Source organism: Ornithorhynchus anatinus, chromosome 17, assembly GCF_004115215.2.
Source record: "Ornithorhynchus anatinus isolate Pmale09 chromosome 17, mOrnAna1.pri.v4, whole genome shotgun sequence".
Classification (NCBI taxonomy): domain Eukaryota; kingdom Metazoa; phylum Chordata; class Mammalia; order Monotremata; family Ornithorhynchidae; genus Ornithorhynchus; species Ornithorhynchus anatinus.
In genome coordinates, this window is record NC_041744.1 from 31,105,856 (window position 1) to 31,394,213 (window position 288,358).

The 288,358-nt window shown below is 38.5% G+C and overlaps 3 long non-coding RNA genes and 1 other non-coding gene across 6 annotated transcripts; 2 read left to right on the forward strand and 2 right to left on the reverse strand.

Moving 5' to 3' along the window:
- Positions 1 to 34,195: 34,195 nt before the first annotated feature.
- LOC120638914 lies at positions 34,196 to 45,860 on the reverse strand. Its single transcript, XR_005660957.1, has 3 exons — positions 45,734 to 45,860; positions 42,228 to 42,361; positions 34,196 to 34,466 (listed from the first exon to the last, which is right to left on the reverse strand). It is a non-coding gene; the product is annotated as an uncharacterized LOC120638914 (long non-coding RNA).
- An 11,647-nt stretch (positions 45,861 to 57,507) lies between these two features.
- LOC114817910 lies at positions 57,508 to 170,760 on the reverse strand. Of its 3 annotated transcripts, XR_003765747.2 has the most exons (11): positions 170,620 to 170,760; positions 151,441 to 151,493; positions 127,790 to 127,873; positions 115,353 to 115,454; positions 95,006 to 95,082; positions 88,992 to 89,085; positions 82,913 to 83,114; positions 81,448 to 81,586; positions 76,323 to 76,415; positions 74,491 to 74,631; positions 57,508 to 57,631 (listed from the first exon to the last, which is right to left on the reverse strand). It is a non-coding gene; the product is annotated as an uncharacterized LOC114817910 (long non-coding RNA). The 3 variants fall into 3 exon arrangements; XR_003765748.2 differs by lacking the exon at positions 76,323 to 76,415; XR_003765751.2 differs by lacking the exons at positions 82,913 to 83,114; positions 88,992 to 89,085.
- A 32,820-nt stretch (positions 170,761 to 203,580) lies between these two features.
- Positions 203,581 to 213,601, forward strand: LOC103165563. Its single transcript, XR_484594.2, has 2 exons — positions 203,581 to 203,750; positions 213,458 to 213,601. It is a non-coding gene; the product is annotated as an uncharacterized LOC103165563 (long non-coding RNA).
- Positions 213,602 to 229,103: 15,502 nt separating this feature from the next.
- On the forward strand, positions 229,104 to 229,241 carry LOC114818077. Its single transcript, XR_003765898.1, has one exon. It is a non-coding gene; the product is annotated as a small nucleolar RNA SNORA7 (small nucleolar RNA).
- Positions 229,242 to 288,358: the final 59,117 nt, after the last annotated feature.

The window sequence follows — 288,358 nt, forward strand, 5'->3', positions numbered from 1 at the left end:
TCATTGTTTTATGCCTTAATGCTGATGGAAGGTTGGTGCTAAATATTTTTGATGCTTGGATAATGCATATACTCTGCTGTTTGTTGGCTCCACAAAAACCCCAGATGGAGCACTTTAATTTATGGGTTTTTTTTCCTCTCGTGAAAGAAATATATAGTCTATAGTTGTCATTACCAGTTTTGGGTGAGATGCAAGATGGCAGACTTGAGGAGAACGCAGTCAGTGTTGGGATTTCTTTACCAACACAATCTGCTACCTTTGGCAGGGGCATGGACTTCCACTGATGGTATGGGAAGCATGAATCCACATTTCAGCAAAACTAAGCAAAGCTCAGCAGTTCTTAGATGGCTTAGCCTTAGCAAATTGGCCAAAGAAGAATGAAAACACATGCAAACTCTCCAGTTTTACTTCCCCAAAAGAGATGCCAGCTTATTAGAGTATATGAGTATCTGGTCACTCAGAGTGCAGGAAAGAGGCAGATTGAGTATGTGTGGAGATGTGAGATGAGTTCTTTTTTCACTTAAGCATTTATTATCTTTGTTTTAAATTTCTCTCATATTTCATGCCAAGGAAGCATGGACTATGCCTATGGACTGAATTTGCTCCTTTAATGTTAGCCTTATTACTGTACCTTGATTTCATCTATCTTGCCTCCGACCCCTTGCCCACATCTTGCCTCTGACCTGGAATGCCCTCTCTCCTCAAATCCAACAATCACTTTTCCCCTTTCCAAAGCCTTATTGAAGGCACATCTCCTCCAAGAAGCCTTCCCTGACTAAGCCCACTTTTCCTCTTCTCCCACTCCCTTCTCTGTCACCCTGACTTGCTCCCATTATTCATCCCACCTCCCACCCCAATAGCACTTATGTGCATATCTGTAATGTATATATTTAATCGTCTGTCTCCCTGTTTAGACTGTAAGCTCATTGTGGGCAAGTTGTGTGTCTGTTTATTCCTATATTGTACTCTCCCAAATGCTTAGTACAGTGCTCTGTACATAGTAAGTGCTCAAAAAGTGATTAAATGAATGAATAACCCCCCTCACCTGTTATAGAGGATCACAAATAATCCAATAAGTAACAAGGTTCATAGATTATACTGCTATTATGGGGCAGCATAAAGTCAAAGTGACATGGTGAGGGCAGAGATCAACTTGGGAAAATGAGTTTTGGACCCCACATATTTCCAAGCTGACAGGATTTTGCTTTTCCAGCAGAATGGTTGCTGTGAAAACAACTCAGGACCCTGGCCCTCTTCCACAGGATGTGGCTCCTTTCACATAAAATTGCACCAACTCTTGAACCCCCAATGGTAAAAGATTGGATTACCCCAGAACTTGTAATAAAGTGTATGACATTTGATTTGAGCTTCTTCTTTCAAGTGCAGGACTCATAGGTGATGCTCCATTACTTATCCCTTTAAGTAGACTTGTTGAGGATTAAGTGTGATTATAGAATTTAACCATCTTGAATTCTACTATTAAATGCTCTTAAAGCTCAAGAAATAATGAGAGTGGCAATACATTAGATTAAGTCTCAGTTTAGCTAGGAGCATATTACATTAAATCAAATCAATAAAACATTAATTTAGACCAGGCCTATGTGGGATTTATGTGTAAAATTTACACATCTTGTGGAGATGTGCCAGAGAAAGTTTAAATACCATTTGCAAAGCTCAGAGACTTGCAATATATGGCAATTTCCATTCATGGAATACCATGGGGTAATGAGACAATAGCTCAAAAACTATATTAGTAAACAGAAGTGGTATACTATCAAATAAATCACAGTTAAAACACAATATTTACCAGTTTGTGAATTCCAGATATTGATAGATTTTTTTTTTTTTTACAAGAGAGATGTTATCACTTTAGAGATTAAATATTTCACCGTGCTACATGACTTGGTTTAGGTGCTTAAAACACTAAAAAAAAAGAGATTTTTCTCTTCCTAATGGTACTAATGCTCACTCTTTGTCAAGCACTATTCTAAGCACTGGGGTAGATACAAGATAATCAGGTGGGACCCAATCCTTGCCCCACATATGGCTCAAAGTCTAAATCAGAGGGAGGAAGATTTAATCCCCATTTTACAGATAAGGCAACTGAGGCACAAAAAATTTGTGTGACTTGCCCAAGATCACACAACACACAAGTGGCAGGATTGGGATAACCATCCTGGTCCTCTGACTCCTAGGCCCATGCTCTTTTTTTCTGGGCCTTGCTGCTTCTTCAGATGAATGCATTTTTTCAGATCAGATACATTGTTTCAGTCAAAATCTCATAATTTTGAAAAATCCAATCATTTGCAAAATTGCAGATTTGGAGAGCTGAATTTTCTTTTGTTTGCTACTGAAGGACAATAGTACTATTTGAGGGTATTGTCCCAGCCTCCTGCCCCAATGGCTATTACCTCTCCAACCAAGCAAACTTACTGATCATTGCACTGACACATACAGGTTAGAGAAGCAGCCTGGCCTAGTGCTCGATAGAGCATGGGTCTGAAGTCATAAGGACCTGGGCTATAATCTCACCTCTACCACTTGTTTGCTATGTGACCTTAGGCAAGTCAGTTCACTTTTCTGTGCCTCAGTTACTTCTTCTGTAAAATGGGGAATAAGACTGTAAGCCTCATGTGGGACATGGGCTGTGTCCAGTCTGATTAGCTTGTATCCCAATGCTTAGTACAATGCATGGAACATAGTAAGCATCTAAATATCCTTTTTAAAAAGTATTTATTCTTCCAAGTCTCTCCCTCTAGACATTACTTAAAATTCACTTCATTATGATTTAAAGATTAATACCTCCTGATCTAGCTTTCCCTTTTCAGTTATCCTATCATTTGGTCTATGGTTTCTTTACTTGGTTTTATGTCACAGGCAGCTTTTGGTTCAAGTACAGGTTCAGACCTAGGTTTTGTCCTGTCTTGTTCATTAGGATGGAAGCATCACAGAACAGGGACTATATCAATTTCTGGTGGGGACAGAGCATTTCCCTATAAACATCTTTTTAGAGTGTCTATTCAACTCAACTGGCGCAGCTCCTTGTCATGGTTTCAAATTATTTTCATTAGGTTTTTCAAGACACAGCCTTATTTCACAAGTGGGAGGTGGGACAGACTCTGAAAAATGAGCATTGTCCTGTCATGTGGGGACATTTGGATATCTCATTCAGGGAAAATGTACCTTCGTTTTTCTTGTGAAAGATGGAATCTGGCATTAGAGAAGCAGCGTGGCTCAGTGGAAAGAGCACGGGCCTTGGAGTCAGAGGTCATGGGTTCAAATCCCGGCAAGGCCACTTGTCAGCTGTGTGACTGTGGGCAAGTCACTTCACTTCTCTGGGCCTCAGTAACCTCATCTGTAAAATGGGGATGAAGACTGTGAGCCCCATGTGGGACAACCTCATTCCCCTGTGTCTACCTCAGCGCTTAGAACAGTGCTCGGCACATAGTAAGAGCTTAACAACTACCAACATTATTATTATTATCATAATTGAATGCTAGCAAATGATGTCAGATTCTTTCTACGCCTAAGTTATTGCCTGGCTATATCAATCAATGGTATTTACTCAGTGGGCAGAACATGTATAAAACCCTTGGGAGTACAATAGTTGATAGACCCTATGCTGCTCTTGTGGAGGTTATAGTCTAGCAATTTTAAGTTAGGCAACTGTAGAAGCCACATTACCTTATTCAGAATATTTCTGTGAGGTTTTTTATTGTGCTGGTGCTAGAAGTCAAAAAGAAATGACTAATGAAACCTCTGGTCAGCAGCAGAAACCACGATGACAAGTGGGTCGGCATCAGGGAAGAATGGACTGCATCAGTTGTGGCTTTGCCTCACTGGCTACTGTTCTCATCACTCTGAGTTCATGGTAGCTTGCTCTAACAGGAGCAGGATTATCTAATAAAGGCTCCTCTAGACTGTAAGGTCACTGTGGGCAGGGAATGTGTCTGTTTATTGTTGTACTATCCCAAGTGCTTAGAACAGTGCTCTGCATGCAGTAAGTGCTCAATAAATAATAATTGTGGTATTTGTTAGGCACGCACTTTGTGCTAAGGCACTGTACTAAATGCTGGGGTGGATACGAGCAAATTGGGTTGGACAAAGTCCTTGCACCACACCGGGCTCAAAGACAATCCCCATTTTACAAATGAGGTAACTGAGGCACAGAGAAGTGAAGTGACTTGCCCAAGGTCATTGAGCAGACAAGTGACAGAGTCAGAATTAAAACCCATGACCTTCTGACTCCCAGGCCTGAGTTTTAGCCATCATGCCAGACTGCCTCTCTGACTGACTCAGCCAACACTGCCTTGCAGGCAGAAAGCAGAATCCTAATTTTGGTGGCATGAATGTCCCAACTTCCAAGGGACAGTGGGTCACTTTACTTTTGAAAGTGTCATCATTGATCGAGGAAAAAAATCCCCCAAAACAAGCATACTATGTTGGAACTTTGCCCTATCTCTGAAAAGAAGTCTAAGTCCACCTTTTAAAATAGTTCGAAACTTGGGCTGTCCAATCAAGTGACTGTTAGAGCTATCTTTACTAGGTTCACAACCACTCACAGTGGGATCTGAGTGCCAGAATTTAATTCAGTAAGACATAGAAATGGTCAATAGATTTCTGACTATTCCCCAATAGCAAATAATACACTTTTCTCTGGCTCGCTCTCTCTCGTAATATGCTCGCAATCATTGATTTCGTACTCAGCATGATGGATCTCTCTGTACCTCATGCTATCGCTGGCAGTCAGTACTTAAACAGATGGGACTCAAATCACTCCCTGTTGATGGTGTCCCTAAATAATGACCCTGTCGGCTAAGTGTAACTAGATTTGGAGACCGATGTCTACATTAAGGCACAAAAAGAGCACGTAGTTGCAATCCTGAATTCAATGGCTTTTCCAAGAATAAATTTGGTGACACATTCCAGGGCATTTAAAGTGACTGTTCCTAGATCATTATATTTTACTCACAAAAATTTCCTTCAAAGACCTCTAGAAAAATACAACACCTGTTATATTAACCCAGGAAGGATGTTATTGATCAAACCCTCTAATGCATATGTAAGTAGTGTATGACCAATTAAAATATATCCTTTAGCTTCCCTCAGTAGATAGCCAATGTGTCAGGGGAGAGTTCCAGAAAAGTGAATTCTCTTCAAATGAATCTCTCACACTGGCCCTCTTTGTCTTTACTCATTCATTCATTCCATCATATTTATTGAGCGCTTACTGTGTGCAGAGCACTGTACTAAGCACTTGGAAAATACAATTCAGCAATAAAGAGAGACAATCCCTTCCCATACCAGGCTTATAGTCTAGAAGGGGGCAGACAGACATGAGAAGAAGTAAACAGACATCAATATAAATAGAATTATGGATACGTACATATATACATTAATCCTATGAGAGGCCTAGGATACTTCGTTATCCAATAACTTTACTTCTATCTGTTGCCCAAGGTAAAACTAGACTTCATATTTTTCTCCCTTTCTCCATATATTTCTTACTCAACCATGGAAATAAAATGGCAGATGTTAAAATTATGAAAAACAAGACAAAATTGTACAATAATTTCATTTGCCAAATACCTATATTTTCAAGACTATAAATATATTTGTAAAATTGACTCTAAGGTTAGCATTTCTTCATGACTATTCACAGCTTCTCAAATAAGATTCTAGTTTGAGATTGAAAGCTCCCTGGAGAGAGAAGCACTATCTCATACTTCTTTGTATTCCTAACCACCTAGAACTCATCACTGCACACAGAATATGCTCACTAATGACAAATTTCAAAGTTATGTTGTAGCTGTAAACTATGCACGCTTAGAATATGCCTTATTCTCACTCTCTCAGGATATAACATGATCTAACAGAAAGAGCACAGGACTGGGAATCAGGAGACCTGCATCCTAACTCTGGTTCTGCCATTTGTCTGCTATGAGCAGACATAGCAAGTCACTTTACTTTTCTACACCCCATCCGTAAAATGGGGATTCAAGACTTGTTTTCCTTCCTCTTAGACTGTGAACCCCATGTAAGACAGGGGACTGTATCTGACCTGGTTATCTTACATCTAAGCAAGTGCTTAGTTCAGTTTTTTCAGTTCTTAAATACGATAATCATCACCATTATTAACAATAATAGGATTGGTTGAATCTCCTAATCTGCATGTTTCTTAGTGGAACCCTCCCAATGGATCTTGATCTTCCAGAGCCTGTTGCCACCTCTTGGCCAATTGCCCACGGTCTCACTGTCTCCAGAGCTCATCAGTCTCCCTTGGCTAGGGCCACCTTCACAAACATCTAAATCTGGTTTCTGCTGCATGGACTGCTACCTGTTCAAACTATCATATCTTACGTAATTTCACTTTATAGAAAAAGCTTGAGGCTTTTAATGGATCAGATTATTTCCTTAAAATTCAACGTCTGCCTTCAGGTTTTAGGTATTACTAGAAACAGAGATGTTGGAAAAGTGACCTTTCGCAGTTTTTGCAACTGAGAACTTGAAATGTGTAGAACTCTAATCCTCCAGATATTTCCTGCCCAGTTTTGCGAACACCAGATGGTTAGGATGACTTTGAAAAGCAAACAACTATTTGGCAATTACCTGAACTTCTGTCTTTGGGCAGTTTGAAGGTATATGGAAAGCAAAATACTGGATTTTGGATTTGAGCTGAATTGAAGAAAGGATTTTTGGTGGGACTGGTTGTCTATCACTAACTGATCCAGTTTCATTGAGACAAGCTGCGTCTTAGAGTCACCTGCCAAGTAAGCTTCAGCTAATAACAATTCAATATTATTTAATCACTAGATAATTACAAATTGGGGTGATAGCTAAACCATGTTTCCCAGTCTCTAATTCTTTAGAAAAGAGACACTGATGGCTTTATTAGGGTTTTGATAATAATCAGAACCTTTTTGAAACCTTTTTGGCTTTGCCTCTTACAACCAGATAGCAGTGCAGCATTCTCTGCCAAAAATGGCTCCACAGGGAACAAGTCTCATTACTCCTAGGAACATAAATAAAGCTTTCTCTGTGAATGATGAACAGCTGTCTGAAGCAAACAATTGGACTCCAGTATATCAGCAAAGAAACATTTCTTTCCAGGTCTTAAGCTTTTTAAAGTAATGTGAGAGCTGTAGATATTAGATACACCTGTTACTATTTCTGTAACGCATGTATTCAAACAACCTTCCCCATGAAAAACACCTGGGACAACAATTTTACATCTCATTACTAAGAGGTTGTTTCAAACATCTGCTTAGTGCACTTATTCACTGTCACAAAACAGGTAAAAACCTACTGAATAATATCTCCACTAGAAGACTATCACAATTTCTAGAGATTACTCTGTGTACTATCTGCCCTGTTTCCTCTCTTACTAATTCTTTCTGTATCATTTTCAGTGATGAAAGGAAAGGGTATTCAGTATGATCAACAAGAAACGATTTGTGACCACAATTCAGGTTCCAGTTGGGAAATCAAGGAGGGAATTAGTTCTGGAGAAGGACAAGGCTCAAAGTCCACTGAGAACCCAAGTCAGGTCATTCAGAAGTCATATTAAATAAAACTTACCAAATTCAGCACCCTGTAATTGATATTTGTAATAACTAAGATGGAGACTTTCCCAAACAACACTATCAGTACACCAGGAGCTCAACTTTTCAGACAGAGAAGAAGGCTGCTACCAAGCAAAAGGCAGGAAAAGGATATGGAGGCAGTGAGATAAGGGAAACAGCCAATGGTGAGGAGAATAGAGAAAAAGGCCTTAGCAGCAGGGAAAGAGGAGAGCTCATTGGAGGTTTTAAAATTCAATCAATGCTAAATTCCCCCTGCCCCTTGCTTGGAATCAGGGAATAAAACAGGAAACAGATGATTTGTTCTAGAAAGAGGTCAGATACTGCCCCCATTCTCCACCCCCTCCCAGTCTGCTAGTTCTATTTCACAGTAGGTGTGAGAAATGGCCATTTCTCACTCTCTATAGGCAACCCACCTTTCCCCTGAGGATAAATCTGAATCCATATTTTCAGTATGAGTGAAAGAGGCCTATAATACACAACATCTTTGCTAATCACTTCTACCAATCATCTATTCAGTAAACTGAGACTGAGCTTTCTCCATCTGGTCTATATTGAGTGGACTGATTTTGGGAAGCTGCTTTTTTTTTTGTCTTTTGTTTTCCTTCATATGTAATGAGAAAGCAGCCATATTGGGAGGGATTGCCGGTGTCTAGCCTAACCAAGTGAACCTTATCTTTTCAAACTCATAGATTCTGAATATGGACAACACAAAGCAGAATTTTTAGCCACCTATTTCTCAAACTAAGGTTTTTTCTGTTTCTTTTTTTAGTAAAGCCTGGCTATCATACACCTTAAATCTGTTCATTCTCATGGTTAAGTGTTTCTTTGCAGTGTATTGAATTTTACACACTGTGAATCAAAATTTATGCCAAATACCTATTAAGGAAAGAACCCACAGTCTTGGACTCCCAGACCTGAGCTTTTTCCACTAGGACATGGAACTTCCAATTTACATAATAGACAGATCAATATAATTGACAGAAAATTATGATTTATGACCTTCACCATAATACATATAAAATTCAAGACTTAAATGGAATGCAATATGTACTGTTATAAAATATTATTAAAATTGTAATAAATATACATCATTTAGCATCCTATACCATATGCAGTAAAGTTACCTAGCTATTCTATTAGAGTTCTAGAATAGAGTCAGTTGGTCAAGATTTCTGGTTCACTAATATGATAGACAGACTTCCAGCTCTGGTCTTTCTACAGGTTACACAGGAAACCAGCAGGATCAATCAGCATCACATCAATGTGGAGCATGGTTCTTAAAAGGGGTAATTTTTGTTACTGGGATTAACAGAATTTTTCAATCACTTGTTTATACCTTCAAAATGAACTCTGTTAAGACTTATTCAGGAGAATGTATACAGAACCCCCAAGGTAATTAAAAACAGCAATTTAATACAGGCTTAGGGTGCAGGCACGCTTTATGGGTCTTCCATTCTTGCACAAAGATATTTTGGGCCATCTGATTCCTCCACTCCTGTTGTGATTCACATATAGGCCAATATAAGATGTGATTTGGGGAAGAGGGTAGAGAAACAGGGGAAGAGAGAGAAGCAGAGGTAGGAAACAACATTTACAATTCTAGCTAAAGCAGGAAAAAGGATGGTACAGTACAAGTCAAAACAAGCAGCAGTAAGGGAGCTGATTGAATGGAGGAGAAAAAAATGAATTATAAGGCTTTATCTTCACTGAAATGGGAGGTGAAATAATTGGTAAAATTAAAATCCCAACTATATTGAAAAGCAACTTTTGCTTTATAATTAAAGGTAAGAATCATTCAACACTTGCGAATCAGAAAAAAGCACCTAGGCATAGCAAGGGGGTTTCAGCAGTATAAAAGAGGAAGTGTGATATTTGTTAGTGACTGCAAAGGCAAAAATGGTTAAGGTCTTTATAGGCTATGTTCAAAGCAAAAAATATCCAACAGGAGTGGCTAAAATCATGAAGAACTTGAAATCTGTTTTTAAAAAAATTACAGAAACTCCTAAGGGAAGAGTTTATCACAATAAATTCATAAGGATAATGAGATATTTCAGAGTACAGCTGAATAAATATTCCCTAATTTAAAGCAGTCAGAACAGAAGTTATTTAAAATGCCACAGTTCAAAAAGACAATCTAGAAGTAAGAATGATACTCCAAAAAAAAAGATGAAACTGAACTGTGCCACTGAACCAAATTCCATGTTATCTGAACGTAGCTTAAGGTAAAGCTTACTTTTACCACAAAACTGATCTAGATTGTAGAGGAAAAGCTCAGTTTATTGGCAAGTGCTTTACAAGAGCAGATATGGAATAAATAGAGTTCTACTCATAAATGAGAAAATTTGGATGTTTAATGCACTGATTAGGACTGTCATTTTTGAAAACTAGACAACATGAACTATTTGCCCGAGAAGGAAAAAATAAAACTTATTTGACCTAGGTTGGTTTTGTAACATTGACCACTTGATGGCAGTACTGAGTATTAACAGTTGAATCATAACCAAGAAGTGAGAATCATATGTAATTAGCATATTTTTTTACTTTGAGATTAACTTGAAAATTTCAGAGAAAGTAATGGCCAAACTACTGAAACAAAAAGCACTCTGAATATTTTATGGATTTTTTAGGATTTATCTTTTTTTATAATTATATATTTAGTTAATTATAAGGTTTTAAAAAGGATAGTTCTTTAGAGCACCTAGTTTTACATGAGCAAATATCTGTCACTACAAAGACAACTGAATAGATACCATATATTGTATTCCTCTGTCTATATACCTTTGCACAACTAACAGAGAGCTCTGATATTTCACCACCTCCTAAGCTCCTCAACAGTTATGTATATATCTGTCTGTAACATTTTAATGTCTCCGATGCCAGGGGGGCAGAAATCATGTCTACCTAATCTATGGTATTGTACTTTCCCAAGTGCTTAGTACAGTGCTCTGCACACTAAGCTCTCCATAAGTACCACACACCACTAATTGATTGACTGATTGCACTACAACGATAACCCCTCAAGAAGCATTGCCCACCATACAGCTAGGTTATGTTCCTTGAAAACGTGGTTGTATCATGAATGGTTCCTTATTCCACTATTATCCATTCTCTGCTCATGTCCCCTCTAACAAAGCTGTGCTACTCTGAGCATTTCCTCAATTCAGGTGCTTCCTGTGTCCCTCATAGTTTTGAATCTTGTCCTGTTATAATTATTACTTGTAGATGAATCTGCTGAAACTACTTAATTAGCTGGCTGTAACTTCTATAGTAAAACATGCAGGAAAACTGAAATTCCATTAAAAGAGACCTAGAGATAGGAATATGCAAATTAAAATGAAAAGAATTTTTAACTTGTAGTAATCTTCACCTCAGATACAAAGGTTTCAAGTAATCCAATGTGTTTCTTAAAAGTAAGTTTGATTTGAGAATGTAGCAGGACTAGTTAGCGAGGTTAAGAAAACAGTCTGCAACAACAGTCCTGATGAATCTCCCAATCTGAAAATGACATGGTATTTTTCAATGCTGTAAATGTTGCTGTAGCAAAGTATTTCTAAGACATGGTCTCATCTTAGATTTGAATAAAGGTCAGGACAAACTCATCACACTGCCAGAGATGGGATGGTTATGCAACATGATTAATTGATAATCTTTATATAGGTACTGTAAAATTTGTACAGCTAGTGAAAAGTCCCATTTTAGTGCTTCTATTGTCTCCATGTTATTAATTTCATTCCTCATGATGACAGAAAGGAAGCACCATTTCAAAGTACAAATTGCTAACAGTCATGTTATTGCTTCTGGCAGAAAGTCATATTTTTACCTTTGAGAAAATCAAAGGTGTTGAGGTTTGCAACATTATGTCTCCTAGCTACATTTTCTTCTGTTCCATCTTGTTCCAGTGACAGTTTACTGTCTTCAGCATTCAGTTGAGCATTACATTGCTCAAGGGAAATCTTGTCATGAATGACTTCAAACGCTGAGCTTCTCAGGCAGGAAGACTCGCTGCCTCTGAATTGAGAGGGCAGAAAAATTAAGGTCTGATTAATTTGCAAACATTTAAATGAAGACTCAACTCATTACTTAGGAATTGCATTAGACAGTATGAGTCCTTTACGAATGGAATAGGAAGATAGACTGCTCACATCTGAATCAATTGATTCTGAAACATAATGTGTGAGCATTTTCTCCATGTGCACTAAAATTAACATAGATACTCATCAATTTGTTTTAAAGCAACTGAGTGCTAGATTAGAGCACCCTTGGACATTCAATTCCACTATAAAGTTTCTTGATAGGTAAAAAGTCTCAAGAAGATGGCCACCAACCAAATAAAGGTGAATTCTGGAAAATGGAATATTGTTCCCTCCTCTTTTAAATGCTTTCCAGCATGAAGAAAATAAAGAAACCCTAGTGTTTCCTCCTGATTTCTCTCACCGGAGAAAATATTCTGCAATGGCTTCTTTGAGGAATAATGTGGCCTACTGGAAAGAGTATAGGATGGGGAGGGAGTCAGGAGACCTGAGTTCTAATTTTGGCCTGCCACTTACTGTGATCACATGGACAAGTCACTTAACTTTTCTGAAACTCACTTTCCTAATCTGTAAAATGGGGATCAAATATCTCCTACACCCTAGACTGGGGGCCCCAAATGGGGCAGGGGGTTGTTTCTGACCTGCCCAGTACTTAGCACAGAGCTTGGCACACAGTAAGCATTTAACAGATATCACCTTCATTATTCCTTGAAGGAACTATGTATGGGATCATGGACAGAAAAGCAGATGGATGACGGGCATCGTCACTTCACCTCATTCAATCCTCTTTCCATTATGGATAACCCAGGGTGTGTGGCCTCCAGTCTTCTGTAGGATTATAGGTTCATATTTAAAGAGATATAAGATCCAAAGGCTATATTTTCTAAATTATCAATTTAGATGACTTTAAAAAATGGAAAATCTCTAACAGTGCAAAATTTAAATAGCAGTTCTTCGTAGTGCCGAACTTTAATTATCACAACAGAGGATATACTTAAGAGATCTAAATGGTGGCCCCTAATTCTACATTCAGTTCAAGTACATACTTTAAAAATATGTATATGGTCTGCATTTTCACAGGTTGGATATGTATGCACTTGCAAAACTTATCGTTTTAAAAAAATTTGGGGATTAAATGAGTCTCCTTGGAATGTTATCTAAAATGTCAAACAAAATTTGCTGCAGAATTCGAAACTCAATTTCTATCAATAAAATGGAAATAGAAGCAGATCCTCACTGCTAGTCCATCTTTGGATTTCGGAATCCTTAAGTAACGAGAAGCAGTGTGGCCTATGGAAAGAGCATGTGAGACTGTTTCCAACCTGATTATCTGTATTTATACCAGTGCTTAGAACAGTGCCTGACACATAGTAAGTGCTTAGCAAATATCACAATTATTATTATTATTACTTGTACTTTGACCGTTATTTAGCTAACATATGATATATATATTAAACAAGATATAAAGAATTAGCTAAAATACTAATACAAAAGTTACCATTTCTCAACTTTTTCAGTGGAGAATGAATAAAAATGTCTGAGGTCTCTCTGATGATAAATACTACTGATATGGAAGTATGACTCAGTGGTTTGGCAGTGTTCTGGAAATAGTGAATTCTGCCACTGTCAAATGAACTGTTTACACGCATCACATGAACCCTTTACACTCAGTTGACACTAACTGCGCCAACCTCTGCAGAAATCCCTGAGTACAAGGGCTCATGGGCAGAGTGAAGTTGTGAAACTGTAACTGGGGCAAAAGAAACACTTTAAATACATAATGAAGCAAAACTCAGATGGTGTGGTGGAGCTGTAGAACAATGGGAATAAGCAGCAGTTGGCAGGCCAGCTGAGTGTGTGGTAAATGGAAAGGAGGCAACTCTCTCAGAGCACAGATTTTGAGAAAACTGACTCAAAGTTGAGAAGTAGAAATGCAAATGACACCTGGAACTGAAAGGAACTAATGGAAGATGGCAGCCAGGGGTGATTTTTACATGCACGTGATGTGGAAGAAATTGTTGGCCTCAGACAAAGTAATTCCACTGGATGACTGAATTCAAGATTTCAATTTGTTCAGATGAACTAAATCACATTCATATGAATTTGCATACGTTACTTGTATATCTGGCCTGGCAAAGTGGGTTAGGAAGCAGTTTGTGAACATATGTACAGAACATGACCAGAGCTCTACCAACCCTGAAGAGCCACTCAAGGAAGGGAAGACCCCCTGTTCCTGCCAGCTGCCAGCCCCAAGGAGAAATTCTTCTCACTGCAGTCGGAGAAATTGGGCTTAAGCCTGTCCCACATGGCTTTGGGCTTCCCCAAACTTGTGGGTACACCAAGGGACCAAGGAGACTACTCTTTCTCCCACTCCCATCTCCAGTTCCCTCCCCAGGGTTTAAGGTAAGCAGTGTTGCCTACTGGAAAGAGACCTGGGCTTGGAATTGTTTCCTGATGGCAACACTTGCCTGCTGGGTGATCTTGGGCAAGTCATTTGACTTCTCTGTGTCATCTATGAGGTGGGGATGAAATTCCTGTTCTTTTCCCTGTTTGGACTGTGAGCCCCATGTGGGACAGGATTGTGTCCAACCAACTTATTTTGTAACTACCCCAGGACTTAGCAGAATGCTTGGCACATAGTAAGCGATTGACAAATACCACAATTATTATTATGATAATGTTCATCTCTAAGATCCTCTTCTAGACTCTAAGTTCCTTGTGGGCAGGAATCATGTCTATTCTACTGTGTGTGCATTGCACTTCTCCAAGCACTTACCACAGTGCTCTGCATAGATAAAGTGCTCAATAAATACCACTGATTGACTGATTGATGGTAGTTTTTCCCACCAGTGTGAATTTTCAAAAGACTCTGAAATAAAATAGTGTTACACTTTGTTCAGTTATTATTGACTATTATATTGACTATTATAGTGGCCACATTTTTCTTTTCCCAAACATATGAGGTAACTAACAATGATGATAATATATTTCAAGAATCAATCCATCATACAAATTATGAAGACAAAGAAAGAAGCAATTCCATAGGCTTCTTTATTTGAGCAGAACTGAAACGTGACTATCAGTAGCACTGCTAGCCAATACAAAAATAGTTGTCATCTATCTATAAAATTTTATCCCTGTGCAGGTCAGTTCAGCCAAAATATTATCATTAGAAGGAAACAATCATCTTCTTTAAAATTCCAGTGTGCATTCCCTTCAGAGCACGTTTGTTTTTCATGAGTCCTTTTAAAATGAGGAAAATTTGGAAATACAAACATTTTGCTTTTCCATAGTTGTACATTGCCACATATTTTGCAGAATTTCTGCTCACACTATCATGCACACATTGACATTACATGAGGCAAATAGTTTGGATTAAAGTGAAAATCTTCTTTCATGCTGTGCTGAAAATAACTCAATTGGCTGGAAAACTTCATGGATCAAAACCAGCGGGCCTGGAATGATCCAACATGATACACTGTGCCACCAAAAGTCAGATGAAAAGCTCAGAAAAAAGGATGTAATTCATCAGAAATACTCTTTGATTATTCTGAAAGTCCTTCTGAAAGACATTTCCCAAAATGCTCAATGCCCATGGAGGCAGTTTGGGAACTAATCGTTGGTAATCACACCCACGTCCTTTAATCAGTCACAACATATTCTTGCAACAAGAAGTTCGGAGGGTGTTTTCAGGAAAATTCATGTTGGCAACCCTCAAAAACAATTTGGCTATATTAGAGGAACATTTTATTGTATTTTTCAGGAATAACAAAGACAAGCGAACTTTCTAATGATATAAACATTTCAGCAATAGCTAACCATCTCCCATCCCAGTTAGGTTAGTTATTTAGATGTGGCATTCATTAAGCATTTACCTTCTGCTAAATACTGTGTTAACCACTGGGATAGATGAAAATGTAACAGATTAGACACAGTTCCTGGCTCACAGGTGGCTCACAAGCGAGGTTAAGGTAGTTTCAAACAATAGTAAAAATGGATTAAAATTACAATAATCAGAATCTGCTAACCAAGATAACATCAAGGCAAGTAGGTAATCAATTCTTGGAGAGCTACTTCAGGTAAACAGTGTTCAATGTGTACATTATTGGTCACTGTGGCACCTTCATATATCAATCTTCTTGAACTTTCTGTGTTTTGAATGGTATTTAAGTGCTTACTAATGTGTCAGACATTGTACTAAGCACTGCAGTACCCACAAGGTCAACAGGTTGGACACAGTCTATGTCCCACGTGGGGTTCACAGTCTTTATCCCCATTTTACAGTTGAGGTAACAGAGAAGTTAAGTGACTTGTCCCAAGTCACACAGCAGACAGGTTGGGGAGCCAGGATTAAAAACCACATCTTCTGACTCCCAGACTTGTGCTCTTTTCACTAAGCCAACTTGCTCTAAGGGAATCACTCCAGATCTAAAAGAAGTAGACCAGGAGGCCGCAGGTGCTGTACAATACTACAGAGTTGGTAGACAGGTTCCTGCCCACAGGGAATTCACAGTTTAAAGAGTAAGTCAGACATTTACATAAACAAATTAAGGATATGTGCAGGAGTGCTGTGGCAACAAAGGTCGAGTGAATATCAAGTGCTTACAGGGTGCAGATTCAAGTGCATAAGTGACAGGAAGAGGGAGGGTGTCGGGGAAAGGAGGGCTTATTCAAGGAAGGCCTCTTGGTGGAGATACGGTTTTAATAAGCCTTTGAAGGTAGGGAGAGTTGTGTTCTGTGGTAAATGAACGGGGAGGAAGTCCAGTCTAGACGGAAGATGTTGGCAAAGTGAGGGTAGCAAAGATTCATCTATTTACGCAGCAAACTTGCCATGGTTTTTTAGGCCGGAGGAAAAAAAGCAGAATAGTTTCCCATCCAGCATTCCATTGAGGTAACTTCAATGCAACATAGGGTGAGAAAGGCAGAGACAGAGGGTCAACAACCCCTGTCCCAGATATTGAACTCCTCCTAGTGCAAACTCCCAGAGGTGACAATGACATCAACAACCACTCAGGGGACCCCACTGATAATCCTCCTTGACCTCTCTGCTGCCTTTGACACTGTCGACCATCCCCTCCTCCTCCATACCTTATCTCACCTTGGCTTCACGGACTCCGTCCTCTCCTGGTTCTCCTCTTACCTCTCTGGCCGGTCATTCTTGGTCTCCTTCGCTGCTGCCTCCTCCCCCTCCCATCCTTTAACTGTTGGAGTTCCTCAAGGGTCAGTTCTTGGCCCTCTTCTGTCTCCATTTACACTCACTCCCTCGGTGAACTCATTCGCTCTCACGGCTTTGACTACCATCTCTACGCAGATGACATGCAGATCTACATCTCCGCCCCTGTCCTCTCCCCCTCCCTTCAGGCTCGCATCTCCTCCTGCCTCCAGGACATCTCCACCTGGATGTCGGCCCAGCACCTAAAACTCAACATAAGCAAGACTGAGCTCCTCATCTTCCCTCCCAAACCCGGTCCTCTCCCAGACTTCTCTATCACCGTGGATGGAACGACCATCCTTCCCGTCTCTCAGGCCCGCAATCTCGGTGTCATCCTTGACTCGTCTCTCTCATTCACCCCACACATCCTATCCGTTACCAAGACCTGCCAGTTTCATCTCTACAATATCGCCAAGATCCGCCCTTTCCTCTCCACCCAAACGGCTCCCTTACTGCTACAGGCTCTCGTTATATCCCGGCTAGACTACTGTGTCAGCCTTCTCTCTGACCTCCCTTCCTCCTCTCTCGCCCCGCTCCAGTCTATTCTTCACTCCGCTGCCCGGCTCATCTTCCTGCAGAAACGATCTGGGCATGTCACTCCCCTTCTTAAACACCTCCAGTGGTTGCCTATCAACCTCCACTCCAAACAAAAACTCCTCACTCTAGGCTTCAAGGCTCTACGTCACCTTGCCCCTTCCTACCTCTCCTCCCTTCTCTCTTTCTACCACCCACCCCGCACGCTCTGCTCCTCTGCCGCCCACCTCCTCACCGTCCCTCGGTCTCGCCTATCCCACCATCGACCCCTGGGCCACGTCCTCCCGCGGTCCTGGAACGCCCTCCCTCCTCACCTCCGCCAAACTGATTCTCTTCTCCTCTTTAAAACCCTACTTAAAACTCACCTCCTCCAAGAGGCCTTCCCAGACTGAGCTCCTCTTCTCCCTCTACTCCCTCTGCCACCCCCCCTTTACCTCTCCGCAGCTAAACCCTCTTTTTCCCCTTTTCCCTCTGCTCCTCCACCTCTCCCTTCCCATCCCCACAGCACTGTACTCATACGCTCAACTGTGTATATTTCCATTACCCTATTTATTTTGTTAATGTACATGTAATGTACATGTAATGTACAAGGTGTACATCGCCTTGATTCTATTTAGTTGCCATTGTTTTTACGAGATGTTCTTCCCCTTGACTCTATTTATTGCCATTGTTCTCATCTGTCCGTCTCCCCCAATTAGACTGTAAGCCCGTCAAACGGCAGGGACTGTCTCTATCTGTTGCCGACTTGTTCATCCCAAGCGCTTAGTACAGTGCTCTGCACATAGTAAGTGCTCAATAAATACTATTGAAGTCAGAAAAATTTTTACGGAGGCAATGGTGGCTTCAAAAACGTTGATTATAAAAATGCTGGCATCCACTAGATGACCAGGTGGAAAAGGACATTTGGACACTAGAAAGCCCTTTGAATTTCTGGCCAGGTATAGGTCAAGTGGCTATAACTGTGACCACTTTATAACATGTGTGTCACCTCCAGGTATGAGGTCTATAGGAGGTGGAGACTGAGGAGTAGTAAAGATAGTAGAAATAATATTTATCAAGCATTTATTGTTTGCAAAACACTATCCTAAGCACTTGGGAAAAAAAGTGGAAATTAGACATGGTCTCTGTCCCTCTGGAGGCTCAGGGGGAAAAAAGTGTATGGCCTAGTGGAAAGCGAATCCTCGTTCTGCCCATATATCTGCTGTGTGATGTTGGGCAAGTCACTTAATATCTCTGGGCCTCAATGCCTCATAAAGAAAATGGGGATTAAGACTGTGACCCTCATGTGGATCATGGACTATGTCCAACCTGATTAGCTTTCATCTACCCCAGTGCTTACTTATTATGGCGCCTGCCACATAGAAAGGGGTTAACAAATACCATAAAAAAAAGAAAGGGGTGTGACAGACAGAAAGGGAGGGTGGATGGGAAATGTTAGAGGGAGATGGAGTAAGTAGAAAAGGAATGGGGGAGTGAAAGAAGGGAAAAAGACAGTCAAGGAGGGTAGGATTTAAAGCCAAATTAGCTGACCATATAGAACACACAATAATAATGATAATGTTGGTATTTGTTAAGCATTTACTATGTGCCAAGGACTGTTCTAAGGGCTGGGTTAGATACAAGGTAATCAGGTTGTCCCATGTAGGGCTCACATTCTTCATCCCATTTTTAAAGATGAGGTAAATGAGGCACAGAGAAGTTAAGTGACTTGCCCAAGGTCACAAAGCTGACAAGCGGCGGAGCGAGATTAGAACCCATGACCTCTGACTCCCAAGCCTGTGCTCTTTCCACTAAACCATGCTGCTTCTCTAACTTGGTGACTATAAAAGTGCAATTATAGGGAGCTACCTCAAACTCTAGAGAAATAGTGGCTGTCAGTAGACCTGTAGTGAGGTGAATGGGTACAATCCCCTTCACGTATAGAAGTAAAATTGGTAGGGGTTAATATATCCAGGGCCTATCCAGGGTCATTAGTAACACCTCTCAAATAGCTCTGGCACCTGTAGGCAGAGCCCCAGAAAAATTTGCAGCTCCATCAGTGGAAGGAGTAGGGTTGGGAGAGAACAACTTCCAACCTTAGAACTGTATCTCCCTCTCCTTTCATCCTCCAGGTTTCTCCCATCCCACTTCAACTGAGCGGAAGGAGACAACACGGGAAATACTGTCAACAGTTACAGGCGATGTGCCCTTTTATTACAGGGCAAATTAAATAGAGAAAATTGTGTTAATCCTTGGGGGTTAATCCTTGCTCTAACTGCCAACTGTATACAAAGACCATTGGTTTTAGGGCCACTATACACATACATCAACTTTATAGTGTACAAAAAGTTAAGGCTCAAAAGAACAGTTAGGCCTGTTATGGGAGAAACCCATTTAGCACAAAAAACATCTACGTTACCTTTACACAATCTGGGAGGAATTTGGGGTCCACATGGGTCTTTTCACCTATACTCCCTGAAAAATTAGACTATTAGTAGTATCATTTCCAAAAAATTAACAACTTTCCCTCCAGCGTAAAGTATCATTCTCACAAAAATGAGACCTTTTTCCCAGATTTAATTAATAATAATGTTGGTATTTGTTAAGCGCTTACTATGTGCAGAGCACTGTTCTAAGCGCTGGGGTAGACACAGGGGAATCAGGTTGTCCCACGTGGGGCTCACAGTTAATCCCCATTTTACAGATGAGGGAACTGAGGCACGGAGAAGTGAAGTGACTCGCCCACAGTCACACAGCTGACAAGTGGCAGAGCTGGGATTCGAACCTAATTTTGAAAATGTGATTGTATCAGAGTTACACTGGGTCATCTGTATTTGTTTCATAATTCAAGATGTGGTGATATTTGAAAATTAAAAGTTCTTTGCAATTTCAATAGCAATGATGCTGCAGTTTTCAGTTGAAACAACTGAAGTCTCAATTAGACAATCTTGGAATAACTTTCAGGTAAATTAATTATTTTCTCATTTCTCATTTAAAATCTTCTCGTAGATTCAATGGTAGTTAGATATGAGTCACAATAAGCATTCAATAAACTTACTCTGTGATATCTCATGCAAACAACGTCTTTCAAATGACTATCTTATCCTAGTAAGAGATGGTCTTAATGCTTCTCATAAGATAAATCCACTGCTGATGTAAATCTGCTGATATCCTGCCAGCAAAACACACTCCCAGGTCCAGAATTGTCCTTTCATTAAAAATAGAATAAATAACCTTGGGGAAGTTATTTTCTTCCCCACAAATTAATTTGAATTCTTTCAAGTATACCAAAGCTCACAAACTGCTAGGCTGAAGAAACTGTTTCCCAATATTGTCAAGGTTTGCATAGTTTTGTGGAGGATCTTTTATTTATACAGAACTACGTTCAGCTGAAATGCTGCAACAGATGCATTTGGAAACCTGAATAAGTGCTAAGATTATTCAAATCTACAGCACATTGTGCTAGCCTTTTTTTTCCATTAGTTAACCACAATATCAAAGGCATTCATTTTGCCAAATGTTTAGCTTGAAAACCATTCAAAAAAATTAGGTGTGGGAGCTCATTCAGTTCTGGAAAAGTTCCACTGCTTTTTCTTTTTTTTCAAGAAAAAATTCTGAAAGTAAATTATAACACTGTCTCTGTGTGTCAAGTTCCTCATTGGCAAAATGGGAACTAAATACCTGTTCTTCCTCATACTTAAACTGGGAGTCTCACGGGGGACAGGGATTATGTCCAATGTGATTCTCTTATATATACCCCATTGCTTAATAAAGTGCTTGGCACATAGTAAGCACTTCACAAATACCACGAGAAGCAGCGTGGCGCAGTGGAAAGAGCATGGGCTTTGGAGTCAGGGCTCATGAGTTCGAATCCCAGCTCTGCCACTTGTCAGCTGTGTGACTGTGGGCAAGTCACTTAACTTCTCTGTGCCTCAGTTCCCTCATCTGTAAAATGGGGATTAAGACTGTGAGCCCCACATGGGACAACCTGATTCCCCTGTGCCTACCCCAGCGCTTAGAACAGTGCTCTGCACATAGTAAGCGCTCAACAAATACCAACATTCATTCACCATTATTATCATCATCATCATATCATCACTATCTCAACAGAAACTTTTATTTTGAGACTTTTCAACATCAAATAGGCTTTAAAAAGACATTTTCAACACTTGAGTGTCAATTAACAGGTAAGTGAATGGAAACATGATCAATGAATCATATTTATTGAGCGCTTAATGTGTGCAGAGTAATCTACTAAGTGCTTGGGAGAACCCAATATAACAGAGTTAGTAGACACATTCCCTGCCCACAGTGAGGTAGAGACTGTATTTTAGAGGTAAACCCCAGGTCCAAACACCCTACAGCTCTTCCTTTAACATGCCATAAATTGGTTTTGTACTTTAAATTCTTGTCTGCACTTTTCAATGAACTTCTGTGTGCCTATTTCCTATTTGTACCCATTGGGATGATAATCATTTTTTCATTCAGGTTCTTGGTCTCAAAGACTTGGTGACTGGACTGAAACTCACCAGTCTTTTACTTCAGGAAGTTTCCTGTCATCATTTAGAATAAAAGCTACCAGAGAAGTAGACTGGTTCTGGATTGGGTGGAACCATTAGGGAAGCTGGTTCCAAGAACATATGGATAATCAACTCAAAGACAGCATAAAGTAGCACAGAGAAGAAGTGTTAACTAGTGGATAGATCACAGGCCTGGGAGTCAGAAGGACCTGGATTCTAATCCCAACTCTGCCACTTGTCTGCTGGGTGACCTTGCCCAAGGTCAAGTCACTAACTTCTCTGTGCCTCAGTTATCTCATCTGTAAAATTGTTTTAAGACTGTGAGCCTCATGTGGGACATGGTTTGTGTCCAACCACCCTGATAAGCTTGTAGCTACCCCAGTACTTAGTAGAGGTCCTGGCACAAAGTAAGCGCTTATCAAATACCATTTAAAAAAAAGTAGATGGTGTAGAAATCACCTCTTATACCCTGCCCTGTTCTCTTGAGGAGCAACCTGATTTCCAGTAGGGAACTTGACCAGTGCTCCCCTAAAGATATGCCACCATAGCCAGAAGCAAACCAGGCACATTTTGATGATGCCAAGCCACTAGTGGTCCAAGATTACAGCTTCTGGATTGCTGATGTCCTGCATGGCATTACAACAGGACTTACTAGGGAAAGGAAGGAGTCCTTTTGCTTCCCAACCACTTCGAGGGAGCTCTTTTGATTCCCATCCACTTCCTGACAGGCTCAAAAAGTGCAGCCTATCCAACAACTACAATGAAAGTGTAAAATGCCCTGTAAAAGAGCCACTCACTTTCTTGAGCCTTTCTCAAAAGTCTGAAATGTTTAATCACAGGAAGGAGATAATGGAGCATCACATTCCCCACATTTCTATTTCCAGGCCCTTGGATGTATAATTAGCCTATTACTTTTCCACTTTCTTAAACCCAGTAGACAATGGTGAACAATAGCTGCCACAGAGTTGAAAGTCTCTATTTGAGGGATACTCTTGCTTAGACTAGTCCACTATTGGATTGGAAATAAACATTTTAGGAGGTATTGATTAGAACTGATAGCATCTGTTATTACCCAAACCTTAGCTACAAACAAAATAGCCAGGGGTATGTTACTCATCAGCCTCATTAGATAAAGGGTCTTTTGGTTACCTGTCCCTTAATTCGATTAATAGTGTTTCAATAGATAGAAAGTCATGGTTATCTCACCTAATCATTTCAATTTAATGCATTAGCTCAGAACCTCTACTAGAATTTTAATATTTGTTTTCTAATTAGAACAGTCATTTGCAATTAACCTCCACTTAACAGCTTTGAAATAAATTATAGTTGTTGCTCCCAGAAGACCTATCTTCAAACAGAAAGTTGGAGGCCTTTAAGGTTTCCCTTTATCCTCACCATTTCCCGTCTGCTAGGTTTTCTTCTTCCATAAGAGAGTTTATTCATTCTACCCACATCACCACAACTGTAAGCTCTGAAGTAAAGGGCTTTATCACTTGTTAGGGAGATCCTTTTCCAGTTAAACTGTTTCTCGCAGCCAATCAATTCTTCAGATCAGAGGGCTATCTTTTATGAAAGTCCTTCTGAACCAAAGCTGACAGGGTTAGGCCAGGGTCAGCTGTCTTATAAATCAAAGGCAAAGATGACTTAAGGCACTATAGAGAAGAGGGTTAGGGATTAGCACAGATGGCATTATCTGTTAGTTGACATTGAATAAAAAAAAAATTTGTATCTGTCTTGCTCCATGATTTTCATTTTCTCTGGTCTCCCTCCTCCTCCGTCCCTTCCTTCCTTCTCCACATGACATTCAGATTAATTAGAAAAGCCAGAAAAGAAAGGGGCTTATAAACCATTTATCTAGCAAGCTATGAGGTTGGAAATTTAAATCTTGATGGTCTTCAATAGACAAAAGCTTAAAAAAGATTAAGGGCTATCAATCTTTGCTGTAAGCCATCAAAATTGATTGACCTCAAATTGCATTAAAGACAGCTATAGAATATAAACCAGTATAAAATGGAGGACTGCTTTACACAAGAAATGTGTTCCAATCTTCTGAAAATGTGGATAGATATACTGAAGGCAAGTTTTAAAAACTAATATTTTTTTTAAAATCTAGTGAGATAGAGCTTCCTTAAGCACACTGTTCAAAGATTAAATAGGTGAATCTCACTCAAAAAGGATGAGTTGATACCCAAAGCTGTATGAATAAACTTTCCCATGAGCATTCCCAGAGACCGTTCCGGAGGGAGAAGGAAGTGTATACTCTAACAATGTGCCTGAGATGTAACATGGGCATATGATATCATAAGGCAATAAAAAAGAAAATGGAAATTGCTTATTTGATATTCAGATAGAAGATTACTAATGCTTTAAAGTTATGACTGAGGAAGTAGAGAGCTGAGAAATATTCTCCCAATCCTGGTTCACATTGGTCACCTCTGCTGCTTCACTAGTAGAACTTAAACATCTTGTGAACATCTAGCCCAGTTATTTTCAGTGCTGTTCTCTGGGAACATATACTTCCTTCCATGGAAAAAAGCTTATCCCTAAACTTCCTTCAGTGGTTATGAAATGGACAGTGATGTATTTTGTATAGGACCTAGTACATTGTCCATATGGATTGAGTAGGCACCATCAACAACAAAGTAGAATAGGGCCCCACCCAAAGAAAGGAAGAATCTACCAACTCTTTTGACATGTACTCTCCCAAGTGCTTAGTACAGTGTTCGGCACACAGTAAACACTCAATAAATACTATTGAATGTTTAATGTACAGTCTTATATAAAGGAAAACTCAAGCTGCAAGGTCATGCACAAGAAGCCACACCAACTACTTCTACACCATGTGTTGTTTTGTCCAAACACATTTGCACCATCAGACAAATGTTCCCCAATTACCTAACATTGTTCCATCCAGATGCATACTGAAAACACATGTAAGGACAAAACTGCCATAAATTAAATAGATTATATGTGACTGAATTTGACTCATGGCTAGGGAAAGAGAATTAGGAATTTAATAGTAAACAAAGTTCGCTGACAGAAAAATGCAGTAGACCAATACCCTATTGGTTACTCTTGGTTACTCTGAGAAGCAGAGTGGTGTAGTGGATAGAGCATGGGCCTGGGAGTCAGAAGGTCATGGGTTCTAATCTTGGCTCTGCCACCTGTCTGCTGTGGAACCTTGGGCAAGTCACTTAACTACTCTGTGTCTCAGTTACCCCATCTGTAAAATGAGGATTGAGACTGTGAGCTGCACTTGGGAGAGGGACTACTTCCAACCTGATCTGCTTCTATCCACCCCAGCACTTAGTACAGTGTCTGGCACATAGCAAGCACTTAACAATTTATCACTATCATTATTATTATTTTTGCTAACAACTAGAGTCATGCACTACATGGCATGAGGGTTCCAATGGGATGTGATTCAGTCACATCCAATTAGGGAAGAAGGTTTAGGAATGTCTCTCTTCCAAGGAAAGCATATGAGAACTTTTGGACTCCAATCAGCTCAGATTTTCCAATCAGCTCAGAATTTTTCCTGAAAAATTCCTATATAGTGAATACACCATTGAGGTTGGAAGAAAAGAGACTTTCCGTCAGAAATTATTTCATGAATCTTAAAAAGGTGGAAGGAAACAGTCAATAATCAGGGCACTATAGGTTTCCTCAAAAGAACATATGAAACACTTTCCAAAAAAAAAATATGTAGGCAAACAAAATAGAATGAAGCCAATACTGTCAATTTGAGTTACAAACTATTAATACTCACTCTCTTCAATGTACCAAACTTAAGTTTCAAATTGATCATGTCCAAATATTCTCCATTTTTTCGGTGAATGTGCATAGTAGGAATTTCCTTTTAATTCTAGTTACTACATTTTGGGGAAAAAATGTAGCTAGACAAAATCCCCTATTCCTTATATTTTTATATTTAAAAAGAACTTGTCTTTCACATCTCAAAATTAGTTGCATATCACACTGATTAATTTAGTATACTTGTTATCTTGAGGGTGGAAAAATCTGAATCTGATCTTTTCTGGAGTGCCTGATAAAGTGACTAATGGAACCTAATTTGTTTTGTCAGAGGGTGGATGTGAGGGTCAGAACAAAAAAGGGAACTGGGCCAAAAAAATGGTGATGTTTAAAAAATAGTGAGACAAAAGGAAAGGGGAAAGAAAGGAGAATGGAAGAGAGATGAGTGAGAAAAAGGAAAGAAAGATTAAAGTGGAAAAGAAAAATAGGATAGTGGGATAAAGTTAAAGGGGAATGGAAAGAAGGAGAGGAAGAAGAGAGGGGGACAGGAAAGGTGTCAATGATAAGTACAAATGATAAGTTTGAGGAAGAAGGAAGCAAGGGAGATGCCTTCTCTTTTTCACCTCCTCTTCTTACCTCCTTCAAGGTGAGCTATCATACTGACTCTGTTAGCTAGTACAAATGAAAGACAAAGTAAGACAAAGGAGTCATTGACCACATATAACTTGGTCCTGTGGCTAAAAAGATTTATTTCAAAATACCTTTCAAAGGGCAATTAAATGAGATAGTACTTGGAGAGGAGAAAAGGAGAAGAGATCCAAAGTTACCCTGCATAGAGTTTCTCAGCTTTAGGTGTGATTCTTTTCAAAATGAAATAGCAAAACCAACTATCCTGATTGCACTGCATTGGCAGTGAATGAGGGTTGACAGCCTTCAAAAGACACCAGTCTTCAGGGTCTTCCAGAAAAAGAAGACTAATAGGCCAAAGCAGAAGGGATGAGAAAATGTGGGCCCAGAAACATTCTAAGTTGTCTAGTAACTGAGGCTAAACATGTGTTTATAAGCTCTTTGAAGTCAGGGTGTATGCGCAACTCTACTGTATTCTCTCAAGTATGTAATATATTGTTCTTCACAGAAGGCACTCAACAAATTGACTGGAGAAGTTTGGCTCCATGAGAAACCTCAGAGGCCCTTTTAGAGTCTTAAATAGGGACTTAAAATCATGTCAGGTGAACTATCTCATTTAGAGGACAAAGAAAAAGAGGAAAAATGGACTATCAAATGCAATGAACTCAAATAAAGTGTTTTTCATAAAGGCACATTCGAGGAGTTATCTGATGGAGTGACTGTGAAAGCCACTGAAGATTTTGTGACCTCCTCAAAGGCAGAGACACATAGCTTTGCCTTCCTGGGGCCAGGTGCACAATGGGTGCTCAGTAAATATTTAAGAAGTTCCTTTACTGTCCTGAAGATTTCCTTATGCCACATCATCTTATTTTCTAACTTATCGTAAGAAAAAGATGCAAAGCACAAAAAGGTTACAATACTAAATAAAGAGTAGATTTAAAACACATAGGTAATTTTTTATTTTATTTCCTGTCAGGTCATTTTACTGTGAAAGATTGGATTCACTCCATTAAACTACATCACATGAATTCTGAACACGGGTTACCATTGCAACAAAAAATTAAAATGCAACTATATCCTATCTATTCAGCTTAAATACATTCGGTCATCCTATCTCCACTGAAACATATCAGATATGCTGCAACTCACCCACAAATCGAAAGAATATTTCATATCTATAGGATACGTTTTAGGTGAGAAACTGACTTCCTTTTACAAACATTCTATAACATCTTTTGTGGCTAGGTTGAAAATTCTTAGAGAAAATTAGGGCTAGAATGTTGTGACCTATACAAGTCTACATAATCCCTCTCTCTGCATAGTATGAGTTCCTTTTAAAGGAAAATTTTGGCCTAGAATTTTCAGCGAGGAAGCCCCTTTGGGAAATGACAAGTTAATGTTCACCATTATTGTCTTAGTCAAGCAATGTTTTTGCCACCAGTACTATGAATCTTGCCTCCAAGACCACTCTGGACATCCTTAGATTGGCACAACTGCTGGCTTGTGACATGGACTTTTACTGTAACAGTCCTGTCCTTGACCCCCCTGACAGTATGAGATACCTCAGGAATGATCCTAGAACTCAAACAGGCTGGTCCTAAAACCCAGTCAAGCTGGAAGATATGTAAAGAGAAGGAGGAGCCTTTCTCTCGATTACTCAAATTAGGAAAGATCAGGTAGGAGAGTGGAGTTATTTGAGTTGCTTGATTCTAATTTTCACATGATCCCCATATTGCAGGGCTGGGTTTAGTCATTTAACATTTTCCATCCCCTCCAGGTCCATCCAACATCACTGGGCTATGCTGCAAGCCTACATACTAGTAATCAATCAATGGTATTTATTGAGAGCTTTTTATGTGTAGAGCACTGTACTCTGCACTTGGGAGAATACAATACCATGAATTTAGCAGACATATTTCCTACCCATAAGAGCTAACAGTCTAAAAGATAAGCCATTTAATGGCATCGTGTAGAGTCCACTCAAACTCCCAAACCTGGAAATGTTTCTCTGGGGAATACTAGACCCACCTATTTCTGAGAGACAATCCCAGATGCCTGCTCACATAGCTACTGCTTCCAAATTTTCAAATTTTAAATGCTGCCAACCCACAATTATCCCCTCAATGCTGCACTTCAAGGCAATTGCCTCACTCATCATTTGCCACATGCCATCCATGGTTCCTGAATTTTATCACTTCATAATACCTTCTCTCTTTCTTTCTTAGATTCTCACTTCTAAACTTAAAGGCCAGGAATGGGAGACTGGCTCCCTTCTCTTCTTTTTCAGTATCATTCTCTGAACCTCAGGATGGTTAAAATTATGTCATTCCAGCTGACAGAATGTGGTTTCTGGGTAAAGAGAGTTCCAGGAGAGCCTCCTGACCCCCTTAGAATGTTACAAGATGGATATGGGTCCTCCTGGACTGAGGATTATATAACTAAATTTAAATGCATTTTAAAATTCAAAAAGAGCTACAAGAGACAAACCTCATGCTTGGCTCCTATTCACTGGAAATTAGAAATGAACATCCCGTGGTATACCACAACTACAGAATGAAGGGGAGAAGTAAAGGGAGTAAATGACATTTCTGAAGGGAGTAAGCCTTAGTACAGAGCTCTGCACACAGTAAATGCTCAATAAAAAGCCATTGATTGATTGAGATTTGAAAGCTAGATTGCTCCCAGGACAGGAACTATCACTCAGGAAAACTATTCCCAAAAAGAGGATCAGCACCTAAGGTTTCATTCATTCATTCAATAGTATTTGTTGAGTGCTTACTACGTGCTGAGCACTGTACTAAGCACTTGGAATGTACAATTCGGCAACAGATAGAGACAGTCCTTACCTAGTGATGGGCTCACAGTCTAAACAGATAATAAAATAATATCGATTACAATATTATTATACAGAAGTTAACTGACTTGTCCCAAGGTCACATAGCAGGCAAGTGGTGGAGCTGGGATTAGAACCCAGGTCCCCAGATTCCCAGGCCCATTCTCTACCCACTAGTCCATGCTACTTCTCTGTAGGAACGGGGCAACCTCAATCCCACACTTACAATCTCTTAGGAAAATGAATTTTGTCAGCGCAATTTGGTATAACACCTTTGAGCTATTCAATCATTCTCATTAAAAAAAACAGTCTCTTGATGTGCCTTGGTAAACATGAGATGCCCTATAATAATGTGGCTTTTGAAAGTTTTTTCTACCTATGAACTATGTAGTTACTGTTCTTTTCTCTTGAAGACACACACACAGACACACACACACACATATTTCCAAGTGAAAGGAACTCTTTTAATCAAATTATTTAAGGGAGATATCTAACTTTTGACACCAACCTATCTTAAAGATTGGTGGCACCCTGTAGGCAAGGTTAATATTTTAAAGTTGCTAACCACTAGTTTTAGTTAAGAAAATAGCTCCCAAAATGTGGTGTAAACTCATTAACCACACTGACAGCAGCTTGTAACTAAGACATTCATCTACCCTGGCTACTTGCCTGAATTACTTTTCCTATAAAAGATGCACTGATTAAATAAGTGTTTTATTTTAAAAGCAATTTATAAGTTGTTTTTTAAATAGTGTTTGTTAAACACTATGTGCCAGACACTGCACGAAGCACTGAGGTAGATACAAAATAGTGTGGTTGGACATAGTCTCTACCCCATATGGGGGTCACAGTCTTAATCCCCATTTTACAGATGTGGTAACTGAGGCACAGAGAACTTAAGTGATTAGCCCAAGGTCCTAGTAAATACAAGTGGTGGAGTCAGGATTATAACCCAGGTCCTCTGATTGCCAGGCTCTTGAGCAACCCATTAGGCAGAACTGCTTCTCTATAGTCAGCGTTCACTGTCACCAAGACAATCTGGCTGTGGCCCTACAGTTGTGGTTGTGAAACTCCTCTTTCAAGTGGAGTAGAAGGCTCCTGAAGTGAGTTGATCAGGAACCAAAGGGAAGGAAGCAACCTTTAAGATATTTCTGAGGCTGGATTGTCACCAAGGCAATCTAAAGAACATTTCCATTTGAATCCTTGTTTAGTGTGATTAAACATAGTTTTTCTGCTGAACTCAACTGTTCGTCCAAGGTGATCTCAGTGATTTTTATATTGATTGGTCACACTTTCCCCTTTGAGAAAATCAGACCAGCATTTGTTGTACCACCACCCAAGAGTTCTGTTCTTTAAAAATTCTTCCCACTCCTTTTCAAGAAAGGCAGAGCTAGAATAGGCTTTGGCAGAAAGGCGATTTTAGAATTAGTGCAAGCTCAACTAATATCTTATTGAATACTGTTACTGAATTTTTGCAATTTTAGTAGCCATTACAAAGATAAATCAAGCTTGGAGATCTTTCCTTTTATAAGAGGATGTTGGTTGCATTAGCCTAATAACTGTGAAGAAAACTATCACTGGATTGCCTTAGATTTATAAATACTTTGTTAGGCTTTATTTATAGGAGAATAAGGGCGTATCAAAGTTTGCACAGAAAAATAAACCATAAGCATATGTAACTTATAGTTCTGGAGTATGTGATGGAGCTGGTGTTATGAAGGAGAATTGTAAAAACACTTGTGCAAGTTGATCCTTTTAAAGCTTTTCCTCTATTTTTTCTAGTAAGCTGCCTTTCCTCCTTAGAAAACAAACAAAACCACAGATATGAAAGAAAACTTCAGAAATGGTAAATAATCACATAACAAGGTCTGTTATTTTCTGGAGTCTAACAGGAGTTAAGACAGAAGAGATATTGATTGCAAACATAAAGTAGTCAATAAGCAAGTCATGTGAGTGTTAATGTTTAGCAAAGATAAATTGGTTTGATATACTTTCATATTAATATATTTAAATAGATGTCTGATTTTGTATATATTAATGCATACATATATAGTTGGATAGACATATACCTTAGTAGCTTTATATCATTGAAACAAGTGATTAAAATTATGGCTTGATGGAAATAGTCTTTCCCAGAAACGTTAAGGCTCTTCTTCCCCAACTATTATAGTGTCTTGTCTTTTTGTTTTTTACAGGCACTCTCTTCTTTGAATTCCTTTACAGTGAAACTTTGTCAAAAACTCTTTTTTATTTTCTCTCCCATATTAAAATCTGATTTCATTTTAGCACCTCATTCTCCAGTGTTAGGTTCAAGACTTTTATCAGAGAAGTCTTTAATGAAATGCTGCTCTTTATCTCCATTTCTTCCCTGACCACAAGCTCATAATCCTCTTGTTTCTACCTCATCTTTTTTGTTCTCCTCTGGTGATTATAAAACACCTCTTCGATGTCTTTTCTATAAGCCACACCAGTGTAATAGTTTCTCTGTGAAGGGAATACTTGCTGGTAAAGGAGGTAGAATTTCTCTCTTTCTGTCTGAAGGCAAGTTGAGATCAATATACCTTCCCATTTATAGATGCACCCTGCTTACAGATCTGAGGCAAATGTGAAATTGATTTATCTTTTTTAAAGTGACAGTTTTTAAGGCTGGATTTTCCAGTCAAAGCTAAAGTTAATAGGCATTGTCAGAAATAGAAACAAAGGCTTGAAATCAAATTAAATAAAATCACAAATACGGATATGGGACTAAGGAAGAGAACCAAAACTTTAATCAATATTAGGTTAACTGTCCTGAGTGCACAGGTAGCTGGAATTGTGAGAATTAGAAACCTGCATTTCTCTGAATTTCCAGGGATAATCTCAAGGTTTGAACATGGGAAAAAATATTGAGAACATTATTCCTTCAGTATTCTTTATACTGAAGTTACCTCACCATCTCAGCCTCATGGAATTTTATACACTACCTATGTCCCAAATGCCCTTTCTACTTTAACTATTGTATTTTTTTGTTTTGGCAGCAAAGATTGGATATCAATCAAGGGTAAATAAAGACTTTGATCCTTCTGGAAGCTCTTCTAACTTACTAGTCTACAGGAATCAATCACCCAGTCAATGGCATTGATTGAGAGATTACTGGTGCTCTGAAAATACACACATGGAAGACATGCAGATGATCGTGAAAAATCCATGATGAGGTATGTGTAGTTGAAGTAGTAATGGGATTTTGGTTAAGAACCCACTGTTCTGTAATAAGCTCCTGGGTAAGTAAGCACTTAATACCATGAAAAATACCATGACAAAGTTCAAGATCCTTTAAATTTTGTATATTTGCAGCAGAAATGTTGAGATTATTGTCTTGCTTTAATGTATTCCATTAGTACTTCCCCTGTCAAAAAGTCATGGAATGCTGGATTTTTCTCAAGACCCATAAACTCTAGTGACTAAGAAATGTTTTTGGTATCTGATGGGGCAGTGAAAGGACTTCTACCAAAAAATACACGAAACAGGTCATCTTTCTCCACTATGTCACAAATTTTACAGTTTATTCTGAGACAAAAATCTGCCAATAAAAGATTATATTGAGTTTGTCCCTAGAAAGGTATGTTCAAGATATTCTGATTAAGACCAAAACAAAATTAGACAGTGTATAGTTTTTGATCACTTACTGTGTATAGAGTACTGCACTAAATGCTTGGGAAAGGACAGTACAGTAGAGGTGGTATATTTGGTGGATGTGGGCAGCACAATAATTAAAACATTAAAAAAGAGAGTTTTTTTATGATATTTATTCAGTGCTTATTATGTGCTAAACATGGCAAATAAGCATTGGAGTAGATATAAGCTAATCAGGTTAGAAGCAGTTCGGGTTCCACATGGGACACTCAGTTTTAATGCCCATTTTACAGATAAGGTATTCTTCTGGAAGCCATGAAAACTGGCACCACAGAACTCGTGGTGGCTGCAAAGTAGGAGGAAGCAGTGGGAAAGTTCATGGTTAGGTCCTCAACTTTCTGAAAACCATAATTTGGGCAGGGAACAGAGTTAGTGGTTCAGCAGCAATCAAGTTCCACTTTGTTCATCTGGGACTGAGAACTTTAAAATTTTCTACCCTTCATCAGAAAAATCTCATTTTCTATCCCTTCTTAAAATACCATTAACTCCTTCCCACAAACAGCTTGTTTCTAGCTATGACTGAGCTTGGTGCTGTGGGAAATTGAATACCTCCAGAGACCTTTTGAGCAGAGCATAGCAGAAGTACTGAAAATCACTGTTTTATGATGCAGAACTGGCTGCCATTTCACTCATGTCCCAGTTGGAAAAGGTCACTGTTTATAAAAAACTATAGAGGATCAGTTCAAATGTCTTTCAGTAAATCAAACTGGCTGTGTGCTAGTTGTGGCTGAAGGATATTCAAGCAATATAAGTGTACTCATCTGTAGAGCACAAAAAGACAAATATCTTTTTTTTTAAATAAAATTTTTCTTTGTAGAGTTTATAACATTTTCTGATGGTACAATGAGAAGGTTCAACTGCCATTTCTACTTATCCTATAAAAACTGGAGCAGACTATTTATCAATCCAGCCAAGTAACATGTCTCCAAGAAACAATATTTTAAAAAATAGACTGGATTTTTTTTTATCTTCCATCCACATGATTAGTGATGACATGTTGGATTATAAAATCCTTGAAGTCAGGGATTATATTTTCTACAGCTATAGTACTCTGCCAAGCACTTAGTACATTGCTTTGAACAAAAGTAGGCACTCAATAAGATATTAAAATTCATTTTTTTAAAAAAATCACTAATATTACAAAAATATCACACATCAATTGACCTGAAGCCTTTATGAAGATATTGATATTTTCTGAGTTCTGAATATCTTCCTCATGTATGTATTTGGATGATGGAATCAAAGTTAAAAATTCTAAATAACACTATTTCAGTGGTTTCTACAGAGCATGATTGTTGAATGTTCTGCTTTTAACATAGTGTGAAAATATAGACTAAATCTAATAATGTATTCATTTTTATTTTTCCAAAATATACAAACACATAAAAAACTGCTGATCCCAAATAGATTTGGAAAGCATTAGGGAGAAACATTGAAAGAATCATCAATATGAACTAGAAGATTTTTTTAAATATTTCATCAGGAAATGTGACATAAAAAAGTAGTGGCAATGTTATATAAAACATTCTCAATTATTACTTGAGCATCCTAAATAAGTTACTGGATATCCAGTACCAATTAAGGATTGATATTAACAATTATCTCTTTACCTTCTAAAGTCCTTCTGGCAACACAGGTTTATTTAAAAGATTCATTCTCTGAAATTACTTCATTTTCACAAGGCCCCAGTGGAAGGCAGTCAGAGTTTAATCTTCATGGAATCTAAACCAGTAGGAATGTGACCACAAAAACATAGAGGTCTATTAAAAACTAAATGACTTAAACCAACATTGTGGTAAACTTCCTAACAATCCACAAACTCAGTTCTCTTGTTTGTAGCCCACTGCTCACACCTATTTCCCTCCAAGAACCCTCCCCTTCCTGCCATACCTGCTTCACTAATGTTAAATCAGAAGTCACTTCTTCCATGAAATACTCCCAATTCATCCTATCACCTTAATAATAATTTTTATTATGGTATTTTTAAGCACTTACGGTTTGCCACATTCTTTATGAAGCTTTGTGGTAGATACAAGTTAATCAGGTTGTACATGGTCTCTGTCTCATGTGGGGCTCACAGTCTAGAAGGGAGGTAGATTAGGAATTTAAATCCCCTTCCCAGTTAAATCCTCAACCATTCCAGCAGCCTTTTGACATATACCCACTTGGAAATTTATTTCTCTTTACTCTCTTCCACTTTTAAATATTGTCATATCTATTTAGGTTACCCATTTCTTCCACACTCACATTAAATTTCTCAAAGGCAGAGTTCACAATTTACACTTCTATATGTTCCTCAAGCACATTACACAGTCAATAAATGCTGGTGGTGGTGGTGGTTAATGATACTAGCGGTGACAACAACCAAGCTTGTTCAGCTTGTGTTTCTTCTCTCTTCTTTAAAATAAAAAGGTAATTGTTAAGCATTTATTATGTGCCATGTAATGACCTGATACAAGATAATCAGGTCAGACACAGTCCAACTCACAAGGAACTGAGGCACAGAGAAACTGAGTGACTTGCTCAAGGTGTCAAAGCAGAGATTAGAGCCCAGGTCCTCTGACTCCCAGGCCCATGTTCTTTCCTGTAGGTCACAGTGTTTCATCTTTAAAATACATACATATTGATTTTGAGGGATTCAAAATAGTTTTTCAGGCAAAAGCCTTGTGGTTGACCAACGGTGAATGAGATTAGAGTGATCATCTTCTGACTGAATTTATACAAATTTAATGGCCTACTGGAAAGAGCCTAGGTCTGAGAGTCAGAGGGCCTGGTTTCTTATCCCTGTTCTGCTACCCGTTTGCTGTGACACCTTAACTTTTCTCTACCTCAGGTGAAGAATTCAGATTCAATACCTATTTTCTCTCCTACTTGAGCTATGAACCCCATGTAGAATAGAGACTTTTCAAACATTATCTTGTACCCACCCTTGGGCTTAGTATAGTGTTTAGTACATTTTAAGCATTTAACATATACTACCATTAAACAATTAACTATCCACTTATTATTGATGTGTACACAACAGAGGTACCATCTGCATAAGAGCCATTTGTTTGGATTATGAATGTGGCTGGATATATTTTAACAAATCTACCAATCTGTAGTAGAAGGTGGTTGAATTACAAACCAACGTGAAGCTTCATCCCCTATGATTGAAATCTGTTAGTAATATGATGTCTGTTCCCCATCTGCAATTTGCATGCATCCCTGGTGAAGGAAACTGCTTCCAGAGACTACAGTTTTACTTAAAACCATGAAATTTATCTTTCATATTACAAATATATTTATGTTATTTATAAATATTTATATTTATAAATGGATGAATAAGGCTTTCTTTCCATAAGTATTTCTAATGCAACAATCAGAACATTTCCCTACCTCTTTTTATAACTGTTAACTGGTAGCTGGTAATCAAAATCCAGCTCTCTCTCCTAAGCTCAATTTTTCTCTTTTCTTCCACTCATCAAAAATACATGATTCATCTAAACTACATTTCTCTGCCTGCTGTTGTGTTTTTGATGCCTATTGAAACATTTACGATTCTTAGATTCTCCACTCACAATGGAGGAGCTCTTTCCTTCTCAGCTATTTTTGCCTCCAGTGAAAATTACTATATAGTATATCACTATTGTTCACCCTTAAAACTGAGCAACAGTTTAAGGGATAAAAAAGCAACCATTTACTCACAGTGAATTTGAAAGGTTTATGCCCCTACAATGAGAGAGCTTCCCAAGATTTGGAAACTGGTTTCATATCCTGTCATAAATGCATTATAAGTCTTCAAGAGTGACACATTTCTTTATGCATCTTTGAGTGTAGTCATTCTCAAAAAAATAAAAGCCCTCTTCTTTCTAGTTCTAAACTTACATTACCAATGTGCCATGATCTCCCAAAAAACACCAAGCATTTGGGTTGAGTTAATTTTTCTCAAGCAGGGACAACAAAGCCTTTCACAGACGATTCATTTGAGCCCCAAATCACCACAAGGCCTATTTAGGCAGCAATATAGAAATGCATCTTATACAGCAGGGCAAACAGGTTAAATTTTCATGATCTGGATCTTTTAATTAGAGAGTTCTGAAAATATTATCTGATGATGCTTAGAAGATTATGTTTCTTGTTTTTCAGTCACTAAAACTAAGGTATTTTTTGAGCACCATCCATATGCAGAGAATCAGCATGTTGTAGTGGATAAACCCTGGACCTGGGAGTCAGAAGGTCATGGGTTCTAATCCCATCTATGTCACCTGTCTGCTGTGTGACCTTAGGCAAGTCACTTCACTTCTCTGGGCCTCAGTTACCTCATCTGTAAAATGGAAATTGAGACTGTGACCAACCCAATTTGCTTGCATCCATCCCAGAGTTTAGTACAATGCCTGGAATATGGTAAGCACTGGAAAGAGTACTCTGTTTCCACAACCGGTTTAGATTTTCTTCTGGGTGAGCCATGTAAAAAAGTATGTTACCTAATGAGTAGAGTTTAATGAAATCCAGGAAGGTCGAGTAGGAAGTTGAACATTTTCTTCCTATCTTTTCTCTTTAGTTTACATGTTTCCATTAAAACTTCTATTTTGGGTACATTTTTACATTGGTTCTTTAAACGTGTATAGAATGCCAATGGGAATTATGTTGCCCTTCTCACTGGTGACAGGAACTATGAACTCAATTAGCAAATGCAGTGTTGTTTTCTGAGAGTGGGATAGGGTAGCCTATTGAGCTGAAGGAAATTATTCACCAGGGCATTGTGTGGTCACATTCATTGCATTCATGCACAGACACACACACCCATTATGAAGGATTTTCTTCCAATGCCAATGACAAGCAAAGTCCTTTTATTGAACCCAGGCCTGCTTTTAAAGCCACACATGCAGAATCAGAACATAAAACTTTTATAAAATCAGTCCCAACAATGGCAGAAGAAATAAGCAAGGTTAAATCGCACCACCGTGTGGAATTAGTACTACATTTAATGTGCATTAATGTAAATATTGATGTGTCTTCTAATTGCCAATGCTCTCGAGGAGTATTTTCAGAATCAAAATTCAAATGGCCTAGTAAATATCACACATGATCAAAGATGAGTTAAAATTTAATAGGTCCAAATGCAAGGAAGTGTTCATAAGGATGAAAAATAAACCCAGACCCAGGAGACTGACTGACTGTCCAGTCTCAGCTCTGCAGATATACTGGAGAACAAACTGAATGTGAACCATCAGTGAGTGCTGATTTAAGATACAGAACACCACCAATATAATACTTTCTAGGGCTGTGGCATGAAAGAGTTGGACTGAAGCAACTGAAGCAAGTAAGAGAAGCAGCGTGGCTCTGTGGAAAGAGCACGGGCTTTGGAGTCAGGGCTCATGAGTTCGAATCCCAGCTCTGCCACTTGTCGGCTGTGTGACTGTGGGCAAGTCACTTAACTTCTCTGTGCCTCAGTTCCCTCATCTGTAAAATGGGGGTTAAGACTGTGAGCCCCACGTGGGACAACCTGATTCCCCTATGTCTACCCCAGCGCTTAGAACAGTGCTCGGCACATAGTAAGCGCTTAACAAATACCAACATTATTATTATTATTACTGAAGCCTGTGCTCTTTGCCACTAGAGTAATAGATCCGGTTCTGGGCTTCACAGATGAAAAGGAACATTGAGAATATCCAAAGAAGATAAAATCCAGAGAACAAAACTGTTAATAGAGTGAATGCAACTGGGTGGCTCCAGAGAAAAGAAGGAAAAAGCAAAAATTGTCTTTAAATATATGGAAGGATTTTATGAATTCTCTAATCAGTTTTTCTCCAATTGCACAGAGAACTGAGTTGAAAGAAAAAGCACAAAATGTTGCAAAAGTTATATTCAGTAAAAGAACTTGTGACTATCATGGTGATGCATTATTGGAACAGGCTATGACTAGAGTTGTGGAGCCCTCATTGTCTGAAGATCTTTAATAAACTAATAAACAATCATCTCTCCTGAATGGCTTTGACATTCATAAGCTTGGAATAAAGGAACTGGATCAGCTTGGATCCCTTGAGGATCTTTCCAGCCCTAAGATTCCTGGGAGGTTACTGATCCAATCTGATTTATTCTCTAAGCTTGAACAGAACAACTACAAGATCAAAAAACATCCAAAATGAAATGGGAGAGCATTCTATTGAATGATTTTATTGCCCTAATCCCCCCCCGCTTAATTTTCATTAGAATTTTTTCATCTGAACTTCATATGTGTTCATTAAAGAATTATGTAAATATCATTGCAACCAACTAAGGTCAAAGATCACAAAAAAACAAAAGGAGATTGAAATACTGGCTCTGCCATACTTTGGAAGCAGGGTCAAGGAAGAGGGCTGAGGAGAACTACTCTTTTTAGCTTTGGAGGCATTTCTCTGAATAATTTATGCTGAAGACATTTTAACTTTCCTCACTTAGCTGGAGCTGCAATCTCACCAGAGTGGAGAATTGGAAGTCACTCACTGTTATATTGATGTACCTGCTCTCCAAGGATGTGATGGAAATATAACTCTGCAATTTCCTTTTCTGGGAGGAAAGGAACTTCTCCTGATTGCTGTTGGCCTAGTGGAAGCTGTATCACTATTCAAACTTTCCATGTTTTAAAAACATTGGCAGTGAGATGGAATCAATAATATTACATCTCAATTAAATTTGTCTTGATGGGCATTAGTCATGTCCTTATGCCAGTTACTATCTCAGCATTAATAGCTGCAGTACTGAATGGCCCACAGGGCAAGATTAAGAACTTTAGTTACCTATGGGCATTGCTACCATTTTAAATAAACACTCCTTTACAATTATAAATAATAACAAGAAGAGAAAAGCAAGATAAGAAACTGCATGGCCTAGTAGATAAAGCCCTGGCCTGGGAGTCAAATAGACCTGGGTTCTAATAACGATTCTTCTACTCATCGGCTCTGTGAACTTGGACAAGTCTCTTCAATTCCCTGTGCTTCAGTTACATCATCTATAAAGTGGGGATTTATACTGTGAGTCCCAAGTGGAACATGGACTGTGTCCAACCTAATTAGCTTTATTTACCCCAGCAGTATTTACTATTTACTTAGTACAATGCCTAGTGCATAGTAAGTGCTTAACAAAAACCATAAAAAAGAAGCAATATGTTGAGATTTTCTGATGAAACAGGATGTTTCTTTGGACTGTACACCTCAAATTAAACATATCCCAAACTGAACTCCTTATCTATCCATCCAAACCCTCTCCACTCCCCATCTTCCCAGCACTGTAGACAACACCATTCTCCTCCATATTTTATAAACCCTCAATCTCAGCATTGTCCTCGACTCATCTCTTTCATTCCACCAGCATATTCACTTTGTCACCAAATCCTTTCAGTTCTACCTTCACAACATTGCTAAAATACACCCTTTCCTCTCCTTCCAAACTGCTTCCTTGCTGATCGAAGCACTTACCCTAACCCACTTGGACTACTTCATCTGCATCCTTGCTGACCTCCCTCCCTCCTTACTCTCTCCACTCCTATCCATACTTCACTCTGCTGCATGGATCATTTATTAACAAAAACATAATGCAATCCTTAAATTAATATGTGAGGAACTCTTTTCCTTCTGCCTTAAATTTTGAATTAATCTTCCTCAGTTTGCCACTGTTTCTACCCAGGGTGTTTTTTTCAGGGTTTTTTTTTAAGATGTTTTGCTTGGCCAATCCAAAGGGTCCTGGACTTTCTACAGGGCAAGACTGATGTTAAGGAAGAATGGAACATCAGTGGGAATAACCATGGAATTCACTCTCCAACTGTCTTCATGTCAGCCCTACCTGTAACCAGATGCCAGTTTCTTTTGAGAGGGGACATGTGCACAGTAGGGATTCAATAAACATCAACTCTCAGAGTAAGAAAGCAAACCCTTCTCTAGGAAAGTATGAGTAAAAGGGAAACTTTGATTAAGGAATCCCTCAACTCTGCTTTCTGGAAAAACATTATGAAGAGATCTGTCAAGCTATTACCCAGAAGTCAGCAGTCCTGGGCCATTTTTTTTTATTTTTAGGGCACAAAACCCCACTCTATATGTGGGATAAACAATTGCAGAATATGAAGAGTTCAGCACCTTCCTCTCTGTTTCAGCACCTTTGTCTCACGGATGTTAATTAGTCAGAATCAGAGGTTAGCCAAACCAGATGTTTCTTCACCTTGATAAAATGATGCCCAGAAGGTAATAAATTATGCCATCTGAGAACTCAACAGGGCTTCTAAAGGCAGTACAATTTTTCACAGTAATAGTTAGGGGGGTAGAAAACAAAAAGGTTCAGCATTAAGCATGTACCAGGGTGAGTTTTGCTACTGAACCTCCCATCAGAGTTTCTGAAACTGAGCAGGATAATGACAAGAAAGCAGTATCCTGAATTAGGTCAATGAGAAGGAGTGTGCACATGCATCTTTTTTGTTCAATGTGCAATCTTGTCGGTCAAGACTTCATTAAAAATAAATGCTATGCAGGTGATCTGCCATCCTTTTTTCTTAAATAGCACCATTATAGGGACACATTAAAGATAAGTGCTTACGCACTGGAGGTCTTTTTTTTTCCTCCTCTACCCAAATGTATATCCAATCTCCATTTGGGGACTTAACATTTAAAAGTACCGATGTTGGAGGAACTGCGGAAAACAGATCTCCGAGTTTAACTTAAGATACAAAAAACAATAGTGAAACAGTTCAATATCTCAGATTTATTTGCTCAACCTAAGCTTATTTTGCCATTTTTTTTCTTTTCTTTCTTTTCACATAGTAATATTATTCAGAAGTGCCACAGCTGAGACTCCCCATTGTGACAACATATGTCATATTGCCTGGAAACCGTGAAATTATACTATATGGAAATACTGTGGAGAAACTAAGGGCAATATCAATATTTTAGATGCTCAAATATCTTCTCTTGCATGCAATTTCTCCAATTTGCCATATAGGTATCCTGGAATTCATGGAATCCATCTTAGGTAAAATATGAACATCAAATCCAAAAAGAATTTAGTAGGACCATGCACTAGATAAAATTATTAAAATTTCAAGTTGAACATCCTGTTTCATCAGAGGATCTCAAAATACAGAGCAATTCAGCTTCTCACATGGTAAAGCTTCAGGACTCCTATATGATTTCTTTACTTTTGGGAGGTAGGGTTATCTATTATCTTATTTTCTATTATTAAAGAAGAACACACTAAAATCAAAATTAAATGGTGAATCAGAATCAGATTTAATTGAGTCCAGGCACCCTGCTTCCCATTTGAATGCCTAACAGACTGTCTCAAATAAAAGAACAATTCTTTTAGAATTGAATACTGCTACTGACTTTAGTAGCAGCAATTGATGGTTCATATATTTCTCATGTGAAATCTATTAAGACCTATAGAAATAGTAAACCCAAACCCAAATTTCATTCACTGATAGGCCACTCTTAACACAAATATTTCAATTTTTAAAAAGTCAATAATCAGACTCACCAGAGAAAATCAGGTGGATTGCGCCTGATGGGGATGATGTATATCTCAGCTCCATATACCTTAGGAGCCCTCCAGCTTTTTTTGGATGGGAAATGAATGGATAATCAGGGCTTCCACATCAGAACATGAAGAGGCTAATAATGATGACATAGAAAAGAGAGGGATTAGATTTGTGAGGAGTGAAACATTGATAATGTTGGAGAGCTGAAGCATTGACAATGTTGGAGAGATCAAGAATGGCTAGAGACATAATATAATAATAATAATGAGGGTATTTGTTAAGGGCTTACTATGTGCCAAGCCCTGTTCTAAGCAGTGGTGTAGATACAAGGTAAGCACGTGGTGCTCACAGTATTAATCCCCATTTTACAGATGAGGTAACCAAGGCACAGAGAATTGAAGTGTCTTGCCCAAGGTCACACAGCAGACAAGTGGTGGATCTGGGATTAGAACCCATGACCTTCTGACTCCCAAGCCCGAGCTCTCCCACTACACCATGCTGCTTCATGATTGATATGACTGAATGATTGATTGACACCCCCCTCCTCACCCCCAAGGAAATCTGGGATATAGCATTGTGACATTAATGGGTACTACACCCCCTCCCCAAGTGGAGGGATGCATTTTGTTGCTCGTGAGGGTGTTTTAGGCTCATTGGTAAATTGCCTGAACACCCAACAGCACATCTGTGTCTAACTGTAACACGAGAATAGCAGATGTTTCGAACAAATCAGATCTGCTCTGTAGGAAACAGAGGAGCTCCCATGAGGCTGGTCATAAATTAACCCCTTCAGTTGGGTGGAGGGCAATCAGAAAGGGGTGTCCAGGCACTCATGTAATCTAATCAAATTCATTTTAGGCAATTCACGACCCTGCTGGGTACCCCCGTCCCTTCTCCACTGCAGCTCTCCAGGTTCTGCTCCCAGAGTACCCTGTGCATCACAAGCCACCCACGTGGACTTAAATGACTGCTGATTATACCCCAAACCTCTCCATCAGATGGCTGCATGATTCCTTTGGGTACCTGCTGCCCCACCTACCACAATTCTCAGGTCCTCAGCATCCTCCTCTACCTGCCCACCATGCCTTCTCCCTTGGATCCCACTCTGACTCTCTTCCATTTAACTGAGGAACCTCCATCCCGACCCACGTTCCACCTCTCTGATAGGGACGGAGAAAAACAACCACAGCATGACAGTAGGGTATCACTTCCACAACACCTCAGGAACGTTATTGTAGCTGCTGCTGTAGCGGTCACTGTAGTTTTGGCTGTGATTTTAGACTCTGAGCTGAGGAACCTGAAATTCTGCTCCTCTAGCCACAGTATCTACTTATCATGTTGTCCTGTGTCTTGTTTCATCTATCCTTATAGTATCTGTCGCCAGTCCCTTCTCCTCTTTATTTTTAGATTAAAAGTCTCCCAAGGCACAGGATCCATGGCTCATTCCCACCTGTGTATTCTTTGCCAGAGCTTTAGTACTGTACTCTGCTCATAATATGTGTTTAATAAATACGACTACTGTTATTACCACTACTTCAACATGTTAATGTGTTAGGTTATCTAATTCTTCATTTTTCAAGCCCATCTCATCACCTGTTATGCTCTTCAATTGCCTCTTGGAAAATTTCATTGAAAATTCCGTAATAGTTAAACTACAGTAATTTTAATTATAAATATGAAAAATTTTCCTTTAAAATGTGAACTATTTCATTTTAGATCCATTACTCTAAAAAGGAATGAATATTCTGTAAAATGGGGCAAAATTTTCATTTAAATCTTGTATGACTAATATATATTAGGCAATAAATATTCAGCTTTCAGATTTGTCAAATATTTCAAAATATTTTAGATACATTTTGAGTCAAAAAGCTTCTACTTAATTTTAAAGCCTATTTTAAATTCAAGGTCCATTTAATTCTCATATTCTTAATTTGTACAAATGTTTTACTCTAGGATCCATTCATCATATAAAAAAATTAAAGTAATATAACATTTTTGAGGAAAGAAATTAGCTTAATAACTTGGACCTTAAAATTATCATCTTTCATTTCAAACCCCTTAAGATCTGAATTCTGATTTAATTTTAACAGTAAAATATGACCCTATATATTTTCTATGTAAATATTTTAATGGATCTTCACTTTCATACATGGGTTCATATTTTTAAACTATAAAAATATTTTGTTATGCTGTTTATAAAAGTTCTATTTAGTTTCCTATCTTTGACACTTTCTACTTAACAGGCTTGATTCACCTATTTAAGTAGTAGTAATGGCATTTATTGAGTGTTTGGTAGGATGTTATTAATACAGTGGGAAAGTGAGGCTTCTCTTTGGTGAGAACATCTGAAGCAGCACAAATCATTACATAAAAACAGCTGGCAATACCTGCCTCACACATCTTTATTTTATATGTAAACAGAGCCATAATTTGGAAAGATAGGTACAACAATAAGTATCTGATTAAAAATGTTTACACTTCAAAATTTTTCCTTATTCTTAAAATTCTAAAACTTTAAATTAATAAGAAAAGTAAAATAACAGCATTATACTAAATTATAACTTATTCTGTTCTTTTATATGGGAAACAAGTACAAAGAAAGAAAAAGAATGAACTTTCAAGAGAAAGATTTAGTTTTCACTTTTTAATAGTAGTTAGTATGGCCATACTAAGAATTTGAAAAGGGGGAAAAAAGAAGCAGAAACCATTCAGCTTGCTTTTGTGCCCAAGACTCTACTAGGGCCACACCCATTTTAGATTTTTTCACTTACCATGTTCAGTAACTGTACAACACATTGTTAAAGAAACTAATTGAACTACATCATAACCTTGTAAGGAAATTGTTATGCAATTTACCAAGAAGACAAAGAGTCAGAACTGGAATGAGAACTCACAGCTATTTTCTAATAATGATAATAATGGTATTTGTTGAGTTCTTACTACTTGCCGAGCACTGTTCTAAGTACTGGAATAGATACAAGGTAATCAGGTTGTCTCACGTGGGGCTCACAGCCTTAATTTCCATTTTACAGATAAGGTAATTGTGACACAGAGAAGTTAAATGACTTGCCCATGGGCAGAGAGCTGACAAGTGGTGGAGTCAGGATTAGAGCCCACAACCTCTGACACCCAAGCCTGTGCTCTTGCCCCTAGGCCATGCTGCTTTTCTTTTCTAACACACAAAATATGGGGAGTCTTTTAAAGCAATAATCCAAGAATGACCAATATACATACATTCATTTAATTCCCTAAAGTTCTTTGATGATTTATACAAATCAATCAGTGGTATTCATTGAGCCTTTACTATGTGCAGAGCACTGTACAATACAATAACTCTGAGTGAATAATTGTACTGCATTTAGAATTGTAATGAGTTCGTTTTTTTCATTGTTATTGCAACTGGTCAGACGTAGACATGAAGAAAAAGTTTTTTAATATAGATGTTTTCTTTTTCGAAAGGTCTATTCAAAAGATGACTATGTCAAATTAAAATCCACATGGTTACCTTAGTGGGTAAGTGAAGAGGATGAAAGAAATGCATGGGTTATGTCCTGTAATAGCTGGATCTCTTCATAGAAAATCTATCCTCTCTGATTTCTTTGCAGCAGATAGTCTAGGAATAATCTTATTTTTCAAGCATTAAGGAAGAAAGGAATGGCATCACTGTTAATTAAGGCGATCTAAAGAACATGTTAGGCATTCCATAAAAGCAACATTCAACAGCAGAATAGTCATACAAGTGATCAGTGGACATTTTAATAAACTGACCTCAAAATCACCAAGTAGCTTTTCAAAACCCTCAGGTCTGTCTCTGGATTTTACATTAATGCCTAATAGAATCCACTAGACTGTAAGCTCCTTGTGTGCAGGAAACAGGCCTACCAATTCTGTTGTACTGTACTCTCCCAAATGCTTTAACACGTGCTCTGCACACAGTATGCACTCAATAATTCCCACTGATCAAATGATTGATTGAATATGACTATATGTACTAGCCAGCATCTCAACCAGGTGTAAGCTACAAAGTAACCTAATAAGCTTGAAGCAGCATGGCCTAATGGATAGAGCAAAGACATGAGAATCAGAAGGACCTGGGTTCTATCCTGATCTGACACCTGACTGCTGTGTAACCTTGAGCAAGTCACTTTACTTTTCTGTGACTCATCTTATCTGTAAAATGAGGATTAAGACTCTGAATCCTATATAAGACATAGACTGTGTATAACCTTAGTAGCTTGTATCTACCCAGTGCCTTAGAAATATGCCTGAAAGACAGTAAGTGCTTAACAAATATGATTTAAAAAAAGAGTTCACAGGTTGCTTAGAGAAATATAGCAACAGTTCCTTTCATTGGAGTTTCCCCATACTGTAAAAAATGATACCACCTTGTCCATTAAAATTTGCTATAATTTTATTTTCTCTTTCTTCTATCTCAGGGAAGTCTCATCTGGCACAGATTCTTAGTCAATGACAAAAGTTCAATGAAAAAACTACTTATTCTCTGTGCCTCAGTTACCTCATCTGTAAAATGGAAGTTAAGACTGGGAGTTCTATATGAGACACTGACTGTTTCCAATCTGATTTTCTTGTATCTATTCCAGTACTTAGTATAGTGCCTCACACATTGTAAGTTCTTGCCATATTTTGTCTTGTCATGCCATCAAATCATCTCCAACCCACAGCGGTGCCATGGACACATTTGGACCAGAATGTCCCACCTCCATCGACAATCGTTCTGGAAGTGTATCTATCGACTTTTCTTAGTAAAAATCTGGAAGTGGTTTATTACTGACTTCTTCCATGCAGTCAACTTGAATCTCTGCCCTCGACTCTCCCCCAAACTGCTGCTGCCCAGCACGGGTGAATTTTGACTTGTAGCAGGTTGCCTTCCACTTGTCAGGCACTGCCCAAGATAGGAATGGAATGGGTATGCCTCTGCTTGACTCTCCCTCTCATATTAGAGTCTGGTAGATCACTGGAAACTCTCTAGGTCTGATCCTGAGAAGGGAGTCTTACCAAATACTATTAAAAAACAAAGTAGAGAATCATCTCAAACTCATCTCTTCCCAGATGTCCTGACTCAGGGCTTCCTGCAACTAATTGAGTCAGATCTGGGGAGATGCAAGTGTTCAGCTTGCCAGCCCCACTGTTCAGTAAAGTGCTGTGCACACAACAAAGCACTCAGTAAAATCTATCAGATGATCTGTTAGGAAATAGTAGACCTTGGCTATGGCCTCTTTAGCTGCTGGTGAGTTCAGTTTCAGCTCAGAGATGTCAAAACTTCTATTCCTTAGTGTTTTACAGAGACATTGCAATTCTTAAAATAATCTTAAATTCTTTTTGATTTGGAAACATTGAATTTTGTGTTTTGAAATATCTCTCTTTAAAAGGTACTATACAAATGATTAAGGAGTGGATGTAACATATAACTATGGAAGGTTGGGAAAAGCACTGCTGTTTGAAACATAACCTTGTTGCCAGTATAACAAGTCTGAGAGGCTGTGTCACTATTGCCAATTTGGATTTCTAATACATGAAAATATGAAAATTCTAGATTATAATTACACAGGGTATATTTTGTCATTTGTCTCTTTTGCTTATCTTGCTGAATTAATTTTCTTCCCACTTTTAATTTCTCGAGCGATGTTAATCAAAGTCTTATGCAAGGCAAGTTTTCAATAAAAACAAACTCAAGCACTAGGCAAGATTTCCCAATTTCTCACTGCACTGGTTTTAATAAAATTAACTTCCCTGCCATCCCACAATATATTTAAGTGGAAAAAGTATGTGTAGTTTCTCCACAAATTCATTCCAACTTTTAGTGATCTCAGTGTCCTTTTCATTGTATCAGTGTTAAAGGTCACAGTGTCAAAGAGAAGCAGCATGGTCTAGTGGACAGACATGGGCCTGGATGTCAAAAGGACTTCGGTTTCAATCCCAGTTCTACCATTTATCTGCTGAGTGACCTTGGGCAAGTCACTTAACCTCTCTGTGACTCAGTTACTTCACCTGTAAAATGGAAATTTAGACTGTGGGCCCCATGTGGGACAGGAACTGTGTCCAACCTGATTACCTTGCATCTACCTCAGTGTTTAGAACAGTGTCTGGTACATAGTAAGTGCTTAACAAGTACCTTAAAATTTTTAAAAAGTGGGGTCACTCGTGAATGATGTGTGTGTGTGGATGGGTCTGTGTAAATGGGCTTGGCAGATACAAGACATTTCCCTCTGCTACTCCCCCTCTACCTTCCCATCCCCTCAGCACTGTACTCGTCTGCTCAACTGTATATATTTTCATTACCCTATTTATTTTGTTAATGAAATGTACATCGTCTTGATTCTATTTAGTTGCCACTGTTTTTACGAGATGTTCTTCCCCTTGACTCTATTTATTGCCATTGTTCTTGTCTGTCTCCCCCGATTAGACTGTAAGCCTGTCAAACGGCAGGGACTGTCTCTATCTGTTGCCGACTTGTTAATTCTAAGTGCTTAGTACAGTGCTCTGCACATAGTAAGTGCTCAATAAATACTATTGAATGAATTGAATGAATGAATGAATGAATGAACTCTGAAACGTTGTTTAATCCTGTGCTAAACTGAAACATTTTTCTGCCTTCTCTGTTAGTGCGAAATTTCAATTCACTATGCAATTTGAGTATCCTGCTTACATCCATTCTGCTCATGTGTTCATCCTAGAGAAGCTGTGTTATAGCCATTGTATTAAGGCTGGAGCTACAAAGTGAACTGAAACTGAGCTCTTCCTGCAAAACATGCAGCAATACGCTACATTTTCCAGGAACTAATGCTGCTTAAATAGCTTGCCAGAAGCACCAAGTCACTTCCTTGCCCTGGTGTATGGGACACTTAAGGAAGAATTTTGTTCTTTTCCCATATTAAAGAATTTGTAGTTGTTATTTATTACTCACTTTCTGTTGTTAATGAAATTCAGCTTGTTATTAAGTTTTCTACCAATTTCAGGCCCAGAAATAGTTTTAATCCATTTTCATTTAACTGTATACTTTATAAAAGAGCAGCAGTCATGAAAATGCTCTTTAAGGATTCTCTAGTCAGTTATAAGATTAAGAGGAAGGTAATTTATAGTTTTCATAAACATTATTAATTTAAAATAATGCAGCCATCCAAATGAATCCTCTAAGCACCCTTTTTGACACAGAATTGTACTCTCATAAAACACAATTCCTTTATCACATAGGGAAATGTTGGGCAGGCCCCAAAAGACCCACAGGCATTGATAATAAATGTTTCTACAACCCTTTGGATTTATACCTAATGACCTGTATGCAATTGGAAGAAATTCATGGCATAGTGCAAAGGTGGCTTCAGATGGTAAATGAGTAATGAGGTCACCTCTGGCTGTTCTGTCAGAGAAGGTAGCTGCAGGGCATCTCTATAGGGAAGCCACGAAAGATGGTAGCGGTTGAAAATTTGGAAGTACCCAATCTCCTTCTGCTCAAGTAAGAAGCAGCCCCTGTGTTAACACTGTCCTGAGAGGGGAATGAAATGACTCCAGCGAGGACAGATGTTCCACAATGCTTCAGCAGTCTGGGCAGACAATTTGGGCCCCTTTATGCAATAATAATGCAAGATGTCATGGGGTATGGGAAGGAGTGGTGATTTTTCCTTCTACTTCAGGATAGACCAATAGCTGAAGTCAGCCCTGGTCTAGTAATTCTAGCCCCAAGTTTACCACTATATAAAGGCCATTTGGTGTATACTGTGTAGTCAGAAACTGGAAGTCTTAAAAACAGAAAATGCTGGCTCTCTCTAGTCCAGAGCCTAATCTCTGGGAAACAATTACATGATGTCTCTGGACTTTTTTTCTTCAAAGTTGACCTTTGCTTATATGTGTACTTGGGATTCCTTTATCACTGCCCAAGGCCTGCTCCCCAGGAGAGATGGTGCCAGAAGGCCTCCCTTCAATTGGTACTTCCCATCAACCCCCACTCTACCTCGGAAAGGATGAAAAGACTGTGCAGCTGCATGAGATCCTTGCTGGTTCCATTTACCACTGGACCATAGAGATCTGCAGCCCATGAGAGAAATTTCCCTGTCCACAAACCAACAACATTTCCCACCAACCATAGCTCTATTCTAAGAAGGGTGAGAAGAAACTAGGAACATGAATCCTTTTCAACCCCTGGGAAGGCTGGTATGTGTGGTTAGGGCTAAGAGTCTTGTGACTATTTGACATAGTACTAGGAATCTGAAACTGCTCCTCTCTCCAAAGGTCCCTATTGCTCTGATTGTGTTGATCACTGTCCTTGTCTTTTAGGTAGCTTTTTATTTGAACTGCTTCATTTTCTTTACGTGTCTTTCTCCCCAAATTCCTCTCCTTCTCTGTGTCTAGGTTGGGAACCTCTTGGAGGGAAGGAACTGTGCCATTTCCTCATGTATATTTTATTTTCAGTGCTGAGTACCAAAAAGAACTCCTTAACTTCCCATCCAAATCCTGTCTTCCCCCTGACTTTCCCATCACTGTAGACACCACCACCAACCTTTCTGTCTCACTATCTCACAGTGCTATGCACATTGTGGCCTCTTCATAACACTAGATATGGAGCTCACAGTCTAAGAGGAAGAAAGAAGTGGCAACGATTTCCCACTTTACAGATGAGGAAACTGAGACACTGAGAAGTTATGAGACTTTCCCAAAGTAATAGAGCAGCAAAATGGAGGAGCCAGATTTAGACCCCAAGTCCCCTGATTCTCCGAACAAAGCCCTATTCACTAGTCTAGCATCTTCAAACTTGGAAACTGAAAGATGTGTTTTTCTTTGTATGTGAATATGTTTAAAGACTTAACACTTGCAGTTCCCTAAACTTCAGAACTTTGCAAAGAGTGGACACTTCGTTGCTACTTAAATGTTTGAAAAAGTGATCTTAATAGATACAAAAAAATTGTAGGGGAAATGAATGGTGAACAGTGAATGTATTACGGCTAATAACCTGTTGAATTTCCAAAGAAATTATTTCTAATGCATTTGTAAATACACAAGAGAAGTACATATTTCTTAATAACAAAAATTTGTTAGAGATAACTTTCATCAAAGAACTTGAATTAGGGCTTAAGACTTTAAAACGTGATATTTTACGTTACTGATCTCTCTCCCTCTGCAGTCTTGCATTTCATCTTGCATTCAAGACATCTCTACATGGATGTCTTCCTGTCAAGTCAAGCTTAACATGTCCAAAACAGAACTCCTTATCTTTCCACCCAAATCCTGTTCTCCCTCTGACTTTCCCACACTTTAGACAGCACCACTATCCTTCCTGTCTCACAACTACATATTAATGCCTGTCTCCCCCTCCCTAGGTTGTAAGCTCATTATGGGCAGAGCATTTGTCTGTTTATTGTTGTACTGTACTCTCTCAACCACTTTGTACAATGTTCTGCATGCAGTAAGTGCTCAATAAATATGAATGAAGGAATGAATAACTGAATGTTTATTAATTGTTATGTCCTGCTGCTTTCAAACCATACTTCAGGTCAAAACCTAAAAATTGAGTCTTGTTGTGAGTATTTCACTTTAAGGGCTTTTTAAAAATCCTTTTTGCTTTTTTATATTGGGTAGTTTCCTTAATCCTTCTTGTTTGATAAAACTTCCTATAAAAGCAATTGAGTTGTCCATGTATAATGCATGAAGCATAAAGTAATCCCCATTACAAGCTAGAACTTTGGGTGAAAAATTACATTGTGATACTTAATAATTACCTCCACTGTTTTTGGTTGGAAAGGTCAGAAAATTGTAGGAAAGGATGAGAACTACTCTATTTACAGTACTTTCTAAAAAGTTAACATTTACCTTAGATTGGGCTTATTTCAGCATGCAATTATATCGAAAAGGAACATATTATGTGGTTTAACATTCAGTGTAAAATATCAGGATAAATGTGAATTATTAATCAACTGTATTGTATTTCAAGCACAAAGACTGATTATATACCAAAGTATATTTTCTTATCTGAAGAACTCACTGAAAATTAGGTAAGTCTTTGGAAATTCCATAATAATGAAAGTTAAATTCATTTCAGAAAAACTAAATAATTTCAAGCCAACTAAATTACTCTCCTTTCCAAAGAACAAACTGATTTGAAAGGGATGATTAATTCACTTCTTTCCTAAAGCATCTTCTCTTTCATTTGTGAGGATATTAGTGAAAACTATGCAATGTATTTTGAAAGTTTGAAAATGAAATAAAATTTAGTAACATACGTAGAATGAAACTTGCAGAACCTAGATGATCAACAGGTTTCTAAATCAAGTAAGAATTGATTATGTCAAATCTTTGAAGGTTGGTGGCTACCATGGGTGTGGGTTTGGCTCTCCAAACCTAAACAATCCAAGACCACCTTCCTCGTTAGAGTCTTTCTGGATGATTCCTATTGAATCTCCAATAAAGACACTAATCCTCCTATCTTTACATTTACCACTCATGTGAATATATCTATAGAGATGTAAGGCATTATGTGAACAGAAAGGATCTTAACATCAATTTATCGGGAAGAGATTGCACATTAGTTGGCCACATTTGCATAAACTAATATAAACCAGGCATCAGTAATGTCATCTTCAAAACCAAACAACACATTTATATGCACATGAATGAACACACATAGGGCACATTCATAGACACATGAATACCCACAAATGCACATTCTTGCAAATGGACAAGACCTCTAATCATCTGATAATCTCGATTTTTCCAATAGCTTTTCTGTATTTGTCATATGGCACAATAATTATGATTTGATAGAAATTCAGTCTTGCTTCAGTGTTTTCTTGAGTTTTTTTCTTCAGCAGATGTTCAGAAAGATTCTTCTATGCATTCAGCATATGACTTGTATAAATAAGTTGCCAAATAAGGCCAGTTAAGTTTCTATTGTGATTTAACCTGGATATTAACCTAGCCCAGTAGACAAAAACAGAAACGGATTTCAACAGTTTGGAATTAATAATTTGCAGGTATTTTGAGAAGTCAGCCATCTTGGATTTAGAATGGATATTCTTGAGATGACTTATCAACCCTAGATCTCATGAATCCTGAGGATATCTAAAGGGGAAATAAAGGGAGGAATTGCCATTCTGTCCTGCTTTCAGTAGATAATTCTATAAAAGGTATCTTTATAGTTAGTAAAAGGAATGTGTTGAAAAAACCTTAGAGGCCATCACTATTTCTTGTTTAAGGGGCACAAAAATGGATATAATAAAAAACAGGAAAGAGTCATTTGCTAAGCTATCAAAAATAGTGAATTTTAATGTACAATTTGTGATAGTCAAGCCAACAGGCAGTCCAGATGTTCTGAATTTAGAATGAGCCTGAGGAAGATGGTCAGTCAGTTTTGTACTAACACATTAATTTTACTAATTTTAATAGACTTGGATTGGAGCATGCCTTAATCATGTAAGTCCCATAACATTCTGAATTATAAATAGCAACTTACTGAACTGCTGTAGCCTCATATAACTCTTCACCTTAAATCTCACAGCTGACAAGAGGTGACGGAAAAGCACCCAGTTATGGACTGGTGCCTGATATTCAATTATTTGACAAAAAAAAACATGAAGTAAAGTGTATTCACAGCTGTTGTGCACAATGATTCTTAACTCTAGTCAAGTCATTTGTTCATGACCCTCCTTCAGCAGGCTAACGTGACTTGGAAGCTAGAAATGTTTTCTTTCAAAGCCCTCAACAGTGGACGAATTGTAACTTGTCGAAGGATTAACTTGGATCACTGGGATTCACTTAGGATTTAGAAACACTGGCAGTGATGATCAGATATGCGGTTTACCATTCTTTAAATTCTGATCAATCTCTCTACTAGATTACTAAAATGTCTTTTAATTCTTAGACAAGAACAGAATACCAATAAATATTCCATAAGCTTGTTTCTTAGTGAGAAGAAATGGCATCTGATTAAATCATCTTCTTAAAGATTTTCAGACTGGGTTACAAATAATAAATACATAGTATACAATTCCTAGGAAATCTGAAAGACAGATTGAAGTATCCAGTTTATTAAGACAATGGGAAGGTAGGAGGTAAATGCTGAAGATATCCATTGGTATATAAATGCCTTCAGAAGATGCATCTTGTTTTCTGGTTATCTATATGTACACATATAAATATATGCCAACATACACACTCTTCTTCATGCATATCCTTTACCTTTTTATTGTTCCCCAACACTGATAGGTCCTTTTTTAGTGTTCAAGGGTCTACAAAGGAAAACAACCAGGAAAATCCCTGACAAGTCTTCAGTGACAGAGTTGGAGTTATGCCAGATGGAGTGAAGAAAGTTAACCTGAGAAAGACATCCACAGTATGAGTTTTCCATGAAACCTCATAAAGACTGGTGGCTGCCATAGTGGTTGTTTTGGCTGTGGGTGTGCCTTGGATTCTGAGCCAAAAAAGCCTCTTCTGCTCTAGTTACAATACCCTACTGATTTTGTTTTCATTTTGTTGCATTGTTTGAGTTGTGTTTTATTGTTTCATCATTCTGGATATGTCTGTCTCCACTGTCTCCTGTCCCTTCTCCCTTCTTATACTCTTTGATTGACAGCATGCAAAGACCATGTCTCTTTGTCCACCTGTGTCTTTACTCCCAGAGCTTAGTGGGTACTAAAGCTGGCTGTGGTAGCATAATGAAGGGATTTGTTGTAGCCCTTAACTGAGTCTCTGGAGTGGTCCCTGATAGCCACAGGCCAGGGTCAAGGTTGTGGGTTTGGACAAGGAGTAATAGAACTCAGGGAGTACTTCCTGTGTGCATAGTAATAATAATAATTGATAATAAGTATGGTATTTGTTAGTGCTTAACTATGTGCCAGGCCTATACTAAGTGCTGGGGTGGATATAAGCAGATCGGGTTAGACACAGTTCCAGTCCCATGTGGGGCTCACAGTCTCAATCCCCATTTTATAGATGAGGTAACTGAAGCCCAGAGAAGTTAAGTGACTTGCCCAAAGTCACACAGCTGACAAGTGGCATAGTCAGGATTAGAACACATGACCTCTGATTCCCAAGCCCGGGCTCTGTGGCTCAGGGATTACCTTCCTCATTCTCTCCACAAGTCTCTCCCCTACTATCTCAAATGTTGATGGAGGGATCCAAAGGAGAGTTGCAATCTATCTGAGTCTCTTCAAAGTATACTGCTGAGCCTTCTGAAGTTTTGGAATGAGGAGATGAGGTCACTATTTCTGCTAATAAAGGAAGTAATATCTAATTTTAATATTATGTACATTTAATTTTTAAAAATATTATTATATGATATACATCTGACTGCTATATAGTATTTCTGTTATACAGTGTTTGTAAATCCCCTCTGCACCATGTAAGCTTGAATAAATGGTTGAACAACAGACAATAATGCTTATGTTGAATTTATCCCTGTAAAACATGTGAGCACCTATATGCAAATGGACAAATACTGTGTTCCACAGTCATTCACTTGCCACTGTGACAAGATGCCTAGGTTCTGAGCATCCTAGATATTTTTATGGCATTTGTTAAACACTTACTATGTGCTGGGCACTGTACTAAGCATTGGGATGCTAATCAAGTTGGACACAGTCTATGTTCCAAATGGGGTTTAAAGTCTTAATCGCCATTTTTTTGATGAGGTAACTGAGAAACAGAGAAGTTAAGTGACTTGCCCAAGGTCTCACATCAGGTAAGCAGTAGGACCAGGATAGAAACCAGATCCTTCTGAATCCCATGACTGTACTCTATCCTCGAGGCCATGCTGCTCCTCCTTTCAAATCCCCATTTGGAAAATGTCTATTTGCCTTAATGCAGAGATTTAGAATGCACAGCAGTTTAGTTGTATTGACTACTGCATCCTTTGGAAAAAATGTAATTTATCTTCCATTTTCTGGTATGTACACAATATGGTGTAAGCCAAGATCCTGAGGCAGTTCAAGTTTTCTATATCCTTTCTGTTCAAAATATTGTCTATCACAGAGAGAGCCAAGTGGTAGTTTGGGTAGTCCAGAAGCGGCACGGCAAAAGTTAAAATGTAAACTCCTGTTGTGTGGAGCAAATGAAAAACATCATGCCAAGTGGTAATGGAGAAAACATGGCATTATACTAAAATTACCATGTGATAGCAAGAAAATATTGGAAGTAAAGTGAAATGCCAACCATTGAATTTGCCTGATGTACTTGGCAGCCTAAAATAATTTTTATGGGTGATAGAGAAGTCCTTGTTTAGAACAAGCATGATAAGGAATAAAGCTGCATTCCCATAATACACTTAAACCTCCAACAGTATCAAGGGCTGTTGTGAACTACGATGCCCCAAATCCCTAAAACTGTTGGCATCTTTGCCATGAACACAGGAATGTTCACACTGCAATCCACAATAAATGTGAGAGAAAAAAGCCTGTGAGAGAGGAATAATTCTGAAGGAAGGGCTGCCATGTCCTTCAGTCCATGAGAAAAAAAGCATGGCAAAAAGGTGTTACATCAGTGTGAGAAGTCAACCAAAACTATTACAAGGAAGAGGAAATGAGTATTTTAGCTTAAGAATGAGCATTATGGCTTGGTGGAAGACACCTTGAAGGATGTTTTGAGTTTGATGGAGAAGAATAGAAGTAGGAAGAACCACTCAAGAAACCTTGATAAAGTAGAGAAGAAACATTTTAGGTTTATAGTGATGTATAACCTCAGAAAATATGGCATAACAAGGGAGCATTTGGTGGAAGAGCAGCAACCCAACATACAGCGATCAAAAATGTGACAATTCTTTGAGAAGAGGCTTCAAGAGAACCAACATTAGTTACATCACTGTTGATAAAAAAACCATGCCAGTACAACAGGAGGTTGAAGGTAAATATACCTGGTGTGGAAGGCCATGTCAGTCAAACTTTGCCCACATATGGACATCATTTTCCCTTAATCATTTAATCTTTGAATATAAACTAACTAGTCCTCTAATGTGGTTAGAAGCCTTGAGTGCTAGAAGGATTTGTCCAAATTCAATTGTTTGATGAAAATTGCATGTTGCTCGGTAACCTAAAACTTTTGTTCTTCTGAAGTATTAGATATCTGCCACAGTATAGGACAATGGGCTCTGGAAAATTGTGGAGTGCACCAGTAGGTCCTTACAAAATGGAGAATGGAATGAAAAGGAAGGGATGGTGAGTTTTACCCTTCTCAACTTTCTTTTCATTTCTGTGCTTTTCCCTTTTTTTTTTTTGAAGGGGGAATCAATTAAAGTAATGGAAGTCTAGTCCATTTACACTTAAAGTTATGCATGTGAGAGCTCTCCAGTGATCACAGGCTGCAATTTTACTTACTTCCCAAGTACAGCTTCCAACAGATGCTTCACGTAGAAGTTCAGTTTTGTCAAATACATTATTCTTCCCTAAGTGATTTTCTTATCAAGCTGAAAATGAAAAAAATGAACAGAAACCACTAAAAGGCAGAAAAATTACAAAGAGGATGCCTAATTTTTTAAACAAATTATTTCAGGGAAAAAGAGGATCATGAGCTCATTCTTATCAGTGAATTCTACTTTCGTCTCATCATGCCAGTCCTACTGTGGCTATATAACCTACTCCCTTGGCACCTACTCTTAGTCTGGGGAGAGATTTTGAGGAAATTCAAAGTAATCAACATAAAACTCATCCAACTAGTTTTCCCTTTCTCTTTTGTCTCTTGCAATCTACTTTTTTAAATGACAATAGTACTGCTGGCTGTAGTATGTTTAGAATTTGTATTTGGTTTGTCTCACTGATTAGATTGTAAAGGACTGTGTCTTTTCATTTTCTCTATGTTAGCAAGCCCCTAGCAGCGTAGAATAATGGAAAGAACATGGGCTTAGGAGTCAGAGGATATGGCTGTGTCATAATTCTGGCTGTTTCACTTGTCTGCTGTGTAACCTTGGACAAGTCACTTAACTTCTCTGTGACTCAGTTACCTATCTGTAAAATGGGGATTAAGACTGTGAGCCTTACGTGGAACAATCTGATTACCTTGTATCTACCCCAGCACATAGATCAGTGCTTGGCACATAATAAGCACTTAACAAATAGCATAATAATAATAATAATAATGACATAGCTCTGCCCACAAGAGGTGTTCAGCACATGCTGTTGTTATTGATAAAGATAATGAAAAAATTTTTCTGGTCAAGAGGAAGGCAATGACAGCTTTGGGAAGAGGACTGAATACTGATACAGAGAGATCTTCTGCTCACTCCCCCAACCCCAGCCCTATGATGTATTATAATAATAATAATAATGATAATAATAATAATTGTATTTGTTAAGTGCTTACTATGTGCCAGCTACTTTACAAGTGCTGAGATGGATACAAGCAAATTGGGTTAGACACAGTGCCTGTCCCACATGGGGTTCACCGTCTCAATCCCCATTGTACAGATGAGGAAACTGAGGCAAAGAGAAGTGAAATGACGCCCAAGGTCACACAGCAGACAAGGTGCCGAACCAGGATTAGAATCTATTACCTTCCACTCCCAGGATTATGCTCTATCCACTGTGCCATGCTGCTTCTTGCTTCTGCTTCTGTATCCTGACTTAATTGCCTCAATACCAAGTGGGGAAAGAAGGGACAGAAAAGACAGAAGGGATAAGGCCCCACCCAGGCTTTAATTTGACTCCCTCAAAAAAACTTTTCCCTCATATTTTAGCACAGGAAATTCCAACTTCCTCCGTATCCTTGAGCTGTTCGGGCTTTGGTATCTCATTTCTCATCGGTGAACACTGCATCCTACCTATTCTTTACAACAGGATTTTTATAATCTTTCCACAACCACAGCTATTTTAAACATATTCAGTTTTCCCCAAGGGATACAAAGGGAACTTTCCTTCAATCTGTCATTTATGACACTGACCTCTCTTTGTTCCAATCAATCCAAATTGATGCTACCCAAAAATAATTTCTCTCTTCTCTTTTCCATCACTCTCTTTGACAGGAATCCTTAACCAGCCACCTTACAGTGTAACAATTTTCCCTCATTTTAGGACTCTTCACTGTCATTAGGGAGTTTTGTGGTGCTCAGGTTGAAAAAATGTGGAGACATGAACTAAAGGTTTGTTCCATACTCACTGTAATCCTGGAATCACTGTAATCCCAGAATATTTAGAGTTATAATTTATTAGTATATTTAAATACTTATTTTATTATATAGCCTGTCATGGCAAGAAGAAATTTTGAGTATGCATCAAATCATGCAGAAAATACATATATAAGATAAAATTGATATTTCATTTAGTATGCATAATGAAATTCCATTTATGACAATGAAACTTCATATTAATATTACATAAAAATAGTTTACAGAACATAGGACTGTATACAGAAATAAAAAAAACAAGAATTGCAATGCTGCTTTCATATTTTCTTAATCTTATAAATAGCTGCAAAGGAGTGAAATAAATTATATCTTTCCTTCTAGAGCTTTTTTTCCCTGTGAACAACAGATGTTGTTTCCACAAATTAGTTTATAATTCTTTCATAACTCAGTCAGAACAACCCTTCAATTTATAGTCAGGAAATAGATTTAGTGCAGCATATAATTCTTGTAATTATGTAACAAAACTGCACTTTGCTAGATGAAAACCTTGGCCATCAATCATTCAGTTTAGCATTTGGGCAAGTTAATCTTCTGTCACACTGGCTGTGCATGGTTAAACCACACTCACAATGGATTTGCTAAATTTTCACAGAGTGAAGCACAAATGATTAGCCTGAGAGATATCAGCTTGCTCGGTCTCTAGCCAGCTACTTAGAGTTGATCTGTATGATTGCAGCCATTATAAAAAGGCAAAAAAAGTCTTTAAAAAAAATTTTGGTATTCAAATATAAGGTAAAAGTGTAAATGATGGTAACAGAGATTCCTTCCCTTTCTACTAATAGCGGGATCTATGCCTAAAGGCAATTTAGAATTTGGGAGGGATAATACTGAATTTTGCCTCAAAATAAAAGAGTACATTTTCATGAGAGCAAATATTAAAGAAAGATAATACTGAAAAAAAAGCTCAAGTATATCATGGGAAAGATTAAATCATTCAGCAGACTATGAATTGTCCATTCAAAGATTATGAGGTCCGATATTGGGACTTTTGATTCTAATCTGTTTTTTCATATTCATTTTCAGTCAACTTTACATTTCAATTTAAGATGATATTAGCATGACTCAGATGACGAGGTAGAGAATGATCTACATGGTCTCCATCAAGAAGCATGTAGAAGAAACAGCGACAAACAACAGGGCCTAGTGGATAGAGAATGGGCCTGGGAGTCAGAAGGACCTGGGTTCTAATCTGGCATTTCCACTTGTCTTCTGTGATCCTGGGCAAGTCATTTCACTTCTCTGTGCCTCAGTTACCTCATATGTACAATAGGGATTAAAACTACAGTGCTAAGCACTAAGTACAGTGCTCTGCACATAGTAAGCGCTCAATAAATACTATCGAACGAATGTGGTACAGGGACTGTCTGCAACCTGATTACCTTGTTAACTATTCCAGTGCTTAGAACAGTATCTGGCATATAATAATTACTTACTAACAACAACAAGTGAATAGAATGGATACATCCATCTCAGAGGATGTGCAAAAGCGCACTACCATGGAAATATTCACCCACTGCCCATCTATTAGATTTTAATACTAGTTTAGCATCTTGAATCTTGCTTAGAAAGAGCACTTCATTTGTAAATCACACTGATTTCAGATTTCTCCACAGAAAGAGCTAACCAGGTGCCAATTTGCTTTTTATCAAGACGTCATAAAAAATGGGATTGGGGAAAACTCTGAAGACTTAAGTCATAAACACATGAACAGTTATAAGAGGAACTTAATCTGAAGTTTAGCTTTCATCTTTGATACTTTGAGTTCTTCAACTTGGGAACTTGGTTAAGCTTCAGTTCTTACTAATAGTTGCAAAGTACAAACATAATTTTTTTGAAGATCTCCAAACACTGGAAAAAAGCCCACGGCCAGGTTAAACCTGGCCTGTATAATTCAACTTCACCATGAATAACAACTAGAGAAATAATTTCACAAGATACAATATAAAAGAATTATCATGTAAAGGAATACATTTTTCAGTTGATCAAAATCCAAGATAACTATCTTTACTGTTAAGAAATCATTCTGTCAATGAGGCAATAATGTTACTAACTGCTCACTTTGGGATAAAGCCTTCTCCTTATCATAAAAGGCAAGTCTGAATTTTATTGATCATGAGAAAGAATTGTACAGCTGCATGGAAGAAGGGAATAAATTAGTAGTCTTAACATTAGTCAAGGAAACAGATATAAGGTTTGAGGAAGAGTCACAGAGATCATATGCCTTATGGAAAATATGGAAGATGGCCTAGGAGGGAGGTTAAACTATTTAAAACATTATGAACTTAGTGTGCACAATGATGACCTATCTCATTGTGATTGTGAAGACTGTGAAGGCGATTGAATGAATGAATGATTGTGTAAGTTTGAAAACAGTCTGTGGTACTGAAGTCATGAACTTAAACCAGTCAGTGGGTTACAATTGCAGGATGAATCTTAAACCAGAATACCCACGTTGAGGGAAAATCAAAATAATTTAGAGGGATGGTTTATACAGTTGTAAACCAGTTTTCCATCATAGAAGATGAAAGAAAAATAAAGCACTATGATGTGTATTTCAGAATAAAGAAGGAAAAACATGGAAACATTTACTTTGTATATATTATTCTCTGAACTAGGGGACAGCTCCATGTAGCCTACCTGGTGAAAGGGAAGGTGCTGTCCTTTAGGCAACCACTGACTTAGGGTGTGTGTCAGGGCAAGACCTCTGACAGAGATTCTGTGGAAAATGACTCTGGAATTAAAGAACTATTTTTAGCACAGCAAGAAATGTATCATTAACCTAATGCAGCTCTTTATGATTATAAAAAGATGAAGGCCTGCAAACATGTGCAACATAGCATTCAATAAAGCTTGAAAATTGCAGTCAGTATTTAACCTACAAAAGCTTTGCAGCTCAATTTACAGAATTAAATCTCTCTCTACATATAATCTCCATAAATCGCTAAGCACTTAACACTTAGATATCTGCATGAGCATTTCCTCAACATCAAAACATAAAATAAATGTAACAGGACTTCAAAATATCATGATAATCATCATCTTCAAGAAGAAAGTGATAGCTTACTGGGGAGATAGCTTCTTTCACTGATCTTGTTTGCCAGCAGTGTCTTAGCCAGAGACCTTCTAGAAAAGCTACTGAAGAGCCCTGCTGATCAATCCTTCCCTGGTTCAAAATATGGCTTCATACCATAATGCCACAAACACAGAAGTGGGTCTGGGAGCAACACCAAGATTTCTATATGAATATAAAAATATGAATAATGCCATTTCTAGGTCAAACCAAAATGCAGTAAAAATGCCCGAGGATGGAGATGCTCTCAGGAAACAGTATGGAAGCTTTGCTGAACAAACCTCTACAATTTATTTCTCTCCCTAAACTCCTCAAATCTCAGGCAGGACCAGTAACAATTTCTATTTCTTTGAGTCCCTGTAACAGCAATCTGGATCAGAAATTTCCACCAATTCATAAAAGAACACACATAAACCATTCAATTCTCAGGGATGAAGCAGCGGGGTGAATTAAAACAAAAATGCTTCAGGACTGGTAAAGATTTTGTGCTTATTTGACATGCTGTTACACTCTGTTAAAGGATTAACAATGGAACATGCTACCAAAGCACTGTGAACTCTTCATCCTAGAAATCTTTAAATAATAAGATTGAAGATAACTAACCATCTGTTCTTTGAACAGGAAATTAACCAGATTTATTTCTAGCTTTAAGATTATGTGCTTGTTGGTGTGGCTGCACCAGTCTTTCCCTTTATATTTTGAATACCACTGTGATTTCTGAAGCAATTCTTTGTTCTCCAGTCATCACACAGCAATGTTTGTGCCACCTAGAGGCAAAAGAGATATATAAAACAAAATTTGAAAGCATATCGGCTTACTTCCACTGCAGGCTTTAAAGAACCTAGAATGATTACCAAGTGATGGTAATATAATGAAAAACTAATCCTTTGTTATCTGCCAGCAGTAGACTATTCAATGGTCTCTTGAAAACTAGAGTGTTATGAGCTGTATGGCTATTTCAGCCTCTCGCTTTTATGAAAGAATGTAATTACCTTGATTGTGCATAGTGGAATAATAAATGGGAAATAATAAATGGGAAAAGGCAAAAAAAGCAAAGCTTGGTACACCTGAATAAAAGTAATTTGTAGACCTTCTGTGATTTAAGTAAAACAAAATTGTGAGATGGTTGACTTTTTTGTTCTCCTATAATATGAAACTAAACTTCACACTTTTCATACTTCCAAAATTCCTTGAGCATAAAAAATGTGGGGTGAATGTGTGTCAAGATACAGTTTGATTGGACAACTTTTCAAATGTAAGCTATTATAAATTTCAAAGTAGGGGAAATGTATGAAATAGACCTGCTTCTTGTTTAATCTAAATCAGACCAGCCAAATTATAGCTTGCTTAAATATTAAAATGCAAACTATGGACCCTAATCTATGGTGCAGTCCATTAAAAACAAGGAGAAACTTCTTTAATGAGAAAGCCTGATTTTGAATATTTAGTTTGACTTGAAATGGGATGGAACTCATAGATTGCTCCAGCTTTGTTCTCAAAGTTCTAATTACAAATAATACAGCATCATCCTATTATTTAAACTTAAAACCTTGAGTAATACTTCAGGGATGATTTTTTTTTAATCCATGGTCACAAGTTACACTGTAGTTACATGTGACTATACAGCATGCACGATTAGCCTTAAAAGGTCTCTGAAGTGATTTTCTCTTTTAATGAATGGGTTGGAATTCATTATACAGTAATTGTATGGAGGTTTTACAGGTAGAACTGTCTATTTGGTATATAATATTGCAATCTGCATTTTTTTAAAGAAAGAAATTCTGCACAACTTACTCATTGTTAAATGAGTCATAGATATTACTCAAAATCCCATGAACAAAAGCTAAATGTGCCTCTCCCTCTAGAATATAAGCTCACTGTGGGCAGGGAACATATCTACCCACTCAGTCAATCAATCATATTTATTGAGGGCTGTCTACAAAGCACTGAACCAAGCACTAGAGAGAGTACAATATAATAAAGTCAGCAGAAGCATTTCCTGCCCACAACAAGCTCACAGTTCTTTTATATTGTATTCTCCCAAGCACTTAGTTCATTGCTCTGCACATAGTAATTGCTCAATAAATACCAATGATTGAAGATACAGCTGAAAGGATGGCATCATAGAATTTCATTGTCATATACCCCATTTCCAAACTCATTCTTCAATATTTTTTATGAGATTCCTTTCCATCTGTAGTTTTATCAAATTAGAAAGCTAAACAACGAGTAGCTAGACTTCATAGATCTGATCCATTCCCTCACCCTCGAACCTACTTTATTACTCCAAACATATTATATTGTCAAATATCCATTAGATTCTCATAGTCTACTATTCTCTGATAGATAATCCGAGAATGCAGTGAAAAATGTACATTTATAGATAATCCAAGGATTCTTTTTTCAGTCCCAAAAAGCTTCCAACAGGGGAACTCAGCTTTCTCTTGAGTAACTTCACAAAGAAAAGTTTACTAACACTTTTGGGGTTAACTTGAGTCTACATCTGTGATGCTTTGCTAGGGTTTCTCTTTTCTCTACTATCTCTTACTAACTCTTACTTTAAAAAAAATTATTATCTGTGAAAATTCTAAGACTTTGTCTCTAGACTCCCTCCAGAGAGCTTGCTATGAAAATTTGAAAAAGTGGGAAAAAGTGGTTCATGTAGCCTGTATTTCTGTAAGTAGAAAAGGCATGCTTGGAGGAAATGTGTGATGGTGACCTTTGTTGTTACCCACTGATCTTTGTTTATACCCACTCCAATAAATTGCAATGTTCCCTCTAATATCTCTCTTTTTTTCTTACATCCTTACTTTTCTATCTAGTAATGAACCATGACTTTGGCCCACAAATTTATCCAAACCCTTTTAAACTCTGGTGATATAATCAACACTGAAACTTTTATCTAGATATAGAAGTAAACATGTTTGGAAATGATTGGGAAATGTTAACTGATTTGAGAAGCATTTGAAACTAGAGTAAAACCAGAGACATTGAAGGATTTCTTGCTACCAGTTGAATTTATGAATCTTTCACATGCTCAGTTTGGAGGATCAAACTTCACAAGGCAAATTACTATGAAAAAGAGATGCTACTTGCATGACCAAACCCTAATACTCTTGTCTTTGCATGCTGGATCATAACAAAGCACTAGAAGTCAATCTTTCTAATATTACAAGATAAATTTAGATTTTGATAATACTAATGACCAAATAGAATCTGATAATGATCAACCTGATTTTAAGTTAGCTCCACATTCTTTGTCATGTAGTAAAACAGAAAAGACAATTTGGAAATTATGGCTCCTAAAATATCCATATAGGTCATTAGAACGATTCAATTTGAAAAAGACTACTTTATATTAGATCACAATTCTTTTTAAAAGGACAGAATATGGGATTTAAATAAGAAGCCAAGAAAAATGCCACTCTGGATGGAAAAAAAATTGAAAGCAATTTTTGATTGCCAATCATCTCACTTTTCCCCAGACTTGTTTTATTATTTAGATTATTAGCCTATCCACCAGGAACCATCTTTAACTCTATATTCCATTTTGTGTCTTACATCTCCTTAGTGTTCAATAAAAATGCAGTTATGAAAACAATCAACATTTAAATTATTGAGAGACTAGAGTAACTAATAAGCATTTTAGTTCATGTATGTATTGACCTGGCAATGATCACAATGATATATTTAGATTTTTGACTTACAAATTCTAGGTGATAATTTTATGAATCCCACCAGAGTGATAATATAAGTAATAGTATTTATTATGCTGTATGCAGAACACTGTCTAAATACTGGGAGAAAATGAAAGGCCTAATGAATTTGTAGAGACAGTATTTGACTATCATGCCCTTTGGGCCAAACACAGAGTGTTATTCTCACCTATGCATTTTTCCCCAGCAGTTGGTACAGTGCTGGGTAACAAATATTCCTACTACTTTTAGTTACCTACTTTCAGAATGAATCTTTGAGTTGAAACAGCCAATAAATTACAAATCAGTACTGAGATAAGGAAAATAGGGAAACAGCTAAAATCTTGTCCTTCATTTTTCTTCCACTTTACAGAGTCTTCCCAACTAAGACTATGTTTTTGAAAATTCCGGGGCTTATACCATATTATGACCCTTTTAATTGTTATCTTTAGTAGAAGATATATAAAAACAAAAAAACCTATTCATTTATTTTCAATTTCTATTTTGTATTAATATGCCTATTTAGTTCAAGGGACAAAATGCTAAATCATTTAGAGTACTTCTAATTAGAGGAAGTACTGTAGTTTGTATAAACCAATGCTACAAATTTCCAGGGGCATCTGGAGATTCAGAGTCTACATATAGGCTTAAACCTGTGAGATTTATTCTGAAAAGGAAAAAATCAGCATGGCAGTGTGACCCTGAAACAAATATCAAGGAACAGGAAAATATCAAGGAACCCAGAGGAACTGGGTCCTAATCCTGGCTCCATAACTTGCCAGCTATGAAACTGTGGTAAAGTCATAACTTCTCTGTGCTTCAGGTTCTTCATCTGCAAAATGAGAAATCAATGCATGTTTTCCTCCCACTTGAACTGTAAATTCTATGTGATACAGAGACTGTATACAACATGATTATCTTGTATCTACCCCAGTACTTGGTGCAGAGCTTAGTTTAGTAAGCTCTTAATAAATAGTGTCATCATCATCATCATCATCATCATTATTATTATTATTATTATTATGAGAGTGTAAATTCCATCCTTTGTATTCATCTGACATATTTTATACAGCATGGCAGTGAGTCTTCATGTAATTTCAGGTCCAGATCATTGTCTGTAGGAATTCCTAAACTTTACTATTTCCCCTATCCCTAATCTTATTTTCATGCCTGTCTCCCCCAGGAGATTGTAAGCTCCTTGTGATCAGATATCATGTCTATCAACTCTGTTGTATTGTGCTTTCCCAAGAGTATAATGCATTGCAGTGCACACAGTAAGCATTCAATAAATACAAATGATTGTTTAATGTGCCAGGCTCGGTACTAAACATTGGGGTAAATGCAATTAGATTAGACACAGTCTCTGCACAACAAAGGACTCAGTTTAAGGAGGAGGAAGAACAGATATTTTATTGCCATTCTACAGATGAGGAATATGTATTGAAGAATGAAGTTCTTTAAGGGCAGAGATCATGTTTACTCATTCTTATTATGCACTCCCAAATGTTTAGCAAAATGCCCTGCACACAGTAGGTTCTCAAAATATGATTGATAGATTGCTTGATTAGCTAATAAACCGATTTTCTGGATGTTTATAATGAAATCAAAGTAATAATGGTAATAAATAGTTCTGCCACTTAAACATTACTTGAAATGTAATACTAACGGTTCCCTGATAAATGAACTAATAATCACATATTAAAATTTGATTTAAAACTTTCATTCAATATTATACAAGACATATAGTGCTCTGTTATTTCATTTCTGCTGTGAACTATGAGCTATATTAATATTTTAGATAAATGAATGACAAATGTAATTAATAACACCAGTGCCATGACATTTCTTCAGAAGTAAAATTTTACCAACCAATTTGGAATTCAAAATGAAAAAGTTGGCAATTGTTAAACTAATACTGGCTTCCTTTAAAGTTGTCTATTTATGAATTTTGACTATTTCCTTTTTTCTTTAAAAAGGTTGTCAATTAAAAAATCTGCTGCTTTCTTTCATTTCAGTAAACCATTTTACTGTGCTAAACTGCATGTGAGTTTAAATGAAGGTCATCAATAAAAGCATAAGAGGTTTTCATGGTATATTTTGCTCTTCTAGAACATTTGGATAATACCTCCCTAGGCTAGTTACAGAGCAAGAAGTTTATCAAATGTTTCTTCTTCAGTAGGGGAGCTATAAATCTGAGAACTCATCCTTGAGACTGATTTATCAAGTCCCACTGAGGAAAGAAATATACTTTACTAAATACACACTAGTCTAAATTGAATCCATTCATTCTGAAGAGGGAGCAAATATCAACCCCTCATTCTACACTTCCTTCTTTCCTCACACTGTGGTATAGCTCATTCTCCCCAGCTCATGTATGAAAATCATGTATGAAAACAGAGGACTTGGCCAATATGAAGGCAGACACAGATTGCCCTCCCAGCTTCATTCCATAAAGCCCATTTGTGGGCAGGGCTGATTAGCCCTGGGGAGCTTTCATGGTAGCAACTAGAAGGAGAGTCACTTCCCCTCCAATGTAAACCCATTTGGTAGGCTGAAGGAAAATCCATCCTCTGGGAAATGAGGCCTACAAAATGTATTTGTGGGGGTGGGAGGAGGGAAAGAGATTGCCCATCTCTGCCCATATATTGGTTATACAAGATGAAGAAGGGAGGGCAATAATATAGTACACACAGTTAATTCCCTTCCCTTCCTCTCCAATTCCCAGTTCAAGCAAGGATATATCCAATTATTTGTTTGCATTTCAAATGTGAACTAAACAATACTTGACATCAAATGGTAAGCAGTGTTGTCTAATGGAAAGAGCATGGGTTTAGGAGTCATAGGACCTGGGTTCTAATCCCAGCCCTGCAATTGCTCTTCTTCCCTTGCTGTGTGATCTGCAGTGACGTTAGGCCACATATACTTCATTAATGATTATGCTGCAAGGCAGCAGCAGGCTGCAGGGTGCCTGTGTTCCAGCTCTTGTTCAGATAGGCCAAGGTCTACCCTCACCTCTGCTCTCTCTTGCTTTCCAGCACCACCACCACCACCCACATCTTCTCGCACCAATCTACTACCACAGGAACACTTGCTGACTTTTCTGATGAAAGTAATTTTATTTTAATTTTCCACTCTTGCCCATAATTTTTTTGGATTTGCAGTTCTTCAGTTCATAAGTCTTGGCCACCATTGGGTCAATTGTTCTTTTTATGAAATACAAGAAAGGTATTTTTTTCATTACCAATAAAAGAGAAACTGGGTAAAAATGGAGTGTTTCTGATAAAACTGGTAGAACCTCATTTCTGAAATGTATTCTGGCATTTCTCTCTTCCAAATCTAAATAATCAGATATAACATAGGCAAGCCCTTGAGGAGGCTATATTTAATTTTTTAGGTTTATGTTTAATTTGGATAAAGTAACTCTAGCCTCTCTAATATCATGAGTGAAAATCTCAAAGAGGCATTACTCCATTCATATTCTCCCTCTCTACACTGGGAATACTTACTGCAACAAAACCAATCTAAGCATTTTTCATTAGATTTTCACCTCAGGCCACATTCACTGTATCTATAAAAAATACATTTTATATAAATATTCCCTCAAAACCAGCCACTTTTTCTTTACAGTGGAATAAATAGCAGGTAAACTCATTTAAGTTATTAATGGGGAAATATCAAGTAATTTCCTTGGACTGCACTCTGAAGGAGAGCCCAAGATTTCTAATAGTTCTTTTGCAAAATCTGTAATAAATGACTCAATAGCAGATTTTATATAAAAGACATGTTTTCCCATGGGTCATTTTATAGGCATGCAATTCTCTCATTATTGTTTCTTTTGAAGACACTTTTGAGATTTATGTAGAGTTTCCTTGTTGAAAAGGTTTTGGGTTTCTGAGGCTTTGTTTCTTAATGGTTGTGTGCAATATAATTTGCTTTTCTCAAGTTTTGGAAATAGTATCCAGTTTCTTAGGGTATTTTTCTGTATAAAAACAGTAGTATAAATCAAATACCATATCCCAGTGGTGTCTGCTCCATTTTTCCGAGCAAGTCTGATGCCTTTGTTACCTTCCTCCTTTCTTTCTCTTTCCCTACACTGATCCTCAGGGACTTCAACATCACTACAGCCACCTAATTACTCTCTTTACTGCAGACCTCTTGCTCCACCTCACCTCATTCACATACAAAGTTGGAAATGCTCTAGTTTCATCATTAACTATTCATTGCACCATTTCTAACTTGCACCAATTCCAAAATAGTGCTTTCTCATCACAATTTCCTAATCTACCACTTCCCTGATCAATCAATAGTATTTAATGAACATTTACCATGTATAGACCATTGTACTAAACACAAGCGAAAGTGAAATATAGACTTTGCTGCCCACCAGGAGCTTAATGTCTAAAATGAAAAGAGGATAATAATAATGGTGGTATTTCATTCATTCATTCATTCATTCATTCATTCAATCAATTGCATTTATTGAGCGGTTACTGTGTGCAGAGCACTGTACTAGGTGCTTGGAAAGTACAATATTTATAAAGTGTTTATTTAGTGCCGAGCACTGAGGTAGATACAAGATAATCAGTTTGGACACAGTCTCAGTCCCACTGGAACTCATAGTCTAAGGGATTTGATGTTTAAGAAGGAGCTTGGGAATCAGGTAGATTCAGGTTTCCCGAAGATGAGAGGTGACTTGTTGGATATGTTAATTCATCAGGGTACTAACCTGGTGTGGTGTGGGTTATAACTGGGTTTAGCACTGGTGTAGATTTGGTCAGATTAGATATAGTCTCTATCCCACATGGGGCTGCCAGTCTAAGGGACAGGCTTCTAATAATAATTATTATTTTTATGGTGTTTGTTAAATACTTACTATGTGCCAAGCACTGTTCTATGCACTGAGGCAGATACAGGGAAATCAGGTTGTCCCATGTGGGGCTCACACTTCTAATCCCCATTTTATAGATTAGGTAACTGAGGCACAGAGAAGTTGTGTGATTTACCCAAGGTCACACAGCAGACAAGTGGAGGACGTGGGATTAGAACCCACGTCCTTTGACTCCCTACCCCATGCTCTTTCCACTAAGCCACACTACTTCATCAGCCTCCTGCAGACGCATGCTACACTTACATGAAATTATTTTTCATGTGAAATATTTTAATAAAGATTATACAATTTTTTATTGACATTTTCCTTTACAATATATACCTGAACCATGGAATTGCATGGCTTTCAGCAGGCCTATGTTCTGTCCTATACAGATATGATACTGAATGTCTACATCATAACAACAGTGACAAATGTAGTAGTTATGAACTGCTTATTATGGGCTACCTATTGGGACAGATATGTAGCAGGCCAACCAGAGTGGACATGGACCCTGACTCTGACAGGGCTCACAGACTAAGGAGGATGGATTATACGTATTTAACCTCTATTTTATAAATGAGAAAATTGAGGTTCCAAGAAGGTAAGTGACTTGCCCAAGGTCTTATGGTAGGCAAGTGCCAGAAGTGAAATTAGAACCCAGTTCTCCTGGACTTTCAGTCCTAGGTCACAAGAATTTTTATTTCAATAATAATATTTACTAATATTAATAATAGTAATAATAATGATTAGTAATGATTATGATAATAACAAATAATGGTATTTGTTAAGGTTTTACAGTGTGCCAGGCACTGTTCTAAGCACCTGGGTGGATACAAGCAAATTGGGTTGGACACAGTCCCTGTCCCAAGTGGGGCTCACAGACTCAATTTCCATTTTACAGATGAGCTAACTGAAGTCCAGAGAATTGAAGTGACTTACCTAAACTCACACAGCATACATGCGGCAAAACCTGTATTAGAACCCATGACCTTTTGACTCTCAGGCCCAGGCTCTATCCCAGCCTCCATCCAGTTTGGTTTTTGTCCCCAGTTACCAGAACACAAAAGTAGCATGAAGATTTATGGGGATTTAGGACCATAATTGGATAATTTGAACCTAAATATTCTGACTCTGTACATTCCCAAGAGAAATGCTCTTAGTGAAACAAGCCAAGACTCACTATGTTACATTACATAATCTACAATATGCATGAAATGTGTCCCCAAGTGTCATCAAATGTCAGTCTAAGAGGGCTGCTGGGGGCTAAGGGGGCCCTCAGTACAGCACCAAGATGGTGAGTAGCACCTGCAGTCTGAGAATAGCATCAAGGATTTGGGCACTGTGGCACTGTGGGCCAGCCGAGCCAAGCCAAACAGGGAGCCAGTTCTTTGGAACTGTTAGGGTTCCCAGCTTGGTTACTCAGAATCAATTCATGTCTCAAGGCTTCCACAGTCAACGGGTCAATCCATGGTATGTATGGGAATCAGCATGACCTAGTGGAAAGAGCACGGGCTTGGGAGTCAGAGGACCTGGGTTCTAATCCCAGCTTTGCCACTTCTCTTCTGTTTGGACTTGGGCAAGCCACTTGACTTCTCTGTGCCTTAGTTACTTCGTTTGTAAAACCGTGAATCTCATGTGGGACATGGACTGTATCCAACTGTACCTAACCCAGTGCATAGTACAGTGCCTGACACATATAGTAGCTGTGTACATAGCACTTGAATAAGTGCTTGGAAGAACACAATGAAGTAGACATGACCTCTGCCTTGGAGAGGGCCAATTTACAAATTAGCATGGGAGATACATATTGAAATAGATTGCATTTAGGGAGGCAACCAACTATATAAGGATAACTACATAAGTGCTTAGATCGTGTGGACTCAAGGCCTAAGTGGAGCAGGAAGTAGGAAAACAGGATGAGTGATCAATCAAGGAAGGCTTCCTGGAGCAGACTATTTTATGATTATAATTATTATTATATTTGCTGGGTGCTTACTACATGTTGAGCACTATTCTAAATGCTGGGGTGGATACAAACTAATTACGTTGGACATATGGGGCTCACAGTCTAACTAGGAGGAGCAACAAGTATTTAATCCTCATTTTAAAACTGTGGAAACTGAGACCCAGACTGACTTACCCAAGGCCAAACAACAAGCAGTTGGCAAAGCTGGGCTAAAAACCCAGATCCTTTGCCTCTCAGTGGTCTATCCACTAGGCTATGATTTTAGTAGGGCTTGGAAGATAGGGAAAATGTTGGTCTATCAGATCTGAAGGAGGAGGGAGCTCCAGGATGGAGTGAGGTTGTGAGGAAGGGGCAAACAGGGAGCGGTACAAGAGCAAGACACAATTGGTAGGTTGGTATTACAGGAGTGAAGTGTAGGGGCTCTGTTGAACTGGGAAAGGAGTGAGGAGATAGCTGATTGAGTGACTTTAAGGCTAAGGAGAGGAGCGTTTTTTTGTTTGTTTTTAATGGAAAGATAGGTGCTTTTTTGAGGAGTGGTCAGACATATGCAGAACATATTTTTAGAAAAATTACCTGGGCAGCAGTCTGAAGAGGGCAGAAGTAAGGAGGTCATCAAGAAGGAGGCTGACGCGGTAATCTAGATCGGACATTATAGAACTACTCGCCACAACCTCCCCTCCCATTAATGGAAAATTCCTTAATCTGCATTTCCCCCAGCATTTAGGAGTATATGTCACTCAATGTAGGTGGTGACAATACTCTGGGAACATAGGTTGAAGTCTACTTAAAGATTGTATACAAAATAAAGAAGTTTTCCAAAATTCTCATCTGCTCAGGAGCTATCTCATTCCCCCTTAAAAATTCACCCCATCAAAATAATGGCCTTGAATTTAAAGATATCCCATAACTTTTAAATTTTAATCAAAGCAAGCTTGTCCTAGTGTAATGAGTCATTTCCCCCTAATTAAATTGCAAGCATGGAAGTTTCAGGAATAGAAGGTGTTCTTAAAGATGTATAGACATAATCTCTTCAGAGCTGTCATTTGTATTCTACAACATATAGTCCTTTTCCTTTTAAGAAGATTAAGCATCTGGATTTTGTACAAAATGCAAAGTTAGATGAACAAATGGAAGCTGTTTCCCTTCTCCATATCATGCAATAGTTTATTGAATATGGCACATTACCTTGATATATTCACTGAGAAGGATGCAGACCTCATTTTTATCATTATTTCTAACAAAATGTATCTTATGCAGAAATGAACGGAACTAAAGGAAGTACAAGAGAATCTGGTTTGAGAACCTACATAATTAGCAACCCACTTAATGACTTAAACTCTGAACAAAGTCACTGAACAAATCCTTGATAGTGAGAACTATTTTGAGAAAAATACTAAGGAAAAGGCTTTGGTGAGGATAATGAATTTATGTCAAAATTGTTTTGGAAAAATGAATTCAATAATATTTATTGAGCAACATCTCAGTGCAGAGCACTGGACTAGGTTTTGGGGAGTCTGCAGTAAAAATAAGACTCACTGTTCTTACCTTTGGGGGACTGAGTCAGTTTTTGTTTATAGAAATTCCACAAAATCAAAATTCCATAATCTTTTTCTCTCCATATACTTTAGCCCAAACTCATGTCCTGGTTAGTTAGAACACTTCCAGATCTTTGAAGATGGTCCCAAACTGTTTTAGGAAATACAAAAATATCTCAAGATTTTTTACCTCAATTTATACCAACTTCCAGCTGCTCTTGTTCACTTTACATTCTTTGTAAGCCGATGTGTAGCATGGTCAAAGTATTCTGGGATTTAGTAGTTCCCAAATCATTCTGGGACCTGTAGGACAGACACTGGGGAGCTGTACCCTTCAAGGTCACGCCCTATCCATCAGTGGTATTTATCGAGCACTTACTATGTGCAGATCACTATACTAAGTGAATGGGAGAATCCAATACAACAGAGATAGCAGAGACATTCCCTACCCAACTATTCAACCCAAACCTGTCAGTCTCTCCATCACAACATTGCTAACATCTGCCCTTTTCTCTCCATCTAAACTGCTACCACGTTAATGCAACCACTCATTCCACCCTGCCTGGATTACTGCATCAGTCTCCTTGCTAACCTCCAAGCCTGCTGCCTCTCCCTTCTGCAGTCCATACCTCATTCTGCCTCCCAGATCATTTTTCTTCAAAAACGTTTAGGAGATGTCACCCTACTCCTCAAAACACTCCAGTGGTTGCCCATGCACCTCTGCATCAAACAAAAACTCCTCATCATTGGCTTTAAAGCAGTCCATCACATTGCCCCCTCCTACCACTCCTCACTATTCTCCTACTATAAACCAGTCCGCACACTGCCCTCTAATGCTAGACCTTTCACTGTGCCTAAATCTTATCTATCTCACCATTGACCCCTTGCCCACAACCTGCCTCTGTCCTGGAACATCCTCCCTCCTCAAATCTGACAATTACTCTCTCCCCCTTCAAAGCCTTATTGAAGACATGTCCTCCAGGAAGCCTTCTCTAATGTAGCCCCCCTTCCTTCCTCTTCTTCCAATCCCTACTGCATCGCTGTGATTTGCTCCCTTTGTTCTTCCCCCCCAGTCCCACAGCACTCATGTGCATATTCATTTATTTATTCATGCACATAATTTATTCATATTAATGTCTTGTCTCCCCCACTCTACACTGTAAGCTCATTGTAGACAGGGAATGTGTCTGGTCATTTTCGTATTGTACTTTCCCAAGTGCTTAGTACAGTACTCTGCACACAATAAGTGCTCGATAAATATGACTGACTGAATGAATGAATGAATGAATGAACACGATTACAGTCGAGGTAGAAACACATGTTAATATAAATAAGCAATTTATAATATATTTTCTCAGTTACTTGGGAAGGGGAAAGAAAGAATTTGGATGCTTGCTTGGGATGATGTCCCAACATCCCAACTCTGAAGAAAAATAATAAATTCATCCTAATAACTTTACTCTTTAGGCACATTACAAGCAGACCTTATCATCTCATATTACTGTAATTTAAGGGAAAAAAACAAAATTAAAGAGGATTAGATTGTAGTGTTGCAAATTTTGAAGAAAAAATAATGTCTGATCATTCTTTGTGCAGACTTGAAAGAAAACTTGCAGATGAAAAGTTTCATAAAAGGAAGCTAATTGTCAGGAAAATGATTCATTATTCTAAATTAAACTCTCAGTTCTGGTAGAAATGATCATCTAACTGAAAGCATAAAAGTATAATATGCTCTCTTACTGTGGTGAAAGAGCACTCGAAGAAACCCATGGCTAGTTTCTAAGCATTTGGTTAAAAATAAACTTCAGTGCAAACAGTGTTATCTTCTCTATTTTTATTTACCTTTTATTCAGGTTGGAAACAGCAGCTTTTTTTGGCAATAAGGTTCTTTAGGTGATTTACATTACTCTTGAAAAATACCAACAGATCTTAAAGCTGCAAATGCAAAATGGACTAAGAGAAGTGAAATATATGGAATTGAAAATTTAATTTAATTAGTCACTAGTTCAAACTTTCAATCATAACTGAAAAATGTAGTAATACTACTGAATCCCTGAAGCTCTTAGAAGTCTTATATTTACTTTTTCAATCTTTCTATGAAAACTGAGGGCCACTATTTTTTGTGATAAAATCTTGCCATAGAGCTTTCTAACCACATGCTTATTGCACCTTTCGAAGAGTTTCAGTAGATTAGTGTGGCCTGTTTTCTTCTTCTATAAACATATCTTATTTATCCCTATGTTGAGATTTACTAAGTGTTCAGCGGTCCCATACCAAAAAAGAGTCTACCAGTGGCTAGTTTCTAATTCCCAGATTCATCCCCTTAACAACCAAGAGTTATGTGGGTGATCCACCAGTCATACTGTATGAATATCATTAATAAATGATACGTTGTGCTCTCATCTATGTTACCTCAGAGTCCTCAGATTCTGGCAAACAGCACTGAAATGCTTAAAAAGGCATTGGGAGGATTTGAACAAAGCAGTGGGTACACACCCTGAAGGTATCTGGTTAGGGGAATTATACTTTGGTGTGAAAATGATACCACTCTTATCAAAAGAAATCCACACCCTGCCCAGAGAAAACATTTATAACCTATAGAAATTATTTTCTATAATTCATACTTCAATATTTGCAATATTTCTACCCTAGCATTTCTAACCATGCTTCATTAAAATGTAAAAAAGGGACTTTGTTGAACTGATATTTGGGTTGAGCAACCAATATACTGAATGGGAAAAGCATAGTTATTTTGTTTGGGTAAAGTTTATTATGCTTCTCATCTGCTATCCAGTAATCTTAGTTAAGTGTAGGAGGGAAAGGAATGAACTTGTATTTCTGGAAATTTGAAGGAAAAGAACAAATATATGCAGTCGTTGTTACTATGTTCTCTTAATAAAGAAACTTTCTCAGTGTAACCAAAGGGGCTGTCTTTATCTAGGAAGAAGCATGGCCTAGTAGACAGAACACAAATCTGGGAGTTAGAAGGAACTGGGTTCTAGTCCTGACACCGCCACACCTGCTGTGTGACCTCTGGCAAGTCATTTCACTTCAGTGTGCCTCAGTTCCCTCATCTGTAAAATAGGGAATAAGACTGTCAGCCCTATGTGGGACAGAGACTATGTCTAACCCAATTTGCTTGTATCTACCCTAGCACTTAGAGCAGTACCTGGCACACACTAAGGGCTTAACAAGTACCAATTATTATTATTATTATTTCCCTTAATTAAATTATTAGCATTTCTTAAATACAGCTGGAACCACAACAGCTTGGACAAATAGCTAAAAAGTTTGAATAGATTCATCTGGCTTCTCCACAATGTCCCAAGGAACTGTACTGGTACAATAATATACAGAAAAAAATACAGTGCTCCAATAAACTGTTATTGAGGTTCTTTAGCCTTTTGGCAGATTTGAATTTATAATTTTCTAGATTGCAAAGGATAGTACTAATCAGTTTAATATATGCTATCTTAATTGGCCCTCCATCTTAGACGGAATCAGGTATTCAAAAGGGTGTGTCTCAGATGCTCTTGTGGCTTTCTAAACCACATATAGGTTAATTTCCTACATCCTGGCAAAATGCACAGTTCTTTACCATAGGCCCTTCTCATCGACCTATTTCAATAGAGAAATCATTACTTAGCACTCCTAGTTCAAGTATGTAAAGTATGAAGTAGAACTCCTAGGGGAAGTATGTAAACTCAACTAACTGCCCTAAAGAGAATTCCCTCAGTCTTCTGGTCTTGAACCCAAACAAGGGTGAAAAAGTTACATCATCCCCAAAGCTCGCCATTTAGAGGAGAGTTTTCTTCTTGAGGAATTCCTGAAGAGTATAATCCAAATTTTGTACACTTGTCCAACTCACAACTTAATCAATTGTTTTCCCTTTCATTTTAGGGCTATTTCCATAATCTGGAAATCTGGAGCTGGCTTCCTAGACTTCTATCCTTCTCCCCATGAAGCAGTATGTTTCTCTATTTTGTGATAAGTAGACAATCTATTTAACCAAAGAGTTGGACAGAAGGAGCTGGAATTCAGGATCAACCTGCAAAATCAACCTGCTTTTCTTGCTGAAATTTGGATTTTGCCTGCCATAATTTTCCTGGAAAAATAATCACTGATGGAAACTGTAAAAAGCTACTGAAAATAAATATCTGTCAAAGTACATAAAATATTGAGGTAGGGTAATCTTTCTGATCAGTTTAATGTCAAGAGATCCCATGAGCCCTGCAGAATATAAATTGACAGCTGCATTAATATTTGACAGACAGCTCATCTTATGTGCTTTTTCACAGATGCGGTCTTGTAAAATACTGGAATAGTCACCATTAATCTAAGTGTCCCCTAAAGGAAAAGTAATTATACCCAAAGACTGCTTTTGAAACTTCAAAGGTGCATTGTTTTACTACTCCCATCAAATGGATAATTATGGAATAATGAGTTAAGGACTGACTTACTTAAATACATTCACCTTTTAAAAATTTTGTCATTATATTCTATTTCGAGTACTCCAGGGGTTTGGACCTGTTGATATCCTTAACCCCTCAGAAAAATTTAGTTGTAAAGTTCACTGGCATTCCATCTCTTCTACTCTTTTGCTTTTTATTCTGAAAGGAGTAAGGCTTAATCCTCGTTTTCCAAGCACGAAGAAGCCACTTTGCTATATATATTCTGGGCTTTCAAAGTAATCCGACTTCTGGAATTTATATTTTTAGCATACAATCTCATTTTAAATCAAAAGAAGCCTCAAAGATTTAATTTGGCATATTTTATGTATTTATTTTTGGAGAAAATACACTTTCATAAGTGCACCAATAAATTCTAAATTCTAAGCTCAGTACAGCTGTCAGTCTCTGCCAGGGATTCAAAAACATAAATGAATTATGACAAGTCATTTACCTGGTAATTCAGTGTCAAAGTGTAGTTACGTGACTGGGCTTTGTACTTGAGTAGTTTCAAAGCCAATCAGAGTTAAAATGCAAATTCATAACATGATTTGTATACCAGAATAAAATAGAGTGCAGCTATTGGCTAATCTTTTACCTTAGCACTTGGAAAGAAAATTAAAGTCAAACATATGAGAATAAATGTTATGGTTATATAGCGAGAAATGAAAAACTGAAGAGGTTAACATTAATAGGGGATTAAAATACTGGCCTTTTATTTGAGAAGCAACATGACAAAGTGGATACCCCAGGCCTGGGGTGAGAAGGTCATGGGTTCTAATCCCATCTCTGCCACTTGTCTGCTGTGTGACCTTGGGCAAGTCACTTCACTTCTCTGGGCCTATCTCATCTGTAAAATGGGGATTGAGATTGTGAGCCCCACCTGGGACAGGGACTGTGTCCAACCCAATTTGCTTATACCCACCCCTGCACATTGTAAAGTGCCAGGCACATAATAAGCACTTAACAAATGCCATAATAATAATGATAATGCTAATAATAATTTAAGGATATGACTGACCTTGGTCTCAATTTATTATCTAGTGAAAGCTTTTCTTAATTTAATAGGCATTTTGACTGGAACGCTGGTCTTAGCTATTGCTTATTCAAAGCTTAAGTAGTAAATTTGCAGACTAGTAACAAGATCAGCACTGATATGGAAACTGACAAGAAAACATTTTAATCCGAAGGTTAGTTGTTCCCAAAGTTAGATGCCAGGGCACACGTGACAACTGAAACACTGCCAAACATTTTCATCAGCAATACAAAATTTAATGCTGGCTTTACATTCTGTTATGTAGGCAGAACTATATCCAGAGATGCATAGATACACAAAATAGAAAGCAGTATAAAAAAACCACCAGGAATTTGGTTTGATGGGGTACAGTAACAACAGGTCAGTGTTCCAAATCAAGTTGAAAAACAATAAAGCTATGCAGGGGGTCCAACTTTCTACATGGTACTGAGACTTGGACCTTCCATAGAAGATCCACCTATTAGCAGTTCTTGTCAGTGTCATCTTTGAACCATAGTCAATAGCAGACAGCAGGAAAAATTGAACAAAAATATATTACAGCCTTCCTTCCTACTAGAAAAATGATGTTACTGACAGTGAAATTTATCTGAGAGGATGCATGACAGAACAGTCCAACATGGAACCCACTTTCCTGGACACCCTACAACCACAATAAAGGTTGCCCTTTGGTCACATTTGATGGTAGATGCTTACAACACTTGACACTATTTGTGTTTTTGCCTCCTTATCTCTTGATTTTATAAAATTCCCAGTCCTCTGGACTTGATAGACTCATAGCCCTTCTAAAATCTATAATCCCTACCTACAGGAATTCAGTGATATTCCTCTTTTATGACTTTATTTTGTTCTGCACAAACCACACTCTCATACAGCTACCCCATCTCTCATAGAGAAACTTTAAAGTAAATACTGAAATAAAACCCAACATGCAGCATATATAGGCAACTACACTTCTGGAGTTAGATAAATTGCTATTCTTCATTGCTGGTATAATCCAGAATTCTATTGTTGAAATAGAATTGCATAGTGTTTTGACTGTTTTTAATCCATAAACCATTACTGACTTTTTACTCATGGTTTTCCTAGAGAGGTACTATCTAACTAGTTGGATGGATTAAAAGGAGAATATGAAAAACTTCATTTGTTTGCTAATTTGCTTATCCAGCATTGCTAATTCAATCCAAAGCAGAGATAACAAATTATTTTTTAAAATTGTTTATATAAGTAGAGTACCTGATTTCTTTATCAGGTACATATTACGACTTTATTGTAGCTTCATCCTGTATTTTATAAAACACCGAAATCCTAATGTCCCTATATTACTCAGCAAACCAGCTTTTTAACATTCATTCCTTTGTTTGCTCTTTGCCTTTGATTCAGGGTATAGTACTCTATACCTCTCTGGACTATGGAAAGAGTCACTCTAAAATAAAATTAGCATTTGTCAATTGTTTTTTCTTGTCGTAATAAAAAGGATACGAACCTTTAAAGTTATGAATAGTAGAAATCTCCAAATAGCCATAAATGAGAGGTGGAATATTTTCATTTTAGGTTTGTTAGTTTACTGAAACATCCCAGATCCTGTCCATCCTTTTAATTTCCTCAGCATATGGAAGATAACCCTATAAAATACAAAATAATATAGAGAGGAGTAAGCTTCCTACAGGCAACAAATGTGCAGAGGAAAACACATACTGAAATAAAACCCAACATGCAGCATATATAGGCAACTACACTTCTGGAGAATAAATTGCTATTCTTCATTGCTGGTATAATCCAGAATTATATTGTTGAAATAGAATTGCATAGTGTTTTGACTTTTTTTGGTTGTGCTTTTACCAACTCAATCTAATGTTTTTCAGTCTTCTCCTCCTAACTATGACCAAAATTTAGCACATTAACTAAATTGAGGGAACTCTACTAAGAAACATGTGATACTGAATTTCACCTTTCAATTGTTGTTAGACTTTTTCTGGGCCTTCTGGCCCAGACCAGGGGGGTGATGAAGACAAAATAATTTGACTTTAGGGCTATCCCAGTAAATCAGGATATCAGAAAAATCCTAGTGGGGCCTATTCTGTGTGGCATATATCCACAGGGTAGGGCAGGAGTTGGGGACACACTCTGAATAGCTGCAGAATCTGTAAGATGTGACTTGAATGGTTGTTGGAATTAGCAAGGCATCCAGTCTTCACATCTTTGCCTCTCTAGCCCTCTTTCTCAAGCTCCCATACTGGGGCGTTATGGTAAATTTTTCAACATCAGTGCAAACCTGTCTGATCTCATCCTGAAATACAACTAAAGTACAATGAACAATGCATGTCCACAACCACAATTCAGGATAACATCACTAAAACTACCTTTGAAATATGATTGAAATGCAAGTGAGTCTATGAATGGAAAAGGTCAGCAAGTAATTGGAGATAACAGGTAACTAAAATATACATACCCTAACTAGAGGAAATGTTTCAATCTGGAAATATTTTCTCAAACCTTGAGCAAATTCCAACTATTGATTTGGCATCAGTCTCTCTGTCATTTAATCGACTTATCCCAAACATCGCACTTCTAAAAAAGACAAGTCCCTGTCAGTTAGTTTTTAAAGCTATATTTGGTAGGGCTACAGAATGTTTTTGGAAATTGGTACCAAACGGAACATGTCATTATGCTCTATGGAAGGAATAATTAGTACTATTTCTGGAAGATCATTTTGTTCTCCGAAACTTTTGCTAATAGTGTATTGCACTTGCCTAATAAAGAAACATTTCTAGTCAGCGTCTCTCTTCCATATGCCTTTTTTTCAAAAACGAACCGTAGTTTCAATGACAAATAAAATGCATTTTCCCCTTGTGATATCCCATTGTAGAAGGAGGAGGAGCAGCCAGCTGTTGCTTGGGGAGAGGCTGTAACCAAAGTGCTAATTTTAGAATGAAGGGTGGAAAGCTCACCTTCACCTGCAAATTTCCAATGTCTCCTTCATAGGTGGCAAAATCACTGTCCTGGCAAGTAGCTGGGTTGCCATTTTTGCTGCTGTCATTGGCGTAAAATCTCAGTCTCCTTTTTACAAGCATTGTAGGGTCAATTATTTTCTGAAATTACTATAAAAAACTACTTAAACTCAGTTCTTAGATGACATGGTGAAGGGGGACACTAGAAGGAAAATAAACATAAAGCCTGAGAGGAGTGGATTTCTGTTTTTCAGAAGATGCTATTTATTATTACCAATTAAAGAACCATTTAATAATATTCACTAAGTCCCATCTGTGTGCAGCCTATGCTAAGTGCTTGGAAAGTACAAGAGAAGTAAAATTCCTTATTCTTGTCCTCAAGGAGCTTCTAATAAATGAGGCCCTTGTGGGCAGTAAACATACTTTTTGTTCCTGCTGTACTTCCTCAAGTACTTAGTATACTGCTTTATGCTCAGTCAATGCCATTCCTACTAATGGTGAGCTCAAACGCTTTTTAAAATATCCAAAAGGCTATATTCTCCTATGCACATAAAATCTGGAGACTTAACCAGCATGTCATATTTAATATAATAGTTTCACATGTCTTCGAGTTTCACAAGTCTTGGAGTTGAACCAATGTTAGTGATACTTTTCTTAAAAATATCACTTTCTAGGAGTCTAACATTATAATCCAATACATATTACCTCAATAGATGACTGAGCAGCCAAATTGAAGTCAGAAGTCTGGGTTCTATTCCTATTCCCCTCTTGACTTCCTCAAACCTCTACCACTTTTCACTTGAGATTCTCAAAGCACTTTAGAAACATAAATGCACTAAACTTCCCAGAAACAGGATAAAAGGCTATGGGTCCCGGATCCACTGAATCCTTAGTGGAACTCTCTTAATTGGTAGACATTTTAGTCTGAACTGGCGCCAGGACATTGCTAGTTTTTCTGTGCTAGTCCCTTCAGGAGCAGAGAGGATATGTAGGATAGGCTGATGTAGGATAGAATAGATGTCATTAGCTCAGGAGCCTTCTGTTAACTGCTTGTGACCCTTGTCTCAGATCACCTACCTACTACTGGAAGAGGAGTTCAAGATAAAGCTAAGGCTTTATCCTTTGGGCCTCAAGAGAAGGACCTTTTATCTAGCTGTGGAATCTGGAAAAAGGGAAGAAAAGCAAACGGATGGCTGCAAAAACCATGTACAATAAATAACACAATGTTTTCTCCTCATTTCACCTGAGGATTGCTCCCTCCAGACTTTGACTCTTGCTCATTTGTTAGTAGGAAATGTAACATCCTTATGCTTCTTAATTAAGGCTCCCAGCTCCAGGTCAGACCTGCTCTCTGGCAAGTGAATAAACTCAAAGAACCACTGATCAAACAGGACACGATTTTGGAAAATAGTACGTACAATGAAAAGTAAAGGAATTACCCGCTGGAGAAAAGAAATACATATTAACTCACTGTAAATAAATCATGAGGTATTTTAAATGTAATGAAGATCAATTCATAGCAATCAACAAGGAAAACACATGAGTAATGAATTCAGCAGAAGAAAAAACAGTTTAAGGGGAAAAATGATAAAATTGCCTATTAATAACCAGCAAATTCTGCCATGGGAACTTGTTAAAATATTCAAGCCTAAATCTGATACCCAACTACCATAGATAATAGAATCAATTTGGCATTTGGATATGTAATAATGATCCGCTGGAGCTCTTTTTCAACTTAAATAATCCCATTATTCCAAGAATAATCTATTTGTTTTAAGATGTTCAAAGAGAGAATGTCCACTTTTATGAAACCAAGAACTACAGTGTAAATTAAGAAGTCACACATAATAATACAATCAGATCACAATGGGGATATGATTCAACATAATGATTACATTTTAGGAGAGTTTAAAGTTCCTGGCAGAAATTTTTCTTGAAATGATAGCTTTTAAAAAAATAGCCAGCACTTACAGGGAAGATCAAATTGAATGCAGGGAATGCAAGCAAATTTCATTGTTTAAAATGGAATTCAATAAGATACTATCATAAACACCTCAAGTGCTGATTTTCAACAAGTTTTAATAAACAATCCATAAAATGCTATTATCATTCAGTGATAATAGATGAAACCTATTCCTTCAAATGCATAATGAAATTTTTAATAAAATCCAAGTTTAATCCAAATTTATTCTGATTTTCATTTTGGGGATGAACTGAATCTCAATCTCTCTATATATATATATATGTAGATACACACACACACACACACACACACACACACACAATTCAAATAAACTGGTACTCAGGGACCAGAAATGCAGTAGGTTTTGCTTAATTCTTAGACTGAGATACAGCCCTTCTATTTTGAACCTTGAGGGTACTTATTCAATTACTGCAGTTCTGAAACCAAGAAACCACTTTCCCTCTTAGCACTTATGTGTTCACTCCTAAGAAGTGAGCAGGATCATGAATCCAATTTTTTTCCTTGTGATTGAGACTCATATAGTCCTGGTGCCATTTACACATAGGAAACAGAAAATAATTTCTGGTCTTCTTGAACAGCATCTTGTAACAAACCGGATGATAACACCTTCATACAAATGCATGACAAATGTCCCTCTCATTTGATATACTGGCATTGAAAGCAAATGAAAACGGGCAGTCATCATCTCCTGAATTGAAGATTTGGTAATTTGCTACTTCAAATCTCAATATTTTGGAAAAATCTACCAGATGGAAATAGGGATGGTATGCATTGTTTACAAATATACTACAGTATCTAAACTTATATAATATTATATAATAAGATAATCTATTACAAACTATTTACACCTATAAATGAGACCCAGTATTTATAAATCATGAATTCTTCTTGTGGAATTATGCTCCCAGTTGGGATATAAAATGATTTAAGATTTGAGTATGAATCTGGATGAGTTGCATTTAGAAAAGTCCTATTAGGCTTATAAAAACTATTTGACCCTTTCGAGTTTCCATTAAGATTGATGTTCTACAGGAAGAAAAGGGTGAAATTAAGGGCAGCACTTAGGTTAGATTGGTGAAGTTAGACAAAAAGATTCAAATGAATTATTTTCAAATTAAAACATTTACACTGGGTTTATTTTAAAATTAAGTCATTAAGCACTGGATTTTTTCTTAGTTTTTACATTCTTCAGGATGAATGAATAGAGCATTTATGAGGTTACTTATTTCAGTTTTTTGCACCATTGTCATAAAAAGGATGTCCCAATTCGATTCCATGTATCACACAGTCTTGCCAAGCATAATTTAGTCATTGTACGATGATGAAAGCTCAAATTGCAAACAAAAATTTACCTCTATAAAAGAAGCTTTATAAGTGGGGAATTATATGTCTGGAAACAATACCTTTCACTGGATAGGTTGAAGATCATATAAAATGTAATTAACAAAGTTTAAGAATTACCTTTTAAAGGGTCATATGCACTCTATTTACCAACAGAATGGAAAGGATCATAGACTGATGGGCATTAGCAAAGGGGTAACTCTGAACATTGCCCTAAAAGCAGAATCCCACCTGGCTTCCAGAGATACTGCAGCCTCCAACTCTCCTAACATCAGCTACCTCCAGGTTCTCTTCCAAGAAGGCTTCCTTGACTAAGCCATCATTTCTCCTCCTCCCTCTCCTTTCTGCATCACCCTTCCACTTGGATTTGTACCCTTTATTCACCTCACCTTCAATTCTTCATTCCACCAAAACTACCCTCTCAAAAGTTCATCTTCCCAAATCCAACAATCTCTATTCTAACCTAATCGTCCTCAACCTCTCAGCTGCCTTCAACACTATCGACCACACCCTTCTCCTAGAAACATTATCCAACCTCGGCATCACCAACGCTGTCCATTCCTGGTTCTCCTCCTATCTCTGTGGCCACCCATTCTCAGCCTCTTTTTCATGTTCCTCCTCTGACACCCATCCGCTAACTGTGGGAGTCCTTCAAGACTCAGTTCTGGGTCCCTTCTACTCGCCATCTACACTCATTCTCTTGAAGAACTCATTTGATTCCATGGCTTTAACTACTACCTCTATGCAAATGATTCCCAAATCCACATCTCCAGCTCTCCTCTCTTTCCTTTACAGTCTCACATTTCCTCCTGCTTTCAAGACATCTCTACTTGGATATCCCACTGACACCTCAAACTTAACATGACCAGAACAGAAGTCTTTATCTTCCCATCCAAACACTATCCTCCCTTTGATTTTCCTGTCACTGTAGATGGCAACACCATCCTCCCTGTTTCGCAAACCTGTAACTTTCATGTTATCCTTGACTCTTCTCCCTCATTCAAACCACATATTCAGCCTATCACTTAATCCTGTCAGTTCAACCTTCACAACATGCTCTCCATTCAAACTGCTACCATGTTATTCCACCTTGATTACCAAATCAAGCTCCTTGCTAAACTCCCTGTGTCCTGTCTCTTCCCCACTCCAGTCCACACTTCACTCTGACTGGATCATTTTTCTACAGAAATGTTCAGTCCACATTTCCCCAATCCTCAACAACCTCCAGTGGCTTCCCATCCACTTCTTCATCAAACAGAAACTCCTTACCATCAACTTTGAAGAATTCAATCACTTGCCCTCTCCTACCTTATCTGGCTGTTCTCTTGCTTCTTACTAGACCACCCACTACTAATGAAACCCTACATACTGTAGCTTTATCTAATCAATCTCACTGAGTACCTCTAACCCATGTCCTGCCTCTGGCCAGGAAAACCCTCCTACTACATAGCCGACAGACCAATACTCTCTCCACCTTCGAAACCTTATTGAAGGCACATTGTCTCCAAGTGGCTTTTCCTGAGACCTCATTTCCTCTTTTCCCACTCCCTTCTGCATCACCCTGATTAGCTCTCTTTATTCACCCCCCCTCAGCCCCTCAGCACTTATGTACCTATCTATAATTTATTTATTCATATTAATGTCTGTCTCCCTCCTAGACTTTGAGCTTGTTGTGGACAGGGAATATGTCTATCAACTGTTACACTGTACTCTCTCAAGTGCTTAGAGAGTACACAATACAATAAGCACTCAATAAATATGATTGATTGTAATTTTTTTAAATGTCTGTCTCCACGTCTAGGCTGAAAGCCCCTGAAAGCAACTTCTCATATTGTACTCTTCAAGCTCTTAGTACAGTGCTCTGCAGACAGTATGCACTAAAATATGAATGATTGACTGATCACCACAAAAGGGCAAGGATGAAGTGGCAGCTTTCAGTTTCCCATCCCACCATATAGCAATGATGTATAAATCACATCACCCAGAAGACCCTTTAACACTGGCATTCTCCTCAATTTAGAGTGCCCTCCTGTCCTCTCCAAAGCAATGAAGCAACAGCATGACTTCTGTAACTTTTAGAATATTGGGATTCTGGTACCAGTGGCTGTTTTAACTCTGAACAGGTTTGTGCTGGTGACAAGGAACATGAAACTGCAACACTATGAAATTTTAAATATTACTTTCTGTTTCACTTTTCTTGTGAGTGTGTGTGTGTGTGTGTGTGTGTGTGTCTGTGTCTCAATAGTCCAATCACCCTTGTTCTTAGATTGAGAGACCCTTGAGTATTGGGGACCTTGTCTATTTTTAACCTGTGAACTTTATTCCAGCACTTAGTAAGCACAATAAGCACTTAGTAAGGCCATGATAATAGGAATAATAATTATGGTATTTGTTAAGTGTTTAATATGTGCCAGACATTGTACAAGCAAATTGGCTTGGACACAGGCCCTGTCCCAGGGGGAGATCACAGTCTCAATTCCCATTTTACAAATGAGTTAACTGAGGTAAAGAGAAGTGAAGTGATTTGCCCTAGGTCATACACCTAACAATTAGCAGAGCCAGGATTAGAACCATTACCTTAAGACTCCCAGGCCAGTGCTCTATCCATGATTTTATATGGCTTCTCGATACAGCCAAAGAATTACAGAATAAATTTTAGCCCTGTCAAGAAAACTTTTCACCACTGAACATGACACATCTCTATTTTTATGTACTCCTTTGGGGTGCTGAAATAATTACAAAAAATTGTCTCACCTAGAAAATTAGAGAAATTGTTGCTAGTATTTATTTGGTTTTTCCCCACGCTTTCTTTCCTTCCAAATACTGTAAGCAGGAAAGTCAAATAATTCTGGAAAATAAAAGAGATTATTAAATTTAATCTCATTTGATATTTTAGTACTGTGGATATTTCAGAAGGTGAACAGTCTCATTCTTTCACAAATAGAATATGTCAATAAGGCCTTAGAAAGATGCAAGGAATCCACTACCCAAGTAAATTACCTTCCTCTGATATGCTTTGAGGCTGAAAAACGGTCACTAGATTGATGGAATTATTTCAGTTTTTTCATACGAAATCTATCATTTGTTCATTATATCACCAGCCTCTTCTTAAGGTTTTGGAACCCTGGGGCAAGATGTTACATTACAAAGACCAAAAAGCAGTGCTATGTTGGCAGAGAGTTAACAGACATTCATCAAAGTTGCCTGGAGAGGGTTACATTAACTTAAAATCGAAATTTCCACATCTTGGTCAAAATGAAATACCCCACAATCGTGATTTTCAACATCAAGAATGAAAGGTCATTGCACAGTCATTTAGATTTTTGAGGCAGTGCCAGTTGGTTTATATCATTAACTATAGTTGATGCCTCTGGATAAAGCAGAGATCTGAAATTTTGGAAAGTCTACATATTCATTAGAAATATATTTTGATGGATATGATTTTACTCAAAGCAAGATGCATAAATTTGAGATTTTAACACATTTGCCTGTGTCAAAAATTTCATTAGTGTTCTGCACACTGTCCTTAGTTTTTAAAATTCTCATTGTTACACAGAGCAGTTCTTTTCATTTTCATACTTCAGTACAAAAGTGCATTATGCTCTGTAGTCCAAAGACAGCAGTAAATCTTATGCAAATCATTATGAAGTCAACATACCCGCAAGCATTCTGCTTAGTCCAGAAAAAATTATATTTGATTCAACCACCTTCTATCCAACTCCACTTCCTACTTCAACTCCCCTTTCACTCAGTTAAAGACCTGCTAATAAATATATCACTTCATCAAAACAGGAAGAAGATGGACAAGGGTAGAGTATTATTTTATTGTCTTTAAGCTAATATCTGATTCTTCTTTGATTAGCCCTAATCGTTCTCATCCAGACTTATTTTCTAGCTATACCATGTGAACTCAAATGAGCTACCTGAATCAGGAGTGTTTATCCATCACTTACTGTTCCCAGAGCACTGAATTAAGCCCCACTGCACTTATGTACATATCTATAATTTATTAACATTAATGTCTGCCTCCCTTTCTAGATGGTAAACTTCTTGTGGGCAAGGATCATGTCTACCAACTCTTTTATACTGTATTCTCCCAAGCCCTTAGTACAATGCTCTGCACAAAGTAAGCGCTCGATATCACTGACTGACAGAAAGGCACTTAGGAGAGTACCACATAAAATGTTGGTAGACTTCCCTGCATGTAAGAAATTTACATTCTAGAAGGAGAATTTGATTTTAATTTTAAAATTTAATTAATTTTGATTAAATTAATAATACTTTAGGAGGTAGTGAAAGCAGGGAAATGGTATATCCTACTGCTTGCAGGATGGTCATGTAAGCTGAAGCAATAGTGATGATCAGGGAGATTCTCATCAGAAACAAGAACTGAACTTCAATTCACAGACTTCAGAGTTGAGATCCCGTGGGAGGAATTGATCATTGTATCTGGGGCCAAAATAAGATTACGACCAGAGAAATTAATTATACTGCTAGAGACTTGTGCAGAGTTTTTTTTGCAAATCTCCCCTCTGCTAGTTATTTTCCTGTTGTAACAGAGAATTTAATGACCAAGTGGGTGGGAAGGGGTGCAGTACATTGCAAAGTGCTTGTGCATTCTTTGGACACATTAGCCAAAGTCAGGCAGAACTGGGTTTAGAATCATGGTCTCCTGATTACCTGAGCAGTGTTCTTTCCAATCAAACAATGGCAGATCTGAAGAAATGGTTTCTCCAGTTTGTTGTTTCCAGTTGCCCAGAAGGCATTATATAGGAGGCAAAGCAATCATCTGATCGATTCTTTGATTTTACAAATTTACACTTTAAATTTCACCTTATGCCCAGCCTTTAGATAAAGAACATACTTGCCCAAAGATCATGGCCCTCTAAGGGGCCCTGCAGCCAAACTAACAGCATTCAATAAATTGCACCTCATATTTACATCTGCTGTGCTTCTGGGCTTATTCAATAACAGTCTCTCAGGATCATGGAAGAAAAGAACATGGTGTGCAAATTCTGGAGAAGGCATTTGAACTGGCCTCTGCCTCACTCTACCTACCACTAATCCTGCCACCCAAATCATGAATACTTGAAATGTGGTTCTATGTGCCTTATTCAGATTTCTCTCCCCTGCCCTCTGCCTCTGCCTACTTATACACACACACACACACACACACACACACACACACACAAGTGAACAACTCTGCATCCATGAAACCCTCCATTCTCATTAGAAGAAATTGTTAGTACTAACAAAACAGCACTCTCTCAGGCCTGTGGCCATCTCCAATCTGCAATCTGCAATCTCCAATCCAAACTATTTTGTAATGGTGTTGGAAGTGCTACAGAGCGAAAGGAATCCAATAGGCAAGAGGAAGGACAGAAAACAAAGATTGCCTGGTAAAACCAGACACCACCAATGACTTAAATCAACTCCAATTCCTCTTATCACTCCCTATAACCCAACAACTAAGAGCACATGAAAGAGTTTTCTGAACATGTGAAATTTAGATTCAATGGCTGGCTGCTTGCCTTAAGAAATGTGACTGGTGTCAGATTATGTTTATAACTAACTTTGGCATTTTGAGGGTTTAAATCTGTGCCCTTCAGCTTTACTGCAATCCCTTTAGCCTAACACATGTTTCTATGGCAGACATCCAGGATTATAAATCCCAATTTGTATCTCCATGGCAATCTCAAGATCATTTTATTAATCCCATTATGTACATTTATGCAGTATAGACAGCATAAAATATTGAACTGTGGTCTTCTAATTCAAGTTTAGACATAATTGCTTTCTGACAGTTAATTTGTTGTCAATGATAACCTATCCATGCATGCACGATGACTCTACAATGAATCTTCGGCAGCCAGTTGGGAACCTCTTTTCATGATTAATGTTTTAAAATTGATAGTAAAAACTGCAACATTAGACAAAATACTGTAGAAAAAATTTAATAAACATTTAAATTATATATATGTAAGTATGTATGTATGTATATATATATGTATATACGTATATAATTCTTAATGTATGTTCACATTTCAGATGAAATGTTGTGTAGGTGAATACCAGGAAGTCATTGACCTATATTACAAAAGAAAAAGGTTTACAGTCTCTTAATAACCAACTCATATCAGCAACCCTGACTCAGAGATAATGATAATTAGGGTGAACCATCACTGATTCAGAATATATCTTCTGTCTGGGGGATTGAACAAGTAAAATCATTGGCAAAGTGATACAAGTAGCCTGTGCATATTTCAACAAAAATATTTGTTTGTGATAATGCTAATTTGATTTTCAGCATTTCTAATGCATAAAATGTACACTGATTAGTTTGCAATCTTAGGGGTAGTATTAGAGACTCATTTCTCTTCGTTTTCATTTTTACTCTGTGTTATATGCTCCTTTTTTTAAGTGCTGTAATCTCTTTTTTTGGAAATAAGGTCTGTGCCAAGTATATCGCCAACCTTAAAGACAAAGACTCTCCCAATTAAGAGCTTCCAAGGTTAATCTAGGCATCCTGAGGCTGAACAAAAATTAGGATCTGCCCATTCTCTTGCAAGACAAAAAGTTGTCCAGTAGGAGGCACAGGTGCCACAGCAAGTGATTCAATTGCAACAGGTCATAACTCATCAAGTTTTTGTAGTTTCCAGAAAGTTTCAAAGTTGTCCTTTATTCTGTTTCCATTTTTCTATGGTGTCTGTTAAGCATTTACTATGTGCTAGGCACTATACTAAACATTGTGGCTCAGTGGAAAGCACCCGGGCTTGGGAGTCAGAGGTCATGAGTTTTACAGGCATTAAGACCTATACAGGCATCTGCAGGCATCTGCAGAGAAGCAGCGTGGCTCAGTGGAAAGAGCCCAGGCTTGGGAGTCAGAGGTCATGGGTTCGAATTTCAGCTCTGCCACTTGTCAGTTGTGTGACTGTGGGCAAGTCACTTCACTTCTCTGGGCCTCAGTTACCTCATCTGCAAAATGGGGATGAAGACTGTGGGCCTCATGTGGGACAACCTGATGACCTTGTCTCTACCCCAGCACTTAGAACAGTGCTCTGCACATAGTAAGCGCTTAACAAATACCCACATCATTATTATACAGCTAATCAGCATGGACAAAGTCCATATCCTATAATGGGTTCACAGTCTTAATCCCCATTTTACAGATGAGGTAACTGAGGCATAGAAAGTGAAGTGACTTGCCCAAGATCACATAGCAGACTAGTGGAAGAGTCATGATTAGAACCCACATTCTTTGATTCATAAGCTCATGTTCTTTCCACTAGGTCATGCTGCTTCTCAGCATGGTTGTGTCGCATCTGCTTCTGAAACATCTTCTTAAGGACTAAGGGAAGAAAATACCCCAAACAGGTAACACTTTGGCAACTGCTTGAATTCAGAATTTTATCCTTATGGCTGAGCTTATCAAAAGCCTACTTTCCTTATGGCTGTACTTATGGAAAGCCTCCTTCATATATCTCCAAGGAATAATCACTGGCATAAATATCCCCGTTGAGTCATATGCTTATTTTCCAAGTTCTTTTTCCTTCAGAAACAGCCTGAGCATAGATCTCCTTTAGGGAGGAGTAAATCCGAATTTAGATTTTTGCACGGTAATATGTCTGCTTAGTTCAAAGTAGCCATTCAGGTTCACATGTGGGATAACATTTGCAACTTTATTCTAGAGCAACGACAGCTGAGAGGTATTTTCCTTGAAAAGAATGTGAAAATTTAAATTTTTCATCAAGTTTTTTCATTTTCATTTTTGGAGATAGCACCTTAAGAAGATGCAAAAAATAGTGTGAACTGATACTTTATGCCTCCAAAGTAGCTGCTGAACATTTGACCATATATGCAAGACTAAAGTAGAGAACATTCAGGAACATGCAGTAGTTGCTATTTTTTCTTCTTTTTCAAAACTTCTGTGGCAATTGTTTTATTTGAATGCACTCAATATTTGTCAAATGGGGAATAACCATGGCATAGCTAAAAGAGCATGTGTTTAGAAGTCAGAGGGCCTTAGTTCTATTTCCAGCTCTGCCACATGCCTGCTAGATGATCTCGGATGAATCAATTAACTTTTCTGTGCCTCAGTTTCCTCATCTGTAAAATGGGGGTTTTACACCTGTTCTCCTATTTAGACTATGAGCCCCATGAGGGACAGGGACCATCTTTGACCTTATCATTTAGCATCTACTAAAGCACCTAGCATGGCATCCATTACAAAGTAATCACTTACCACATATTACTATTGTAAAATCAGCAAATAAATCAATCAGTGGTATTCATTCAATGTGTCCCTAGAAAGAGCACCAAGGACTTAGAGAACAGAACAGATATAGACAAAATCCTTGCCCTTAAGGAGTTCACACTGTAGTGAGGGAGATAGACATTAAAATAATTTACAGGCAAGGAAAGAAACAAAGTACAAGACTATGTAAAATGGTGCTTTGGGTGTAGAGTGAGGTAAGTACCTAAGTGTTGGGGGGAGAGTGAATTTGGTTGAAGAAAAAATTACCATTTTGAAATTTTTTAAGTCAAAATAATAAGAAAGGCCTTTTCAGCCCAATCCCCACTCAGAGTGAATTTTACCATCAGTGGCATCATCAGCGAATCTGGACAACCAACAAAACTAAAAGAACTTTGAATCTCCAGAAACTTGATATACCCTGAACTGTGTGAAGGTTTGTAAACTTATTTAAGTTCTCTGAGTTATGTCTATAAAATGTTCATAATGTTTATAAAAAGGAAAAACGAATACTTACAGACCCGTAGAGGAAGAATGCAAAGATGGGAAGTAGACACAGTCCCTGTCCCTAGGGGATTTCACAAGTGTCAGAGACTGTGGAAGAGAAACGGAAGTGTTGGGAGCTCAAGACAACAGACTAAACGAACAGAATTTTCTGATTTGTAAATACTAATTAGTTGCCATTATATCTGTATTTTAATCCTAATAAGTTCTGCTCCCAGAAACTTCACTTCTAATAATAAAAATAGTAATAGTTTATATTCACCACACTCTGGGTGCCAAACACTGTACTAAGTGCTTGAGAGAGTACAGTAAAAAGTGCTCTTTTTCCTACTCACAAGGACTTTATATTATAATAGGAGATATGGGCAAGAAATGTATTTTTACCTAGAGTAATCATTAAAAGTAACAGAACCTACAATTATAGCCCTGCCCAACAAATGCCCCTTATCCTTTTATTCCAAGGCCAAAAGCACTGTAAGGTTGTATATCCATTTTTTATTAATATTTCTCAGTGTCTACATAGCCAAATTTCAAAAACAATCTGGGGTATAGCCACCAGGGCATGTGCATTTCACAGACTTGTGATCAGAAAATTGCTGATGCTCCACTGTTCCTAGTAGCCAAAAGGGCTTTCATGCTGTGGCCATATGTTCCTTCTCAACAAAACAAATCTGTTTTGAAATCAGGCTATTCAAATGTTTCATCATCCAATTTTATTCCCCACAGCCTACACATAATTTAAAATCTCCCTTTCCAAATGAGTTCTCTCCAAAATACCCCTTTCCATTTCACACATATTGGGTACTCAGTGTTTTGGCACAAGAGGTTTGAAAGGAAAAAGTTCTCCCTATAATAACCAAATCAGTATTGCCTAAAGTTGCAGAAACTTAGTGACCTCTGTTGACCCTCCATTATTGTGACTGGACTAGATAAATAGGAAAAATTGTAAGTTCTTTGTCCCATTTTCTTTAGTAATTTTAAGCAGGTAGAAGTTGCTGTGGGTGAAATGTTTTGAACTGCTTGACTAGTGGACTGGAAATTAAAGGACAAACACATTGTAGTTCAAAGGATAACTCAGCCATATGACACTAGAAGTAATTATAACTACAAAAATATCCCCCGTATGATATATGCTTTCCTTAATCTAAATAAACCACACATCCATCCTGCATGAATATATATTATTAATAAACATAATTATGTGGTTTGATAATATAGTATTACAGGTAAAATGAATTGAGATTTACACCATAATTACTTTGTATAGTAAATCATCTCATAATTGATTTCCTGGAATTTTGTAAACTAATATTCTTGTTTAATTTTTACTGCTTGCCTGTAAGATAATTACATAATTAATAATTATAGAAGTGGCAGGTTAATTTTACTTTGAGGAAATTTACATATGAATCAAATCAGTGGAAAAGTAATATTTCACAATTTTCAAATTCCTAATACATTTGTAGTCATATAAATATTGCAGAAGAACTCAACAAGTTACCTTTGACAATGGTCCTTTCATACCTGAAATTCATGATCATGGTCAGGATATTTTTTTCTCTAAATTTGCTTAATGGTTAAGAACAGCTGAAATCTTCTGCTCCCTTCCCCCACCTCCAACTCAAGAAGGAGGGTCAAATCTGACCATATCTCTGAAACTTTCCAAGTGGAAATGCTGTCCAAAGACTAGTTTAAGCATTTCCTAATATTACAGTGCAGGTCAATGACTTATTTGAAATTTAACCAAAATTTATAATACATTAATTATAGTATTAATTAAGCATTTAGTATATGTGAAGCACTGTACTAAGCAGTGGGGTAAATATAAGTTAATCAGGTTAGACAGAGTCCCTGTGCCACATGGGACTCACAGTCAAGAGGTGAGGAAGAACTGGCCTTGAATTCACATTTTACAGATGAAGGACCTGAGGCACAGAAAAGTTAAGTGACTTTCCCAAGTAACAGCACGCATATGGGGGAAACAGAATCAGAACCCAGGTCCTCTGACTCAAAAACCCAGACTCTTTCCATTAGACCATGCTTCTTCTCAGTGAGACGCCTCGCCCCACTACTATAATGTGGTCTAGTGACATACCAGGGGAAAGAGCACTGAAAGGAGAATGTGTCTAAGAAAATATTTTTATGTAATTTTGCATATGGCAGGAAGAAAAATATCTTCATTTAATTATAAAAAAGAGAGATAAGTAAAATATAATTATCTAAATACCATAATTGCATTATGAGAAATAATAGATCTGAATAACAGGCAACAAAGTGGTAGACTGTACACCAGCCCCTACCTGGCAAACCCTACACTTACCTAAGTATCTCTGATGGTGAGAAACAGAGGGGTATTATCACTGAATGCTGATTGGACAGCATAATCTTGAATTATCAGTCAATAGTAGAATTTACTGAGCACTTATTCAGTGCAGAGCACTGTACTAATTTCTTGTGAGAACACAAAATAGCATGATCCCTGCTCGCAGGGACTTCCAATCATGAGGGGGAGCCCAGAAACTTATATCATCAACAGGAGTTTAGGTAAGGGAAGGACTGGAAAGCACAGAAGATTCCATTCAACCTGGATATTACCATCTCTCTATATTTGGCTTCCTATCCTTGGTAACTCTTCCAACTGGCTCCACCCACCAGTATGGGAGGGAGCTCAAAGAGGAAAGGGGCGTAAACAAAAGAGGGAGCAGAGATCTGGGGTGGAATCAAAGGGTAGTGGGAGAGATTGAAGTGGGGCTCTCACCTGATTTTTTACTGGTTGGGGAAACTAAAGGACTAGCTTTTTCCTCTCAGCACCAGTATCCTTCCCGTCTTCCATCTCCTTGCCCATCTAACAGCCATGTCAATTGTCTGCAATTTTAATGGATTCCCTGATATAATGTTGGTATTTGTTAAGTGCTTACTATGTGCAGAGCACTGTTCTAAGTGCTGGGGTAGATACAGGGTAATCAGGTTGTCCCAAGTGAGGCTCACAGTTAATCCCCATTTTACAGATGAGGTAACTGAGGCACAGAGAAGTTAAGTGACTTGCCCACAGTCACACAGCTAAGTGGCAGATCGGAATTCAAACCCATAACCTCTGACTCCCAATCCCGGGCTCTTTCCACTGAGCTAAGCTGCTTCTCTATGATATGTGCATACCAATTGGCAACCTCACTATCCTTTAGAGAAACAGTGTGGCTCAGTGGAAGGAGCATGGGCTTGGGAGTCAGAGGTCATGGGTTCTAATCCCAGATCCATCACTTGTTAGCTGTGTGACTTTGGCAAATCACTTAATTTCTCTGTGCCTTGGTTACTTCATCCGTAAAATGGGGATTAAGACTGTGAGCCCCACATGGGACAACTTGATCTCCTTGTATCTCCCCCAGTGTTTAGAACAGTGCTTGGCACATAGTAAGTGTTTAACAAGTACCATCATTATTATTATGCTCTCTGCATGATTTGGGCCCATGAAGTCCAAAATGAAGTGCAACTTGTGAGGTAGTGGCATTTAATTGACTCAACCTAAATTGTTTACTGCAGACAATAATCTTTAAAATACTCAGGGAGCCAAAACTGATAAGGCAATTCACTTTATTCAGATTAGATCATGGAATGAAAACAAACATAAAATTATCATCAGTAATCTAATTAAAAATTCCTTTGAGGGGTGTTTTTTCTGCTTGTGAACTCAATCCCCTTGGTGAACTCACAATCTATTTTCAGATGTTCAAAAAAAGAAATTTGGTTCATTTTAGTAGACTTCAGAAACAAAACTGCAAATTGATGAATCATCCAGGAGTTTTGAATAGAATTAAATACATTTTTCATGAGTTAGAACCCTAACTTTCTTCAACTTGTATAGTCTTACTTGTTCAGAGGTGTTTTATCTTTTTTGTGTTATAATGGTCCTTAGCAATTTTTTTATGGTACTGGATAAGTGCTTACTATGTACCCGGCACTCTTCCAAGTGCTGGGGTGGATACAAGGTAATCAGGTTGGACACAATCCATGTCCTTTGTGGGCTCAGAGTTTTATCCTCATTTTACAGATGAGACAACTGAGCTATAGAGAAGTTAAGTGACTTCCTCAAGGTCACACAGCAGACAAGTGGCAGAACCAGGTCCTTCTGACTCGCAGGCCAGTGCTCTACATACTAGGCCATGCTGCTTCTCACAAGACCATGTTGCTTTCTCAATTATTATCACTGGATAAGTGTGAAATTATTGTTGAAGTCAGTGAATAAAAAACTACAGTATTTATAATTTTATGGACTCTTTGTTTTGTTTGCTATAATATGGGTTAAAGTTAACAAACCTGAATTGAAAATTCTTGTGTTCAGATTGGGTAAATATATTAAAAGACTATTATAACAGAATTTATGAAAAATCCAACAAAACAGACAAAACCTATGATACAGAATTGAAGGGCCTCAAATTTTTATCACTTTTAAATCTAAGTGGTCTCATATTTTAACTAGATAAGTCACTGTAATGAACATATACTAGTTTTAATATAGATACTTTTTATTTATACTCAAAAGGAGTGAAGATTCTTCTCAATTAAGACCCTAAACTCGTGAAAAATTTAAGACGGCTTTCATCTTAAGAAAATGGTTCTTTTTGTCTCCTACTGTGGTGCTACTCTGTCAGTTTAGATAAAGCCACACAGTGAAAAGAAAAGCTCCATTCAGTTTAAAACCACATTTGATTATTCCTGTACCCTGAAATCCAAAGAACTATTGAGACAAACTCAATGGAAATGAGGAAAGTTTTAGAGGTTTTATTACCTCAAAATATTTCTCAATGAAAAGTACTCAAAAATTAAATATACTGGATCCCTGTGAAATGTATTCTGCATTGTCCTTCATTTTGCAGATCATCAGATACCCTTCCACAGCATGGAGACCATTAGCCACAGGTGGGAAATCTAGAGGTGAATGCAACAATTTTAATATTTTTCCCCCAATCACAATCCATTGGAATTGGCACCTGTTCACTCAGCTTAATTTCTGAGTTGAAAATAAAGTTTAACAATGTCAGTCAGTTGTATTATTCAATATCTGCACACACTGGTGCCTGCCATATGAAACCCTAAAGTCAATGGCAAAGATAATCAGTCACCAAACTAATGCCTTGTCTTCATCTTGAAGCACCGCAAAATTTTATCACCCCTATTTGTGCAAAGCCTACAAATCTATATCTTAGTAACACATTCATAAACTGTAAGTCATTTAGCTTTCAATAAATAGTATAACTAAAGTAACTTTTCAGCTTAGTAGTATGTCTTTATGATGACAGGCTTTTTTTTCTTTCAAATAATATTTTTTTAAATTACTTTTTAAAAAAAGGCAAAGTTCAAAGAAATGGAAATTACCAATAAGGATTTTTTCACTGAAGTGTCAGTTTTCTTCCATGAACCAATTCATTTTAAACTGCTCCAATTTACATAGTTGGAACACTTTGGAAATGTTCGTCAGGTTTTTGATTTTTCATTCACTGAAAACATAGCTGACAGATGGTGCAAACAAACCTCATTAGTGATTGGAAGATATTGCGAACAATTGATACACTCCTAAATATTTTTATGAAATTTCTATCATAAGGAAATTTCATTAAGTGAGAATAATTGACAAAATAATTAAACCTCATTATGATTTATGCAAATTTTAATGTGATCTATACTTATTAAAAACTCAAAGCTGCAGTCTAATTTGTATTCCAATTTTACTGAAGTTTTCAGGAGCCCTGATGCTTAATTTTACTTTCTTCAAGATTAAGTGACTAGTAACCCAGGTGTGAGCTGAAAATGGATTCCCCACCTTTGTTAATGTTATCCTTCCTACTTTAACTGTGAGCCCCATGGGGGACCTGATTATCTTGTATTCTACCCCAGTGCTTAGTACAATGCTAGGCCCATAGTAAACACTTGATAAATACCACAATTATTATTGTTATTATTTTGCAATAGTGTTAGTTTAGTGCTTACTATGTGGTAGGCATTGTAATAAGCATTGAGGCATATAGAAGCTGATCAGGTTGAACACAGTCCATATTCCACATGGGACTCACTGTCTCAGTCCCCAATTTACAGATGAGGTAATTGAGGTACAGAAAGTAGTGGAGCCAGAATTAGAATCTAGATCGTTCTAACTCACAGGTCCATGCTCTATCCACTAGGCAACACATAATTATTCAATTAAATTTTACAATAAGCCTGACTTCTTAAGCACTCATTGCAGGCTGGAACATGATGACTAAATTAGGTGGTATATTTTGAAATCATTAACAATTATTGATTGGAAAATATTTCACTAAAATGTTCTTCAAGAATTTTCCTGTGAAAACCTTCAAATCCACAATAACATTTTTGAGGCTATACTTTTTTGAAATTATGTTAATGATGGACAATTAATAGCTTGTGGTGTAGAGATTAATTGGAACTTGAACGGCACGAAAAATAAATTTCCAAAGACAAGTTACTATTGGATTGCTACTATGTCAGTATCTTTCCTACTTTCTTTCAGGAATGCAGTAGTTTCTACACTAGCACTGTACTCATGAGATCCAGGGGCAGCAGGAGGACTTTGGGCTGAACATTTTCCAGTTCCTCTTGAAGTTCTTCTGGGCTCCAAATGAATACACTTCCCTATGCTATTGTTATTGCTATAATTTATTATATTCATTAAACACTTATTATGTGTCAGGCACTCTTCTAAGCACTGGGTTAGATAACAATTAATCAGTTCAGACCAAGTCCCTGACCCACATGTCCATTAGAGACCTACCTCCTTACTTGAGGAGGGCAAAAATGGAAATATGAACAAGTCATGCAAGTGAAGTTAAAACACATATTTAGCTGACAATATTGATGAGAGTCAATAAAGTGGAACAAATTAGGAAGTAGAGATATATATGTAAGAGTAGAACAATCAGGATGAAGCACTCAGGAGAAATTCTGATCTTAATCTAGGAAGTGTTGCAGATACCAGTGAAAATGTTGTAGGCATCAGAGTTAAAGGAATGGAAATATAGCAGAAAACCTGCAGAGTGATATTGTTTTAGCTGAAGGAGAAAAGGATTTCTCAGTTGTAGGATATTTTTCAAACATTTCAAAGACTGAAAATTTGAGACCAGAAACCATTGGCATAGACTAGTGATTGTCCTCTACAGGTACTTCATAACAGTTTGTTTTTACTGCTGATATTGTTATTGTCCAATTCTAATTTGTGTTGCGTTGTCTTTATTGTGTTGGAACTATTTCTTTGTTCTATGGGTCTGTTCGCTATGAATTGATTTCCTTCGATTTACCCCAGTACTAAACGCAGTCTTTCCATGAAGTCAGAGCTTGATAAATGCCAATAGTATTGTAATAACCACACTTGCAAATGCAATGGAGGCAGAATACAGTGAGATCTTTGTAAAAATTCCAAATGTTTGAAATTTTCTAGTACTGGATTGGTAATGGGAGAAGGGAAATGGCATCAAGATGCTACTTTGGGATGTTTTGAGATTTAATCAGTCATCACTTCTGTCTTTGTCATTTTCTAACCAGTGGAGTGACCTACACACAGTAAGTCCTTAATAAATACCACTGATTGATTGATAGGCAGGACTCAATTTCTATCCTTTATTCCCAAGTTCCTAGTATACACTTTTGCAATTAGTAAGTGCTCAGTTCATGTCAGTGATGAAGGATAAAAAGAAATAGTAAAGGACATATGTCTAATGTTCGGCTGGTAGCTTCTAATTGATGGAAAAATAGTTATAAGGTAAATTTCCAGCTAAAACAGGACATTCACTCATTCAATCATATTTATTGAGTGCTTACTGTGTGCAAAGCACTGTACTAAGTGCTTGTGAGGGTACAAAACAACAGACACATTCCCTGCCCATAACGAGCTCATATCTGACCTATTAACCCCACAAGAAAAAGGAGTTTTATCTTATACTTGAATGGCTGGAGTTGGGGGTAGAAACTGAAAAAAAAATGAGAGCAGCACTTTTTCGGTAGTGATAGATTAGAGGAAAGTTTTGTCAGTTGTACTCTTTTAAAATGAAGATTCAGAAGGGGCCATAAAATGACTAGATTTCAGCACCTAATCTTGAAGTATATTCTCTGCCAATTTCCAGTTTACTGAGACAATGAGGGATTTTAAATTGTTATCAACGTTGGCTAGAGAGGCTAATGCAAAAATTTAGTAGGGAAATTAGAAAAAAAGGAATACACTGGCAGTTCTCATACCGACTGGAAAACCACCCGATTCTTTAGGTAAGAGAAAAGTGAGGGGTGCCTGTAGCAGCATGGCCTAGTGGATAGAACCCTGGACTCAGTCACAATGTTCTGAGTTCTAGTCCCAGCTCTGCCACTTGTCTGCTGTGTGACCTTGGGTAAGTCATTTTACTTCTCTGTGCCTCAGTTCCCTCATCTGTAAAATGGGGATTAAGATGGTGTGTGACATGAACTGTCTCCAAACTGATTAGGTTATATCTACCCCAGTGCTTAGAACAGTGCCTGGCACATAGTAGGTGCTTAACAAATACCACAGTTATTATTATTATTACTTCCTCAAGCTAATGTGCATCTATATGTATTGCCACTCTGTTCTATTCTTCTCGCAGTTTATTTCACTTTCCTCCATTTTTAAAATGGAACAACTGCAGGTAAACCATCACACATTTCCACCCAAAGGAATTCACACTCATTAAGCATTTGTTTCCTGCAAGAGAAGCAGTGTGGCTCAGTGGAAAGAGCACGGGCTTTGGAGTCAGGGCTCATGAGTTCAAATCCCAGCTCTGCCACTTGTCAGCTGTGTGACTGTGGGCAAGTCACTTAACTTCTCTGTGCCTCAGTTCCCTCATCTGTAAAATGGGGATTAAGACTGTGAGCCCCACGTGGGACAACCTGATTCCCCTTTGTCTACCCCAGCGCTTAGAACAGTGCTCGGCACATAGTAAGCGCTTAACAAATACCAACATTATTACATTATTAAGTTAAAAAATGTTTTGAGAGAGGGATCCAAGCATCAGCATATCAATGCCTTTACGATGTAGAAATGGCACATAAGAGTCCAAACAGGGTCTCTAAGATGATAGCTAAATTAAACTGCTCTTTGCTCTCAGATGGCCACAACATTTCATTCTGTGTCCTTCAGTGTTATGAGTGGACAGAGATAATCACACTGGAAAATATGAAGTTAATTCCAGTCTTTATTTATGCTACAAGGTTTTAACATTTCCTTAAATTAACCTAGAGCTAGACATATACAAGAGAAATGCAATTCTGTGGGGTTTTGGGGGGTTTTTTGTTTGTAGAAATTCATTGGAAAAATTATACAATCATAAATGCTTAGTAGAATCCCAGTAATGCACCAGTGAGGCTAAGTTTGGGGAGTAAATTGTCATCACTATTATTGTCATAGTGAACAGCATTTTATTGAGCCTTACTCTCTACCAGCACTGGACTAGGCACTTGGGGGACATTCAAAAGAAGGAAAAGATAAAATATTCCTATCAACTAGTAGTTTCAGACTAATGGGGGATAAAATTAGGGAGAAATTACTGAATAATCAACAGATAAAAGAATGAAAATTAATTTGGGAATGTCTATTGTAAGAAGAGGTTGATTAGGAGTGGAATGGGGGAAACTGATTTAGTGATATGAAGTAGGATGGCAGGTCCAGGAAAAAGAAGTCAGTAGCACTGGGTTGAAGATGGCTGAGTTGTGAGGAAGTTTTGGTTCCAAGGCTCAAATTAAGCCTTCCTCTCTTAACATATGGGTAGACGTTGATGACTGATCCTATGGGTGACATCTCAATACAGTCACTATGATAAAATATGTTTAATTTGGCTAGAATTGAGGGTGGAAGCAGGCAGTTTAGTAAGGAATTGTTTATGGGGGCTGAAGAGGGAGAAAGAACATGTTGAGAAAAGGAGTTTGTAATTAATCTAATGAGAATTGCTGGCAGGATTTGATGAGAGGATTTGAGCAATAGAAGTTCGATTGTCAGAAGGGTAATCAAATGACATATATACATCTGCCTTATAGAATTTGATCAATTTTCTTTTATCAAAACAAATAGACTTTTGAGCTATAACACTGAATATGTGGTAAATATAAAGTCCATGCTAAAAATCAATCTTCTCTTTTCCATGTCTGTTTCATTTTCAAAAGCAAGTATATTAGGAAAATTCAATAAAATCATAAAATTCCTGGCTGGGGGTGGTGGTCCCTTGAAGAAATAATTTGATCAATTCTGTTGCCTTCAATTAACACAGCTCTTAAAACACCAGAGACAGATAAGAATCATTATAAGTAAAACCCTCAGCAGTCTTATCTGATGCAAGGTAAACACAAGTCTGTGGGAGCAGAAACTGACTGAAGACATACAGGGCCAGGAATGGAAGCTGGATTTTTTTGTTGTTGTTGCTCTTTTTTATGGTATTTGTTAAGTGCTTATTGTACAGTAAAGCACTGTACTAAGCACTGGCGTAGATATAAGACTAACACGTTGGACACAATCCATGTCCCACATGGGGTTCACATTCTTAATCCCCATTTTACAGATGAGGCAACTGAGGAACAGAGAGGTCAAATGGCTTGTCTTAGGGCACACAGCAGACAAGTGGCAGAGCTGCGATTAGAATTCAAGTCCTCTGACTTCCAGACCAGTGCTCTTTTCACTAGGCCATGCTGCCTCTCCTAAACTTGTGACTCAGAGATTGGGTTTGAGACCAGGACAATAAAGGGATTCTAAGGCTGAACACAGAATCGAGGAGGCTAGGCTTCAGATAACCGGAGGCCTAGGTTCAAACAAAAAACTTTGACCATGGAACTAAATATATTTCAACCAAATATGGGAGACTAGTATGTGGGACTGAATGTAGAATGACAGTGCCTCAGAATGCCTCAGGAGAGTCAAAGAATTAAGCTACACTGGAGCCATGTTGCTCAGAGATGAGAGTTTAACAACTAACATCTTCCATTCTCCCAGTATCTCCCAAACTACACAGAATCAGTTCACCGTGAATGAGCAGTCTCTGGGATGCCCCATATTCTGATAAAAATGTGTATTTATTTTTAAAATGTTCACATCTCCCCATGCAATAGTTAGCCCAAACAGAAATCTGCATATACTTGAACGTGAGTAAAATAATCCTGGAAAGGAACTAAGAGTTTAATAAGATAAGGGAAACAACTTGCTCAAAGAACAGAAGATGGACAGCCCAATAATATTCAAATTGCATTTCATACTAATGAAGCTGATAATTCTGTGGGACTATGTCAGTGTCATCCAGAAATCTTTCATTACTTAACAATGCCATCAGACAATATGCAAATAAGGCTATTGTAGTATGTTTTTCTAAGGTATGAAAATACATCCAGTTCAGGTTTAATTATACCTACTTCAGACATTTATTTTATTTATTTAGTTCTTCCAGTTTCCCATAAATATATGTAATTATATATTCAGAAACAAACATAAGTCTTAGACATGAGAAAAGCAGTTTGGTCTAGTGAGAAGCACCATGGCCTAATGCAAAAAGGAGTCAGTCAGTCAATCATATTTATTGACCGTTTAGTGTTTGCTGATCACTGTACTAAGCACTTGGGAGAGTACAGTATAACAATGTAACAGACACATTCCCTGCCCATAATGAACTTAGAGTCTAGAGGGGTAAATACCATTCAATCAGACCAGTGAGAGTCTCTATCCCACCCAGGGTTCATGGTCTAAAGGGAAGAGAGAACATGTATTTAATTTTAATTTTACAGATGAGGAAACTGTGACAGAGCAGAGATAAGAGACTTGCCCAAGTTCCCAGAGCAGGACAGGTGCAAGAGCCAGGATTAGAACCCTCAACTCTTGACTCACAGTCTTGTGCTCTTTCCATGAGGCAATGCTGCTTCTCAAGCTTAATCTCAACTGGGTATCATTTCTTTCAGGACCTTGCTCTGCAGATATTAGATGTTTAATATGTTATTAATGCCATTACTATAACATCACATACACCTTCTCAACTATCCCTTGGCCAGTCTGATTTTGGAAAAAGATATGATTGCAATTCCTAGTCTCCCAGCAGGAAGTCTTACATGACTCACCAGCCTACATCACAAGTTTAGTCTTTTCTCAAATAATTTGAGATCCATCGGGAAAATCATTTCTTTCATCCAAATGAAGGCTAATTTTAAGCTCTCATTCCAGCTTCCATGCTTTCTTTCAACTTCTGGGCCCCTCTCTCTGGCTCCAGTGTAGCTTAATTCTTTGACTCTTCTGAGGCATTCTTGAGGCTCCATTGCATCTCTCTCCCAAATGCCTAGCTCTTGGATCTCTTTTCCAGGTACCCCTTCTTCAGGCATTTCCATATCATTCCAATCCATGTTATTTCAGTGTCTTCTTCCTGAGCACAACTTCAGGATGTTGTGCTCTTTGTGACATTTCTTGAGCAGGTGGATTAATATGTTGCATTATTTAGTGTGCAGGTGTGGAGATAAATCTGGATGCATCTTACAGACCAAACACAGTCCTAGGATTCAGAGGACCTGAGTTCCAATCCCAGCTCCGCCTCTTGTCTACTGTGTGGCCTTGAGTAAGTCACTTGACTTCTGCTGCTCAATTCAATCATCTGTAAAATGGGAATTAAAACTGTGTGTCCCATACGGGACATGGACTGTGTCCATCTTGATTATCTTGTATCTAGCCCCTTGCTTAGTAGAGTGTCTGGCACACAGTAACTGCTTAATGAATACCCTTAAAAAAAAAGCAGCTTCTGGTACAAGTGGTACTGTAAACCATTCAGCCCAGCTGGGGTAATTTTACAAGGCGTCTGTTCAAAACTGATAGCATTTTACACAAGTAAGTTTTTTTAAATAAATGGCCATAATAATAATAATAGTATTTCTTAAGTGCTTACCATGTGCCAAGCACATTTCTAAGAATTGGAATAGTAATAAAATATGCAGATCGGACAGAGTCCCTGTCACACATGGGGCTCAGAGTCTAAGTAACAGAGTAGCATGGAGAACAGATTTTGAATCCTGTTTTACAAATGTGGAAACTGAGGCACAGAGCTATGTAGAAGCTCACGAATCAAATCTAAATCCTAGTCCTCATGAGAAAGCTTCCAATAAATATATGCAAAACTACTACATCTGTTAAGCAGTCTTGTTAATCTGTGGGATATATTGATGACTGGTTACTATATGAGAACTTCAAAAAAAATAGCAATTTTCCTCTGCAGTAATATAAACAACAATAGTTTGAAATCTATCTTCTCTACTGGGATTTCTCTACGGAAACAGAGAAATAGAAAATCAAACACTTAATGCCTCCAAATAGACATATTTCCAGATATTAACTTTGTGTAGAAAATATAATTTTACAGCATTTTAATGTGCTTTAATTACAGAAATTACACAAGCCGTACTATTCACAATATGCTACAGTACCGCTTTAAATGAGTTTATATAAAATTATGGTAATGTATGTTCCATGCATAGGCAGCTAATTTCACTCTACTCTTTCCCTTTTCTTCTAATTAGCTTTTATTTCACAAATCTGAAGCAGGAATTTTTGTTAGCTGCACAGTCCATCAGCCACTACTGTAACAAGCACATTAAACTAATGGTAAATCCACAATGTTGTGGTCCTTTTCGCTTGATAGGAGGATCCAGTGAATCTAATCCACTTGTGCCAGGATCTACCCCCTCCTCTCCCCCCACCCTCCAATAAAAAAATCAGGACCTGAGACTTCCCTACTCTGCTCAGGTAAAAGGTGTCCTTAGCTAGGGCCCTACATTGGTACTTGCAGTATCTGTGTTTTATTTTCCTCTTAGCATCATTGTCTCCTGAGAAGATCTAACTCTCTCCTGTATGCCATTATTTAAATTCTTAGGCTTCTAATTAACTCTTAAATTATCTGTCATTTTTTCCCCATTATAATTCTTCCTTCCTTTAGAGATTTTTAAAGATATCACCACTGAATTATAATAGCGCTATTACTTGCAGAGCTTTCTCACTTCAAGATACCACTGGGAAGTTTTCCTTGGCTTAAGCTATTCAGTTCCCTTTCCTCTGAAGCATTTTGACTTATTTGAAAAGTGATTCCACCCCAGTTCAATTAAACAGAAAAAGGCAGACATAAACATGGATGATGGCTCTTGCAATCTGTTAACACTGGATGCCTTTTTCATGACTTTGAAAAGTAAGGTACTCCATATATTTGCCCAACAAATCTAAATGAAATCTCCATTATTAGTGATCAATGTTTACATTGCTCTGATCATATTTATCCCAATTTTTGCATTGTTTTGCTAAATTATTTGGATTTTTTATGGTATTTGCTAAGTACTTACTATATGCCAAGCAATACACTAAACTCTGGAGTAGATATCAGTTAATCAGGTTGGATGCTGTCCTATTTCCACATAGGGCTCACTGTCTTAATTCCCATTTTACAGATCCGTACCAGTGGCTCCAAAGAAGTTAACTGACTTGACCAAAGTCATAGAGCAGACAAATGATGGAGTCAGAGTGAGAAACCATGTTCTTCTCACTCCCAGGCTTGTACTCTCTACACTAGGCAACACTGCTTCTCTAGTATCATTGGAATGTTTTAATTTGTTAATTTGCTTTTTTTATGGAAACCTATACTTCATTCAGCAATCCTTTTTGCTTAGTCTACATTTTTAGAATCTATTAAGTGTCCTAACTGGAGTATAGATCTACAGAATAAATATGATACAAGTAATGCTGTGCTCCCTTTGGAAAATTTCATAGTGCATTTCCATTTTTCAGTTTTTATGTTTTGCAAAGTGAAGATCTTTGCTGATGGGATCTAGGTCATATATAACCTTGTATGTGTTTCATATATGTACACATGGGAAGAGGAATTTTTTTTCTTTTACAGTATTTGCAATTCTTCAGGTTATCTTAGCTAAGCTATTCTTGGCCCATGGTTTGAGATATTACATAAGAACTAACGCTGCAACCAATGATGTTGCCCAATGAAGAATATTTACTGAGTTTCATGGAAGCACAATGCAAGGACCTGATAGTTTTTGTTCTTTCCCCCTGCTTCCTTTAAGAGATTCAATTTCCATATTAAATGCAAATCATATTAATCAATTAAAGATATTTATTGAGGGATCACTGCATGAAGAGCACTGTATTAAGTGCTTGGAAGAGTTTAATAAAACAGAATTGGTAGACTTGTCCCTGCCCACAAGGACTTTCAGTCTAGAGAAGGAGCTAACAATCTACAGTCAGAAATACTTTATGCAAGTACACATTTTAAGTTGTTGAGAAAAATACTACTTTGCATGTGTAAACAACTGCATGCTTTTAATGGATAAAGTGAGACAAATAAAATTAGTATCCAGTCTTCTATGTTTCCAAAGATCAAAGGGTGCAACACAGATGTTTCTGATGCACCCTTGTGGTTTTCTTAGAGAGAGCATTTTACTTACAAAGAAAAACAAAACAAAGATACTTGGTTTTTTAAATATTTGAAATGGAATAGCCACTAAACTTATAGAAGTGTCACTTCATAGAGATACTCATAGGAAGGGAGCTCTCTTAAAACTTCAGCCAAATCTTCTTTCAGTCTGCATTTTCAGCATTTTCAGATTTCTGTACCTCCTTTTATTACTGAATTTGCTTTATGGTTCTAACAAAGTTCTTGTTCTACCATTCTGAATAACTTTCTACAGTGGGCTAACAGGCACTAGCTTTTTCTTCTAATCTGAATTCATTTATGCTAATTTGCAAATTTAAAAAGAAAAGCTGTCTATGAAAATCAGAGTTGGCATGCCATTTCCCAAATGTCATCAAATTTCTCTTTACATGCATCTTTTATAGTCAATTTCTCCTTTTCCATACATATTTTAGTGAGAAAATGTTTGCCATCAATATTAAAATATGAATTATCCTCATAGCCGTGTACATAGCTTACCAAATGATATCAAATCCTATCCATTATACAACAGTTTAATAGCCTAGATCATTTTTTCATTCATATTTTAATATGAGTTTCTCTCCTTAGTGGGCCCCCAAAAAGAACTAAGACTTTCAAAATCCCATCCCTACATCCTTTTTGTAATCAAAAAAGCATGTAAAAGTTGACTGCTGATTATAGACTACTTTTCAGTTCAGGCAATATGGATTGTCAGTTTGGTGGAAGACAACCAAGATGGTATATCAGGCTGCATCAGGATAACCTGCAAGCAGGTGGGGATTTCCACTGGACATGATAGATTTCTGCTACCTCACCAGTATACTGGCAAATAGTTCACTGAGAGGCATAAAAAAACCCCAAAACCCTATAAGAAGTTCAGCAGAACCTTGGGAGATTATAAGGCCAAGCAGAGTTGAAGGGTCATTGGTCATGCTGAAGGATGGCCTGGTCTGGTGAGTGCGTAGAGGTCTGGCAAACTGACCCCCTGAAGTGCATTACCCTAAATTTGGACATCTGTTCCTGGGGTTTTGTTTGCAGAAATCACAGCTCCACACCTACCCACCTCTCTAGATCTCACTGTCAGCCAGATTGTACCCCATCATTATTTTGACATTTACTAACATCTTTTCTGGTATGTATGCTCTGCACTAAGATTTAGGATAAATACAAGATCAACAATTCCTGGGAGTCTGCCCCATAAAAATTCGCAACCTAAAATGGTGACTGGGGGAAGGAAGGATATTACCAGTAGATCCACAAGGCAAGATGAAGGAGATAAATTCAACAAAAACAATACATTAGCCACACATTCAGTTGTATTGTACTCTCCCAAGAGCTCTGCACATAGTAAGCACTCAATAAATTATTGTTTGACAGACAATAACATTAAGAGTTCTGATACATTTCGCCCTCTAGACTGTAAATTCCTTGTGGGCAGGGCACATATCTACCAACTCTCTTGTAGTGTGCTCTCCCAGACACTTAAAACAGTGTTCTGCACACAAGAAGTGCTTAAAAAATACCGCTGATTGATGGATTTTCTGCTCGAGAATGTTTCGCTGCCTTCTTCACTCACCAACTGCTCCTTTTCCTTTCAATAGTTAGTGAAGGAAAAGGGAAGGTATACAATCTTAAAAATGGGTTCATATCTCAATTTTCAACCAAATTAATCTGGACTGGGTATCTGGAGATCATATTCAACATCAAAGAGCAAGTCAGCCACACAGATGATAAAATCCGGGCAACAGCCAGTTCGGTAGCATTGCAGGCACAAGGCTGCAGCACATCTAAACGGTCCTGTAGTGATAGCTGAAAGGATGCAACTGGAGGCAGGACAGACTCTTCAGACTCACTGAAAAATAATTTGAAACAGTACTCTCCTTTCTACTAATTTTTCACTTTTCTGTTTGATATGTCCAATGAAAGACCACCCCTAGGCACAATTCTAGAAAATTAGTGCAATAATTACAGCAATAGGGACTGAGATCAACTAACAACTTAAGCTAATTAAAATAAATTGTAGTCTAAATGCTGCCCTGCTGGGGAACATTGACTGGAATAAATATGGTATTTTCTATATGGCAGAAGATTTAAATGGAAATAAAACCCCCTTACCTCTTCCTTCCTTTATAACTGACTCAACCTAGCAGATGCTGACTGCTGAGAAGCAATAGACTAGACAGGACTGAGAAGCAGCATGACCTCTGAGAAGGAGTGTGGCCTAGGGGATATTAATATCCACTATATCCCACATACATTCAATCCATCACTAAATCTTGTCCATCCCACCTTCACAACATAGCTAAAATCCAAACTGCTACTTCTGTCCTGCCTGGATTACTGCATCAGTCTTCTTGCTGACTTCCCGGCTTCCTGATTCTCCCCACTCCAGTCCATACTTCACTCTGCTGCCTGGATCATTTTTCTGCAAAAACACTCAGGAAATGTCACCCCACTCCTCAAAAGGCTCCAGTGGTTGTCCATCCACATCTGCATCAAACAAAAACTCCTCACTATTGACTTTAAAACACTTTACCATTTTGCCCCCTTTTACTTTACCTCACTTCTCTCCTTTTATAACTCAGCCTACACACTTTTCTCCTCTACTGCTAAACTTCTCGCTGTTCCTAGGTCTCGCCTGCTTTGCTACCGACCCCTAGCCCATGTCCTACCTCTGGCCTGGAACGACCTCCCTACTCTAATCCAACACACAATTACTCCCCTTCTATTCAAAGGCTTATTGAAGGCACATTTCAACCAAGAGGTCTTCCCAGACTAAGCCCCCCTTTTCCTCATCTCCAACTCCTTTCTGTATCACCATTACTTGCTCCCATTGCTCTTCTCTCCTCCCAACCTACAGCACTTATATACATATCTGTAATTTTATTTATTTGTATTGTTGCCTGTCTCCCCCACTCTAGACTATAAGCCCCTTTCTGGCAGGGACTGTAGCTGTTTATTGCTGCATTATACTCTCCCAAGCACTTAGTACAGTGCTCTGCAAACAGTAACTTCTCAATAAATAAGAATGTATGAATAGTAATTGCTTAACAAATGCCATTTTAAAAAAAATAGGTCAACCTGGGTTGCAAGAAACAGCATGATAGCAAAGATATCAACAGTGCTTTCTTCCTAATTAATGAGCTAGTGGATAGATGAATTAGTGTAGAAAGGCTAAAAAGGCCTATGTGATCCTGCATTAGAGTTTACAGTCAGATGCCATGTTAAGGATGGGACTCAGTTACTCCTTGCCTCTGGGAGAGTAGCAGTTTCACCTACCAAAGGGTTGGTGGGAGAAACAATTTCCCTCCACCCTCCACAGTAACCAGGGAAAGAAGAGAAACTAGCCCAATAGTGGTTGGCAAGAAAACACCATTAAAATGTAGTAAAGTAGCTGTTTTTATTGGGAGTAGAGAGGAATGTCTTGGAGTACCACAACTGGGTCTCATCTCATTCAAAATAAAATAGGCTTTTTTGAACCTTTCCCACTCCTTCTCTCCCCTGCTCCTCTTAAAACATTTGCCACCTTATTCCCATTGAGACTTTGAAATTGTTTTCACATTCCCCCTGGATCCTGTGAGCTCCCTCCCACAACAGGTACTCCCAAATCCAGAAGTTCTCCCTCATACTTTTTTGAGTGTCTTTTCTTCCCACCAAACCTGGTGTCACTTTTTTTTCATAATAATAAACATGGCATTTGTTAAGTGCTTACTATGAGCTGAGCACTGTTATAAGCGCTGTGGGGGAGATACAAGGTAATCAAGTTGTCCCACGTGGGGCTCACAGTCTTAATCCTCATTTGACAGATGAGGTAACTGAGGCACAGAGAAGCCAAGTGACTTGCCCAAAGTCACACAGCTGATCAGTGGCAGAGCCGGGATTCGAATCCACGACCTCTAACTCCCAAGCTCAGGCTCTTTCCACTAAGCCACGCTGCTTCTCACACTGCTTCTTTTCATCTATTTTATAGAGAGCCCAGTATCTTTTCTAGCTTCAAGTCATGAGATCTCCAAAGCAGCAGGGACCAGGCCAGGTTGGTAGGACAGTCTGGGAGAGGAATATAGCTGCCTTCCCCTTCTTCAGGAAAACTTAGTGAAAACCACCCTGGTCACCATATGTATGGGGTTCCAAGAGCTCCATCCCCTCAAGCCTCCATGCCTCTCTGGTCTGGCCTGCTTCCTGGACCATGGATTAGAACCAGCATAGCATAGTGGATAGAGCACAGGCCTGGGAGTCATAGGATCATGGGTTCTAATCCTGGATCTGCCACATGTCTGCTGTGTGACCTTGAGCAAGTGATTTTACTTCTCTGGACCTCAGTTTCCTCATCTGTAAAATGGGGATTAGAGTGCAAGCTCTATGTGGGACAGGGACTGTGTTCAACCTAACTTGCATCTTTCCCAGTGCTTAGAACAGTGCTTGGCATATAGTAAGTGCTTAACAAGTACCAAAATTATTATTATTATTCAGGGAATCTACACTGTAAACTTGTGTGGGCAGAGAACATCTCTACCAATTCCATTATATTATATTCTCCTAAGCACATAAGACAGTGCTCTGAACACAGTAAGAGCTCAATAAATGAGACTGATTGGAGAGATTCTGCTGTTTTGGAAGGGGGGCCAGCTAGGATGTGATATTTGAGGAACATAGAATGGTGGATGTGAATTTGGGGGTTTAAGGAGGGGTACACAGGAGTCACAGAGAAATGGAGGAGTGATTGGGAAAGCCATGGCGGGGCCAGGGGGTGGGGATGCGAGGGGGAATGGTAGGAGAGAAGGGAAGGAATATTTATCAACAGTATACAAGATTCAGGACATTGTGTGATGATGGCACTATTTTCCTATAAAAGTGTAAACTACTCCATACTCTTTACCTAATGCTCTGTAATAAGTGATAAATTGTACATACAAACAGGAATCATATCCCTGTATCCAGTGACCTCAATGGAACATTTTAAATTGCTCAATGATGGTATTCAGGCTTTAGATTTCTCTGGTGGGGGAGGAGACCCTAAAGGAGAGAATAAGTACAAAGATTCAAATTTACAAACTGTTAAAAATACAGCTAGAATTGCCAAACTAAAACATTTTCTCTGATGCCAATAATACAAAAGAGAGGAATACTTTAGAGTATCTGACAATTTAGATTAGCCAACAGCACTGTTTCAGAATTTACATTTTAGAATTTTAAAGTGCAGATTTCAGGGACAATAATAAAACATATCTCTTTGAAGTACTCGTTCATATGGGCATTTATATTTATTAATCACATTTTGTAATTGCACTTAGATAAGCTAATATAAGAAACTTAATTTTAATTCAAGATCATTCTCATTGAAAGTATTCAGCCTCAGCCTTGTTCAAGTAACAGTCAACTATGTGTATATTAGTACAACACAATATGCACTGTGTTTTGTCTCATTGCTTAATTAATCCAGTACAATGGACCAAGAATTTGTTGCAATCTGGAACACAGTAATTTACTACATGAAACATTATATGGTCTTTATTGCACAGAGTACTTACAGATACTCAAAAAAAAATCAAGCTTTATAAATGAAATGTTTTGATTTTATGGAGATAAAAATAAACAGTAAGAAGGAACGGCGTTCCCAGTGGAAAGTACGCAGTTTTGTCAGAGGACTTGAGTTCTAATCCTAGCTCCATCAACTTGTCTACAGGGTGACCTTGGGAAAGTCAGCTAATTTCTGTGCCTCAGTTATCTCAGGGGTTAAATGCAGATGAAAGTGGTGAGCCCCATGTGGGACATGAAATGTGTTCAACCTGATTGTCTTGCATCTGTCCCAGTGCCTGGCAGGTAATTAAGTGCTTAAAAACCATCAAAAAAATTATGCTCCAGATTAGTAGAGTGACTTCCTTTTAAAGTGGGAACATTCTTTGATGAAATTCAAGGTAATGTATGCTCTGTTCATTATACATTCAGAGTTTATTTCTGGGGAAGCCACTTTTTTCAGATTAGCAGATGTAAACTTGTTTTGAATGACTGTTTTTGTTTCACATTTTTTTCTCGATGACACTGAGAAATTAAAGGTCCCATTGTAATTTAGATAGGAAGTTCTAAGGGTCTTGGGTGGGTGAGGATGGCAGAATTGTTCAGCGTGCCTCAGTGGAAAGAGCCCAGGCTTGGGAGTCGGAGGTCATGGGTTCGAATCCCAGCTCTGCCACTTGTCAGCTGTGTGACTGTGGGCAAGTCACTTAACTTCTCTGGGCCTCAGTTACCTCATCTGTAAAATGGGACTGAAGACTGTGAGCCTCACTTGGGACAACCTGATTACCCCGTATCTACCCCAGTGTTTAGAACAGTGCTCTGCACATAGTAAGCACTTAAATAAAAAAAAAATATTTGGGCCTCACCCGTGTATCAGAAATGGGATCTTCTTTTTTTATAGTACCACACGCCATGCCCAAGGGAAGACTGAAATAATTCACCCCAATCAGAAGTCAGGACGGTGGAAGAGACAGTAGACAATTAATCTAACCTTCCGACCTAGAATTAGGACACAATCAAGTCTTCGCTGAGTGCTACTATACTGACACTAGCTCCAATTCACATAGAAAGGAGAAATTTATATTCCAAAACCAATGCCGAGTCATCCAGAGTGACTTTAGGGATATGCTCTCATATTTAGGCAGTACTCTTGCCTAGGTTTCCGAGCAGGTCCTTAAAGGTCACCCTGGGGTTAAGAATTTAACCAGTGGGTCATAATGGAATACTGGATGGAAGGTTAGGGATGTAAACATGGGAGAGAAGCAGCATTGTGCAGTGGATAAAGCACAGGCCCGGAAGTCAGACGGTCATGGGTTCAAATCATGGCTCTGCCACATGTCTGCTGTTTGACCTTGGTCCAGTCACTTAACTTCACTGTTCCTCAGTTACCTCATCTCTAAAATGGGGATTGAGACTGCAAGCCTCATGTGGGACAAGGAACTGTGTCTAACCCAATTTGCTTGTATCCACTCCAGCACCTAGTAAGGTGCCTGGCACATATTAAGTGCTTAACAAATACAGTAATTATTATTATTACTTTCCCAATGATTATGACAAATGAATTTTGCTTCATCATGTGCTGGGAGAGACTGTGTCCATTAATTGTTCTGCCTACAAGGAAAGATAATGAACTAACATTGGAAAACTACCAATGAAGGGTATAGAAGTGCAAACTATTCCATCTTATAATAATTTTATTTGCTACTAGGAGAGAGATTAGTTTTTTCAGCTACCTCCACATCAATTACACAAAAGAAATGTGTAACAGAAAGGTGCTCTGTGCACTTCTTGCATACAATACTGTTCTTTTCCATTACCCCGGGGAAAAATGGAACTGATGATCACTGGAGAGAGTTACTTCAGATGGAATCATTAAAAAGACTTTAGCCAAAGTCATTATCAGGCTCATTCTGTCAGAATTTTGCTTACCACTGGACTTGGTTATTTAGATAAATGGAGGGCATTGGCTCTGAAAATGGAATGGTGATGACAAAATGGCCTCTGTTATTATATCATAAAGAATGGTTATGAAGTGTCATTAGAGTAACAGTTTGAACTAAATAAGTCTGATGGATCATTGCATTCAACATGTCATTGTAGAAAACCTGAAACACAGGAATACAGCATAACATTTTCTAGTGATCTTTTGAGCTGTCTTTGAGGTTTGCAGGATATTAAATAATCGTTCCTAATGATATGTTTCTAACTCTGATAAGGTCTGAAGAGGAATACTAGTCATGAGGCAGAGTGGTTATGGAGAAGGACAAGTGTAACAATATTAGGAATATTGGGCTGGTATTTTAAGAAAGAAAACTAAAAAACTAAATGTCAGGAGCGCAGATTTTGAAAAATTCTCCCGAGGTGGTGGTGGGGGAAGGGGGTTGGGGAGGGGGTGGGCAGGGGCAGAAAGGTAGAATACATTGTGTTCTCCTTTATTATGATGAATTCTATAATCGTGTTCCCAATGTACAATTGATAAGCCTGTGTGTGGTATGTGCGATTTTCTCTATTGAACCACTGGAGAAACTGCGGCAAATGCATCCTTGCTTTGCCACCCACACCCCCAGACCCCCTCCCCGATCATGTCACTCAAGGAGGTCCATTTCTGGGTAATGCCTGCTTCCTGGGGAAGGTCACATGGTAGTGGGTATGTTCCCCTTTGTGCTGTGTTCTCTGTAAAGATAGCCTAGAAGGGCTTGCCCACTACTAAGCAGCGTGGCTTAGTGGAAAGAGCCTGGGCTTTGGAGTCAGAAGTCATGGGTTCGAATCCCAGCTCTTCCACTTGTTAGCTGTGTGACTGTGGGCAAGTCACTTAACTTCTCAGTGCCTCAGTTACCTCATCTATAAAATGAGGATTAACTGTGAGCCTCATGTGGGCCAACCCGATTACCCTGTATCTACCCCAGTGCTTAGAACAGTGCTCTGCACATAGTAAGCGCTTAACAAATATCAATATTATTATTATTACTAAGTGCCTAACACCATCCTCAGTGCCTGCAATAGGCTGAATCATTTTTCCTATACCCTTGGTAGGCCAAGTTCCCAAGATAAATTGCTTCTGATATAGGATCAGGGACATGACTCTGTTTACCCCACCTCAGAGCCATGAAGGATCAAAGGTACATGCCTCAGCTCAAGGACTGAACTGATGGCAGTATCTCCCAGAGCCTCCTCACTATCCCCAACCCTGTGACCACTGAGACAGTGGAAGGATGGGGCTTCATTCTACCCAGTTCAACATATACGCATAGCATAAAACTAAGGATGTGGTGAGTGTTTATTCTCCTTAACCCAAATTAAGCCAGTGGGAGCCCCTTCCCTTTCTCTTTCCCTGACATGCACATGCAGGAATGATTAAACCGCATGACATCATGTCTTGCTGCTAGAGGTGAGGTGACCCATCCCTGTGTATAAAAAGCAATCATGCTTCCAGTAACTGAAAAATGTTTTCTCAAACAGCTGGTTTTTCTGTAGATAAAAACACTTTGCCAGAATCTAAAAATTCAATACTTGGTTAAGAATTGAGCTCTCCTTCTGCCCAGATCCAACTCCCCCAAGATGCTTTCCCTACAGTATAACTGCCTTCAAACAACTGCTTTTCTAATTTCAACTTCTCCCCTATACTTTGCCTTCTGCTCCAATTCCTGCTCTGATGCCTGGATACAGGGATGGTTTAGTGGGTCTAACAAAGATCACCATAAACTATTTAATCTGCAAATTCTAATGGTTTTACAATACATGATATTCTCCTCTATTTGGTACTTAAGTGGGATATGACTCCTCAAGACCAAAACCTCCCTTATGAATGCCTCTGTTGTCTGGGTACCTTCCCAAGAACTTAGTACATGCAGTGGGTACTTATTAAATATTACTCTCACACTAGATAACCTACCTGCCCCTTCCAGGTTGACCCATATGGACACTCTTGCTGAAACAGAGGGGTAAGGGAGAGCATTTCTCCCCAACCTACTCTTCCCTTAAGCCTCAATTTCCAAGTTCTGAAAAATCTCATTTATATTTTGGACATTTAGTGGTTGTAGATTTCTTTCATAAAGAAAGCTCCATTTATAAAATGTGGGGATAGTTGATGAGAAGATTATTTTACTATTACAGCATCAAAACAATTATAAGCCACCCTTTTAGAGTGCGACTTGAAAGGTAAAATTATCAGCAATTGAACCAATTTCCCAGTATTCCTTAGGAAATTCTGTTTCTTAAGGTCCTTGGCAATTTTTGTAAATAACTGAAATTCCTCAGGAACCAGATGTGCATTTAATAGTGTTCCTGACTTGCATTTTAAACTGCCCTAAATGTACACTACTATTTCAAAGGTGTGGGCATTTGAGCAGGATAATGAATTCAGGCCTAAAAGGATTTCTAAAGCCCTATATTTCTAGTAAAAACAAATACACAAACAAATGGAAAGAGGTAAAGGAACTTGGAATCACTGGAACGTCTTTTTGAGGCAAACAGTTAATAATTAATAATAATTATGGTATTTGTAAAGCACTTACTATTTGCTAAATGTGGTTCTAAGAGCTGGTGTAGGTAACAGTAATCAGGTTGTCCCATGTGGAGCTCACACTCTTAAACCTCATTTTACAGATGAGATTACTGAGGCACAGAGAAGTTAAGTGGCTTGCACAAGGTCACCCAGCTGACAAGTGTCAGAGCCGAGATTAGAACCCCCATCAAAAACATCTCTTTATCATGATATATTTTCAACTTGGTATTTACATCTGTCAACCACAGAGTGATATTTGAGGAAAAAACCATATCGAAATCTTGAGGCAGGTTACACTCATGATAGTTATAAACAGCAACGTAAGTAAATTTACAGTGTCTAAATCTTGATCAGAAATGAATTAGAATATGCTCCAATCCCCTTCACCTCAATCCCTTCCTGGGTTTTGGAACAGTTTTTGTTTGTAAAATCATAATGACCTATTTTCCATTCCCTCAGAGAATGTATAAAAGCATAAAATGACAAATATTCACTTCTTTATAATTCATTCATTCAATAGTATTTATTGAGCGCTTACTATGTGCAGAGCACTGTACTAAGCGCTTGGGATGAACAAGTCGGCAACAGATAGAGACAGTCCCTGCCGTTTGACGGGCTTACAGTCTAATCGGGGGAGACGGACAGACAAGAACAATGGCACTAAACAGCGTCAAGGGGAAGAACATCTCGTAAAAGCAATGGCAACTAAATAGAATCAAGGCGATGTACAATTCATTAACAAAATAAATAGGGTAACGAAAATATATACAGTTGAGCGGACGGGTACAGTGCTGTGGGGATGGGAAGGGAGAGGTGGAGGAGCAGAGGGAAAAGGGGAAAATGAGGCTTTAGCTGCGGAGAGGTAAAGGGGGGATGGCAGAGGGAGTAGAGGGGGAAGAGGAGCTCAGTCTGGGAAGGCCTCTTGGAGGAGGTGATTTTTAAGTAAGGTTTTGAAGAGGGAAAGAGAATCAGTTTATAACAAACTGTATATACACAATCAGTGTATAACAAACATTAATGTATGAGAACAGCAAGGTTGAGTTGGTGCTTTTAAAATTGTCATTTGAAAACCTCTCTTCTGTGGTGGTGGTGGTGGCCTGACATCCTGAACCTCTGGAAGCCACCCATTGGAAAGGGAAACAGCCGATTTCTCTCAAAAATAGAGAACTAAGACACTTTAAAAGGTAAAGGACACATCAATGGGAAGCAACCTCCTACATTGAAGTGATCCAGCAGTTACCTAAAGTATAAAAAGGGAGATGGAGATTTCTTGCGGCCTCAGTATAAATCATTGGTTGAAAAAAGATGGTCTAAGCAGCAAAGAAATAGGATTGGAAGCGCAGAGGCCTCTAATCTATTTCCAGACTAAAACTGACACTTGCAAGACTTTGAGGAAAGGTTTCCACCTGAAACTTAGAAATTACAATAAATTTAGGATAAATTAAATGGGCTTAAATTTAGCAAGATAATATTGCAGTCCCAGGAGTTATTTGGAGGATTAATGAGATAATAGATAAGTGACACTATTAAGTATTCACTATTAGGTATTATAAGTAAAATATGATCTGATGAAGACCTTTATGGAAAAACACACATTTCTAAATTTCCAATACTAATAGAAGGTATTTCCTATTAATTTCCCTATACTAAATATGAAGGAGATAAGTTTAGGAGATACTAAATATGAAAGATAAGTTCCCTTTTCATTAGTTTCATTCTTCTATTAAATACATACAAATCTATATCTCAGTCCATACAAAGAATCCTTTCAAATAAAATAATCTTTCCTCAGAGAGCCAAATATAAAGCAATTTAAGCATATCGAACCATCTGTGGTTATATTAATATTCTAAGTTAAATTATAAAGAATATACTTTCTTACGTGAAGTAATTTAGGGACTTTCCTTGATTCATTCAATCATATTTATTGAGTGATTACTATGTGCAGAGCACTGTACTTGATGATGATAGAAGATAATGAAATTATGATTTGAGGAAACTATATAGTCTTGGAGAGAAAATGAGACAGATGAAGGAGATGGAGAAGGAGAATGAGAAGGAGATGTGTAGGAGAAATGTATTCAACTTCTGCAAGATTGCATGTGGGTTGTACTTCAAGTACAAGAGAAAACAGTGTGCCTAGTGGAGAGAGCATGGGCCTGGGGTCAAAAGACCTGGATTCTAGTCTTCACTCTGCCACTTGTTTGCTCTGTAACCTTGGTCTAGCCACTTCACTTCTCTGTACCTCAGTTACCTCATCTGTAAAATGGGGATTAAGACTGTTAACCCCATATGGGAGAGTGTCCACCCTAATTATCTGTGTCGACCTCGGTACCTAGTACAATGCCTGGCACAAATTAAATGCTTAACAAATACCTTTAAAAACTTTTACAGGCATTAAGACCTATACAGGCATCTGCAGGCATCTGCATTGAGCGTGGCTCAATGGAAAGAGCCCAGGCTTGGGAGTCAGAGGTCATGGGTTCGAATTTCAGCTCTGCCACTTGTCAGCTGTGTGAGTGTGGGCAAGTCACTTCACCTCTCGGTGTCTCAATTACCTCATCTGTAAAAAATTGGGATTAAGTCTGTGAGCCTCACTTGAGACAACCTGATGACCCTGTATCTACCCCAGCACTTAGAACAGTGCTCTGCACATAGTAAGCGCTTAACAAATACCAATATTATTATTATTATTAAGTGTGCCTACACACACATACACAGACACACACATGGGATTTGGAAAACAATGAAGTTCACCAAGTACCTAAGGCTTCTTTTCATTTTGATAGAAGTTGCAGAGCAATTAGAGTAATGATGCACTAAAGCCTGTTGCATTGTTTATGCTAAGGGACTATTTTCTAAATGCATAATATTTCAATTAGTTAAAACATATGCTTCAGGAACTGATGAGAGAGGGTCAACTGAACAGCAAAAACAGTTATTTCTGTCATTTTCAAGTGATTTAGAAATGATTTGCCTTTATTTGTGTGATGGCTAGAGATAGGATGTACTATGTTTAGGACATTACTTATTTTATTTGATACATTTCTACTGGATTTTAATGTGCAATTTGGATAATTTAGTATACCTAACCAGAGCCCCCTTAGGTGGCATTAGCTATAATACTTAGCTAATCATAATAATTTTATAATCATTTTCTATAATTGAATCAGTATATTTAATCTCTTATTAATGTACAGTGGGAATTATTGTTTTCTACTCATTAAGAAATGTATTTTTTCTTTAATAAAAGTGTTTCTGTTAGTTATTCTATATAAAATAAATCCACCTATAGAAGAGAAATCAGTTTAAAATCTATAATTATTTTTTAGTGAAGTGTAGCACAAGTATATAAACTGGAAATAGAAGAGTATTTTGGAAAGTTTTGCAAAAGATCAAGCCCAAAATATTCTCATTTCAAGGCAAAGGGTGGTACCATGTTTTAGCAAATGTAAGAGTTGTCATGGCAACTTGGAATAATTTCTATCATAAGACACTCATCTTAAACTTTAACACTGCATAGAATTGCAGTAATTAATTTTGAATGAATTATTTGTTATAAGTGCATTTTTTTAGATGTCATCCTAAATATCAGTTACAAAATCAGAGTTTGCAAAATCATTTTAACCTTCCATTACTTCTGATTTGTATATTTAAAAGAGGCATCATCATCATATAGTAAATGTCTCCTGGATGCAGAACACTAAATTAGGTATTTAGGAAAATGCAATAGAAGCAAAGAATACTGTTCCTTAGCCAACAATACAATGGTATATTTTGACAATATAATCAGGCTTGAGTATTCAAGTAAATAATGTTTTCAATATTGTAGATGGAATGTACATAAAAGCAGCATGGTTTAGTGGAAAGAGCGTGGGCTTGGGAGTCAGAGGTCGTGAGTTCTAATCCTGGTTCTTTCACTAATCAGCTGTGTGACTTTGGGTAAATCACTTAACTTCTCTGTGTCTCAGTGACCTCATCTGTAAAATTGGGATTAAGACTGTGAGCCCCACGTGGGACAACTTCATTACCTTTATGTACCACAGAGGTTAGAACAGTGCTTGGCATATAGTAAGCGCTTACCACAGCTCTTAGAACAGTGCTTGGCATATAGTAAGAGGTTAGCAAATACTATCATGATTATCATTAACCTTATATTCTAAGAAAATGGGAGTTTATAACTTACACTGAGTATACATTTTTTTATTAGCAGGCATGCTTCTTTTCAGGTATAGGAAGAATCACTCTGTCCTTATGTGTGTCTGAATCAGAGAATATGCTGGCCAGCATATGTCAACAGTCAGTCTCTGGATGTAAGATGACTGGGGGGAAAAAGGAGGATTTGCTGCTGTGAATGCTGCTAAAGAAAGTAAAACAGCAATAGGTGTTTTTGGGTTTTGTTGTTGTTTTTTTTTAAAAAAGAAAAAACCCTGTGGAGGTACATGGCTATTGGGAAAACTTTCAACATGCCCAGAAAAGACTGCATCTGGGGTGTAGCAGTATAGAGAGATAAAATATCTAATTTTCCTGGTTTTTTAATAAATATTTCCATCTTGGTCTGCTTTTCTTCCTGATTACATTGTAAGCTCCTCCAAGAATATGAAACAAATCTCATGCCTCTGTTTAGACCTCAAAATATTTAGTTCAGTACTCTGTCCAGAATAGGGGTCTAATTGAGGATTAAAATGATAATGATAATTTGTTGGGGAAAATATTTCACTTAAGAGAGAGGTAAAGTAGGAGGTAATTCAATGTAAGACTGAGTTAAGTCAGTGGTTAATCCAGTCCAGAATTCTTCTGAAATTTCTACATTTCCCCCAGAAACTATTTTGGATTTCTTGAAAATAATTTTATCTATACACTCTTGGTACCAGAAAATCTTTATTAAAGCAAAACATATAGCACAGACAGATGGATATATGGAAGATAGAATGGGTATCAAGTGTTAGGACAGATGCAGGTGCATGGACATTTGAAGTAGTGTGGCCTACTGAAAAAAGTGTGGGTCTAGAAGTGAGAGGACCTGGGTTCTAGTCCTGACATTATTTGAATACTGTGTGACTTTGGGAAAGTCCCTTAACTTGTCTGTGCCTCAGTTTCCTCATCTGTAAAATGGGGATTCAATACTTAGACTGTGAGCCCTATGTGGGTCAGCGACTGTGTCTGACCTGATTACTTTGCATTTTGATACCGCAAAACAGTGCTTGAAACATATATCATTAGCAAACTTCATACTAAACAATAGGATGAAATATATAAATTATAGCTGTGATATCAAAGCCAGACATTCTGTTGACTGATATTAAAAATCTTTTTTCAGTTTCAAATTCCCTTTGCAGCAAAACAAAATGTTTATACAAAGAATGGATTACTGAATATTTGGGATTTGAATACCCTTAGAAAGTGGAAAATTCTAAATATTTTCAATGTATTGTTTGACTCTAAAATGACTTTGCTATGACTTACAGAATAAGATTGCTAATTATATAATTGCAACATCAATCATGATTGTTGAACATTTTGCATTACACAGGAGGTAATATGGTTATAAAGTGCCCTTATCACCTGTACAAGGTTAATAATCACAGGTGTTAATCCTCAAAATTGAACACATAAAATGGATTAAAATTAAAAGAATTCCCCCTTGTGGGATATAGGCTTTGTCTGACATCATTAGCTTGCATATACCCCAGCACTTAGTACATTGCTTGGCACATAGTAAGAACTTCAAATACTATAATTATTATTATTGAAATGGAAAATTAACATCCTTGATTGGTTCCAATGGAAGTCAAAATTTTGCTCTGGCACTGTAAAACCATCATCCCTAAAACACTTATTTAGTTTCCACAAATATTAAAATTAAGAATTTAATTTGAAGCATTTATTTCATCTTTAACATCAAGGAACGTATCTAAGGAAATTTCCTTGAAATTATGATTTACCCATTTTTCAAGTTCAATGGAAAATGGCATAGTAAAAAGTCAGGATTCAATTAGACTGTTTATTTTGTCAAACAAAATATACTTGAGATAGATGTAGCAAAGGGAATAAATATCAATCATTTTCTTAAAGAAAAGAGTTGAAACAATTTATTCCCTGCAATAATTCAAATTAGTATAAACACATAAAACAACTAGGTCTAATAAAACCATCATTCACCTCTTTGTTTATACTGCAATCAGACAAAAAGTGGAACAGTGCCAATATTAATAGTTATCACAAATTTGAAACACAAATAAATTCAGTTCATCCAAATACCCCATGAAGAAATGATTTTGTAAATTGCTTTAAGTGAGGAGATTCAACATCTGGGATTGGGGAAGAGGGTTCTTATTAACTTACACCTCTCATACTTATATGGAAACGGTCAGCTTCTGACAACAATTTCCATCTTTCAACTAAGTTGCAGTGCATTAAGACTTAGTCCTTACAGCTCATGTCTGACAAACACTGATAAAAATCATAGTACGTTTTATGGTAATTGAAAAGAAACACTGGGTTTTGTGCAACAGAAAGGAAGAAATTACTCAGAAGCCTTATGCCAACACCGCTTCCATTTTGTTGAAGCTGCTGATGGGCATTTCTGTGTGATTCTAATGAATGAGCTAGAAATCAGTCCTACAATTATCAAAACTTGAAAGTAGTCTTCATAATATGTTGATGTTGCAACAAACTGATCTTGATATATAATTTCAGGGGCTTTTTTTTAAGTATGAGGACAAAGTAAGCTATGTAAACAAGTCTGTGCTATTATGTAAATGCTTTTCAACCTGAACCACTGCCAAGTTTTTTCAGAATTGCTTTCACAATTCCCACCAGTGTGCAGAAACAGCTTCAATTCCATCAGCCTCCCAGAGGTACCATTTCTGACTCTTTAGGTCTGGCAATCCTAATAGTTTTTTGTCTTTCCACCAGTGCAGTCTTTAGTCAGTCCATGAGGATGTTCACTAGCAAAGGCTACTAAAAATGGAGGAAGAACTACTAAAAAAGATGACATTTACCAATGTCTCACCAAATTGTGGCCATGCCTCTAAATAATAAATAATAATAATGATGGCATTTGTTAGGCGCTTACTATGTGTCAGACACTGTCCTAAATTCTGGAGAAGGTTACAAGCAAATCGGGTTGGACATAGTGCCTGTCCCAAATGGGGCTCAGAGTCTCAATCCCCATTTTATGGATGAGGTAACTGAGGCCCAGAAAATTGAAGTGTTTTGCTCAAATTCACACAGCAGACAAGTGGCAGAGCTGGGATTAAAATGATTATATGGCCATGGAGATACAGTTCCAATGTGTCAGTAAGGAGAAAATTTCAGAAGGAACACTTACGAAGAATTAGAATCCTTTGAGTCTCCATTCCATCACTTGAAGGGAGTTCTCAGTTGCCAGTTACATTTCAGTATCACACTTCCACTGCAAAGACAAGTATATACACTTTCTAGCTGAGTATCACATTTACGCTGCAAAGACATGCATACATTCTTTCTATCTAGTTACTACCTACCATACTAACAGTAGCAAAATTGGTTTTCATACTCCTCTCAAATACTAAACATGGTATAAGGCTTATGGAATGATAGAAATTCTGAGTATGCGAGGTAAACAGGAAACAAAGACCTACATAAAGGGTTATCTGTGGCCATTTGAAATTCTTCCTTCATCATTTAGGCAAAAGTCATACCTTAACTGTACCCTATAGTAATTCCAAAGGAGTGAAAAGACTATGATCTTCAATTATGAGAAGTGATGAAGGAAGAAATTACAGGAGAGTGATAGGATGCATCTTTGAGGCTGAAGAAGACTCAGTCTATGAATTCGTATCTTGTCTTCAGTGGAAGCCCTTGTGAGTCAGCACACTGTCTTTGAATACATAATGTTCAGACCCCAGCTTTCAGACTATGCCTCTCTTCTCCTTTTGGGTTACTCTGGACTTTGTTAGTTATGGGCAGGGAATGTGTCTGCTAATTCTGTTGTTATGTCCTCTTCCATAAACTTAGTACAGTCCTCTACACACAGTAAGCACTTAATAAATACAATTGATTGCCTGCTTGTGGCCTTGGGCAAGTCACTTCACTTCTCTCTGCCTCAGATATCTCATCTGTAAAATGAGGGTTAAGACTGTGAGCCCCATGCAGGACAGGGAATGTGTCCAACCTGATTTCACTGTACCCACCCAAGCGCTTAGTAAAATGTCTGGCACCTAGTAAGTGCTTAATAAATCCCAGAATTATTATTATTATTGATACTTCTTTGCCTTATTAATGAAGCATCCATTAATGAAGTGCTTCTGGGAAGCTGTTAAATATAGAAACTGGATCTGAATCATGAAGGATGACCCATTCAATTCAGGTGACTTGAAAGGCCTTTGATGACATGGGCACCATAGTGCCCTATCAGACCTAAACAAGAATGAAAACTGTTTGGTGAGTTCGCTGTGGGAACACAGGGCACCCAAATCAGAGTAAACCTCAAAACCAATGGCTCATACCTACCCTAGGTGGCCTAAGGAAGGGGTTTGAGAAGTGATGATAAATAAATACTGATTGCATTATATCACTGACACGGTGTGTTAGGCTTTTTCATTAGATTGGCAATCTCCTTAAAAAAAAACACTCTTCCGTATTTTCAGAACCTGTTCCTAGCTGCCTAGAACAGTGCTTTGAACTCAGTAGTGACTAAGTATTAGTAGTGACTCTAAGTATTATACCAGCCAGATTGCTGATTAACTGAACTGCCCATCATAATAGAGTGCTATACATATACATTTGATCATATATTGTATTATATATTAAATAAATTTTAATCCCCAATTTAGAGGGGAAGTACTGGGAAGCTGAATTTCTCTCCATCTCTTCATCTCTTCGGTTACACATCCATAATCAAGGCATATTCATGGTCAGTAGTAATAAGAAAATAAAATACAGGGATGCCAACTCTTGAAAATTTACATTGAAAAATCTTAGGAATCATGGTAATGGACAAAACCTCATTTTACACAATAATATATTGCTCCACTAAAAGTAAAAAATAGAAAAAATAATGTATTTTCCTCATGACTAAAAGCAACCCGCTTTTAATTTTACCAATCTCCCAAATTTCTAACAGCTTAACTGTATTGATATAAGAGGTCTGTTGGATCATATGTTTTGCAAGACAAGAATGTCTTTGAAGTACTTTTCCAAGAAATATGTGTCATGACAGTGTGTACAGGCACAATTTCCTATTTCTAAACTTGGAATTATATGTGGCATATCTCCAGATTCCTGTTTTTTTTTTTGCTGATTCATAATTTTCCTTACAAGGTAACTCCTTGTGAAAAAGGATTAATAACTTTGATTTTTATTCAGGAAGAAGAGGATCAGCAAAATAAATCTCTATGGTGCCCCACAGAATGCTTCTTGAGGGTCTAAGGATAACAAATTTGTTTACGATCCCCACTTTTTTCTCTGTTAATAATCACTGCCTCAGTCAAGCCACCATATTATTCTTGCTACTTTCTATAACATAAACCATATTTTACAGTACTGTAAGGGTTAAATGAGTCTGAGTTCTCAGTTTTACTATACCATTTCACCTTCCATTTTGAGAGCCAAAGAGCATTTCCTCATCAACAGCATTACTGAGCACTTGCTGGGTTCAGAGCACTGCACCAGGGCTTGGAAACTTTCAGTTCAAGTGTGAAAGGCACGTTTCATTTCCTTGACTGAATTACAGCCACCCCATAATTCATACAATTCATACAATTCATATTTTGAGATATCCATCCAACAAAATAAGCACCAAAGGGACAGGGTCTTTATCTCTCGATGTCTTGCCTCACTCTGAAAATCAACTTCTTTGATTCTATTAAACTCTTCAGGCAAGGCTAACTTCAGACAGTACAAAAGTGAACAGTCATCTCAGGATGCAAGTCAAATTGGGTGGCAACCTGGTGTAACAAAGGTGAAGGCAAGACTGTAACAAGAGAAGAGGTAATAGTTGGCGAGGATGGCCATGAAGCAAATGTGATAGCCTGGGAGGGCAAGAGGGCAGTGGGTGTGCTGTAGTGCTAGCCCAAGGTTAAAGGGCCGAGCTGCCACTCCCAGGGAGGGTACACAGTGTAACACAATGACATCATTCAGCACAGTGCATGCATGCCCACTATAATGATATTGTGAGGAATGGCAAAATGTATGCCACGATACCTTCTATACAATTACATTTTCAAGGACTATAGCCTGACTGTATCATGAGTAACACCTGTATATAATAGCTAAAAAGCAAGAGAAAAAAACTAATGTTAAAAAAATCAAGTAACTGAATAAACAAGTAAATGGGTGTCAAATGTAAGATTAGATAACACATGAAGAAGAAGGTGACTGATGAGATGGTGTGACCAAGAAGCTGGGCGAATACACAGACTCAAATGAAAATCTTCACTTAGCCCTGCAACTACCAATGCTTGATTCAGTCATTATCAAAGAACCTTGATTGAGACTTAACCTGAAGGAGATACAAACAGGTCCACATAGGCTTTTTTTTTAACCCTTCATATAAAAGTGATATAGGAAATTCCCAAATCTCCTCTAGATTGTTTCAGATTTACTCAGTGAACAGTAAAATGGATCTTTATCTGAATCCTTTGCTGATTACTATAAACTCCTACTCTCCTTAGCGTTGAATTTTACATTCATCTACAATTCCCTGCCCCTTATATAATCTAGGACTATATTTATCTTTAAACATAAATAAGTTACAATGAATTCAGTAACATGACTGATCCTACTCGTAGTGGTAAAACAATGTGCATTTTTTATAAAGACTATCAGAGACAATCCCACAGCATGAAAGGTAGTTTACACTTGGAATTGATTTACTTCAAGGGATTATTCTTCAGACGCGACATGAACTCAGAGATAAAGAGGAAAGTCCAATGGTCTCACTCAAAATTTCTTCAGTGTCAGAAGAAATAAAGTGCCTCTGTCACCAGAGAGAAACTCAAAGTTCAACCCTCTGCTTTTATCTCTGAAATGGGGAAAGCAGCCTCAAAACAACAATTTATAAGGACTAACTATGCTTAGAATTATTATGCTATTTAACATAAAAGAGCATTATTTATGAAAGAAAAATTTACAATAAATTAGTATACTCCTGGGATTAGTAGTGATTAATTATGATACCTAATTCATGTGTGGTAAAAAGTGAGAATTATTGATCAGCATGATCAGGATAGAAATGTCTTTTCTTATTAAAGGGGTTTTTTAAACATGTATTTGTGCATATAATAATAAAGCCATTGAGAATGATATTCAATGTATAGTTGTTTTCTTAAACTGTTCTTAAATCTTCCACTGATAAGATACAGGTGTACTTGCTACAGTAATCCTAATACCTAAACTGTGATAGAAAAGGATATCTGTTGCCAACTGCACTCTTGTCTAAAAATAAGAATAGTGTTATAAATGTCAGAAGATACAACCATAATTCAAAAGTTCTGAACATTTATCAGGAAAATGATTTTTTTCATTTTACATATGATTTTCCTATCAATTTTGGATTGGGAAGTCACGTTTCCAAACGTTGTAGTCAATGATGCAGTGTCTGACTTCTCTGTCTTCCTTAAAATCTGTTATTTGCAATACAGTCAAATTTTGAAAGATAGAGACTGTCCAACCTAGGACCATGTACCTGCTGTGTGGACCATAAGCAAATTAATTAACTTCTCTGTGCCTCAGTTACCCCATCTGATTAACAGGGAATAATTAATAGATAGCGAGCCTCATGGGGGGCAGGGATAGTGCCCAAGACAATTATCTTGTATAATAATAACAATGATAATAACGGTATTTGTTAAATGCTATGTGCCAAGCACTCTTCTAAGCACTGGGGTGTTCATTCATTCATTCATTCATTCAATAGTATTTATTGAGAGTTTATTATGCGCAGAGCAGTGTACTAAGTGCTTGGAATGTACAATTTGGCAACAGGTAGAGACAATCCCGGCCCATTGAAGGGCTCACAGTCTAAACGGGGGGTGTGGGGAGAAAGATAGAAGGTAATCAGGTTGTCCCACGTGGGACTCACAGTCTTAATCCCTATTCTACAAATGAGGTAACTGAGACCCAGAGAAGTTAAGTGACTTGCCAAAAGTCCCATACCTGATAAGTGGCAGAGCCGAAGTTAGAACCCAAAATCTCTGACTCCCAAACCCGGGCTCTTTCCACTAAGCCACGCTGCTTCTCTTGCATAATACACTGCCTGACACAATAGTAAGTGCTTTACAAACACCAGTCAGAAAAAAAAACCACATTACCTTGCATATACTCCAACACTAAACCATAGAGCTGGGCATATAGTGCTTAAATACAACAATTATTATTATTTAAATATGTTTAATAGCTTTTCTCTGGGGCACGTTTTGCCAATTTAAGGTGCAAGCCTCCTGTTGCTTTAAAAAATGCATGTACAATCATTTATCATAGAGAATAATTTTGTAATGACAAAAAAGTACCGCTTCAGTACTTGCACACTGAATTAATTAATCTGGCATTTTCATAGGGTTGATTTCTGTACTTAACATTTTCCGTTCTTATTGCTGTTTTTTATTTTGGACTTTAAAGAGACAACTATGTATTTCTCATGCACATTAAACACCTATCTCCTCTACCATGAAGTCTGAAAATGCAAGATCAGAACCTATTAAAGTGAAAAAGCATTTTGGTTTCAGTTGGGGCTGAACCTTTCTGGTGTTGAATATATATGTGATAATGCATACACAAATTCAACATTTTTCAGGAATCAACTCCTAAAACTGGCAATATCTTTACAACTGTTTATGCAACAGGAGATTCATGTGATCAAATACACAAGCAAATATTTAAGAAATTCATTTCCTACATCAATGGAGCACAGCTAGGTGATGTTTCACAGCTTTCTGTATCATAGCACATTTTTTTCCCCTATGTGAGTGAAGAAACTGTACAGTCAATGGATTGATATAAATTCAGTCAGAACACAACCACATGAAAGACATAGTCATTCAATTAAAAGTTTTTACATTCATGATGGAAGTAGTGTTTGTAAGAGATAATGAGTCAATAGAATCATAATTGAAATACATCTCAGAAAGTGTGTAAACTTTTTTGGAGGGAGTGGTGTTATTCTATATCTTGAAAAAAACAGTGCTAGAAAAAATGTAATATCCTTTTCAGTTAAAAAACTGAAAGTGAAATTCTAGGCTGTTGATTAACAGTTTTTGGGGAATAATAATGTTTTCTTCAGATTTTGCTTTGGGCTTCTGGAGTTCAGAAATTTATTATATAGCAAAAGCTAGTCCTGGGTTTGCTGCAAAAAGATCTTGTATTTAATTTCAATGTGGCTAAAATATATCATCTGAGAAAGAGGATCATAACTTAACCAACTAGATAAGATACTTAATCTAAGACCATTTTTCACATTAAATTGGACAACTCTGCATCACTTGGATGGGTTCAGTTTAAAAGGCTTTCATTAAAGCTACTATCCATATATTTCTGAAGATATCCCCAGGTTTTAAATATTATACTACTAAAGGTAAAAACACTATTTTTATTCATTTAATCCTTACATGTAACGAAAGTAGCAGGTATCCATGTTCATATGACTCTCCAAACGTTATACTCTGCTACCTTTTGAACCTGATTCTGGTACTTCCATCCACAGAGAACACCTGCTGTAAAAGCTGCCAAAATCCAAGAACACAGTGGACCAGAATAGATTTATAGATCAAATGTCCAGAGAGGGGGCTTGTAGGAAAGACCGATTACAGTTGTCCATATTCTGAGACTTTATTTGGGACACAATTTATCTGGTCCAATTTTTATTTCAAAATCAACCCTCAAATTTCTGTTTAAAATAGAAAACCCACAAATGAAAATCTTTTCTGAGTTATGGATACCTAGCTATCTGGAATCAAATGTACTTGACACAATAAAGCCCAGGAATATTTATGCAAGACATTTGAAACTAATTCCATGGTCATGCTGGGACAATCAAAAATCACCTGGGATTTCCTAAAGGCCAAACCAGAATTTTTTACCCTCTTTTTCCCCGCTTTCTCAACCCCAGTCACAGACAGGGTTCTGATTGGTGTGGATAGCTCACAAAATTTCCTAGCCAATCATTTCTTCTAGCACCAAAATCTTTCTTTAGTAGAGCTAATCCTAAAGTGACAACACATAATCAAATAGTCAGTGGATTCCCCCATTCTAGTGAAGAAGCAGGTTCCATTTAGATCCTTGAGCAATATAACTACACAATATTCTTCATAAAGGAATCTCAGACTATATCCAAAGATGATTAAAATTTAGGGTAAGAAATGTATTAAAATACATACCCCTTAACAAGCATTGCAATTAAAATGTAAAAAATCAAAATCAAAGTAATTGCTTGGATGTTCTGAATTGGGGGGATAGCAAAGGTGAAATCTTCCTTTTGTTTACAGCCCCAGTGTCATCCCCCATTGAAAGCAAACAAGAATCCCAAAATGAGGTACCTGATTTGCTACATTCCAACTGAAACAATCATAAGTGAAGCAGTTAAACAAACAAATAGGAGGATTGAAGGGAAATAAATGTAACTGTATAATCGTGGTGTTTTACAGTTTCATCTTTTAAATTAAAAAGTTTAGACACGCAATGAAAGTATGCTTTTCAAATTTTAAAATTTCTATCCCAATTATCCAGACTCTAATCATCTAGCCCCTGTCTTTATCCATTTGCTGCCTTAGAAACTGATGAAAGAAGCAGACTTTGAGCTACAGCAGTAATCAATCAATCATGTAGACAGCACTATACCAAGTCCTTGGGTGAGTGTACATGAAGAAAAACACATATTCCCTGTCACCAAAGAGCTTACACTTTAATGGGGGGACAAAAAACACAGGTGTTTGATATGTCCTGAGATGAACAATAGCTCATACTGCAAGTCAGGAAAAATAAAGAATCAGTAGGATGAGGTGTGGCAGAGTTCAAGGAACAATCAGATAAAGACAGATCTCTAGAGACCCTAAGAAGCAATAAGTAAAATCAGTACACAATATAAGCCATACAACATGGGAACACACCCCACAGCACTATTGGTAAATTGTACCTGAAAAACTAGCAGTGTGAATTAGGTAGGACTATTGGCCAATTAGTTCAGACGTAATGGGTGTAGCTGTTGAGCACCTTCATTAGTTATAGTGCTCTGCAGATACTTTCCAAAATCATTAGTCCCACATAATGCATTTTTCATCCCACTAGACTGTAAGCTCCTTGAAGCCAAGGATCACGTCCACCAACTACACTGTACTCACCACTGTTGAGTTCAATGCTCTGCACAAAATAAGCACTCAAATATTATTTATTGATTCATCTACAAAGCTTCAATTTCCAAGTATTAGTCATTTCTCACTAATCCTCCATCTCTTCACCACTTCTTCTCATCATCCTGTTCCCAGATCACCAGGCCACAAGAATCTCAAAACCTGCCTGCAGAAAGCACCGACTCTCAGACTCAGGTTTCTGTAAATGCAAAACACATAAACGAGGGACAGGTCCTTGGCACTGAGAATACAACCATTAATAAATAAATGCCATTCTTTTTGGGCCAATTTTCGGAAGTCAAAAGTCCCTATATCCAGTTAAGGAGCTTCTGCAGAAAGAAAAGAGTAAGGCTCAAAGACTCCTTGACTGGAAGCAAACACCTTTTCCCAGCATGGCATACCTGTCTTCTGGAAAAAAAGACAACATATAAACATTTATATGTGTATGTGTGTGCACATTTACATATATATATATACACACACATATATAAAAGTTGTTGATGTTTCTTAGGGTTAACTGTGGAATGGCTCTCAATCCTTAACCTTTTAGGTCTAAGGTTGGGTCTAGAGTTAATCCTGACAACTAATGAACATAAGCATTCTCTTATAATAATAAGGCTTTATTTGCTAAATTCATTCTCCTGTCACCTAGGACTATCTAGAGCAGGCATTCAAACACAAAAGTGTATTCTACATCTTAGCAGGGTGAGTCAAGGTACTGTACACTGCATTTGGCCACATGAACAGCCCAATCCAAAAGTGTTCAGAAATACCTACAGCATGTCCAATTATGTTCGAGTGATCAAATGAGTGTGGGTAAAATTAAATTCTCCTACCTTTGTGTTAAAAATGTTTTTTAAGGAGCATCCCAGGTATAGTTCAGGAATGGGTAGCTATCCAGAGAGGAGCACTAATGAAAACTAACCAATGCATGGCTGCTACAGGAATTCCATTATCTTGCTCTCTGATCAGTAGCTCAATGCAGTTCCTAATTAGAATCAGTAATCAGTTAGCAAATTTTTTTTAAAGACAACTGCTTGAAGTAGCCATGCAAAATTTGCTTTCTATGTTTATAAATATTTCATAAATAGAGGCACCAGTGAGTCTGATTTTGACAGGCACCAAAAGATAAGAGAAGGCAAACCATATCCTTTTCTTGGAAAATAAATGTCCTTTCTCCATTTTCAGTGGCCTTGTTTCCAAAGAAAGAGAATGTTACCAATCTCATTAAAATTAAGAACATATTGAATGTGAGATAATAATGATAATGATGGTGGTATTTATGAATAATAATAATGGTATTTTTTAAGTGCTTACTATGTGCCAAGCACTGTTCTAAGCACTGGAGTAGATACAAGGTAATCAGGTTGTCCCACATAGGGCTTATAGTCTTAATCCCCGTTATACAGATGAGGTAACTGATGCACAGAGAAGTGAAGTAACTTATCCAAGGTCACACAGCAGACGTATGATCAGAACCCACGTCTTCTGACTTTCATGCCCGTGGTTCTTGCCAGTAGGCCAATTAAGCTTTTGCAATATAAATGTATTACATATAGGACATTAATATTTATTTATATTAGCGCCTGTGTCCAACCCAACTTGCTTCTATCAATCACAGTGCATAGTACAAATGTCTAGCACATGGTAAGAACTTAATGAATACCATAAATTAATGATTAATTAGGAGAAGGTAACCCTCATATTGCTCTTGGAAAAATTAGCCTGGGGATGTTCAGCAAACTGGTGATGGGGTGACAAGTAGATGAACTTCCATTTTCCTTGTTTCCAGTTCCTTACACTATCCAATCTATCCTTCTGGGTGTGTTTTTCTGAGTGCTGCTTTGAACCATTCATCTGGTTCTGCAAAATTTATGCTGCATTTCCCCATGTGTTACATCATCAACAGCAATAAAAATTCTTCAGATGGAACCCAGCTGACAATCATGTAGTTGATGGATGAGGCTCAATGAAATTCACCCCAAATTTCCAATTCCTTCTGACTTGCTCGTGACTTGCCAATAGTTGTGAGTGTTTCTGATTTTATTTTTTAATCAAGCAAGTCAATATAAATATCTCCCCAAAATCATCACAGTCATTTGGCAATTTGTCTGTTTATCCATCCCCCCAATCATATTTAGGCTCTTCAGAGCTAAAGCTTGGGGAAAGGAATTCATGAGAAAAAAAGCAGTGCAGGGTATCAATAATACATCACTATAGAGGCCCGAGGCGGTGTAAAGAGAGTAATTTATAATGCCATAAATACTCCAAGTCTTGAGGTTTTATTCTCTGAATTGATGCTGTAAATTTTGCATGGGCATTTGGAACTCCATTAGAACCATGTGTTGTGTGGACAACTTCAAATAGTTAATTAATATTTCTGTTGGCACCATCTCCAAAGCTCTTTTCATCCAGGAGAAAGAATGAGTAAATTAAATATATGATGCTAATGATACAGAATGCAAACTGAATGAAGCTGTGGAGCATTATTAAAATACATTTTGCATTATCATTTGAATGAAAGGAAAATATCAGGGAAGCCCACCTGAATTTTAGTATAATATAAAGAAGAATCCCTCACTGTTAAGTAATGGAATGAGTTATCATATAAGATTAGGGAATATATTTCTAAGAAGGGTTTGGAATGTTATGAGAAATTTTCATCTGTTTGTCAAGGCTAGACCAATACTGCCTGAAAACAGGGTTGGACTCGTGGACCACATGATCCCCTTGCAGGATTATAATGCAAAGAAGAAAAAATTTAGAAAATTATCATTTATCTACTCAAGTTTATTGTCTGCATGTACTGAGATAGTCTTACATGTATTTATCTAATTCAGTCATGCAAATAAGCTCAGACCCAGGGATCCCAAAATACCAGGACTAAAAGAAACCAGTCATTAATAAAATTAAATAAAATCACAATTAAAGTTAGAATTTAAAAATAACCCACAACAAAGATGCAAAACACAATCTGTTATATGAGGAAAAGGACTAGTAAAATACAAGAAAAATATTTTGCAGGAAAAGAAAATGGATTTTATAATACGTCTGGGTAAGGTTGTGATTTCATGATTTCAATCCATGAGGAAAAGGAGTAATACTCAACACAGTCTTACCTATAAGGAAGAGTTTAATAATCAAGTATTTATCACAATTCACCAAGAAACTTAAATTTTTCTTGGTATTGATAGGAACTTTCAAAGGACCATAACTCTGAGGCAGTGGTGCACTGCTGCCTATGCTGTATAATTCTGTCAAAATATACTACACAAACCCATTAGAAGTCTGAACTGTGTGATGGTCACTCAAAGTGCCTAATTTATCAATCAATCAAGCAATTGTATTTATTGAATGCTTACTGTGTGTAGAGCATGTACTAAGTGCTTGGGAGAGTGAAATATAACAGAGTTGGTAGACACATCTCTGCCCCAAACAATCTTACAGTCCAGAGGGGGAGACAGACACTAAAATAAATAAATTACAGAAATGTGCATAATTGCTATGGGGATGATGGAGGGGTAGATAAGGAAGAATTCCCAAGAATAGCTTTGAGAGACAACGTGGCTTAATAATGATAATAATAATAATGGTATTTGTTAAGCACTTACTATGTGCCAGGCACTGTTCTAAGTAGTGGGGTCTTGCCTTATCCTAACGAGTCATCACTAACCCATAGTCACGCCATGGCCATCTCTCCCAGAGTGCCATACCTAATCTGCAATCGTTTGGGTAGTTTATCCATAGACTTCTTGGTAAAAATACGGAAGTGGTTTATCATCGCCTCCTTCCACGCAGTAAACCTGCTCCGCCCTAGACTCTCTCCCATGCCGCTGCTGCCCAGCACAAGTGAGTTTTGACTTGTAGCAGATTGCCTTCCACTTGTTAGCCATTGGCCAAGCTAGGGATGGAATGGGTAGGCCGCAGCTTGACTCTCCCTCCTGTAGCTGAGACTGGTAGAGTACTGGAAACTCTCCAGGTGCGACCTTAAGTGAGGTGAGCACTGGGGTAGATAAAAGATAATCAGGTTGGATGCAGTCCTTGTTCCACATGGAGCTCACAGTCTTAAACTCTATTTTACAGATGAAGGAACTGAGGCACAGAGAAGTTAAGTGACTTGCCCAAGGTCACACAGCAGACAAATGGTAAGAGCATGGGGCTGGGCATCAGGAGATCCAGGGTCAAGTCCCACCACTTGCTTGCATTGTGACATGGACAAACTATTTAACTTCTGTGAGCCTCAATTTCCTTATCTGTAAAATGGACATAAAATATTTCTTCTTCTACCTCAGTCTGATTTTCTCCTATCAACCTCAGGGTTTTGCACACTGTAAGAACTTAAAAAAAATCATTATAATAGGAAGAATTATATTAAGAATTGTTGAGTTCAGATTCCAATGATATGTTTTTCAGATTCTTCTGTGTTGGTAGATCCCATTATTATGATGTGCTTGGGACTCTATTTCTGAATATTATTACCATTCTATCCAGAAAATCACATCATTTCACTTTAGTAAATGAACTTGATTGAGAGATGTCTAATAGGGTAACACACTTTCTTCCTTAGGTTTGCCAAAAGAATTGATTTCTTTGAAAACTTTCATCAGGGAAATTGCTTCATTTTGTGAAGTCTAGTGAAAAGAGCACCTGGGTTGCAAGTACTGCCACTTGCTTGTTATGGGACCATGGGCAAGACATTTAACATCTGTGCCTTGGGTTTCTCAGTAGCAAAATGGCAATTAAGTGCTTTTTCTAACTCCCCCCTAGACTGTGAGTTCCATGTGGGACAGGGCTTGTGTCCAACCTGATTGTCTTGTATCTTCCCCAGTGTTTGGTACAGCTCTTAGCAGAAATTAAGCACTTAACCAATATAAACAACCTGGGTTAGTAAGAAACAGTGTTTCCTAATGGAAAGAGCAGGGGCCTGGGAGTCCTAGGACCTGGGTTTTAATCCCACCTTCACCTACTGCCAGGTGGCCTTGGGCAAGTAACAACTTTTCAGTGTCTCAGTTGCCTCACCTCTAGAATGGGCATTGGACACCTGTGCTCTCTCCTACTTGCATCTGTGAGCCCTAATAATGGACAGGAACTTGTGTCACTGCTTACTGACTTCTATCTATTCCACTGCTTAAAACATACTAAACATAAATACCATAAAAAAGCACAGTTATTTTCAAAACATTGGAGTCCTGAGAAACTTGAATCCCCACCCCCAACCCCATCTGAGCTCAAGACTGTTCATATGCAGGGTAAGAAGTTGGGTGGAGGGTGGAAGGTAGAGTAAGAGGAGGAGAGAACAGGAGGGTACATTCCAAGCACTTAGTACAGTGCTCTGCACATAGTAAGTGCTCAATAGATACGAATGAAGGAATGAATGAGAGGGATGAGGAAGCACAAAAACAAACTGCAGAGCAAAGAGCTCCCTAAACACTGGTTGCCCAAGGTATTTTTCAGCTCAGCCCAAATAATTAACCAGGCTGATAAGTAAACACAAATCTTTTTGATTAATGTGACAGTGTTTTGGCCTTTATTCTATTTGTCCCTTTGAGAAATTATGCTAATTTCCTAGCTCAATCATGGAAGAACTTAGTGGAGGAGGATCATATCACCAAACAACACTGAACACCATTTAAACAGTGTGGACTGCTGGCAGCAATGTACAAGACTGTTTTAAGAAACTCAGTTAATTGTCATTGAATAATAGACCTTCTTGTGTTTCTCTAACTCAATAACATATTCATTTAAAATATTTACTTAGAACCTTTTGTTTTCATTTACATTCAAGGATTTCAAAGAAAATGACAACAATAATGTGTTTTTCCAAATGATCTTTTCCCATTATGACTTATTGTAGGGCTCTATTTTACTCATCTGCTTAAAATAACACTTGCTTCTAGGAAGGTAATAAAAGGAAATGATGTAGGACTTAGTCTCATTCTCTTGTGATATTTCTTTCCCCAGATGACAACATCAAGGCTTCAGAAAATGCAACCCTGTGCTTAGTTTTATGTGGTGACTACCATCATAGTCATTTTAATGCAATCACATTATTTTACCATCTGTTCTTTGTTTAGCCAAAATTGATTTTCTATATAGTTCATTTGGACACTTGAGACAAATAAGTTATTTATTTCTGTCAGTTTTATGTCTCAGCTCCTTGAATTTTAAGAAGAAAATATTTTTCATAGGAAAATATGCTTTCAAATATTCTCTAACGTAATATATTTTTGAATAATGGCACCTTGTTTTATTGCTCCTTTTAAAAGAGGGAATTGCTTCTGTTCTTCGTTCCTTTTCAAGGTCTTACATCATAGGGGAAAAAAGCCTTCAAAAGATTTAATATTGTACTTGAAAATTAACATTGACATATCTTAGAAAAGGCTTTCTCTTAGAGGAAACATATCTACAGGTAGCTATTAACTTCCATTAAAATGCATGATTTACATGACATGCCACTCCCACAAAATTTGGAGATGGTGTGTTGCATAGATCTCATCTTCAAAACCTGGTGATTTTTTTCTTTATCCTTTCATATTTATGGATTGTACAAACTGGACCTATGCTGGGCCCAGTGTCATGATCCACACATAGGATTGCGGCCTGGATTGTGAGACCAGGTTGCCAACACTCAAAGGGCCTGGAAGCACTTTCATTTGAAATAGAGAAAATCAACATCTTAACATTGCTCCTTTGGGAAGATATCACTCCATTCTTAAGATCTCCAAGCCCCCGGGGACTCATTTGGAGATCATATTAAGATCCAGGAATTCTTCCGGAATTGCTTGTCTACTCTCCTGCAGTTATTTAACTATGTGTCTCTTCAGAAGTTGGATTGCTGGTGGTTGAGGAAGCCACTAAAAAAATCAGGCAGAATCTATGCTTACACCATGCACCTATTAGGTTCAAGAAGAGATATACATGACAAAGTTGACAGGAAACATGTCAACATGTCTACCAATTCTTTTGTATTGTACTTGGACAAGCACTTAATAATAGTAATAATGACAGTATTTAAGCACTTACTATGTGTCAAACACTGTTTTAAGTGCTGGGGGATACAAGATAATCAGATTGTCCCACATGGGGCTCACAGTCTTAATCCCCATTTTACAGATGAGGTAACTGAGGCCCAGAGAAATTAAGTGACTTGCCCAAAGTCACACAACTGACAAGTGGCAGAGCAAAGATAACTCAGGACCTCTGACTCCCAAACCCATGCTCTTCCCACTGAGCTACATTGCTTCTCTAGCTATGCTGCTTCTCTAGTATAGTGCTTGGCACACAGTAAACACTCAATTGATTGACATGAAAGAGCAAGTTCTCTTTGCTCTGTGGTTCCACAGTCAAGTTGTTCAACTGCCTTCCAATTCTTCATGGCCCTTTGCCGAGGCTAAACTAATTCAGTCTGATTCCCAGGGGTCCTCTGCATGTAGTCACAGCTTATATTTGAAAGAAATTTGGCACAAACCAATCCCGACCTTCATCTACAAGTCCAGCCAAAACTCACCCAAACATCGAGAAACAGTTACTGAAAACACAGTTCACTGTTACATATTCTTGATAGGAAGATGGAGGGGAAATGAAGTTTGCAAGCTTTTCCAGTGAGGCGCAAATAGTTCAAATGTAACTTCCTCAAGTAAACTAACGAATTTTTTCCCCAGTGTGAAAATTTTCCCATTTAATATAAGGAGAAGCAGAAGTATAGAAAAGGTAAATCAATTATCCTGTATTAATCAGTAAATAAAAACTGATGTAGAAATAGAAAACAGATTTAACAGTGGATGACTCATCTGCCTCACTAGTCCTGCTAACCTCTTTCCCACCCTGCAATATCTCATTTCCTCTATATTTGCAGATTCTGCCCTTCTTCTGCATCCAAATGGCCACTACCTTGGTCCAGGCACCTATTATTTCCCAGTTTGACTATTTCATTGGCCTCCTGGCTGTCCTATGTATCCAATTAGGCTATCTCTCCTCCAGTACATAGTTTACTCTACTGCCCAGATATTTTTTTTTCCTAAAATATCATTCTGTACATGTTTCCCCACTCTTCAAAAACTTCCAGGGGTTGAAGATTCCTCTCTGCATAAGCAGAAACTCCTAATCCTCAGATTTATAAGCACCAAACTCTCCCCCACTCTATCCTCTCTTCTTCCACCCCACTCCTGCCTGCACACAAACTAATCCAGTCACTGTGCCTCGTTTTTATCTCTTTTGCTGCTGCTATCTTGCTGACCCCGCCTCCCACATGAAATAATAATAATAATAATAATGGTCCTTGTTAATTGCTTACTATGTGCCAAGCACTGTTCTAAGTGCTGGGGTAGATACAAGTTAATCAGGTTGGATACAGTCTGTCTTTCATTTGGGGCTCACACTCATCCCCATTTTACAGATGAGATAACTAAGACCCAGAGAAGTGAAGTGACTTGCCCAAGGTCACATAGCAGACATGTTTCAGAGACTGATTTAGAACACAGGTCCTTCTAACTCCCAGGCCTGTGCTTTATGCACTAAGCCACACTGCAACTCCTTACCTATTCACATCTGGCAGGCCAATGCACACTGCCTTTTCAAAGCCTTCCTCTTCTTCAGGAGACTTTTTATGTCCTTACACTACAACGTGTCTCTGCCCCCCCAACCAACCCCAAACTGACAATATTTCTATGCCCCCTATGCATTTGGGCATTCATACCCCTCCTTAGCATTTAGGTACACATCTTTATACTCTATTACTTCCTCCTAAAATTAATTTTATTGTCTGTCTCCCCAAACAGAATCTACTCATGAAGGATTGTCCCTACTTAGAAGGGTTGGTTTGCACCAAGATGTGTTTTTTATCTCTGTGTTTTCTATTTTTAACAATTAAACTTGGTTGGGTTTAAACAACCCGGGTATACAGGTTTATAATACAGTCAGTTCTCATTTATAAATACTAACCCAAGAGGAAGCAGTTAATAACAAATGCAGGAGAGGACTTGGAATTTACCTAGGGAGTCACAAGAGCTATCCCAGGCCAGTCAAGTTACCAGAGAGTCACTGTTTAGGACTGGAACAACTACACAATAGGAGGATATTGAAGAGAAGAGTCAGAAGGACCTGGGTTCTAATTCCGGCTCTGCTATTTGTCTGCTGTGTGACCCTGGGCAAGACAATTAACTTCTCTGTTCTTCAGTTACCTCATCTGTAAAATGGGGATTAAGACTGTGAGCCTAATGTAGAGTATGTAATGTGTCCAACCTGATTACCTTGCATCTGTCCCAGTACTTAGAAGAGTACCTGGCACATAGTAAAGTGCTTAAGAAATACCATAAAAAAAGAAAAATAAAAAGAGAGAATGAACATGAGAAGCAGTGTGGCCTAGGGGACAAAGCATGGCCTGGGAGTCCGAAGACTCTAGGGGATCTAGTCCTGGCTCTGTCAGTTGCCTGTTGTGTGACTTTGGGCAGGTCACTTCTCTCTTCTTTTCCTCAATGAGAAAATGGGGATTCAGTACCCATTCAGACTACTAGACTGTGAATGCCAAGTGGAACTGGGACTTTGTCCAACCCAACTTCTATCTACCCCAGTGTTTAACACATGGTAAGCACTTAAATATAATGATACTAATAACAATAATAATATCACCACAGATTTGGAACTCCAGCGTGTTAAAGGTCTACTCTGACATAATTCAACATTGACGCAAATGCCCAAAATCCAGCCCAACCTACATTCAAAATGCCCCTGTCTTTTTACCATAACCAAGTCTTCAAAAAGTGAATCATGAACAGAATGAACCCGTACATGTGGACATTTCATCTTTTACAACACAGAAGACAGACATTAAGCATGGTGATTTATTTTTGTATCATATAAAACCCAAATCCCTCATAAAAATTGACATGATTAACGCTTCACACATTCATCTTACTAAAGTCCTGGAAATTGTAAACATGATTGCTCAGCTCAATAGAAATTGATAAAAGGTATTCCTCAGAAACCATTCTTTAGAATAGAATAGCTACTGCAAAGAAATTGATGACTTTCTTTAAGCTTTTCAGACTACCAGACTATACTTACTCTCTCATTCGTAGTACATTGTTTTCTTAGTTAATGCTTTCAGTCAATCAAAGATATAATCATTGTCAGTGTTTTCCCTCTTACAGTGATGCACACTTCTAATCTTTGATTATGAAAAATGTCATCTGCCCTTGTACATCATAGAAGAGGAGCAATCTCAGAGAAGCTCTGGTTTGGGTGGTATGCTTTTTATTTGGCTCCAGTAATACATATTCCTAAAAATATTAGAATACAGATTATTGTGCTTTTCAATAAATTCTTATGATGCACTTTCAACCTAAATTCTCTGCCCGAACTCCACCTCAGAAGTTTTAAAGTGGCCTTACAAATGTTAACCTGTTTTTAATTCACTTAAATAACTTGAAAGTGAATGAATAGCTTACATTTACTAATGTGCTCTTCAGATTGCCCCTCTAATATTATCTTTATATTGATCAGAATTTCCCAATATTTCTTGCTTCAGAACTGCAACTGAATTTTTTTTAATTCTCTATAAATCTTTCATTCTTTTAATTTGAAATTTCTATCTATTCCTTTTGAAGTAGATTGTTAAATTGGTGTTATAATTGGTTGGATATAATTACATTATGGATGTAGTATAACTGGAATAAAAATTGAGAAGGAGTAAGCCTAGTGGAAAGAGCATAGGGTCTGGGAGTCAGCGGGCATAGATTCTAACCCCGACTCCACCATTTGTCTGCTGTGTGACCTTGGACAAGAAGCTTCACTTCTCTATGCTTCAGTTACCTCATCCATAAAATGGGCATTAAGACTGTAGCCCTATGTGGAACAGGGACTGTGTCCATTGTGATTATCTTGTTTCTACCCAACTGTCTGGTATAGTGACCGGCAGGTAGTAAGTGCCTTAATACCACTAAAAAATTAAACAAAAGGCAACTAATGATTGTGAATCATCTATATAATAATTATGGTATTTGTTAATTGCTTACTATGTGCCAGGCAGTTTACTAAGTGCTGGAGTGGATACAAGCAAATTGGGTTGGGGACAGTCAAAAAGAATGATGCCTGCATCACTTCAGTACACTCTGACTGGAAAGTCTTCTTCACTGATTTTAATTTAGCTTCTTAAAATGTGACATTCAAACTTGAAGCTAGTCCTCATAGTAGGGCAAAGTGTCTGGAGTTAATATAGCATGGCTCAGTGCAAAGAGCCGGGCTTGGGAGTCAGAGGTCATGGGCTCAAACCCCACTCCAGCCAGTTGTCAGCTGTGGGACTTTGAGCAAGTCACTTCACTTCTCAGTGCCTCAGTGACCTCATTTGTATAATGGGAATGAAGACTGTGAGCCTTATATGGGACAACCTGATTACCTTGTATCTACACCAGCACTTAGAACAGTGCTTGGCACATAATAAGCACTTAAAAATACCAACATTATTATTATCCCTGTTTAGATTGTGAGCCCATTACTGGGCAGGGATTGTCTCTATCTGTTGCAGAACTGTACATTCCAAGCACTTAGTACAGTGCTTTGCACATAGTAAGCACTCAATAAATACGATTGAATGAATGAATGAATATAGGTAATAGCTGTTTCATGGTGACATTTTGTTTTAGCCATTCATGGCAGGCAGTCTGCTAGATGCCAAGAGTGCATACAATACATCAAAATCTCAGACAGCATGACACTAGCCATACGCTAGGAATACCAGCTTGCTGCATGAAAATCAGAAAAGGAGTGACTCATAGAACTGAACATTTGAGAATATAGTACTGCAAAAAAGAGAAATGAAAACTTCACCTGGCACTAAGACCAACCAGTTACATCAGGGAACAATCATGAATTTAACAGAAGGTGGAAGGGACTGGAGTTGCACATCGGTTTTATCAGTCATATTTGTCTACAACTATAGAATTTCATCCTTGATGAATCTGTGACCTCTCAAAGGACAGCATGCTTATGCTTGCCTCCCTCTCCGTCCTTCTCCTTTCCCTCTGTCCCCTGTGGGAATGATCTCTGCTCTTCAGACGTCTTGCCTGGATGCCCTGGAAGATGTGTCTTAGCCAAATCCCTGAATAATATGCAGAAGTGGAGTCCTTGAACATGAAAATGACTTCCCATCCTTTCTACCCCATAACCCAAGTAGGGAAGATGAATATCTAGAAAACCAGGGTTATCTTGATCTGGTTATCAAAGGATATTCCCTTGGAATATGGTCACTTCTAATTCCTTGGTACTTCAAGGCCACTACCTTAAGAAATCAGGAGATTTCAAGGCACGGTGAGTCCACTGTGCAAGAGATTCTTTTCTATCAAAATTCCTAGGAATCAGAGCATATAGCTGCAGCTTTCTGGGAAAAGAAAGTATAATCCAAATCTATGCAATTTATGTCAGGCTACCTCCCTTAGATTGAAAACTCCTGGAAGGTGGGACTTGTCTTTTACTTTTATTTTATGTGCTCATGCTGAAAACAATGTTTTACATACACTAGGTGCTCATATATAGCATTGAATGCAAAGGCTTGACCACAGACTTGCATGTATACTTCTTGAGTTTGGACCTGAAAGCTGATTCCATGGGTTAGGATGCATGCTGAGAGCCAAAGTTTGATCTGGTGAATTGGAAGTGGGAGAAGGAATCATGATTGCAGAGTCAAATAAAGTGTCTTTATCTACTACATTGGTGTGTGGATTATGGGAGTCTTCATTTTTTTATGGCATTTGTTAAGTGCTTATTATGTGCCAGGCACTGTACTAAGTGCTGGGGTAGATACAAGTTAAGCAGGCTGAAAAGAACATGGGAAAACCTTTAACTTGATCAATTGCATTTATTGAGCACTTTCTGGTGCAGAGCACTGTATTAATTACTTGGGAGAGTAAAATATAATAGAGTTGGTAGACCTGTTCCCTGAGAAGCAGCATGGCATAGTAGATAGAGCATGGGCCTGGAAGGCAGAAGGTTGTGAGTTCTAATCTTGGCTCCACCACTAGTCTGCTGTGTGACCTTGGGTAAGTCACTTTACTTCTCTGGGCTTCAGTTCCCTCATCTGTAAAATTGGAATTGAGATTCTGAACACCATGTGAGACAGAGACTGTGTCCAACCTGATTTGCTTGTATCCACCCCAGTGCTTAATACAGTGCCTGGAATACAGTAAGCGATTAACAAATACCACAATTATTATTATTATTATCATTATTAGGAACTTACAGTCTAGAGGGAGAGATAGACATTGTTACAGATATGAACATAATTGCTTTAGGGCTGGCCTGACTACACACCTACTGTCAGAAAGCAATGCAGATTTCTCTGTCTTACTAACCTTTCCCCAATTCCTTTGCCACCTCAGGAAGGACAGCTGTTAGAACCCAAGGGCTCAACAATCTCCTAACATCAGCTTTCAATAGTATGAGCCCCAATGTCCATCAGGGAACATTCACGTAGAAGTATGTACAGGTGACCTGCTGCTACATTGCTGTAAACTCAAGCTGCCAAATGAGGCAGCCAGGCTGAATTGTAACAAAACCTACTAATTACCAATCCCTTTTCTACTGAGTTCAAGACAAGGCTGGAATTGCAGAGCCATTAAGTAGCAGGTGGTGTCTGCTCAGATTTGTTGAATTTTTCAAACTTGCAAACAGTTCACCTGACATGCAACAGAAGTGTTTGCAAGGTAATGTAGGGAAATGTCAGGAACCAAAAAACTGAGCTTTATGAGCTCATGGAGCATATGGCTTGTGCTATCTTGCTTTTGAGAAGGTACTCAGTGAGGTCAACATTTGTAAAGCACCAATGTGTCATGCTACAAGAACTTGCTCAGGAAAGTTCCGACTAGAGCTTCAGCATCCTCATTAATCTCCCAGCCTCCAGTCTCAACTTCACTGTGCTGTGCAGAGGAAACCAAGATGGCTCTATAATTAGAAAAATATACCAAATCAACATAATTTCCTCTAGACTGTGAGCTCATTAAGGGCACTGGTCATGTCTACCAACTCTGTTATACTGTACTCTCACGAACACTTATTCATTCACTCAATCGTATTTATTAAGCGCTTACTATGTTCAGAGCACTATACTAAGTGCTTGGAATGTACAATTTGGCAACAGATAGAGCCAATCCCTGCCCCACAATGGGCTCACAGTCTAAATGGGGGAGACAGACAACAAAAGAGAACAAAACAAGAAGTCTGGTGTAAATATCATCAAGATAAATAGAATCATAGATATATACACATCACTAACAAAATAAATAGAGTAATAAATAATATATACAAATATCCACAGTGCTGTGGGGAGGGGAATGGGGAAGAGCAGAGGGCAGGAGAAGGAGGGATGGGGAGAGGAGGAACAGCAGAGGGGAAGGGAGGGCTCAGTCTGGGAAGGCCTCCTGGAGGAGGTGAGCTCTCAGTAGGCTTTGAAGAGGGGAAGAGAGTTAGTTTGGCAGATATGAGGAGGGAGGGCATTCCAGGACAGTGGTAGGACGTGGGCCAGTGGTCGACGGTGGGACAGGCGCAAAGGTGGGACCATGAGGAGGTGAGCAACAAACAAAGAAGCGAAGTGTACGGGGTGGGCTGTAGAAGGAAGGAAAGGAGATGAGGTAGGAGGGGGCAAGGTGATGGAGAGCTTTGAAGCCAAGAGTGAGGAGTTTTTGTTTCATGCGAAGGTTGATAGGCATCCACTGGAGGTTTTTGAGGAGGGGAGTGACATGCCCAGAGCGTTTCTGTAGGAAGATGATTTGGGCAGAGAAAGAAGAATAGACTGGAGTGGGGAGAGACAGGAGGAAGGGAGATCAGAGTGGAGGCTGCCACAATAATCCAGTCAGGATATTATGAGAGCTTGTACCAGCAGAGTAGCAGTTTGGATGGAGCGGAAAGAGCTAGTCTTGGAGATACTCTGAAGGTGAGACTGGCAGGTGTTGGTGATGGATTGGATGTGTGAGGTGAATGAGAGAGCAGAGTCAAGGATGACACCAAGGTTGCAGGCCTGTGAGGCGGAAAGGATGGTAGTGCCGTCCACAGTGACAGGGAAGTAGTCTTCAGCCTAAACTTTATTCCTTCAAACTCTATGCATGCTTCCTCAGGAAGCATCCTGCATAGTTCTCCTAATTGCCATAATTATAGCTTTTATGGCATGTATTAAGTGCTTACTATGAGTCAAACACTGCTCTAAGATCTGAGGTGGGTACAAGTTAATTAGGTCACACACAGTCCCTGTCCCACATGGGGTTCACAGTCCAAATAGGAGGGATAATGGGAATTGAATCCACATTCTACATTTGAGGAAGCTGCAGCATAGAAAAGTTAAGTGACTTGACCCAGATTACCTAGAAAGCAATTGGCAGAGCTGGGATTAGAACTCAGGTCCTTCTGACTTCCAAGCCCATGTTCTCTCCATTAGGCCATGTTGCTCCTCGGGGCAGTTCATCTCCAGATTATGGCAGTAAAAGTAACCACTTTGAAGGGAAGAAGACAGTACCCCAGTGCTTAGTACAGTGCTTGACACATAGTATTAAACACGATACTTATTATTTCTGAACATCTCACCTTATTTGGGCTATGGATTCAGAAAGGTGCTACTTTTGATTTGTATTATTCTACCCAGCTAAATGTGGCAATGAATTTATACCCCTTTCCGCACCTCATATCTGTTCCACATTTGGTACTCCCACTGCCTAATCCAGGGTTGGATGTCTGAAAGACAAAAAGGTGGTCTGTAAACTTTAGAGTACAGAAATATTCCAAATTTTTAAAAATGTCTTTCCATTTTAAACCACTGAACTTCTACATTGTAAGAATTTTAAGGAGGGTATTTCATTTAACTACTGCAGGAGAAGATGTTGATGCTTACAAGATTAATTACATAACACTTTATTGTCATCATGTAGGGGAAGAGCTATTATGTGATTTCATAATTGAATTTATTTAAATCAAAATGCTAACTTCCACCATCCACATCCTTAAAACAGTTTCTCCCACTCCAAGCCGACCCTATCAATATTTCGCTCATGTTCTCAAGTTCTCAAGTTAAATTTTAACAACCGACAGCAAAAGCCTTAAGTAGACATCAGTGTTAAAAGCATAAATGAATGCTTGATTGATGCAAGCTTTAGAAGCAATGCAATTATTTTTGTCTGTCTCAAGCAACTATTAAAGTAATTCATATGTTAGTCAAAATGAATGTCAAGAAGTTAGGTTTTTTTGGACAGCAGCTCAGTGCAAATCTAATGAAGTGGGCACCACCCTCTCTTTATCTATGTCCCACCCTGAATGCTGAAGCAGAAAGAAGCTCACCCCAATATGACCCTAATAATAATGATGGTATTTGTTAAGCGCTTACTATGTGCCAAGCACTGTTCTAAGCGCTGGGATAGACACAGGGGAATCAGGTTGTCCCACGTGGGGCTCACAGTCTTCATCCCCATTTTACAGATGAGGTAACTGAGGCACAGAGAAGTTAAGTGACTTGCCCACAGTCACACAGCTGACAGGTGGCAGACCTGGGATTCGAACTCATGACCTCTGACTCCAAAGCCCGTGCTCTTTCCACTGAGCCACGCTGCTTCTCTATTTGCAGGTGCTACTAAGTCTGGGATGGAAATGTTTCTAGTATATGGGGAGGAGAGAGCTATTCAGTCTGACAACCATTCCTGATCCCAGTGCAGTATCCATGAACCAGGACCCTTCCTAGCCAGATTTTTTCTTACTGAATTCCCATATGGACAGCAGCTCTCTGTGGGTTCTCAAAACCCATTTCAGAGCTGGGATTCCCCCTAGTGCCTTGTGATTCAGGATTCCAGCCTCTCTGACATTCTTGCACTGAAGCTCTGTATCAGATAGGGGATTGTCAAGAACCCTCTAATTTAAATGAGACACTTTTATTTATCATTTCTCATTTTTAGTGACTGTCTATACATTGCAGAAGAATAAGGAAGGCCAAAGCATGATGCCATATGTCATTAGGGTGCAGAATGGCCTAGTAGGAAGGAGTCGCGGTCTGGGCATCAGAGGACCTGTATTTTAATCCCAGCTTTACCTCTTGCCTTCTCTGAGACCTTGGGTAAATCACTTCTGTGCCTCAGTTTCCTTACCTGTAAAATGGGGATTAAATATTTGCTCTTCCTCTGCCAATTGAGAGTCAGTTGTAGACCGGGATTGTTTCTGACCTGATTATTTTATATCTACACCAGTGCTTAGCACATTATAAGCGCTTAAAAACTCCAGTTATGAAGCCAATACATTTAAAAAGCTGAAAAGGTTGTAGTAGTTTGGGCTCTGCCTAACGTGCTGAAGAGACTGAAAACTATTCCCTTGCAGTATAAATCAACTGATAGTCTAACTGATAATGATTTGGAATTTAGCCTATCATTTAGTAATTTGGGTTAACTTTTCCCGTTATTCATCCTCCCCTGCAGGGCACAGGGAGGCCTGCAAATCCCAAATCCATGTGTTCCCAAATCCATGGAAGGAATCTAGATTTAAATCAGGTCCAATAAATACAAGGTCCATATTTTGCTTCCCTAAGATGTCTGAGGAAAGTTATGGCCTATAAAACTACTTACTCTTTTTTTTACACAAATTCAATAAAACAGCAATAGAAAATGATGGTTTTTCTCATTGTGTGAGTGGCTATCAAAGAAAAATTAAAGCAATGGTTAAAAAAAAACACAATCCCAATTTGGTCTCCAGTATGAATGTGGAATTGTCTTTCAGCTATAAAATTGGTCGGGAATGAAATCTGGAGTAAATGTCTAATATATTCATTCATTCAGTCAGTCATATTTATTGAGAACTTACTGTGTGCAGAGCACTGTACTAAGTGCTTGGAAATACAATTCAGCAACAAATAGAGACAATCCCTACCTAACCATGGACTCACAGTATAGTAGGGGGGAGACACATAACAAAACAAAACAACTAGACAGGCATAAATAGCATCAATACAAATGAATAGAATTTTGGATATATACAAATCATTAACAAAATGAATATAACAATAAATATGTACATATATATACAAGTACTGTGGGTTAGGGAGGGGAGTAGAGCAAAGGGAGAGAGTTGGGGCAATGGGAGGGGATGAGGAGCAGAAGAAAAGGGGGTCTCAGGCTGGGAAAGCCTCCTAGAGGAGGTGAGCTTTCAGTAGGGCTTTGAAGGGGAGAAGTGTGTTAGTTTGGTGGATGGGAAGAGGGAGGGCATTCCAGACCAGAGGTAGGATGTGGCTCAGGGGTCGACAACAGGAGAGGAGAGAATGAGGTACAGTGAGGAAGTTAGCACCAGAGGAGTAGAGTGTGTGGGCTGGGCTGTAGAAGGAGAGAAGGGAGGTGAGGTAGGAACCGGCAAGGTGATGGAGAGCTTGAAGCCAATTGTGAGTTTTTTGCTTGACATGAAGGTTAATAGGCAACCACTGGCGATTTTTGAGGGAGGGAAGGGGTGACATGCCCAGAGCGTTTCTGTAGAAAGATAATCCAGGTAGCAGAGTGAAGTGTAGCCTGAGGTGGGGAGAGATGGGAGGTTGGGAGATCAGAAAGGAACACTCACTATGTGCCAGGAATTGTATTAAGAGCTGGGATAGATACAAAATAATAGAGTTGGACACAGTCCATGTCCCATATGGGGCTCACTATGTTAATCTTCATTTTACAAATGAGTCAACTGAGGCCCAGATAATGTAAGTGACTTGCCCAAGGTCACAGAGCAGACAGGTGGCAGAGCTGGGACTAGAACCCAGGTCTTTCTGACTCCCAGGCCCTTACTTTATCTACTAGGCCATGCAACTTTTCATCTTAATACCTTAGAAAAGTTGATCTAAAAAAGTGTTGTGTGTTTAGGGGCCCTCACTTGGAGCACTTGAGGGTCTAGACCCCATGCACACAGTACTGCACACCCCAAAGCCAGGATCTGGGTAGTGCTTAGGACAGGCTAAAATGGAGCCTGTCCAAGTGCTTATTGAGAGTATACTGGCCACTCCATTTAAATTTCCTCCTCCCCTGCTACTTGTTTCCACCTAACCTTCCTTTCTGATAATTCTGACAGAAGTAATGGTGGCTTAATTATCCTCCAAGCCTACATAAAGAACCCTGAAAGTGCCTATCTATGCCAAAAATGAAATAAAGGCATATTAAGCAAAAAACATAACTTGGGAAATGCTTTCGGTCTAGATGATTACCATGATTTAGGCCAAAATATCATCAGAGTCTGAAAGAAGCAGCATGTATTTTTGAAAGTTTGAATCATCTGGACCATTTCGCAAGTGCAAACACAGTCTTTGTATATCTTTTCCTGTAATACCCTGGTAGAGGAGACACTAATTAGATTATGATGTAAGCATGAGCCATATTTAAGGCAAATCTCATAAATGCACTGCAGCAAAAAAACAAATTTGGGAGTATAATTACTCTCTGGTGCCTAACTCTTTAGAGACTGTCAATAATAGAACATTTCATACTATCAAAGGTATTTTATGCATGTGCAAGTCTCTAAAATAAGGTTGATATTGTAACTATACTATACTCAAGAATATATTTTTTCTATCAACTATGTAACAGGCCACTCAAAATTTCTGCACTGTGTGTTTGGTGTTGTGTAAGGATAGAGTTGCCATCCTTGAACACCGGGGACAACCGACCTCTCCTGGTGGTATTTAACTGTTTGGGGGAGTGGGAAGGCAGAAGGGGCCCCACTCTGGACAGCTCAAGCGGCTAGCCACCATTTGTTCCCTGTGCAGTCCTCCTTGCCCAAGTCTAAGAGACCAGTTAATGCCCAAGCATGCTAGCTACCAGTTATTTGGATCATCCTATTGAGGAGGCCACGGGAAGCAGCATAGCCTAGTGGATAGAGCTTGGGCCTGAGAGTCAGAAGGACCTGGATTCTATTCCCAGCTCTGTCACTTGCCCAAGTGTGACCTTGGGCAAACTCACTTAACTTCTCTGTGCCTTAGACACCTCATCTGTAAAATGGGGATTATGACTGTGTGCCCCAAACAAGACAAGGACTGTGTCCAACCTGATTAGTTTGTATCTATCCCAGCACTTAGAATAGTGCCTGGAACATAACACTTAACACTTAACAAATACCATACAAAAAATGTCAGTAGGCAATCACATTCCCAAGAACTGCCATGGGAGCCAAAAGCTACACTGTTTAGCCATCTGCTCTTGAAGGAGGGGCAGGCCAGATTCGATTCTGCTCAAAAGTGGAATCAGGGAGGCAGCATGGCAAGACAGTGTAAACCATGCCTAAAGTAGGGAACCAGACCAATTGTAATGATGTACCTGATGATATTGTGGCTCTATGTACTAGCCATAGAAGTTAAGGTGCATGAAATAGCTATGGGGATATACACTGCAGGATAAATTAAAGAAAAAAGCTCTTGACTTCATGTCAAGAGCCCTGCTTTTTCTCTAAGCTCCATCTTTGACTATCTGTGTGATCTAGGAAAGGGCAATAACTTCTTTGTGCTTCAATTTCTCATCTTATCTCATCTTATATATCTCAAAGAAGACAATATTACTAACATATGAATATATTAATAAATGGTATCTGTTACACCTCACAAGAATAAACTTAAAAATAACTGTAAAAGTTAAAAACATGCTATACATATACAAAGTATTTACACTATTTCTGGTCAAAGCTTTGATTTTCAGAAAATCATGTCAATAATAAAGCTTTAAGTGAAGGGATTCAAAATTTGTCATTCTAAATGCCAAATATTGCCTTTTTGCCATCTATGCTGGCCAAATTCCATTTAAATTACATCTGTTCTGAGACTTTGGAAAGTTTATCTCCCTGAAACTTCAAGTATACTGACGTCGGAACTGCCAGTGAAATGGCAGATGCCAAATTTTGAGAAGAGTTAGTCTTTGCTAAAGGAAACCCAGAGAAAGTTTTTTTTATTTTTTTTAAAAGAGGATGATCTTGAAAAAGCCATAAAGCATATGTGGCAAAAAAAAAAATCAGTGCTGCCAAAGTACACATACTCAAATTTCAAATAACTAGCAGCCTAGAGAATGTTTGACAGTGGAAAACATCAAGAGAATTGAGCATTCTTGTTAATGTAGAATTTAATCAGGAGTGATGTCAAGAGTAAGAAAGCCAATGGACTTGCTAATGAATGGACAAGGATATAATAATAGCAATTGGAACATGATCTGATTGCAAGAGTTCTGACAAAGCATCGCACAGAATGAAAGAGTGAGATAGAGGGAGAGAGACAGAGAGAGAGGAAGCGAGGAAGGGAAAGAAGAGAAGGAAGGGAAGAAGGCTTCAATTCTGATTTAAAAGCTAGGACATCTTTCCAGTTGTACCCAACCCACTACAAACTTTCAAAACTAGGGTGGTTGATGTCAGTGCTAGAAACCATCAGCTAAAGTATTGCTACCAGCAAACATCCAGACTGGGCTGAAGTGGCTAAATGAGTCATTTCTGTCTGTGGATTTCACTGCTTATCTGGTTGTAGAGGCTAGTCATGCAGCATTCATTCATTCATTCATTTATTCAATAGTATTTATTGAGTGCTTACTATGTGCAGAGCACTGTACTAAGTGCTTGGAATGTACAATACAGCAACAGATAGGGACAATCCCTGCCCACCGATGAGCTTACAGTCTAATCGGGGAGACAGACAGTCTAATCAGGGGAGATAGGTCTATCATATTATCTGTTGTATTAATACCTGTCTCCCTCCTGAACTGTAAGCTCACTGTGGGCAGGGAATATGTGTTTCTCTTTTTATTGTACTCTCCCAAGTGATTTGTACACTGCTCCGTACACAGTAAGTGCTCAATAAATTCCACTGAATTCACGAATGAAAAAATGCAAAAGTACACTGGTTTTAATTTTCACACTTTAACTGACTTGAAGTATCAAGTCAATTGGTCAAAAATCCTACTGAAGATACAACTGAAAGAAAAGTACTAGCAAAATTCAGACAAATTTTTCCATCTGAAGTACTCTATTTTATAGTTTGGGGAAAATTTTTCATTCTGCTGGAATTTAGTCAACTTGGATTGTAACATTCTGAGTTACAATCTATTGAGCTTGATTCCAACCCCAACCCCCTGCCCCTATTTGGAAAGGCATGTAAATTTACCTAACTGGAATTAAATGGGACAATAGTGCATGAATTTAATATTCTCATTCCAAGTAATCCCAGCCAGAGGAATTTGCATTCCTTTTAAAATAGAGAAGAACTGGACTCATTATATGCAATATTACCTCTGTCAGTTATCTCTAAAAAATATTCTTGAGCTCAATACCAAATTTGAAATATTTTGCCTCCATTTGAATTCTATTAGCCAATTATGCCCCAGTATCCTAAACAAGACACTTTTGAGAAAAGAGGAAAAGAAAGTGATAATGGGAAATATCATAAAACTATCAGAAAAATGAGACAATAAAATGCCCTAAGGGGTGATATTATTAACTGTTCCATGTGAGATATATAGTACAGTATTTCTCCTTATATTCTTGACATTTATATGCTTTTCATTGACTACTCTTATGGGTTTTAAGTCAGTAAAATAAAAAACAATTGACTTTTATTCAATATGTATGGAAATAAGATGTATTTGTGGCAAAAGACTCTGAGAAATGTATGGCCCCTATCTTGCAGATATATTTTCATGGTATAATGAGGCATAAATTGCTAGTATTTGCATTTCAATACAGCAGCAGATTGAAATCATCAAATGGATAAAAGAAAGATGCTGTCTATATTTTATCAAATTCTGCAAAAAAACACTAAATATTGTTCACTAACTTTCAAATGCTAATATTTCCATAATAGTCACAATACCCATTATGTAAAAAATTTGAATTGAAATGATATATTTAGACTATCCTAGTTGTCAGAATATCAAAAATGATTTACAAAGCTGCTCCTTAAAATGGAAAAGTAAATGTAATTAGGTTTATTTCAAATCCTATAAACTGAAAAAAATGATTTTTGTTTTTTATAAATTTTATAGTTTTTTTCAATAAATCTTGACTCCACATTTTCTTCTCCATTTCTAAAACTACAGCACAATCAATAGCATCATCTACATTAACTTTGTTCAGAGCTCTAAACCAGAAACTTTGAGGAATATGATAAAAAACAGAAAATATGGCCCCTGCTCTCAAGAAGATTACAGTCTAATAGGAGCATAAATTGTATGCATACAGAAGGCACTAGAATGAACATAAAAACAATTGAAAAAGCAAAACTAAAAAAGGAATAAAATGGAAAAGACAGCAATAAACATGACTTCTAAGAATAGTTGATGAGACCAACTGATCAGGGAAAGCAAGTCTTCTGGGGAAAATGTTTTTTTTTAGGAGAGCATTGGAAATGAGGAGGGATCCAGCTTGGGGAATTTGAGTAAGAAGTTTACAAGTCAGAGATGGCATAGAAAAGGAAAAAAGTGGGTATATACTGTTGACTGACTCATTTTGGTTAAAGATTTAGCCAGATAGGTCTAAAAAAGTCAAATGTTCTATTTTCTGAGCATAAAATTTTAAGATTAAGAATATGTTTTCTTATGAATATAAAACAATGCCAAATTTTAAAAATATCTACGCATCCAATAGTTGGCCAAATCTGAATAGTAAATTCCTTATTGACCAACATTCTTCATTATTTTAACAATGTTTTGCTTATGATAATTGTGACTGCACAACTGCAAAACCTGCATTGAAATTCTAGGTAGATATTGTGATTTTAATCCGAGGATCTCAAAGTACATTCCAAACAGAAATTAATTATGCCTCCACACATCTCTTGAGATAGATAAGCATTAATTATAATCCTGTTTTACAGATGGATAATGGTCTAAGGTAACCAGGTGTTAGCAGGAAATAAAATCCAATTGACCTTATTAAAGCTACATGACTTTTCAATTGAAAACTTGAAGGACAAATGCAACGTGCTTGCTTTAAGCTCACACATTAACTAGGCCTTATGCACATTTTTTCCCCATACTAAACTTTAAGATAGTGTTGTAAGAAAGTACTCAAACAGGTGCTGAGGATCTAAATGAAATGTGGCGAGGTCAAATGATAATAAAGTAGTGGGCTATGTTACAGTCTGTATTAATTTTTCCTGAAAATATAGGGATGGGTGAGAACTTTGTTCACTTTGTTTCAGTCAACTTTGGTAACCTAGTGACATGGTGAAATATTCAACGGGGAGAGAATAATAAGAGGGAGATTGGCAAACATGGAAAGGGAAGAGAGGCTAATAAACAGGGGCAAGATCAATGAAAAAATTCAAGATAAAGTTTAGGAGTATTCATTTTGGACATTTGTTTTTGAAAAGTCACAGTTTCCTTAGATTGGCTAGAATAGTGTGATCATTTATCATCTATCCCTTGACTTCTTTAGAAATGATAACTTTTAGAAATTCTCTCCTTCTAAATACGACATAATACTTGACTATTTCAGTTTAGAGTTCCTAGTTAACAACAAAGACAACCAAACTCTGATCAATTCATCAGCTTCCAAATATTTTCACTTGGTCACCTTGGATATGAATACCTCCAACTGCAGCAATAAACAGTTTAATATTCCCGGTCCAGCAATATTATTGTGATTTAATTAAACCCAGAAAAATGCAGCAGAACTAGTTGAAGCAAACTGGTGTGAGGCAATGTTCAACCCCCAAACCAATGCCTCCCAGGCACACTAGAGGTTTATGGGAGACAGGTCTACTGATTGACAAGAAACTGACCTGATTTTCAATTCCCCCTCTAGATTGTTAGCTCCTTGTGGGCAGGGAATGCATCTAACTCTGTTACATTGTGCTTTCCCAAGTGCTTAGTACAGTGCTCTGCATACAGTAGGTGCTCACATGACTTATTGATTAATTCCCACTCAGACATACCTTTACCACTCTTCCTCTAAATTAATAAATGAGGTCACATACAGAAAAATGCCTGTGAGGAGCTTAAATGTATCTCCACTGGATATCCTTAATATTAACTTAAATGAACTATAAGATCTGTAATGTGCAATGTGCTCTTTCATCTGCAACCGCACCATTTCTTCATGTTCATGCATATATAGAGGCAGCTCAAGAGGACAACTGGATCGAAGGCATTGGTACTGACAGTGGCTTCCTATCCCTATGCATGAGTACAGTGCTTTGCACACAGTAAGCGTTCAGTAAATACGATTTTATGAAAAAATGAGTAATGAAGGTGTCTCCAGGCATATCTTCCAGTCTTGTTTTTCTGAGCAGAAAATTCTCCCTTTGTCATTGTCTATGTACTGGCTGATGTTACTGAAAGGACTGAATTAATTGTCACATACCACTCTAAACTTTAGAGTTGTAGACTAATGATGACTAAATACATGTACTTTTATTCCTTTATGCAATTAAAAGAATTTTATGCTACACACAAATGGGTGGGTGCTGTATATGCATTACTGACTGAAAGTCACCAATAGGCTAAATTGAAAACTGGCCTAGGCCCAATGTTGGAGAGTATATTGATCCTATATCTGTCTATTAAGTCACATTTGTCCACTTACTTGGAACTTCATCATCAGAAACATCACCCTTGAATGTAAAGGCCAGTTATCTATATAAAATTGTCCGGCAGAAGATGCAGATTTAGAAATACAACATCAAAAGGAGACTTTCATTTAATTTTGTGAAAGATGAAGGACATGAAACACTTGGTCACTAAAAGGTTTGAAGTCAGAATAGTTTAACAAAACATCAGATCACTTGTACATTTAACAGATATTGGCAACTCCAAGGTTTTTCATATTTCTTCATGTTCTTTTTGTCAAACTTGTCAAAACTGAACTAAATTAATCTTAATACAATGTAGTTTATAAATATAGAGACATCTTGTACTAAAGCCATAAAGTAAAAAAAAAAACTGTATTGCTTAGGCCTTTCAAAAAAGTGGGGCGGGGGGGAAGGGGGAGGTTGGTGGGTGAGAGAAATCAAAAATTCCAAATTCAACAATACAGAAATTCTCTCTCAATGTGATACATTATACATCAAGTAGGATTAATAGGTTATTAGTCCTCACATTTTTTAGAATATCTTGACATTTCATTTATCATATTTGAGCTTCATCCCAAAGGTGAAATCAACACATTCCTTTCAATTCATCCTGCGCTGTGCTGTGAAATGGCAAGTTGTTTTTTTTTCCCCCCACTTAGTCAACAGTTAAAAAGATTTTTATAGAAATCTAATGACTGTTTTAGCAGCACTGACCATTGAATAGGAAATGGAACATTTCAGTAACTTCTTTATTTAGGACTGCCCTTCAACTTTTATAAATCTGCTCTATTAATGAAATAGAATACTTAATAATTCAAGGATTACAATGGTCATGCATAAATGATATGCATGCCCACTGTCGGGGGCAGAGGAAACTAGTAAAAGTTAGGACTTTAGCAGTGCATATTCACTTGAAAAAGATCAACCTAAATCTGTCTGGTCAGCTGTCTCATATCCGAGATCATCTTCCCACTCCTCAAAATCTTGAAATGGCTGCCTATCCATGACTGTGGTTCTTTGACAGATTGGCACATTTTGTGCTATGACACATTAATCAGGCAAAATCCTTCAAGTTTATCTGGTAATCAAGCGGTTTATAGCAGCTTCTGATTGACTGTCTTAATAGTTTATAGTGGCACTGGGGAAGAGAGAAGTGGAACTTTCTTTGAAACTCTAGAGGAAGGGACACAGGCCGACCTTGTTGAGCACAAGGATCAGGGAGTGCTCCACTTTGATCCAGGGGGAAGACTGTCCACCAAGAATCCAGAGAGTATCCATGAGGGGCTGTGCATGCAAGGAGTGGACTGCCCACCAAAGCAGGTCTGTCCTGGTTCCTCAAGAAGGATCATGCCCACCTGGGGCATTTCCTTCCATAGCTTTCCATCTCTTCCCTGGGCTGCTACCCTTGCAGGGAACAGAGAAGTCGCTCCAGCAGGGGTGGGGGATAGAATCTCCCAAGTGTGGTTGGCGAGTGGAGTATCGACTGGAGACACCATAGGAGGACAGCTCCCAGGCCAACATCAGACTGAGTCATAAGACTGGCAGATGACAATTATAGGGAAGGTGGCACCAAGTTGGCTTATAGTTCAACCCCTTCTACTAGGGATTGGTACATCTGTTAGGAGCCCAGACACATTCATAATCCAAACAGTGACTCCTACGCAAATCACACACCAATCGTGGACCCAAAAATGCGTCATGCTGAAACTTCGCCCCATCAGCATTAAGGCAATTAGGTAGCAAGCACACTACCTCGTGCTTGCTCTCGCTTTCTCTCTCTCCCACATACACACACCCTACAACCAAGCCTGCACACAGCATTCCTCTAACGTCAACCTATTTACTTTCCCTCCATCTCACCTCCGAACCAAGCTAACACCCTCCTGCCTGGAATTTTCCCTTCCCTCATACCCGACTGTCCAGAATTCGCCTTATCTTCAAAATCCCTACTAAAATCTTATCTCTTCTGGAAAACTTCCCTGACTAATCCTTCAGTTCCCCACCCTAAATACTCAAGTACATACATATCCTTATTCTTGGTTGCTTCTTCCACAAGATTGGTAGCTCTCTGAGAAGGGGGATTGTGTTTATAGACTAATATCCTAAACTAAGCACTTATTACAGTGCTGTGCACACAGTAAATCTGTTATCTCAAGACCAATCAATTGAATTTGATTGGTCTGAATCTTCACATTTATCTACCGCATCATAGTCGGCTGCAGGAAGGATTAACACTTATCGACTGCTTGTTGGTAATTATACCTATTTAAGCTTTTTAATCCTATGCTGCACTCAAACAATTTCAAGGATATATCCTTAAATACTCCATCTATGATTCTGGTATACAGAGCGGGGAGCAAAACAGACATTATGAAAAAACTTCACTTAATACGAATTGCTCCTTCAGTGTATTAAGTTTAGATTCTGCAAACATGCATAATTGAAAAGGATCCAGTAAAGATCAAAATGACACCCCCTTTCCTGCTATGCACGATTATGGAGGCAGGAAAGAAAGTGGATGAAAGAAGAGGACACATACCAAGAGCTGTCCCCTAGAATGCTGACCTAAGCCTAGAGCTTAGAAGTTGTGGCAGTGACAGATTAAGGGCCCATTAGCACTGACACACATGACCATCTACACTGTCATGGCACCCTTAGGCATTTGGCTGGCGATACCACTATTTGCCCCTTTCAGGAGAGTTTCCAATACTCTAGCAGTCTCAGCTATGGGAGGGAGAGTCAAGCAGAAGCATATTCATTCCATTCCTAGCTTGGGCAGTAGCTAGCAAGTAGAAGGCAATCTGATGTCAAAATTCACCTGTGATGGGAAGCAGTAGCATGGGAGAGAGTTGAGGGTGGAGATTCAAGTTTACCGTGCAGAAGGCAGCATTGGTAAACCACTTCTGTATTTTTACCAAGAAAAGTCTATGGATACACTACCAGAATGATTGCAGGTGGAGGTGGGGCATACTGGGGGAGATGTGTTCATGATGTCGCTATGGTTGGAGATGACTCAACAGCATAAGACAAGACAAGATCATTATTTGTCTGAATAAGCAGCAGTTGCACAAAAATTTACAAAATCCTTGTGAGGGCAATTTAGGGGCATGTGCCCTAGTACCAAGAGCTAGGAGAATCAGATCCTAGTCCCTGTGCTACCAGCTGTCTTCTGAGACACTTTGGAAAAGTCACTTAACCTCTCTGTACCTCTGTTTCCTCATCTCTAAAGTAAGAATAAAATACTTGTTCTCTCTCCCTCTTGGACTAAGTGTTCCATATTGAACAAGGTCTATGCCTGATTTGATTATCCAGTATCTACTTCCAGGGCTTAGTAATACCATTAGCTGTTTTGTAGTGTGTTTTTGATTTTTTGAAGCACTTCATATTAACTAATTTTATCCTCAAAACATCCAGAAGCAGGGAAAGGCAGGTATTTTCCCCACTTTAAAAAGGAGGAAACTGAGGCACAGAAAAGCTGTGACTTGTCTAAGGCCATACAGCAGGGTAGAGGTAGAGCAGCAGCGTGGAAAGAGCACGGGCTTTGGAGTCAGAGGTCATGGGTTCGAATCCTGGCTCGGCCACTTGTCAGCTGTGTGACTGTGGGCAAGTCACTTCACTTCTCTGTGCCTCAGTTACCTCATCTGTAAAATGGGGATTAAGACTGTGAGCCCCACGTGGGACAACCTGATTCCCCTGTGTCTCCCCCAGCGCCTAGAACAGTGCTCTGCACATAGTAAGCGCTTAACAAATACCAACATTATTATTATTAGTTCAGACTAGAACCCTGGTTTCCTGACTACCAGACTGTGCTCTTTCTACTAGGCCATGCTGCCTTCCTTAGCACAGTGTTTACCACAAAGTATTTATGTAATAAATACCATCATTATCATCTGCTATATTCTGCAGCCTTTCCATAAACTTGTTCTTCCCCTGCCTTTTCTAAAAAAGCAGGCCTGATCAGAGTAATTTGCCAAAATGCTGACTATAAATGAAAGAGTGTTTAGTTTTGAAGGAGTAAATGAAAATTTATGCAAAATGTACAAAATCAGTTCTACAAAAACAACACATATTTTTAACAGTGACATTTCATTATCCATTCCATAAATTAACAAATGGTAAGGAATAAATAAATAGCAAAAATGATTAAATACTAGGATAGAGGATTAAACTCATTAGGTTCTACTGCTATGTAAATAACTGCTAATATAACTACAAAAGAAAAAATGAATCAGATTTAGTTTTCGAGATGTCTACATTTCAAAGCCCAGAGCCTAGTCATTTTTTTTTTCTTACTCCATTATTTTCTTTGCAGGAGGTGCATTGAATTGAGTCACCTAACTCTGTTGGAATTACTGTAATTCAAGGCCTGAGCAACCTGGAAAATGCAGTAACTTTTATTGGTAGAGACATGCGAGAAGCTCAGTTTAGTCACCCTAGAAGCATGCAACACCTCAGAACATAGCCAGAATGGGGACCCAGAATAGCAGAAAGGTTTTGAACTTTCCCAGCATCAGAACTTCATGAACATATGGGTGCTGTTTTTTGAGGGAAGGAGGCAAAAATCCACTTAGGGTGTGAGAGGTGTCAGAGTCTGAAGGGTATAATTTGGGAGAGCCACAAACTAACTCTTTGCAAAAACTCAAAAAACAGTTTCAACTCCTCTTTCTCCTCTGTTAACTTGGGAAAAGCAAGCTAATTTTCAACTAACTAGCCCAAAACCTTTTGGAAATAGGAGTACAGGTGGCAGGTGATATTAACTACTTATTTATTTATTCATATTCATGTCTGTCTCCCCTCTAGATTGTAAACTCTGACTTTCCCATCACTGTAGACAGCTGTCCCATCATTCCCGTCTCACAAATCTATAACCTTGACATTATCCTTGACTCCACTCTGTCATTCAACATACATATTCAATCTGTCCCTGAATTCTAACAGTTCCACCTTTACAACATCCATGTTAATACAATCACTCATCCTATCCCATAGTAGTTACTGCATCAGCCTCCTTGCTGACCTCCCAAGCTCCTATCTCTCCCCACTGCAGTTCAAACTTCACTCTGATGCCTGGATCATTTTTCCACTAAACATTAGGACATATCATTCCACTCTTCAAAAAACTCCAGCGTTTGCCTATCCACCTCCACATCAAACAGAAACTTCTCACTTCACTCTTTCCTCAAACCAGCCTGCACACTTCTCTCCTTTAGTGCTAACCTTCTCACTCCTCCATCTTGCCTGTCTCACCACCAACCCCTGGCCCATGTCCTGCCTATGGCCAGGAATGCCCTCCCTCCTCAAGTCCCCGCCCTTCAAAGCCTTATTGAAGGCACAACTCCTCCAAGAGGCCTTCCCAGACTAAGTCCCCACTTTCCCTCATCTCCCACTCCCTTCTGCATCGCCCTGACTTCCTCCCTTTGCTCTCCCCTCAACTCAGTGCCGCAGCACTTATGTACATAGCTATAATTTTTTTTATTTGTATTGATGTCTGTCTCTCTACTTCTAGACTGTAAGCTCAATGTGGGTAGGAAATGTGACTGTTTACTGTTGTATTGTTCTCTCCCAAGTGCTTAGTACTGTGCTGTGCTCAATAAATAGGATTGAACGAATGAATAACATCACTAAAGGAAGGGAAGGTGTCTGCTAATTCTGTTTTACTGTAAAATGGTGGTATTTGTTAAGTGCTTACTATGTGCAAAGCACTGTTGTAAGCGCTGGGGGACAAGGTGATCAGGTTGTCCCATGTGGGGCTCACAGTTTTAATCCCCATTTTACAGATGAGGTAACTGAGGCACAGAGAAGTTGAGTGACTTGCCCAAAGTCACAGAGCTGTCAAGCGGCGGAGCCAGGATTAGAACCCATGACCTCTGACTCCCATGTCCGGGCTCTTTCCAGAGCCTGGGCTCTCCACTGTACTCTCCCAAGTGCTTAGTACTGTGCTCAGTACACTAAGTGCTCAATAAATGCCACTGATTGATTGTTCCTGCACCTACCTCTGTGTCTGATGCCTCTGCCTGTACCTCTTATAATGACTGCCACCACAACCACACAGGCCCTCCTGCCCATGAGCCAACTCGCACCTCACAACCTGTTTATTTACTTGAAAAGAATATCACAGGACCAACTAATTGTGTATAATATTTTAAACATACCAAAATATTTCATTGAGACATACCAAAACTATTTCAATTTGTCTTTTCCCCTTTGTCCCACATCACGTAATTGAAAAAGAGATGAAATTGGGGTGACAAAGTACCAATAATGAGACAAATATTTTATCCAAATTTGGTCTTTTCATCTTCAGTCAAGCACCTAGTACAGTACTTTGGACAAAGTGCTCAATTAATGCCATGGATGATAATCAATAAAAGCATCCCCACCCTGCACTGTTTCTCTTCAGAGATCCAATGGGAAGGTTCTCAAGAAGAGCTACCAGCAAATTTCAAAAGAAAACTGACCACAATGTCTTTTGCTATAACCAGCTGCTTCTTTGTTCTCATTCCCAAAAGAGATCATGCATGCCTTTCATGCCTGGATCTTTAAATCAGGGCACTTTATATCTGGAGGCTCCCATGCACAATAACATGTGAGATCAATAACTTCAGTTAACTGAAGATTTAAGTGGCAGAAGTTCAGAAATTCAGTAGTGGGGGATGAAATTTTTTTAACAACTAAGGCTTTAGATTCCAGCTACTCTTTGGGTAGAAAACTGGCAACATGGTCTTTATTTTAATGGTATTTGTATTTACTTTTGTTTCAAGTACTGTTCTTAGCACTGGGGTAGGTACAAGTTTATCAGGTTGGACACAATCCCTGTCCCAAATGGGGTTCACAGTCTAAATTGGAGGCAGAATGATTTAATCCTCATTTTACAGATGAGGTAACTGAAGCACAAAGAAATTAAATCATTTGCCCAAGGTCACACAGCAAGCAACTAGAAGAGCCGGGATTAAAACCGCAGGTCTCCTGACTCCCATGCCCATGCTCTGTGAACTTCAAATTTATCCTTTCCTGCCTTAACTCTGCCCTCTCCTCCGCCAAGCAAAACTTCTTCTCCTCCCTCATCGATACCCATGCCCGTCACCCCCGCCGATTGTTCCGGACCTTTAACTCTCTCCTTAGGCGCCCTGTTCCTCCCCCTCCCCCATCTCTCACCCCCAATGATCTGGCCACCTATTTCATCACAAAAATCAACACAATCAGGTCTGAGCTCCCCAAAGTCACCCCTCCGCCTCTCCCCTCCCCCCCACCAACCCTCTCCCCTACTTTTCCATCCTTCCCTGCAGTATCCTCAGAGGAGATCTCCTCCCCCCTCGCAAGTGCCACCCCCTCCACCTGCGCCTCGGACCCCATTCCCTCTCACCTTATTAAAACCATTGCCCCTGCCCTCCTCCCTTCCTTAACTTCTATTTTTAACCACTCAATCTCCAATCACTCCTTCCCCTCTGCCTTCAAACACGTCCACATCTCCCCCATCCTAAAAAAACTCGCTCCTGACCCCACTTCCCCCTCCAGTTATCGCCCTATCTCCCTACTACCCTTCCTTTCCAAAATCCTAGAACGAGTCAGCTACAATCGCTGCTTAGAATTCCTTAACTCCCATTCTCTCCTGGACCCCCTCCAATCTGGCTTCTCTCCTCTCCACTCTCCCGAGACTGCTCTCTCTAAGGTCACCCATGACCTCCTTCTTGCCAAATCCAATGGCTCCTACTCCATTCTAATCCTCCTTGACCTCTCTGCTGCCTTTGACACTGTCGACCATCCCCTCCTCCTCCATACCTTATCTCATCTTGGCTTCACGGACTCCATCCTCTCCTGGTTCTCCTCTTATCTCTCTGGCCGGTCATTCTCGGTCTCCTTCGCTGGCGCCTCCTCCCCCTCCCATCCTTTACCTGTTGGAGTTCCTCAAGGGTCAGTTCTTGGCCCTCTTCTGTTCTCCATTTACACTCACTCCCTTGGTGAACTCATTCGCTCTCACGGCTTTGACTACCATCTCTATGCAGATGACATGCAGATCTACATCTCCGCCCCATCCTCTCCCCCTCCCTTCAGGCTCGCATCTCCTCCTGCCTCCAGGATGTCTCCACCTGGATGTCGGCCCGCCACCTAAAACTCAACATGAGCACGACTGATCTCCTCATCTTCCCTCCCAAACCCGGTCCTCTCCCAGACTTCCCTATCACCGTGGATGGCACGACCATCCTTCCCGTCTCTCAGGCCCGCAATCTCGGTGTCATCCTTGACTCGTCTCTCTCGTTCACCCCACACATCCTATCCATTACCAAGACCTGCCGGTTTCATCTTTACAATATCACCAAGATCCGCCCTTTCCTCTCCACCCGAACGGCTACCTTACTATTACGGGCTCTCGTTATATCCCGGCTAGACTACTGTGTCAGCCTTCTCTCTGATCTCCCTTCCTCCTCTCTCGCCCCGCTCCGGTCTATTCTTCACTCCGCTGCCCGGCTCATCTTCCTGCAGAAACGATCTGGGCATGTCACTCCCCTTCTTAAACAACTCCAGTGGTTGCCTATCGACCTCCGCTACAAACAAAAAACTCCTCACTCTAGGCTTCAAGGCTCTCCATCACCTTGCCCCTTCCTACCTCTCCTCCCTTCTCTCTTTCTACCGCCCACCCCGCACGCTCCGCTCCTCTGCCGCCCACCTCCTCACCGTCCCTCGGTCTCGCCTATCCCGCCGTCGACCTCTGGGCCACATCCTCCCGCGGTCCTGGAACGCCCTCCCTCCTCACCTCCGCCAAACTGATTCTCTTCCCCTCTTCAAAACCCTATTTAAAACTCACCTCCTCCAAGAGGCCTTCTGAGCTCCCCTTCTCCCTCTACTCCCTCTACCACCCCCCTTCACCTCTCTGCAGCTTAACCCTCTTTTCCCCCCATTTCCCTCTGCTCCTCCTCCTCTCCCTTCCCATCCCCTCAGCACTGTACTCGTCCGCTCAACTGTATATATTTTCATTACCCTATTTATTTTGTTAATGAATTGTACATCGCCTTGACTCTATTTAGTTGCCATTGTTTTTACGAGATGTTCTTCCCCTTGACTCTATTTATTGCCATTGTTCTTGTCTGTCTGTCTCCCCCGATTAGACCGTAATCCCGTCAAATGGCAGGAACTGTCTCTATCTGTTGCCGACTTGTTCATTCCAAGTGCTTAGTACAGTGCTCTGCACATAGTAAGCACTCAATAAATACTATTGAATGAATGAACTAGGCCTTGCTCCTTCTCAATTAGCAATTTTGCTAACTTACATTTTTTGCATGTAAATGAACGTCTTTTGCAAACAGTTAAATAATTCCAACATACCTAATGAAGGACAGTTCAGAGGAAAAAGTTGGGTTCACCTTCCTCTAGAGAGACCTACCATCTTCAGGGAGACATGGTTTGGTTTTGGACTATCAATCAGATAGTCTTCAGTCTCCAAATCTGCCTGGAGCACAAGTGACTGACTGATGACTCTAATCAACAAAAGCACTTTGTTACATCATTAGCTCTATGACATTCCCTATTCATCAGTGACATACATACAAGTCCACCAGGGACAGAGGTAAAAGTTGTCACTGAATTCTGTTACCTAGGTAGCACATTTCCTGTCAAATCATGTGAAGATAGACAAGTAACAACCAGAATTAAGAAGCCCAGTATACTCTTTGGAATTATGTGACACCAACATATTCAAATTCAGACTAAACTGAAGGCATAAAAAGCAACTTAATGTCTAACTACTTTTATGGCTTTAAGATCTGAACTTACCTAAGACACCATATTTGACTTTTAGAGCAGTCCATTAATGCCACCTCAATGCAACAATTAGAAAGTGGTAAAACAGGATACTATATTGCAGTCTTAGAATGGTTAGACCTTCGGGATGGAAGCAATACTGCTCTGTGACTTTTAAGTCACATTTCTGCTCTATAGGCAGTAATTTCCACCTGTCTGTACCTTAAATGTAAGTTGTGAGAAATAAAATGTTCTCTGTGAAAAGGATTGGGAATTAAAGCTCTATATAAAGTCAAAGTACTTCGATTTTCCCACGCTGATGTGACACATGAAAACACCTGGCCAAAACAAGATACCCAATTTAAACTTTCTCTTATTTTCTAACCCCTGTTTGGGGTTATCCCTTTTAAATTCACTATAAGAGTTACAACGAAGCCAAACCATAAATGAGGTGTCCCAACAATGGACATCTGGAAGACACTAAAACAAGACAGGAATGGAGAATCAGAATTAGGGAATATCATGACATCAAGGGAGAAAAAAAGCAAATGGGCATTGTGGGAAACAAGTGCAAAAATGTAACAAGAGGCAACATCTATATGAATCCAATGCTAGGTATAAATTAGTCTTATTAATCTACTCTCTCCCATACACAGAAATCACTGGGAGTAAAGTGTTTTTCAAAGCAAATGTTAGTTATAAGAAAGTCTTTTTTTAATATCATAGTTAGCTGCATAATAGAGTATGAATTGTAATACATAATACAAATTATTATAATTCTGGCTGCAGTGGGGCATTCAGATTTACATTGCTCACCCTCACCCCACAATCCCAGCCTTTGCCTTTCATAGAAAATGAATATTTCCACCTGAAAAATCCATGTGACTACCTCTTCATCACTGTCACAACTATTCCACTTTGGAATTCCAGTCTACAACTATGCTATTTTCAATATTAACTGAAATACCTATTAGCGCATCTGAGAAACAGGGCATACTGAATTTTAAATCAAGATGATCAGTAAGAGCTGCGTGTTCTTATAATATCTTATAAATGGTATCTTGCAATACATATGTCATTAAAATTTGAAATTAAGGTCATAGAGAAAATTACTCAGGAATAAAAATTGGCAGATTCTATCAACTTTTCATTAGTAATTTCCAGACTGACAAATTTGGGTTTGTAAGATAAAATGGATATTCTGCATTTTTCATGATTTTGCCTGAATTAATAGGGGGTAGTAATATTTTGTTTTCAAAATTCACACATAAATAGACAAATGAACTGGGAATGCATGTGCTAGACATTTCTCAATACTATACACAGTCCTTCTCTATGGAAAAAACCCTCCATTATTTTCTTCCTATAAAGGCATTCAACTGTCAGAATAAGAATTGTAGATATTGCACATTATCCCTCTAAATTAATCAATAAGTGCTCTTTCCAAGAGGAAGTTGGAAAAAAGCAAATAAAAAGCAATAGCTTCAAACTGTATTGTGTATTGTTTCTTTTCTATGCATTTGGCAGATTGACAATTTACATATATGTAAACTGACCCCTTGTGAAATCATATTTATTGAGTGCTTACTGTGTGCAGAGCATTGTATTCAACATCTTTGAGACCAGAAACTTACAGTACAGCAATTTGTTTTAGCAAGTCCACCTAAAGGATTTAGTTTAGCTCATATATGCCTGTCATTGTCATATAAAAGTGCTTGGAACATAGTAAGCGCTTAACAAATAACAAAAAAAATTACCTAGAAATATTTTGCTACTTTACAATATATTAAAAATGAACAATTAAGTAGACAGAAGATGGATATTTTACTATTGTGCTGTGTGTGGTTAAATGAATTTTAAGGAGAGTATACAGAGACAGGTCACCTGTGGCTAACATTTAAAAACTGAGGCTCTGGGGCAGACTGGCCCCAGCTTGGACCATCCCAGCTTGGACCAGCCTCCCCCAGTACCATACAACACACCAAAGACCACCTTTACAACCTTTGGAGGCCTGGGGATATGGAGATATAAGATCCATTCTTTTATTTGTCTTGGATTATTCATTCATTCAATAGTATTTATTGAGCACTTACTATGTGCAGAGCACTATACTAAGTGCTTGGAATGTACAAATTGGCAATAGATAGAGACAGTCCCTGCCCTTTGATGGGCTTACAGTCTAATCGGGGGAGACAGGCAGACAAGAACAATGGCAATAAATAGAGTCAAGGGGAAGAACATCTCATAAAAACAATGGCAAATAAATAGAATCAGGGTGATGTACATCTCATTAAACAAAATAAATAGGGTGATGAAGATATATACAGATGAGCAGATGAGTACAGTGCTGAGGGGGTGGGATGGGAGAGGGGGAGGAGGAGAGGGAAAGGGGGGAGAAGAGGGTTTAGCTGTGGAGAGGTGAAGGGGGGATAGAGGGGCAGAGGGAAAAAGGGGGGAGCTCAGTCTGGGAAGGCCTCTTGGAGGAGGTGAGCTTTAAGTAGGGACTTGAAGAGGGGAAGAGAATTAGATTGTCGGAGGTTAGGAGGGAGGGCATTCCAGGACCGTGGGAGGATGTGGCCCAGGGGTCGACGGTGGGATAGGCGAGACCAAGGGACGGTGAGGAGGTGGGTGGCAGAGGAGCAGAGCGTGCGGGGTGGGCACTAGAAAGAGAGAAGGGAGGAGAGGTAGGAAGGGGCAAGGTGATGGAGAGCCTTGAAGCCTAGAGTGAGGAGTTTTTGTTTTGAGCGGAGGTTGATGGGCAACCACTGGAGGTTTTTAAGAAGGGGAGTGACATGCCCAGAACGTTTCTGCAGGAAGATGAGCTGGGCAGTGGAGTGAAGAATAGACTGAAGCGGGGCGAGAGAGGAGGAAGGGAGATCAGAGAGAAGGCTGACATAATAGTCTAGCCGGGATATTACGAGAGCCTGTAGCAGTAAGGTAGACGTTTGGGTGGAGAGGAAAGGGTGGAGAGGATTATTGACTCTCGATCATTGATGTTGCAGTATTTTGTTACCACTGCTTTTATCTGTCTTCCCCCTTCTTAGATTGCCAGATTTTTGTGGGGCAGCAACTGAGTCTGACCTGCTATGTTTCCCTCTTCACCAATGTTTGGCCATTAGGGCATGTTCAAGAAGCACTATAACAGGATGTCAAAAAAAACCATAACCCACCAACATTTTAACTTGGCATCATCTTCCGGAGTTCTTCAGACTCTCCTGGGCCTCAATTTACTCTATTGTAAAATGGCCTATATAGGTAATTGCCAAGCACCATGACTGGCTTAGTGATGGCTCCCAGACACCAATGGTCAGAGCCACGGGAGTTAAAGAAGCTGGTCTAAACCAGAGCAAGAGAAAGAGGTAACAGAGAGAGAGCTGGGAAGGCAGCACTGTCTGGACTTGATGCCTGGAACCAGCCCTCTGGAGTGGAGGAAGCTCAATTTTAGAGGGAGTAGGCACAGGGACACTTGTGGAAATAGAGCACTGAGGAACAAAACAAAGAGAGATCAACGTCCATCATGGAAGCAGGACCAAGACTAGGAACACCTGGATATAGATATGGGTTATGTACATACAAAAAGACTCAAGATGCTCAAAAGCAATCTATGGAATGGTTAACTCTACTTCATGATTTTGGATGTCATGTATGTTTGAAACAATAATTTTGCCTCATTATTCATACTAAGAGGTCTGTGGATATAAACTAGGTGATAGTAGAACAACACTTTATTGATTCTAGAACCATTCATAAAAAATAGCAGGGGCACCACTTGGGACTCTAGTTTTGTGTTTTTTCTCTAGAATTACACTACCTGAGGAGTATTGTTATTTTATGTAATTGTTTGTGAAATTGCACTCTGAAATATAAGCTCAGGGCCCTCTGGAATAAATACTTCAACAGGAAGGCTATCAGTAGATAACAATTATGTGATTTGAAATTCAATGACTTGTGAATACAACTAATAATAATAAGAGATAGAATATAAATAGCCTGATTTGGCCAGGGTGTATGGAGTTCATTGCACACTCTGGAAAGATAATGGCTTCTTTGAAAATCCTGGAAGACTTTCTAAAAGGTATATATTTATATTCACCATAGAGAGGTAATACGTAGGAGTATATATATATATATATATATATATATATATATATATATATATATATATATTTCAATCTATTGCCTATGGTCAATGGCCAGTGGAGAAATATAAATCACATTCTCAGAACTACTGAAGAAGCAGCAAGGCCAAGTGGAAAAAGCATGGGCCTAAGAATTAGAGGACCTGGATTCTTCTAATAATCCCAGTTCAGCCAGTTGCTTGCTATAATTTCTTAGGGAAGTACTTTGTCTCGTCTTGTGCTGTCCAGTCATCACTTCATCGGTAAAATGGGGATTAAATCTTCTTCCCTCCAATTCAGACTACATCCCATGTGGGACAGGGACTTTATCCTACCTGATTAACTCCTATCTTCCACACACATAGAACAGTGGCTGACACACAATAGGCACTTAAATTGTTAATAAAAAATAATAACTGTAAATTGAGATAATTCCAGTTTAAAGTTAATTTACATATAAAGTCAATTCCATATTTACTTTCCTTATTAATAACATTATAAGAATTCTTTTCCTTATTAATAACTTTATAACTGGCCAAGTTATTTAATCATGTTTGTCATATGCTGAGATTTTTCCATCACTTTGCATAAACAGTTGAAAATACAACAATTCCAGAGACAGGAAGTATGCTTCCTTTAAAAAAAACACATAAATACAATATTGAAGTTACCCACCTGCAAATACATTTTATCCACTGATCATACACTTACTAGTATTCACAGCAGGAGAGGGAATCCTATTCTAGAGAGTAATAGGAAGGGACATGGGCTTTTTAAAGAGGTGATTTGCTTCTCCCACTAACAAATAGCTGTTCAGAACCAACCGATTCCAGGATTCATTCATTCAATCATGTTTACTGAGCACTTACTGTGTACACAACACTGTACTAAGCACTTGGGAGAGTACAATATAACAGTAAACAGACACAATCCCTGCCCACAAGTGCTTATTTGTGCTCTGAACAAAGTAACACATACCATTAATTATTAAGTGGCAAAATGTCTGGATATTAAAAAAAATGATTAGTTAAATTAGTTTCACTAAAAACACTAGGAGATAACTTTTTCAATCATCCAAAAAAAGCATCTAATCTTAAGGCTTAAGAACTTTACATATGTAAAATATGTAGTTCTGCATAATATTCAAAGGTGATATGGTGACTGAAATCATTACCCATGCTTATGAGTTTGGATGAAAAAAGCACATTGTGTACTTAGAATGATAGCTCTACGCTTTCCTGGGATGTTTGCCATTTCTGGACCCATCTCTATTTCAAAGACGTTGTCTCCCAGAGTCCTGATCTTCAAAAAAACCCCACTCCAAGAGACAGTTACCTGTTCTATGTCTTCAGCTTTCTTCATGCTGGTCTGCTGTTATTTGGCTTACTGTCAACTAATCAAACAGTGGTATTTATTAAACATTCACTCCAGGTGGAGCACTGTACTAGGAGCTTGAGAGGCTACAGTAGAATCAGTAGACCTAATCCTTGCTCTCAAAGAGCTCACAATCTAGAGGAGTGCTTCACTAGATCTTTAAAAAATGTATTCTGCCATCCCTGAGAAGCAACAAGGCCTAAATGGGAAGTGCATGGGCCTGGAACAGAGGACCTGGGTTCTAATCCTGGTTCCAACCACAATTACTGTGACCTTGGGCAAGTCACTTAGCTTTTGTGTGCTTCAGTTTCCTCCTCTGAAAATCGGGTTTAAGACTCTGAACCTCATGTGGGACAGGGAGTATGTCCGACCTGATTATCTTGTCTCTACTCCAGTGATTAGTACAGTTCCTGGCACAGAACAAGTGTTTACAAAATCCCTACTTTCATGTGCCTGGTCTTAGAAACAATTAATAGCATTTGATAACCAGCTGTGCATTGCACCATACTAAGCACTTAGGAGTCTACAAAGAGTTGAAAGCAACAATCCCTACACTTAAGGAGTTGACAATTTAGGAACTGTAATCACTTTCTCTTCTTTGTAAAGATGCAGTAATAAAACTGGATATGTTCTTGGGGGAAGACCTAACAAGAATGGTTCTGGATTTAGAAAACACAATATTTATGTGTAAAATTCTCCAGGAAACCCATTGCAATAGGAATTGATTACTATTGCATGCAATTTTACAGTGATTTTACTCTTTTATCTCTCTTTATTGTTGAATTGTACTTTCTAAGTGCTTAGTACAGTGTTCTGCATACAGTAAGAGTTCAATAAATATGATTGAATGGATGAATTTGGAGGTGATGAGGAAGGGTGTGGGGGTAAAGCTTGCATTATCTATATTGCACATGCTGCTTTCTTGCTGCATCTTGCTGTATTTTATTGACATAATAATTTATACATTCCATTAAAAAATAAGCCACAGTCTCTATTCTGACTATTGAACCAAGTTTTTAAGGTTCTCATGTCTTTTTCCTGGAAAATTTCCAGATTAATTTGTGTTCCCCTACATGCCCTAATCTAAGAAACAAACCTGCTGCAATACCATGAGCCTTACTATTATTGCACAGCACTGAAAGTGACTCCACTGCTAAGGTCACCCTTGTCATAAAGGCTGAAATGCCTCCCACACTTTGCACAGCTTAAATTCACCCCTCCAGCCCCTCTCTATCTAAAATTTCAAATAAACTTTGAAAAGTGGCATTTGGTAATGATGCTAAAATCCACTTTTGATCATTTGTCTTTTAAAACTGTTTTTTTCAGTACTAGATTCTGCTCATGCCCTTAAAATGGTAATTTTAGTTTATATACCAATCTAAAAATAAAAGATGCATTCCCATTATCTATGAGGATGTGTATTAGAGGCAGAGAGGAATACGGAGGCCAAGAAAGAGAGGATAGGAGGCTGAACATTACTCATCAGTTTAAGACACTTCTTGCTGGCAAAAGGAAAAGGATCAAAGATTAATGTATTTAAAGTAATTAAATATAAATTATTCTAATAAAGAAATCAGAATACCTAGTGCATAGTGGCTATATTGTATAATTGGGAGCAGCAGTACCAATCTTTAGATTTGGTAAGGGAAGCAGCAGCTTTAACTGATGAGCATGGGACTGGGAGTCAGAAAGACCTGGGTTCTAATTTTGGCTAAACCACTTATCTTCTGTATGACCTTGGCCAAGTCACTTCACTTTACTGTGCTTTAGTTGTCTCATCTGCAAATTACTGTGAGCCCCATGTGGGACATGAACTGTGTTCAACTAGATTAATTTGTATTCACCCCAGTGCTTAGTACAGTGCTTGACACATAGTAAACACTTAACTTTGACCACACAAAAAATAGCACCAAACTGGCAATCATTTAGATTATATCTGAGCCTTCTCTCTTATCCTGGAGTGTCTCTATTTTAGGTCCCATAGCATAAAATAGTCTCAGGCAAAGGAAGCAGCATGAGCTAGTGGATGGAGCATGGGCCTGTGGGGTCAGCAGGACCTGGGTCCTAATTCAGGTTCTGCCATTTGTCTGCTGTGTGAACTTGCACACAATACAGTTTTCTCCAGTGACTTTCACAGTGCCAGTTTGGGAGCAGGGATGCAGTTAGAAATAGTTTGTAACATCATCCTCATCTTCATCACTACTCTTTCTGGTTAATTTGTCTTACCTGCTTTCTTTGAAGATCATATGCTGCCATCTTTTCTATCCATAAGAACCACTGAAGTTGAGAGTCTCTACTTGTTTGGGATAATTCCAAATTGAGAAATGAGAGAGAGAGGGATATATATATATATATTTATACATATATATATGTATATATGTGTATATATAAATATGTGTGTATATATAGAGAGAGAGACATATATATTTGCTTTGCCTAGATCTACTCTGCAGGCAAGGTGGGGACAGATTCTACAATGGCTCTCTTTAAAAGTATTCATTTTCAGATAGAAATGTCTGTACGGGCACAACTTGAGTCTTTAGAACGCAAGAAGATTTCTTTATTCTGTAGATAGGAAAATTGTTTTCAAATCTCCTTTTTAAAGATACAAAATTTAGTCTTGGCTGATTCAGTGACCTATAATCCAGGTAGATGAAGCCTAAATTAAACCTAAAATGATGAAACATCATTTTATAACAATTTATAATGCTTTCTAATCTGTTCGAAAATTACCACCTGGAGAGAATTCAGCCGCAATCATCTAGTTTGGGTACATCAGCTTTGTCCATTCTCTCTCTACTCAATCTTCTTTCCTCCCCCCACCTCACTCTCTACTCACTAATCAAATGCAGCTTTTCATTTCCAACTTGGGAAACTCAATTTAGTAACTTTTTAAATAATGACATTCAAGTTCCTAAACCTCCAGGCTGTAACTTATAATTATCTGCCTATTCAGAGAGCATTAACTAAACATCAAATTCAAAGTCATATGCATCATAACTGATTGTCACTCCATCAGATTAGTCTTTTGTATATATAAGCTTAATTTTTGTTGACAGGGGTAAATTGGGATTTAACTTGTAGCAGAAGCAGGAGTACATTTAAATGTAAATTTGCTTTTTCAGTGATAGATATTTCAGAATTTAGCATGGGAAATGTGAATCTAATCAAGGTATTTGCACACACAATTTCCTGTGCAAAACAATCACACAGTAATTTAGCAAGCAAGTTTTTCCATCAAATTGCAAACATTTTTCTGCTTACAGCTATGTGAGGAACCTTGGCATGCATAAAACTTCAAAGTAGAAGAGCATGTGTAAAGGAAAAACTAAATGTATGAGTAATGTGAGAGTTCCTGAGAAAACATTATTCAATTAGCAATATGTGCAATCTCATTCCCAAGGAACACATCGAAGTGAGTCCAGCAATTGAAAGCCTCTGGCAATTGCAATTTTAAAAAGATAATACCCTAATAAGTGGCATGATTGGAAAATGCTATTAATTTAGGTGTTTGGAAACATCTGACAACCTGAGTATATAAGCTAGTAATGATTCCATTAGCCATATTTATTGGCTCTGCTTTTTCCCTGAAACTATAACAAAGTACTTCAGTGTGCATAGTTTCTGAGGAAACTTAGCAATGATGTTGATGGTATTTTTTCCACGTATTGAATAGAAGCCTGCTTTAATTGAATTTATTAAGAGTCTACTAGGTAAATTGATGATTTTAGATGTGGCCTGTGCATAATGTCAAATGACTATGAAAACTCAATGAATTTGAATTTCTGGTAAAATCAGGGTTTGAAGAGTAATTCTATGTCAGCCTCCTTACTTTCCTTTCCCTTTTCAGTCTACTTTACATACACTTCCTTTTTTAATGGTTTCAAAATCAGAATTTGGAAAACATTAGCTCCATTCCTCAAAACGCTCCAATAAGTCCCCATTTTTCTTTGCACTAACTTAAAATTCCTAACTACTGGCTTTAGAGGTCTCCACTACCTCCCTCCTACCTATGCACTCTTTCCATGTATACGGAAAAGAGGGAGAGAAAAACAGAGAGAGGAAGGAAGAAAAAAAAGCAAGGAAGGAAAGAACAAAGAAGGACAAATATATAATGATAATAATAATGTTAGTATTTGTTAAGCACTTACTATGTGCAGAACACTGTTCTAAGCGCTGGGGTAGATACAGGGTAATCGTTGTCCCACATAAGGCTCACAGTTAATCCCCATTTTACAGATGAGGTAACTGAGGCACAGAGAGGTTAAGTGATTTACCCACAGTCACACAGCTGACAAGTGGCAGAGCTGGGATTCAAACCCATGACTTCTGACTCCCAAGCCCAGGCTCTTTTCACTGAGCCACACTGCTTCGGATATATGAGAACATATTATAAAACTTAGCTTTGTGAATTCATTTAGCTTTAATCAAAAGTTAGTCTTTTTTTAAGTAGTCTAGTAATTAGGGACATCTGAAGAACAATTACATCCTAGTAGTTAAATTCACCCTGTAATACTTGTTTCAAAATAAATTGTCTAAAAATTCAATTTCTATATACTATTTTCATGAAACTGGATGATTTCACTAGATTATTTTAGAATAAAGTTTTTAGATATTACATAAATTACATGTATTTATGCATGTAATTATAAAATTATGATTTTTAAGAGGTCACTATTGATGACCGAGTCTTTTCTACATATAGTCTTCCTCAATAACAGAAAACGTTCTAGGAACAAATCATCCTATTTCAGTTTCATAGCACAGACAGCCAAAGGTGTAATGAAATTTCCTCCTTCAATAGTCTCCCAAATTTCTTGGATTATATCAAAATGTATTTATAAAGACACAGTGTGAGATTTCTAATGGTGATGGAGTATGTGCACTTACTGTAATTTCCTGTTCACCACAGTAATTATAGTAGTGCCCACTGAAACATCCCCTCTCCTTCTGTGAGAAACACCAGGTGTTGTAATGCCTCTTCTGCTGGAATTAACATGCTGCACTGCCAAACCATTGATTTCCCTCAGGTATTTTGCAGGAACCATCTTTCCCTCATCCTTGCAGCTACCTTCTGACTATTAGGGTTATGGAACCTAGTGAAATGCTTTTTGGGCACTTGGGGCAAGTCATCTGCCGTCTCGCATTGCCTTCCTCCTGCTCACTCCACTACTGTTTTACCTCTCTAGTTCTCTCAGGACCATGTTCATAGTAAGTACTACTGCTATCATCAATAATAATAATAATAATAATAATGGTATTCGTTAAGTGCTTACTATGTGCCAAGCACTGTTGTAAGCACTGGAGTAGATACAAGATGATCATGTTGTCCCATGTGGGGCTCACAGTCTTAATCCCCATTTTATAGATGAGCTGAGCTACAGACTCCCAAGCCTGTGCTCTTGCCACTAAAACTTGCTGTTCCTAGGTCAGTATCAGGCATGTGCCAGGGACTGTATTAAGCAAGGGAGTAGAAACAAGCTAATAATAATAATGATGATGGTACTTGTTAAGTGCCTACTATGTGCTAAACACTGCTCTAAGCATTGCGATAGATACAAGGTTATCAGGTTGTCCCAGTTGGGGCTCACAGTCTTGATCCTCATTTTTCAGATGAGGTAACTGAGGCCCAGAGAGGTTAAGTGACTTGCCCAAAGTCACTCAGCAGACAAATGGTAAAGTTAGGATTAGAACCCAGGTCCTTCTGACTTCTGGGCCTGTGCTCTATCAACTAGACTTACTACCTACTCAGATATGTGTGATCCTTTCTTACAACTTCATGTTTTCCACTGCTAAGTAAACAAGCTCCGGATCTAACTTTGACTGCATAATATTAATGTCCAATGCTGTACTCTCTTTCAAGAAAGTTTACGTGCAAAAATACCTAAAACCCAAACCTAGCTTCAAATGGTATTAATACAAGTTCTTCTGAGTGCATATGATTATTTCACTATTGAAAATGGATTCATTAATCTAGTTTTACAAAATGCATATAATGTGTTAAAACTGCAATTTTAGAAACACTTAAAACATGAAAAGTGCAATTCTTAGCAGGAATAGAGAAATCATAAAAGGTTAAGAAGGAAGTCAGCATAAAGAAACTATGAGTTTTGTTTCTTTGGTTAAGCAGTTTAATCTCTAGTGGAGAAGCATTGTGGCCAACTGGTAAGAACACAAGCCTGGGAGTAAAAGGACCTGTGTTCTAACCCTAGCTCTAATAATTGGATGCTGTGTGACCTTGGACAATTCACTCCATTTCTCTGGGCTTTAGTTTCCTCATCCGTAAACTGGAAATTTAATAACTGTTTTCCCTCCTACTTAGACTTTGAACCCCATGTGGGTCAGGGACTGTGTTCCACCTATCTTACATTTACCCTAATACTTAACATATATCATAGTTGCTATTATTATTATAGATGTAACTAATTGCAATGAATGAATTTCTACAGGAACACATTAAACAAATTCTATTTTTGCTTAAATTACCTTTGTCTAAATAGAACAATTCTAGTTAAAATTTATTTTTTTCTACTATCATATTCACCTTGTGAATTCTCTTTAAGGGTGTCTGCTGATTATAATTTATGTTCTCCTAGGTTAGTGATATGTGTTTTCTTCTTTTATTGTATATCTCCCAGTAGCAAGTACAGTGTTCTACATGTATTAAGGACTCAAATTCTGATGATGATAATTATTGTGGCAATTTAGGAAAGGGCAGGAGGAGAAAGAAGCAACTATTACCTATGTGGACAGAGAAAAAGGAAATGGAAAGCAAGATTACAACCCTAATTATTTCACAAACTTATCTAATGCATAGAATTCACTTCTTTGATTTTTAAAATTTCACACTTTGCAAAATCACCTTTGAGAGAAGCTTCAATCAAAATAGAAATAGAGCAGTAACCAAATACAGTCATCCTGATAGCCTTTCCAAGTCAGTGTTAAAATACATCACTGGGAAAATCAAATTTTGAAAGATAGGATTTATATTGTGTGTCATCATCCACTCTTAAGGACTGTGATAGAAGCAGTCCTTTTCCTACATGGAACTCAAAATAGAGGCAGTATGGAGAAAAAGAATATTTAATCTCCATTTTGCAGATGAGGAAATTGAGTCAGAGATATTAAATGGATTGTTCAAGGTCATATAGGATGCCACTGGCAGAGCAGGTCTCCTGCTTCCGAGGCCCACGTTCTTTTCAGCAGACCACATATTTTTGTTGGTGATAAAATGAAATAGAGTCAAAGTTATCCAGCATTCTTGGGGAATGGGAAGCACAGATAACTCAAATATGTAAGTATAAAGAAATATGCTTAAAGCAGCAGCATGGCCTAGGGGATATATTCAGAGGACCCAGATTCTAATCCCTCCTTGCCACTTGCCTGTGTGACCTTGGACAAATCACTTCTCTAGGACTCAGTTACTCCATCTATAAAATGGGGATTAAATCCTCTTCTCGCTGATTTAGACTGTGACTGTGACTAGACTGGGACAAGGACACTAACTTGATTATCTTATATCTACCCCAGATCTTAGAAAAGTGTTTGACACATAGCAAGGGCTTAACAAATACCATCTTAATTTATTTTTTGAATGGTATTTGTAAAGTGATTACTATGAGCCAGGCACTATACTAAGCACTGGGGTAGATACAAGCTAATCAGGTTGGATACAGTCCAAGTACTACATGGAGCTCACAGTCTTAATGAAGTAACTGAGGCACAGAGAAGTGATGTGACTTCACCAAGTTCACACAGAAGACAAGTGGCTGGGCCAGATTAGAACCCAGGTCCTTCCTACTTCCAGGCCATTCTTCTTCTCTGTTACCATGATTATATGCATGTAATAATACTTGGACTAGAATTTTAAAATCCCAACTCTTCAAAATCATTACAAATGAATTGTAGTATTGGAGGATTTTTGAAAGATGCTATAAATGACTCTTGGGATACATTGACGCTTCTGATATTCATCTTTAAAAGGGATCAATATTCACACAGGAATTTAATGCAGAGAAGAACAGAAATTTCACGAAAAGGGGTACCTTAAGGAAAGTTCCAAGTCTCCCATCAGTTCATCTAAATTTCTCCCAATAAAGTTATAGTCGAAAAATGTAACAAGAAGGATTATTCACCCAAGACACAATGGTATACCTTCCCAGAGACACAAAACCTGGTACCAAATGATGACATAAACAAAAGAGAAATAATCTCACCCAAGGCGCTTTTTAAAGATCTCACCCCAGCGCACCTGGGGAAAAAATGCCTTCCGGAAAGTGTAGTCTGAAGAAATTTATTTTTAGTTCCTGTTTAGAAGCCGAAAATGCCCTTTGCCTTCTGGGATATGTAATCTTTTTATGGAATATTCCCTACACCTCTTCCTGTTAGTCTTTCACCTTCTTTCCTGAAAGGGATTTGCATGTTCACAAGACAACATAGCCCAATAACAAAATGGCTGAATGCTGGGGCACTGGGGTGGAGAAATCACAAAGGACTTGAGTACTGCTTATCTGGGAGCCTCATACTATCTCTTCATACTCTCCAAGACAGCACAAAAATTAGTTTTCTCTGGCACTTACATAAACTGAACTTGGAATCTTCCAGGCAAGATTAAAATACTTCTTTGTTATTCTGAACTTCACTCATATTTAGGGAACATAAAAATGTGAAAAAGGAATTGGAAAGGAAAGAAAATTATAGGATAGAAAAAGGTCATTCATTAGATTTAGATTTATCTGCAATCACTCCATAATCAATGTGTCCATGGAAAACTAAGTCCTAGACATGGTCAGTCTAAGGAAGACAAGCATTCATTTTGGACTAGAAGATATCTATTTGTTGCAAGAAAAGCTATGGGGAAATTGGATTTTTAAAATGCATAATTTGCAATTCTGTTGTGACTCGATGATCAGAAATTGCTTTTTGAAAGGTTGCCTTTGAAGCCATTACCTTTCCCTAAGGGTTTTTCTTTCCAGGATAGTCTAATTAATGAAAATGTCAAGATGATAAATAAAAATATTTTTCCATCATAGATATAGTATTTATATCAAAAATGCAGATAAAGTGCTTATACTGAGCACCTTTCTTCCAGAAAAGATTCCAGTGTTCTTGATACAATACTTACTATGTAATCTCAAATTATTTTACATATCACTGAAGCATATCCATCTCTAGAGCTTAGTTTAGAAATTCAAACAGTAGTTTAATTCTTAAAACATATTACACAAAGAATTTCCAGTGGCATTTTTTTTCCCCAAACTGGGAATTTTCCCTGTGATACTGGACAACTATCCCCCTCCTGTATAGAAACGTGCCACTGAAATTTCATAAGAAGTCCAATTCCTCCTCTTATCTACACTGGGAGGGGAAGAGGTGGGTCCAGAGGAGAGATGGGTTTTGCACACACCCATGCTGACTTCGTAAGGAATCAGGAAGCAAGAAGTAGGGGAAGAGAAAGGAGATCAAAGACCAAAGGCAGATATTTTTCAACTTTCCAGATATGAACAACAGCAGCTAAAAGCAAAAGCATCAATCAAACAATGCAGAGTATGCAAGTCTATACATAAAGAAGTACTTTGGGAGGTACAAGAGTGCATAAGTATAGGTGTGCAAGAGGATTGAAGTGATATTCAGGAGGACATGACTGGGGGAGAAAAAAAATAACCGGGAAAAACCTCCTGGAGGAGGTCGGGTTTCACAGGGGTTTTTAAGATAGGGAAGGCTCCGATTTTACAATAAAACTTCCCTATTCCGCTTCCCAAAGGAGCTGCTTCTAGTAGCTGGTGTATTGTAAGCTGATTCATCATGAATGGTATTTGTTGATCACTTACATTTGCAAAGTCATATACTAAGCATTTTGTCAGTAAGATTGAGTTGATACATGTTTCCAGTTCTCAACGTGGTATGTGTAGACTAGTCTTCCACACAGCCCCTGTCCCAGGATAATGTTGAATTGCCAGTTTTCAAGCAATAGTACATGATAGCTAACCCTGTTGTTCACAAAATAGCCATCATTCGTCAACCATGAACATTTGCTGAGCAGTTAATGTGTACAGAGCAGTTTGCAAGATCACAGCAGAACTAATGTAGATTCCTGTCCTATATAAGACTGTACTGTCATTGTGGACAAGGAACATGTCTGCAAATCTGTTGTATTGCACTCTCCCAAACAATTAGTATGGTACAGTGCATACAGTAAGTACTCAATAGTACAGTGCTAAGTGCTTAGTACAGTGCTTTGCTCACAGTAAGTGCTCAATAAAGACAATTGCATGAATACCTACCATTGATGAAGATGATGATAATGAAGTTGCTTACACTACACAAACTACTAGGAGCAGCTCCCTTGGGGAGCAGAATAGGGAGGTTGTACTGTAAAATCAGAGCCTTCCTTACCTTCAAATCCCTTCTGAAAAACCACCTCCTCCAGGCAGATTTCCCTGAATAATTTTTCTGCTCCATACCAATTCAGTCCTCTTGCACCACCTCAGATCTTATGCACTCTTGTACCCTTAATAGCATTTCTGCATGAATAGACTTGTCTTTTAAACACTTATTCAACTAAATATTCAGAAATTCCATTTTATTTATGTGTCTTCCCCAGTGCAGTATGGCCCCATGGCAAGAGCACAGGCTTGGGAGTCAGGTGCCATGGAATTGTCCGCACTTGTCTGCTGTGTAACCTTGGGCAAGTCACTTAAGTTGTCTGTGCCTTAGCTTCCTCATCTGTAAAATGGGGATTAAGACTGTGAGCCCAGCATGGGACAACCTGATTAAGTTGTCTCTATCCCAGAGCTTAGTACAGTGCATGGTATATAGTAAGTGCTTAATAAATATCATAATAATAACTCCTAGAGGGTAGACAATGTTTTTCATTCAATAGTATTTATTGAGCATTTACTATGTGCAGAGCACTGTACTAAGCGCTTGGGATGAACAAGTCGGCAACAGATAGAGACAGTCCCTGCTGTTTGACGGGCTTACAGTCTAATCGGGGGAGACGGTCAGACAAGAACAATGGCAATAAACAGCGTCAAGGGGAAGAACATCTCGTAAAAACAATGGCAACTAAATAGAATCAAGGCGATGTACAATTCATTAACAAAATAAATAGGGTAACGAAAGTATATACAGTTGAGCGGACGAGTACAGTGCTGTGGGGATGGGAAGGGAGAGGTGGAGGAGCAGAGGGAAAAGGGGAAAATGAGGCTTTAGCTGCGGAGAGGTAAAGGGGGGATGGCAGAGGGAGTAGAGGGGGAAGAGGAGCTCAGTCTGGGAACGCCTCTTGGAGGAGGTGATTTTTAAGTAGGGTTTTGAAGAGGGAAAGAGAATCAGTTTGGCGGAGGTGAGGAGGGAGGGCGTTCCAGGACCGTGGGAGGACGTGACCCAGGGGTCGACGGCGGGATAGGCGAGACCGAGGGACGGCGAGGAGGTGGGCGGCAGAGGAGCGGAGCGTGCGGGGTGGGCGGTAGAAAGAGAGAAGGGAGGAGAGGTAGGAAGGGGCAAGGTGATGGAGAGCCTTGAAGCCTAGAGTGAGGAGTTTTTGTTTGGAGCGGAGGTCGATAGGCAACCACTGGAGTTGTTTAAGAAGGGGAGTGACATGCCCAGATCGTTTCTGCAGGAAGATGAGCCGGGCAGCGGAGTGAAGAATAGACCGGAGCGGGGCGAGAGAGGAGGAAGGGAGGTCAGAGAGAAGGCTGACACAGTAGTCTAGCCGGGATATATGTATTCTGCAAAGCACTTAGTACAGTTTTCTGTACATAATAGGCAATTAATAAGTACTAATTAGTACTAATTATGAGAATTGTTTGATTGTAAGCTCTTTGGGTGAAAGAATGGCATCTAATCACATCTACTCTAAGTCCCCCAATTGCCTTGAAATAGTCAATAATTCTGTTGATGAGAGTCATTTACACCTACAAGGGCAACCGATTTAACAGTAAAAAGAAGGTAATATATGGAGAAAAAAGTTGGTTAGAAACCTTGCTTGCATGTCTGGGAATGCTTTTACTTGAATCCTTCAGATGTAAATGAGAGAAGTGTTATTTTTCTCTGTGTTTGCTGTTAGAACTCATCTCCTGCCGCCTTCTTAGACTTTGGATATGTAGTGTCTCAGAGGGAAGAGAGCTAGTCATGAATCATCAAAAGTTTATTCTGCAGCATCTGTGCTTTCTTTGGAAGGCCTCCAGCAATGTATTAGTCTGTACCTGCTTAGTTTGCAAAATTTCAGGCCAAGAAAGTATGACTCTAGACCAAATTACTTCTGATAGTTTAGCTTACATTTCTCCTAACTTTATCTTGTCTGTGTGATTAATAGTAGTCATAGGAATGTATTTATTAAGTTTTACTATCAATCACTCATATTTATTGAGTGCTTACTGTGTGCAAAGCATTGTACTAAGCACTTGGGACAGTACAATATAACAAAGTTGGTAGTCACAGTCCCTGCACACACAGATTGGATAAAGTTCCACTCCCACTTGGTCCTCACAATCTAAATGGGGGTAAATTGACAAAATAATGACACTGACAAGCAAATATAAAAATCGACATCAAATTCAACCATTAAAACGAATAATCTATATCCAGTAAGCAACCCTCACCCTTCTCATGGCTTCAGGAACAGCCTTTATTTATGTATTACTGCAGTTCCCCCTGCATTGAAACAGTTGTCAAAGTGGATTCACACCTGATAGGAGGCAGAGAGGCTGGATTGACCTTGAGCAGCTACAGGGACCCCAGATCTCCTGGTTTTACGAAGAGTGTGAGCCCGTCATTGGGCAGGGATTATTTCTATCTGTTGCCGAATTGTACAATCCAAGCGCTTAGTACAGTGCTCTGCTCATAGTAAGTGCTCAATAAATACTATTGAATGAATGAATGAGTCTGGGCCATGTGAATCTATATTTTGTGCATGGAAATTGAGGTTCCCCTTCCTCGTTACTCTGGTGGAAGGTAGTGAGGTCAGTTACACAGAGTTTTGAATTCATTACTGCTTTTTGTGTGCCCAACCTTGGTGTGATACATATAAATTATACTGATGTTTCAGGCAAACACTTTGGAAAAACCAGTTATCATAGACCAGAGTGTTTTAGAAGATCTAAATTATTTGGATAATTTGCATTCTTTGATGCAGCTTTTCACAGATAGTTGTTGAGTTTATGTAGAAAATTGTAAAAGAAATATAGGAATGAATAGTATTCTCAAAAATTTATTTACTGAATATTGCATGACCCTCAACCCATTTGTCAAGTTTGTGTGCTTTCACAAGTTAAATCAGAAGTTCAAATACACATTCTGACTTAGCATCTAAATATTTAAATTTTTAATAGACTCTATAAGAAATAAGCAGTCCTAAGACATTATACCAACCAATCGAACCACATCTTCCTTATGAAGCAATATCAGACTACATCACAACTTAAAGTACATGCTTAATCAAAGTGCAATCAACATTAAAATCCAATTTGCTGTAATTACGCCATTACTTGTAAAGCAGTGCAGATTATTCAGTTTGTACTTACCTGTACCCATTGCCCAGTGAGTTTAAAATACTGTGAAACTGGTCAGCTACTCCTCTGCTATCTTTATACAACCTCTTCAACCCATACCATAAGGAATAAGATGCATCATGCATTAAATGAAAGAAAGCACCCTTACTGATTCTAGAAGACCTGGGTGGCTTGACATTTAACATTTTCAGCCTAGTTGTAATTCAGTTGTAATGAAACAAGCATTAAATAAACTGCTTGCATATCCAGAGAACCATGCTACTTCAATTATACTCAAGTTGATTGTGGCCAATTTAGCAATAATTAGTAATTTACCAGGTCAAGGACCTCACTTACATAGATGCATGCTGGAAAAACGGTCGCCGGTTTTCTGCAGAAGAGAACTTAGTGTGAAATAACAAATGGAAAACAATGCTTAAATGGGGCCTGCAGGTTTACACTTATTTTTCCAAGTACTTTATCCAAAAAACAACCAGTGGAAAAGTAATTGGTCTTGAATTTTTAAAAAAGATTTATTGATTGATATCAGAAGAGTGTTCATGATAATTTACATAAATTAATGCAGTGAACCTGTTTTCTTCTGAACATTAGTGCTCTTTTTTATTCCATCATTAAGTCTATCTCTATTTGAAATGTAACTGCACTTCTAAATAACAATATTGCAAAAAAAAATGAGTAGTCACTTTGGATTGTAAAAGTAATTTAATCCTAGGCAATTTTTTTCTCATACAGAACCAGAAAATTAACTTCTTAAGTATAGCTAAAAATATCCCCCAGAAAGGATGATTAACTTATATATGTAAAAGAATGAGATTGAAATGTGAGTTTCTGCTGCTCTCAGAAATGTCTATAAAAATAAAAGATGCATTGATACATACATGGCTGTATTTGTGATGCCATGTGGAAGGACTACATAATGACTTGCCTTCTGGGAGCAAAGGGTAGCAGATTTCAGGGAACATACGCTATTGGAGGGGTTGTGGAGGGAGCCATGAAGCCAATATCTATGGATAATAAAACGAATAATGGCAGGTATGTTCTGGAATTTAAAGGTGCACTCTTTAAACCCTTGTTATTCACCCCACCCTAATCCACTGAACACTTATGTACATACGTATAATTTATTTTAATGTTTCTCTTACATTCTTACATTCTAGGCTGTAAGCTCCTTAATAGTAATAAATATGGTATTTGTTAGGCGCTTAGGTTGTGTCAGGCACTGTTTTAAGCACTGGGATAGGTACAAGAAAGTTAGGTTGGACACAATCCCTGTCCCACACAGGGCTCACAGTCTTAAAACCTATTTTACAAATGAGGTGACTGAGGCCAAAGTGAGACATGAGGTAACTTGCCAAAGGCCACAGAGCAGGCAAGTGATAGGGTCAGAATTAGAACTGGTCACCTTCTGATTCCCAAGCCTGTGCTCTAAATCAGTCTACCAACTCTGTAGAATTCTACGCTTCCAAAGATTTAGAACAGTCCTCTGTCACAGTAAGGGCTCAACAGAGTCCATTCAGAGTTGATAACGTTAGCCAAGAGGTTTTAAGAATTCGGCTTTGTGACCTTGGGCAAGTCACATAACTTCTCCCTGCTTCAGTTTCCTCATCTGTAAAATGAGGTTAAATATATGTTCCCCCTCCTATTTATACTGCGAGCCCTGTCTGGGACAGCAACTGTTTGGGGGCTGATCTTCTTATATTTCCTCCGTCACTAAGAACAGTGCTTGACATAGTAAGCACTTAGGTAATACTACATTTTTCATTTATATTATTCATTTAGTTTTTACTGAAGACATTAAGGGTGATAACGTCATGCAGATTAGGTTTTTGTAGCAAACAGATTAGAGGAACTCGATTAAATTGAAGTGATCATACTGTTTTAAGTAGGTTTTCCAGGCAGTTGAAGATCTTCATAAAGTTCTGTCAGGGAAAGGCCAGGAATAAGGAATACAAGAGCCAAAATATGGATCCACATCCATTGGGTGAGGAAAACAAGGGTAGAAAGTGGAGGAGAGAACAGAGAAGAGTGCTTCCAATCTCCCTCTCCTAAATTCATTAAGCAGTGAATTTAAATGTTACCTCAAATTGTGTTCCTATTCTGAAAAATCTTGAGAGCCTGGGAATGTAAAATTCTATTCTTCTGAGTTAAAAAAGGGACTTCATATGGAATTGTGTTCTCCAAAAATATAACTACAGGTTTTTCTTCAAAATTTGAAGCTAATTTTAAGACATATAAGTGCATTATTAATGTCATCCAAAACATGTAGGAATTGCAATTATCAAGGAAATATACATATTTCCATTCAGTCTAAATAACTGGGATGAGGTGGGAGAAGGTAAAATGTCTGAAAATGAGAAGCTACCCTGGTGATAGCCCAACATTAAGCTTTTTTCTAAAATCTTTAAAATTGAAAATAAAATACACTGAATCTCTCAAATCTGTAATGACACCTGTAGTTCATTTGTATTTGCCTAATTAGAGCATTAATTACTTTTTTATTGCTTTCAAACAGTAAACTTTCTGTAATCTAAATTTCTGGAGTTTATAAATTGAAATACATATATCAGTCTTGCTGTCTATTCCCACTTTTCATATGATGCTTTCATTTTGCCCACATACCAATCCCCAGTGAACGCTAAGTTCAGAAAAATATAAGTTTGGTGGACTGTCATAGAACTTTAAGATTGATCAGTTTGCTATTTTACTCAAAATGCGGTCAGCTGGAAATTTCATGATCCAGAGGTAGCAAGGTGACATCTGGGTCATCAGGCTTGTTCATCAAAAACACAGACAATTAGAAAAGCTAGTGTACTAGGGATTGGTGTAACAAGAACTACCAAAGGGTTGGCACTGAAACCATGAAGATAACTGATTTGATATAAAAATGGGACTACTGGTGATTCAAATCTGAAAACACTGACAACTTAAGTGGTCTTCATGGACCCTTTATTTGCAATCTGCTTTGTCGTTAAAAAAAAAAAGAGGAAAAAAAAGATGCATTTTAAAGTGTAGCACCAAACAGGGGAGATATGGCAATAGGTAAAAGAGTTTGTTCTTTTTAAACTGTGATTTTTCACTCCCAGTGATTTAATCCTTTATAAATGAAAACGTAGTCTAGCTAAGGTATTAATCTTTATTTTTTGCTAGGAATGTGGACCACAACAGAATTTCCACTGAATCCTACAAGCTAAGAAGCAGGTATGCATTCCTGAAATTCTTCATGCAATATTTTTTGGGATAACAAGATGGAAAAATTATAGAAGGAAGCTAGAAAAATAGAGTTGAAGAGGAGAGACAGCAGAGCAGTATTTTTCCAAACCAATTCTGACTCATCCCCTCTTATACACTGTATAATTGAACACCGGGAGATCATTTTGAAAAGATTTTTGTATAGCGTTGGCAGATAAAAGTGTGCACTGAACCATTTTCTACTTTTTTTTCCCCCAAGCCCTAAGATCTTCACATGCTCAAATTTTCAATAAAATGAAATTGTGGCTATTATCCAAATTTAATTTGAACAATTCTTCACAACAGTATGTATAATAAAATGCATTTAAACCTGTTTAAATGAATATTTGATGAAAGAACGTGTCTTTAAAAAGTCTATGTGCAGCACATATCAGTCACTGAAAATAGTCTGTGGGCAATGAAACCTTCTTAAAAAACTGGTGTGAGTTCCCTGAATAGCCTGTTGATGATTTAAATGCATTGTAAGTCACAACGTGTGGAGTATTATGAAAAATGCCTTGAAAGCAAAGGAAATACAATCACCTTTCTCTTCCTTTCATTTGTTGGCACATTTCAGGAAAGCAAACGATGTAGCATGCCAGTTAGGATGTAGCTTAATGATTAATCCAACAATTCATAATTGCATGAAGATATAACACAAAAATACAAAACATGACTTGGAGGGATGATTCATAGAGCTGGCAGTTCTGAAAGCTTGTTTGTGAGAATATAAGGAACTTGCTATGAAACTCCCACTGATCCCTGACCTAACATCACCAACAAAGTGAAGCCATTAGACTATAAGCTCCTTGAGCGAGGGGATTGCACAACTTCAAGGTACTGTACTCTCACAAGCACTTAGTACAGTCTAAGTACAGTTTGACTGGTTGATCACATCATCCAGAAGATGGAACCACTAGACTGTTAATTCCATGAGGGCAGGGTTGTAACTGTACTTTCCCAAGAGCTTAGTACAATGCTCTGCATAGAATAAGTACTCGATAAATACCACTGATCGATGAATTGAGCTAGATGGGGTTCATGGCCACCGGCAGTATCAAACTTAGGTAAGGAGCAAGAAGGAAACCGTGGCTTCCCTTGGTTTGCAACTCTATCTCAAGTTAATCCTGGATTCTCCATTATTGAACTCTCATTGTTCAAGGAAAATCTCTGAGTGAAACAAGGTCTCAGTTAACCTCCTGAGTTTGATGATCAAGGATGAGAAAATAGGACTTTATCAATCCTTAGGGGAAAACTAGGGATGTCATAATTCTGTTGGGAAGCAGCAAGGCCTAATGGATAAAGCATGAGGTTGGGAGTCAGAGGACCTGGGTTCTAATCCCAGTTTTTCCACTTGCCTGCTGTGTAATCTTGGGCAAGTCACTTAACTTCTCTATGCCTCAATTTCCTTAATTGCAAAATTGGGATTCAATATCCATTATATTATGAGCCACATTTGGAACAGGGACTGTATCTGGCATGACTGATTTGTATCTACCCTAGTGCTTAGAACAGTGCTTTACACATATTAAGTACTTAACAAATACCATAATAAATATTTTAAAGAGTATGTTGGTGCACGCCTCACTTCTGTACACAAGACCCTGTCAAAATAATCTAAATGTGGTGCTGAATTTCTCCCCGTCAAAACTACAATTGGGATAAAAGAAACGTTAGCATGGGATAAATCTATCATGACCGTAATTTGGGGTTATTTCAGCCACAACTTGATTTCTCAGAGTTCCACAAGCAGACAGTCCTGGCACAATTGAATGACCTGGAATAATCCTGGCACAAATGAATGGTCAGGCTGATTTATGGCTCAGTGGAAAGAGCCCAGGCTTGGGAGTCAGAGTTCATGGGTTCGAATCCCAGCTCTGCCACTTATTAGCTATGTGCCTGTGGGCAAGTTACTTAACTTCTCTGTGCCTCAGTTCCCTCATCTGTAAAATGGGGATCAACTGTGAGTCTCACGTGGGACAACTTGATTAACCTGTATCTACCCCAGTGCTTAGAACAGTGTTCTGCACATAGTAAGCGCTTAACAAATACCAACATTATTTATAAATGGCTTGATAATCTTAAAGCCTTCTACAGCTGTAAATATTTACCTTGCAAACCTCTACTTTACTAGTTTAGGTTGAGAAATAGTGTAGACTAGCAGATAGGGCATTGGCCTGGGTGTCAAAAGGACTTGGGTTCTAATCCTGGCTTTGCCACTTTTCTGCTGTGTGACCTTAGGCAAGTAACTTAAGTTATTTGTGACTCAGTTACCTCATTTTTAAAATGGTGATTAGTACCATGAGCCCCTTGTAGGATATGGACAATGCTCAACCTGATTAGCTTGTATATACCCCAACACTGAATACAGTGCCTGGTGCATAGCAAAAGCTTAACAAATACTATAAAAAACTCTCTATTTGTTTTACTATTTAAATCCTGATTTTAATCTTGCTGGTTTGGGGGTTGTTGGGGAGGTTATAGTTCTATCATTAATAGAGCATTCATTTCATGAATTATCACCCCTATATTCACATCCAACACTTCAGAGAAAACAAATGTTGGTGTCTTTATCACATTACCGAAGTTTAGTTAATTTTCATGGCTTGTTATGCATTCAAAATTTCTTCCTTTTAATCATGCTCTAAAGATAAATTGAAAAAGCTGACCATGCTAATCATTACAGTGAATTGTAGCACATTTTCTTCCTCTATCTCAATAAAGTCCACTGGGCCTTATTAGCTCTCTCCATTGATTGTTGGTCAAAGTTACTAATTCCCTTACTGCCTTGGGTGATGTTGCAGTTATTATGGTCAGAAATTTTTTTCCTAGTTTGATGGTACATAGCAAAGCAGCCCTAAATTCCACACAGAGGAAACAACTTCCCTGGATTCTAACAGCAACCTATAATTATCTGTACAAACCTGTAACAGGTTGAAAGTCACTGACAAATTTCAGTTCCTAGATTAATATAATTTACTTATTTAATATAACAAGCTTCTTTTTACTAAAATATATTTCAGAGCTTTTCCTAATCCTGATCATTTAATTAACTAGAAATCATGATATGATCAGGGGTACTTGGCAATTAAATCTGTTCTATTTCATTTTGATCACATACCACCTGTATTCTGTTTGAAAAGATTTTTTTGGAGCTCTTTTATTACCAGTTTTATGATCATCCCAGGCATGCATTTATACTGTTCTCTGAACTCACGGAAAACTAGCAATGTTAAAGAATCCCTGTATTATTGTTGCTGCAGTCTTCAAAGTAAACTTCATGAAGATCAACTTCACCTAAAAAACCTTTGTCTAAATGCATGAAATGGGTTCTGTGAGAAACCAGGTTACCTTATTCTATGAGTACAATATTCTCTTTATGTACTGGAATGCACATCTTGTTAGGGAAAAGCCCTTGCAATGAATGTTACTTTAATTATCATTGAAAGACCATTATTTTGTGCATCACTCCTTCCAAATTCACTTTCAACATTTCAAAGAAAACAAATGTTGCTGTCTTTGTCACATTGTCAAATTTTAAATTGTCTATTTCTCTGAGTTACCATGGATTCAAAATGCCCTCCTTTTTATCATAGTCTAAAGATAAATTGAAAAAGCTGGTTATTTTAATCATTACAGGAAATTGTAGCATATTTTATTTCTTTATCTCAGTCTTGGTAATAATCCTTCTCCTTCATGATTTTTAAAGGAGCAAAAAGATCATTTAAATTAATGTAGTTTCTTACTCATTTACAAAATGCCCCATTCATTCATATGAATAAAAGTAAATTGTCCACCCAGTCCCCTTTACTCTGGAAGAGCCACAGTGAGCAGTGCACATTGAAATATAAAGCCTAAGTGCCTCAGTAGGAATGATTTTCAAATGTCTTTATATGTATTAAGCTGTAATTTTTAAAGTCACAAAGAAGTTTCAGAGAAAACATAGTGAAAGGTTCCAGAATCCCCAGTCCCCATTCCTGTTAATGATTCAGACAAACAGTTGTGCAAATGCATGGGATGTCATCAAGTCAACATTCATGGCAAAGCAGTCTCAGACACTTCAGAGCAAATACTCTCTTTGCCTACGAATTACCTGAAAATTAACCTCGACATTGGGTCCTTTTATTCCTTTTTTTCGGTGGCAGAATGATGGCAGCTGAAAATCTAGCCAACTTTCAATCAGTCTTTTCTCAACAACAGCCATCTCAGAGCCTTGACTGAGGAAATGTTGCAGTCCTTGGCAACATGAGACTCAGAATTAAAATGAAGAACATTGAAAGTGGGGCACAGAGTGATAACTACAACAGACCTCTAAGTTGAAGAGATAGACTGCATTAAAAACAAAACAAAACCAAAAAACCAAAGACAGGCCATGATGAGAGGTAAATCAAGATGGGAGGATGGGTTGGTTTTCCCCACTTAACCAAGACTCCCATAAATCAAAGAAATATGTATCTTCCTCAAAGGAATTCAAGACTTGGTCTTCTAGAAACTTTCTGTTCTGTTGTTCTGTTTCAGTCAGGCAGTCAATCATATTTATTGAGAACTTATTGTATGCAGAGCACTGTACTAAGCACTTGGGAGAGGACAATGCAAGAATAAATAGACATATTCCCTACCTACATTGAGTTTACAGCCTAGAGTGGAAGACGGATGTTAATATAAATAAATAACAGATATGTACATAAGTTCTGTAGGGCTAGGAGAGGGGATGAAAAAGGGAGCAAGTCAGGTGATGCAGAAGGGAGTTGGAGAAACAGAGAGTCAGAGAAGGCCACAGAGGACATGTGGCTTTAGTAAGGCTTTGAAGGCTGGGGAGAAGAGTAATTGTCAGTCAGATATGAGGGAGGGTGTTCCAGGCCACAGGCAGGATATTGACAAGGATTTGGTAGTGAGATAAATGAGATCAAGGTACAGTGAGAAGATTAGCATAAGAGAAGCTGTGTGGACTGGGTTGTAGTAAGAGAGTCGTGAGGTGAGTTAGGAGGAGGAAAGGTGATTAAGTGCATTGAGGCCAATGGTGAGGAGTTTCTGTTTGCTGTGGAAGTGGATAAGCAACCACTGGGGGCTCTTGAGGAGAGGGGAAACATGACCTGAACATTTTAGTAGAAAAATGATCTGGGCAGCAGAGTGAAGTATTGACTCCAGTGGAGAGAGACAGGCGGCTGGGAGGTCAGCAAGGAGGCTAATACAATTTGGATAGAGAAACAAGGGTAGGTTTTAGTGATATTGTGAAGGTGGAATCGACAGGATTTAGTGTTGGACTGAATATGTGGCTTGAATGAGAGGGAGAAGTCAGGAATAATACTAAGGTCATGGGCCTGGTGAGATGGGAAGGATGGTGGTGTTATTTATAGTGAAGGAAAAATCAGGGGGAGGACAGGGTTTCCAGGGCATGAAAATGTTCAGCAGAGACCTCTATGCTACTTTGTTTTGTATATTAGAGTGCAAAATGCCAAAGATTCAGCAGCGATTCCACCAGAAGAGAGCTAAATTATCTTCAGTTTTGAAGAGGTGCTATATAGTATTGGGGATTCCAACCAGCAGAGATAATTGGCTACAGAATTGTTTCATGAGAAACATCTGAAGGAAGGTCACTAGAAGGAAAAATAATGAAGTTGAAGTGACAAGACAAATATAGAGGAGTATGGCCTAGTTGAAAGAGCAGAGAGTCAGGGGACCTGGGTGCTACTCTTTGCTCTTCCACTTGTCTGCTGTGTCACCTCAGGCAAGTCACTGAACTTTTTTGCATCTTATCTTCCTCATATGTAAAAATGGGCTTTAGATATGTTCCTTCCTTCAACTTAGACAGTAAACCCAAGTGGGACAGAGACCATGCCTAATCTTCTTGTATTTTATCTACCCCAGTGCTTAGTAAAGTGCTTGTCACATAATCAGTTTATACCAAATTAAGAGCCACAATCAAGGCCAATATCTCCCAGAGAAAAGCAAAAAAAAAATCTGCTAATATCAACCTAATGCTCTTCAGCACTTCTGTACCCATTTATGATGAGAATAAGCTCATCCTTTATTAGGTTGGAACAAGACCACTAGCACATAAGAGGCTGAAATATGTGGATTCTGCACTTTCTAATCTTTTCATGAGTTTTGTCTTATAAAGATTCAGCCAATGAGGGAGCTCAATAAATATTACTTCATGAAAATGGTTATTGCCATTCTCATGAGAGAACACCTGCGGATGATTATACTAACAGCTGTGCTAGAAGCACTGAGAAATTCAGGTGAGAGTTGTCTTGTAATCACTGAAGCAAAGACAGACCAGATAACATAAATTTAATTCAAAGCTTAATTATGCTATAAAAATGTTAGCCATCTTTATTTCTTATGTGCCATTTAGCTTATTGGTCGAACTATACATGATGAAAATTTGCTAGCAAATGAAGATGCATTCATGCCTCTATTTCACATTTGGCTAATGATCTCCTGATCCAATAAAGTGATAAAGAAAGGGCCGCAGCATCTACAGGGTACATCTTGTATCCTGGGTGCAGTTCAGAATGAGGTTGATTTCTCCAGGCACTTACTAATAAAATCTGCATCTTTCATTTAAGGATAAACTGAAAAACATTGGATACTCCATTTGGTTATTTTACACTGAGGAAAGTACAAATCAGTTATCATATTGCTGCTGATGGGAAGATACATTCTAAACGTTTTTAGAAATTAAAAATATTGCACAGACCTGAATTCAGTCCCTAGCCCACGGTTTGCCCACTGACAATTCCCTATGCCAGTACAGCCAACTTAGAATTTTCTTAGATGTCCCCTTGGCAAAGAGGGTACTAGGGAAAAACTGAAAAAGAAGTAATCCCTTATAGGTTCTCAGAGTAAAACAGGTAGTTCTTATTCCCATGTTTTACAAACTCCTCCCTTAGACTTTAAGCTTTTCGTGAGCAGAAAATGTGTTTAACATCTCTGTTGTATTGTACTCAAGCATTTAGTACATAGCTCTGCTCACAGTAAGCTCTCTATAAATTCCACCAATTTTTAAGTAATGTTGAAAGAAGGAATATTTTTAAAATTCCCAGTATTAGGAGAACACTAGATCTGCCACAAGGTGTATTAATTGGACTTTCATTCTCCTATTCCTAAACTCAGAGAAAAACTCTATATTCAGTTAAAAAAAATCAAAACCATTTATTTGATTAGCATTTTTACTTCCCCCTTCTAAGTCATTTATACTGGAAGTTTAGTAATCCATTCAATTATCTACCATATTCTATGCCAGAAAATTATGAAGGTACCTGAAGCCTGTGTATTTTAAAAGAAAAGAGTCAACAGTATTCATTGTTAAAGCATCAAGCCTGCAACTTCTTGTTTGCGGAACTAATTATTAAACAGAAATATATTCTAGAGTCAACATACAAATGAGAAAAATTTCAGCTCAGCCAGTATCTTCACTTTTAAGTTGAAGACAAAGTGATTACATTTCCGATGCTTTTCTGTTTGAGGCTCCATTTGAGCTTGTTTGTTTTGAAACGTAAGTGAACTTGGAGAGAGCATCAAACCATCTCAAATTAAACATTAATAAGGAAACTGTCAACTCATTCCAACTGTCAAAGTTTTAAAAAATTTCAAAAAGGGGAAAAGTCTTGGTAGATATAATTCATTGAAAAGCCCCTTTTCCTGACTAAGGGAATCTTTGATAACTGCAGAGTCCTCTAATACCTACAGATCCATGGTTCAAGCTGGGTTTGGATTCCCCTCCATGGGGTAGGCCATGGGGGCAGAACCCAGATTGACCTCGACTCTGTTACAACGCTGGTGCTAAAGCAGGAAACATTCCGAAATTTAACAATCTAACTCCTGTCTCTCCTGAAATATCTGTTGCAGCAGCACCCAATGGTAAAGCCTTCAAAGAATCAATCAATCATATTTATTGAGCACTTTTTATGGTTTTTGTTAAGCATTTACTATGTGCCAGGCACTATACTAAGTCCTGAGGTAGATACAAACTGATCAGGTTGGACAGAGTCCCTGTCCCACATGGGGCTCATAGTCTTAATCCCCATTTCACAGATTAGATAGCTGAGGCAGATAGAAGTAATTTAGTGACTTGCCCAAGGTCACACATCAGGCAAGTGGCAGAGCCAGGATTAGAACCTAGGGCCTTATTATTCCCAGGCCCATACCCTAGCCACTAGATCACATTACTTTTCTTACCACACTTACCGTGTGCAAAGCACTGTACTAAGAGCTTGGGAGAGTACAAGTTGGTGGACAGAATCCCTGGGCTGGTTGCTGAAGTCAGAGTCCAACAGAAACAAAAGGGGTCTCAGCTGTAGTAGATAAATCTCTATCCGCTGCAGTAGTGTGGCTGACCAAATCAAATTCTCTCCTCAAACCTCAATTGTATTTAATAAGCATCTACTGTATGCCAAAGCAACATGGCCTAGTTAATAGAGCTCGGACCTGGGCATCAATGGACCTGCGTTCTAATCCTAGCTCCACCACTTGTTTGCCATGTGACCTCAGGCAAGTCACTTCAGTTATCTGTGCCTCAGTTACCTCATCTGTAAAATGGGATTAAAACTGTAAACCCCATTTGAGGGATGGACTATGTCCAACCTATCTTAGTACAGTGCTTAGTAGAGTGTCTGGCATAGTCATTCATTCATTCAATTTATCCAATCGTATTTACTGAGCATTTACAATGTGCAGAACACTGTACTAGCACATAGTAAGCACTTAACAAATACCATTTAAACAAATTCAGAGAACTGTACTCTGAAATAGGAGAAAACAATAGAGGCAAAAGGCATGATTCCTGTCCACAAGGAATCAGCCTACGATTGATTTGGTTTGTGATTTAACTTCTGAGTTCAGAATATAAAAATAAGTGAAATGCCATACTGGCCAAAGAAAAAACATACTATTCTGTCATTATAGGATTGTGATGGCCCCACCTTCACAACATACCTAAAATAATAATAACAATAATAGTAATAATGGTATTTGTTAAGCGCTTACTATGTGCCAAGCACAGTTCTAAGCACTAGAGTAGATACAAGGTAATCAGGTTGTCCCATGTGGGGCACACAGTGTTAATCTCCATTTTACAGATGAGGTACCTGAGGCACAGAGACGTGAAGTGGCTTGTCTAAGGTCACACAGCAGACAAGTAATGGAGATGGGATTAGAACCCATGTCGTCTGACTCCCTAGTCCATGCTCTTTCCACTAAACCACATTACTTATCTGCCCTTTACTCTCCAACCAAACAAACTCATTCTATCCTGCCTAGATTACATCATCAGTCTCCTTGCTGACCTACCAACCTCCTGACTCTCCCCACTCCAGTCCATACTTCATTTTGCTGCCCGGACCTGCGTGGCTCAGTGGAAAGAGCACGGGCTTTGGAGTCAGAGGTCATGAGTTCAAATCCCAACTCTGCCACTTGTCAGCTGTGTGACTGTGGGCAAGTCACTTCACTTCTCTGTGCCTCAGTTACCTCATCTGTAAAATGGGGATTAAGACTGTGAGCCTCACATGGGACAACCTGATTCCCCTATGTCTACCCCAGCGCTTAGAACAGTGCTCTGCACATAGTAAGCGCTTAACAAATACCAACATTATTATTATTATTAAGACCCTGCTACCTGGTGATCAGAGGCAGATCATGGGGGGGAGGATGGAGGCAGACAAAGTAAAGATGAAATCAGAAATTTGGGAGTTGGAGGAGACATATTGCTTCCCAAAAGCATTAAGAATATCAGTCCCAAAAATCAGTATCTTATCTAGAGTACCAGAAATGGGAAATGTGGTTCAGCTTCCAGCAAATCCCATTTTGTGATGAGATTATTTCCTAAAGATATTATATGGCAATTTAGTGTTTCCTGGTGTTGTATATGGGTAATGAATTATTAAAGGTTACATGAATAGTGATTGCAGTAGATATTGTTTCCTGTATTGTTAAGTGCTTTTTCTGGACAGAGAGGGGTGTTTGGTATAGTTGGACAGTTAAACTGACTGACAGGATTTCTTGGTAATCATATTACAATAGATGCCTTTACACAGGTTGAGTATTTCAATTCATAAAACAGCTCCCCAGAAGTGCAAAATCTCAGTCTCTGTGGCCTCATCATTGACTGTTGCTCATTATTAAGGAGTTCACTGTTCTTCAGGGTCTCAATCTCCTGTGGGTAACATTTACAATGGTGGCCACAATGATGAATAATCAGTGATGACACAAATGGAACTCAGGTCTCAACAGCTAATGAGGTACAAAGCCTCTATGACTTCATTTATTGCCTGTTGCTCTAACAATGAATGATGTCATAAAGGCTGAGAAGCTGGGGAAGCAAAGGCTCTGAGCATAACAGAAATGGGGAGTGAGAGACAGGAAACTAACAGTTAATTATGGTACATAGTCACTACTTCAGGGTTAGTGGTTTCTCTTTGCTTCTCATTGGCGCCAAATAGCCTACATCTCAAATTACAAGACAGAATCTTACTTGAAGATGAAGGTAATTTAAGTTTGCTTCAATTAAATCCTTTTCTTTGCAGTATTAGTAATTAATGACCCAAAAATAGTTGATCACTAAACTTCTGTGCTCAATTTATAATTCTATCCAATTGCATTTTCATTTTCAAATTCTCCCCAAAGCACAGACTGATTTCCGTTCCAACAAATTCACTCTTACTGCTATTTTCCACCCCCAAAACTCTACTATTGTTCCCTCATTTCCTCCTATGCTCACAATCTCCATCGATCTTTTCCACAAACTCCCTCATAAGGTACCCAACACCTCCTTTCTCTCCAGCCTCTATTGATTTCTCAAACTACAATGTTGGAACAAGTGAAACCATCAGGAGCATGGCCCGTGGATAGATCATAGACCTGGGAGTCAGAAGGACCTGGCTTCTAATCCTGGCTCTACCACTTGCCTGCTGTGTGACCTTGGGCAAGTTACTTAATTTTTCTGTGTCTCAGTTATCCCATCTGTACAATGGGGAAAACTGTGAGTCCCATGTGGGACATGGACTGTGTCTAACCTGATTAGTTTATATCCTTTGACCCCACGGCTCCCTCCAGTTATCACCTCTTCTTCCTCCTGCCATTCCTCTCCAAACTCCTCAGCAAGTTGGCTCCACCCATTGTTTCCATTTATTGCCATTGTTCTTGTCTGTCCGTCTCTCCGATTAGACTGTAAACCCGTCAAATGGCAGGAACTGTCTCTATCTGTTGCCCACTTGTTCATTCCAAGCGCTTAGTACAGTGCTCTGCACATAGTAAGCACTCAATAAATACTATTGAATGAATGAATGAATGTTTCAAGTACCTCTCCATCATTTCACTCCTGACCCCCTGCAATCTGGCTTCTGTCCCCTTCACACCACAGAAATCACCCTCTCAAAGGTCAGAGATGATCTCCTTCTTGCCAAATCCAATAGCTTCTACTTCAATACTAATTGTTCTTAACCTTTCAGCTGCCTAAAACACTGTTGACCACGCCCTTTCCTGGATACATTAACCAAACTCAGCTTCACTGACACTGTTCTCTCCTGATTCTCCTCCTGTCTTTCTGACTGCTCATTCTCAGTTTGTTTCACAGGCTCCTCCTCTGCCTCTCACCCTCTAACTGTGAGTGCCCCTCAAGGTTAAGTTCTGGGTCCTTTTCTATTCTTTATCTAAATGCAGTCCCTTGAAGAACTCATTTGCTCCAATGGCTTCAACTACCACCTCTGCGATGATTTCCAAATCTACATCCCCAGATCTGAAGGTACTACCATCAACTCAAATTTAACATGTCCAAAACAGAACTCCTTATCTTTCCACCCAAATCCTGTTCTTCCTCTGACTTTCCCATCACTGTAGACAGCACCACCATCCTTCCTGTCTCCCAAACCGGTTTCCTTGGTTTTATCATTGACTCCTCTCTCTCATTCAACCCACATATTGAATCTATCACTAAATTTTGTCATTTCCACTTTCACAACATTGCTAAAATCTGCCCTTTCCTCTCCATCCAAACTGCCACGACCTTAATCCAATCACTTATCCTATCCCACCTTGATTACTTTATCACCCTCCTTGCTGACCTGTCTCTCCCAACTCTAGTGCATACTTCACTCTGCTGCCTGGATCATTTTCCAACAAAAATGTTCAGACCAGATCTCTCCACTCCTCAAGAACCTCAAGAGGTGCCCACCCATCTCTGCATCAAACAGAAACTCTTTACCATCAGCTTTAAAGCACTTAATCACCTTGCTCCCTCCTAACTCACTTGCTACTCTCCTACAACCTAGCCTACACACTTCACTCTTCTAATGCCCTGCCTTTTCATAACCAACAATTACTTTCCCCAACTTCAAAGCTATATTGAATTCACATCTCCTCTAAGAGTCCTTTCCTGACTAAGCCCCCATTTCCTCATTCCCTACTTCCTTCTATGTAGCCCTGTATTGCTCCCTTTATTGACCACCCACTGCCCCAGCCCAACAGCACCTATGTAAACATCTGCAATTTATTTATATTTATGTCTGCCTCTCCCTTTAGACTATAAGCTTGTTCTGCACATGGAATGTGTCAGTTATATTGTTGTGTTGTATTCTCCCAAGTGCGTAGTACAGTTCTCTGCACACAGTAAGTGCTCAAGTAATACAGCTAAGTGATGGAAAATGTACACTCATACCCGCAGTGAGCTCATCTGCCCACATGATTTCTGCTGCATATCTAAAAGGATTACTCCCAAATCTACCTTTGTAATGATGGCCTAACAATAATAATACTTATGACTTTTGGGATTGTCTCTATCTGTTGCCAAATTGTACATTCCAAACACTTAGAACTGTGCTTAGTACAGTGCTCTGCACATTGTAAGTACTCAATAAATATAATTAAATGAATGAATGAATTAAAGTGCTTACTGTGTGCTAAGCACTGGGATAGGCACATATAGTAATGAGATTGGATACAGTCCCTGCACTGATAGTCCCAGTATATGTTACTCCCTTTTTTAAAATAAGGAAACAGGTCCACTGAGGTTAAGTGACATAACCAAGGTTAAACAGTGGCTAGTGGCCAAGCTAGGACTAGAACCCAGGTCAACTTACTCACAGTCTTGTGCTCGTCACGCTAGACCATACTGACCTTCCAACTAACCTACAATCTCATTATCACTTGATGCCTCCAGGCAGTGCTGAAAGTAAAAAAAAAAAAAGCAAAAACAAAAACAAAAAACTTCTACCAGAATGTTGATGGTGGAGATGGCTTTGGTAAGCAGTGGGGTTGGCCATTTAACAGCTGTGGTGAGCAAGCTTTTGTCAAGAGCAGGAAGATTGGCTACAAAGCAGTGGCGAGTGGGAAAGTGGGTAAAGGAATAGCTCAGCCTGTACCTAAATCTTCAAGAGTGGGTTCCACCTATTTCTTGTTCCTTTTTCAGCTAGCAATGATGGCATGAACAGTTGGGTGACCAGACAGTCACTGAAATGTTGGGCATGCAGCCCAGAGCCTCAGGGAGTAGGAAAATGGAAGAGGCAAGGCTTCTTGACTTGGCCCTAAAGATCCACCACCTCCACTACACTCTCTGCTCAAAATGGCCATTCTTATAATAGAGCTGAGTTCTGCCCAGTTACACTATAGTTCCAGCCCTGCCTCGAGGACATCTCCACTTGAATGCCCACCAGCACCTCAAACAAAACATAAAAACATGATTCTTCATCCTTCCCCATACGCCACCTCCATCTCCTGTCTTTTCCATGAGTCTAAAAGACCACCATCCTCCCCCTTCCAGAAGCTAACAAACTTGTCCTCCTATTCTTTTCACTGTCCTTCAACTCTTACACCCAGACTTTTGGATCAATAATTGATTGCTTTCAAGTTATTTCAGCTAGTGGGAAGAGCAAAGGGTTTGAGAGTTACAGGACCTGGGGTGTAGTTCAAGCTTTGTCACTTGACTGCTGGGTTACCTTGGGGAAATCACTTAACTTCTCTCTGCCTTATTTTCCTCATCTGTAAAATTGTGATAAAATACCTGCTCTCCCTTCCTCCAAGACCATGAGCCTCATGTGGGACAGGAAGTGGGTCCAATTTGATTACCTTGGATCTATCCCAGGACTTAGGACAGAACTTGGTACATAAGTAAGCATTTAATAGATACCATCATTATAAACTCTGAGATCAGGTGCAACAAGTGAATTGCAGAGAAAGAATGATAAAAATACAATTATATGACCCAATAAGGAAAGGGTTTTGTTGATTTTGCTCCCCAGAGGACACTGGAATTTTCTGGGAGAAGCTGCCTTCATTGCCAGAGGTGGAAAACTACTCCAATCTCTGGGACAGAGCCAAGTCCTAGTAAAGTTCATCAGTAAGCCTTGGATTCCAGACCTCTTTCTCTCTCTCTTCTGTTTTATGCTTTGTTGCCACCAAACTTGGGTCCCTACTTAGTGGAAAGTTGCCCCCACTTTGCTCTGATACATACTAACAATAACCAGGGCTTAGCTTAATGCTTGGCACATTCACTCATTTATTCGGTCCTATTTACTGATTGCTTACTGTGTTCAAAACACTCTAAGTGTTTAATAAATGCCATACCTAACTAGTAGTGAAAAAACAGGTAGTTGTATTTCTCAGTGCCAGTTAATGAAACACAAAACATAGTGGTATTTGTTAAGCACAAACTAGACATAAAGCACTATTCTAAGAGCTGGGATTGGTACAAGTTAATCAGGTCTGTTGGTCTGTAAACTACAAGAGGCTCATTGTCTACAGGGAAGGTAGTAAGGTACCGAATCCTCATTTTACAATGAGGAAATGGAGGCAAAGAGAAGTTGAGTGATTTGCCCAAGATCACACTGTAGGCAAGGGGAAGAGGTGGGTTTAGGACCCAGATCTTCCTGATTTCTGGCCCATTCCTTTCCACTAGACCACAGTGCTCCTCACCAGATGCATTGGAAGTAAATTAATTGAAGACCCCAGGCAAATGGTTGTATGCTAAAATCTTCACATTAAAGTTTAGTTTGTTTCCGGCATAGATAGGTACATTTGCATTTATTCCTTCCGAAGTGAAACTCCAGAGTCTCTGCAATGGTTCATTACCAGGTACTTAATGATAAACTGTGTTGTCAAAAACAAATTACAAACAGTAAAAACATTAGTGGCACAGCCCATATGTTTTCATCTGCATAGCCACACTCCAGTAAAATGATGTTTCCTGAAATATCTCCAGTAGGATAAAACCAAATAACAGAAAGAAAGAAGCAATTTTAAAATGTTCACTTTCTACTAGGAAGAAACCATATCTTGGCTGTTTAGGCATATGTCTAATCTTGGGAAAGCTAACACTTCTTCCATATGATCATTGACTAAATGCCCATAATTTTTTTTTAAATAACTCTCAGGCAAGGAGCTTCCATTTTCTGCCTGGTTAACAATGGGATAATATTGTGAATATCACCTGTTTCTTGTACTTATCATTTCAGAAGTCTTAAAATATCTAAATCATGGGCTTTAAACCAAAATAAATAAATCTGTCCATAACTCATTTCTCTCTTCAAATGAATACCATCTTTATCTGAACTCAATTTATCATGTTAAGCGTCCATTTTCAAATCGATTATTTGAAACATTTTGCTTTAAATTTGTATTGGTAAAATAATAAAGCCCATTTCAAATAAATACTGAAGATTCTAGTGCAATACCGGATTTTCAGAAAAAAAAAATACAGGAGATGGCAATAAATACTGTTGATTGACTGATGTCTGTAGTGTTATCTAGGCTGTAAGCTCCCTTTGGGCAGGGAACATGTCTACCAACTCCCACAGCACTGTGCATATTTGTATATATTATTTATTACTCTATTTTGTTAATGATGCATTTATATCTATGATTCCATTTATCTTGATGATATTTATGCCAGACTACTTGTTTTGTTTTGTTTTGTTGTCTGTCTCCCCCTTTTAGACTGTGAGCCCTTGTTGGGCAGGGATTGTCTCTGTTGCCGAATTGTACATTCCAAATGCTTAGTACAGTGCACATAGTAAGCACTCAATAAATACGATTGAATGAATGAATGAACTGTTTCATTGTATTCTCCCAAGCACTAGTACAGTGCTCTGCACATAGTAGCATTCAGTGAATATGATTGATTAATCTTACAAGTGAATGTCCTTATATGGTGGTTGAAGTCAGATTTCTAAGATACTCTCTGAGGGAAGGCTGATTACCCATACATGCTTAGACGCAAAACTAAAAACACTCAGATTAAGCTTTCCTGATTAAATGTTGAATGCCAAATCTCTTCTCCAAATATGTCTTAAAGCATTTCCTTTTAAAATACTCTAATTAGATCGATTTATAACAAAGTATCTAAGCCGCAATGTGAGAACAGTTAGCCTGCCTCACCAAACTTTCTTATGTCCATGGAAAACAGGAAGAAGGAAACTTTAAAGGATTCAAACATCCCCTTGGAATATTCCTTGTCCTTTTATCCTCTTTTCCAGTTCCACTTTCTAAAAGTTTAAACTAACAATACTTAGAGCTAACAGGGCTATTCCTCCTGCAAGATTATGACCTCCTTAATCAGTATTTCACCACTCACACTCATAAAATCCTGGGGAGGAAAAGGAAGGAATTGAGGAGAATGGAGGAGAAGAATTTTTTAGGTATCAAGTTTCCTAGTGCTTCAAAATATTCACAGTCTCTATAGGAGTCCTTCCCTGATAATCCTTCATCTCCCCAACAAATACTCTCCAACCCACACATTCACAACACTGCAACTGCCACTTCAGCACACCTGCAATAACCAAGCACTTGGGTACTCATAATATATATCTTTTTTACTCCATAGCTTCCACTTATTTGAATTCACTTTATGTCTGTCTCCCTCGCTACATTATGAAATCCTTGAGAGCAGGGATCCTGTATTTTAATTCTATTGTACTTTCCAAATGCTTAGTTCAGTACACTGTACAATATGGATTTGTTTGAACTTCCTAAAATCATTTTTGTCTACACAAGTTAGGGCCTGCTAACAATTGGGTTGCACTTGGTATAAAGTTTGCCTCAGAAAACCAGATAAAAATACATTTTCAAAGGACATTTCACCCCCAAAACAGCAAATTAAGGATCTATTATCATAGAAAAGTTCACTAAAATGTGTCAGGAGAAACAGCTGATTTTTGCAAAAGAAAAATGGGCAGTTCTTGAGGATCTTCATGAAGGCTCTGTGGTGAACCTGTCTCTCCTGCTTTTGTTGAAGCCACAGTATAGGCTTCACCCCATCTCTACTTTTGTTTTCTGGCTGGATTCTGGCTTGCCCTGATTCTGTTCTGGATACTATCTCTCGCCCTTCTCCCCTTCCCTCCAACTCTCACTGATGTCTTCAGGCAGTCAATCACTCAATTGACAAGATTATATTGTGTGGATCCCCTCCCCTCCCCATTGCTCCAACTTGCTCCCTTTACTCTACCAGCCCCCACCCCGGCTCCGGCCCCACAGCACTTGCATATCTATGTACATATATGTAATTCTATTTATTTATATTAATGCCTGTTTACTTGTTTTGATGTGTAATATCTATAATTCTACTTATTTACATGATGCTATTGATGCCTGTTTACTTGCTTTACTGTCTCCTCCACCTTCTAGACTTGTGGGCTGGGATTGTCTCTGTTGCTGACTTGTACTTACCAGGTGCTTAGTACAGTGCTCTGCACACAGTAAGCGCTCAATAAATATGATTGAATGAATGAATGGATCCAGTGATCAGGACATTATTGGATGAATAGGAAGGGTAATGGACTTTCCAATCCCCTTGTTTTGTCCTCCTCTACTATGAACCATGTCATGCTATTTCACACTGTGATATACTAAGATCAAACGTGGTTCTATCTTTCCAGCATATGTGAAGGAAGTCTCTACAGTCAGAAGAACCATCTTATTCTGGCATATTCACCCTAGTCAATGTAGTCTCTGCTCACCTAATGGATAGTGTTTCTCCTTCCAGGATATTGGAGTTTGGAGACAATTATAACAGGTTAATACAAATAGGAATGTTGACTGATGGTAGAAGGAATAACTAGTAATTACAGGAATAGAATGTTAATTAGAATTATCAATAAAAAATTGATTTTTTTACAAATAAAAAATACAACTTTATTGACTTATGGTAAAGCTGATTTGTGTGATGTCCCTATCCATTATTCATTTCCAAAGTCTGAGTTTGCCTCACCAGAAGCCTACCAAACTTTCCAAGGGCAATGTGGTGTCAGCAGGAAAAGAAACAGGCAGAAACACCCAGAACTGCAATTCATGAGCTCTAGGCAGCTGATATATCTCAGCTCCTTGTCTGTGTCACTGTAATCAGTGCAGTGAGGGAGAGAACCAGTGTAGTCTACAAGTTCAGGTAGATGATTCCTACTTGAAAGGGCAAGCGTGGCTCAGCAGAAAGGGCCTGGGCTTGGGAGTCAGAAGTCATAGATTTGAATCCCAGTTCTGCCACTTGGCAGCTGTGTGACTATGGGCAAGTCACTTAACTTCTATGTGCCTCAGTTACCTCATCTGTAAAATGGGGATTAACTGTGAGCCTCAAGTGGGACAACCTGATTACCCTGTATCTACCCCAGTGCTTAGAACAGTGCTCTGCACATAGTAAGTGCTTAACAAATACCAATATTATTATTTGTTATGTGCCAGGTACAGTACTAATCTTTAATTATTCTCTTAGCCACCACTTCCTCCCAGGAAACGCACCAACACATACAGATACATACACACACATATACACACTCATCCTGTCCTCCTCCTTGTGGCTGCTCTTAGGATCATCATCTCCATCACCGTCGATGGCACGACCATCTTTCCCGTCTCTCAGGCCCGCAATCTCGGTGTCATCCTTGACTCGTCTCTCTCGTTCACCCCACACATCCTATCCGTTACCAAGACCTGCCGGTTTCACCTCTACAATATCGCCAAGATCCGCCCTTTCCTCTCCACCCAGACGGCTACCTTACTGTTACAGGCTCTCGTTATATCCCGGCTAGACTACTGTGTCAGCCTTCTCTCTGACCTCCCTTCCTCCTCTCTCGCCCCGCTCCGGTCTATTCTTCACTCCGCTGCCCGGCTCATCTTCCTGCAGAAACGATCTGGGCATGTCACTCCCCTTCTTAAACAACTCCAGTGGTTGCCTATCGACCTCCGCTCCAAACAAAAACTCCTCACTCTAGGCTTCAAGGCTCTCCATCACCTTGCCCCTTCCTACCTCTCCTCCCTTCTCTCTTTCTACCGCCCACCCCGCACGCTCCGCTCCTCTGCCGCCCACCTCCTCGCCGTCCCTCGGTCTCGCCTATCCCACCGTCGACCCCCGGGCCACGTCCTCCCGCGGTCCTGGAACGCCCTCCCTCCTCACCTCCGCCAAACTGATTCTCTTTCCCTCTTCAAAACCCTACTTAAAACTCACCTCCTCCAAGAGGCGTTCCCAGACTGAGCTCCTCTTCTCCCTCAACTCCCTCTGCCATCCCCCCTTTACCTCTCCGCAGCTTAACCCTCTTTTTCCCCTTTTCCCTCTGCTCCTCCACCTCTCCCTTCCCATCCCCACAGCACTGTACTCGTCCGCTCAACTGTATATATTTTCGTTACCCTATTTATTTTGCTAATGAATTGTACATCGCCTTGATTCTATTTAGTTGCCATTGTTTTTACGAGATGTTCCTCCCCTTGACTCTATTTATTGCCATTGTTCTTGTCTGTCCGTCTCCCCCGATTAGACTGTAAGCCCGTCAAACGGCAGAGACTGTCTCTATCTGTTGCCGACTTGTTCATCCCAAGCCCTTAGTACAGTGCTCTGCACATAATAAGCGCTCAATAAATACTATTGAATGAATGAATCATCTACACCATCAAAATATTTGGTTGCCTTAACTGCCCAGAATACTATCCTGGGCTCTTGAGAAGATACAGAAAATTATGTACAGTCTTTGTCCTGCAAGAACTAAATATAAGGGGGAAACAAATACAAACAATGAGAAGTTCAGCTTTGAACATTCAAGTTTCTACCATTAAACAAATACATTAATGAGTTCATGCTCAGGACAGTGTGGTAAGATTTATCCTAACCTCCTGCTATAGTTCTAGGCTGTCAACTGTTACCATCAGCTCTGACAGAAGCATTCTCCAGGCCATCAATACTCATCATTGGACTGGGACTATTCAAGGTCCTCTCTCTTTCAGCTCATCGTATAACCAGGATCCATGTCTGTTTCCTGAGCTCCAGCTAAGATCAAGAGTCGTCACAAACAGGAATGATGAGAGGGGGCAGAGTGCCTGAATTGCAAGCATTTGGACAGACAACCCAACACAAATAATACCAGTCTAGAAAATATGTCTGGCACCTCTTATTATCCACTTTAACCCCATCTTGATTCTCTGTGTCTAAATCAATGTCCTTGTATTTCTCCTCAGTGCTTAATTGAGTGCCATGCACGTTTTAAGAGTTTTATCATTGCCATTAGTACTACTCCTGCTCCTACCTTTACACCTTTATCTAGTTGGATCAAACCACAACTACCACGCCAAAACACTTAAGCAGACAGCTGCTGTGTGATTAAGAATCTCTGTACTTGAGTCCACATTTCAATTTCCTCTCAAATTCACACAACAAGCCAGTGGCAGAGCTGGGATGAGAACCCAGGACTCCTACCTTTAAGCTCATGCTATTTCCACTAAATCAAATCTTTAAATGAGACAGATAAACCTCATAATCTTAATTCAATTAAAATTGAGATAGGAATTTGATTTGAAAGAAATTATAATGTGGAAGTATAATATATTCCAGAAAATTCTTGGATTTATTTGCCTAAATGAGAGTAATGTCCAAGTCTTGAGCCACAGTTGGGGTCAAAGGACTAAGATTCAGCAAGAAGAATGTTTAACTATTGCTGGTGATGTGTCTTATCTTTTGAAGAAATAAGTAGGTATGAAAATCTTAAGATGGAAGAACCAAAACAGGGAGTCAGTGAGATATATATAACACTTAAGCAACTATGTAAAAATCAAAAAAAGAGAAGCAGAGGAATCTAGATGGGAAAGATCAAATATGATAGGGTCAGAAAGGTGATTATAGTCATACTTGTACTTGAAAATTGCTTTCCTGAAACAACACTTGAACCTTCTACTATTTGAGTAGCACCTAGATTTTATTTAATTTGTAGATGGGAGCTTCTCTCATTTCTCTTGAAACACAGAAGCAATGTGCAAGAAATATATTCTATTTTATATCTATGAGTAGAGATATTCTATAGACCTGAAGCTATTTGTATCCTCCCCATTTTTTAACACTTTGACAAAGGTTGTTTATTGTGATGGTTACCTGTCAGTAAATCATATACTGTAAAATGTAAAGGTGTGCTTTTCCAGATTATGAACTTGACTTCCTTTGAGAAATTCAGTTCTCTTTAACAACAGTTATGCGGAACTCAGATTTTTTTTTTTTAAATGATCCTAGAAGGGACAGGTGGTCCCTGCAGATGAGGCTAGGTGGTAAAAATGGGGTGGTGGGAAAATGACTCTAAAAATACTCCCTGAATAATGTGTTTCTCTGCTTCTCCTTTTCCTTTGAGGTTGTTATCATTATGTGTCAACTTGGCACTGCTATAAAGTGCTTTTTCCAAACCCTCTGGAAAGAGTACCAATCAAATGATATTCATTTCACTTCATTCCTCATTATATAAAATCCTCAGCAGAGATGATACTAAAATCCAGTCCTAGCTCTTTGTAATGAGGATGTCTCAACTGAAAGGAGCCAGTTTAAATTTAATTAAAATTACAATCATCCGCTATTTGCCTAGCTTATAATGCTAAAGAATTTGGGGAATTTCTTTGGTGGATACTTGTTTAGATAGAAATACTGCGGACATTTTCAGGGAGAATTTTAATGTCAGTTAGTCTCCTTTTCTTTATTTTAAAACACAGTTTTTGTTACCTGCAATTCCTAGAAACATTACAATTTGTAGTATTTTGCATTCTCAGAGTTCTTATTTCAATACAAAGGGAGGAACAAAGGATCACTATATAAAAAAGCATATTTCTAATCAAACCATTCACATACATAACACTTTTTAGTTCCACATCGATAAGAAAAATAATTTAAGTTGCATCCAGTAAATGGTTGTAATTTAAACTGGTTAGACTTGAGTGGTTTGCTTAGAGGAAATAGTATTTATTGAAGGGAATTTGAATGACAAATTAAACCAGTTCCTTGGTGACACATTGTGGCTAAACTTAGGCTTTGTTCTTTCTTCACCATTACTTTGAATATAAGGGGCATGTGTGTTAAAAATACGTTGATAAACCATTTTGGTTAATTGTTTTGGACCTAAATACACAAAGAGAGTAAGTATGGGAGTTTTAGAAAAGATCATTCAAAGGGTAAAATTGGTTATACTTGACACCTTTTAAAATTGCATTGAATGGTGACCTACAGTAAAACCAAGACATGAGTCAAAGACCTTTTTCTGCTATAAAACATACACAATTCACATGATCCAAGGAGAAGAACTAAGCCTATGTCAGCATGTATAATGTTATTTTTCTTAAAGGAGTTCCTTGTAAGAGCTAAATTTTATTTTCAAATAATAATTCTTAGGTAGACTAGGGAGGAAAATTTCCTTCCTGAATGAAGGCATTATGGAATCAAAGAGAGGAAAATTATAACAATCCATAATATAGTTTTAAATTGACTGAGTCAGAAGAGATATCTTCAGTTATAAGGATGCAACCTGTCAAGTCCACAGTCTTTCTGTCTAGACCATGCTCTCTATTAAAACTGAAAGCAGCCTCCAGAGAGAACAGGCCACAGAGTATGTTAATGTGTCCAAGAAAACAAATGAAATCTCTCTCTCTCTCTCTCTCTCTCTCTCTCACACACACACACACACACACACACACACAATAAAGAATTTCAAGAGACACCAGAAACCTTATCTTCTCTTTTCCAGAAAATGTTTTTCTGGGCATGAAAAAATCAAATCAATCAATCAAGGGTATTTATTGAGCACTTACTGTATTTACAGTGCTGTACTATGTGCTTGGGGAATTACAACACAACAGAGTTGATAGACATTTCCTGACTACAGGGAGCTGACACTCTGGAAGGGGAAGTTTATAACAGATAAATAAATATATAAATAACAGATACATACATAAGCACTGTGGGGTGACTATCACCTCTTTAAAGGGTACAGATACTGGTGCACAGGTTAAATAGACAGGTCAAACCATTGTTAAGCATCAGTTTTTCATAATGAAAACAATGTTATACCACCCACTAGAATTGAAGATTCCTCACTTGGTAGCCCCACTTGAGCTGAGTCCAGATTGGTATAAATGCTGGAATTGTGGGGGTCATTGATCAGGGTGATACAGGAAGCTTATGCTGACTGATGTAGACTCAGATATGTGGGAGGAAAGGGAATCCACAGCCTAAAACTGGGCAATCCCTGGATGGGCTGGGACAGTGAAAGCAGGAAAGGGACGGAGAAGGTGGCAGGACATGAATCAGTAAATTTTACAACAGAGATTATGGTCAGTGAGCTTGGAAATATATCTTACTTCATTACAAAATTATTCTGTGAGATACTAATAGCTTTCTGGATATTTAAGGCTTCTGAGGAATACTGGTGAGGGCAATAAGGAAACAATGATTTCATTCAAATCGAAAAAATGTATTCCCCTTCTTCAGGCTAGATTATAGGCTCCTAAACATCTTAATAGTTGCTATCTCTGTGCTTTGTATGAACTCAAATTAAGCCACAGATAATCTACTACCCAGATTAACCAATTTTGCTAGAACAGTCTCCTAAAAAAGCAACAATGAGAAGCTTCTTTTGGAACAAAGACCTCTATGGATAGGCATCTGCAGTTGAAAAGGTATAAACTGAAACAGCAGCTAGCAAGAGACAGCTCTACACTATCAATTTTAGGAGTTTGGATAGTGAGGAGGGATACGGGATGATATCTGCAGGGGGCTGAGAGATTGAAAGAGAGGGCTTTTTAGAATGGGGGATACTTGAGAAGGTTTGAAGGCAGAGTGGAAGGAGCCATCAGAAAGAAAGAGATGTGAAACAGAGGTGAGGAAGGGGAAGAGAACAGGAGCAAGAGATTGTAGGAGGTGAGAATGGACTGTGGCAGAGCTAACGGTAGAAAAGGTTTATAGAGAGTAAGTGTGAGGCATCTTTTGAGAAACACCGGAGAAAGTGGAAATAGAATGATGATGTAATGGAGAAACTTGGAGGCATTCACACATAATAGTTTCTCCACATCAGCCAGCCTAGGGAGGGAGGTGCCAAAGATGGGACAAGAGTGGAGCAGACAAAGATCAATTTTGCCTTTAGAAGAGTTTATGCTGTCTCCAGGTGAAGAAAAATCCTCTTTAGTCACTTTCCCCTCCCTGGCTTCTCATTCATTCAGTGCAGTCGTACCTGCAGCCAATTACGGTTAATTATAACTATTTTAGAATCGTGGTTTAGTGGCAAGAGCAGGAGGCTGGTAGTCAAGAGAACTGGGTTTTAATCCCACCTCTGTCACTTGTTTTTTGTGAGACCTTGGACAAGTCACATAATTTTTCTGGGCTTCAGTTTTCTCATTTGTAAAAGAGAGATATGTTCTCCCTTCCCTTTAGACTGTGAGCCCTAGGTGGATGGGACTGTATCTGCTCTGACTGTATTGTATCTACCCCAGCACTAATATCGCTAGTCATTTAGTAAGTGATTAACAAATACAACGTTGTTATCACTATTAATGTTTTTAGTAGCAGAAATATTCATTTTCAAATAAGCCATCACTACCTCCATGAATAAGAGTCATGGAGGTACCAGAATATTACCTAAAATTAGTTCTCTTTTCCAACATGGAGTAAAGTTTTGAAGACTTTGGAAGATATATAGACTGATGTTTTAGAATCATAGAAAAGGGGACTATGAACCATAAAAATGACTGAAGGAATTACATTAAGAATTTTAGCAAGTATTAACCTGATTACTCAACACTTTGGAATCTAAGTCCATCCATTTAAAGGAAATATAAAATAGCCTATATTTGGTTAATTTAGTGCTGTTGAATTTTTTCAAGAATTCTGGAGGAGTAAGCATAAAAATCAAGTGCATTTAATTTCCCAGAACATATACATTTAGCAATAGTTCCTAAAATATTTTATATTTGGATGGTCACTGCTGATTTGAGAATTAAAACTGTATGTAATATCCTCAATTTATAACATGAGTTCCAAATGTATGAATGTATTTTATAGTGAGAAAGAAATTTAATGTGATCATTTCAAATATCTCTTCAACAGTGTTCAGGATGAATAACATTTTTGCAGTTCTCATGATCAAAGAGATGAATTAAATATAACAAATCTTGCACACTTAAGTAAAACAGCCTGTCAGATCTCCTTGATCTCAAAAGGGATGTCTTGATGCAGAAGACACTCTTCCTTTCCCTGGCAATTAGTTTTCATGTACTGAACTAAATAAACACATTTCTCTTACACAACAGAGTTGAGGAGCTCTTTAAAATCTGAACAACTTACACATCTCCCATATGACAGTTCTGTCAGTCTACAAATCTTGTAAATTCTACCAAAAGAAAAACCATAAGCAAATGTTTTCAGATGCCTAGTAATTTCTCTGTTTCAAATCAAGGCAAGGTCCTTGTACACATTTACTAATCACTCTCCTGGGTCCACAAGTATACTGGAAAGTTTGGATCTTTTCTTATAGATTATCCCAAATAATCCACCCCAAATTGGATGGTATTATAGGAAATATTGTACCCCCTTGAGGGACAAGATTACAACATTTGTACAGAGAGATTATCTAGTGATAGTTCACATCAGTTGCAGGAAAAGCCATTCAGTCATCACAGACGCAGATGCTCTCTGATAGCTTTGACAAACAGAATGCATCATCTTAGAAATACCCTGTGGCCCTGAAAATTGAAACCAGCTTATAAATGACCTGCTAGATGAAACCATCTTCATTACCTGCTTGAAATAGATCCTAAAGTTTGGCAAACTAGAGTTCAAGAAATATACAGAATGGGAAAACATTCAAGAGAAAAATTTCAATGTTGGTTCCCAAAGAGTGAAATGGATTTGGAGAAATAATGCAGTTTGAAAAGAATTCTTATATTTCTGGTCTTTTTAAATGCCTCACAGACATTTTGGTTAAAATAATAATCAAAAACCTGCCCAAAAACCAGAAATGTGTTTCTTTATTTGACACAGCAGCTAATAATCACTCAGGGTCAAAGCCTTGTCTGCACAGTTTAGAAAAGCTCTCAGTCAACCTATACAAAAGAACTGAATTTTTACCTTTTCCTTTTGATGTAAAACGTGGTTGTTTCTCTTTGTGTGGTTTAGAAGTATGTGGTATCTTTCATTTTATAGCATTAGTTTCACCACATGTATAAACCAGGGTATAAATTTTTTTCTTATTTTACCCATGGTGTAAAACCCCCTTCTAATATGCTCTTTTCAATACCATTAAAAAGCAAATTGGGTGGCAACTCATGGAAATAGGAGCAAACCAAATTTTAGATCTAATATACAAGGCCTTATGGATGACCCCCTCTTCTCTGAGATAGGATTTACATGCCAAAAAGAAATCAATGAAGTCTCACAGGAACTCCACCCAGCCTAGGAAAAAATGTTGATAGGAATAGGACAATATAAGGAAATTTTACTTATCTTCATCAGTTCAAAGATGCCATTAATATTAATTCTTTAGTTGAAAATAGTGATCATTTGTTGATAATAGGAATAATGGTTTGGCACCTGGATTTAAGTAGTATTAGTAGTAATTATTTAGTACTTTCAGAGTGCAGACCATTGTATAAACACTGGGGATGAAAAAAAGGTGGGAATTGGAAATGTCCCTCAGGAGGCTCACTATCCGGAAATAAAAAGGGGGAGAGGAAACTAGTGACAGATATGTAAGGAGAGATGAAACAAGAAAACAATGCAACATGAAGATAAAAACAAAAGTCAGTAGGGTTCTGTGACATGAGGAGGAGAATTTCAGGCTCCTTATGACTTGGAGTCCACAGCCAAAGCTACAACCTCACTGATGTCACAGCAATAGCCGCCACAGTTTTCCTGATGTTTTGTGGAGGTGGCGCTAGGCTACAGCTGCTTTCCTCTTTTCCACCAGGATAGTGGAAGGTGGGACGGAGTGGAGGTTCCTCAGTAATGAGAAGAACCAGTGCAATCCAGAGAGGAGGTCTCCCATGGTGACTTGGGAGAGGAGGATGCTGAGGGCCCTAGGAGAGGCAATGGGAAGGCAGCGAGCACCTGATGATGCCGGTGGGGCAGTCCCGGGAATGAGGGTCAAATGATCCAAGCCCATATAATGAAAGAAATGGGATAAGTTGAAATCATAAGGCTATGAAATGAGAAAAAATGAAAAAGTAAACGTAAACATACAGCATGTCTACTGCCTTAAGCATAATAATAATAATGTTGGTATTTGTTAAGCACTTACTATGTGCAGAGCACTGTTCTAAGCGCTGGGGTAGACACAGGGGAATCAGGATGTCCCACGTGGGGCTCACAGTCTTAATCCCCATTTTACAGATGAGGTAACTGAGGCACAGAGAAGTTAAGTGACTTGCCCACAGTCACACAGCTGACAAGTGGCAGAGCTGGGATTCGAACTCATGACCTCTGACTCCAAAGCCCGTGCTCTTTCCACTGAGCCACGCTGCTTCTCTCTCTCTATATTCTATATATACATATATATATATAATATCTATGATGCTAATAAGAGAAAGAAGAGCTGGTAGCTATGGTAGATTTGATGCATGTTCTAATTTTCATGAGCTCTCTTTACCATGTTAGGTCCTCATTTACCCTAAAAGCTATTACGGTTTTCATAAATTAGTCCCCAAATGCCTGCAAACTGAAACAAAATCGGAAGCCTTCAAAATAGTAATTTTCATTCTATTGTTTTTTCTCTTGAACTCTTATCATTAAGCTAAATGTGCAGTGGACCATTAGGTTTGATCAAATAATCAATTAAATGCTATTTCTCACAAATGTATGCATCTTAGAAAATTGTTTTTATTGAGATAGATTGATACTCCTGCCTTAAATAACATTTTATTTCTCTCTCTCAGGATTCCATTTTATTCCCTTCTTTGCATTGTATTGATTAAGATAATAAAGGGGCATTTTTTTTTTTAAGGATACAACAAAATAAGCATCAGAAACCTTCTGTAGAAAGATGGCTGCAGAAAATAGTCTTTTAAAGGAATTTGCACTTTGTTCAAATCAATTCTGCTCAAAGCTCTGACTGCTTCAAGACAGGATCTGAAAATGCTTACATGAGTTTGGTAGCTATTTAGATGGAGAGGTAGGGGTGGTTTAGAGATGTGAAGATAGGACTGACAAGATTTTGTAACAGATTGAATCAATCAATTGTATTTATTCAGTGCTTTCGATACTAAGCACTACTACTTAGTAACACCACTACTAAGTACTTGGTATAGAACAATATAAGAGAGTTGGTAGACATGTTCCCTGCCCACAAGTAGCATTTTTTTTTTAAAAAAAGGTATTTGTTAAGCACTTACCACATGCCACACACTGTACTAAGAACTGGGTTACAGTAGAACCCTTAAACAAATCCACAACTCTAAATAATTTTGTGTGAAAAGGAACCACATTATTTCCAGTGTAATGGGAAGTATTGGGAAGAAGAGTAATGTATCACATTCCTTATTTTTTTGTGTGTCTGTTGCTTATATATTGTTGACTGCATTTATTTTGCAATTTCTTTCGTTGGTTGTCTTTTTCCCCAGTATAAGAGTAGAGTGGGGAGGAAAGAAAGAGAAATGTTTATGTTTGAATAGCAAAAGCTCTCAATTGGCTTGACTATTCTATATAAAATATGTGGCACGCAGGTAGTTAGATAAATCCTCACCTATTTTTGACTCATTCCTGAATGCAAAGGTTTGTTTTTGAACAGTATACAGACCCCTCCTTTACTCTTTGACTAATGTAGTATCAATTAATCCAAACCAAATGCTAAATATTGCATACTGATTTCACAACTGCTAATGGCATTTAATATGCTTATTCTTTCCAAAGGCAAGATAGAATCCTTAGTGGAAGAAAATAAGCTTAACAAGACCTAGAAACATAATACCCAGAATATTTTGACCTTTTTAGCTATTCAAAGGGAAATAATCTAGGAATCTGAAGCTAATTTGTTGCTCAGTGGGTAGTACAAATATTTGCAAAGATTATGCTTGCATTCCATACAACTAAAAACATAAGGTTGAACTGCTGGCAGCCCAACAGTTCATCTATTAGCCCAGAATAGTTTTGGTTATAACAATAGGAATTAATTTTCTTTTCCATTAAAATCCCAGAGGTCAGCACGTATCAGTTAACAACCCTAGCATTGCAGGATTAGGCCTCTTAAGTGTCATTTCCTTTAAAATTAATAAAGCAAAGTAAGTGGAAAAAGTTTGGATTGCAGAAATGTGGAGCTATAAGAAATGCCTCTTCCGATCCAAAGTATCATTTATCTCTGTTATATGCAGCAGCAGGGGCAGGACTGAAGCAGAAGCTAAGGTCTTTTTGTCATTTCAGCCGAAGCATGATAACTCCATAAAGGTTATCGTTCCCAGCAATAACGTTTTAACAGTCGTATTAGTCTTTTCAGTGGTAAAATATTCCTATCTGGAATTTTTTCACCTCAAATAGTAATTTGTTCCTTATGTAATGCGTATTTTCTGACAAGATGATAAATTCTTTGAAACTGTTGTAAAAAGAGTGAATGAAATTCAAGGTAAAACAGAAGAAACTGTGTTTCTTTTTGACATCATATTAAATTGTTACATCTCTGAGTTTCTAACGGACATTTCTTTTCCAGAGGAAACTTCAGAATTCCATCATTTAAACCCAGAGAAAAAGGGTGTTGGCTAATATTTCAGTGGTTCACATATTGCTATCAACTGAAAGATGGTCATTCTCTCTGGCAACACATTTTTTTGATGCCCTGGAGTAATATTAGCTTGCTGTTCTTTCTCAAGGAGGAAAAATTAAACCAAAGTAGCCTGATTTGCACAGCAAAACCACTTCAGGTATTAGAAGATGATATTATTTTGTGGGAAATATCATTAGCAAAATCATCAGCTGAAGTTTGATTGGGATATCTGTATGACAATGACTAATAATTGTAGTCAGTAAATTGTAAGCTCCTTGTAAGCAGGAATCATGTCTACCAACTCTGTTTTATTGTACTGTCCCAAGCATTTAGGAAAGTGCTCTGCACACCATAAGTGCTCAATAAAACTACTGAATAATTGATTAATCCAGACCATCCCCATCCCTCCTAGTTTGGGGAGCCCCTGTGATTCACTAGGAAAACTAGAGTTTTCATTCGGTGAATCTTTTATTTATTCTACTTTTATTTTTTATATTAAAAATATATTTATTCTACTAATTAATATTTTATATTGTACTCTCCCAAGCTCTTAGTAAGTGCTCAATAAATACTGATTGATATTTTGTGTCTTGTTTTATGCTGTCGAGTTGTCTTTGAGCCATAGAGACTCTATGGACACATCTCTCCCAGATTTCTCTCCTCTGGTGCTAACCTTATCAAAGTGACTAGATCTTGCCTGTCTCACCTCTGACCCCTAGCCCATGTTCTGCCTCTGGCCTGGAATGCCCTCCCTTCTCAATCTGATAATTACTTTTCCCTCCTTCAAGGCCTTATTGAAGGCATATCGCCTCCAAAAGGTCTCACCAGACTAAGCCCCACTTTTCCTCATCTCTCACTCCCTTTTGCATCACCCTGACTTACCCCCTGGCCCTCCCCCCTCCCAGCCCCACAGCACCTATGTGCATATCTGTGACTTCATTTATCCATATCGATGTCTGTCTTCCCCCCACCAGACTGAAAGCTCATTGTGGGCAGGGAATGCCATCATCTATTGCTGTCCTGCACTTTCCCAAGCACCCAGCACAGTGCTCTGCACACAGCAAGTGCCCAATAAATACAACTGAATAAACACACTACCTCCATCTGCAATATTTCTGGTAGTGTATTCATAAAGTTTTCTAGGTAAAAATACTGAAGCAGTTCACCACTGCCTTCTTCCATGCAGTAAGGTTGAATCTCTGCCCTTGAATCTTTCCCATACCTCTGCTGCCCAACACAGGTCAGTTTTGACTGGTAGCAGGTTGTCTTCCCACTGCTATCCCATGCCCAAGATGGAATGGAATGGGTAGGCCTCTGCTTCACCCTCCCTCCCATAGCCGAGACTGGTGGTGTACTGGAACCTCTCCAGGTGCGAACCTGAGAGGGATGATATTTTGTATATACCATTGTATTGGGGCAGTGGGAAATTGAAGGAGATATATGAGACATAATCCTGGTCTAAGGGGAGAGCAGTGCACTCCTTGGAGCCTTCTGCTCTTGAAGGGAAATGAAGAGAACAGAGTGAACGGAACCCCTAATCACTTACTACTGGCATCTGCCTAAGCTGCCTTAGGCTTGCTTGATTATCCAATGAAAATGGATGTGGCCGCCACTTTTCATTAGAAGGTTGGACCCACCTATAGCTCTCTGGATCAGCTCAGTTTGGTCTGGGGCTTGATCCCATATTGTCATTATCTCCTGTCAGCCTGTCTCCAAAAATAGTCAGCCTTCTCTTCCATCCATGGCCCTGTGCTGATTCTGCAAGCAGTTAAGAATCATCTGCATATTGTCATGTGTGAGGCATAACCTCACAATCTTCAGATCCTTGAAAGCATATCCTATTTTGCTGGGCTATCCCAATCCTGCTGATGGACTAGTGGAAAATGTATTGTATTAGGAATCAGGAAGCCTGGTTTCTAGTACTGGTTCTGTCTGGAGCTGGCTAACAGAAGCAAAGGTTCTAAAGGCTCTTTGTAAAGTGATGTATCTCTACTCACTTCTTGACCTCCATGCCTATCAGTGGATGAGACAAGCACTGAGTACAGTGCTCTGCACACAGTAAGCCCTCAATAAATATGATTGAATGAGTGAGTGGTGCTATAATCAGTGATATTTATTGAGTACTTAATGGATGCAGGGCACTTTATTAAGCAGTTGGGGAGAGTACAAGACAGATAGGGATACAGACTTGGTCTTTAAGTCATTGTGGGGTTGAATAGAGCCCCTTAGTGGCTGTAGTTATAACTGTGACATCCCCTAAGTCTGATTTGGGGAAAGGGCTATGGGAAGATAAATTTTCCAGAATTCTCTGGGATTTGGAACCTTTTGGGGAAATGGAAGGGGTAGATTAGGTTAATAAAAGATGCATCCTCCTTAGACTGTGAGTCCCATATGAGAGTGACTGCGCCTGGCCTGATTATCTTCTATCTACTTGAGTGCTTAGTACAGTATTTGGTACCTAGTAAGTGCTTACCAAATATAATAATGATAATAACCAAGTAGGAAATCAGTGAAAAAGGAAACTAATAAAATCCAAAAGAAGAGAAAATTTAGGTTGAGAAGCACTGTGATCTAGTAGAAAGCACAAAGGACAGGAAGTCAAGAAACCTAAATCCAAATCCCAGCACTGCCACTTGACTGCTGTGTGACTCTGGGCAAGTCACAACTTCTCTAGGCCTCAGTCTCTTTACCTGTGAAATAGGGATTAAATAATGCTTAAACGGTGATCTACATATAGGACAGGGTCTGTGTCAATCTGCATATATGGTACCGCTTAGTACAGTACCTGGCATACAGTAAGAGCTTAACAAATAGCCCAATTCTTTTATTCTTCCTCTGCTGGACCTCTCAGCTTCACCACATGATTGATTTGTAAATACATGGCCTTGAAGGTCTTATGCTCAAAACAAAGGCAGTTTGGTTAATTTAATGGTAGCTTTTTAATTATGGAATTTGTATTTAAGGGCTTACTATATGATAGGCACTGTACTAAGTGCTGGGATGGTTAAAAACAAATCGGGTTGGACAGAGCCCCTGTCCCACATGGGGCTCACAGCCTTAATACCCAATTTACAGATGAGGTAACTGAGGCACAGAGAAGCTAAGTGACTTTCCTCAGGTCACACAGCTAAGTGGAAGAGCTAGGATTAGAACCCATGTCCTTCTGACTCCCAGCCCCATGCTCTAGTCACTAGGCCAAGCTGCTTCTAACATTCTTTGCAGGCTATCCAGTTGGACCTTATTCCCCATTCTATAATAAATTAGAATTTCTACATCTGTGACCTCCTTATATGATTGGAAAGCCTGTGGAGTGGCAATAATTTTCTTCTTGGTTATGCCACTAGTCAATTACTGACCTTTAGGCAAACAACCTGGACTGTAGCTAATTACCTAGTGGTGTGGAACCACGATACCTCAGAGCTGAAGAACACAAAATCTAGGAGGTGGTTTAAAGATTGCCTTGGACTGCTGACAGCCCACTGAATCTCTCAGGAATCCATTGTCTTTCAAGCTTTAAATTTCTCCCTCCCTCTCAGACAACTGATTCATTCATGCCCTTTGTCTCACTATGACTGCCATTAATTTTTTTTTTTCTCTGTTGCATCTTAAGGTGTTTAAGAGGGTTTTCTTTTCATTCTTTTGCATTCCTCCCTCTGTCTTCCTTGCAACAGCATGACTTCCTATCTTGATGTCACCACCACTCACCTGTAGATGTTGCTAGCTTTCTGCTCTGCTGCTCAATCTGCCCACTATAATCTAATTTTCTGGTTTAGTGGTTGAGTGAACCTCACAAAGTCTTTTTTTTACAGAGAGGCTTAAAGGAATAGCAGTTAAAAATGGAAGACATGACAAAGTTTTCATGTGACCAGAAAAAACTTAACTCTAAACTTTCAAAGCAAAATTTCACTGTGTTATTTCTTTAGTTTCATCAAAGGATATTCTATGCAGTAATAGATACATTTAGAATAATCCGTTCTTTTGGGTCTGCAACTGAATATGTAAAATTAGTTGCCTAAGAGTTCAAAAATAGTTATTTGAAAAGTGTTTTCAAATGTGTTATATTGCAAATGCTATAAGAACAGCAACCAGGTCTTTTAGTCTGATGGGCTCTCTCAAATTCTTAGTACAGTACTCTGAACCCAGCTCTATAAATACTAGTGATTGATACCCAAAGAGATGGCTTCACAAACATGTCTAATAAATTTCACATATATAATTAGGTTGAATTATTTTTCTTTAAACAGCTGGTCTCTTTAAATAATCTTCCCCAAACATACTTTCTTTTCTTCTTTTTCATTGCTTGTTACGTGCTGCTAAATTTGGTTTTTACTAAAGATAGCTTTTGTTTCTCAGCCATCGTCTTTTGATTCATTGCAATGCATTAAATGAAAGGGTTTGTTTTTTCTGCTTGTCATTTTTAACAGAGTTTAGTATGTTCAAGTACTTGGAATAAAACAGAAAATACGATGCCCATTAATTCCACTCAGATTCCAGATTTCTAAAATTGTAAGCCCAAACTGAGAATTAACAGGGTGCATGACAAGTGTCCTGTTGAATACACAAGACCTTTTTTAAAGACCGTTTGTGAGACTTTTCTAATAGCATTTGTTGAGTATTTACTGTGTGTCAAACACTATTCTAAGCACTGGGGTAGATATAGATCAATTAGGTTAGGCACAGTCCTTGTCCCATCATGGGTTTCACAGTCTAAGGAGGAAGGAAAACAGGTATTGGATCCTCATTTTACAGTTGGGGAAACTGGGGCACAGAGAAGTCAAGTGACTTGCCCAAGGTCACCTAGCAGACAAATGGTGGAGCTAGGATTAGAATGCACACCCTCTGATTCCCAACCCTGGGTTCTTGCCACTAGGCCATGCTGCTCTTCTGAAAAATGATCCAGGCAACAGGTGGAAATGTGGCCTAAAGCGGGGAGAAACAGGAGGCAGGGAGGTCAATTAGGGGGCTGATGCAGTAATCAAGGTGGGGTATAATAGGTCTTTGGATCCACAGAATAGCAATTTGAATGGAGAGAAAAGGATAGATTTAAGTAATGTTGTGAAGGTAGAACTGACAGTTTGATAACAGACTGAATATGTGGGTTGACTGAGTGAGATGAGTCAAGCATAATGCCAGAGTTTTGGGATCGTGAAAGATAGAAGATAGTGGTGTTATCTACAGTGATCTACAGGCTTTGGGAGCACAGAGTATGGATAGGACAATGAGGACTTCTATTTTGGGCATGTTTAATTTGTGATGTTGGCTGGACTATGAAGCAGCGTGGCTCAGTGGAAAGAGCATGGGCTTTGGAGTCAGGGCTCATGTGTTCGAATCCCAGCTCTGCCACTTGTCGGCTGTGTGACTCTGGGCAAGTCACTTAACTTCTCTGTGCCTCAGTTCCCTCATCTGTAAAATGGGGATTAAGACTGTGAGCCCCACGTGGGACAACCTGATTCCCCTATGTCTACCCCAGCGCTTAGAACAGTGCTCGGCACATAGTAAGCGCTTAACAAATCCCAACATTATTAAGTAGAGATATCCTGAAAGCAAGAGGAAATGCCATGCTGTAGAGAAGGAGAAAGGCTAGGGCTCATCTGTGTAGAGATAGTAGCTGAAATTGTGGGAACAAATGAGTTCTCCAAGGGTGTGGGTGCAGATGGAGAATATAAGGGGCCCCAGAACTGAGCTGATGGACTACCGCTGTTAGAGGGTTGGGGAGACAGAGGAGGAGCCTGCAAAAGAGACTGAGGAATGGTGAGAAATAGGAGGAAAACCAGGAGAGGACGTCAGTGAAACAAAGGTAGGATAATATTCCAAGGATAAAGGGGTGGTCTAAAGTGCTGAAGACTGCTGAGAGATGGAGGAGGATTAGGATGCAGAAGAAGCCATTACACTTCTCAGGGTCACATCTAGAGAGTTTCCAGTACTCTACCAGCCTCGGCTACGGGAGGGAGAGTCAAGCAGAGGCCTACCCATTCCATTGCTAGCTTGGACAGTGACTAGCAAGTGGAAGGCAATCTGCTACAAGTCAATATTCACCCATGCTGGGCAGTAGTGTCATGGGAGAGAGTCGAGGGCAGAGACACATGTTTTCCGCACCAAAGACGGCAATGGTAAACCACTTATGCATTTTTAACAAGAAAACTCTATGGATCCACTACCAGAATGATTACTGATGAAGAGCGGGGTGTTCTGGGAGTGATGTGTCCAAGGTGATGCAATGAGTCGGAAATGACACAACAGCATAAGACAAGAAGCCATTAGGATACAGCAGAGGCCATCAAGCACCACAGATAGGCTTAAAGCTTGGCCTTGTAACTCCAAAGATAATTTTGAGGGAAGAGGAGCTCCAGGAGTGATCCCCAGAATTATTAGCACTGAAACAATAGCCAGTGCCAAGGCTATTGGATACAAAGTGTTAAAGGAAATTAGGGCTTGCCATATGAGGGTTATGAAGTGAGTAGAATTAACTATTCCATCCACTGAGGGTATTTGAGGACAAGCTGCCATGTTTTGTTTTAAAGCTAAGTTTGATAGACCTTCAAAACCAAAGCAGAAAATCAGTTTGTAAAACTCTTTCAAACCTACAAGCCTTCAGCTTCCTTGTTTAGTTTGGTGCTCTGTTCACAGTAGACTTATGATCCTTCTGTCACTTTTTGATCACTTCCTTACAAACTCCTTCCACACTCACTTTTTTCTTTCTGATCTTTGCTTTCCTTAGCACAAAAATCCATAAATATTTTATTTCTAAATCTATTTGGACTACTCAAAACCTTCCACTGGTTGCCCATCCATTTCTGTGTTTAACAGAACCTCCTTACCAACTGTTTTAAGGCACCTAATCAGCTCTCTCCTTTCTACCTACCTTCATTTCTCCAAATATAAGCCAGCCTTAATGCACACTTCACTTCTTTAGACCAACTTACTAACTGTGCCTCAATCTGCTCTCTCTCACCATTGTCGCCTTACTAATGCCCTCCCTTCCTGCCTGAAATTCAATCTCCCTTCATGCCTTACAGTCTAGCACTTTCATTAACTTCAAAGTCCTACTAAAATATCAACTATTTCAAGAAGCCTTCCCTAAGTAACTATCCATCTTCCCAGTAATTTGCCCTTCTATATTACCTATGTGCTTGGGTCCATACTCCTTAAGTACTTTGATACTCACCCCCTTCAGCCCTAAACTACCCATCCTTATTCTTGGCAGCTGCTCTTGCATTCAATTTATTTGAATGTGTGTCTCCCCAACTAGATTAGAGGATAGGGGTCATGACTGCTAACATAACATGACTCTACCATTCAGTCTCATGTGCTTTGTACAAGGCTCTGCACACAGTAAACACTCACCGAATACCACTGGTTTATGACTAATTAACATGCAGCCACCGTGATTCCTCTCCATCATGTGCAGTGGTGGAAATGGCAAGAGGAAAATAAGAAGGCCCAAGAGTACAGTTTCATTCTCTACAAACCTGACCAGAATGCAAATCACTTGTTCCATTAATAATTCAACTTTCACACAGGTCTCAGAGTAACTATGATTCATTTCCACCATTGTGTATACAAATAGTGATGAAATCAAGAATAATGAGAAATTTTATCATGACAGGAAATCAATCAGACTTCTTGGCTTCTTTTAATCTTTTTTTCTTGACCATCAGTCATTTCTGAACACAATACAGAGGGGAGATTTTATACTGACACTGTAATCCCTATCACAGTATTAATAAGTCCTTGCTCCTTTCATGAATTCTGAAAAAAATTAATTCATCTTCCTCAAATGTCCCATGTATATTGCTTGTTGGCGAATCACAATATCAAGAGATGGAAGAAACCTCAAAACATCGTCTATTCTGACTTCCTGCCTTCAGGTAATGGAAACTTACCAAGGCCCTTGGTGGTCTTTCAGTCAAGTACTATTCTGACCAGGCTGGGTGACTTCCCCATCATTTCTAGTCTACTCTATTGCCACTTCCCATATTTGATTATAAATGTGAATATTCCTACCAGAATGGTCAGTTTCCAAGTCTTATCATATATTGGAACCATATCTCCTAGAAGATAATCCCCTTAAGGGCAGCATCCGTATCTACTGACTATTGTACAGTGTTCTGCACGCAGTACCCACTCAATAAATACCACTGAGTGATCTTCAGCTAAGGTCTTGACTGCTAAATTAAAAACAAATCTAACATAAATTAACACAGACATTCTTAGTGCCTCTTCCCCAGTTTTTTTTTTTAATTTCTCATGCACTCAGTACTTTCTTCTTAAGGACCTGGGTTCTAATCCTGATTCTGTCACTTGTCTGCTTTATGACTTTGGGAAAGTCACTTCACTTCTCTCAGTTCCTTCATCAGTAAAATGGGGATTAAGACTGTGAGCCCTATGAGGTAAAGAGACTGTGTCCACCCCATTTGTTTGTATATACCCCAGTGCTTTGTACAGTGCCTGGCACATAGTAAGCACTTAAATACCACAATTATTGTTATTATTACTTTTCCCTATTGAGAGTCTCTGACATTCAAGATAATCATCCCAGTTATGGTTTGCCAAATTGCCTAGGAATATGGTACATTCAGGGTTCACCTGAAATGTTTCAGGCTTTTCCTGAAAATAACTAGTTAGTACATAGTCTTTGCTGAGAACATAATATGCATCAACAATGAAATTTCAGGCCAATGATGAGCAATAAATGGCAGGAGTAAATATATATATTCTGATAATAGCCTAATCATTTAATTTTTGGCAATATCTTCAAAATCTTCTTTATCAATGCATTCATTTCTAGACTTAAATGGACTAAATGAATAAACAGGTAAGTAAACTATATTGGATAAAGGAATAAAGTGGTAAATGAATTTATTCTCCATAAATTATTGAAGTGGCTAAATGAATAACAGTGACTAAGCACAGGGTAAATTAAATGCTTCTCTTCCTATCACTTAAATTATTCTGTTTTCTATCACTACCAGAATTTATATTCTATTGTGAATACAACCTCTACAGTTACCTTAAAGTCTATACCTAATCACTTTTACCATGACGTTCTCTCTGATTAAAACCATTTTGTTCCTGAGAGCCTACATTTTATGTGCTAAGGAATGGTTACCCGTGGGGAAAATATCCATATTTTAAGGAAACCCATAAAAGTAGACAGCAAGGGATTTCTTTCAAAAGCATCCTCAGGCTTGTAACAAAAGGCACATGCATTCAAATGCATCCCAAATTTTATCCTCTTAGCCTATATGGATGAAGTATGGCAAACCCAAGTCTGAGAATTTAGTTTTTTGGAGGAATTTTCAGATTAGGTTCTCAGGAGTAACATAAAAGCAGTAGTTAGGGTTTTATTTGTTTTCTTTCTATAGGCCTGTACCACAAGGCATGACTACAGCTTCACTGCAGTAAAGCTGAAATCCATTTTTTATATAAAACATATAAAAGGACTTAGAGGACATTGGTTCCAATTCTGGGTCAGCCACGTGCCTGCTGTGTGACCTTGGGTAAGTCATTTAACTTCACTCTGCTTCAATTATGTCATTAGTAAAATGGACATTCAATACCAATTTTCCCTCCTCCTTAGACTGTAAACACCATGTGACACATGGAATGTGTCTGACCTCATTATCTAATATCTTCCCTAGCGCTTAGAACAGTGCTTGACACATAGTACTTGCATAAAAAGTAGTACAATTATTACTAACAGAGTTGTCAGACACGTTCCCTGCCCACGATGAGCTTCCAGGGTAGAGGAGGAAACAGACTTTAGTATAAGTGAATAAATTACAAATAATTACAAGTAATTACATAATAGCCTGGAAGAGCTGTGGATGCTCCCAAAGACTCAGCTTCCCTCCCAAAGAACACCTAATGCCTGCTGGTTCATTTAGCAAGGTAAATTGTTCCTACTACAGAATGTAACATATTTTGTTTGAATCATTTCACATAAATAAGAACTTCTCAAGGATGTGTACTCTAATTAAGAGAGACAAAAATAATGAATACTTTGTGATTATTGATCACAGAGTACTTTAGTATAATGTCAGCCAATGTTCACTCAAAATATAAGCAAAAATACTCAGGGAGATGATTTTGAATCACTGGCATGTAGTTTTATTTGCCATTAACTTTTTAACTACCACACTTCTGAGGTAGTTACACTACCTGCACTAAAATGAGACTCATTATAAGAATGGGTGAGGAGGACAGGAAGGAGGAGGGAGGATTTTTATCAAGATCAAGCAACTTAGAAGGACAAGAGTAAGGAAGTCATGTAAGGAAGCTGGGAAGCTATTTACAAGTTTTCATTGCTCTTCTCCATTCAATGAGATCATTGAACTGTTCCACACTCATAAATACTACACCTGATTGGAATGCCTGCCAAATACCCTAACCACTTCTACATCATGATCCTGAGAGGTTTCAAAGATACTAATTATTTGTATTTATTATCTTTTGAATACCACAAACTGCAATTTAGCATTCAGATGAATAGCCAAGAAATAAAAGGATTTATCCCATATAATTATGATTCAAGAAAAACAAATCCATGAAATGCAAAAATCTTATTAACAACAAAGAGCTAATAATACCCTTCATTTACATGCTGTCTTTCATCCCAAAGGGCTTTCTTAACATCACACACACACATACACACACACTCTTGAATTGCTTCAGTCACTGTGGAAATCCAGTCCCCTCTGAGATTATCAACTGCATAATAATCCTCAATGGGAGATTAGGGTAAGGGTAACTGATATTAAAGATACACATTGGGCAAATTGGCAATGCTCAAAATTGAATCCAAACTGATGCTATAACCTTTAGGAATATTTCCACAAACGGTATATCAGTATTCATTTCCCTGACCTTCTCATGAAAACACCAACACCATGATATTGCCTCCTTTAGCCCTAAACTTCTTCCACTGTATATCTTTAATGCCACTGTGGATAAGAAAATAGTAACTATTTTAAAATCTGACACTAATAAAGTGAACACCTTTCTTCAGAGAAAATGTTATTGATTTTAATTTGAAATTGTGGCATTTGGAAACATGACTGACCTTTCTTCAAAACCAATGATATTTACTAAGTGCTTCCTTTGTGCAGACCACTGTACTAAGAACCTGGGAGAGAACAATGTAACAAAAGCGATCCCTTCCCACAACGAGTTTACAGTCTAGAGGGGAACATATTTCTTCAAAGGTCTTAGCTGCTCTTTTCATAATGCCAGTTAGCAGAGTCTACACTACTTGCCAACAATCTTAAATTATAGTTTCTCAAGGTGAGGTTCTGGAAATATTTGCACAATTTAAACCCTAAATCTTTCTTGGCAAGGATCATATCTACTAATTCTTTTGTAGTCTCCAGAGCACTTACTAAAGTGTTCTGAACAGAGTAAGTGCTCAGTGAATAGTATTGATAGATTGATACAGATTTTAAAATGTATTCCCCTTGTTTAATGGCATGGCCAACTTATAAAAATGTTATGTCAACTAAAGATACTGAATGTTCAGATAGAACTGTAGTTTAATAATATTCCAAAATCCCTAACCCTGCCTAGCTATCCATAGGGCAGAGTTGTTTAAACAGTGAAATCCTGGGTTTTCTGAACTCCATATCTTCATTCTTTTTTTCCCACCTTCTCTACCTTCAAATTCCCTAACATTCTTCTGTCGGATTCCATGATAATGAGAAATGCTTCTTGTTTCCTTATATTGACATTCCTTGATTTTATTTAATGACCATCGTGACAGTTTTGTTCTCAGTGGTGTCCAAGTAAAAAGAGAAACATGTGGGGCAACTGGAAAGTAGTCTTGTAGTATAAGCCAAGCCCACTTTACAATGCATCTGGTAATATATGGAATGTTTAATAAACAACTAAGTTATCTGTCAGCATCTTATTCAACAACAGCTCAGACTTTTCTATTATGTTTACACTAGGCTGAATAATTGTTCCAGTGAGAATCACAATATCTAGAAGCATAGTATGAAAGTTTAGGAGGTAATAGTGCTCATATGAAGGCAGTCTAGCTTAAATATCTTCACCTCGAAGTACATGATGCCACCATAATATTAGAATAACATATGGTATTACAAATTTCCACTGCATACACCAAGAGAATGCTTAAAAGATTATGAGTGGCTTATTCTGATGTAGAAGATCTTAAGCCTTTAACTATTATGCCTTCTGATGATACAAGGAGGTTATAAGACCTTTTGGACAGGAAGTCAATTGAATAAACCTATTATATCAAAAACTGTTTACTAAGAAATGTAAAAATGAATTCTGGGATTACTCCAACAGTTTCCAAAACATCTCATCCTACTATAGCTCCAATCTAGTGACAAATAATGCAAATGGTTTGCATGAGATGAAACATCAGTCATCGATGCACAATGAAGACTCACCTTGACTCTGCTGAGGACAAAACTAGAATTAGGCAGCTAGCTAAATTAGTTCAGATTGTCACTTGTTCTGGATGCCTGCTGGCTACGGGAACTCTGGCCTGAACAGACAATTCCTGATTAGCAGAAAACACCATTTCAGCCACTAGGCCTGTCCTTCAATCAATCATGTTTACTGAATGCTTACTGTATACAGAGCAATGCATTAAGCACTGAGAGAGTACAATATAATCAGTGGTATTTACTGAGCACTTCCTGTGTACAGAGACAGTACAAAGTGCTTAAGCTCCTTTTGGGCAAGAAATATGTCTGTTCATTGTTGTATTGTACTCTCCCAAGTGCTTAGTACTGCACCCTGCACACAGTAAGCGCGTACTAAATATGACTGAGTGGAAGAATACGATATAATTAGCAGGCATGTTCCCTGCTCACAATGAGCTTACAGTCTAGAGGGGAGACACATTAATATGGATATCAAGTACTTCACTTCTCTGTGCCTCAGTTACCTCATCTGTAAAATGAGGATTGAGACTGAGACCCAGATGGGATAGGGGCTGTGTCTAACTTGATTTGCTTGGATGCACTTCAGTGCTTAGTATTCATTCATTCATTCATTCAATAGTATTTATTGAGTGCTTACTATGTGCAGAGCATTGTACTAAGCACCTGGAATGTACAATTCGGCAACAGATAGAGACAATACCTGCCCATTGACGGGCTTACAGTCTAATCGGGGGAGATAGACAAAATCTATAGCAATAAATAGAATCAAGGGGATTTACATCTCATTGACAAAATAAATAAGGTAATAAATGTATATACAAATGAGCAGACCAGCACAGTGCTGAGGGGAAGGGAAGGGAGAGGGGGAGGAGCAGAGGGAAAGGGGGGGAAAATGGGGCTTAGCTGAGGGGAGGTGAAGCGGGGGAAGAGAGGCAGCAGAGGGAGCAGAGGGAAAAGGGGAAGCTCAGTTTGGGAAGGCCTCTTGGAGGAGGTGAGCTCTCAGTAGGGCTTTGAAGAGGGGAAGAGAATTAGTTTGGCGGAGGTGAGGAGGGAGGGCATTCCAGGACAGTGGGAGGACGTGGCCCAGGGGTCGACAGCAGGATAGGCAAGAACGGGGGACGGTGAGGAGGTGGACGGCAGAGGAGCGGAGCCTATGGGGTGGGCAGTAGAAAGAGAGAAGGGAGGAGAGGTAGAAGGGGACAAGGTGATGGATAGCCTTGAAGCCTAGATAGAGTGAGAAGTGTCTGGCACATAGTATACTTAACAAATACCATTATTATTACTGTTATTAAGTATTGTGGAGTGTTGTGAGGTGAATATCAAAAGTCCTAAGGTCACAGACCCTAAAACATAGGTAACACAGAAGGGAGAAGCAACCAGGGAAAAGAAGGCTTAATTGAGGAAGGGCTCTTGGAGAAGATGCTTTGAAGTTGGGGAGAGTGGTGGTCTGGTATTTACGGAGGGGGAAGGAGTACCAAGCTAGGAGGATGTAAAGGGAAAGAAGTGGCAAGATAGACAAAATTGGGGCATAGTGAGTTAGCTGCTGCTAGAGTAGTGGAGTGTGTGGGCTGGGCTTTCGTAAAAGATTAGTGAGGTGAGGTAGGATTGGGCAAGCTCATTGAGTGCTTTAAAGCCAATGAGAAGTTTCAGTTTGATGTGGAGGTGGAAGGGCAGCCATTGGAAGTTCTCGAGGAGTGGGAGAGACGTGGACTGAATGTTTTTGTTAATAAATGATCCATGCAGCAGAGTGAAGTATGGATAGGAATGGAGAGAGAAAGGAGGGAGGGAGGTCAGCAAGGAGGCAGATGAAGTAGTTCAAGTGGGTTAGGGTAAGTGCTTGGATCAGCATGGAAGCAGTTTGGAAGGAGAGGAAAGGTTGTATTTTAGCAATGTTGTGGAGGTAGAACTGAAAGGATTTGATGACAAATTGAATATGTTGGTGAAATGAAAGAGATAAGTCAAGGACAATGCCGAGATTAAGGGTTTATAAAATATGGAGGAGAATGGTGTTGTCTATAGTGATGGGGAAGATGGGGAGTGGAGAGGGTTTGAGTGGATAGATAAGGAGTTCAGTTTTGGATATGTTTAATTTGAGATGTCATTGGGACATACAAGTAGGTATGTCTTGAAGGCAAGCTGAAATGCTAGATGGCAGGGAAGGATAGAGGTCAGGGCAGAAGATCTAGATTTGAAAATCATCTGCATAAAGATAGTAATTGAAGGCATGGGAGTGAATGAGTCTCCAAGGGAGTGGGTTCAGAGGGAGAATAAAAGGGGACCTAGAATTGAGCCTTGAGGGGCCCCTACTGTCAGAGGGTGGGAGGAGGAGCCAGCAAAAGAGACTGAGGAGTGGTCAAAGAGATAGGAGGAGAAGCAAGAGATAACAGACACAATGAATCCAAGACTGGATAAAGTTTCAAGGAGAAGAGTATGGTCTACAGAGTCTAAATTGGCTGAGAGGACTAAGAGAATTAGGTTGGCTTAGAGGCCATCAGATTTGGTGAGAAGGTCACTGGTTATTTTAGAGAGGGTTGTTCATGTGGAGTGAAGGGGGTGGAAGGCAAATTGGAGGGGATCTAGGAGAGAATTGGAGAACCGAAAGTGGAGATTTCCAAGCAATTATTTCAGGACTCTGCACAGTAAGTACTCAGTAAATACCACTGATTAATTGATCCAGTCAATATGCATAATTATAGTCAAACAATTCCCCTCATCATCAAAAACGTTATTCCCTATAACATTTCCTCATCTAAATGGTAACTTCTGATTTGTTCCCTTTGATAAGAAATACTGACAAGAGTGTGCAATCTGATTTAAAAAGGACTTGATAGAAGATGAAAGTGTTCATTTTAGAAAAGAGATAATAATAATTATGATAATAATAATGGTATTTGTTAAGTGCTTACTATATGCCAAGCACTGTTCTAAGCACTGGGTAGGTACAAGGTAATCATGTTGGACACAGTCCCTGTCCCATATGGGACTCACAGTTTTATTCCTCATTTTACAGATGAGGTTACTGAGGTTCAGACAAGTTAAGTGACTTGCCCAAGGCTGCAACGATCAATGGAGTAATTTGTTGATTTTTGGACAAGTAAGGAGAATAAATCCCTTTGAGATTTGTAGAATTAGTAGTCATGCCCCTGCTCTCATGGAATTTACAATATAGTGGGAAAGACACTAAACTCATTTACTTACAGGAGGATAGAAAATACATTATTTGGGTAAGAGCTTAAATAACTGGATATGTACAAAATCCTTTCAGGATTTGTAAAGCTATATAGATCTGGAGTTTTAAAACCCACAAGTTCATATCAATAAAAATTTGCATACAAAGGTAATACCAACTTAATTTTAATTGCAATATTTAGCCAAGAAGTATTTCAGTAATTTTTCTTACTAATTTTGTACACTTCCCACAGACTAGAAATATGAAAACATGCTGAGATATAGAATACTCACAAAATCTTCACGGATTTAGAATATAGAATATTTCAACCAACTTTATTTACACTCTGAATCTGACTTGATGTAAAATTACCCAATATTTTGAAAGCATATTAAGCATAGAATGTAGAATAAACTGCAGTAAAATAGTCCAGTGATTTACTATCCATGTAAAGTTTAATATGCTTAATTTATAATGAAAAAGTTTTACTTTCTTCTTCTCCTCATCCACCTAAATATATTTGAGCTAAATTCCAAAGCATTTCAAAAATCAAAGCATAGCAAAATGATAATATAAATTCCAAACGTGAATGCAAAGATTTTGTTTTTGCATGCAAAAAAAAGTGACTTTACCTTACAGGATCAAAGCAACCGAGTGTGAGATAAGACTTTGTCCTTCCCTAATCAGAGAAAAAGCAATTATTTAAAATAAACAGTTCCCAACCTCCCTTATGTGTCTGGCTCTTAACTGACCCAATGAGAAGCCTGATTGCCCAATTCTACTGTATTCCAAATAGTTCTGTGCTCTGCATTGTAACCACTCAGTAAATACCACTGATTGATTGATTAAGTGATTTTGCAGAGAGTTGTCTTAATTGAGTGAACTGGGCAGAAATCTGATTGTAGAGAGTCAAGAAAGGAGTTGTAGTGGTGGCAGCAGGTATACACCACTCATTTAAAGGGTTGGGTATGGAAATGGAAGCAGCATGGGATAGTGCATGGAGCACTGGCCTGGGAGTCAGAAGGACAAAGTCACTTGACTTCTCTCTGCCTCAGTTTCTTCATCTGTAAAATGGGGATTGAGACCGTGAGCCCCATATGGGACTGGGACTGTGTCGAGCCCAATTTGCTTGTATCCACCCCAGCATTTAGTACAGTGCCTGGAACATAGTAAGTACTTAACAAATACTATTATTATTATTAAATGGGAGGAGGCTGACAGGGAGATATCTCAAGGAGGCTGTAGAATCCAGGGAGATTTTTTGGGGTTTTTTTGTTTTTTAAATATAAGGGAGTCCAAAGGTAAGGAACTATCGGAAGGTCATCAAGGAAAGAGGATGCCTTCCTAACTGTGTGCCCTGGGGGGACTGCATCCTTTTCTTACTCTTTGAAGCCAGTCTAGGAGAGGAGTGAGAAAGGAAGAAGAAAATCCAGCAGTTTACTTAACCAAAAAACTACAGGACTGGACACCAAATGTGTCATTCAGAAGTCAGGACAAGGAAACTGATCACTTGTAAATAAGTCTGTCAGTTTAGCAGGAATACTGAGATCTACTGTGGGTGCAGGGATGGAACCAGTGTTCTGTGATTGTATAAATCTCTTCCTTATCTACACAGGGCTAGTTCTGCAGCCTTTTATTTTTTTTTTTAAGTAGATCCAGAGGTTTATTTTACTTTGTGTAAAAGACCTTTCAAAAATCACTTACTCTTTGAACACTTGACCTATATCAACTATCTGTGATTTTCCTTCCTTAAACATAGAGGACCACAGTATTTTCTTTAGTAGTGAAACAACATTTAGAATGGCCTGGACATAAGTACTTCCCATTTTCTAAAGGAAACAGTGTTTCCCCACATTGATTTGTGGGTCTTTGTATACGAGGCTTCTATTTGCAGAGCACCTCTTCTACCTATCCTTGTTGGTGGAGAGAATTAAGTGAGGGTGACATATCCGTTGATCCTCTGTGCAGTTTGGTGGGCTTCAATTTCCCAAATATCTTCTTCCTTTTATTGTAAGGATTAAAATCCTTTAACATATAACCATGGACCCTTTATTGAAAAGCTTGAATCAACTTGCTTGACCTTCTCTGCATTGTAGTTTTTTTCTAAGTGCTACAAACCTTTTGGCTATTTTATAGTGTAGTGATTCAAGGTGAACATAGTCTCCTAGGAGGGGTTGGATGAGAGCATTGTGTGGCTCAGCATGGGTCCTCTCCACTTTTCCTTCCGCTACTCTCACTCCATGTTGAGCTTTTGTGTTTACTTTTCATGCAATTTATTTGATTGCCAATTTTTTTAGCTATTTGGGTTGTTTGTGGGGTGAGTTCCTGTTCAGAAATATTCAACTTGTTTTGAAGTTCTGTTCCTTTTCAGTTGTAATTTCCCATTAGAAAGTTATTTCCCATTAGAAAGTTATCCTGTAACTAAAATACTTGCCACAGTCAGTAGGCTTTCCAAATATTAGCAGAGAAAAATCATAGAAAATAGCCCCTGTTTTTCCTTAAGGCTTTTCTGCTTAATTTTTTTAATAGATAAGTAATTTGTCTCCAGAAGAGATGTAGTTTATTAAATAAAATAAAAAGACAGATGTTAGGACTTGTTTTGCAGAATGTGCTGCCTTACCTAACTCTGGTGTTTTAATTTCAGTTCATCTGAATAAAGTGCTCTTTTTTAATGCCACATTTACCAAAATCCAGGTAACCCAGAACTGAATCAGTGCAGCACAATATAATCTGATGAGAATGGTGATGTTGATGCTGCTGATAATGGTGAAAGGTTTTCTACTTGACAAAATTACTACATGATTTTTGCATGTATAGCAGTCTTTCAAGTCTCAATTCATTTTTTAAAAGTGTGAATAGTAGTAATAATGAGCACACTTTTCATTTTTAATTTCACTAATAATGTAAAATTTTCAAGTAACTGTATTGGGGATACACAACACACACACACACACACGCACACATATATCCTTCTAACTGAAAAGATAAATGTTACATAGTAATACATTATCACCCAAGAGTAGGATTGCTTCAGTGCACAATTTAAAATAGTATGCTTCTTCAAAATGAGGCTTCTTTGGGTGATCAATCAATCAATCATAATAATTGTGTGCTTACTGTCTAGAAAACTGTACTAAGTGGTTGAGAGAAAACAACCACTTAGGTTGTTCCCTGCCTATGACAAGCTTTCAGTCTAGAGGACAAGCTTATAGTCTAGAGCTTACAGTCTACAGCATACACATTTTTATGACTATAATCATGTACTGCTACTGAAAGAATGATACAAATGATGTCTGTTCAATAATCGCAATTTTTTTTTCTTCCAGGTGGTACAGTTGGGAACCATTTTGTTTTCTATAGCATTGTTTAAAAAGTATAAATTCTGGATGTTCAAGAGGGATCGTCAGTTATCCACCAAATAGTCTGAACAGATTGAAAATAATGACAAGTATACTCAAAGAGACTGAGCTCAAATCTGAAAAAAAACAATGACTAAGAGACACAGGAGTTAATTGTAACTGTGAAAATTGTTTCATGCTTACTCTGTTGCCAAGTGCTCTACTAACATTGTTCAAGATAATCCGGTCAGACACAATCCCTGTTCCACACAGGACTCAAATTCTAAGGAGAAGCAAGAATAGGTAGTGAATCCCCATTTTACTGATGGGGAAACTGAAGCACAGAGACATTAACTGACTTGCCCAAGATCCCACAACAGGCAAATCCTCTAGACTGTGAGCTTGTAGTGGGCAGGGAATGTGTCTACTAATTGTTATATCATACTCTCCCAAGCTCTTAGAATAGTGCTTTTCACACAGTAAACGCTCAAAATATGCAACTAAATGAATGTAAGTATTCAATAAATATGTTTGAATGAATGAATAAAAGTGATGGAGCTGGGATTAGAAACAAAGACCTAACTTCCAGTCTTGTGATGTTTCCACTCAGACAAACAAGATACCTACACCTACTTTGAGAAGCATGTAAATCAATCAGTCATATTTATTGAGCACTTTCTGTGTGCAGACCACTCTACTAAGCACTTCAGAGAATAAATAACAGAATTGGTAAACACCAAAAAGTGAATCCCAACTTCAAAAAACTCAGGATTTACTAAAAATAAATTCATAAACCAGTCTGCTGAACCTTTAAATGGAATTAATGAGCACCTCACGATATTCCATCTTGAAAGATCCTCTGGAGCTGTTTTCTCCAGTTTATTGAGAAGTTTCTTCCAAGATCTTAAGATGGCTATTAAAGAGTAATCAATCGATATGGTCTTCCCTACTTGCCAACCACAGGAAACTTGCCAACACAGAAAGAGCTCATTTCATGACATTGCTCAATATCAGGAAGCCTTTTAATCTGCCAATCATGAAGCATTATGAAGGGCTCTACAGTGTCCCTCACAGAAAATAATAATTTATGAAAACCCAAACGCAATTACATTTGTTTTTATAGTTTCAGTATTTACTCAATATTGATGTGCCCTTTGCCTAGACATCTTCAATCTCTCATCACAACCTCCCAATTATGAGTCAACAACATTGAATGCACAGTAACTAGCCAAATTGGGTACATTTAGTTAACAGTATTTGATGAAATGCTTTACTGCATCGATGCATTTATTCAAGCTCTATTTTCACTGCAAGGTTGAAGGGGCAAAGTATCTCATTTTGTACCATTTATGGAGTCCGTATTTAGAGAGTAGCTTGGTTCTTTGTTCAACACAAACTCATAGTTTACAATGGAGAGTCATCTAATATATGCTCAGGACTGGCTGGTTCTGTGGTATCCTGCCTTTGTAGCTAAGTCATTATATTCATAAAAATTGAGTATGCATTCTTTTAAAGATGAAAAGAATAATTTTTACTTGTATTCTCGGGGTGTGGTACAAAATATACATTATTTTAAAGAACAAAAGAATAAATTTTACTTGGTCCTCAGGGTGTGGTATACTGTTCAAAATGCTTGGGAAGTAAGGAATAAAGATGATCTTTCACTCTAATACTGGAGACAAACTTGAAAATATTTACCACTAGAGTGGGTCAAAATAAATGAATTGAGCATATTCATGAATGCTAAGAAGAATGTAAATGAAATCTATAAGAAAATAAGAGTTAACAAACAGGATTTCAGGATGCTGGAAAATTAAATGAAGAAAGCTTATTGGAAGAAGTGAGATATTAGGAAAGATTAGAATGTGGGGAGAACTGTGTCCAGTCTGATCTAGAAAGAGAAGTTTCAACTCAGGTAAATAGCGTGAGCAAGGATAGCATGCTTTCTTTTTTCCTTTGGCAAATCTGATCATTTTACTAAGAATGGTTAGCATATTTCTTTCAAAAGACTCCCTGCATGGGTGGATTTATCATTTTTAAGCAATATACCACACATTACATAGAGTCTTAGAGAAAATGTCCTCAAACTTCAACCTTATCCAACTATATTGATTTGGCCAGAGTGCTGGGAAACAGGCATCCCTTATTAATTCAGCTCTTTTGGAAATAGGTCAAAGGAGAGAAGAAGAGCCAGCATGGGAAAATATCGACCTCCAAGCTTTACATATTTAACAATAATTACCTCTCAAGTAGGGCCTAATGGTGATTGAAATCTGAAAACTATCATTAAACATGATTTTGCATATTTTCAGATATTTTCAAGTTTTAGACCCCATAGGCTTAACTGAGAAGGCAGGGCTCAGATACAGTCGTTTCCATTCCAATCTCAGTATATTCTCTGATGGCCATGAGGAAAGAGAAAGCCTAGGATGCTAGTTCCTGGCTGGCAGGCAAGAGAGGTGATATGACATACTTTTCAAATTCTATTGCTAATCCCTTCTCAGAGGGATTGGAACAATTACTCTTAGGAAAAATAGTGCCAGTAAGTTTGTGGCACAAAGCCCAACTTACTGGTTTATTTAAACAAACCCACACAGATGGTTTATTTTTTGTCAGCAAATATTTTGCCAAAGATCTAATATATTTTTTGGTTTGTTTGAAATCCCTTTGTCTAGCATTCCAGTCATCTGTGGTTCTTTCAAAAGCCAGATGCACAGGGAGCTTAATATTTATCTGTGGAAAGCTGCAAATGATTTTAAAAACCATAATCATGGCTTTTTTCAAGAAACCCACAAGAAGCCCAAGTTAAATATCTTGGCATTTATCAATCAATCAGTGGTAATTATTGAGCATTTACTGTGTGCATAGCACTATCTTAAGCTCTTGGGACAAAACAATAGCTTAGGTAGAGACAATCCCACCCCTCGAGGAGCTTACAATTTCTTCTCCTTTCCCTTACTCACTCCATATATCTCATTTTCTCTCTTGGCATTTGCCTCTTCTCCAGCTGGGGTAAAAGGAAAGGAAGGATAAGGATAAGGGAGACAGGAAAGAAACACAGACACAGTAACCTCTATATGGCACCACTGGCATAGATCTTGTTGCATCACAGAAGAGGACCCTTCACCAGCAACCTCCTCCCATAACCAGAATGGTACCAACAGAGGAACATCTTCACATGTCGTGGCCGAAAGAACATGATTCTGCCCTGTTGCAGTCATCCATGGGATAATGGATCTCTAATGAGAAAAAATCTTCTTAAAAAAATATGCGTTGAGGGATTTAGGTAATCGATGTGATGGAGATGGCAGGGATCATGTCTACTTACTCCCAACTGCCTAGTAAAGTGCTCACAAGAAACCAATAAACTTATTGAAATTTTCAATAAGTAAAATTTTCAAGTAATTGTATTGGACATACACACACACACACACACACACACACACACACACACATATCCTTCCAATTGAAAAGATAAATGCCACATAGTAATACATTATCATCCAAGAGTAGGAGTGCTTCAATGCACAATTCAAAATAGTATACTTTGCTTCTTTAAAATGAGGCTTCTTTTGGTGATCTATTGATCAATCATAATTACTGTGTGCTTACTGTCTAGAAAACTGTACTAAGTGGTTGAGAGAAAACAATATACCACAGTTGGTAGGTTCCCGGCCTATGACAAGCTTACAATCCAGAGGACAAGCTTTTAAACTAGAGCTTACAGTCTACAATACACACATTTTTATGACTATAATCCTGTATTGCTACCGAAAGAATGATACAAATGATGTCTGATCAATAATCACATTTTTTTTAGATGCATAGTTTTCACTTGGATTACACGTGTTCTCTATAATGGGTCATATCTTCGTCCTTGCTTTCTAAGGCATCCTGGTCTCATTCTTGTCTCTTTCACTTCCCCTACTCATACTTTTTTGATGAGAAATCCAGACCCTGCCCAGGATGGGGAAGCAATGGATCTTTGGCACTGTGGCAGCAGTGCACAGGTAGGGGACCAGCAAAATGGAACCAATGTCCTATATTCACCCCTATCAATGTGAGGTTTCAACATTCAATTTACATAGTATGTGGACAGATGTTCAAAAACCCCATGGGGGGTGGGGAGTGTCATACTCTAATAACTAATGCGAGACTAGTATTCCAGTGATTATAGCAATCGGTATATGAATACCAGGAAGAATCTGACTTAATTGCTACTTGACTGTTTCTGATAAGTGCTTCAGCAGTCTTTAAGAAGATGAAGAGTAAGTGAATGACTTTCCTATAAGCACTGTAACCATTACAGTCTGCACTTAAGCAAGAGAAAGAAGCAGTTGGGGAAAGTAGCTGAATTAAAGCAACTAATGAATTTTGGAAATTACTGGAAATAACTGTAAGTAGGTGTCTCAGATTCTTTTTGGCCAGTTTACAGAGTGTGTTGATTTCTTACAGCAGGATTCCTAATGAACTTGGAAGTTGCCCAAATTCCCAGAGGATATTCAAGGGTGCTGGCTACCTTTCCATCCATACTCACTCTGATACCTGATTACTGGACCTAGGAACTCAATATAACGCCTCCTGGGGTAGCTGGGGAGTTGTGGGGTTGGAGGGACAGGGGTTAAGGAATAGAAAAGTCACAAGTTCTCTCTATCATCACTTAGGATAGTGACATCCAGGTCTACTCAAGTCCAGAGATGACCCTAGTTGTGTTGGTCTTCAGAGTGGGAAGTTGATGCAAATTGACTTTTCATTTCAATTGACCCCATAATCTATGAACTTGGTGTGAGTAGGGAATGTCACATTTATTGTTGTATTGTACTTTCCCAAGTACTTATACAGTGCTGTACACTGTAAGTACTTAATAAATATGATAGAATGAATGAATGAATGGAATCACAAAGTTGTACTACAAATCTTAATTAGAAGTACCACTTCTGGGTTTCAGCCAGCTCTATTGAATGACTGACTGCCCCTTTGCTCTGGTCCAGCAACTAAGAAAAGAACTGCAATAAGTGGAGTCCCAAAGAGAGTAGACAAAATTATCCAAAGATTTGAAAGGAGGATTTATGATTAAAGATGAAAGGTATCCTTAGATGACTGTATTGAATCCATTATAGTGCAAACAAGGATATAACTAATTGTTCTTGAACTCCATTGAAAAAATGAAGCTGGAAGATTTAAAGTTTAGTAAACATTTGAAAAGAAACATCTAGGTAATTTATGTGGTCTACACCATGGCCTAACATACTGCTATAGCTCAGGAAATAAATCTACCTCTGTTATTTGGATAATTCAAGCAAAAATGTAGACACAGGAAGAATAGTATATGGGGTGGTTTCTGTTCCACAGTGCCAGAATACATACAGTTAGAGATGGATTGACTTCCTGGTTATTTTCTTAACCTTTGAGTCTTTGGAAATATAATACGTATTTTATGTTAAAATGAATTCAAAACAATAGACCATCAGTGAGATTCACTTACACAAGATTTTTTTCAAGTCCTGCATTATTAATCAAATAACTCTAATTCTGTGGTTTTACATAATTGATGTTTTAATTATTCAGGGCAGAATGTCTCCATCCTAGAAAGAATGTTAACTGGAATCCTTGCATAAGTCTACACATGCAAATTGTCAGGAAATTTTAGATCTTCAAATTTATTTTAGGCTGGATAATCCAAGTGAAAAATTATCCAAAATATATTTTAAAGTGTGAAATAGCCAGGTAATTTGGACATTTCCAGAGAGAGGGTGGTAGTATGAGGCAAGGATATTATTTACATGCTAGGGAGAAAATATCCACCTATAATCTGAACCTAAATGAGTAGAAGCAGCATGGTTTAGCAGAAAGAGCATGGACTTGGGAGTCAGAGGTTGTGGGTTTTAAACCCGGCTCTGCCACTTGTCAGCTGTGTGACTTTGAGCCAGTCACTTAACTTCTCTGTGCCTCAAGTTACCTCGGCTGTAAAATGGGGATTAAGACTGTGAGCCTCATGTGGAACAACCTGATTACCCTGTATCTACCCCAGTGCTTAGAACAGTGCTCAGCACGAAGTAAGCACTTAACAAATACCAACATTATTATTTTTATTATTATTATTAAAATCTAACCCTCCATTTCTTCACTACACTTGTGCAGAGAACTCCATGTCAGAGGTTTGGAGATTTTTTTGGAATTAAATGCCTCTACTTCCATCCAGAGAATCCTGAGAGAAACATTCCTCTTGATTCCCTGACTATTTTAAGCTTTTGTATGTGTTCCCTCTGCTTGAATCATCTCTGACTTCAGTATCACCTCTACCCCAACCATGGGCTCAGGCTTGACCTAAATTTTAGAGTGTTAAGAATATTTTACAGATGAGATTACATTGGTGAACCTTCCAGTGTCTAATTCTAGATCACATGAGCATAAATCCTGCCACCTAATACAGCAGGTGTCGAGCAATGAAGGGGCATGTCCATTCTTAAAAGAAAAAAGGCTCCCAAACTTTCCTTTAAGATCTCAAGCCACTCTCAGCTTTTCCATATAAAATATGACCAAGGCCACTATTATATTCCCTCATTCAATGATGTTATAAATGAGCTGCTCACATTAACCCAATTAGAAAAAAGAGATTTTGAACACTTTTGTTACCTAAAAACATGATTTCCTCTCACTATATAAGTTGTTCCTAAGCAGCCTAAATTTTGACTTTTGCAGTAATAATAATAATAATGTTGGTATTTGTTAAGCGCTTACTATGTGCCGAGCACTGTTCTAAGCACTGGGGTAGACATAGGGGAATCAGGTTGTCCCACGTGGGGCTCACAGTCTTAATCCCCATTTTACAGATGAGGGAACTGAGGCACAGAGAAGTGAAGTGACTTGCCCACAGTCACACAGCCGACAAGTGGCAGAGCTGGGATTCGAACTCATGAGCCCTGACTCCAAAGTCCGTGCTCTTTCCACTGAGCCACGCTGCTTCTCCTGCAGAAGTCTGCAGTGACTTCTGGATTATTTGAATACCTCTTTCATTCATTCAATCGTATTTATTGAGCATTTACTGTGTGCCGAGCACTGTATTTATTATCCCTTTTCTCTTGTGATAGGTAGTGTTGCTCTGAATACTTAAAGTAGGTATTAAAAAGGTTTATAGCCCTACTTGATTGTACCTAGGCTATAAATTTCTTTCTATATTTTTAAGAATGATACAACACTACATATAAGAAGAGAATGAGAATAATAAATGCAATATGCTTCCTTGTTCACAGCAAGAGGCAGACTACCATTACTCAAGGTCACACACTGTGCTATAATAAAAGATCAACCTTACCATTTGAACCAAAAGGTTATATTTACAAGGAATTTGTAAAATTTCTGGCCAAATTAATCTTGCAAACATCTGTGAAAATGCTAATAATTAAGGTGCAAATATTTAGTGTGTAAATTAGCATATTTTCATCTCAAATCATTAGTCAAAATAAATGAAGACAAATATTTGTGTGTCATTATATTTCCAAAGTGCATGTTTATTTCATTCAAAAACGCACGTGTTTTGTCCAAAATTGCCTGAAATCACACATGGTAACAACAGTAAATGACTGATGAAAGATGTTCCCATGTGTTCAGTGGCAGCTTTCGCAATCACAGAATTCTAACTATTGCACAAATGATGAAAACAACACAGGATAGATAAAAAAGTTTTACACCTACTCCCAATCCCAAAAGGTCCCAATTATTCAATCCCTCACTTTTAGCCCCTGGGCACTTCCTCTTGCTTTTTTTTTGGTGTTTGTTAAGCACTTATTATGTGTCAGGAGCTGCTCAAACTACTGGGGTAGAGACAAGCTAATTAGGTTGAAAACAGTCCATGTCCCAATGGGGCTCACAGTATTAATCCTCATTTTAATTAATGTTAGTATTTGTTAAGTGCTTACTATGTGCAGAGCACTGTTCTAAGCGCTGGGGTAGATACAGGGTAATCAGATTGTCCCATGTGAGGCCCACAGTTAGTTCCTATTTTACAGATGAGGTAACTGAGGCCCAGAGAAGTGAAGTGACTTTCCCATAGTCACACAGCTGCCAAGTGGCAGAGCGGGGATTCAAACCCATGATCTCTGATGCCCAAGCCCGGGCTCTTTCCAAAATGAGGCACAGAAAAGTGAAGTGACTTGCCCAAAGTCACACAGCAGACAAGTGGCAGAGTCAAGATTAGAACCCAGATCCTTCTGATTCCCAAGCTCATATTCTATACACTAGGCCACGCTGCATCCCTAATGGTTCTAATGCTCCACTAATGGCTAATCGATCTCACTGTAGGGAGGGAATGTATCTGCTTCTTATTATTGTGCTTTCCCAAGCATTTAAGACAGCATTCTGTACACAGTAAGCACTCAATAAACACAACTGAATGAATGAATAATGGGGCTATCAGAATGTTCCACTTCAGGCAAGTACTTTCTCAGGCTACTGGGCTCTGGTCAGCTCTCTAATAGCCATGGGATTTGGGGGTAGGAAAGCAGAGAAAAGGATAGGAAAGAGGGTTATCTTCCACTCTGGCTTACCTCCCTCCAGGTCAGGGGGCTCTCCCCACCCTGGTTTAAGGAGCTATAGACCTCTGAGCCATGTTAACTGGAGTTTTGGGTCCCTGTGCAGCAGCAGCTCAGAGCTATGATTCATCTCAGGACTGGCATTTTTTTTATACCTTAGTAGGTTTCATCACTACCTTTTTCCACTAAAATAATGATGGAATGTATTAAGTGCTTAGAATATGTCAAGGACTGCTCTAAGACCTGGGGTAGTTACATGATAATCAGAGCAGAGTTCCTGTCCCACATGGGGCTCACTGTCTAAGTAGGAGAGGGAACAGGTATTAAATCTCTATTTTATAGTTAAGGAAACTGAGGCACAGAGAAATAAAATGACTTGCTCAACGTCTCACTGCAGACAAGTGGCAGATCTGGGTTTAGAACCCAGGTCCTCTGACTTCCAGGACTGTACTCTTTTGCAGAGGCAACACTGCTGCTAATAATAATTGGTGTAATTGATCAAGTATTTATTATGTGTGAAGCACTGTACTAAGCACTGGGATAGTTAAAAGACTATCGGGTCCTACATAGGGCTCATACGCTAATCCCAGCTTGGTTACCTATCTGCTCAGTGACTTTGGACAAGTCATTTAAACTTCTCTATGGCTCAGTTACTTTGTTGGTAAAATGGAGATTAAGATTGAGGCCCATATGAGATAGGACTACGTCCAACCTGATTAGTTTATATCTTCCCCAGGCCCTGGCACACAGGAAATAGTTAAATAGCATTTTTTAAAAAGTAGAGGGTGACTAGGTATCAAATCCCCAACTTGCAGATGAAGGAACTCAGGCAAAGAGAAGTGAAGTGTCTTACCCAAGGTCACATGGCAGACAAGTGGCAGAGGCAGAATTAGAACCTGGGTCCTCTATCTCCAAAGCCAATGCTCTTTCCAATATACCATTATCTGGGAAGAACCTGGACAAACAAGAAAGCACTATGTTTTCTTATTAATTAGTTATAGGTGGTTGATAGGTAGAAAAGTTTAGGATCACTACCAGGAAAGGTAATTACTGAGAGTTTTTGGTGTGCAAGTCACTATAGTATATGTTTAGGAAGACACAAAAGCAGTGTCTTTCTGATCCCTGCTGTCAGAAAGCGATTAATCACACTGGGGAGATAACAGCTATAGGCTAATATAGCACAGTTAATGGGAGAAAGGAGCTAGAAAAGACAAATTTTTTACGCAAAAGACAAATATTTACGCAAATACACTAGTTATCTGAAAGGATGAAATGAATAAGAAGATGTGAGGAAAGTCAGTTTAGGGCAACTCTGATAGAGGAGGTTTGTGGTTGGAAAATGTCTCTACTACATTTGTGTACATTCAGACTTTCCTTCAGTGATTTTCACACACATGGCTGGGGTCTCCCTCCTAATATCATCTTTGAATAGGAAGAAAACCTAGAATTTCTCCTTTGGCCATTTATCTCTAATTGCTAACTGCTTACACAGCTATCTGTTTAAGTTCACTTAGAATCCTAAGCACTGGGGAGGAAAATCATTACAGAAATCACTATTATATCTGTGAGAAAGCAGCAAGATACGTTAATATTAATTAATGCTATGCTCTCTTGTTTCAAACTGCTCTATGAACAGTATTTCACTTTTATTTTGAACAGCAAAACAGACCACTGATGAAAGAGGATTTATCCAATTACTATGAGCAAAGTAGCTTTAACTTCCTTTAGATATCCACCAGCAAGATATAAAATGACACTTCCCGGACACATCACTAGCACAATAGGGCCTTTATTGATTTTCATATCATGTTCTTCAGTCTGAGATGACTCTCTGGAGGACTTCACTTCCCAGCAGGAAAAAAATTGCCTTTTCTACGTTTGAATGCAGGTCTATTAATGCATCCCTAGCTGGAGACAGTGTCATTTTAGTTCTATTTCTTTGTAGTTGATGTGTCTACACCTTGCTGGTGCAGTGTCCTAATGGATCCTAGGGTTAGAGGTCAAAGTATGAAAACAAAAAATGAAATTGCTTAGCCTGAGAATCAATAAGAAAAAGACTCTTAACACTTTTTCTAAGGATAAAATGTGCAACCAGTGAAGTGTGATAAGAGCGTTCAACCTTATACTAAATATACAAAGTATCTAACTCAAAGAGGTGATATACTAAAAATAAAGAGATCTGGGTATTGCCTATATTGATCCATTATTTCTGTTAAAAATAGGGCACCATGGGACATCCATTACCCTCTTCCTAATATCAAGGAAAGGTAGTGAAAATGTAAGGGCTTCAAATGTTCAGCATTCCTAGATATCCATACAAAAAGTCCCAGGATGCTGAGGAATCTAAACAGAGGATTTCTGAGTATGTTCCAGTCCAGACTTGAAAGTCCAAGCATTTAAAGTGAACAAAAGCTACTAAAGGAGAGTCAGTAATAATAATAATAGATAATAACTTTAGTATTTGTTAAGTGCTTACTATGTGCCAAGTACTGTTCTAAGCACTGGGGTAAATACAAGGCAATAGATTGTCCCACGTGGGGCTCACAGTCTCAATCCCTGTTTTATCAATGAGGTAACTGAGGCACAGAGAAGTTAAGTGACTTGCCCAATGTCACACAGCAAGCAAATGGAAAAACCAGAATTAGAACCCATGACCACTGACTCCCAAGCCCATGCTCTTGCCACAGGCCATGCAGTTTACCTAGTAAAGTCCCAATTTTTTGACACATTCGTTTTTTCTCCTAAATATTAAGTGGGTCAAGCTAAAAACAACCCAGGATTGTTCTAACTAAAATGGGGTGACATGGTAGGTCTAATATTCAGTCATGTCAATCATGAGTATTTTGGGCAACACCTTCCATATGCAAAATTTTATACTAAGGACTAGGGAGGAGTGCCACAAAGGTAAAGTTCATGGTCTTCATCCTCTAGAAGTTTAAATTTCAATTATCCATACCAAAAAAAGCCAAACAAAAAAAGCCAGTCAACTGTATATTTGCTATCCAGAATGTCATTTTGAAGAGCTGAGTAGCTATTAACTAACTTGCCAGAGTCCCAATCTGAATTAAATCAAATCTATTTTTAACTCCTGTGGAAGACTGATAGAAGGCCACCATCTTCTTCCTACTGAGAGATGAGGGTTCAGGCAGATTCCATCATCTGAGAACAAAGAGACTTAATATTATGAATTACTTATGTGCTACACAAACCACCAAACTGGAGCTCTGCCAGTCCACAGAAGGGTACACTTTTTAAACAATAATAATAATAATAATAACAATGGTATTTGTTAAGCGCTTACTATGTATCAAGCACTGTTCTCAGCAGCAGGATAGATACAAGGTATCACAGTCTTAATCCCCATTTTACTGATGAGGTAATTGAGGCACAGAGAAGTTAAGTGACTTGCCCAATGTCACACAGCTGACAAGCAGCAGAGCCAGAATTAGAACCTACAACCTCTGACTCCCAAGCCCATGCTCTTTCATTCATTCGTTAAATAGTGTTTATTGAGTGTTTACTGTGTGCAGAGCACTGTACCAAGTGTCTGGAATGTACAATTCAGCAATGGATAGAGACAATCCCTTTCCAATGACAGGCTCACAGTCTAAATGGCGGAGACAGACAGCAAAGCAAAACAGAACAAAACAAAACATCATCAAGATAAATAGAATCAAGGAGATATGCACCTCATTAACAAAATAAATAGGGTAATAAATAATATATAAGAATGAGCACAGTGCTGAGGGGAGGGAAAGGGGGAAGAGGGAGGGGAGGGAAAGGGGGAAGAGGGAGGGGAAGCAGAGGGAAGGGGGGCTCAGTCTGGGAAGGCCTCCTGGAAGAGGGTTGCTCTCAGTAGGGCTTTGAAGAGGGGAAGAGAGTTTGGCGGATGTGAGGAGGGAAGCAGCGTGGCGCAGTGGAAAGAGCATGGGCTTTGGAGTCAGGGCTCATGAGTTCGAATCCCAGCTCTGCCACTTGTCAGCTGTGTGACTGTGGGCAAGTCACTTAACTTCTCTGTACCTCAGTTCCCTCATCTGTAAAATGGGGATTAAGACTGTGAGCCCCACGTGGGACAACCTGATTCCCCTGTGTTTACCCCAGCGCTTAGAACAGTGTTCTGCACATAGTAAGCGCTTAACAAATACCAACATTATTATTATTATTATTATTCCAGGACAGCGGTAGGACGAGGGGTAGGGGTCGACGGCTGGATAGCCATGAACGGGGAACCGTAAGGAGGTGAGCGGCAGAGGAGCGGAGTGTACGGGGTGGACTGTAGAAAGAGAGACGGGAGATGAGGTAGGATGTGGCAAGATGGAGAGCTTTGAAGCCAAAGCAATGTTTCGCTCTTTCCACTAAGCAATGCTGCTTTGCTGTTGACATCAGCCTATAAGCACTTTTAGGGCAGAATTCTCTTCTATAGCTAGTGTGTGTGTATACATTCAATATACATTTACACATTACACACACAAGTACACAGAAATAGCTGTCCTTCATATACATACGTACGACTAAAGAAGTGAGATTGGGATTCATATATTGGAATGAAATATAAAAAATTGCTTCAGTATCAACAGTATTTATTGCAAACCTACTGGTTACTCAGCATTGAATTATGCTCTCTGGGGAACATAAAAATTAATTAAAGGTTGTCGTGCTTGCCCTCAGAGAACTTTCACTCCAATGGAAGAGACAATAATTCAGTTTAACACTTCTCTAGGACAGTGTGCATAGATTCAATGTTTCTGGAAAATTATAGCAAATAGTCTGTAATACGCATATTTATCAGCTAGATTTTAAGGTTAAGGTGGCAGACCATCGCTATGTTACTTTCATGTTCTTTCAAGATTTATAAACTGTTATTCCTTCAGATAAGTCAGTGGCTATTCATAGCATTAATATTTTCTTATCTGTTTTCTAATAATGAATTTATTATCCTCCTTAGAAATTTAAGCCGTTTACATGTTGTGGACTCTAGTACTGAGACTATTACAGGATTTTCCATTTTTCTACTGTTTGCCTGATCTTCCTGCTGTTCACAGTAAGGAGCATGAGGCATTAACTTTGTTTCCTTTTTGCAACCCTCTTCGGGTTTTCTAGTGCCTTATGCTTCTCAGCTCATTCACAACTGACTTTTCTCTTACAGCTTTGCTTGCCAGGGGCTGGGAATTGATGGCCTAAATATACACAGATAACGATTACTGATGTATTTTCCTCTATGTACCTGCAGCAATTGAATCATAGTTTTCAGGCTGCATTGCTGTCACAGGGAAGTGCTATGTCCCTTCACTTCTGTTATCATATATGTTATGTTAACCATGAATTTGGAATCTCAATATGTGTCTGTTAAAAACACAAGGTGTCACGCTGGCCAAAGTTTTCAACTTTCTTGGATGCATACACCTTCTACCTATATTGAGTAGCATTAACTAAACATACTACTTTTAAAGATGTTATTTCAAACATTATATAATTATTAAATATTCCTCAAATTGGCAAATTGCATATCTAACATTCAAGTCAGAACTCTCTGATGCACTGGATACATAATTCACTACTGCTTTCCCAGTCTTCCATGTACATACCTACAAATTTACACCACAAAGAAGAAATCTCAGTATATGTTCCTTAAAACTTTCTTATTTTACCAGCCATTATCTGAAATTCATCTCTTAGAGATAATTTCATGATGATTATTAGCAATTTTATGGAGCCAAATTATAAAATACAATTATGGCATACTAAGTTTTTAAACACTGAGTCACTCTACATTGTTGCCACCATTATTATAAGTTTTCATTTCTGTCTCAAACAGAGAGGACTGTTGCCAGGGAAACTTATGATAATATGATAAAAACAATTCAGCTGTCACACGATCTCTGGTGACAATGGCATTGAGTTTTGGGCTGCCACTGAAAAGGTAAAAAAAGGGATTTCTCTAAGATAATTAGTAGAAGAAAAATATTGAAATCGTTAATGGCCACTAAATGTAACTATTTTTAATACCTCTAAAATCAGGCCTACTTGAGAAATTGTGACACAAAAGTGCCAAACTAATTGACAAAGGAAATGATAAGATTATTAACAAAGATTTCCTTTTTTTTCCTGTTTCCCTCTGGTAACACATTTTTGAATCTAAATAAATTATTTAAGCTTCCTTTATGTCACATTCTCTAAGGGAAGAATTGGCTACATGGATACCTAGGCCCGACAGTGGCAATCTCATTGGTGGTCCTAGCCTACATCTTTAGCTACTGCCTACCTTAGACAGACTGACCTGCTATAAATCACAATCCCCTCACAGAGTAACACCCTGATCCTTTCTGATAGGCTACTTCCAAAATACTGCCATTCCTCCCATACTTTTAAAATGTGGATAATAAAATTTCAGCAGGGTAATAATGGTCAAGAATCTGTAACAGGTAATCTCTCAAGCACTGGAAGCCTTCAGTGCAGCAGAAATAAATGCTTGAAAAATCTTTCAAATGAAACATTGTATTGGGCAGAACCAGTTTCCATATCAAGACACTAACAAGCCTAGTATATCAATTGGTTTATCCCCATGGAAAATAAAATGTGTAAGCTGTTTAGACACTGTGTTACTATGTTTTGAAATGTTTACTTAATATTTAATTTGATGTAAGATAGTTTCTCTCTATACATGGAAAATCAGTGAATTTCAGTTTTCTCTTTTGAGAACTTAGTATAGTGCTCTGCACACAGTAAGCGCTCAATAAATATGATTGAATTAATGAATAAATGAATGAACCAATGACTGCAAAGCCTGGATCCCAAAAATATGCTATACTTCTCTATGGAGTGTCAAAGTGTATGTACTTAAAATTATTCTAAGTTTTTATTTTTATAAATGTACTCTCTGCACTTCTCTGCTCAACAAATATCTACAGAATGTGAATTTACTCATGTGCATTTCATTTTGAATCTATATTAAAATATTCAAAAACCCAAAAAAGAAATGGAAAAGCTGTGAACTACGTATCATTCTCCCACTCTGCTGACAGTCTAGAAAATTAGTTATCCTATTACTTGTATCTGAAGACTGAAGTCATTCCAGGCTTATTTGCAACCCAATTTCATTCCGAACACTCAGTACTGTCAAAATAAAACTCTGGTTACAGTGTAGTTCTTTCTTGAAAAGGTGCCTTGACTGTTAGCCCACTAATTTTACAACTTTTCTGAACAGAGGGATACAATTTTTGAAAATCCTAGTCAGATGAGATTTCAAAAATGAAGGTGCATTTTAAATGATGTCAAAACTTTCTATTCTACCTCTCACATATGGCTACATCATCTATTCCCAATTGTTCCATTGTGAATTAGTCTCTCTAAGATAGTATTTTTTTTCCACCATTTCATTATCATCTTTTACAGGTCATGTAAAGATCCTGACCTTTACACAAGTTGGCCAGATATCTCTGTCGGAAAATACATTATTTCTCTTGCCACATCTTAGTGTTAAGATTTCTTTCCTTCAAACTGTTTTAGTACATCTTGTAGTAAATGTACATCCTAGCCTCCTGTGGATTTATGTTTTCTAGTCTCCAGTTTTCTATCTGCAAAGCCTAACTCTTGAGTAAAATCTCACTACCCCTGTGGTCATGAACACATCACAGCTTGACCAAATGGTGAAATCAATGTATGGAAGGAGTTGTCTAAAGTAAATGCAAAGCCTAAATTCATTTAAATTGAATCTATGAAAAGAGAAAAGGTTGGAACCACCAACTTTCAGAATGTGAGAGGAGATTTATAACCATTTTTATTGACCAATATTTTAACTGCCCATTTTTGTATTTCACATGCCAGGAAAAACATATACTCAACTACCACCATGAAAACTCCACACTAATGAATGTCACATTGACACTTCATGGCCTATCTTGTCTACTGTTGAGTAATGCAAATTGAAAATGGATAAAATTAAGGTCTTTTCATTCAAAAATACATCGCTTATTTTTTCAGGGAGAAAGATAAATTGCTTTACTTATGGAAAAATACTGGGATAAACCTATGGACTATTTTCTCATTAAGACAAATAATTAGATTTATAAGGGTCTCAAGGACCTTGTCGTCCAATGAAACCATCCATTAATCAAATGTCGGTGGTCAGCGGTCCCTTCAACAATGAAATCCAACACTGTTCACATCATTAGGTCTTTCTGTAACTTTAACGTATACCAGAAAACTCTCTTTTCCCTGGTCCCAACTGTATGCTATTCCACAGCCAGTCCTAATGCTCATAAGGATTTCAGTGACTGAGGTTGTGTGTGGTTAATTTCAGTCAATTGTATTTTATATATGTTGGTATTTGTTAAGCGCTTACTATGTGCCGAGCACTGTTCTAAGCGCTGGGGTAGACACAGGGGAATCAGGTTGTCCCACGTGGGGCTCACAGTCTTAATCCCCATTTTACAGATGAGGGAACTGAGGCACCGAGAAGTTAAGTGACTTGCCCAAAGTCACACAGCTGACAAGTGGCCGAGCTGGGATTCGAACCCATGACCTCTGACTCCAAAGCCCGTGCTCTTTCCATTGAGCCATGCTGCTTTTAGTGCTTACTATCTGCAGAGCAGTCAACTAAGCACTTGGAAAAGTACGATGTAACAGTAAACAGACATTTCCTACCCACAACGACCTTACCGTCTAGGAAAGGAGTCAGACATTAATATAAATAAATAAATAAATTACATAATAAGAGCTGTAGGGATGGAAGAGGGGGGAAATGAATAAAGGGAGCAAGTCTGGGTAACGCAAAAGAGAGTGGGAGAAAAGGGACGGAGGGCTTAAGGAAGGCCTCTTGCAGGATAAACACCTTCAATAAGGCTTTGAAGGGGAAGAGAGTGACTTTTGGAAACATAATAAATTGGAAAGCATTGACAATTGGATTTTCAATGTTTGCTTTTTTGCAATTTACTACTCCCACTCCTTTGTTCTAATGCTGTGAAGGCATGGATGAATGTTGAAACTCAGTGAAAGAAAAAAAAAGTGTTTCACTCTCAGCCCCACATGGCAATTTTCATTCAATTCCCTTTCCCCAATGTTCTGTAATTATTTCATCTTCATTAAATGCCATATTTGAAAGTATTTCATTACCAAATTTATCAATCAAAATTTCAGTATCACATCTTATTTTCAAACAAATCCAATTTATTTGTTTCTATTATCACTGAATGGATGTCAGGCATATCCGACATTGATTTAAAATTCAATTCCTCATAGATTTGATTTAAACAACACAGAGCACCTCCAATTTGATAGAGTGCATTTTATTTTGCTTTTTTGGATTAGTTTTCCTGATATCGCTAGTATCCACCTAGCCTATGCTAGTTCTAATAATCTTTCATGACTGTATTAGGTCCTAGCTGAGAACTTCCTAAAGGAAATGTATTTCTGATACCTAGAAGGCATTTAGCACAAAAAAATTCCCCAAATGTCCATTCTTCCGTAATGTCCATGGTGGAGTGATTACAAGATTTCTAATACGCACTTTAATACCTACCCCATCCCTCAGCACTCGTGTACAACTGCTTATACTCAGTTGCTTGCCCTTCATGCAACTTATTTTAATGTCTCTCACCCATTAGAATGGAAACTCCTTGAAGGTAGGGCCTATGCCTACTTACTAAATTGTACTCTCCCAAAGCATTTAGTTCAGTTTTCAGCATGCATCCCTCAATAAATGCTGAGTGATTGATTTGCCCTGAAAATTAGTGCTATTGATGGCACACTTCCATCATCATCCTGATTTTCTCTTTTGCTTTTCTTTTTCACATTTTCTATTTCTACGGTTCAAGGTTGGGAAGCAAGATAGCCTAGTGGATAGACCCCAGGCCCAGGAAGCAGAAGGACCTGGGTTCTAATCCCACTCTGCTGCATGTCCTTGGGCAAGTCACTTTATTTGTGCCTCAGTTATCTCATTTGTAAAAGAGGTTTCAAGACTGGGTCCTAAGTGGAACAGGGACTATATCTGAATTGATTAATTTGTACCTACCCCAGGGCATGGTACAGTGCAGTGCCTGGCACATAGTAAGTGCTTAATAAATACCATTAAAACAAAATTTGCTTCAAAATTAGCAGACTGCATTCTTCCCTTTTGAAGCTACTTCAAACAGTGTTAGTTACTTGGTATAATGTAGAGCACTGGGGCTAAATGTTGGGTCATTTTGGTCCCCATCTTTGGCTTAATAAGAAAGGTGCCATTCCTTGACCATATCTCAGCAATATTTCCAACAGTGAATACAACAAAGGACCTTTTATACCCCACAGTACTAATCCTAGGCTATATTCTTTAGTTTAAAACAATCTCTCTGGCCTGGTGAGTCAGAAAATAATTGATAGTGAGTCCTGGGTTCTGAAGGTAAAGGAAGAATCACCATGCTAACCCAAGAGAAGAAAGCCAACACAGGCATAAGAAATCAAAGAAATAAAAATGAACTTCCCCTTCCGAGAGCATAGAAAGTTAGGTTGATTAGTCATTACTGAGGAAGAAATTTTTTATTTGCCAGAGGTAAACTTTTGCCTCATATTTACCTCTCCACATTCAAGATCTGTTCTCTGGGAAGTTGAAAAATGAATAAGCACACATGAAGTACTATTGGCATTTTCTTATCTTTGATGTGTATGACAGTCATATACTGCAACTCTAGTCTAAAGGATTACTGAAACTAGAGGGATGCTTTTCATTCATTCTTATTTTTTTCTAATAATTCAACAGAACAAAAGGGGAACTGCTGCTTAGGAAGAAGTAAAGCATTCTGTTCCTGCACTTCACAGCTCAACCCTTTTCGCCTCAGGAATTCTCCTGGCTCATGGGTTTGATGTCAATCCTTGATTGTGTTTTGATGTTTCTGCAGATCTACGACTGAGTTCAATTCTCAGCAGCCAAAATAGGCATTTGTCATCGGTATGCATCAAATTTCCCATGGCGCATTGCCCACTTAATCATGCAGGCCAAGGATTCACAGACAACATAAGAGGTCAGCCTGAAAGTTTCCAAGCCCAAGCAAGAATGTGCCACATATAATTACTGTTATTTATATGGATCACTCCAGGTTTACTGGTGTTGCTGCACACCAGTTTGACCGCGCCAGAATGTTTAAGTAAACATTTGCACGCAACAAGGAGCTGTTGAGAGTGTTTCATCTATAGTCATAGCCTCCTTCCCATGAAATATTCAGCACGTGAAATGTCCCCAGTGATGCAGAGTGGTGAGTTTTCACTCTGATTTGATTAGCAGTGATGATTCTTTCATGAGCTGTGACTGTCCTTCTAGATTAGCATCAGCCTAGATTCTTTGCTCTAGTCACGGAAGTAGTCAGCAGGGAGAAGAGCAGTCAAGGAACACATTAAAAGCATCCTCCTTTGCAGATTTTCCCTAATCAATTTGAGGATTTAAAGTTGATTTTAAATATCATCCAGATAAATGAAAATAAAATCCATTTTTGATGGGTAATGGTTTATTGCAAATTGGGAAGTAAAAGAGGCGGGAGAAAGATTAACAGGGGGCATCAATTAGATATTTCTACAATACATATCACAGACTTTTAGACTGTGGCTACCTTCAGCAAATCTACTGGGGAGGAATTCACCTGTGCAGGTTCACTATTTGTTTGTAAAAAGTAGTTTGCAAACATGGGAAGGTAAGCTAGTTTTGTTTTACAAAATTTATTATCCAAATAAATGTCCCAAACTGTTGGGTACTGTCTAACTGAGGAAAGTTTTCAAAATCAAGTCTCATAATTATTCATCAATGTGTGACACATAACACAAATAAAAGACTTAATTGATTTTATTTACACCTTATATTACCGCCAACATCTTTTCTTCCTCAGACTAAACAGTACACTAATGCTGACCAAAGTTTTCAGTCTAACCCACTTTGACTTCTACATCAGCCCAACGGCTGATTTCCCAGGCTCCTATCTCTCCCCATTCCAGGACATACATCACTCTGATGGGCAGATCATTAGGAAAAAAAAAATCAGTCCACGTTTCCACACTCCTCAAGAACCACCTTACCCCTCCTACCTTACCTCTCTGATTTCCACCTTACAACCTAACCCACTCACTTCACTCGGTTATACCAACCTACTCACTGTTTCTCAATCTTTTTTATCTCACCACTGACCCCTCACCCACATCCTGCCTCTGGTCTGGAACTCCCTTCCCCTTCATTCATTCAATTTCATTTATTTAGCTTTTACTAAGTGCAAAGCACTGTACTAGCGCTTGGAAAGTACAATACTGCAATAAAAAGAGACAATCCCTGCCCACAATAGGCTTACAGTCTAGCGGACTTCATATCCAACAGACCATCAGCCTCACCACCATCGAAGCCTTATTAAAATCACACCTACTCCAAGAGGTCTTCCCTGACTAAGCCCTGATTTCTCCCACCTCTTCTCCCTTCTACATGAACCTCGTACTTGGATTTGTACCCTTTATTTATTCCATCCTCAGTCCCACAGCACTTATAAACAGCTCTGTAATTCATTTTAATGTCTGATTACTCCTCTGGATTGTGAGTTCCTTGTGAGCAGAGAACATTACCAATTCTGTTATAATGTCCACTCCCACACACAGTGCTGTGTTCTGCATACAGTTAACACTCAACAAATGCAACTGACTGATTGAAAATGCTTGTGTTGGGCAGATGACCATTACAAAGGCTATTCATGAAAATATTATATTTATTTTTTCAATAATTTCACCTATGCTTTCATATACACGTCAGGTTTCCCTAAATAAATAATATGTCCAACCATTGCCTGGAGTAACTATGGCTATGCATGATGAATAGAACAGTGAGCTTTATACTATCATAGTCTGCAGAATTGAACAGAGAACTGTCAATAGTTAAATATTACAAACAGCAAAGTGGTAACTTTCCTACTAAACTGAAATTTACAGGGAAAGATGGTTTTCAGGAAATATGCTCCCTTATTATGTTCACTATAATTACTGCAATTTTAGACTGATTCTTATAAGTGTTACCAATCTTTCTGGTAGTTTCAGAAATCTAACCCTGTAATTGGGAAAAGCTGTGTTTGTGACAGTCATTCAAAATGTAAGAATTGGTCACATTCACTGTATTAGAGACTAGATATCAAAATAGCCTGAAATATTTTAAAAATATTATGAACTTAATTAAATATTCCCAAAATGCAATCAAATGGATAAAACCTGTATTCTTGTGGTCAGTGGCAAGACAATAATTACAGGCATTATGTTAAAAAGATTTTTACAGTAATATTCACCTTCTACCTGTCTCACAGGAATAAATGTACCAATACAAATGTGAAGCATTTTGAGTTCCTTAGCTGAGGGAGGATACACAAAAGTTTGTTATAATCATCGACAAACTTACCATTGTAAGTTACTGTAGACTAAATTAACAATACATAGCCTTTAAATGGGAAAAATAGCTTTTAACAAAGCTGTGCATACATAACATGATTCTGCAAAGTGCTTTCTAGAATTCCCTAGCTTTTTTTCCCACTGGCTTAGAAAATCAGTTAGTCCACAGGGTTTATTGAATGATTGCACTTTATTACAGGCACAGTAGAGAATTCCATAAGTAGGGCATGATACTGTTCCTAAATTCAAAGTTTCTCCAAGGTAAACAGAAACTTTTCTTCTGGTGCTTGGTTTCAGGCATGATTTTGCCTGTAGATTTTATTTCAATTTGGAAACAAAGCTCCCTGAAGGAAGGAAACATGTCTTCCAACTGTTATATTCTTTCTCCAAAGTGCTTAGTACAGTGCTCTGCAAACAGTAAATACTCAAATAATTGATTGACTCCATACAGTAAGCATTCACTACACACCAGGAACTGAATGACTGAATTTAACAGTTCCGACATTTTAAAAAATGGTGACAACTTTCCCTATTACAAATGCCCAAGTAAAATGCTGCAGTAGATATTTTATAATATGTACTGACTTTGCCCTATAGAGCTTTCTTGAGCATTTATTTCTTTATAATGTTCTTATATTTGGAGAACAGCATAACACTTCTAGTACTAACTGTAATAGCTAACAAGCCATTGCAGTGCCTATTGGCAGATGACAGAACACAAGTTGTGATTGTGAAAGTCAAAAAAAATCAACATGGAATTCTTAGAAATATGACTGTTTTTAATTATGGTTCACATGTCTTTATTCTGAATTCTACTTTCCAAGCACTAAGTACAGTGCTCTGCACACAGTAAGTGTTCAATAACTATGATTGAATGCACGAATGAATACCAAGCATTTCTATTAAGTTTACAGATGGATTTGTCTGACCCTCTGTAATGTGGCAGCTTAACAGAAAGTGAAAAAGAGACAAATAAATCAATAGAAAAACTGAGGCACTTAGGAAGGAAGGATGGTGACAGGAGAAGAAGGCACAGAAAGGAAGTGAGAGGAAGAGATGAAAGATGGTGAGAGAAAAAGGAAAAATAAATATCTCTAACCCTGGCAAGGACATTTCCCCAGTTAGCATTAGTTTACAATAAATTAATGCAGAAGAGGAAATGAATAGTCTCTTCCAAATCTAATTGCAATTAAAGGATTATGTTGAAATGCTTGTGTTATAAACTGAAAGCAGATTTGCTGAACTCTCCAAATGATTTCCTCAATTCTTGGCTTGGTAGCTTAGGGTTTAGCATGGTGTTTTGCACATAGTTAGTCCTTAATAAATACCACTATCATCATCAGTGGAGACCTGGTTACACTGCATATAACTCATTGCTTCAGAAGCTTCCTAGAAATGGATTGTAAGGAAAAGAATATATTCATTTTCCACTTACCTGATTTTTATTTTTACCTGAAGCATCTGTTTGAATTTCACTTAACATTACAGTGTTAAAGTTTTAGAACCCATTAGCAAATCCTCCTGATGAAATCTCCTTTCAGAGAGGAGCTGGGAATCTTTGAATGCTGCATTACTCTGGTGGAGTTAATGCACCACCTTATTCATTTCCAGGGAATAGTTTGTGCCCTCTGAGAATCTGCTCTACTGGATCCAGAAGATGAGACAAAATGATACTTCTTGTTCATGGTAAGCTACTAACTGTGGCCAATCTTGTCTGCAATTCAGTTAATTCTTTCAGAATGGGAAAAAATGCATTTCCAAGGACTCGGGTAGATCAACTGAAATAGACTTGCTGTACATGATACATTCTGCATCCAATTCCTTATTGGTTAATGTGGCTCATCTGGGTCCTCTTTGGTCCTATACTCCTCAACAACTCTTGCCTTGGGTTAAGAAACAGTCCTACAAATCATGGAGCAGAACCTATGTATTAAATAATTTTCTTCTCCCTCAAGACAGTACTGGTCGCCAGCTCTTTCAGATTACATTCATTTATTATGTATTTGCTGGCAGCAAAGATTTAGGAATTCAGAGTTAACAGTAACAGTTCCATAATTTTAGTTCCCATTGTCAGGGGTGGTCATCCACTAATCCAGAAGGACCATTCAAGGGGTGTGGTTCAGACTCCCTGATCCCCATTGTGGCTGTATGATTTTCACTCATTCTCCAGGTTGCCTCTCTATACTGTGCTGAGACCATTTATTCTACAATTGTTTGTGGAGTAACTTTTGGCTCTCAGCTGGAACCTAGAGCTGCCCAGAGGGGGACACATTCACACAGCAGCTGAACGATTCTCTGGCTTCAATTAAGCATCAGACTAGCTGCAGATGGGGAAGGAATATTCTCTCTTCACAATTCCTAGTGGAGGAGGCGGTGCGTTGTTGCACTCCCTGGAGCTTCAGGTCATTAATGAATGTGTTTTTGATGTAAATTTCCACCACTACCTGGCTTTTCCCTCCAGTGGCTCAAAAATTTGCTGCAATTCCCCTGGATTGCCTATATAAGAAAACTACAGTTGGAGTCAGGCCAAGAAGAAGAAATGTTCTTTGCATATTAAACTCCTTCCTTAGGTCTCCCAGATATTCTTACACATCCAATATTATTTTCTTATCCATCAGGAAGAAAATCCCAACAACAAATTGGATTCCAAGAGTAAAGGGCCAGGTACTCTGTGCTCCATTCCTGTAGAATGACAAGATTCTGGTCAGAACCAGGGGTGCTGAACATACATGGGCTGCCTAGGTGGAACCTATTCCAGCCTGAAGCAGTCACAGAAAGCCTTGTCACCCCTGATCAGGAAGCACCTTAGCTGATCAAAGTGATTCTAGTTTCCTACAGGCCATATGCTCTAAGAATTTGGTTCCACTCAGAGTTTCCTATGAGTCTCTTTAACCCCTATATATTTACACTTATGATTCTTTTGCTGCAAATGTAAGAACCAGAAAAATTTTCTCAGGCAAAAAGATACACTTAAGCCACCTGAGGGGCAAGGATTTTGACTACTAATTTAACTGTACTCTCAAAGTGTTCTTCAGAGTTCTGCATACAGCCTCCTTTCTGACCTCCCAGCTTCCTCTCTCCCCACTTCAGTCCATTGTTCACTCTGCTGCCTGGATTATCCTTCTACAGAAAGGTTCTGGGGATGTCACTCACCTCCTCAAAAACCTTCAATGGTTGCCTATCAACCTCCATATCAAACAAAAACTCCTCACTAATGGCTTCAAAATTCTTCATCACCTTGCCCCTCCTTACTTCACCTACCTTCTCTCTGTCTACATCCCAGCCTCACACTCTGCTCCTGTGGTGTAACCTTCCCACTGTGCCTCACTCACCTGTTCTGCTGTTGGCCCCCAGCCAACATCCTACTTCTGACCTGGTTTGCCCTCCTTTCTCAAATCTGCCAAACACTCATGTTTCCCCTCTTCAAAGCCCTACTGAAGGCTCACCTCCTCCAAGAGGCCTTCCCCAACTAAGCCCCCCTTTTCCTTAGCTCCTTCTCCCCATCACTCCATCTCATCCTTTTTCTCTACCCCACTCTCCGGGCCGCACAGCACTTGTGTATATGTGTACATATCTATAATTCTATTTATCTTGATGCCTGCTTACTTGCTTTGATGTGTATATATCTATAATTCTATTTATTTATATTGATGCTTGTTTATTTGTTTTGATGTCTGTCTCCCCTATTCTAGACTGTAAGCCTAGGGTGGGCAAGGATTGTCTCTTTATTGCTGAAATGTACTTTCCAAGCACTTAGTACAGTACTCTCTACACAGTAAGCACTCAATAAATACATATCCATGAATGAATACACTAGGTGTTCAGTAAATATGATTGATTATAGGTCATTTGTACTCTAGCCCTAGGGATTTCAATCTAAATGTAAATAATCCTTAGGGGCAACTTGCCTCTGGGTTTCCGCCAAATGGCTTGTTCTGAGGCCCAAGTTTGCCCTGAATCTTCTCTGACCTGAACCTTTGTCCTAGAGATGAATTGTGTGCACTGCCCTCTGAAGGTGAGGGGTTGAAACAATACTGCCTCAAGGTTTCACCCCACAGGTTCAACGGCATGGCATACACCAAAAAAAGATCGCTTCATCTCCAAGCACAACCCATTTCGAAAGGGTGAATATATAACCAAGTCCTCCAACAACGTGAAGACTAATTTTGTCTTCCACCTAAAAAAATCTTCCTGGTCACAGTCCAAGTTATTCCACTCCCTTATTCAAATTCTCCTAAAATGTTATAAGGATAAGGCACAAATATTCTCAGAGCTTCTGGTTAGATGATTATTATTCAACAAACATTGTGTATGCTTAGATCTGAATTGAAAATGTGCCAACAGACATCTTAATTAAACTACCAATAATGTAGTAATGGTAATGGCATTTACTGAATGCCTACTGAGTTCAGTGAACTTAGAAGGTGCAATAAAAGCACACAACAAATTCGCTGTTCACAAGAAATTTACACCTGTACCTTTCTGGAGAGAACAAAATTCAGTGTCAGAAGAACTGTTTTTCACATGTCGGTCAAGCTTTATCCCTCAACCACTGGTGTTTGAGCACTGCTCAGGCAAATGGCAGGGGAGGCCAGGGTATTATCATAGTGGAAGTGTGCAAGAGATTCTGCCTCAAAGGCACTCAGACTCACAGATGCATTCTCACCATTGACAGCATCATCGTCAAACCAAATGTCAACTTTACTGTGAAATAATTGCTCTTTTAAGTGCAATTCTGCAAGAATACAATCACTGAATGACAGAAGTGACTATGCCTGTTTAATGAAATCACAACATACTACTCAAAAATAACATGATTTCCATACCTATTGTAAATGCATATATATTTTCACTAATATTGTATATTTTAAGGTTATATCACCGGGGAGATCATGGAATTTTTAGTGGCACTGAACTCATTTGTTTAAGCTTCATTCCATGCCTGAACTCCTTGTGTTTTCCCGACAGTATAGATATGAACTTTATCTGTATCCATCTGCATTTCTTTCTAGATATTCTACACTATATTCACTTTAGGTTTTCAATGTATGCACTATAATTCACCCTTATTCACAGTAGGATGTTGATGCTAGCTATGTTGGGCCAACTGAGAAGCAGCGTGGCTCAGTGGAAAGAGCACGGGCTTTGGAGTCAGAAGGTCATGTGTTCGAATCCCAGCTCGGCCACTTGTCTGCTGTGTGACCTTGGGCAAGTCACTTCGCTTCTCTGTGCCTCAGTTACCTCATCTGTAAAATGTGGATGAAGACTGTGAGCCCTACGTGGGACAACCTGATTCCCCTGTGTCTACCCCAGCGCTTAGAACAGTGCTCTGCACATAGTAAGCGCTTAACAAATACCAACATTATTATTATTCATTATTAACTATTCTACTACAGCACTTCTTCCCCAGTAACAGGGCTATAACTGACCCACCAAAGGAAACAGGCATACTTGCTCTGAGGAAAGAAGGACAACAAGAGATATTGGGCTGCTGCTGGTTAAATGAGAGATTCTTCCATCTCTGGGAAGAATTTGGTAGAAGAATCAAAACTTCTCTGCTTGAAATGGCCTAGGTTTGTGAACTTCAAGGGATACTATCTTTGCATTTTGAGCACAGGAGTGAACCGGATGTGCACTACTGAAAAGGGGACACTAATTGGAGCTTGGAGGAGATAAGTATTATAATAAGAAGAGGCAAAGTAAAGTAAGAAGAGATAAAGTTAAATAAGAAGGTAAGATAGGAGGAAAATAGAACAGGACCCAGATTCAGAGTGAAAGATGAGCTGTGATGAGCTGTAGGAAGAAGCAGGAAGTGTGAAGGGGAACCGATGGACCTGAGGGCCAGGGGTAACTCTCACCTTACTTTTTCCAGACTTGTGATCCACTGGAAGAATTATTTAGGGTTTTTTCATCATTCTGATCCTCCTGAAATTTGAAATGAAAAAAAAATACATAAAGTCTGCCATATCTTTTTCAGGATGGACCCTCATAAGGGCAAAGTTCATCTTTCTCCTTGACATTATCACTGTCAAGGCCTGAGCTGGTCCTCTGGGATTCTGCTCTTGGAAACCAGTGTAGTTGGAGTAGCTCTGCTTTGATTAACCACAATGCTGCAGATAAAAAAGGTACACAGTTTACTTGGTGAAAGGCAGCTCAAGGCTCAGTACTATTCAATTAATTTCTAGTGGCAAACACTGAATAAAGGTATATAATACACACTGTACTAAACACTGGGGTAGATACAAGATGATCAGGTTGGACAGAATCCCTGCGCACAGAGGGCTCACAGTCTAAGCAGAGGAAAGAACAGGTATTGATCCTGATGTTATATATGAGAAATGTGCCGCAGAAAGCACTTAGGGGACTTGCCCCAGGTCACACAGCAAGCAAATGGCAAAGCCAGGTTTAGAACCCATGTCATATGACTCCCAGAATTGTGCTCCTCCCACTAGACAACACTGCTTACCTATTTTAGGCATAAGGCAGCATCTATTACTTATACAATCAGATGCTCCAAAAATTCAGGCTCCCACAACTAACCTTGTTCTAACTTACCTGAATATTTCTAACAAGTGTTTTATACCTGTGATTGAATCCATAGCACATTTTTTGGCCTTAGTTATTGCTGATCATTTGTGTGGATACACATACTTGAAATTTCCTACATGTGTCTTCCCCAGTGGTCAGAAAATTGTTGAAATGGATGCCGGCTAGCCGTACGTACTTTTGCTTAAGTGGTTATCCTCTAGATCAGTCATTAACTCGAGCACTGATCCCTAAGACTGAGGCCTTGGAGAAATGAAGTTAATGAACCTAATAAACGTCAGGTTGTAGGCCTGAAAAAAGTTTAATAGACTGTGTTAGACTGTGCAATAGTTCACTATAGCAGTAGATCTTTGGTGAGAGCTTTGGAATTTCAAAACATCCAATCACTTCTAGTTGGAGTCTGGCAAGGGAATTGAAGAAAAGGAAAGGGGGAATGCACGTTTCTCACTAGGCTAGAGGGCTGTTTCACTACACTGCACAGCAGTGGAGTGCCTGTTCCGAATAGAACCAACTTCCCCAAGTTCTTGTAAAGGGGTGGAAGTGGGTCCTGGGACTTTTCCAGCTAGACATTGTTGAAAACCATTACAGATGTGATTTTTGTCCAGTCTTGGGAAGAGAACACACCTCATTATCATCAACTGTGTCATGAGCCCCAGTCACCAGTTCATACCAACCAGTACCTTCCTAGACCAGGGGAGCCTCAGGGACATGTAGTGGAGTTCAAATCACACCTCTAATCACCCGGATTACTGTGGAAAGGTTTTTCACTTAATTTTACCAGCATGTAAGGGAGTGACACATACACACACTCACTCCACTCCACCAAGGGTCCAATACCAGTCTAGGATCAAAGGAGCCCATTCTGCCAATGCTTCTTTCAAGTGCTGGTCTCCTGCTGCTCCAATGCTTGCTTCTCTTGGAACCTCAGCATGCTTCTGTACTGTCTCCAGATAACCCCCACAGGCTTCAAAGCAACTGCCTTTTATCTGCCTTAGGCATGGCAGCTATGGCCTATGTGACAATCATTGATTGGTCCAAGCCCGTTACTAGGTAGAACAGGGAGAGAAAGCCCCGCCTCCCTCCATGCTCCTCCCCCCACAGGCGAACAGTCACCTGCCTCAGGTAGGGGGCATCAGTGCCTTTGAAAATTCTCCTCCTTACTGTGGTTCGCAACATCACAAACAGTCATTAATAAGGCATCTTGTTGCGGGCTCACCACAAATGGTATTAATTGAGCACTGACTGTGCAGGGCATTTTACTATGCACTGGGGAGAGAACAATACAACACAGTTGTCAGACACATTTTCTGCCCACAGTGAGTTTACAGTGTAGAGGCACATGATAAGAAATCTATTTCCCACTTAGTCCAAAGAAATTGGGGTCTGATTTTCTGGTTTTGTTGGCCCCTTCTTGTGTGTATTTTAAAGTTTTAATTTCTAATCCATTCTCCAAGTGATATCTTTAGAAGAAAAGTACTATTTGCTTCCCATTATTTGGTTTGGAGATTCTCTTTCAGCCTATTCACTAAGTGAAGCTCACATATAGCTACCACCCAGATCTTCATCAGGATCCTTACTGCCTTTATGTTCTCTGAATATTCCTAGTCTAGTAAAAATCTTTATATTAGCCAAGGGAAAACTACCCATCATCCCCTTGAATTTCCTAAAGCTTTCCATCCTTCAAATGGATTTACTGAATGATTACTGTGTACCAAACTCTGAACTAAGCACTTGTCCTGTCTTCCAATTCTGTTGTATGCACTTTCCCAGGTGTTGAGTATGAGAAGTGCTCAATAAATACCAGCAGCACAATTTTTGTGTAAAGGACCACTTATGATGCCATTTGTCAAATCTACAGTGTGTACATTGGTTGGAGGGGAAGGGTTGGGATTGCAGTAGGAAAAGCAGGGGCTGGAGGGTTTAAAACCACAAGTCACCTGGGATTAGAAATTCACAGTTAAAGAATATGCATGGGGAGCTGCACACTCTCAATATATGTGCTCTGTGGGGAGGAAATTAATCTGGGAATACTTCCTGGAAGAGGAAGGCTTTTGAGAGGAAAGCTAAAGTCTGGTGGATTTATAGGGAGAGGGAGTTCCAGGCAGGTGAAAGAGATGAAATGATCATCTACATTTTGAGTTTATTTTGTTGGATTTTACTAATCACAGTTCTAAGCAAATATTCAAATCACTTTTACCAAGGCAAGCACCCATTTTTTAGTCATGCTAATAGAAAAATAAGATGATTTATAGAATTCAAATTCACTGCAGATATGCATCTTCAGATTTTATGACATTCCTGCCTGAAAACTTTTTGTATTACATTATAAGAATCTCTTAAATGCTTCAGTAATTAGATCACAAGCATAAAGTCAACAAAAAGTCATGCAACTTGCATGAACTTAAAAAAAATCACAAGTTCTATCTAAATATCAAAAACCTACTGGTTCTTTCTTAAACTCACTGTTAGTTCATCTTAAACACCGATGTGATTTGAACACACACTTCGCAGAAAATGTTACCTCATTAATATTCGGCAATGGTGTCACAGCATTTAGTTGAAAAAGAAAGACTATGAAAAGTAGATAAAGAGAGATCCTCAGAAAGGGAAAACATGTCAGATCTTAATTGCATTGGGGATAATGAATGGATATTTGGCCTTAAGCTATGAGAACACATTTCTGATGAATAGTCTATCTTATATCACAGACAATTGTACTGCTAACCAATATGCTTTTAATATTCCTTGCCTAATTCAGGGGGACCTTGAACAACAAGTTACAGCAGTATATATGAATTAGGTAGGGCTGTAAATTAGCAAATACTGACATGCAGAACATGCGTGGCTTTTCATCATCATCATCATCATCATAAGAGCATTTATTCAGTAAAAATATCAACCATTTGGAAATGAACATGGTGAAAATAGCTTCATTGGTTTTCGAAAGCATTTGGAGAGACATGGTTGAAGTGATTCCCTGAGCTGGAAAAGGACAGAAAGTGAGTCACGCTCAGCACGTTTCTCTCTATTTGGTCCCACTCAGAATCCTTCCTACTCTCTAAACTAAGCATGAGCTCCACCGCATGCTTGCTCTGACCTTGCTCATGTCACTTAACTTCACTGTGTCCCAGTTTCCTTGTCTGTAAAATGGGGATTAGATGCCAGTTATCCCTCCCCTTTTGACTCTAAGCCCCATGTGGGACAGGGACTGTGTCCAACTTGATTATCCGGTATCAATCCCTGTGCTTAGCATAGTGCTTGATGCATGTTAAACACTTATGAAATACCTCATTATGATTATTTTTTTAACAATCATTACCACTGTTATGTTATGGTAACAATTATTACCATAATTATTACGGGCTGGTGTGTCTTTCCTGAGCATGGGTAGAATATATCTCAAAAAGCCTCCTTATTGTCACAGGCCCCATTATCTACAGTTTAAATGAACTTTCTCTAGTGCATGTTTCAGGTACCCCACTTATAGTTAACTCCACCATCACTTCAGGAAAGCTTGGAGATGGTGATCCAAAGCATTGAAGATGGGGGTGTTAAATGGATGCTGTAAATATTGATCCCTAGAAGGCTTATTCCATTTCTCAGGATTCCTGTTCAGTGTCCACTGTCACCCCATACCAATGATGGTGATAATTTAAAGTACTCACTGGGAACTTCTGAGGAAGTGCTTTAGACTTCCCCTAAGAGTACAGCTTGCGTACAGCTTCTTATCTGCATGAGAATCATCACAGAGATCAATGGAGCAAAGCAAGAGAGAAGAAATTATAAGACTTGTAAAGATGTCTCTAAGCTATAAGCGCATTATGGGTAGAGAACGCTTGCAGCATGGCGTCGTGGATAGAACATTGGCCTTGCAAGTCAGAAGGTCATGGGTTCTAATCCTACCTCTGCCACTTGTCTGCTGTGGGACCTTGGGTGAATCACTTCACTTCTCTGGGCCTCAGTTACCTCATCTGTAAAGTGAGGATTGAGACTATGAGCCTCAGGTGAGACAGGGACTGTATCCAGCCTGATTTGCTTGTATGCATCCCAGTGCTTAGTACAGTGCCTTGCACATAGTAGGTGCTTAACAAATTCCATAATTATTCAGTGCTTAGAACAGTGCTTGGTACATAGAAAGCACTGAACAGTGCTCTGTACACAGTAAACACTTGATAAATACCACTGATTGGCTAATTTTAATAGGCAAATATGACTCATTGAGCACTCAGAATCAATGAGAAAAATGCACCCTTGTCCCCAAAAAGAAATGAGGAGAAATTGGACCATTCAGGACTCAAAGAAGTATGCGGTCTCATTTGTTGTTTGGGGAAGCACAGTTTTCAGTCCATTGATTTTTGCTGTTCATTGAGTTATGTTTGCCTGTTCATTAGAGGTCGCTTCATTTCCTGTCTATTCATTTTTTGCCTGATTAACACTACACACTAATTAATATTGCCTGCTGTAAACTACAGACAACATGTCCCATGAAGGTTTACCTTCAGTGCCCAGATGCTGGCCCAATAAATTTTTGGTGTTGTTTGTCCAACTCTATTTTGAAAAGAGATTTACTTGAGAAAAATCATAAAAGGGACTCTCTGGCATTAATGAACATATAAAACTAACAAGCATGAGAAACTTGTATGACAGAAAGTGTCTCATTTGAAATGCTAGCAGCTGCCCACTTACAGTTCATTTGGGATTTAATCATGATTGAATCCATTTACTCTTGTTGCCTTCTTTAGTATCAGTTTCTAAAATGGGTGTTTTTCCAGGGATAAGAGTTTCATATTCCTTAACATTATAATCCCATTTCCGCTAGTTTAATGTAACAAATATCCAGCCTAGTCAATGTTTCAGATAGATAAATGGAGTAATTACACAAGTGTCCATGGAAGTGTTCATTGTAAATGATATCTAAAAATAAGGCAAGCAACAAATAGAACTAAAACAAATCAGCATGCACAACACTGAACAAATGTTTAGGGTCAATTACCTCAAGGTCAAAATAGGGAGATTAAAACATATTACCCTAGGTCCCTATTTCCCACACAGGAACCTTAATCATTGTGGCCAATTTTGCACTTTTGGTTATTTAGACAAATACAAAAATCTCACTCAGTGGAAGAATGAATTTAATACTTTGCAGTATTAGCAAGCTGTAGAACGTCAGAGACAATTTTATAGGGCTGACAGTGAAATGTTTACAAATGTGCTTTCCTCAAAAATGGCATTTTTGATTGAATCTGTCTATTTGCTTCTTTTCATTATATGTTTCATAAAAGTAAGATGTACAAGAGCTAGGGTTAAGAGTGAATAGCGTTAGAGATCCCACAGGACGATTTTCAAGACTTGTGGCAGAATTAGTCTACAGATGATATCTTAACACTTCCTTGTTTGATATTTATTCTTCTCTATTTTGTACTAATTACTTTTTTGAGAAAAGTCTTATTTAAAATTAATTCCAGATAAACATCAAGGATTAACCTATTTTATGTAGGTATTTTCAAATGTAATAATTTTATACTTGATAGAGACTTTTTAACATTGTACTTTATAAACATGCAGCATCAGATATGGGGTAGTGGAATGACTTCGGTGCATTTTGTAAACTCACCTTTCCTCATTCAATATCTACTTTGTTCAGTGGAGTGCAGTCTCAGGCAATGTGCTATGTAGCATTGAGAAGCAGCATGGCCTGGGGGAAATACCATGGGCCTGGGTAATTCCATTTCTGCCACTTATCTCTTGTGATGAACCTTGGGAAATCATTAAACTTATATGTGCCTCAGTTCCTCCATCTGTGAAATGGGGATTCAATACCTGTTCTCCCTCCTAAATAGAAAATGGGACTTGATTATCTTGTATCTACCCCAGGACTTAGTACAGGGCTTAGCATATGTTAAGTGCTTAACAAATATCACAATGATTATAGAATCAGATTGTTGGAAGAAAATAAGTAACAGGCAGAGTCACCAGTGTGCAGCAATCTGGAGGACTGTTCTTCATGATCAAAGGATTCAGGAACATGGGGAGGCCAAAAACCTGAGTAGATTAAAAACTAGTGATGAGCCAAATTAGTGGCAAACACACCAGCACCACACAGGAAACATATTGTCAGTTACTCATTGGTCTTTGCAGCAATAACTGCACATATGTGTAGAGTCCCATCATCTAAAGCAACAACTTTGCATCCAAACCACAGCTCTGTTTAATTAATGTAGGCTAATCACATTATCATATTTTATTTCGTATCCTGCAGCATCCATTATTCTAGAACAGTGACTCTTGGTAAATCACTCTGAAGAAGTAATGAAACAGCCAATATCTGGGACGCTTGCCAGGTAAGGTGAGTTTTTAGTCCCACTGAGATGTCAGTTTGAGAGAACTGCCAGTGCAGTTTACCAAATAGGCTACAAAGGAAATTGGTGCCCCAAGGATAAGGGTAGTCTAAAAAGACACTGGACTCCAGCTAAAGCAACAGAGCAGTTGGCCTTAGGGTACTTAATCACCTTGACCATTCCTCTCTGCTTAAACTCAGCACATTCACTTGGCTATTCTAACGTTACTGTATTTCCCTGACAACTCCTAGCCCACATCCTGCCTCTGGCCTGGAACTCCCTCCCTTTAATTATCCATTAGACCATTACTTCCTCCACTTTCAAAGCCTTATCCAACTCACATCTCTTCCAAGAGGCTTTCCCCAACTAAGCTCTCGTTTCCCCTACTCCTTCTCTCTTCTGTGTCACCTCTGCATCTTGGCAGGGATTGTTTCTATTTGTTGCTGATTTGTACTTTCCAAGGGCTTAGTACAGTGCTCTGCACACAGTAAGTGCTCAATAAATACGATTGAATGAATGAATGAATGAATGTATTCATTAAGCACATGACATTCACCCCACCCTCAATTCCACAGCCTTTATGTACATATCTGTACAAAAAAGTGTCTGTCTCCCCTTCAAGAGTGTAAGCTCCTTGTGGGCAGAGAACACATTTACCAACTCTGTCATACTGTGCTCTGTCAAATGCATAGTACAGTGCCCTGCACAGAGTAAGGTCTCAATAAATATGACTGATAGATTGAAAGAAAACTCAGGATAGGATCACCTGTGGAGAGTCAATTATGCAGTGAAAGACTGAGAATGAACCAGCAGGTAAGTTTCATAGAAGCCAACTATGAAGCAGGGATGGAGGCATTTATGGCACCTAAAGGGGTCTCCCAGACCTCATCCCCAGTCTGGGTGAGGAGCCTCTGAGTGTGGTCTTCCAGTCATCCATAAGGTTCCACAAATACAATAGCAGAGGTGCCCCAGCTTGTTGCAAGACCAACCTGATGGGTTTCTCATAATAAATAGAAGAGGGCGAGAATTTGCAACAGCACCTCCCAGTCCTTCTAAAATTACCTTGTAGCCTAAAGCTGGCTGTCCTGTTCCAAGGCCCAGCATCTCATAATTCCACTACTATTATCAAGATTTTCTAACCATATCAGGTGCAGGATGACACAGCAGCCACTCTGCTTTGGAAAATTGGAAAGAACAGGAAAAAAAATTCTGAAAAAGCATTCTTGCAGCTTTGATTTCTTCATTTAAGTAGAACTATGTTAACATTCTAATAATCAATCAATCTAATAATCACCTCACCATTCAAATGTAAATCTGCCATGCTAGCAACGTCCAGCAGGGAATAGTAGGAACATTGTTTTTACCATAATTTTAGCATGAATTAACAATTGTTTCATAGGAATTCCCGTCAATCTGAAAACTCATATTTAATTGTAATATGTCTGACATTGGCTTACTGTGTTTTCACAGTCCTCATGCTACAAATGTTTAAACTCCAGCACTGATGTTTCTCACCATAAATGGTTCCACCTTTCACTACTCCTGTCTAAACTCCAATGGAAGTGACAAGATAAGAAAAAAGATGAGGAGAAACCAGCAATTAATTGATAAAGCTAAGGTTCTACAGTTCAGGTTGGATGTAGGCCTATGAACTCTACAAATCTGTGAACACTGTCCTCTTGGATAATTTCTTCTCCAAGGCCACCCTCCTGCTGGACCTTTGACTGGAACAGGACCTACTACAGAATCAATGGATGGTATTTATTGAGTTCTTATGGTGTGCACTTAGGGCAATACACTAGAGTCAGCACACATGATTCCAACCCACAAGGAGGTTACACTTTAGTGGATTCCATCCATACCAGCATTTCCAGTGACCTGGTGGAGCATACCTATGCAAGTTTTGCAGTCAGAGGCAAGAGTCCCATTGGGGGCAGAGCCGAGAAGAGTCAGTCTGTCAGTCAACCATATTTATTGAGTGCTTACTAATGCAGATCACTGTACTAAGCACTAAAGAAAGTACAATACAATAAAGACACATTTCCTGCCCTTGGGAAAGTAAAATACAATAACAAACAGGCACATTTCCTGCCCACAATAAGCTCATTGCTTTAAGTTCTAAAGGCCAGGGCTGAGGCCATATACAGGAGAAAGGGCTGTGGGCTGGGATGGACAGGACTCTCAGTGGGGCTTCTGCTGCTGTTCTCCAAGGGGTAGTGGCTGATAGGAGGCTCTCCTGAAGACAGAGGAAACAGGCCTAACATGACTTTGTGACAGTGCTGCCAGAAACCTCTAAAAAGCAAAAGTCACTATTTGGGTCTCTTGCTTTTTAAGAGGTGGCCTTTGAGAACTGGTGGCCCTCCAGGAGCTTGTAGGGAAGCAGAGATGCTGAATAACCTGATTTATTGACTTATCACATGGCTAACGCCTCTGCCAGGCAACAGTTCTCATTCTGATTAGTGTAAAACTGAATAAAACCTCTTCACTTTAATCCCATAATAGACATTTTAAAATTTCATTTTGAGAAAACAACCTCCTTCTTATTTCTCAGCTTTGCTGAACTTGTCTCCCATTCCAACCCCAAATTCTTTCCTTCCCGTGGGGAGAACAAGGTCTGGAATATAATGGAAGAAAAGGGCAACTAAGAACAAGGAAGGCATTTAAGAGACACCCCTGAACCCAAGAATGAAGAGTCTTAGCTTTATGTTAGAGGCAACAGGAGGACATTGGTGGTTTCTCAGGAGGTAAGAGGTAATCCAGTGACTCGTGATGTTAAAAAGAGGCTAGAGGCGGGGAAGACAGCCACAGGCCACTTATAATGATTTAAAAAGTCGTGTATGAGGACTGGTAAGTATCCAAGTCGCTCAGTGTTCCACAGCATCATTTATATAGTAAAGGGCAAGAAAAAAACTACTATTTTCAACTGACAATAGTCTCTTCCCACAGATACTGACTTTAACCAACTGAGGGACTAAACTGAAGGAGGCAGCAGGATTAATGCTTTCTAGGTACACATTCATCTCACTACCACAGTCTCTTGAGATGAGAATTTGTTTGAACTGAAAATTCCTCAAAATAACCCCTTTGAATTACTCCTCGGCACAAAGTAGTGGAGAGAAAGCCATCTTTAATGTCTGTACCCCACTGAGTATGATGGAGACAAAAGGTAGAGAGAGAGAGTAGTAATCTGTAAATAAACCTACTCCATAAAAGTAGTCCATCAATTAAAATGCACCAATGTGCACTCACAATTCAGAGATCTATCAGTCATTTCACATCTGCCGCAGAAGCAATTCTGTACCACAAATACGATGGCCAAGAGCTGTCATTCCATTCATTCATGCCCTTCAGAATTCCCAGGTAGGTTGCCTCGCCACCTGCTCCTAAGCGTATGAACAATCACACAAAGCAAAGCCATGGAAATGGAGCAACACTACTAAGTGAGGTTGTAAACAATTTTGAGGATTTTCAAAGCTTAGGGACCACAAAAGTTATTCAGTACTGACAACACAAATCAAGCCATTTATAAACCAGAGTCATCTGGTTTTACTATGTTTTCAACCACAACTGAATAACCTTTACTCCACTTAAAATTAATGATCTCACACATATTTGAACAAAAAGTTTATAAATGATGTTCTGTTTCACACTTGCTCCAATAAAACAAATGAAGCCCTCCCAAGGCAACCCCACTTAATGATACATTAATTGTTTCTCAGTTTAAATGCTTCTTGAAAAATTGCTAATAATCTGTGAAACCCTTTATGATCCTAAGTTGTTAAAAAGTTACTATACAAAAAAGCCATTTCATTCTCCAACTCCATGATATCCTGTCTACTAACAGAACTGGTGAGATGTTTGAAAAAGAATGAAAGGAATGAGAGAATATTCTTTTTTTACAACTGGTGCAATCAATCTCAATTAATAATACTTAAGTGGCTATCATATGCAGAGTATGGTCCTTGGTGCTTAAGGAGACACAATACTTGCCTTCAAGGAACCTACAATTTAATGATAGAAGCAATAACTAATTTACAAATAAGAGGAAGAAGTATCAAAATCTCACAGTATGTAAAACAATAAGTTCAACAGTACAAGGAAATCCTGTGAGTGTAAAAATGGTTAAAGGGATGAAAAGGGCCAAGATGATATGAGGGAAGATGTGACAGGTGGAGGAAAACAAATGAATCAGGAAAGCCTCCTATGTGGGGTTGTATTTCAGAAAGTTTTAGAAATTTGGGAAGGCTGTGATGTGACATATTTGAAGGGGCAGGGTGTCCCAGGCTGGAGGATGGCTGTGAGCAGGGGATGGAGTGGGTGGCATAATGAGAAGGTGATCTTGGAATGAATGGAGAGTGCAAGCTGGAAAATGCAGAGGAAAGTTAATGATAGAGAGACAGAGAGAGCAATGGGGGGAGGATGGGGGTTGGGGAGAGAAGGAGAAAGAGAGAACACTAATGGAGTGCTTTAAGACAGTATTTAGAAATTTCTGTTTGAGGCAAAGATGTACAGTTACCACTGTAGGTTTTCTGAAGCATGGAGAAATGCAGGCAGAAAGGTAATCCAAACGGAAGAATGCAGTATAGTCTGGTGAGGGAAAAGGCTAAAAAGAGGGAGAGCAGTGAGAAAACTGAATCTGTAGTCAAAACAAGATATGATGAATGTCCAGATGAGGGGAACAGCACTCTGGAGGAAAGGAAAGTGTGGATCCAGAATACATAGAGGAGCAAAAAAAACTCAGGATTTCATGTCAATGTTAAAGTGCAAAGAGAATAAGGAATGAAGGATAACTCCAAGGTTCCAGGCTTTCAAAACAGGGAGAATGATGGGGTTGTCAACCCTAATAGGAAAGAGGTGGATGAGAGGATTTATGGTTATTGGTAGGAATCAGTCAGTGGTATTTATGGAGCATTTACTATATGCAGTGCTCTGTATTGAACATTTGGGAGAGTACAGTACAACAGAGTAAGCAGACTCGTTCCCTGACCACAACCAGCTTACAGTCTAGAGATTGGTAGTGGCGTTTGTCTCAATCTATTAGGTTTGCTTTGACAATGCCAGGTACTGGAGGTGTTACGCCTCATGACTGGTCCAAGAATACCCATAACTGACAGCCTGGACCTTTCGCTCATCTCACTCTCAGCTGGCCAGGAATGGATAAGGGAAGAAGGGGAAAGAAGAAGAATCCTTAACAGAGCTTTGCTGCAATTCACATAAGAAAAGATAAAGATATATTTATTGGAATCACTCACACCTTTATACATGTAACAAAGCAACAATCATTTAATAATATGGCCCAACAGTACACCCTCACTCTTGGTTGCCACAAGATATATATTAGCATAAAGAGCAGGAAGGTCATGATTCAGTCATAGCATTCTAATGTCAGACAACTCACACCTAAACAATCCCTAATTGGGTAGAGGAGATAGGCAAAATACGGGCAGCTTCATTTCTCTGGCACTGAAGTTAATATTTGGAGCCCACCTTTGTATAGAACTGGGCTCATAAAGAGAGAAACAAATGGAAGGCAATGATTTGAAAAAGGCAATTCAAGGTGTTTGTGTAATGGAGGACACACTATATGCAGATCTTTAAAGTTACTCTTCTCATATGTAAATATATCATCTGTAACTACTAAACCTATGATAAATACATCCATCTTTCCCCTGTTTTCCTAACCAAGAAAAGAGAACCACTGACCCTAGAGCTCTTAGTGGGCTCCAGTCAGCCCCATGGATACTAAACCTGAGCAGCCTGTGGATTTTGTCAGACTGGGACAAAGAATAGTCCAGATGCAATCAGGTTGAACATAGCAAGGCCTCAAATCCCAAGAAATAAATAATTCATATCTACCAGAAGGTACAGTTGTATTTCTCATGATTGTAGTGCATGGAGACTTTCCTAGCAACAACCACCAGGGACAAAGAGAAGGCGGGCAGGGTAAGGATCTGTAGTTATTCTAGAAACAGGCTGAAGTAACTAATGCCCAAAAAAGACCCTATGCTCTGGAATGTACCTGACACTTCCATCTTGAGGAGGGAGAGGAATAATTTAAAGAGGTTTCAATTACATTAAATTCTTGGGCCAGGTAGAGATAATTTTTATGAATTTTATGGTCCAGATGAGTTAGATCAATAATTTGACAATGCCCTTCAGGATCTAAGTGATGTTGAAATGACAGAGCCTGAACTAATCCTTAAAATATAAGCCTGTTAGGTATTTTAATGAACTTCAATAACAGTATTATTAGACATCCATTTACTGAGTGTAAGCTATAAATTAGTTGACTAGTTACCTAACATGATTAGGTGAACAAAAAAAGCTTTGATTCGATAACTATAAAAGTCATTTCCCTCTAAACTGTAATTAATTGTCTCTTCATCACATAAAAATATGCATTAGTTTGAAAACTTAAAATGAAGTCTCTAACAATGATAATAATTGACCTCATTAGGTGTAAGCTACCAAGGACATGAGTTTTAAAAAATACATGAACTTAGTTTCTTATGTTTTGACTTCTTGAGTGAAATAAATGCATGCTCAAATTAGAAGAGGAATCATGATGGTAATAGTCGTAGAAGTAGTAGTAGCATTGAGTACCTTCTTGGAGCAATGCACTATATTAGGCCCTTGGGAAGTTTTTTTATGATGATTAGAGCTATTCCTGGTAAATACAGATCATCTGGCACTACTGTTAGAAACACAGTAAGTGGGGCACTGCTTCAGAGAGCTCATGACAGTTTGATAGCCAGGTAGAATGAAGAGAAGTGCCTAGTGATTAGATTTAAGACTTTAGGGGAATGATATGATACAACTCATTTCCAAAATTTACCTAGTGGTAAGTACAGTATTGTGCAAACTGTGGATACTTAAGTGGGTGATGATAATGGATCATGTTGCTACAGATGGTAATGCCACCTCATTCTCCACTTCCTCCATCTCTGCCACTAAACATAATCATCTTTACAAGTCCCTATTATGTGTTTAAGGGGGTATCAATATATACTGCTGCCTGATAGAGTAAAACTGCAGCACCATTCTATTCATAAATTACTGAATGATAATGGCCCATTGAAAATGTGCTGGGGCTCCATAAGAAAGTTCCCCCAAAACTGTCACTGATGCACCTAAAACTAATGTATTGGTAAGGTTTTCCAATCATTTTCAGCTAACATTGTCTACTGTGGCATTATCACACTAATTTAACAATGACCAAGAAACTTCTATGGATACACTACCAAAATGATCGCATATAGAGGTTGGGTGTTCTGGGAGACCTGTGTCCATGGCATAATTATGGGTCTAGATAACATAACAGAAAGCCTACAGTCTCGGGGGAAAGGGGTACGTGTCAGTGACTGCTCAGCACCAGCATAATCATTTCATCAGTATACACTGGTTGGTCCTTCATACTGAAGATGCCACTGCTGGCAAAAGTCACCTGTGGGACCCTATGTACCTCCAAAGAACAATATAGGATAGGATCTATAGTCTGATCCCACTATATACATAAAAGGGGAGCTTATGTACCTTCAAACAACAGTGTAGGATATGACCTACAGTCTGATCCCATTATACACATGAAAAGGCTCTTAGTAATTAGATTGTCATGTTTTCTAATCATATATTAGACTTTGCACATTGTAAGCACTCAATAAATACGACTGAATGCATGAATGAATAAATACGATTGAACTGAACTACTGTTTTTGGCTTTTGCCTCCTTTCCTTTTCTAGATACAAGCAAATTGGATTGGACACAGTCCTTGCCCTATGGGGGACTCACAGTCTCAATCTCTATTTTACAGATGTGGTAACTGAAGTCCAGAGAATAAAGTGATTTGCCCAAGGTCACATACAGCAGAGATGTGTCCAAGGCATCGCTATGGGTCAGGGTTTACTGAAAGGTGCAAGACAAGACAAATACTTATGTAGCAGGGCCAAATGCATGATAAATCAGTGGGTTTTAGAGGTTTAAAGGTCTTTAAGGTACATTTCCATTGTCAGTAATTTTACTTTCTTGGTTTGCAATTTATTTTTATTGTTCACATGTGTTGTAATCTATTTGCTGCAGCTGCATCTAATCCCACATGGAGACAGCCCTCCTGCTAGGTTGACAGTGTTTTTATTGTTAAACATTGTCAACCACTGTAGAAACATCTTAAGGGAAAGTGTTACTATGAATGGTGACAATGATGGATGATGACTACACACAAACAAATCTGTGATAGCAAAGTATTTTGTGTATAAGAATTAGATGGTGAGTTCATCAGTAACAAAGTTCAAGTAGTTTGAAAGGAATGAATAAAAAAATCCAGAGTGGAGTGTAAATAAGAAAATGTTATTAAATATAATGAGCATTAACTGCAAATAGTCTGAAAGACCAGTTCTATTTCATTTTCATAATGTAAATCATTCAGGAAATCTCTTTCAGCCACCTTTCTGAAAAAGAGGGGTTTTTGCTTTTCTTTATTCCTCCCCTCTTGATAGGGTCTGAGTTTCACAACCATTCAGGTGAGATTTTGTACTGATCACTGGGTTTAACTGAGGACTGAAAAGATATCCCATCAGGAATGATGGATGAGCCTCAAACCTAAGAGTTCAGGCCTGAGAACCTGCAACAAGAAACTGATTATAGTAATAGTGGCTCATGTAGCCTATCCCACCCCTTATCAAAACATTCCTGCTGAGGCACAGAATGCAGAAAGTGGGTAGACAGGCAGGGATACCAAACACTGCAAAGTTCATGCAAAGGTTTACTACATGTAGGGCCCATTTTCAGCCAGAGTGATGGCACCAAAGAAGTGATGTGGTTCCAAGACCCAAAAGGCAATTGTCTTCATAGCCCCTGCAGCCTTTGCCATCTGTCAGACACTTTACAAATGAATGGCAAAACCCCAACAGGCAGAACTGTAACTAGAACCCAGGCTTACTGAGTCCCAAGACAGCCCTACTTTCTTTCCAACATTAGGGCTGGTCACCCACAGAACCACCTCCTACATTACCAAGCACCAGCAAACAAAATCTCTACATAAATGCTAGTAAATGTGAGTAATGAGATTTTTCCATGGACACTTTGGGTGACGCCTTCAATGCTCTCAGCAGAACTGTCCCACCTACCATCTTTAGATTAGGTTCACCCAGGAGAAAATGTACATTTAAAAGTGTAGCAGTTCCACGGTGCTTTCATTACGGCAAACATTTAAATGACTTTACCCATTTTTCCCATGCAGCACCAGTATATGCATTTCTAACTAAAATAATTTCACCTCTCCAAAGCTTAGCATTGTAGATGAGGATCTTAATGAACCAGTCTTCAGAAAAGTATCCAAATCTCAATGATATTTGATTTCATTACCATGACTTACAGCTGCATCAAGGCCGGTGGCCTCAGAAGGACATAAGGAGAAGAGGCATCTCCAGGTCACTTTGTGGAAGGTTGTCTTGTTGAGGCCAAGAGCGGCATGGTAATTATGCCTTCTCAGGTAAAGAAGGACCCACTGGCACTACTTTTCCTTTTCCTGTCCTTTCTCCCACGATTTGCTCCTCCTCTTTCTTTAGGGTATTTGTGAAGCTATGTGTCAATCACTATTCTAAGCACTGGGGTAGATACAAGTTTTTCAGGTTGGACACAGTCTAAGTTGGAAGGAGAAGTAGTTAATCCCCATTTTACAGATGAGGTAGCTGAGAAGTTGTGACATGCCCAAGGTCACAGAGCAAGCAAATGGAAGAATCAGAATTAAAACCCAGGTCCTCTGACTCTCAGGCCTGTGCTCTTCCCATTAGACCATGCTGCTTATTCCTCTCCCTTGACCTGCTGTCTCCACTGCCCTTACTACCACTGACACCTTCTCTGACCATCATCGCTGTCTCTCCTTCAGCATTTTTATTCCTTTTCTTCTTTCTCCTAGGATTTCTCCTTCCATGGCATCAGCAAGGAGAAATTGTCATTAACACTTTCAACTTCTAGTAACCCTTCCCTTATGAGAGCACTGAGAAATAAAGGCTATAGTCACTACTCAGCATCAGCATAATCATTCAATCAATATATATTAGTCTTTCATACTCAAAGATGCCACTGCTGGCTAAAGTCAACTATAGGAGCATAGAGAACTCCAAAATGAAGCAGGGTAATGTCAAACTCAGCAGGGAAGAGAACTATTTTAAAAAGAAGCAAATAAAAATGAGACAAGTAGGTTAAAATTGATGTGAACCCATAATGGCACTTAGTTTGATTACTATTACTCCATCTAGAAGCCCTCCTATCATAGGGAGTTTAGTGAAAACTATTTCTTTGAACTTGAGTTTGGTGACCATATTTGAATGTGAAGTCAGAAATCATTATTCCTAATATATAAACACATGTTGCCAGAATCAGTTGTCTGATGAATATACATTATTCAGTTCTAAGCTGTTGAAGCTGAAGTCATTAAACATATGCCGAAAACATAGGAGATAATGGTTCAGCTACTAGAGAGACCTAAGGTAGGACAACTGAATATCAAAGATTCTACTTGAGTGCAGGGTAAGATCGATGCCTAATTATAATCACTTTATTAGATATTCAATATTATCTTCATATCTTTTAGTTATAAAGAATACTGACATAGCAATAAGTCTTCTTTTCATGGCTTTTTTTCATCTAGGAAGCATTTGGAAATGATAGGCATGAATTAATTTGCAACTTTCCATCTAGATCCGGAATTAAAAATGTAGCAGTTTCTGGTTGCAAACACTACGAAGAGGAAGATTTCACATTGAGTATGCACAACACACAGGTTAGAGCCAGTTCTTTATGTAATTATCTATAGTGAGTCTCAAAAATATTTTACTAGAGCTGCTAATGCTAAAACGTTTTTGTGGCTACACCTTTTTACAGTTAGAGTTTCTGAGTTGATAGTTTTGAGATAAAGATAGCTAGAAAAAATGTAAACAGATTTATTAAAAAAAATGAAATGTTCAAAGATCATATTTACTATTTTGATTACTTCATTATTTTGTATGGGCTTATACCAGAATTATAAAGAGTCCAAATGTGAAAATTACTATTCTAATTTTTTTAAATGATATTTGTTAAGTGTTTACTATATGCCAGGCACTGTTCTAAGCACTGCATATAATAATCAGGTTGGGAAGAATCAGGTTGGGAAGAGTCCCTATTCCACATGGGGCTCACAGTCTTACTTCCCATTTTGCAGATGAGGTAATTGAGGCACAGACAGGTTAAGCAATTTGCCCACCATCACACAACAGTTGAGTGGCAGAGCCAGGATTAGAACTCAGGTCCTTCAGACTAACAAGCTGATGTTCTATCCATTAGACCATGCTCCTTCTCTGAGTCCTCCCTAGAACATTGATTCTTTTAAAAGGTGGTGTTGGAGAAGGCATTTACAAATGCCATGGAGCCATGGATTGCCTGAGAAACAAAGGAATG